Source organism: Aythya ferina, assembly GCF_964211825.1.
Source record: "Aythya ferina genome assembly, chromosome: 2".
Lineage (NCBI taxonomy): Eukaryota > Metazoa > Chordata > Aves > Anseriformes > Anatidae > Aythya > Aythya ferina.
In genome coordinates, this window is record NC_140297.1 from 152,773,212 (window position 1) to 153,041,347 (window position 268,136).

The window sequence follows — 268,136 nt, forward strand, 5'->3', positions numbered from 1 at the left end:
CTGTAGCATGGAGACCGTTGCTACAACTCAAAAACATTAAAATAATAATAATTAAAAAAAATCTTCTCAAAAGGAAGATTTTGACAAAAATATATTTCTTTCAATTATTGAAAACCAGAAAGTCAAACAAAATTATTCTTCCTCCCCCACCTTATGTTCATCCTTGCATGTCCTTCTTCCTGAATTCTCAGGAAATGTAATGATGATAATGACTGTAAGAAGCAATATAGATTTACTTTTTTATCATGTCTTCAGACTTTACAATGTTTTTGTGGGTTTGAAAAGCAGCTGTTGCACAAAGTTGTTGTCGCCCAGCCCTTCACAACAGAATTGATCTTGCCTTGGGTGAGGAGAGGTGCTGTGGTGCAGCTTTGCAGTACCATGGCCATATTTAACACTCCCTTCAATTTACACATCCACTATATCTTCATTCCTATTTCTTTCACTGGCCTACATTGCAATATCAACTGCAATTGATGCTACTCCAGTCTGTCCTGCGCTTTGATACGAATGAAAGATTAATGCTTCCTTTGTGCCATTGGGCACAATAAATTAACCTTTTTTTGGGGAAAGAACTATCTTTCTCTGGGGTCAGCATTCCCTATGGTGTCACCTTTCTCTTTCACATTATATTACTTTGAACACAAATTTCAGTGAAACATCAATGCATATCATCTGTACTGCAAATATTCCTCTTTTGTCGGATGTTGTAATGACTTGATTATGCACTTTAGGCTGACTGAGGAATCATATTGCTGCAGTGAAGCAAAATACAGGACTGTGCCTTGTTTGACTATTCTTTCTTTCTTTTTTTTTTTTTTCTTTTAATTATTAAGAATTTTATTTTAGTTTACCAGAAGTGCAATTAAGGAAGAAAAGTCATGATTCTTGCTGAGCTCACACAAATGTGTCACAGAGTGAGGGTATCAGAGGTGTGAACATTTCCTTGGTTGAGCTCTGCACGAGATGAGTTGCTGAAGTAGTGGTAGTATCTCGATTCAGAATCATGGACAGTCTGCACAGGTTTAGCCCCCAGGAAAAAATAAAAAATAAAAATGTTGTCTTTAATATTTCAGCTTGTTTTAAAATTATCTTATATTTGCTCATTTTGATTATTTTGTGTTAATTGTAAATTGTACTAGAGGAAACTACTTACATGCACTAACCAACCATATAAGAGTCCTTTATATAATAAAATTTTAAAAAGCCTTCCAATGTTTTTATTGCAGTTACAACACTTGTATAAAATGCATCTGTTTTTACACATAATTTTTACATTGCTTCGAGGAAGACAGATTCTAGGTTAACATCCAATTAATAACTTGTCTTGCTACAAATATTTGTAAATAACATATCACAATCTGATTTTTCTTACGCTGAGAAATGAAAGAGACTACTAAAACTGCCACTGATCATCTGAATTCCAGTGAAATTCTTCAGTGCTCTAAACTGATTTACAGATGTTTTTCAGGCATTTCTGTTTTAATGCTGGAAGAACAAAGGAAAATTGCAGTCAGAACAGGTTTTACAAGGAGAATATTAAAACCATACATGGTTCAATAAATCTCTTTATAATACCTGAAAAAATCTTCATCAGGAGAAATAGCTATCTGAAGAAAGTCAGCAAATACTCTGTTATATATTCTTAAGGTATGTAGAAGTTTAGATAAAAAACATACTTACTGTGGGAGTAAGCAACTCTTTTGACTCGTTCACAGACATAACTTGCATTTTTCAAGAACCAGGAATAGTATTCAACACAGTACCTAAAGAAGTAAAGTTAGGAGAGTACTGTCCTGCTATCTTACATAAGCATAGCTGAATGCACGTCATGCTGCTAATATTGCACTTTGAACATAGTAACAAAGAGATTCTGACCTCACCTATGCCATTAGATACTTAGAAAAATTCGTCTGAGCAACATTCACTTAGTCTGACAATTGGAGGCCAGATCAGTGCCCTGGGGGCCCACATGGGACTCGGCCAGTAGCCACAGACTTAAAAGTAAGCACTGGCGACTGAAAATTGTCATTTTTTTGCAAAAGCATGAAGGATTATTTTAAGAAGACAGAAGCAAGTGAAACTGCTGTCAGATTTTACCTCATGGCTTCCTTTCTGAAATATTTTCTTCGACCAACGCAGAGGCACAGCTGGAAAAACCTGCACAGCTCCATCACGCAAGGATTGATCTTCTGCACTATGACTGTGACAGGAGGCGAAGTCACACGGGACTCTTTGAAAATTGCTTGTGGACACCCTAGGAAAAACACAACTGTGAAATAATTCATAAATTTATCCCATAAAATTTCCTACAATTACTTATCTGGGCTAAGGGATATATGCAGATTAAAGAGCTCACATAGGTATCTTAAAATCAAGTTGAGTGCGGCAGATAACTGAATAGAAAGCCACACAGTTTGGCAGTTGTTAGAGTGATAGCACAAATGTTCTCTTCAATGTATTATTTATCATTTTTAGTTATTAAAGTCCATGTTGCTTTTATTTATCACAAATATAAGGAACAACTCTAAAGATGTAATTTATTTATTGTTACCTCTTTAGGTGGAGGTTCAGTTGCCACGGAAGCATCAGTTTTCCACAGCACAAAGCAGTTAGATGAACAGCACCATATACTTATTATATTTTCTATATGGATATGACACTTTAATGCAATACCCATTTCCATTTCCATACTCTTTAATACACACACCCTCGAAGTCTGAATCTTAGGCTAAATACAACGGAGATAATAAGCAGTCAGTCTCTCACTGTTCTTTTCATCTCCTTTTTAGCCTAATTAACAAAATAAACATGATTTATATGTAGGTTATGGCTTTCTTTCTGTCTATTTCTATATTTGTCTGCCATTTTCCCCCTCTTGCTTCCAGTAACTTGAATCATCATCTAATTTCAGATAACTTGTTAGAGAAAATTAAAAATCCTCTGGATAAATAGTTTCCTACAGGTTTCTTGAAAACTACCAAGAAACTGGAGGAGAAAAGGTCAATTTTTGCCTGTATTGAATCATTTCTCCATTTTACTCTTGGTCAGCTGCCAGTTGGTTAATCTATGTTTGTTTTTGTTTGTTTGGTTTTCCTTCAAGTGACCATGATTATATTCATTTAACTTAAGAAAAATGCAGGAAAATTGTGTAGTCAGGGATGGACTCCCTCTCCCTTCTCTGAAATCCACTAAAAGGAAAATATCTAGTTTATTCTGTTCATTGAATCTTCTGCAGTCAGCAGTGAGAGAGAAACATTTGTACACCAAACAGTTCACCCCACCAGAAAATGCACCTGTGCCAGGCTGCAGATAATGTAATATAACAGAATAGGTGATGGCAGGATATAAGAATTGCTATGTTTTTTTTTTTTTGTTTGTTTGTTTTTGTTTTTTTTTCCCCGAATGTGAAATACAATCTCCTTTCAGCCTCCCTTTCTATTATATAAAAGAGAAAACAAAGCAAGGTGAAAATGAGGGAAACTTAGAAAGGGTAATGCAAAACTGAAGCTGCTTTCTTTTTTTTTTCATTTTTTTTTTCAGTGTTTTTCTTTACCATATTAAGAGAAAATATAACATTAGCTATAATCTTGTTTTCTTGAAGCCATACTCTGCCACACGTCGTCTTGAGTCTTTGCTGTTAGTTACATTAACTTAGTTAACAGTTGTGTTATGGTAGGTAAAAATCAAAGGGCTTTCTAGGAAAAATAAATGTGACATTTAAACTGTGCTAAAAGGCTAGGAAGTGGCTGAAATGGGTGTGGAATCAACTCTCCTTTGTGAATTAAATAACGTCGCTCTTGCAGAGGAGGTGCTGTGGGGAGGCACACTTGGGTCACTGTGGTGTGCAGATCTTGTTGCCCCCTATGTGCAGCAAGCCTTCCAAAGATGCTGACCCTGTGCCAGAGTTCCAGAAACTGAGGGACATCCCTGCAAACACCACTGGAACTGGAAGAAGATAACCAGAGACCATGACAGGAGAGGCCACATTTTGCATGACCTGGGTGTCCTTCTCCCTTCCACCCGCTGGGGTGGAAGACCCCAAATGTGGGGAGCAAAGGCAGCAGCTGTGGGATTGCTGGCTGTCTTTTCCATTTGTGAAACCAGCAGCAGGCTTTGGCCACATGCCTAGATAAACTGTCTTACCTGCAGAGCATAATCCCCTTAGACAGTGTAATTGCATTTCCAGGTTCACATGTCTCACATGCTTTATAGCTTTGGGCCATCTTATGTTATGCGATAGGAGAGGTTACGGAGGTTAAATTTGGACTAATGAAGTTCTGTTGAAATAAGACTGAGTTGTCTAGTGCTGACAAGAAGTTTAATATAAAATGGCATCCGTGGGCAGAAGGAAAATAGAGGCACTGCCAAGCTGAAAGAGATTGCTACGAAACAATTTGTCTTCTGCCAGAGCTTGCCCGAGGTAGCAGAAATCATGGAGGAGTAATGGGCAGACCTTGCAGCTCTCACGCTCTTGGTCCCCTCTGAAAGAGGACTACTGGCTGTGTCACAGACAATGTGTTGTAATTAGTCAGTGACGGGCAAGAGGGAGCCCCATTTCCCTCAATCTCAGCAGTTTTGCATGATCACTAGCACTTGACACATCTTGACATGTCTTGATTTTTTCCACTTACTGGCAATTAAAAATGACCGATGTCTTGTTTTAACAAACAACCTTCATGTTAATAACTGAACATCAGAGCTTGCAGTGATGAGTTTTTCGTGTAAGTTATCCATTAAAAGGGATGTTAGAGTTGCTTGGAATAATTAAAACTTCCTAAAAGCCACCCTCCAATGAATCTCAACATCTCCACCAAGGTAGGTACTCGCTATTCCATCGAACAGGTGTTAGTGCTTTGCTCAAGCTGTGCATTTTGCCAGCAGAAATTCAGCTCTATCTAAATGTAAATTGAATGACTGCAGTTTCAATGTGGACTCATTTATGTAGGGAAAAGAAGTCAAATAAAAAAGTTGAAAGTTAAACAAATTGCTCTGGTTTTCATTTCTAACAATAATTTCATTTTAAATTGATGTATTTACATAGTATTGCATTTAATGTTGAAATTCTTTTTCAATTAATATTAGATTTAATTTACGTGTATTGGATAGTACACTTACATGACAGCATTGAAATCAATATTTTCCGTGCTTCATAGTCATTTTTTATCTCATTGTAATAAATTTCTACTTTTTTTTTTTTTTTTAATTCCTACAAATTCAGATTGAAGCAAAAAGATTTATATGCAGGAATTTATCTTAAAAGTTTCCTTTCTAATATTTTTATTTTCTAAGATAATGGGTTAGTCAGTACAGACAAGATAGCACAAAAAACAGTTTCCTATGCAGAGCTTTGCTCTTGCCCTTTTGAAATTACTACACTACTGTTGCAGGTAGATAAGTGACCAGTTCTTGCTGCACTAAAGAGCCTTTTCCACTAGGAACAAAATATCACCTCTCTTTGACACTGAGATTAAATTTTGCTGTCAGTGAAAAGCAATATCGTGGTTGCCGTGAATAATTCAGGCTTACAATATCCCTCTCTGCATGCTATAATACACACACACATATTTTATCAGTTGGCATGCAATAAATAAACAAGTAAATAAACAGATTCATTTTTGTGATTTAAGAAATGGCTTCATGGAATAATGTCTTCGTCTTCAGAGTACTGTGGCTGCTCTTCACTGCTGTGTGATCCCACTGTTCGATTTTATTTTATTTTTTTTCTTCTCAAAATGCCATGATTTATATATGCAGCTATATAGCCTCTGCCATAGTTTCTGACAGACAGGAGTTTTGTGACTCTCCATTCACTGATTGCAACCTTTTCAAAAAGGTCTGGTTCCCAGTTTTAGGTTTTATAGGGTTTATAGTGTTGTCCACTAGACAGCACATTGCAGATTAACAAATCCTGGACAGCACACACCACAAATCCACTCACAGACTCCAGCAATGTCCGGTTGGGTGGCCCTTATTTAATCCTCAAGTCAAACTTATCCAAAGGAACTAGGAAACACAGAGAACATTGTCATTGCTGGTGTGTGTGTGTGTGTGTGTGTGTGCAGAATTATGTCTTGGTGGACAAGAATTACCATAGCATATTCATCTGATCTCTATTAAGATAAGAAGACATAGTTCATCTTAAATTCTTCCCTTTACACCATCAAGAGTGTCAAGAAATCAAATTATATTCATGATATTATACTGGTTCATTTTCTTCATACAATGTATTTCATGGGGGTTAAGATGAGGATGCTGTTTTTTGTTTTTTTTTTTGACTCTTTAAACAAAAGTGAAAAGAAAGAAATATCAATAATTAAAAACAAACAAACAAACAAAAAAAAACAACGTTGAAAGGGTAACTAGCTCCTTAACAGAATGGTTTGAAAGGCCTAACATCAAGAACTGTTTCTTGTCTCACCACCACTGAGTCCTCTCCTTAGAAATAAGTCTCAGTAGACAGTGCTTTACTGAAGTTTTTCCAAGCCTCCTAGGCAATAGATTCCTCTCCATCCTCTTTGCCACTGCCTTTCTTGCAGGTCTTCCCCCACTGTGTTTGATCATTTGATGCTGTTCTCAAAATCCTTTGTATTCATAATCATTATTTTTAATTAACTACAATAACATCAATAACATTATTTCCTCCAAGAATGGATGCCCCACTGAGTCCTATGCTCTCAAATGCTTTCTTTTCCTAATAGCATGATTGAAAAGAAAAAAAAAAAAAGAAAAAAAAAAAAGAAGAAAAAAAAAGAAAAAGAAAAAGACAAACAAACCAACTTCTGCTAGTAAATTCAGCCAACCAAAACTATGAAAAATCTGATCAGAATCAGTAAAAGCTACAAAAATTAACAGCAGGGGATGCTATTCTTGGTTTGCTGCAACAGGCAATGACATCAAAACCAAGGTAAAAAGCAGACAACACCAAAGATATAAGATGTTACTTCTCTCCTATTATGTGATTATTCCCAGTAACAGCAAACTGAAGATCTACAACAGGACTTTTCTTGTCTGACACAATTATGCTTATCCCCTCACAATAATCCTTTTCAAACAAATAAAGGTGGGTTAGAATACAACAATGAGCAGACAGAAGTCAGTATTTAAAATACCATTACAAACCGTGAGATTAACAGACAATCCAATGAAAGTCTTTGGCCTTAAGCCTCAAAGCAATCCCAAACAAAGACCTGAGGGTTGCCTGCATGGAGCTGGGGAACCAGCTGCATCTCTGATGTTCTGGGTTGGTTCCAGTAGCACAGAAGGAGACCACAAGGCTGCAGAGTGTCCCTTCACCTGCTGCTGATGCTCAGTTTTTCACTGCTGCTGATGCTCAGTTTTTCACTTTGCCTGTTCTGTTTTGACAAGACAGCAGCAGCTTTCTTGGTCAGACTTATTAGAAATTCATATCAAAGACCCACATTTTTGTTTAACAATATCAGACAGTGCAGCTTATTTTTCCATCATCCCCATCAAAATATCACAAGCCATATAATCAGCACTTTTTTTTTTTTTTTTTTTTTTTCCATCCTTGCCTACTGACCTTCTGAATTTGCTGGCCTTAATTTGCTCAGATCATCTTTTTTTTTTCTTCTTCTATTTCCCGTGTGTTCATACACACCATCTTAAAAGTATTATTTGATTGGCATTTTTGTCCTTTGGACAAATAGAAAATTCTTCTGTTTTTATCTATAATATCAAGACTAAATGATACTGAAGAGCCCCTGCATTTTAGTCTGATATATTACCATTGCACAGCCCAGCATCTATGCTTTTGGCATTAGACAGTCACTGCACAGAAACATGAGCAGGCAAGGAACAGATTTCCAAAATCCCCTCTGGCAGTCCTCACAACCAAGCAAGACTCGTGTTCCTGCTCATCCTCTCCCAGGAACAATCACATCTCTGGTAGCAACACAGTCAACTTCACCGTGGGGACCAAAGACAGCCTCTTCCCAGAGCATCCCATCTGTTTGTATCTCTATCACAGCTCGGAGCAGCCAAATAGGTGGATTTAGGGTGCAAGAGGCTGAGAATACAATCCTAATGCCAGGAAACCTTGGAAATGAGCCATATGTTTATTCTGGTAAAGTGGGGACCATTTCTTCTCTTTCTAGTCTTCTTTTCAGCTGCAGACACTGATCCTGAATTATGTTCTACAAACTGACCTCAGTGGTAGCTACCAAGTTTCTCTAAAAAGATCATATTACGCTGAATAGCAGATAATCACAATCCCAGTCTGGAATATAGGTATGAAGATTTTGTCTGGATCCAAGTGCAGGCAGTGTGGATTTTCCCTCCAAATACAGCAGCAATATGAAATCATAATAATGCTCAAGTGCTTTTCTATGCGAATACCAAAGCTGGACCGTGCACCCCAGCATATCCCTCAAATTTACTTTAATTCTATTAATTTACTTCCTAAACTCCATTAATTTAATTCCTTAATGCCATTAGCATTCTGTGATTCTATGATTAATTAGCAGGTTAGCAGGGAGTGCAATGTTTAATCAGGAGCTGAAATACACGCAACTTCTCTTGTCAGGAGAATCCTGCCCTAAGGTGTTGGCATTAGTCCACTGGAAGAGTTATTATTTCTTCCCTGTGATAAACCCATGAAAACCCAATTCAGAATTTATATTCTACCATTCTACCACTCCTGGCATTGCTGGAGCAAGCAGAAATTTTCTTCAGGTCTGTGACTGCTGATTTTGACTTTGATTGGGATTTGCAGCCAAGATTTATTCCTATTGTACTTCTGAACTATGCTTCTACTTTGCAAATTTGGGAGTGAGCAGCCTGGACTCATTCACATACCCAGAATCCAAAGTTTGGGATAGATTCTCCCAGAATGCAGATTCCCTTTCTGGAATTGTATCAGGTTCACTTTTTCAAAACATGTAACATCTTACTAAATACCTTCAGAGAAATATACTTTTATCATCTACATGACTAGATGACACTTATAAGTATAGTGGCATATCATCATATGTTTACTACACTGAGCTCCTAAATTCCAATTGTTTTGGAATTTATTCCAATTGTTTTGGAATTTAGGAAAAAGGAAAAGTTCTTCCGTAAAAGGAAGAACTGAGTTCTCCTCAAAAAAACTAGCTGATAACTGTCCTTCTTTAGCCAAAGAGGAACTTTGCAGAATTAAAAATTTGGGGTAATTCTGAAGATTGCATGTGTCAGGGATTGACTTAATCATTTTATTTGTACCAACAGGAGGATTTAAAGCATGACAATTTCTTTTGGAATAAAGGAATTTTAAGATTTCCCAATAACCAATCCATATTAAAATTGACATGTGGACTACACAATTTAAATATAATATAATTTGTATTTTCAATCTGAGATCATGTATGATTCAGAAATATGGAAGCAATCCCTTTGACATTTTGTGTGTTTTACATTCATAAAATATACTATATAATATACTATATAGTACATTAAACATACACATTGTTTCTGCATGTGAAAAAGTGTACATGGTTATACTTTCAAACAGGCTACTATTTTTGCTGTATGCTCAACTACTACTTACAGGTAATTGAGTGAAGTTTCACTGTCACACCAGGCCGGTAGGGTGCAGTAGACAGTACAGAGGAGAGAAAATCTGAAGGAGGAAGAATAATATAAAATGCTGTGACATACTAATGAAAAAAAAAAAAGGAGAAAAGGAAGCTTGATGAAGAGTAAAAAAAATACTGAAGTTGCAGACCACTAATACACACTTCTGTAGATGTTGATGCATAAATACATTCACACTCTCCTGCTTCTATACATATTATTATTATTATTATGTATTTATTTATTATTATTTTAATTTTCATGCATGTGCTGACCAACACACTGTTATTTTCCCAGATCAATCTCACCTGGCTCTGTTTGCATCAGTTTGCTGGCTTCTTGAGGAGGCATGGTCTGCATCCAAAATGCATATACATCACCTGTGGGAACAAAAAGACACACCACATTATTCAGGAAATTTGTTATTTGTCAATTGGGAAGAATATCCTGCTATGTATGAGACTGCTCAACGGACAAGGGTCCTTACCCAATACTTGCAGTGGCTTATAAAAATGTCATGATGAAAAAGAAAGGTCAGAAGCTGTATTTATTAGAACTTGGAAAGTACACGGGCTAAAGAAAGAGGATTTAAAGAAGATATTTTTAGTAGAGACCTAGAGAATCAGCTCTATTTTATGGTTGGTTTTAGTTTTGGTGTTCCCTACCCCACCCCTGCCCAGGTCTATTCAGTGGATTTGGAGCAAAATGTGAGCGAAGAATTGAGTGGCAGATCTGTCCACGAGAAGCAGGACCTGTGTTTTTCCCCAAACAGTAAGAACTATGGGATGGTCCCTCTACGTTATGTTTGCAACTCTACAGTAAAGAAATCTACTCACTAGTGACCAAGAGTTGGTCTCCTTGAAGGGCCTCCTAACATCCACCTCTGAAACATGCTTTGGGTTGGGCTTTTGGCTAAACTCCAGAGCTAATAGGGTAAAGTAGGTTTTGGTCCTGTGTACAGAGCTCACCAGGGCTGGTCTGAAAGGCTGATGATGGGGCCAAGATCTCCTCAGCAGCCGGAGGGGTTCCAACTGTGCCTCTTGGTCCTGAAGCATCCAAGTGCAGATATGGAAACCCTGATCCCTTCGCACCAACTGTTTTCGGCCATGGTCGGGACCTCGTGGTGGGAATGTCCTCCCCTTTCAGGGCAAGAGGGGTGCTGGTAGCTGGAGAATCAGGAGAGACAGAGGGAAGGCACCATAAAAGTGCCTTCTGGTGCCCCATGGCAGCAGAGAATGTAACACGCTGTGGGAAAATACTACCTAAATGCACCCAGAAAATCCCATCTTCTCCTCAAGTGCTTCCACTGGCAGCTGAGATTCAATTTTTCACTTCATTTTAAAAATTATGTGTTTTTTTTGTTGTTGTTGTTTGTTTGTTTTTTTTTTTATTTCCAGGAGAACATGAGGAGTAGCAATAAAGTTGGAACCTTTAACTGAGTACAGAATTATAGAATGATTTGGATTGGAAGGGACCTTAAAAAATCATCTAATTCCCACCTCACATTTCAATGTCCGAGTGTTCATAAACAAAAAAGAAAGTGTGGTGGTGTGGTGTTCCAGTGTTCCTTCAGAGTGTTTTTTTTTTTTTTTCCTTTCTTCACATAAATTATTTTTTATTTCCTAGGCTTTTTTACTGTAGAGGAAAAGATGAAAGCTCTTGTCTATGTGAAGGGAAGCAGGCAGGTACTGGAGCACAGATAGTGGAATTGAAGAACTGATTACATTTTTGTGGCAGGAATAACAACCAGTCACTCGTAAGTGAGGGCCATATAAAATCAAAGATGTTATCAATTTAAAATCAAAATCATTGTTTTTTTGTTTTGTTTCAATTTCAGTGATTTTAATTAAATAAAGTACATAAAAATGCCAATAAGAAGAAACAAAACAACAACACTTTTTCTTGGTTTAAAACAGACAGTTATTTTTTTCTTTACTTCTCTGTCTCCTAGAGAACTCCTAGATCACTAGTTGAGACATTAATAAAGGAGAATATAAAGGTCTGGCAATATTCACTCACTTTTAAATGTCCATTTGTGTTCTACTGATGGATCCATGGTTTTGTTTGAGTCTTCCTGTAATTTCATGAAGCTTGAAAAAATTGAATCCAGATCTTTGAGGTAAGAGAAGATAATGTTAGTGCACTCAGCATTCATAGAATATCATACAATAAAAAGTAAATAAATCAGGTTCTGGTGCAAAAGGAACTGATGTATTTTTAAAATAAAGTTACTGGCAAAGTGTCTTTTATTTATTTATATTTATTTATAAATTTTTATTTATAAATTTATTTATAAATTTATTTATTTATATTTATTTATTTATGTTTATTTATATTTGTTTATTTATGTCTATTTATATTTGTTTATTTATTATTTATTTTAAATTTATTTTTAAACAGGTGAGAGGCTTCCTACAGCTTTCAGCACAGGTGAACTTGCCACTGATTTCCATGTCTCCGTTTCAATCCACTGTTAAAAATGAGAAATATTGGCAGCAATAAGAGGTCAGTATCTACAGTCAGCTCAACCTGGCAAAGAAGTTACAGGTGGAGAAGCCATGCAGCACGCTGTCTGAGCATATCTGACTCCTTTCCAAAGGATACTCACTTAAATTCAGATTACTTGTGCTGAGAGCTAAGGGAGATAACCATTTAGTTCAAGAATATTACAGAGCCTTCCCAGCCCAGTGCTGAATCCGATGAAAGCTCTGATCCCAGGAGCTTTTGTTTGCTCTTCCAGTAGAAGACGTCATAGTCAATAATTTAAATGTTTGTAAATTTTACTTATTTTTACAAGATGAAAAAGGAGCATTCATTGCAAGTGCTACCTGGGCATTGTTTTCACTGTTGTTGCTGTTTCTTTTTATTCCCCAGGATGTACTTACCCAGGTCAGATGATGTGTTACTGGAAAATGTGTAATTAATAACAGGGGGCTTCTCCAATATTTCCCAAAAGTCAGACAGATTTCTCCCTGCAAATATAAATGATTAAAAATATGAAGACAGACTTGTTTCTAGTATAAGTCATCATTGAAAGTAAATAGGACAATATTTTGAACAAGAATGATTTTTTCATTTACCTGTTTGGCCTGTCATCACACAGATGTAGATACAATCTGAATCATTGTTCTGACGCACTAAAAGGCAAAAAAAATGTAAACCAGGTCTTTGTTACCAGTTTTCATTATATGATATTATCTTAAACAGTGAAACACAAACCCAGAATGGTATGTGGCTACTATAATTAGTCAAATATTTTAATTCAGATTTGACTTTGACAAAATCTCAATCCAGCACAAAATCCAAATGCTAACATTTCTAGGAGAAATGTTTTTCCTAGTATAAAATTTTAATTTAATTAAAATTCTTAATACAAGCATTTTTACAAGAAAAAAAAATAAAAAAAATATAGCACGTAGGCTCATAATTTCCTAAAATATCAGTGTTCAATAATAATTAATCAAACTGTCAAGTAAAACATATATGTTCATAGAAACATACATGTCTATACTACATATTTAAAATTTTATATATATGTATAGATTGTTCCCCTAAGGAGACCTTGTTTTACAGCTGCAGTCATGCTTTAGAGCATGAATGCTGCCAAATAAGAGCAATAAACTTTTATATGCATTTCTATGCTTGTTTCCATGTCAGAACTAAATCACACAAATAAGAAAATGACAAATGTTTAAGAGGAAATGCAAACCTGAGAGAATAGAAGTAGATTTGAAAATTTCTGTGAGATAACTGGTGGAGTTTCCAATTATATCAACAAGTAAAGCTGTAAAATCTAGACAACAAAATACAGAAAATTTATATTTGAAAACATATTCAACTATCCACATTATCAGAAATCATTTTTATAAGTGATCATATTTGCATATGTGCTTGTACATGAAAATGATTGAAATATGTAAAAGTTCAGAACTTTTCTGCTGTATAGGAGTAGACTTAGGAAGCCATTGGATTACTCTGTGGAAATACGTGTCAAAGATTGTATGCAAAATAGCACCAATGTACGTAAATGAAAACTTAAATAGAATCTATCTGTTCAAGAGAGCTATTTAAAGTAACACTCTATTAAGGCTGCTTAAAAATAGAAGAGCCCAAGCCTGTAGGCTCTGTGGCAGTGATTGCCTATCTGCCACATGGGACCATGTGGGGACATGTGATTGTCCATCTACTCTGAAGTCTGCTTCAGAAAAACAGATACTGTTAGCTCAAAAAATGGTTAGTGGTAGTGTTTTTATTTATTTATTTATTTTTAAACTAACAGGTTCTAGCAGTAACAGGTCAACATTCTCATTTAGGGAGTGACAGACACTAGCTCTTGCAACCTGTGTTGAGCCCACAATTTCCACTGCCTGGGAGGGTGCTCTAACAATCATATTTTGGATTTGGGGCAGGAAGATTTAAGTTTCTGCACCATCTTCCAGTGCAGACTGGGTCATTATGCTACAAGGCTTGTGAGCTGTGTGTGCCCAGAAAAATAACCACAAAACTCACTGTTTCTCTGTCGAGGGGTCAATAGCATTTGACACTATTAAACAGCTCTATGCAGGCATTAATCCTTACTTTTCACTCCTGTTTGGCTTATTGAGGTTATTGGATTCTGTTGGTGTAAAGAAACCCTTGTTTGCCTTCTGTGAGTCAACTCAGGAGGGCGAAAGTGGCTAAGATAATGTATTAAAAAATGCCATGTTGTCTGTCCTGCACTGCTTTTTGTACTCAGAGAAGGAAAGCAAGGTCCTTCCACCAGGCAAGCCACACTGCTCACTTGACTGATGGCTCCATCGCAGTGGCCGGTTGGGTGCAACCACCTGAGATTTTCATCAAGTTTACCCAGAGGTTCATAGCAACACTCATTATGAGTAATGGCTGCTGACTTCAGTATAGTGATGCTATTTGTACAAAAATAAAAAGCCTGCAGAGCTCAGGCTGCAGCCTTCAGCTCCTAAGGAAATAATTTACCTTAAGCACATTCAATTGCTAACCTCTTTTGTGTACCTACCTGCCAAGTCATTTGTCACATTGTTTAAACAGTAGCAGTAATGCATAGGAAACTTGCCAGGGTCAACATTTTTCAGGCTAGAAACTGTGGAGAGAGAAGGAGAAAATGGGTATCTTGATGCACGTGCCATGTGAGAGGAACTGCTCCTGTGCGGAGCAAAGCGCTGAGGCACTCACTGTTATAAACGGTGACTGACACTTTGTGGAAGGCAAACGAGCTGTAAGATGTGACACTCAGCAAAGAGAAGAGTTTTTTGGTACCTGCAGAAATACATGCCCATGCTATTAGCGTTTGGAACAAATTATGCGAACAGAATGTTTCGGCTCTGCTCATTTGGTTTCTAAAAGACTCCTGAGGTGCTGATGCTCTACAGCTGCCTGAGACTCAATTCCTTTTCATTTCCACTGAGGGAAGGATCATTGGTATTACATTTTTTTTTTTTTTTTTTTTTTTTTTTTTTAAATCAGGCAGGCAAATCCACACTGGGTTATACAGTGCTTTCTAAAGGCATCCCATAAGTAATTATGCTATGCCTATATATAAACACTCTAATTTCTAAATTCTTTTGGGGTAGACAGCTATCTGCATTATATCTGCATTATAAATATGCAAGTGTGGCTTGCTCTGAGAGTTAATTCTGGAGGCAGAGAGCATGCATTTATGACTTCCCCTGCTAACACCATCAGCCCTTTATATCATTCACCGTGGGGCTGACTGCCTGCATGACCTGCCCAGCCTCTGCAGCATTACCTCTGAGTGCCGTGCTCAGCATGCCGTTCACCAGCTCGGTCAGGTTAAGAGCAGCCAGATCCACAGACTTTGCAGGCAGCTCTGGAAAATAAAGGGTCTCTGAGCAGCTGGAAATGGCTGCTAATCCCCTGTTTTGTGTACAGCAGAAAGCTTCCAGAACGGGAAAATGAAATAAGCCGTTTATGTATTGAGGCACACTGAAAGAAACTGTGGTTAGGAAAGGAATATTCCGGGAGTGCAGACAGAAGTTGGGAAAATAAGAAGATAGAGCAGGCAGTGCAACAGCAGGCCAAAATTCAGGCAGGGCTCTGTGTCCTCTGCTCCCTTGAGCATGCCCTGGAGCAGGCTGCCAGGAGCAGCACCCAGTCCTGGCGTTTTGGTGCCCCCTCGTGATAGCCAATGTGCATTTTCTTCTGAAATAAAAGCGGGTCTCTCTGTGCAGATCACAAATGGAGGTAAAAGTACCTGGGAAATCCCCAGTGCAACATAGAACGGTGATGAAAACACTGATTTTTTTTTTTTCCAGCTACCTTTATGGCTACACCACTACCACAGATTAAACTGACTGCAGCTGAAACACACTTTTTATTTAAAAAGATATTTTCTTCCTGTTGATGTTGCTTGTCTGTTTTTCCCGAGCTGTACTTTCAAATATGATATTTTGCCTCCCTCCCATGAAATCATATAAACTTAGAGTGCTGTGGTGCCTCTGTGTGTGCAAGGAGGAAGGTCTGTGTTTGCATGACAGAGAGAAAAAACAGAGCAGGATGGAAAACAAGCACAGAAAGCCAGGATGAGAACAAAATCAAATTTGTGGAGAAATATGATTTTCTAATGACATCAGTATCGTTTTTAACCTGTTCCAAACTGAGTGTCTTAAGGCAAGTGAGACTGGAGATGAGAGCCCTGTCCTACAGACCACAGAAAGAAGAAAGAGACAACTCCACCTCACATTGCTGGAAGGACAGAGGTTAAAATGGATTAAGCAGGGATTTTCATAGTCCTGAGGAGCTGCCTGTGTTGGGGTTAGGAGTCCCTGCAGTAGTGGTGGCTTTGTATTCACAGACTCCACAGGAGAAAGGACCACCTGCCAACACCTCCCCACTTGGTACAATATCTCCCATCCTATTAACACCCACACACAGGCTCGAGGGGATTCCTCAGGGGTTGCTTGTTACCTGCAGTAGCCAGCACCACCGCTTGCTTCTCTCTCTTATGTTCTCTTTTTATGCATGAAGCTGTGAAGTGAAGAAAGAGACTTGAGGAACTGTTTTCCCCATTGTGCTAGCAAGTGGCCCTCGGTTGAGCTCTCCATAAACATTACTTTGCTGCTGTTATTCATTATAACCCAGGCACCCATGGACATAAGCACTGCAAAGCAGGACACTGAATATATGTAACAGCAGCTGATCAGTTGCCTAAGAATAAGGATGTCCCAAAAAATCTGTCAGGTCCTTTAGGTGCCAGCTAAAGGAGGAGAACAGATTAAATATCAGAGCTTGTCCCTTTAACTCAAAAATCAAAACAAAATACTGTTTTTGCAGTCTGAAACTGGACTTGCAAGCAATACATTGCAATGTACGTAATGAGGCTTAACCAAAAGGGATCTACGTAGGCTGCATGCATGTTTGTAATTCAGAGCAGGTGTTCAACTGAGGGCCACTCTAAAGAGACGTGATCTGGGAAACAGACTGGGGTGGGGCTCAGGAGTTTGGACTCACTTCAATGACCAACAAAGAGATGATACAAAGCAGTGATTTAGCCATCACAGGACAGGTTGAATAGCAGGACTTTTGTACTTAAGCTCCCTGTCCCACCACTGGAGATTTGAGAGCCCCCAAAGGGTAATCCAGAAGGCTCCTCAAATGAGCCAGCACTTGCTAACACTAAGCTCTCACATCTCTCTGAATCTTCAGTATCTCAGTCCATCCAAGATCACCCGAGAGAAGTCTTCTCTTGAAAGCTGGTGCTGAAGGAGGCTCGCCTGGTGAAGCTGGTGATGCCCCTCTCTGCGTTATAGACTAATGGGCATAGCTGTCACCAGAGGGTAGGAGACTTGGGGTCAGTTTCCTCTTCAGCAAGAGTAAAGCTGGAGGACTGGAAACAGCAGAAGAAAGAGTTGTTGAGACTGCATAATCTGGTCGTTTTTACCCAAATTGGTGAAACTTGGATGCTTGTCCTAATTCTTTCAAAAATTCATGCCTTCTACAGGATGGAATCTCATGATACATTTCTTATCATTCTTTCTTTATGTATGAATGCATAAAAAAGAAAAACAACCTGTGGATAATCGATGTTACAAGGCCTGTAAATCATGCCTCCTGATACAATGCTAATCAGATGAGCCAAATTTATGAGACAAATTTATTTAGACTGTCAATCTAGCTGGTAAGAAGTCTTCTAAGTCTTCTTTGTCTTTCTCTATAAAACCTTCTGACTCCATATTCATGGCTCATAAGTCAAGAATAAACCTTTGCCATCACCTGTCTTGTCCTGCTGTATGGCACCAGTCCTGGAGCCCCAGCCCATCCGTCTTGCCTACGGAGGGAGAAAGAATACAGAACCAAGTCTGCTATGGATATGGGAATGGGGAAATACTTCAGGCTATGGGAACAACTGGAAAAGAGATATCTTGGAGATTCCCTGGGGAGCACCAAACCACGTCCTTACCTGTGTTCCAAACCAGAAAGAGACACAGAAATCCTAGGCTCATCTTTGCTGGCACATGCCAACAGAACCACCGCATTATGAAGTCTGACTCCCAGTGGCTTTGGCTGCTCTAGGAGAAAGAAATGCTGTTTTGGTATGGGTAGTGTTGTGCAGTTTTGTCTAGACCTTGTCCCAGAATGATGTGACCATGAGAGTAATATGGATGCAAAGAAAAGATTGGTGGCATAAATGGCAAAGAATCAGAAATCACACAATCAGTATTTTTTGTGTTTGTATGAGTATACAATCTCTTGCTCTGTGAGTACCAATTAACTGTCTCTTTACTGGAACTTGGTGAGGCTGTCTACAGAGTCTTCTTCTCTAGCAGGATGAACTGTACCTAAAGCACAATGACACACCAAGTACCCACTTTTTTATTGCTGTTGAAATGAGATGACATTTATTTAGGTTCAATCAGTTATCAACCGAGCTCCTTTTCTGCAGGACTGTTGGTTTCCCAGACATTCTTAATCTTGTATTTCTACAGTTAATTATTCTCACCCAGCTGTGTCCTGTGCTGCCTTAGAGATGGTTAGAAAAAAACGGAAGGTCCTTGCTTTCCTCCATTATTATTATTATTTAGAATATTGGAAAATACAAAATAAAAAACTAGCTGTCAGAAAAGTAGGGAGTGTATGAAAATTAAAAAAAGAACAACAACAAAAAACACTTTTTTTATTATTATTAATATATCAGCCATCTCCTCTCTCAGTAGCACACAGTGAACCATTATCTTGAAGATAGCACTTCTTGATTAACAATCTATTACCATCATGTTTAAAATCTTTCTCGTCTTTAATTCACTGGAGGATTAACACATTCTGAAAATAGTTTTGTACTTAGCAGTGGTAAAGAAAACCTGGATGATGAAATGATACAAAGCTTTTCTGTGTCTGAAACATCTGTGTTTGCTTGTCTGATGACTCTAAAGTGTTTAAGCACTAGCTCTGCAAATTCAAACAAAGCTCTGAGAAGCTATTCAGGTAATCCTTATCTATTAGGTCTATCTGGGTGATACTTTCTTCTTGGCCCCAAACCTAAGCTCATACAGTTTCTGCATACCATGTACTGAAGAGTGAGGCTGAGGATGAGAAAGCCTTGGTCAAGTCTCATTCCCCAGATTTCATAACCCATCTTCTTTATGTGGGCTCAAAAAGTTATTCATAGGCAGAGTCCAGTGTCCAGTGTCCAGATTTAACATCGACAATCCTAAACTTGGTTCTCCATGTAACGATGTTCAGGATCTGAGCAACAGGTAGACTATAGACCATGATTGTAATGCTGGCCTGACACCCAGGGAAATCTAGCTGTTCTTCCACTGTCCAGACTACGAAGCTTAATGGGACTTCTGAGAGATTTTTCTCTGCATCTATGGACTCTTTAATAGGGAAGACTAGCAGGTTTGCTCAAGTCTGCTAACATGCTGACATGATGGAAGTATCATGCTGGGGAGAGCAGGCTCTGGAGTTCAGGTGAGTTTGTGGAATGGAGAGCTGGGTGACCATGTCATGGGGAGGTTTGTCACTACACAGCTTTTGGAGCTGGAGGGCTACAGTGGCAGGTGCATGTAGTCAATGGAAGTGGCCTGAGAGCTCTCATCAAGGGGGTGCTGTTGGGCTGTGTGTTTGGCTGAGGCCAGCAGCAGTATGTTTTGCTGGATTTTTGTTTGTTTTTAAGAGAAATTCAAAAATTTTTATTCCTGTACTATGAGAAGTAACTGACACCTTAGCTCTGCGAGATCTCCTTTAGGATGAGTCAAGCTTCACAAAGACAGTTCAGTGTTTATGGGCCATACACCTCCCCCTGAGCGTGCTCCTAATGACCCATTCCCTGCACACGGTGTATGACCAGGCTGCACTGCCCATGCTGGCTCTATGCATGATGGTCCAAGGGACACAAAACACAGCCAACAGCAGTGCTGCCACTGCATTGCTCCTGCAACATAAGGCTAGCCTTGACTAGAGGGTCTTTGTTGCTCAGACTGGAAGAAAAGCCCAAACTTCTGCCCTTCATGGGGATTTTGGCTGTGTGGCGAGAGAGAGACCCAAAGCTAGGAGGTGAGAAAAAAGGACTCCATCTGCTCCACTTCATCTCCCCCTACAGTTACCGATCAATGCTTTCACCGACGTGGAAAGACTTCATTTTCAGGACCTACTTTGAGCAGCGTGGGTTCTCCTGGGTCACCATGGAGCTAACCCCAAAGTCCTTGCTGTTCGTAAGAGTATTTTGCAAAATGATGTGCAAGCGCAGATGTTTTCTATGAAGATTCACAAGTAAAAGGGGTGATAGGCTGTAGATAACTTCATATCAGGGATTTGCCTTCATTACTAATTTATTTAAATTGTCCCAGAGCTGTTCATGCTGGTAGAACAGGGAAAACATCTGACAGAGGACTCAATGCAGCATGTGAGAGAGCAGGGCCTATATGAAGAACATGTTTCCAATGTTAGCAGGGGCTAACAAACACATTGGAAAAGAGGGAAGAAAACAAGAAGCTGTAAAAAGAGAAACAAAATAGAGAATGAAGTACAAAGGTGTGCTTAGAAGTATCTCGCGGACATTGAGAGACATTTTCCTGCTCACCTGAATGTGCAGCTCACAGTTGTCCTTCTAGCTGAGCTGCTCCTCCAGGCTTACCACCACAGCCAAGTTTCTCCACATACAATGCTGCTTTGCAGCAGGAATTCAGAGCAAGTGTTAGTGTGGCCATTGCGCCCACACGTAGCTGAGATTACATTCTACAGGCTGCAGACTCAATCAAGTAAAATATTTGATGATTGGGACAAAATGCAAACATAACCTTGAAGGATGGATCATAAACCAAATCCTGTCTACTTCTAACATGAAAATATTAAACAATATTGCTATGGAATTAATGGAAATTTCTCCATTCATGTGAAGGCTTGTTTCGACTGGATGTCAGCTTTAATTTTCTGCCCATTACAAGCTTCTTAAAAAGAAATTGCAGAGAAACTTTAGTACTAAAAACAGTGTCTTGGAAAGACTGCCACTAGTGCTCAACAGTTAGCCAGTGGTTTAAATTTGAAGCATTAGGTTTTAGCTGCTTTCCAAGATCTTTTCCGAGCATTACCTCTCTGAACATTTGTGCTGTCCAATTAAATTTTAAAGCCATCTATGACAAATATTCCTAGAATTTCTACCTGAAACATCTTATCTCTCAACAGTGTGCATATTAGTAATATTAACTCTTATGATACACGTCATGTTTGCGTTATTCTGGTTATCTGATTTCTAATTTTTAATCTACCAGGGACAAGTCTTTATTACTCTGTAACTGTATCTCTTTTGTTTGCCAACATAAGCGACACTACTGTGATAACTAAAATACATGTCCAGATTGCAAATATGAAACCCTCCCTGGACTCCAACTCACAATCACTAAAAATTTCTATTGCAAAATATAGCGAGATTTGCAGGTGTTAAAGGAACAGGGGCCACACAACCATGAGCAGACAGATAAATTCCATAAACTGACTTTCAATGAATATTTTTGTTCCAAAAATGTATCTGATACAAGATGTAGATCAGGCCTTTAGGTACAAATTCCCCTTTGCCACTACTGGATACATTAATACAACTTTTGTGTTGGTTTTAAGCTGAACAATATTACTAAAATCCATTTTACTCAGAACTGTTAATCCAGAGTTCCCTGACCTGCTGAACTGGGGGGTTTAATCTAGTTCAGACTACCTTTATGCACTCATGAAGACCTGTTATTAAATTCCCCTGTGCTATTCTAGATTTTGGGATTAATTAACACGGTTATTAGCTATGCTTCATTGAAATCATTTTAATGCAGCAAGTAACCATGAAGTTTGAATTGTTTTCATTTATTTTTTTTCCCCTCTATAAACAACTGTCAAGTAATTTTTCCGTATCTTCACTTTAAAAAGAGTGGGACAGAATTTAATAGACCAATAATAATAATAAAACTCCTTGAGTTAAATTAATTTCCTTACCTTTGTTCAGTCTCACCATCTAAAGGTCACCTCTCATTTTAAACACACCATGATACACCCGGTCTAAAGAAATATTCCATGTTAATATGAAAATAAGCCTTTGTTACAATTACACACTTCATTAGATTGCTACAACCACTTTTTAAGTTAAGGTTTATTTGTACCAGAATTTAAGCAATACTCTAATGAAATTACATTTCATTTCCTATATTCTCATTCAGCAATAATAGCACAGATATTGTACAATATGATTCCCTCTAAGTACATTTGAAATGACTGAGATCTGGAATAATTAATATCAACTTACCCGACTTCTCTTGACAAAGATGATTATCTTCAAAGCCTATATAAGACTGGAGGCTATCACCAGGTCTTAATAACCACTTAGTGAAAGACTTTGAGTAGATAGGCTTGATAATCTTGCTTTAAAATCCAGTGAAAATTGTCATCCTAATCCCAGAAATACTAACTAAAGGTAACACAATCGTAAGCAAACACAATACCCACTGAATCCCTCATGGAATGACTCTGTGGCACACCAGGTTAGGACTGGAAGCTCCTTTTGGCAGTAATGACTTGAACTGCAAAGTAGAAAGGATTTTTTTCCCCCCTTTTAAAGGGACAGCTCATTTTACTGCAATTAGGCCAATGACACCTTTACAGGGAGAGGTAGGCCAGATGAAACCCCTTTGATAAAGTTTTATCCATGCTTGGGATAGCAATTTAAACAAGGGGTGTTGTTGGGAGAATATGGAAGAAACTAGTGTGTGTCTTAACTGTAGAAAATCAAAAGGAACAAAATGACAGATTAAATCAGAAAATTGTCTGGCATTGTGTTGAAGTGGCGGGGAAGGAAGAGCAAGCTGGTCACAACAATGATGTAGAGCAATTTTGGTCGTGTTGAGTGATATTTAGCATAAGCCAAGAGATGATCGTCACTGGAAGCTGTGAGTAAAATTCTGCTTCCATTTGCTCCAATGGCAAGTGATCCCTCTGAAATCAGTGGATTTAAGCCCAGCTTGGTTAAAAGCAGATACTTTACCATAAGCCACTGCAACATGTGAGGAATGCTGTCATTCAAAACCTTATGATAATTAAAGGAAAGAGAGGAAATTAAAAGGAATTTGCAACCAGTCAGTCAATGGACTAAAAGGTTCTTTAAGAACCAGTTTAAAACCTCAGCCGAGGAGTAGTCTGACCCCTGCTAGAGGACAAAGAAGACCTGGCAGATGTCATGTATGACAAACTGGCTGTACAGGATGGTCCCTGGCCTCTCCTCACCTCCCATATTCGTCCTGGGAAATGTTGAGGCTGCTGGCTGGCCTGGATCATGAGTACTCCAAGACTTCCTATCAATGTCATGGTCTTATTAATGACACAGGCATTTGGGTTGTAGGGCTGTTCCCCAGCACTACTTAATTGATTATTGCTGATATTGCCTGGGTAACTGGTGTGTCATCAGACTTGTTTTGTTTGTACTTTATTTAACTCTCTTCCTTTAATTGCATTGTCTCACTTTTTCACTTCCACTAATTATATCAGAAAGAGCTGTGCTGTTACCCAAAGACACTTACTGCAATGGCTAAAACACCGTAGTCCTCCAGAGTGTCAGATAAAATGAAGTGATTTTGCTGGGTTCTGATTTCAGTCATATACTTTCAGTTCTTGGTTTCTTACAGAAAAGAAATTTATGGGTCATGCTATGTGTATGTTAGGGTGGTGTCTCCATCTGTCCTACAAGCCCAAGAACTTCCAAAGCTGGAACACAACGTGTAACAATTATATCTGGCAAACATTAAACTTAAACGTGTACACACACACACATGCACATTCTTACCTTTATCTTCTTTTACTTTGCTTTTCATAAAAAATAAAAAAAAATAAGAAAAAATATTCAGTGTGGTGTTATTGCATCTAGAATTATCTAATTCTATCTGGAAGTTACTGATATGATATACAGGAAAATTTTTGTGAATCGTGACTAAATGCTGCAGCTTGAGGAACTTGGAAACATCTTTTCTTTGACAAGACTTACTTTGCTTTTACTGACTTAATTACCAGTTGCTCAATATCTCATCAACAAGACTGGGATGAAAGTTCTCTCTGTAGCAGCTCACAAAACCAGGTATAGCCAAGAAAATGTGTGTGCTGGGATCTGTTCCAACCGTTTGATGTTTGGCTATGAGGATAATTTGACTTTCAGCAGGTTTTCCCTCATGCTGTGTTTTGCCCTGGGACCCTGTAATTTTAACTTTGCTCAGCTGCAGAGCGATGCTCAGGTGACCGGGGAAGGTGCTATTGTTCAGCCCCAACTTTGACTCTTCAGGACAATGTGGTGTTCTCACTCAGAGCATCACTCTGAGCAAACAGCTTTCTCAGGAGTATAGTCTTTACGTGCCTTCTTTTTTCAGTGCCTCTTTGTGTGGCAGAGCTGTGTCCATAACTGGCATCTCAAAATCCAGAACAAGTAAAGTCATTTTTCGTGTGTTCTCAGCAACGTAATAAAGATGCGTAATTCATATAAGTTGCCACGTAAAAGCATTCATTTGCTGAAAGCTACACAGAAGTCCTCCCCTAATACAAGTTAAATAAACACAGTTTCATGCCACAAGCCTTTGATTTACCTGTAAGAAAGAAGACTGGGAAGGAGGGAGAAAGCAAAGTCCCAATGTTGGTGCTTTATCTCTCTGGGCTGGGAACACAGCATGGAGATGATGCACTACTTTTTTCTTGTTAAAACCATTGAACAATTTTTGTTAAATGGTTTCAAAACACCATGCTACATAAGCAGTTGCAATGTGTATGAGTGATGGCAAGGGCTCCAGCATCATGTTCTTGTGACCTGAGCCAGAGTTAGCACCCAGCATCCCCTCCCACTTCTACGTTTCAGAAAATCTTAGCACCATTTTTCTAATTAAATGTTATTTATTTTTGCACAAATTTCATTAAGTACAATTCTCAAATGTAATCATGTTTCTTTGCTACTCTTCTTTCGGAAGAGTAAAATAAATTTAATCTCTTAAAGGGAAATTATGTATATATATTAACTTCTATTTATTCCTGTCCTTAAAATGTCTTTCCTATTTGGGGAAATTTATTTAGAATTGCAAATGAATCCCATTCTTTATAATAGTATCTCTTTAATCTTTTTCATTAAGATTTTGCTAAGATTGGTACTAACAACACAAAAGTCCCTGAAAAGAACGAATACCAAACTCTACAGCCATTTAACTTGAATTTACTAGCTTCCAGTAAGAAAGTTTTATCTATTTGTATGTCTAAAGTAGCTAAAATATTTCTTTAAATTTTCAGATATTGTAAAACTTTTGTGAATTTAAGCATATTATTAAGGAAAGAAGGAAAGGGAGAGAAACAGGAAGAAAAAAAAGGTGTGGAAACTGAAAATTATATAATGACAATAGCAAGTAGTTATCACAGCTGATGTGGAAAAGGTCTAGGAGTAGTTTTTGCCATATTACAAGGCAGAAAATGACTGCATCTGGAACATTAGAAAGATGTTGTGTCTTGAACACATTTTTTTTTTTTCCACCTGTACTCTGGTTCACTTGGTTAAGCAGGCCAAGATTTGGCCACCCAGAATTTTGTCATCTGAAGACTGCTATTGCTTGTCCAACAGAAGAAGAATTAAAAGCATAAGAACTGAGTAGCTGTGAGAGCTGAGTATCTGAGTAGTAACTCAATTTCTCAATGGAGTTATTGACATATTGTGACAAGAAAAAAATATAGCAGAGTCAGATGAGCTGCCTCAGTGGGTAGAGAAAAACATATTTACTGAGTTATACTCATTGCACTCTCATTAAAAGAACAAAGCTATTGCAAGTATTTGTTGAGGGATTTTTGAAACAGCAAGGAGGCCATGACTTGCTGCAGCTGAGCAAACCAAGCTACCATGATGACTATGAGAAGTTCCCATGACAGTATTCCCACATCGCCCGATTGAGGAATTTAAAAAATATTGTTGCCAGCAGCTGGCTTCAAGGATGGGATCTACGTGACTGCTAATCACAAGGGGGTTGTTTTCTTGCAGGTGGTGCTGTTTTCTTGCAGTTGTTTGTCTGAGTGCTTTTGACCAATAATCTTGTGTGAGACACTATCTGCCCCTGTTAAGTTTGCTATAAAAGTCAGACTATTCAGGTAATAAAGGGAGAACATGATCTGACCATACTAGTGTCTGTCATGTTTTCAGCTGTTCTTCCTGCAACAAGCATCTTTCTTCAGAGCTCTGTCACCAAATGTTCATTCATAGCATAAATGTTTCTCCAGAAAAAGCAGCGAGCACAATGGCTGTTGCATTGACTGCATAAATTGTGTTTCCCAGTCTATAAAGCAACATGGAAACTACAGGGAATGTACTGAATCTCAAAACAAAGTTCATTTCTGGTGGGCTTCTGATGATTTTGTTTTCTTCTCTGCAAGGTATAGAGATCCCATGAGATTTTTACAGACTCATGCAATGTCTTGCATTGCTCCTTTGGGGCTTCTAAAAACAACAGTCAGAGATCGAACACTTCACATTTGTAGATCTTGAAACTCATAGGGCTTTGATTAGATAAACAGAAGTTTCAGCAGTTCAGAACTTAGAAAATATTTAATGATTTATCCAGTGTTGTTATTTCTGATATACGTGTCAGACACACAGCTGTTCCCTGCAAACGTACCAAAATATTCACAGCATGTCTTACATCATATTCTCTTTTCATAATCCCTGGTCTGTGTTCTGATGACCATCTGTGTCTGACACAAGGAAAAGGAGAGAAGCTGCAGTGCTGTCCTGAGTCCACTGGGCTAACAGCCATCAGGGCCATATGCCTGAAAAACCTTCTTGGAGTGCAATTTCTTTAATGGCAGTCTAGCTCACCTGCTGGTCTGTGCCATGCAACTTGTCTGTCTTGACTCCTTCTCTTCTCTGTGGTCCAACAGAATGCTTGACGTTAAAGGACATTTTTTTTTTTTTTTTTTTTTTTTTCTGAGCTAATTTTCAAGACTGTGGAAAGAGTGCTAAAAATCAAAATTCCCTGATAAGTACCCTGAGAAGTAAGGGAAGGATGCACTTGGAGAAGAATGCACTTGCAGAAGTGAATAAGCCACCACCCCTGACAGCATTGCTTGATTATACTGAAGGCATCAATACTAACCCATTATAAAACATTCAGAAGTCTTGGCCATGCTCTGCTCAGGCAGAGAACAACTATATATGGTCTCAGCAGTCCCATATAAACATAAGAAGAGTCTGAAAAAGTGGAAATCTCCCTGGATACAAGCTGGGCTCTTGTCTGAATATAGTCATCATATTTTGTTCTCATTTTAGAAAATTGTTTCTTAGAAGATTTCTCTGAGCATCCTGGTATCCCTGCCCATGGCAGAGGGTTGGAATTAGATCATTTTTAAGGTCCCTTCCAACCCAAACCACTCTCTGACTATGATTCTTAGAGCAGAACCAGTGCCTTAGTGAAATCCAGTGATTTGGCACGTGTGCATATTTGGGTGGCTGCCAAAGGGAAATTTTAATGCAATATATTTCAGTTCAGGTGAGCAAAAGCTGAGTGGTTCACCTATTGTGTCTGTAAAGTACTCATTTAAATGTCATTACTGTGGCTGTCTGTTTTGCTTTGCAAAAGAATTCTACTGCATAGGTAGCTATTCAGTTAGCTGTTCGTTGCTAAGTAATGTTAATGCATGGTAATACTGCCTATAAAATGGTGTGAATACATTTAAAATAGCTTTGTATTTGCCTGGAGAGAAATGCAGAGAAGAAAGAAAATGCTCGTGTCATACTTATTCTTTGAGGAAAACTGAAGCCTAGATATTCATAATTCCATGCTTTAGTCGATTTATTTATTTATTAATATATATATATTTAATATTGTCAATCTCTGGAAAAATTGATAAAATTTGTTTGTAAGAGCCTGGCACTGATCCTATTTAAATTGAACCATTTTAAAAACAAACAAAATAAAACATAAACACTTGGAAACAATTGGATGTTGTGTTACTTTAAGATTTTTTGAATTACTCCCGATTTACAGAGGTGTAAAACTTAGATCACAAACTGGATTAATTGCTGAATACATTTTTACCTACCACAAAAATTAAAGAAATATTTTTAGTTAAATTTCAATTTTTAAGCAAAGGTTAGTGAAAATCATGATGCTGATGACACAGGGAATGCCTTAAAATTATCCCATTGGGTCCAGCCATATTTTGGGAAAAAGTTCATGTGCCATGTGCTCTCCTGTCTTGTTCAGGACAGTTACCTTTCAGCCTTCTCTCTGAACTGATTCTTGCACATCTCAGTCTCTCCGTTTTAGGTTGTATATTAGGATAAATTTCTTTACTGACAGGGTTGTGCAGCATTGTAACAGGCTGCCAAGGGAAGTGGTTGAGTCACCATCTCTGAAGGTCTTCAAGAAATGTGTAGATGTAGACTTAAGTAGCATTCATGGTATGGTGGTGGACTTGTCAGTAGTAGGCTAAAGGTTGGACTAGATGATCTTAGAGGTCTTTTCCAACCTGAATGATTCTGTGATTCTATGATTCTGTGAAAAGATATGATTCATCTCACCTCACCTAGCTATCTAAAATATATTTGTGTCTAAGTGGGTCATATTGAATTCTGTGGTTAAGAAAAATGCTGGTTAAAGACAGGCACCACCCAAGAGAGGCACCACCTGAATCTGGTTCATTTGCAATATGACAGACTGAACCGTCCTCTGAAAAGCACTATTTTCCATCTATTCATTGCAAAAACTGTCTAACAAGAATAAAAACTTGTATCTTCTTTGTGCGTTGAACTGTTACATGACTGTTGTCACTGAGAAAAATCAGACCTGCTGCACCTGATATTTCTGATACTGATATGTATGAGATTGCGGTTCCTTTTCCTTCCAATCATAGTGCTTTCAGGAAATATTTCCAGCTGAATGTATTTTCCACTAGTTTTCATTTTCCCACACATTTATGACCAAATATGTGTAAGTTGCATGGCTACTAAATGAAAGGAAGTAATTAATAATTCAATCTACTATGCATTGTATTATAATGGACTAAGTGTGGAAGAAGGATAAAGCTTACTCATAGTAAGATTTACTTATAGACTTTATACAGACTTTTACTTATAAACTTCATATATACTTTATACTTTACTCATCGATAGCTTACTCACTCCTGCATGGAAGATCTTTGCCAGTATCTGCTGGAAGGACATTTGATATCATGTTCCCTGAATGTGTGTGAATATATCATGCTTTAAATGAAAAGAAATTCCTCCACATCATAATTGAAATTTCTATTTATTAATAAGTGGTGCAGTTTTTAAAGACAGAACATAAAAAATCAGTTAAGAAGTATTGTTTGCATAATATATTGAAATAAACATATTAAAGTTGTTCAAATATTGGACAGTGCCAGAATATAAATTACACATACAGTTTAAAAATTACAATAAATAATATTATAAAGAGCACTAAAGGCCACTTGTAAAAAAGTTGTGTTCCCTTGTCAGCCAGAATCTGAAAAGCATCTTTGTAGCATGGAGAAAATTTCAGTGAGCAAGGCACAAATACTAGTAATAATAAGATGCCATAACTAGAAAACAAAATGCAGTTGTCTATGTAACCTTCAATCTCAGCATATTCTGGAGGATGGAGATAGGATCCTGCTTTTTGCTTCACTTTACTTCAGAGGGAAGCTGCCGAAAGCTGAACAGGGAAGGATCAAATCTTACAGCCTAAATAATCAGAAGTAATAGTGATATCCAGTGTCTTCATTCTCATGGTGCCCAGCTAAAGACACTTCAAAATGGCCCCTTCTTCCTCTGCACCTCTGGAAATGGTCTTTTAAAGGCAATACCTGTGTTCAGTTGGCCTTCTGAAAAAGTGATACCACTTCAAATTCATGAGGTGCTGTAGAAAATTTTCGTTTGCTCTTGGCACCTAAAGCTTAGTGAAGGGGTGCAAGGATCTAAGATCTGTCTCTTTCTCACATGCTTTGCACTAAGTGGGACAAATCTAGTTCCTGCAAAAACTGGGCTCCCAGCAGGGACGAATTTGCTTCCTAATCTACATTTTCTGATTGCTTTAATTTACATTTTCTGATTGCTGATCCTGCAAACTGATCGGACCACGGTGCTCACCTGAAGGCCACGAGTCAGCCGTCCTGCTACACAAGGGTTCAGGCAGGAATTAGTTTGTGGCATTTCTGGGCCACAATTTGAAACAGACTAATATATGACTATTTCCACTCTGAACCATAACAATGCAGCAAAGTTAGAGATAAGAATCAAATAAATATACCCAAAGTCAGCTCGGGGACAGATACTATCAATACCTCTATATGTGTAGTTCCCAGTTATTTTAACAGGAGCCAAACCAACTAATTTAGCACAGGGAAAAGCCAAGGTAAGGACAACAGCCATTACCTGACTAGTTTTTTTCTTAAAGGAGCAATTTGCTAAATGGAGCATAAACCACATTTTCTACAACAGTGTGCTTAGCCTAGACATTCACTTCTGCATTAATGAAATATTCTTGCTTTAAATTTAATTTGTGGAAGCCTGACTGATGATAATGTTGCAAAGAGAAGTACAGAATGTAAACACATATTCACTTTTCCAGAAACTTACAGATAAGCTTCATTTACAGTGACAGAAAAATCAGTGTAAAAATATCTCAAAATCATTGAAATTCATAAATAAAGGCAGATTAGGACCTAATTCTGACCCAGTGCATTTGTTTGAGGCTTCTTACTGACTTAAAGGAGAGCAGAGAAAACCCCACACTTGCTAATTATAAAAATCATTTCAAGGCCTGAAATGTATTCTTGGTTACTCATAGGAGTCAGCAAAGGGCAGATCCCAACAATTAATTGTTTTCTTATGTTAACTATACATAAACAAAGATTCCAGAAAGATTTAACTCCAAGAAGACTAATAGCTGAAGACTGGAATGCCACACACTGATGAAAGACAGGTATGAAGAGTAATAATGGACCTGGATGACTCTCCCACCTGAAATTGTTAATAATTTTTTCTTTATTTGTGGAAAACCTACTCTGAGAAACAGTCTTAACCTTTTAAATGTTTCCAGGGTTAACAGCCACAGATACTTTATTTTGTTTGTTTTGCCCAGTATCTCTGGCAGACACACAAACTGCAGCTCCTTGGTTGACACACTTCTTGGACTCAACCTAAGCTGGAGTTTTATGAAGTTTTGGTGCACATCTCAGATCTGGGAAGATTTCCAGGTCTCACCTTACTGGTGATATCTAGACACATTTACATTGCCACCACAAAGAACAGCATGAATGCACTCTGTTTTTTGTTTTGTTTTGTTTTGTTTTAATCCAGATGATCTAGAAAGACAGTGTTGCTGAGCACATTGCCCTTCTGAAGTGACCAGTGACTGGTTTCAATGGAAATAAGTGTGTTGGGTAAAATAAATAATAAAATAAGCTAGTAAGACCATACTTGACCCTCACCTAGTGTATTTTCCAGAGGACCCAGAGATGCCCACTGTACACAGCCTTTGTGAACTTGCCACCAGCACCTTTAGGATGAAGCAGGCCCTAACTGGTCACTTAGCATGTCATTAAATATTTCATGATGTAACTACAGACACCTGGCCCTGTGTTTTTAACCTACTTATGTAAATTGGTACTTACAGTGCATTGCAAATGCAAATTTGAAGGTAGTTCAGCTGCTGCAGTGCACAGATTTTAGGGTAGCCCAAATCCTGATTTCCCTAGGGGTGCACTTTTGTGTGCAGATAAGACTGATCCAAATCCCTGCCTCTGCTTGGATTTTTTCTTAAAATTAATGTACCTTTTTAATGAGTTGATTTACAAGTTTTCAGCCAGGATTAATACTGAGAAAATATTCCTTTTATATGACCTGGCATAGGAGAGATTAGAAACCTGAACTGAAGAACTGGAGGGAGAACTGAGCAGAGAATTGCATGGCATAGCCACTGTCAAAGGTCTTCACAAACAAATTTCTCAAATTGCACTTGGCTTTGGGCTGTCTTGATTTTTGATTTCTCATCTCTAGAAAGAATCTTAAGAAGGGCCAAACTCCACTGAAATCAGTAGGAATGTCAGGCACTTGGCATACTAGAAATATGAAACAAGCTTGTCTACCATATACTTACACACAACTTCAGAAGAAGTCTAGCAATGTTAATATAAGTTTTCATTACTTTTCATTCATCACATGAGGGTTAAGTTTTATGACTCACCATTGATATATATTATTACATTAAAGAGATTCCAGCAACTACAGTATAGGTATTTCCTAGAATCATTGGTGGCCAAAAGTTTTTTCTCAATATGTCAAATTACAGTGAATTACACTTTCATCAGCTAGTTTTATTCTCTTTGAGTTTAGCCATGAAACTGCAGCAAACACAGACTATTTGTCAATTAAGTAATTACCAAAATTGTATCTTGTATTATCATAGTTACTGACCTCAGAATAGCCCATGGACTCAGCTCAGTCTTCAAAGGCTGTAATTGGTGTGCTTTGTTTACTCAAGTAACTACAGCAATTTCTTCTCCTTAAAGATTTGGCCCAGAAGGGTGTATCATGATTTTAGCTAAAAAGCAGATCCAGTCTTAAGAGTACAAAAATCCTAATCCTTTAGATGTCTCTTAAATAGAGAATAAATAATAAAGATGAAGGCAATGCCTATATCTGGAAAAGAATAGAAGATGCCTGGATGAGATGTCAAAAATATGAAAGAATCAACAAACACAAAGTTTACTATAGTGGGAAAAACCCAACAAGGTGTCTTTCACCGAAGCACACTCTATCCAGGCCTGTGCATGATCCAGTTACAGATACACATGGCAATCCCAGTAGGGTGCATCTCTTTCTTGTGTTCTAATTGTATGTATCAATGATGCTCAGTTGTATAGCTGCAGTATAAAGTCACTACAGAAAAATCACTTTCTAATGTCTTTTTTGGTCAAATCCTTATTTCTTTGCTGGTCGGTGCTCTAGCCATGGTAGTACTCATTAGACATTTGGAGTGGCAGGGATGATTCTTAACAGAAAGTGGACAGGAGCCATGGTAGAGAGGCTGCACCATGGATCAAAGGGGTGGAGGTGAGAGCCTCATCCACTGACCGTGGGTATTTGTGACATGCCTACTTCTAAGGAAATCACCCTCAGCTCCCTTTGAAGTCAATTGGCAATTGTAAATAATGGAGTTAAAGGTCTGATTAATCCTATCCTAAAGATGATGTATGCTTTGGTTCTTGTACCCTGCGCTCACTGACTGTATTGATTATTTTTCCACAGCTGTAAAGTGCATAGCAATAAAATTTGACATCAGATGGACACTATTTCATGGACTCCTGAACTGAGATCAGGTGAATCCTGCATAGGATATTTGGACAGATTGTTTGCACTAGCTGTGCAGATACTACATTCCCATTGTGGTGGTGAGATCTCAATTTCATTTTTGCCTGGTGCCCAGTGGGCTGGATGGTTTCCTTGCTCTCCCTCAACACGTTTTCCAGTTCCCATGCAAAATGTTTGGCTGAGGCCTAATGAGTATACTTATACCTCTGTTGCTCAGGGACAGGACACAAGAATGATATTTATTTATTTTTACATTGATGTTAAATATGATACACATACATGGATTTGGAGCAGTCCATTTTGAAGAGAAACTGTAAGCCAAACCCTGGCATCTTCCTGCACTGTGGAACCCCCAGGGAACAAAACAGTGAGACTCTGCTCAAAGCACCTGACAAATATTAGAGAATTGAGTCTCACAACTTGTATATATGTAAGTATAACTCTGAATTAACAGATGGGAAACTGAAGCACACTTGCATTATGCAGCTTACTTAACATCATGTAAGTCAATAAAAGAGTGGAGAGTAGAAACCTGGGGTTCCCTACATTGAATACCTTTTGAATTTTTGAATACATTTTTTTTTTTTTTTTAACAGAAAGAAACCTTGTCCCCATAAGAAACCAATGGGCTTGGCAAAAGTTTTTTCTACAAAATAGTATTGTAGTCGCACTTCCATTAATTTTATAACCACTAGTGGAGATTTTCAAAGTATCTTGAGGAATTTATACAGTAAATAAATATCAATGACTAATCTACCCCTAGTTTCATTTGGCATTGTATTTCATTTGCCATTGTATTCATGGGTAGTTGTATAATAGATCACATGAGAAACATTTAGTTTACAAAACTGTTTCAGTAATGTTATTTACTTTGACTCAGCTTTTTCCCTTTGACTATTAGATCCTTTTGCCTAGGTTGGATAGAATTGATTTACTTATATTGGAAAATGGATTCAGACTTTTTATTTCCACAAAAGGATATTGCTTCTGGAACTGTTTTGACTTTGCTGCTCAGTTTACAAAGCGTAGCAAGGACCATCATATCTTGGCTGTTATCAATCCACCTTGTATTGAAGAGTATCAAATAGGTATGTATCATAGAAGAAATCAGCTGTACCATTTATATAGGGTAAAGTCATGCAAATCGTGCTCAAAACTAAGCTCCTTAGTTTTGGTAGCATGAAAAAAACTGCATTAGTAAATTGTATGAAATGGTGCAGAATGACTACCACTAATTACACATGCATCTTATGCAGCCATTGGTGTTTTGAACTAGTAAGCTTTGGGTGTAGAGTAAGAGAGATATACAAAGTATGCTTACATTACACGGAGAAGTCAACCAGTGACTAACCCTCCCCAACTTTTAAACTGGCTTATTTGAAGGGGTCCATATTGAATCTGAAATCCCATCCCCTGTTGAAGACAAAGGCATGGAGCCACTTGGTGTAAAAGGATCGGTGTCTGTGTCTGTTTCTCCCTCTGCTAGGTAGCGTTTCTCTCTCATCCATGCAGATCCCCCATTGGGGCCAAATGGAAAGTCGTCTCTGTCTTGGGAGATACTGAAGCCACTTGGGGAGCGCTCAAGTTCCTCATGGTTGACAGAGAGAAGGGACAATGGCGTATCGCTGTCTCTTGTTAAGCTCCTTCTCTGCCTTGGAGACACTTTGTCTGAGTACGGGCTTTGCAGGTCTCCTTGGGAGTGGTAGCTAACCTGCGAGTCCATCAATGTAAATATAGGCAAAACTGTTGGCCTTTCTGCATATGAAGTTGAGGAAGGTGTGGCTTGCAGTTTGCCAGAGTTTTGCCCACCCGTTGATAAATGTTGTGAATGAGTCATATGACCATGTGCTGAGAAACCATAAGGACTGACTTTGTTGACTGGAACCTGCTGGAAGCTGTATGGAGTTTCATGAGCACACTGCTCAGTGTATTTGTATATTATTGTTTTTAATTCAGAATACTTATTTTCTTCTCTCTTCTCCTTTGCAGGAGAAGCAGTTTCTTTCAATGGACTTATCTCAGCGACTTGTATTTGCAGCTGTTCCATATGATGCATATGCATATCGACAAGAAAATCCAGTTTCTTCCCCATGTCATTAACCTGAAAAATACCAATTTTATCATATTGTCTCGGTTTTGTTATTTAATAAAATAATCAATGCTTTCATAGGTATACTTCCCCCACAATTATGTGTTGCCATCTTTACTGGTCATGAAGGCAATTAAAAGATAATCATGAGACAATTGCAAGATAATCATGACTTTTTCTTGGAAGCTGGACTGCAGTGGATGTCAGTTTATATACTAATTGCCTCAGATTAATTGCTTATGAATTGTACCAGCATTTTTTCTGTATTGTTGGGTATTTGTCAATCCACTATCCAGTGGTGGATACAACATTATGATCAAAGTTGTGATAGCATACTGTAAATAGCTATTACCAAAATGCAACAGATGGAATTACCTTTGCACACAGACCTCCTCTCTAACTTGATAGTTCTACAACATAAGGGTTAAATATCAGCACTAATTTTCCTTTCTCTTTTGATGGTATATTGCACCTGAACATCTACATTCCACGATAAGACCTGTTGTGAATTAATGCAACTTGCCTCCATCTTATTTATGTATTTAAAAATGAGAGTGTCATGTTTTTCTAAGCATATGGTTAAAATGCATAAAGAAGACACAGAATATCCTGTGGAGGCAATAATTCTGAGTGCCAGAGAACATTGCAAGAGAACATTGTACTCACAGCAAAACACCAGCCATGATAAGCATGGAGTGAAAAAGTCTCACTTAAACATGCTGGTATGGGTCTTGCTGCCATACATAATTACAACCATTCAACAGGTCTCAAAATTTACTCTTCCCAGGTAATTACATTACTTCATGGAAAAATAATCAGATAGTTTTTTGATCATTAGTACAAGATCTTTGTGATGCTTGATCGCCAGCAATACAAATCTGCCTGGGTCAGACAAAGAATGACATATAATTGATATCAGTTTATTGTTTCTGTACAAGCACCTCAGTGTCCTTTGTTGTCATGAAATTACATACCTGTCGTTCAACTTTAACAAATTTGCCCATCATACTTTGGTCTTCAGTATCTGCTGTAGATGCTTTGGCTACATATGGATCATTTCTATAAAGAATTAATATATCTATTAGTGTTCCATTTTTCTTTGCATCACACTGAGTAGTTTATATCAGAAAACAGAAATGCCATGTTAGTGGTATACTAACATAGCTCATTGGAACCCCATTTAAGAAAGGATTGGATCTGGTTATTTGCAATACAAATGGAATAAAAATATTGCTATGTGCAATTTCAGTGCATTTCTAAAGAATAGGTTACTGATTTTGTGTTTCATTAATTTTTTTTTTTTTTTTTGGGTGTTCAAAATCAAGACTGAGATTAAGGCAAAATAAAAGCAAACAAAAAAGCTCAAAATGGCAGTCAGTGAAATTGATCTCAGAGTTGGTGGAAAATTTTCAGATTTGTGAAAAATGTTGCAGTCTATTCTGATAGTAGGTTTGCAGATGGACATATGTTTTGAAATCTAATTCTTTCTAATTAGTTTGTGTGAAGACTTTGAATATGAGTTTCATGGTCGAGTGTTTTTTTTCTCCATTTCATTAAACCAAATAGAAAGTGGCAGAGACTGGAAAAGCTGAAAAGAGAGTCTCGCCTGGATATTTAAAGTGGATTACTGAATACATATTCTTCTACACTATTTCCTACTGCTCATCTGTCAGATGAAGTAAGCTCAAGAGGTAGGAAGATAGCCTCTGCTTAACTAAAGAACCTTGATTTATAACATCATGGGATCTGAGATGGTCATTGTCAAGCTAAATCTTTATCTAAACGGTTCCAAATCAACTTCAAAGGAAACTATGTCTTTCCACAAACTGTGTCAAAGTCTAGAAAACTAATTTGTAGGCTTCTGTTCTTAAGATGACTTAGAAAAAATATGTCCTAAAACTTTAGTTTTAACAGGTCCAGTTCTTGTCCTCTCTTTTTGACAAAATTCAAAAATCACAGCTGTGGATATATCTTAAAGCAGAAACTATAACTAAAACATGTCAGATTTTGCAGGTTGGGTTATCACTGATATGGCTCATGCAAATTTTGCAATCTGCTTTGTTCCCAAAATCATCATTGCCTCTTTCCATATAAGTAGGGCTCTGTCTTCATATTTTCATGTTTTCAGATTTTTCACTGGGTGGGATAAACCAGATAGAGCCAAGTTAATTTATTTTTTGTAAGATTACTTTTGTCCTGAGAAACCGTAACAGCTTTGGGGACAGATTGTTGATGGCTTTGTGTGGTTCTTCATGGGTATTTATTGACAGATTAATAGTTGTAAATAACAGAAGAAAAAACAAAGCCATTTATTATTGAATTTTTGCTACCAGGATTGCAAGAATACAATAACATGCTGTAACATTCATACCCAGAAACCTGTTGTTGCAATTTATTTTCAGCAGTTCCCTCTAGTCATTGATTTTAAAGCTGCATCATTGAAACTCTGTGTTTGTTGTCGGTGGGGGCTATAATGAAACTTTTTTCACTTCAGGAAATTTTAAGTTTTAATTTTACCTTAAAATTGTTGGCAATTTTTATTGAGTTTTTAACTGTTTTCACTAGTTGAGTGTTAGAAATTCAGCACTTCAGCAATCATAAATACATATTCCATATAAAATCACATCTGCAAACCACAGAGAATCTGAGCTAGACAGTTAAGAAGCCATTAAGTTTATATTTCCATTATACATAATTCTTAGGGAAGCTAGTCTCATTCTGGTTCAACATTTACACATATGTATCTTATAGCATCATATCCGCTTAGTATTGTTACTATAACAGTGTTCTTTCTGGATTAATTAAGTGCATGCTTTTTGGTATGAGCAAACATGTATATCTGTTATGGTCTGTGCAAAATACTAAGCAGAATAATTTCACCTGGGAGACTGTTGTGAAGGGTAAGAAAAAGCTCCTCCCTTTTGGGATTTCTTATGCTTGGGAGTAGATGGAGGTCCAGGTGTAAAAATCATATCTACTCTGAAAAAAAAGAAAAGTGCAACTGCATAAGTCCACCTCTAAATGCTAGCACATGATAGAAACAACTATGGATCTCTGCAGAAAACAGTAACAAAGACTCAAAAGGGAGTTTTGGAAGTAGAGTTTAAAAAAGATCAAGGCAAAACTTGCAAAGCTAACTATTTCCTAGGCACCCAAGCATTGCAGGGACATGTTGTAGACACAGATTTCTAACATCATGAGCTCTCCTCAAATTTCTGAGCTCAAAAAATATTTTTGTATATGTTAATTTACATCTGAGCAAAGGGGATGTGAAACCTTCCAGGCTACTTTGTTTTTTCACTCATACAAGGTCTTTCACGAGGCACAGGTCAGCAGAGAATCCATCACAAAGGAAAGTTCTATGTAGTGTAATTACTGTTTTTACTGATTATCTGTGCAAAGGAGAGAAGGGGGAAAACTTCCCCATAATCAAAGGAACCAATGATCAAGAAAATTCTCATGATTTCCTTCTTCTAACTATGAGCCAGTGCTCTTTTCTATAGCTATGCCAGCTAGCAGCTCACTCACCTTTACTCTTTGGGGAAGAGGAAAGTGCAAAGACGTAGCTTCTGGATGGCCTTGTACACAAATAGACCAACTATGCTTTTGCCAGCACTATACATTTTCCCCACTTCCCAGAGGATTCTTACCTTGCCTGAAGATACTTTATTCTGGAAAGCATATCAAGATGCCCTGCTGAGTATTGCTCTATCACATCCTTTACATCATAAGGCCTCAATGTCTCCTTGAATTTTTTTTTATAAAGACGAAACTGTAGTATTCTGTTAAATAAACAGGAAAAAAGTAATACTAAGTTCTTATATAAATTCCATAATGACCATTTGCAGCTTTATCAAATAATTGGTGAATACTCTGGATGTCTGAAAAGTGAAGTTGCTCACTAGACAAATACTAGAAAATAAAACATAAGCAGAGAATCTCCAATATCATACTATGTTTTTAAACATATAATAGGTGGCTTTTCATAGGTAATAGGCTAGATTTTCCTAAAAATAATTATATACACATGATGTATCTTTTTCAGTACCATCTTCATAACTAGAAATTGTTCAAAGCAACCTATGATATGGAACTTGTTTTTGAACAGCATAGGTCACAGGAGATGTTGAAGCTGAAGGCACGGTTCAGCATATTATAAAGCTAATTTAGAGTGTATATATAGTGTTGAATCATTTTCAGCTTGTTTTTCATTTAGCACCTAGGAAAGTTTTTGATGGGAAATGTTAACTTGTTATAAATGTGGAAGTTAAGTAGTCAGCAGATCAAGTTGTGAAGAAAAAGAGAAAAATGTTAGAACTACCTGAAGTGCCCTTGAAAAAGTAGCAGTATAACACTATTGTAGTAGTGGTAGTAGTGGTGGTGGTAATAGTAGTAGTAGTAGTAACAATAATGATGATATAAATCATCATCATTACTGGTAAGTAATAACAAAATCATAGATATAGTAAGGAAGCATGACAGCAAGATTACTTGAAAACTGTTTTGCAATACTTTTGCAACCTTTTTTTTTTTTTTTTTTTTACTTACTTTCTGTTTATACATTTGTTCATGTGTATCTTGGAAAATTAAACAAATAGAAAAAATACATATGTAAAGAAGGAAAGTATTTTTTTTTTTAATATGTCTTTGACTTGGAATTCACGGATTTTCTTCCTCAGTGCAATCTTCATGTTCTTCTTGGTCTAAATTGTGGAATTGCTTTCATCAATTATGGTTCTGACCTGTCTTTTATTCAAGTTATATTATAAATATATATATATAAGGACTTTCATTTAGCAAAGATAATTCTAGCATGACTTTTAAAAGCTTTTTGGACTACTTAACTTTGCTGCTAATAAGTCTTTCAATGTCCAAGATTTCAAAATTTTACCTATGCCTATTCCAGCCAAGATATATATGATTATATATTATATGATTATATATTATATGATCATATATATGACCAGAACTATACTTAAAATAGGAACCACACTGTTAGTGATTTAAATTTAAAATCTTCTTGATTATGGCACTGGAAACTCATTAAGAGGTTTTGTCTGAAATAATTACTTCCTATTAACATTCTGGGTCTGGGTAAACTGTACAGGGAAAAAGAAAAGAAGAAATAAATAAATAAATACATAAAAAAGCTTGGCATCTTGAGTCATAATTGAGTTTAAGAGGAAATTACATGAATCAATTAGGTTTACACAGGGTGTGAGAGAGGAAGTTTTGCAAAAGTAATGCAGAGTCTTATGGAGTCTTAGTCTTATGGAGGTGGGGACTGTAAATAAAAGGCAGTGGTGTATTCTTTGAAAACAAGGAGATATCAGGGAAGGAAAAAGGTGAAAATTGTGGAGGAATCAAGGATGAAGTAACTTTCAGCAGGAGGGAAGCAGTCATGGGTAACAAAAGCAAAGCCTGTGGGATATGGCTTTTGGCATGCTTGAGAAAATTTGAAATTTTAATATCTAGTTTTTCTGCACTCAGCTGGAAAGCAACAAGGAGAAAATACTGCTAATTTTACTTTTATTTGTTAATATAATATAATGCAGTCTTGGATTATTGGTAAAAATAAAATGAAAACAAACAGACACTATAGTTATACAGAATAAAATAAGTACTAGATTCAGACCAGTCATCAGTTATGGAAGCTCAGATGAGACCAAAATGGAGTTACAGATAATTATATGTTGTGAAAGAAATACCATGTATACAGTGTTTTTCTTTCTCAGCCATTGCCCAGTTATTATGGACGTCTACTGTCGAGGAGAAGAGGAAGAATCTGACATTGGTTTTCAGTTATAATCCAGTAACACAACCTGTTAGTATAATATAGCATCCATAAATGGGGAAAAAAAAAAAATAAAGCTCTTCAGAAGCTGTTAATTCAGCTCCTGCAAACATATATTCTCTGGTAATACATGACTTACTCTGTGTTACCATCAACTGAAAATGTGAAATAATACCTTTCATCACTTAGTAGTTGATTGGAAGTTATTATAGGCAGAAATAATCCACACTGAAATGGGGAGGAGGGCAGGTTGGCTAAGAGCCCTTGCATGGATTGGGAAAACATACAGTCATAACCAGTGACAATGGGACATTCATCTCATACACCTGCAGCTGATTTACAAACATTTCTAAATGTAGAATACACAATCATGTTCTCTGAACCTTTTTGAAGAAGATAGAGTTTGGGACACTCTAGACTTGAAATTCTTCTACTGGAAGGTGGTAACTCACTGAACTCACTGGTCTAAAACAACTGGTAGAATAAAAAAAAGTGACTGCAATGAAAATAGAATATTTTTCCTCTGGGGGCTTTTTTTTTTTTTCTTTTTTTTTTTTTTTTTTTCTTTTTGTGTGTAGAGTAGAAAATTCAGAGTGGAGAAGTAACAGAGCATAAGTGAACTAATTTCATGTTTTTGATGTTCTAAGCACATTACCAAGCCTTACCAGGAGTTTTTTAACCCCAGGGATAATATCTTGTGATGCAAAACTAGAGGTGACATATGTGACAGGCTGAAGACCGATGAAATGGAGACTTCAGCATCTATTAAAGCATGACAGACAAAAAATATATTGCAGACTCATACAATTGTAAATAAATAAGAATTGAGTCAGCTAAGGATTTGCTACTAAGCTAGAATTCCAGCTGTACATAAATGTTACACTCAGTAACTTGGGCAAGATACTATATTTACAGAATATTTTAAAGATAAGCTGTATACTACATTGTTTTATAACAAATATGTTTATAGTGTCTTGCAAAAAATGGCATGATCAGTGTTACTGAAAAACATTTTCCTTTCCGTATATTTTGAAAGAGGACTTGTATAGCATTTATAGTTCAAGTATTAAACTATGAATAACAACAATGAATCAACATGCAGCAATACAGTGGTGTGTTTTCCTGAAGCACAAACATTCAAAATCAAAGCCAAGCACCAAGAAGAAGTCAAAGACATTTACCTGACAGCTCGGATGGCTGTCTTGAATGTGGGGATCATATCTTCCATGAGGAAGTCACTACTGTCGCCTCTCTCTTCTCCCATGGGTTCCCCTGTACCTGCATCTGCAAGGCAGGTCAAAAACAAACAAACAAACAAACAAAAATCTGACTGCACAATATACAAAGGGATAAAATAAGTGTAATTTAATAAGGAAACATTTCTTGTGGCTTCCTCTTTCTCTAGTCAACTTTTGAAATGATTTTCTTAATTCTGCTGGGATAGTAGTAAGACATCATTTGAGGCATCTCCTCTCAGATTTCAGCATTCTGAAAACATTGAGAACTTCTCTTCCTTTCAAATAAATTTAGAAGTTCCCACTTTTATGAACTTATATGGTGAAAAGTCTTTACCAATCTTATTTTACATAGGTCTAGAACAGCTGTAGAAGCTACAGGCCAAGTTCTCCTACTTGCACTACTCTGAGCTCATGTTACTTCATGGAGGAGGATACTCAAGTCCCCAGCATGGACACCCAAGCTACAGCCATGGTAGTATGGATAGATGCACAGAAGCCAGCTGGCACAATAAAGGAGAAACTGTTCTTTAGACACCATTTAGACACAATAGACAATAACAGAAAAATGTGTTGAGAGAGACTGAGAGGAAAAAATATCCTCTCTTGTGGTATGGACACCACTAAATATAAACCTGCCGAGGGGCAGTAGTCTTAGGGAAAGTGGAAAGGGAACAGCAGTTCACTCTATAAAATGTGGTTTTAAGGGATTTCAGTGAGGAGGTATTTGAGATGCCTAGACACAGGCTAATGCATGCCTGGATACAGTTTAGCAGGGAGCTGCCTTAGCATAGCATCCCTGATAATTAACAGACCCATGATGTCATGTGCTTTTGTGGGGACATCAGTTCACTGACTGGTGTGCCCTTTTGTTCAAGTTCAAATGGGTTGACTCCATTTATGGCCAAATCCAATATCAATTGCTCTGTTTTGGAGGGCCACTGCCTTATTTCATGTACTGTGTTGTCTGTACACCAGCATTCATTTCCTGGAGCTTCCCCAAATGTGCCACATGAAACCAGGAGGTGGCAATGCTTGGCCCAGAAAGTCACAAACCTTCAACAGAAGATGCAGAGGAAGAAAGTAAAATGAAGAGAAACGGGGAGGGATAGAAAGAAATCAACACAGATGGGCTACCTTCTGAGCTTTGCCAAAAAGCGTACGCTTTCATTCGGAATGCAGTGCGAAAACGCTCCTTATTATTCAAGACAACATTCTTAGGCTCTTTTGAAGGACTTTCTTCAATGGCATCTACATTCAGAGGGGTAAATAGCTTTCCTTTAGTATTGGTACCACGAACCCGATCCAAGAGACCCAGCTTTTGGCTACAAAATAAGCAAAAGTAATCATTTTCCTCCTTTGTACACTTTTAACTTGTTTTCATGATGCTTTAAATATATAAGAGGCTAAATAAATGTTTTGTACACAAGGACACTGCTGGGGCTACCGTAATACATCAATGTCTTTGTAAGCAACAGCTAAGCTCCACATGTAATTAACTGCTTTTTATGAGCATTTTTTTGTATCAATGTTGAAAATGTTACCAGAGGGTTTTGCTATCCTCTCTACATAATGTATCACAGTGCTTCAGCTCCAGTACTATGTCTGAAGCATGAGATTTATTATTAAGAAGAGAAACACTACTACTTAGGCAGTTCTATTATCTAATGACAAGGATGCTTGGCCTTTCCTGTTCAGTGCTTCCTTTTTCTACTGGGTCCATGGCAGGCTATTAAATGTGACTACCAGGAGCAGAAGAAAAGTCAGATGTGCTGTGAACCAAATAAATTATCAGCAAAACACTGGAAAGGCATTGCCAAGCAATTACTAGGTATGTGGTAGGGCAAGCCACCTAGTTCTCTCCATTATTCAATTTCAGTCATCTCTCACTATTATAGGAATTGAGGTGTTGTAGACAAATAGTAGTAAAGTGGCATATTTTGTTCCTCTGATGATTCCTTGCACTGTCCTCTTATGGATTTATGGACCAAAGATCTTTGCCCTTCAGTGACAACTGCACTGAATTGCAATTGCATCTGCCTGTCATCTTACCAGCATCATTAACCCTTCTCACAGCCCAATGACCATAACAGTCTTAAAGGCAATTACCAATGTCACTGGAAACAGCAGCACAAAAGAATTTCCTAGTTAGTGCATCAGCTTAAATACACTCTGAGAGATGATATAAATGTTTTATTTGCTTGTTCATTTTACTACTAAAAATATCTGTTTATTGACCATTTGTTAAAAAATATAAATGAGGGGCTAAGGTTTGGGAAGAAAGCCTACTTCTAAACCCAGTCTTGGGCACTTCAGTGTGGGACAGCTCTGGGAAGAGATGTCTTGTGCACACATAGTAGAGGCACTTCTCTGTGGGAGAGTGGGTCAGAAGGGTTGAGCAGGGGGAGAGAAGAAGCCACAGCACCTGGCAAATTTCTGAAAGTCACGGCTGGGAGCAGAGCTGAAGGAAGAGTTGCAATGGTGGCCAGAAGAAAGAGATTTCATAGGTATGCAGAGAGGTTTTTGTATGGTTTGTTCAGCTGAAGCCACTAAACTTGACTGGCATGAAAGAGCAAGGATGGGGAGGGTGCAACCTGCAAGGACATAGTGGTCGAAGACAGAGACCTGTGTGCAGACAATGCAAGTGAAGGGTCTCACAGAACGTTTTATTCTTTTTTAAGGGGTTACCTTGATCAGATGGGTTACTTTTGTGTTCTACTGATGTCTTTGTAAGCTAGGGGTCTCTGGTGCTACTGGTGCACCTCTTTGCCAGGAGTTTCTACCTCAGAGAGGCAGTATCCTGATGCAGTATCCCACCACAGTGGAAGTTCTTGGAATATTCCTCTTAAAATGGCAAAGGTGAGAGGCATTTAAAAACATATGATGTCTTTGCTGTTTTCATAACAGTACTGACTGTAGTAGGAATACTGCAATTTACAGCATACAAAGTTCCTCCTTCATTTGAGCATTGCAGATCACAATTATTGCAGGGTATTGTTGTTATTGTTGTTGCTGTTTTTGTTTGTTTTAATATGAATTAATGGTACTGTCTTCTTTACTGTCAGATTCTTATTAATAAATCTTTGACCTAGGACATAAGAAAATATGGGTATTCCTGCTTTAGAAGTCTGAAGCACTAAAGATTACTGCAGAATGTTTTTTGGGGCTTTCCAAATCTTGTTGCTGACAACATCACAACAGTTGTGAATACAATTTCTGCAGCCTAGTAAATTCAGACACTTGCACTGTCATTGTCTGCATGAAGTGTGCAGGTGTGTGAAAGTATGGAAATGGCAGTTAAGAAAGAATTGTGTAAGTATGGAGACACAGCTAGTCCTGATATATCAGCAGTGCCAGGACTGAAGTCAATGACGTGAGAAGAGAAAATAATGTATTTGAGTGAAGAAATAGAGCAGCCTAAGTGAATGGTATTAATGTTACCAAAAGTTTATTGTAGTGTAGTTTCCTGAGAAATTAATGGCTATGGGGAAGATGCACAAAGTGCAGACAAATGCACACAGCAGCAATTGCTTCCTTCTTTGGAGTAAAAAATTAAAGATGCTACTTCTTGATACCTGTGACAAATTAGTCACCACAGAATATGTAGGGTAGTTTAATGTTAAGCCCTAAGCACTTATTTAAAAAGTAGTTTCCATAGTGTTTCTTTTTGGCCTGGACTTTTGATCTGGCTGATCTGCTACAGTGTTCTAAAAGACTAAACTAATGATGAGTGCAAGATCCCAACAAGTGATTTGCTTTCCATTCAGACAGAGAATCCTGTGATGTCTTTTCTGCATTTGTCCTGGTTTCAGTTAGAACAGAATTAATTTTCTTCCTAGTAGCTGGTGGAATGCTGTGTTTTGGCTTAGGACGAGAAGAGTGCTGATAACACCCCAATGTTTTAATTGTTGCAGAGCAGTGCTTGTACCAAGCCAAGGACATCTCAGCCTTTCGCTCTGCCCTGCCAACAGGCAGGCTGGGGGTGCAGTAAGAGCTGGGAGGGGACAGACCCAGGACAGGTGACCCAAACTAGCCAAAGGGGTATTCCATACCATCTGACGTCATGCTAAACAATATATAGGGGTGGCTAGCCAGGGGGAGGGGGCCGGACTGCTCGGTTAGGCTGGGCATCGGTCAGCGGGTGGTGAGCAATTGCATTGTGCATCACTTGTTTGTACATATTATTATTACTTTCCTATTATCACCATTGTATTATTATTATTATTATTGTTATTATTATTTTTGTTATGATTATTTTCCTGTCTTATTAAACTGTCTTTATCTCAACTCACGGGCTTCACTTTCCATTTCTCTCCCCCATCCCAGAGAGGGAGGGGGGAAGGTGAGCGAACGGCTGCGTGGTGTTTAGCGTGGTGTTTAGCTGCCGGCCGGGTTAAACCACTGCCATTTATCTACTCTCTCAGAGGCAGTGTTTGAGAACAGCACTGCTTTGCAAGACAGATGTCTTAACTACAGGGCACTGCTGTGAAATTTGGATTCTTCAAGCACTCATGTATCATACTTAGGAAAAAATATTTACAGGAAAAGAATACAGCTAACTTGAGCAAGTTTTGAAAGGGCATGACAAATAAAGTTGGGGACAATAAAGACCAACTGAATGACTTGAGTGGGTTTTGGAGGGCAAAGTAGAAAAAACGCTAAAACAGATTTTACTGCAAAGGAAGGCACAAAAAATCTAGTTGAGTGATAACAAAGAGTCAGATGGGAAATATAAACTGATGGGCATGAAAATTAGAAGGAGTGAGCTTGTGAGGTCACCAATGTGAAGAAAGATAGAGCTGTTAAGCATGCTTGGCAAGGCAGTGATCTTTGTAGGCTGAAAGAGACTGTAATGTACACTACAAAGAGGAAGAAACTCAAGAATTTTTAGGATGAGAACATCTAGAATGAAGAATTTTCCTCTAGGTAGGAAACAATTATATTTACAGTAGGGTTGTTGTGAATATCAGCTTTTTCTGTTGGGAAGATTAACAGATTACCAATGAATGACACATGAACCTCAAATGAAGGTGGGGACTATATTACACTTATACTTAGGATTTCAAAGTTGAGCGTATTAGTTCAAGGGCTTCTGCAAAGACATTCAACGATGTGAAAGAAACTCCTAGGAGGATGAAAGATAAAAGTGAAACTCAGATGATTTCAGGTGATGAGATAATTTTGTCAAAATTGGCCACACACAACACATTGCCTTGGAGCAACCTACCAAACTTCACAAGATTTGATTTGGTAACACTACATAAAAGTTCTAAATGGAAAAATATGTTTACAGCAGAGAACTTCAAAGCCAAAGAAGCAGAAAGATAGGTGAGACGGAGGGTTTCTATTGTTTATAAAAAGCTGTTAAATGTTGTATGAAAAGATAATTTTCATTACATATGGTCTTTGAGTCTCAGAAATTTGCTCAGTCCTTCAAAATATATGTCCAGGTCTCTCAAAGTTTGTCACTTAAAATTCCTTTATCAACTGTCTTCTTTACCAAAAGACAAGGAGGCACATAATGTGTTACAAGGTTTCACACAGATCAGATCAGCAGGAAAAGGGTCAGTGGACAATGCAAAGAATCCAACAGATTCATATTGAATTTTTATTTATATTTTTTTTTTTTTCCCAATGTAGGGCTCAAAATATCTGCCATGAACTGACCTCAGAATAGGAATGATTAAGATTTAATATCTTCCTCACAGATCAAAACAGATCAAAATATTCCATTGCATTCAGCACAAAAGACTACTTTTTTGTCTTGGTGTTCTCTATTGCATATTTACTAATCTAGTAACAATTTATTTATTTATTTATTTATTCATGGAGGTAGATAATTTGAACAGAAAGCATTCCTAAATTCTCTTTCTAAGGTAACTTTCTCCATTAATAAGTGTCATTTCAAGAAGAAACCATTGTCTCAAGACTGTTGCTCAGGCATCTTAGGTTTAGGAGCTAGAACTCCTAAAGTTTAAAAAGTTGAATTTTTTGTCTAAGATTGACCTTTAGACACCTTTTTATGCTCTGTGGGAATTTATTAACCTACTGAGATCTGTTTCATTTTGGGGTGACTTTTTAACTGGGGGAACTTGTCTGTTAATACTGATTACAGCTAGATCTAGAAGAGAATTCATTTTAAAAGCAGATTTCTAGTCTCAGCTAAAGTTACATAAGCTGAAGCCTTTATCAATAATTTAATACTGATAATTAACCCTTAAAGTAACATTCAGACAGTATGTTTACACAATAATATAGACAATTGTGTTCATATCCAGGCAGCCAGAGCAGTAGAATACTCAGAAAATCATTAATCAGCTTCACATGAAAAAAATACAACAATATGTTGTATACAAAACAAAACCCAAGCTTCTTTCCAGATAAATGGATAGCTGTCATCAGGGAAACAATGGACTTTATTCTCATTTCCAGGGGATGAAATCTGGGTCTGCTGGGGTTTTTGTTTACATTGTGCTTTTTAAAAACACTTAAGAAACATTTGTTTTCATGACACAATCTCCTTCAATAAATCAGCATGCGCATGGCTCGGTCTCGGAGTATGAAGCATGCGCAGATCACATCGTCCTTCAATGAGAGTGGCTAGGACAGTGGTTCCCACCTACAGGTTTACATACTGCTGCTTATCTTTCAGACTCCTCTTACTGATATGAGCTGCTCTTCCTCTCCTTGGGACAGTGGTCTCACTTCATTTGGCTTCCTCACATTCAGGAAAATATGATTGTGACTTCCAGTGTAATTCCAGAAGTTGTGGGGAATAACACATCTCAAAATATTCTGATATAAATGCAGAGTATTTTTTCTATCTTGTGATTGCTTGCCTTGCATGTTATTGCATCTGCTCCCTTGTGTTGGAATAAAAGTTTTCCCCAAAACTTCGCCTTTAAGGTAGAGTTCAAGGATGAGAACTTCATAACTATGGAAGATACAAACCACCACAAAGGGGGAAAGACAGATGCATTGCAAACAGTTTGGCTTGAAATCTTCACAGCTAAAGAACAATTCAGCTCTCAGATTCTTGCTCTTCAAGAGCAGTGGGAATTATTTTGGAACATCTGAGAGAAGAATTTGGTTGCTGATATACAAGAGATGGATGGCTTCTGCAGAAGATGTTTTACCCCTGCTCAGAATAAAGAGTGGGAACCACTGAACTAGAAATACTGTTTCAGAAACAGTCATGCAAGGAAATAATGCAGTTACATCCCATCATGCAAGCCAGATACTCTCCTCTCTGTTCTTTGCCTGGTATTGGAGTTTCATAAGCAAATGGTACATGTATGAGAAGAAAAATAATGAATTAATAATAAAAATGAATCAAACACAGCCCTCTTCCATGTATTAAACACTTTCACCTCACATGGAGTAATAATATTCAGAAAATCTTTCCATATTTTTGCAGTTTAGCTAATCTGTAGGTTTATTTATTCCTGGTCTCAAGCAACTGGAAGCAAAAACAAGTCATGTTTACTTCAATATTTTTCTACATTATCCGCTGTCCTTATTTGGGTGAACATAGCTTTGGGAAATCAAACATTCTAAATGAAGTTTTCAGAAATATTCTCCTTTGAACTTCTCCCAGTGGAAATTAGCATGAAACTAATATTATGAGGACAGCAATGAGTCCTGCTGAAAATCTAACCCTCAGTAAATACATTCAACTGATCTCTAAGAGTCTATGTCTTTTCCCAACAAAGAACATTTTGCATTTCCAAAGTTCTTGAGAACTTTAGCCAATCAGTTTTTCCTTTTAAGGAAATCAAATAACATTAATTTCTATAGAGAAGAACTCACAAAAATGTTTGACCTTAAAATAGTTGACTCTAACTTCCTGAAAACTAATGCCTTCTTTAAAAGCCACTTTGCACCATGAATCCCAAGGTCTAAATTTACAAGTGTCTGATTTATAATAGGAAAACACCCCATTTTAGGTAACTTTTCCTCACCCTCTTGTGTTTTATGTTCTTATTGGTATTTATGTGTAGGCATAACTCTAAATCCAAACTCACCTACCATTCAAATTATTTGGTCAGAAACATGAGCACAAGTCCTTACTTAGGCTCATCTTTGATGCCCCTCAGGAAGAGAAAGAGCTGTTGTCCACACTAGAGGCTTTTGCTGAGTCCTTTTTCTCATATGCATTCACTAAAGTGAATGGAAATGGGCAAAAATAAGCAGTATCATGGCAATCCATGGAGAAAATAATCCAAATTCAATTCTTTGTGAAAACAGGATGGATATTTTTCACCAAAGGCTGCAGCCAGAAATGTAAATAGAAACCATGTGGATGTTGACTCACTCTTTACTTTGCAGTGAACATTTCTTCATGTATCAACCACTAGAAGCAAACCAAACTGAAAAAATCAATGTCTCTCAAATGTTTTGCATGGGCCAATCATTCAATGAAAAATAGAGTGCTTCACTAGCAGCTCTCCAAAAGCTGAAGGGCTTAGGCTAGGAAAGCTGTGTTGTGTGCTGATGATTTCATGTTTGTGGAATGAAGCAGAAATGAGAAGAACAAGCTAAAGTTGAATGGTAGGAAGATGTTTGTGCAGGATAAAATAGAATGTTTGACAATTTAGTCGAAATCTTAGTATTTCCAATGGTGTGTCCTTCAGATTTCTGAATTGCTACTAATTACTTCTATGTCCCATTGCAGGAAGATAAAGTTCTTGCCCCACATTTCAGGTCACAGTTCAGCAAGATGTTTAAGCATGTCATTAACATTACTGAGATGATAAAAATCCTCCACTTGTTTTCCATTTGCTGAACCAGTACCTGTAAATAAACATGCAGGGATGTTGATCCATTAAAATCAAATACTATGTTACTTCTATGTATTTGTATTGACAGGGTTGGGACTGCAAAATAAACAGTTTTCATCTATTACAGAATGTTTTTCACCCATAGATTTCTGAATGCTTAGCAGAGTAGGTTAGTATCATTTCCATTCTATGAAAACAGTGAAAAGCAGTTGTTTCTAAGCAGATCATTGGCAGAGCCAGGACTAGACCCAATGTTTTCTGAACAGCAGAACAATGAACTACCTGCAAAGTCATGCAAGTTTCTTTTTATGTTTAAATAATGTTTCAGTCTTATCTCTCATTACTTTTCATGGTAGTTAGATGAACTACTGTAGTCAAAACAGAAAGTGCAGGCAGAGAATGGCATGCAAAAAATATGAAGAGTGAGGCTTGATTGTTACTTGAATGTATATACCTAAGTTTTCTTGTGAGGCTTGATCCAAAGAATGACTCCCTACTAAACATGACATTACTGTAAAGTGAAGAAAAGTTATTAAGATGAGACGTTAATGATTACCCATGAAAAGCTCTATGAAAAAGAATGGGAACATCCTTTTGTTTGTAGTTAGTGTAGTGTACAGATCAGATTGGCTTTTTTCCTCTTTCTGTTTCAGGAAGTTGCATTAAAAGGAAATGCTGACAGTGACATTTTCCAGCCTTGAAAAGAATGATTTTATCTGCATTATATTGTTACTTCTGGCAATATAAAAATGCACCACATTATATGCATTCTTTTATACTCATAGAATAGGTAGGACTAGTACAGGTTCTGCCACTTAAAGATCTCAAAACATCTTTCCAAAGACAGAGATGTTATTTATCTTGTAGACATAAGGAAACAGGGATCAATGACTTTTCTGCAACCACATAATAATGCATCTAGGAATAAACATGTTCTCCTGATGTCTAGTTCTATGTATGGGAAATGCTCTGTGCAGAAATTAAATACCTGATTAGGAACAAGGCCCTAGGAGAAAGTTTAAAATCCTTCACTAAAGTGCCTGTATATACAAATGATTCAAAATTCATACATTAGTCCAAATCATTGCTAATAGCTGGTAACTGTGCTGAAAAATCAAGGCCACAATTCCAAACGCAGATGTAAAAACTTGGTTCAATGTAAACAACATGTCCATCCTGTAAAGGCCTACCCTAAATGTTGGGAAACATAGGTCAGGCACCCAAATATTTGCTGAATGAGAGCACTCTAGCAGATATGAACATTCATGTATTTTTTTCATAAATCTTCCTTCTTGGGAAGTAAACGAATACATACAGAAGTGCAACAGCACAGGAGTTTTCAGACCAAGTGGGAACAGGAGGTCCTCCTTTCTCTCCAGGTACAATTACTACCTGTAGTAATTCCATGTGCTCATAGTTTAAGGCATTGATCAAGGATTTAAAAAAACTGTGGCAACTGTAGCACAAAGTCAGCAGACTCCCCACCAGTAAGCAGTGAAAAGCACAGCCCCAGTTCCTCCTGGTTTGGGAGCCTGTATAAGGACACCTAGTGAAAGCGCTGTTCTTAACAGAGCAGCATGATATATACCACGTCCCTTCACTGCTTACATGATCCACCCTACTGTCTGAGTCAACGTGCTCTTCATCAAGTCTCACTTCTTCACAGTTTTAGTTTCAAGTAAGCTTCAGTAAAGCTATGGGCTGTTGCCAAACTTTCATTGGCTTTCTGCTACCACAAGTCCTTTCTCAAGGCCTTGCTTTGGGTTGCAACTTTTGAAATGGACTCTTCCGCACTGTTGTCTTCCCTGTGTTTCTTCCAAATGGTCTAAGAACATGGAGTTGCATCTCCCTGACAGTTTGTCATCCTGCTTAGAGGAGAGGTCCTCAAAGGATATGTCATAGAGCTGGCTATGTGGGGTTCCTAAAGAGCTACAGAATAGAAAACGATGCTCAGAGCACTATCCATCCTCAAAGTTTCACACAGCCTCATTTTTATTAACTAGCTATGTTTTAACTCTTCTGGGAAAGATTTGGACCAATTCTTCTTTCTCTGTTATCAAACACTGTTCAGAAAATGAACTTTATTACCACAACTTGTCCATTAAGTACTCCACTGATGCAAGATCTTGGAGACAGAGTGCACTGATGGGCTGCTCTCTCCACTAGGACCACATTTCCTTATTGACCTTTTATTCCAGTCCAGCCTCCAATACAAACTTCAGTGGAATACAAGTAATACTTTCCACACTAAATCACTGTAGGAAGAAGACTTTATTTATTTATTTATTTAATTACATGGTCTGGAAATAAGAGCTTTATGAGAGATGGGAGATGGGACTGTCAAAATAACCAGATTTTAGGGCTCAGTCCTATGTCTACTCAAGTCCATGGATGCTCCCACAAGTACCACCATTTGCTAGTTTACCTGGAGAGCTTTCAATCCCTTTTAGTGAATGATTATTTCCATTAAAAAAGTCTTGCTAAAGCTCCATTGCAGGATTAATGATGGTTTTGCTGAAGGTCATTACTTATATAACAACATAAAAGCAATGCATAAAGTGATAGAATGAGGGGCCCTGGGATTACAGTTTTAAAGATTCTGTGCTGAGAGTCATAATTTTCATGTTTTAATCCACTGCATTGGTGTTAAATGTCTTCCACTAACATGAAAGTTAGAGCAACTCAGAAGCTACTTCATGAACTGTTCTGTCACTGCAGGTGCAGGAACTTTTCTAGAAGGGCTGTGATTGACAGCAAACTTCAGTAATCATTCAGTTACACCATTTTAATCTGCTCTTGCATCTGAGTCAGAGCATGGGTTGGCTCAAAGTATAAAGTTACATACTTAAAAGGATTTCACGTCCTAAAACCTCTCCTAGATATTAAAGGCCAACACTGGAAATGCCTAAAATCTCCAGACTTCTGCATTAATGAAGCTGCGTTTTCTCAAGTCTGCCTAGTCTGGGCAGTGTCATGAGTATGTAATACTTAAGATTCAAAAGGATCCAGAAACTAAGAAGCTCCATCCAGGTAGTTTTTGAAGAGGAAAAGGTTAGCCTATGATGATGGTGACAGGATTATTGGGAAGCCATCCCTTTCCCAATAATTAATGACTACAGCACTTGTTGAATTGTAAGGAAAACTGGGTTTCTCTGCTCTGTTAAAGGAGATTTGTACCCTCATCATTCATAGGAGAACACCAAATATGAACCTGTTTTTTTTCAGCTTCCTTTGTTGAAGCTATGCTTTGTTATATAAAAAGTTTAAATACATTCTTAAAAATATATTAAAAAAATATAATAACTTTTCATCAGGTCTGGGACTGAAACCCAAGCCTCTTCTCTGGCAGTTTACAAAGTCTACTACAATTCTTGTTTTTCTTCTCTGTGTTTTAAATGGGGATGGAAATGGAAATAGTGTCATCATGACTCTTTGTGGAACTATATATCCTTTAATATCTATTGACTTTCATTGTGGGTGATCCATTGCTAGTAGTTTAGCATTTAAGTCCTTCAGGATCTTGACCTAAAAAAGTTGAAATATTTGATGTGCATTTGAATCTGTAACTTAGCTGGAGGGTTATGAAAACTTCATTTCCAAATATATTTGAGACCTTGCAGGTTCTTTCACGGTGACTGCCCTGTTGTAGTGTTCAGTGACTGATCAGTATTAGGACTGGTGATTCTTTCATTCTCTTTGCTCATAAATTCCCCAAAGTTACTGGGAACTTCCCCATCTATTTAAGCGGAGGTGGGAACAAGCCGTCAGTCTCAATGTAGCCTTTTTAGTACTGCCAGAGAGCTTGACTATCCTGCTGATCCATCTTAGCCTTCTATCTTACCATTTATCATCAAGAAATATGTGAATGTGGTGAAATAACACAGAGCTGATCCCTTACACCACAACATTGCTCTGCACAGAAGCACACATGAAGCAGAACTTTAAATTCACACCAGAACAACCTGGATGCTAATCCCTAGCTCTATAGCATGGACCAGGAGAAATCTATATAGACCATGATTAATCATAATGAACAATAAAGCTGTTTACAGACAATCAGCAAGCAACACTTTGCATTTGTACAATTAGCATTTTAGCTGTGCTGTTAAATTGGAAAAAAAGCAAGCAATTAGAAAATGGATTGGTTAATCATTTTTAATGACTATCTGTGGTGTTAGTAGCATGTTTTGGTTAACAGCTCATAAATCCACAAAGAACCATTTAACATTCCCCAATAACTGTATTAAAACAAGGCTATAATAATGACAGCTACATACCTGGCAGTACCATCCAATTGCTCTTTCCTTTTATACAAGAGAAGAAGCATGACAAGAAAGCAAGGGGAGAAGAATTACATAATAAATTCAGCAGATTCTTTTTATAGAAATTGTTAATCTATTGCTAATCACTTATACTTTTTCTGTTCTGTGACCATTACTGACAGCAAAAATAAAAGTCCTGACACTTCATTGTAAAGTACCCATAAAGCAAAGAAAGTGAAATAGCTTCTTGAAACTAATCTGTGCTTCATTAGAATGGCAATCCAGTCTTTCATGAGAACTCAGCTCCCTTGCCCTCTCTCCCAGGACCTTATTTGCAAAACACCTATTAAATTTCAGGTTGCATTTGAATCACAGAAGAACCTACATACAATGAACAAGCTTGAAATCACAGTAATGAGTCTAGATGCCAGGTGAACCTGAAAATTACTCTCTGAGCAAAACCTGAGGTCAAGAAACCCTCTAGAAATCAGTCTATAGTAGATAATGTGGGAATAGATACAGAGTGAGGAGGGATAACAAAAAGAAATGTACTGAGCCTTAATTAAACACTTGTTTTTTCTTAGAGATTTCCTTTGTGACCAATGTGAGATTAGTCCTAAAGAAACATTTAGATAAAACAAAGAAAGGGATAATATTTGTGATTTTCCCTTTGTGAAGGCAGAAGCCTGAAAAGTTTCTTCAAGTCAGTTTTGAGCAACAGCTGGTGCTGCAGTATTAGCTCAGTGAATACAGCTTACCTGTGCTCAGATCTCTCACCTGAGCGGTGGTTTAAGAGCACCTTTTTTTAAGAATGAGAGGTATAACAGCAAGCCCAGAGGGAAAGTCTAAAACATATATTTAGTTTGTTAATGCCCATCATTAGCAGCTGACAGTCTATAGCTAAAAGTTTTGGCTTTCATAGGGCCAGTTTTAACTCTTAATACCTCAAAGTGAGGAAGGTGCCTGTTTGACAGGCCAGAAAAGTGAGGATCAGACAGATCCATCCATTAGTATGTGAACATAGATTAAGTATGCATGTTTGATGCATGCAATGCTTTCACTGAACTCTGGAGTGGTGATTAAAATTAGGATTAAAAAAAAAAAAATAGGACTCTTGACTATCCAGAAAAGTTTTATTGTTTACTGTCAATGAATGGCTTCAGTGGGAGACAGCTTTAGACATTCTCTGGCTGTCCTCCATTGAATTATACCTGTAAGTAATTGGTATCGTCAAAAGGCAAGGATTTAATAAGCACTGATTTTTTTCTTGTGGCATGGCCACCTCCATGGCAACATAATTCTCAGTCTGGTTGAATTGGAGGGGAAATAATTTTCACTATAGCCCATATCTTAAAATACAGAACTGCATCCTAGAGGGTGTGAGTACAGGTGCCTGTGAAACCCAGGACTTAACCTTTCTTGGAATCAAAATTATGGAGGAAGAAATTGAGATATCCAGGTCAATAAACTCCAAAGTCTTACAAAATAAAGCTGACTGTGAGGCAACCATGTCCTTTGTTTAGCCTCATGAGAGGCTAAACACCAAGGGAGATATCCATGTGCTCCCACTACATCCCACTAAGGGAATGGAGAAGAAATAGATCCAGAAACCAAAAGTGTGTTTTTCGCTCTCAAACAGGAATACATTAACTGGCAACTCTCTGATACGTACAAAAGCCTCATTATATACAAAAATTCCATGTTTCCTGTCATGACTAATACTTCACAGAAAATGGTGATGGAGAGGTGGACAGTGCACTTACCTAAAAAATGGAAATGATACAATTGATTCATAAAACCTCCAGGTAGCAACTAGATCAATCCTGTTGGGGTTAGTAGCATAGTATCTCCAGGCAGCCTGGAGACAGCAAGGGAGAGACAATAATTAGTATTAGGTAAAAAAATTCCTCAGACTGAAAACAGCCATATTGTTTCAAAGAATGTAATGATTCACCCGAGTTACTATCTGGAAATTAATTACTAATCAGCCATACCAAATGAGTGTCACTATATGGCAAAATTATTAACACGGGTTTATTATCTGGGAAGCCTCCTAAAGGAAACAGGACATGAGGGAGAATCACCAAGACAAACAACAGAGCATACCTGACTAAACTGACTTCTTCTCTTGTAACCCTAAACACTGCTATATGTGTCCAGTGTTTCCAGAAGTGCTTAAGCTAATTTACTATCTAATGTAACATTAAAGGAAATTTTGTTGAGCAACTTACTACTTCGGCACTTAGCTTCATCCAAAATTCTCTAAGCACAAAACTACAAATATTGTGGCTAAATTAACTAGCTGCTAAGTGGATATACTTTAATTTAGAAGGTGGATTCCATTCACTACTCATTCTTATAGTCTCTTCTGTTTTCTAAGCAGCGTTTTTAATGAAAACTGTGTAATATGCCATTTGACCTTTTTCTCCTGAGTACTGGTTTGATCCTAAGCAGTCCTGAGCGTCATCACTTCACTCTGATATTACAAGAAGTTTCTCTCTCCTTCTATGAAAATGCTACCATTTGCTTCACTGCCCTCAGAGTGTGCTCCACACCTACACTGAGCAACTTCTGTCAAATTCATCAGCCCCCAGATGAATCATTTTATGCTTGAATTTTTGAACTCATAGCAAAGGCCAGAACAAAAGTCCAAGTGAGCTAAGAAGGCTCTTGCCATTGATTCATTTGTTCTTCCAATAATGTAATGGAAGATCCAACAGAACGTTTCAGCTTTTACAAACCACGCATGCTATTTATGTAATTTGCCTTGATTGAACCAGTCACTGTCTATTGTGTTACTTCCATTGATGTTTTCACATCAATAACAGCATAACTTTGTTTGCACATAAAACACTCTCTCAAAGGAACTGGCAAAACCTGGATTTTGCAAATAATTTTTTTTTTATCAGCTTGTTTTCTGTGATTTTGTGGCATTGACAGAGAAGATGGTTGTTTTCCAGAAACTAGCAGATGAGTGCCTTTCTTCTAAAGACACCTTTCTTCTAAAAGATATTCTGGCAGTTGAAAGATTCCTCAAAAACTGCAAGGACCACTGGATTGTCTAACTCAATGCAAAAAAAAAAAAAAAAACAAAAACAACTGACTCCTTTACAGATACTTGTCGACTCCAGCTATGTGAAATGAGAATTTGGGTGGGGGAAAGGGATAGTCCTGGTTACATGACGCAACAGTCTTCATAACCAACATCTTTTCAATGAGAGAAGTGGCTGCAAACCTGAATGAGCTCAGCTGCTGGCTTTCTTCTTTTCTCAAAATGTTTTTGACGATGTTGTTCCTGGACCTTCAGTGCCAGCCCTGATCCCAGAATGCCCTGAAAGCATAGAGTGATGCAAGATTTTAGGCATTTCTTACTCAGGAAAAGTGTAGGGAGGAAGGAGGGGGAATATATGAGATTAATTGTTCTGCAGAGATGCATGGGTTAAAGAACGATCACTGCTCATCTACTCAGATGTAGATCTCTAGCTTGTAAATATTTAGAGCTAGGTAATATGGTCCCAACACTAATTATGAAATCAGTGGGCCTCAAATCCTTTAAAAAATTGTCTTGTGTGGCTATGTCAATACCAGTAAACTAACCTGGGCCAGGATACAGGCTTGTGAACTATCCTGTAATCACCCAGACTGTTCACTTGCTGGATTGATTTTGTCCTTTGCCAGCTAGCACTGTCTCAGAGAAAGCCCACACATTCAGGGAGTATCAGGGTGACATGTTATTCCCAATAGTCTGTATGCGAAGTTGGGAAGAAGGTTGTTTGATAGCAGTGTGCTACTTGCCACCAGAAAGCAGAGCATGAATCAGTTATTTACTAACAGACCAGCTCAAGTGTCTGAGTCCTCCTTTAAAAGGAATTTTATTTTAACTAGCAGTTTTGATCACTTCACCTTCTTTTTGCAAGCACACAGCTCTGGGCTGTGGCTAAGAGGGTAGGAGGAAGGTACTTACTGCAGGAAGAGCAAAGAAAGACACTCCAATGAGAGAGAACGTAGCTGCAATCAGCCGGCCCTCCCATGTCTTGGGGGTCTTGTCACCATACCCGATCGTAGCAAGGGTGATCTGTGGGCAAAATGACCAGGCCTTCCCATAAGTAAAACAAAGCCAACAAATTGTCTTTAAACATCACCATCAAACCTGTGTAACTCACTTAGCTCTACGGGTGTTCACACACAACTTCTTAAAACGGGATCTTTATGATGGACCAGCCAATTTTTTTCATGGTATCCTAGTCCAGAGGCACTGCACCTGGGAGAATGGATTTAGTTTTAAATCAGCTGCCTCTCTAGGATACATTTGCTGAAAGGGAACTGATGTGGCACAAACAGTGAGCCCACTGTCAATGCACAGTTAGGAATAGGACTTTTCTATTAACATTTTGCAGAGCTTTAACAACCAGTCAGAGCTACCTCTTTTGAAGCCCCAGTCCCTACAAAGCAAATATGATTTTCTGAGAACTTATTCCTTTCTTGTACATGTGCTAATCCTTGTTTTTCAGCCACGTACATTTTCTTACCACTAACACTTTACCTGAAATTCCTACTAGACAAGGATATGAAAATATCCAACTGTTCTGTGCATCACCTTTTTGGTTAATGATGGAAAGGGGGGAAAAACAAAACAAACCCACAACTTGCCACTTATAAGTGAAGTGCATTAAATAATAATAATAAAAAAATGTTGAATCTTAGTCACAAAATGATGCAGACAACTTCCGTAACTATTGGTAGAAAAGAAATATAAATTCTATACACCAGGTGGCAGGAATCTTATGTGATCACATAAGCAGAGGCGTAAACCAATACTCCACTCTTCATGAGAAGCAACAAGAACAGATGTATTAAGGGTCCCTCTTGCTCAGTATCCTACCCCCCATGGAAATCCCTCACATATTCTTGAGAAATGCATATAAGACATAAACAAAGTGTTGATTATCCTTCACAGAGACATCTTTCTACCTTTCCATGCTTGAATCCAGAGAACCCCTCTGTGGAAGGGTCTTGTTGTCTCTTTATAGACCTAACTTCCATGAATATCTACCTACAGTGGCCAAACCTATGCTGTGGTTTGCTAGACCTACAAAACAATCCTTTGGCCAGATCTGCTTTAGCCGTTTGCTGAAGGATGTAGCTCTCACAAGCAGGATACTGCTGTTTTGAAAACCAGGTCTCCCATAGGGATAAGCTCTGCCAGTGCAGTTATACTTATAGAGACCCTCCTCCTCTGAGAAGCCAGGAACACAGACTGATTTCTGAAGAGGCTTTAAGCACTTAAGAGCCTTTGTCTGACTGAATATCAACAGGGATATCAATTCTAACAATTGGCTTTAGAGGTATCCTTACTATTGGTAATGTTATACCAAAAACATTCACCCAAATTCAGCAGCACTTACACTGTGGCCCCTAACATCATCTCTGATTATATACAAAGTTTTTAAGATCATAAAGTATTTTTGGAGTCACTTACCAGTCCCCACCACAATGCATCTGCATAGGTTTCAAACTCTTCCTTCATCTCCACACCATTAGCGTCTTTTTCAGGCACATCTTTTTCAACCAGATAAACAAGAAACGAGGATAAGATGAGCGTCAGGAACCCGATGTACCAAGCGGTGATGAGTTCCTGCAAATGAAACAGATGGACAATGGAGGGGCTGAAAACAGACTCAGTACCCCTGACTGGCAGAGTAAACGTCAGAAGAGGAAAGAAGCACTGGAGATAGCAGCAGAGCTGTCACTGCTGGCTTGGTCACAGTCCATGATCAGCTTGGCTCAGCACTTACTGGCAAAGTTGCAGTTCTGCGTAAAGCTGGGTTAAAAGTTTAGCTGCACTATGACACAGGCCTCTGTCCCTGACCTTGAATCTTCTTTGCTTTTAACAGTCATGCCCATTCCTACTGCCCCCAGGCTGGATTTGTCTTGTCTGGCAAATCAACAGTTCTGCCCAAGTTCCACCTTCAGAGTGCCAAGGCTGTAGAATGCAGTTCCTTCTCTTTAGGCATATGAAAGCAGATTTCAAGGTATGTTTTCAGCCTGGAATGATGCAATAAAAACACACCTTTAAAAATGTTCGTGTTAAAACAAAACCTGACCTTGTTTTGGAGGGACTGACTACAGTGGAGTGTGTGGCTAATCTCATTAAAGTGGGAGACTCAGTGAACCAAATTACAATCCCAGAAACGTCTGAAACAGAGCAGAAAGTGTTCACAAGCAGCTAAAAATCAATATTCCACTTTCTTTCACCTTCTGAGAATGGCTCTTACCAAAGAAAGTGTTGTAGCTGAGAATTTCATAATTGAGTCTTGAGATAAGTCAACTTCTTTTCTGATTTCTGCTGTGCTACCACAAAATGTAATTTGTTGTCTATCCTTGTTATCAAAATTGTTTCTTTACTGTCTTCCAGTGAAGCAAATTTCTCTCAACCTTTTCTTATCTCTCTCATTCAGCTGAGACCCAAAGGGTAGTGATGGGGAATAAACGAGGAACAATTGAAAAAAATCTCACACTGTGAAGCCTTAAACATTTCTAGACAATGTCTTTGGCATGTATATTTCTTCTATGATCTCAGTTTCCTGAGAAACATTTTTGACATAAGTGTTTATGTGCCACCTGCCTTGTAGCAAGTTTGTACAGGGAAGAAACAGAAGTTGGTTTGAAATGAAGCAGGGTATCCCTATCAGCCACTACAAAGACGCAAAGCCTAATTATGCTGTGCCAGCTGGCATTTTAATTTAAACAAAACAAGCCAAAAAAAAAAAAAAAAGAAAACAAAAAACAAAACAAAACAAAAAAGAAACCTAAAATGTCAGGAATGTCATTCATGGATACAAAAAATAAAATAAAATAAAATAAAATGTAAGTAGCACAGATTATATGCAGTTTTTCTACACCCAGTGCAGATGAGAAATCTCATCTACAGGATTTTTATGCAGATAGTTTTTAACTTGTAATAGTGTTTGGTGAAAATGCAAGATCACAATGTATCTGTCGGGTGTGAGACAGAATGTCTGACTATAGCATCAAGTTAGACTGAGGAAAGATGATTTTAGAAATCCTGTCTGTCTGGATTCACACTGTGTGCATCTTTGTATTGTCTGACCCATGTTTCCAGAGAAATTATACCAGTAGCTCCTTCTGAAACCACATTTCTGCTAGCCAGCCTCTTTCCAACCTTCTGGAGTCCTGCTCCATCTGTTGATCAGGCAAGCCTGTGAAGCCACTAAAAATACGTTGCAACTACAGAGGCGTTTCTGCCAAAGATTTCAATATACTTTACCATTAAAAGGATGTCCTTCCTCTTATTCTGTGTCATGACAAAATTCCTGTTGTAATGAGCACGGGAGTGAACACTCAGTTTTGTGACTTCCCAACACCACTATTGAGTAGAGGAAGATAGAAATGGTTCATAGAACAGAAGAGGGAATAAAGCTGAAAAGGTGAAACAAAAGCTTGTGCTAGAAATAATCCTAAGGAATTGCTGCACCTGTGCTTCCCCTCTCTTCCACTTTAAAATCTCTCCCCCAAGACACAGGTAAGTCCTTCAAGCTCCTCACTTACTTTGCTATGTGCACAAATGGCCGATCCCAAAAGTTTCCATGTGCCACCCCGCCTGTCCATTCGGAGCATCCTTAAGATCTGAAGGAAGCGAAGGCTTCTGAGAGATGTGGCCAGAACATTGCCCTGGTTCCCAACAGCAACCACTGGCACTGAAGCAATCAGCACAAAGATATCTGCAAGGTGAAAAGAACAACAAAGCCTGCCAATAAAAGTGGCCCCATCACCCACTTCTTAATCCCATCTGGTTGTGCTGTAAATTTCCCTAGGTGAATCTTAAAGCTGCCTCAAAATGCCTCCTCATGCCAATTAAACAGATATCTGCACCTGCAGCAGTCAGAGTCATGCACAAAACCCACCAGAGAGCCTTGTAATCTATTTACAGATCAATGAACTGGACTTGAGACACTGGCTGAGCTAGCTTAGGGATGCACGGAAACAGTGTTGTAATGCTGACAGGAAAAAAAAATAATCTTATGTCCCTCTGGAAGGCCATAGTGAACACAGATTTATAGGTCAGCAGACAAGAAATTTAGTTTTTGATGGTGCATCTAGTATTCTCTTGGCTGAGTTTTCCTATTAAAATCTTTGTAAGCACTCACAATGCCGATTCACTGATCAAATGAAGAGGTCTGAAATGCAAATCACATTGATTCTTGTTGGTGGTTGTTGTTGCTGTTGGTTTTTTTTTTTTTTTTTTTTTTTTTCCCTTTCTTTTTTCCCCTTGTTTCCTCCCAATTTTTGATCTTACACATGTACAAGTAAAAAGTGGTATCAAAAGACTTCAAACGTTCTCTAGGCACTCATTCTTTAAGTTGTCTTCATATTTTATTTCCAGCCAAAAAAGTGGCACCAGATGGATTTCAGATTTATTCACTTTCAATTACTCTCAAAACAAACTTGTGCCAATAACAAAAAGAAGAGATGACATTAATAAATCCAGTGGGGTCTATTCTTTTCTTTACTCAGATCTCAATGCAGATTCATTCTCAGAGTGAGATGGCACTTTTATTAAGAAGGCACGAGGTAATGTCAATCCCACTTGCTCACACAAGCTCTGCTGCTCTCACAATGCTCTTAGAAATATAAGTATTTATACAAAAGGTGCCATTTTTATGCACCACCCATTTCAAGCTATCACAGATGCACAAAGAAAATTTGTTCCAATTTTCTCTATCATCTAGACCTATAAGATGAACAAAAGGGAAAGGGTAAGACGGTGGCATGTATTTGTATAACTGCAGCACCACAGGTCCTGAGAGTGCTATGTGATGCACAAATAGCAACCAATAAGTTAGTTGGCCCAAAAAAAAAAAAAAAAAGAAAAAAGGGAGGGAGTCCTGGAAAAAAATGAATGAATGTGGGTGTGCATGACTACATGACAGGTCCTCAGGGCAGGGTGAGATCCTGAATATTGGCTAGTTGGTTTGTGGACCCAATGGGGAGTTTTAAGAGATTAAAAGGTGAATAATGAGTAGTTTTATGGATGTATGTGGTGCCTTCCAAGCTTGAAGGATAACATGGGGAAAATCACAAAGAAACATTTTTGCAAATGTAGACCAATATTACAAAGGTAAAACACAAAAAGCGAGTATGAAAGGGGGCTGGAGAAGATGGCACAGATCTGACGGGCTTTGAAACTAAAGGCAGATAATGTATATTTTGGGACGAACTTAAGAAAAAAGCTGTTGGGCTCAGGACAAGGAACATGGATTTGAAGGGTAGAAGTATCCATTTGCTCACATTGGCCTGCCACCCAAGAGTCTCTTGAATGGATTGTTATTGTCAGGTACTTCAAACAAGCACTCCATGCTGGACACAGTTCCTAGCACAAAGGGCTGGGGTGATTTCAGTGCTTTTATTATTATTATTATTATTATTATTATTATTATTATTATTGACATTCACCAGTTCCTGGACACCCTCCCAACCTGGCTCAGAAGTAGAAGGACATAATGAGGAAAACAACAATAGAGGGTGTATGCCTACCCAGCATGCACAGAGGCTTTCTGGCAAATTTGAGTCTTCCCCTCCATCCTTTGTAGCGACAGCAACACCCAGCAGCCCAGATTCTTAAGGCAAACTCTGCTCCAAAGATGAAAATGGCAAACGTTTCCTGTATTAAATATGCAAATGAGATCATTATACAACAATTTTGCAGTAACCCTAGACACATGGAGATAGCTGAAGCAAGAAGAGGAGGTGCAAGTGTTGAGAGAGAGAGAGAGAGGAAGGAAGAAAGTAGGAAAGAGAATATAGATTGATGAGGGTCAAGACAAAGTGGAACATAGCTTTACAGCCTGATAAATTATCTGTGTAAAGGACGTGCCTCTGCTGTTGGGTAAATGTTGAAGTGCATACCCTGCCCTGACAGAAGGACCATTACTTCAAAATAAACTACCAACCAACCAAATGAAATAAAAACAAACAAACAAAAACAAACAAAAAACCTTCCAATTCCCTATAAAATAAGAACACATGTGACTGCAAAGCTCCCTGTGCACTGCACACCTACACCCAGTTACCCACCAGCTGCTCCCTCATGCAGCTATGGGTAGAGAGATAGGGACGTGTATTCACATGGTCATATTTAAGGAAATAATAAAGGTATATATAAGACAAATTTAAGGCATATATTACCCCTTTAAGTTTATCATGCACAGAAAAATAGGATTTTCTTATGAACTGCTTTAGGGATAGGGATATTTTCAACTCTTTTAAGTGTCAGGAGAAACTGGGAATGAGAGAACTTCTCTGAGGTGCTCTGTGGAGATGGCCCAAGGGCATTGTTTGTGCCTCTGAATAGCTGACAAGGCAGAAAGGGGGATTTTCCCTAATACTCATACCCACAGTTATTGAGTGCTTCTGAAAAATCATTGAAAGCCATGTGAAAGCAGGCAGAGGAGAAGAAAAATTGTTTCAGGCTTTCTCAAATGTGAAAAGTTAGGTCAGAGCAGGGTAAGAGGGACCAAGAGCAAGATTCACATACCCTAGGGGATGAAGGTGTTTTCATACAGGTACTTTTTGAGAAGGAACATGCAAGTGGAAATCACCCTCTAAGCCTCTTGGTGTTTAATTCTTATCTACACCTACATGTCTCTGGGGTACAAGGGGAAATAGAAACTGAGATCCCAGAACTACTGCTGCTGGACAGTTCACCTAGGGATGCTTTTCTACAAGACCAGGCTAAGTGAGGCAGACTGCTCTCAATTTCATGATATCTATGGGACCAGAGGAAGTTTGTTAAGGTAATTTTTATAAAATGATTAATATGTCAGTTTTATACTTAGTGGGCTTTTCCTATTTTTTTCTCCTTTTGCCAAGTGGGAGGCATATAAAAATGATGTTGACTGTGGATTCCAGCATTTATAAAATAAACACACTGGAAACTCAAGAGAAAGGAATAAATTTTCTTCAAATCCATTTTCTCTCTTTCATGGATACTAAACGGAGACACTGCTGGCAACAATTTCAGTTATGCTACTATCAGGCATGAGTTCAAGTCCAATGCTGACAAACTCCTCTAAAGAGATGCTGTGATTTACAGAATATTATAGAATAAATCAAAATTATTGAGAGATCCTCCCAATTTTTATTTATTTATTTATTTTTCAAAAATGCTTAGTTCTGGCCTGGTCAATGGGAAACTTTTTGGTCCTTCAGTGACAGAACTGTTGGGTACCTGCTGAAAATTCATTATTTAAAAGTTTTGGGCTTGTGTTTTTCCTCCTGCCTTTCTTCATTTTTACTCATTCGGTGTAAACTGTACCCTTATATATTCTCTGTACCCTTATATATTCTGTAGTATATAAGGCTACAGTCTCTGCCCCAGGACCAATGGAAGACATTTTACTGCATGCAGACCAATTTTTCATCACTGCTGAAGGAACAGATTTGCACTGAAGGACATTAGCAGGGTGATGCACTGGCCACAGACTACTTACCAACAAGAGGAGCCAGTCTCCTGAAACAGTTTCATATTCCTTGAAAGTTGTCAGGACAGCTAAGATCAAACACCCCAAAACAATCAGAAACCTGGAGTGAAAAAAAGAAGAAATCAGGGCATTGTTATTGCTCTGTATTTGCATGGGACATTTTGCCTACAAAGTCCTAGATAAAGGTCTTCAGGAGGTGACTCCTTCACCTTGCGTGAGCAGTGGGGTGAGCTCTCATGAAGATCAAAGGGAACTTGGAAGTCATGGCAAAATCATGAGAAGTTCCTAAATCAGAATAGCCCCCCCAAAACACACATGAATTAACTCTGTTGCATTCTTCACAAAGAAAATAAATAATATTGCATTCTAGGACAGGATTATATGATATGTAATACTCAGGAGGTCTATTCCAAGCTGATGTGCTGTGTGCTTCATAAAATAGCACTGCAGTTACAGAGAAATAAATCTACTTGGCACATGCTGAGACCTGAGAAACAGTAAATGCTTCAATAAAATGCAGCACTGGGACAAACCTTCCCTTGAAAATAACACTGCTTTTCTTTTTCCTTCTCTTTTTGCACTCCTTTTTATGTAGATGAAGAGATGAAAAGGCTTGAAAAAGAAACAATAGAGAGGGTAAAATTCTGCTCTCCAGTGAACCTAGTACGTGATAAATCACTGCCCTTGCGCTATTGTCTGTGAGGCCCTAGAACACAGAGATCTGTCAGAAAATTTAACTCCCACAGCTGGTAAATCCAATCTAGTCCAATCTAAAGTCACGTTGATCTGCTTTATAAAACTATTCCCAGGTTCAAGCTATTCAAAATCTTTTATACATAAAGAAGTAAGAAAAATCAAGGGAGTCTCGTAAGTGATTGCTGTGAAGTAGAGTGGGGGAAGCTCATAGTCTAGTACTTCATGTACCCAGATCATGGGCATTTGAACGTGTTCCAAAGCCTGATCCACAGGAACAGAGGGGCAGGTGGCCCTGGAAATATTTCAGAGCTTAGTGAATAAATTGGAAGGATGTCTCTGTAAAAGCTCTGGATCCTTGACTAGGAATCATCAAAGAAATGATAGGCATTAGGCATTGAAATCAGCCAAGGGGTGGAAAAACAAAAACAAAACAACAACAAACAACTTGTTAAGACTTGAACTGTATTTAGTGTGTAATCCCTGTTCTGAAATTCAGCCTGATACCTAAAGTGTCATTTCATTTCTTGCTGAATAAATCCCTGCTTTCTTTCACTGGGTGAAATGTCCAGAGTCCATAATCTGGGGCTTGGAGGCAGAGGGAATGATGGTGGTATGGAAAGAAGGCTCAGCTCAGAGATGCACATCCTCTAACCTGTCCTGGGGATTTGTTTCCTTTGTGTATGGGGAAACGTAGGGCTAAGAGATCATATCCTGACATTTTACAGAGTTTCTGCAGCTGGAACAGAAGGGGAGAGGCAAGCTCCAGGTATCTCTCCCTGCCTTTTGGGGAGGCATTTCCTCTAAACACCATTAATTAGTGCCTTCATGCAAGGAACGGGCAGCAGTGAAACACCTCACAGCAAACCCTGAAAGATTACATTGCTGCCACTTTCCTAGCCTTGAGCCTTGTTCAGCCTCAGGTTTCCTATGCCAGGATAATCACCTGGAAATTTTCAGATCAGCCATTTTGAGCAAGGTTAGAACAGATCTAAATGGATTTGCTTGTGGTAACTGATTCTGGATTTCTTTGACAAGTTTCACCTTCTCCCACTCACCAGCCATGCTCTAGAGCAAGGCTTATGTTTTTGGTAGAAAACAGTGCAGGATGTGTATTTTGCCATTAACCTACAGCCACACTCATGCCACAACCAAGGCTTTAACCAGTTAACTTAGCAATTCCGTGATCACACTTGCTTTGTCACACCATAACTTGCTGCCCTCATCTTGAAATTAATCAAGACCCACAAGCCAGATACCCTACACCTCCCTGAGCAAAATGGTGAGAACTCAACCAAAAAAATGTGATTCCTTCAATCAGCTATAAATCAGATATGATTTGCCAAATTACAGCTATTACAGTGGCACCATCACTGATTCTCCCTTTGAAAGCTTGAGCTTGAGCTACATGATGCTTTCCATTACAGCCATTTCTTTACACCATGTGGAAATTCAGTCACCCATCAGCTCATAAGTATCACTTAAATGATTTAATGAAAGGCAAATAACACTGAAAACAGTCCAAGGAAATTACATCATCAGCTACTTAAGACATGAATTTATGGTATCATGAAACAGAACAGCACTGTAACATAAAGATGATGTGCAGATTTTTGTCCAAAAGCAAGACAGAAGATAATTCAGTAGTGAACCTGATCTAGTGGGTGGCATCACTGCCAATGGCACGGGGGTTGGAACTAGATGATCTTTAATGTCTCTTCCAACCCAAACCATTCTGTGATTCTATTCAATTAAATAATCTTCTGCCAAAAAATGCCTGCGGTTTTACCACTAGAGGGTATCGGTGCTCCATATACTAGACAGATCCTGCTCGTTCCTGTTTTACTTCCCCATGAAACAAACACATTGCAGGTGACGTTCAGGTGGTCGCACCCCTGTATTTGATGTGCAAGAAAATGAATCTCGCAGTGGTGAAAAAGCTTGTTCTTGTTCACTAGAAGATAACAACAACAAACCACAAATATTGGCCTGAATGGGCCAGAGGCACTTCTTGCTTAATCACTCTGTGCAGCACAAGCCCACGGTGCAGGTTCTGCTGTTCCAAGTGAGAGCCCACCTTCAAAAACAACAGATCGTGGAAGATAAAAAAGGAAAACGAGGGTGGGAGGGTGAGACTGGAGATCACAAGTCACCATGAGTGATTTCAAAGGTGAATCCCAGCAGGGGACATGGTTTAACCCCCCGTCTGTAAAAATTTTCTGAATGCAGCCCAGAAGTGTTCCTGCTGAGATGCAACTTCTGAGCAGGAACCACATTCCCCCCAAAACTCTCAGCCCACAAAGCCAAGATGCTGCTCCTTCCTGCAGTAATCTGGGGTGCAGTGATGAAAAGGCTGTGCTGGGACACGTAAATGTAATCCATCTTGGAAGCATTAGATATCTTCCTACCTCACTGCTTCCGAAGGATAAACACCCACTGCAAGTTAATCAAATCACATCTCAGCAGTCCTCATTTACCATCTGAAATGATGATCGTGTTCAGAGCACATTGTGAATTTTAATCTCCATTGATACTATGAAACCCATTGCTTCCCTGCAGCCTGTCCTGTTTCTTTCTGATATTGGTGTTTACAAAGTCCAGAACTATTCTTAAGACCTTTTTATGGAAGATGTTACACGGGCTTTTTTTTTTTTTTTTTTTTTTTTTACTCATGTTGATGGCCTAGTGATCAGAAAAACTCAGACTTGCTTGACCATCGCTGAGCCTATACAGTCCCATGGAAATAGGAAAATAGCTGAGTCTCTACTGTCTAATCTCATATTTTAGAGGCAACACCATGGGCCTAGTCATTGAATCTGACTGTAAAATCATAAGGGGCAAATCACAGCAAAAGAAACAGTGCTGAAATCACAGGGGATGTGCAGAGGAGAGGCTAACAGTGACCTGGGAAATCATTTGCCAGAAAGGGAATCTGAAATTTACAGTTATAATGAAACCATCCAAGAGACATATTGCACTAAGGGTTAGAAGAAATAAATGGGGTAAAAGTCAATGTTTAGCAATGAAAATTGAGTCCTATTAAACCTAAACTTTCTAATAACAGTGTTTCAGCAGGTGGCAGTCTGCACCTCTAGATTGTAATTTAGATATGCTAAATGAGGGTCTTAATTTACTTCTTCAGATTTAAAATTAACCTTGCTATCATTTTACATAATTTTTCACAGACCATTAAATTATACCTATTTGCAGGATTATTCCTAAAATCTTGATTATTTTGTTGTATGTGTAAGTTATAGACCACCAAATGGCAGTGCTCTTTTGTCACTGTCACAACTAATGTGCTATTCTAGGTAATAAATGTTCTTGCTATTGGGAATCACATTTAACACTCATATTTTCAAATCATACTATTTTGAGTTATTAAAAAGAGTATTCCAAAAACAATACATATTTCTTCCAAGAAAGAACAAGTAATTTATGACCATGCTAGATCATTAAACTAATCCTTCTTGGATGAACATCACAGATTGTTTTGTTGATAGATTTTTATTTCTTTTAATGTTTCATATTCTTTGAATGTTTCTTCCATAACTGTTTTTATATGAAGTCAACATAATGCAGATCTGAGAACTTTTATATTTTCACCGTATATAGGTTCTTGTCATGTATCCTGTTCAGCATATCTTCCTTCAAATTTTAACAGATCACATAGTAATTTGCTTATAATTTATTCCAAAACTTAGCAGTTCTTTTGAAGCTGTCATGAGGACTAGAAACATCATAGGCAGGTCAAACAGTATTTGCATCTGCCATCATTTTAGCAATTTTTTGTCCTATGTGAAGATCCTTGCCATTACATCACAATCTGTCTGCAAGAATTTTCTTGAGTATATACACGCAATATTAATTTGATTTTTTTATAGCTCTTTGCTATTATACATGTTACTTAAGCTAACAGTTACATTGATGGAGTCTTGATCTTCTATAGTATCATCACCTATAGTGACATATATAATAGGACTATCTGTGGACATCAGCAATCAAATTCCTCAATCAGACTTACAATTAACAGAGAGAAACATATGCTTCTAATATACAACTCATCTTGTTTTGAAGTAGACAGTTCAAACTGGTCAGATGTACCTACAGAGACGATTTCTTCTCTAGATCTGTAAGAAAACCTTCTAGTGACTCATTCCGATGTGAGGGTGGTCAAACACTGGAAGAGGTGTCCTAGAAAGGTGGTTGATGCCCCATGCCTGTCCTCACTAATGTGCTTTAACTTTTGGTTAGCCCTGAAGAAGTCAGGCAGTTGGACTAAGATGGTCTCTGAAGGTCCTCTCCAACAGAACTATTCTATTCTATTCTATTCTATTCTATTCTATTCTATTCTATTCTATTCTATTCTATTCTATTCTATTCTATTCTATTCTATTCTATTCTGCTCTGCTCTGCTCTGCTCTGCTCTGCTCTGCTCTGCTCTGCTCTGCTCTGCTCCATTCTATTTTAATTCTTTCAGTACCTAATGCGGGCTTACAGAAAAGCTGGGGAGGGGCTCTTTATCAGGGAGTGTAGTGATAGGACAAGGCGTAATGACTTTAAACTAAAAGAAGGGAGATTTAGGTTAGATATAAGGAAGAAATTATTTACACTAAGGGTGGTGAGGACCTGGAACATGTTGCTCAGAGAAGCTGTGAATGCCCCATCCCTGGAGGTGTTCAAGGCCAAGTTGAACAGGATTCTGGACAACCTGATCTAGTAGGTAGCAGCCCTGCCCATGGCAGGTGATCTTTAAGGTCCCTACCAACCCAAAATACTCTATGATTCTATTCTATGGAAATGGAAATATTTACTGTGTAAATTAGCTGAATGCCACACTTGATGTTCAGCACTATTTTGGATTTAATTACAAATCCTATATTTTAATAAAGTTTATATGCTTTTAGTACTGAAGGAATTAGCCTACTTGCTTTACCAATCCACTTCTTACACAATCAGATACCTCTGATATCCCTTGTTGCAACTTTTGATATTATATTTACATGTAGTCCAGAATCCCACTTGCAAGATAATAATCCAGGCTCTGGGCAGGACAGCTTCTTGAACAAATACTACTAAGATATCCCCTTCAGTGGAACAGTGCATAGACTTGTATTTGCTTTCACATAATCAGTACCATTTATTGCAAACCCATTGGAATTTCCAGTCTCCGAAAGTTCAGTTGAATCTGAGATGGTTCTGCTTTGCTCCATTTGGTCCTTTCTTGTTTTCCCTTAAAACTTGTGAACTAGTTTCATTATGTTCTGCCACCTGGTAAATGCTAATGGATTTCTCTAAGATTGCATCAGGAAAATCCAGAAGAGCTTCGCATGTGTGTTTTTTTTTTTTTTTTTTTTTTTTTTTTTTTTTTTTGATTCCTGATACAATATGGTCCTAAAAACAGGGTTCCTACAAGTTTTCCTAAATTTCATATTGGAAGGGTCTTTTTTCCTTCAATTATTGGCTTTGGCCCATAAGGATTAAAATTGGATCTTTCCTCATACTTCTTTAATTTTCTCCTTATTTCCACCCACCGTCTTTTTCTCTGTATCCAAATTTCAGCTTTCACAGAACATCTGCAGTATCCTGCACTGATTGTTTTATGGTTGTTAATGAGAGTCTTGAGTTGGGATGTTTAACACTAAAGAAAAAAAAATCATATATTTGAGAAAAATTCTTTAGAGGGAAGGGAATGCACATCAGACTTTCACAGAGCTGGGAAAACTCACTATTTAGTTTTTCAGTTCTTTCATGTCTTCCATTTCTCTTTCACTGCATCTATCAATTTTGCTGAATACACATGCATATGCACAGCTCTGTGCAGGAACCCCTGGTCCAATGCCATCAGAGAGCAAGAACAGGGTAAAAATTACACATTCAACAGGCTAAATTGCACTCTTGCTATACTGTAATGGCAGAAAGAAGGGAAGATTCTCCACATATATCAGGAGGAAACCCTGGGAAGCAAGAAATCTGAAAAGGGTTCCTGGTCTCAATGGCACACTACCAGTTTCAGGAGACAATAACTGGTAGCCCAGAATGACATCAGTCTACTGGTAACAGGAGGGAGGACCATTATAAGTAGAAAACTGAGTTAGGAAGACTTTATTCACACCTAAGCAGTCTTTTATGTCCCTGGGTTCTGTATTGGCAGGAATTCCTGTGGATGGGTTTCATTGCCGGTTTCCTAACTTTGGAAAGCTTTTAAAAAGCAAAATCTGGGAAAGAAAAGCTGTGCTTCACACAAAGGAATTTAAGGCACTAAAGAACAGCTTTTAAGTCAGATGGTTCCTTCTTTCCTCCAAGCCAAGAGCCTGGTTAAGGCCTCCTCTTTTTGTTGCCTTTTCTTCTTGTCCATTGTTAAAAACATTTTACTTTGATACCCTTTTAATTTACCATTGACAGCTTTCTTAAAGAGTCTAGAATGCTCATACAAAATAGTTTGGGTTAGCAACATCAGATATCATGAATACCACCATCATGAATTTTCTGTTTTAGGAGATATTTCAGAACAATGGAATGTCATATTTAGCATATAAAAGTGCAAAATATAAACCCTGAGAAATGTCTGCCTGATAGTTCTCAGCTTGGAAGGCAAGTGTCATCCACCAAAACACCATTTCCAGCTTGTCTTTGAGACAAGTCTTGAAGATGCTCTGAGGGTCCTAGCATTCATAGGTTCCAAGAAGAGGCCCAGATGTCTTAACACATGGGTGATTAGGGACAGGTTGCAGAAGCAAAGGGTAGGAAATAACAGAATTAGTTATCAAGGAGTTAGATGTGTTGTGTCCTCCTGTGGCCTGAACAAGGTTGGAAAAGACTGATTGTTGCAACTAAATATTCTGAATTGCTCTGTTAGTGGCTTTAAATTCTATTTTTATATTAAGTGAATGACATTGGACTGAACTATTGTTTGGGGCTTTTATCTGCCATGACTAGTATGCCTGTCCATGGCCTTATCTCTCTCTAGCAGCATGCTGCTAATTGAGTTGAGACACATAGACTATGAAACACGGTGGGCGATGCAACACAAAACAGCAGGAACAACAAAGAGACAAACTGCTTTACCCAGCAGCCCTAGCTACAGTAACTGCAAATCAAATGGGATTCAGAAATGGCTCTAACAGGACATTCTCCAAAGGACTTTAGCAAATTTGTGTGAAACCGCTTGAAAGTAAACTTTAAGATTCATACATTGATTTCAGCTAAATTTTGTGAAATACACATGTAGGACATTTGAAAGTCAGCCTATAATTCAGCAATCAAATGCCTGAAAACCCTGTAAAGAAGTAAAGTGAATTTAGAGTATATAATGAGTCTAAGGTAAGAGTATTAATCATCCATATCAATAGTTAAACATCCTGAGTAGGAGTTTCCAGGAAGCTGTCTTTCTAAACATCACCAACACTGTTGTGTTCAGGGAGATGAAAGATCAAAAAGTCCACTTCCAAATGCAACAAAATCTCTGAGATACCTGAGAGTTAACATCTCTCACACAGGCATGCACTGGTATCAAACTCTTCCCATTTCTTTTAAAAAAGCGAAAGAAATGTATTACGCACTCCCAGTTAATTTTTAGGAAGCTCCAAATAATGCAACAATGGCGAAACATCTGAACCCATTGTCCTGTCATTTCCCTTCACTGCACACACTGTTGTGATATTTTCTGCCTCCTCATTTGAAATATCTGAAAATCAAAAGACTGTAGGGGAGAAAAGAAAAAGAACAGTCAAGCAACTTACCTACCCTTTCTTCTACCTGACAAAATTCCCTTTTCTGACAGGCATGCACATAAAACATATTATGTTCTCCACCAGCAATATTGTTGGGAGTGAATTTCTATCATCAGGAATACAGCTCCATCTTGAATAGCCTCTGTGGTCCCTTATTTTAGGGTTTAGGTTTCTAGAGTGATAACATTAATTTGACAGCTGGCCAGATCCCTTGAGTGGGATGAAAAGAGAATCTTTACTATTTACCATTTACTTCTAACCATTTTGGAGTTCTGATGACATATCATTTTTTCTATTTTGGAAAAAGCATTGCAGAAGAACATGCTTTTTAAGAAAAGCTAATACTTCAGATATAATCTAACTTTTTGGATAGGTGGGATCACCATGTGAAAAAGCAATTTCCAGTTTGGACTGTGCCATCTCAACATCCACCACACACTCAGCTCTATGTGTACACACTGGTACTTAAGACAACAATCTCAGTTTCTACATGGAGTAGAATATTCAGAAAAAATGTTTGCATGGTGGCATTTCCAATTGACTTTTTTGTATGGTCAGAGATTTGTAACTAGGTATGAAAAAGATGCATGGCCACACATGAACTGCATCCCATGAAAATGGGATAATGTATAATTAAATATATAATATATTATATGAATATTATATTTTATATAATATATTTATTTATTTATAATAGTGTTTTTTCAATGTTTCATCTTTAAACTAATGAAAGTATGTCAGTAAAGTATGTCAAAAACTTTAAAGTGATTCAGTAAGGGATCCATAGAAGCCTTGTCATAGGGAATTTCTATATGATCTGCACCTCCATGGGAAAGAGCAAGAGTGTCTGCAGCTCCCAGTGGGTTAAAAACCTATGGTGTTAACACAGCCACTGAGGTCAACAGAAGAACATCTGAAGCATATAGAATTAATAAGTTGTATGTGCTCCACTTTCACCTTTAGTTCCCATTCATTAGTGAATTATGAGTTGCGTTAGCATGGCAAATGAATCACATCCTCCCTGAAGGTGAACTGCAGATAAGCACTTTAGAAGTCATTGTGCCACCAAAACTCTGTTTGCACAACCAAACATTAGCATGTGGTATTTGTACCTATGTAAATTTGATGCTGTTTTAAAGTATTTCTGCTGCTTTGCATTACCATAAGCAATTAATCAGCATTCAAAATTCAGAACGATCATCTATAAGCATGTGATATTTCATTTGAAGTCTGAAGTTGAAGTCTTTGGAGAAGGTTATCAGCCTTTTCCAGATCTGCCCAATTTTACTTCTGTAGTGTTTCACCAGCATCTTTAACAATGTTGTTAAATATAATGTATGATGGCCCTTTTGCTCAACTGACTTGTTAATATCTCAGATTACATTATCCTTGTTTAACCTGACAGTTTTAAATAAAGACAATCCTATCAAACCTTCAGAAAAAAAAGGCAATATGGAAGGGAATATTTTTATTTGTTTTTCTTTGAAGAAAGATCTCTGTTTAGTCAAGTCATTTGAAATAGAACAGAATTCAGCATACGTAAGTATATTCAGAAAAATAAAACCCAATTTGCAGTAATGGGAAATTCTGCATGCAGAATACAATCTAGCAAAGCAGTTAAGTCTGCACTAAGCAGCTCTATTGAGACTTGCATCCTCAAAGAAGATGAATCTTCAGTTCTCTCCTAAATGGAACAGCTAGCTTGACTGAAGAAGAGTTCTCTATAACAAAGTAGTAATGGGCACAGTGGGACATAGCCTTGACAAGACTTGCCTATTCTTAATCAACATCCACGAGAATAGGACTTCCTGTTCCTAATTTGAGCTTTTCCACTTCCTTCTGTTTTGGCATCAGTGCAGAGAGGGTCTGGAATCTCAATGTTATAATGAATCTGTAAGACTAGAGAGTTAAATCCATTGTCAGGTACAGCATAACAGATCCGACCAGCAGCTAGCCAATAAAGCTCATTCAGTGAGCTGAAGTGCCCTCTGAGCTCCATTGACTGTACCAACTATTTATCTTTACTGGGATTGCAGATACTTAACTCACAAGTAGGCACACAAAAATATTTGGATGCATGAATTTAACTGCTTAATCACAAGTTGAATCTCCTCTAATTTAGGTGAACAGAAGCCGAAAGCCTGAAGCAGAAAGCAACAACTCTGATGTTATGCTCACAGTTTGCAATGCCTCTGCCAGTCCCAAATACCAGGATGACAGAGGGGGTTTGCATCAGACATACAGAGCATTTCCCTTTTGCTAAGCCTAATCAAGTGTGGCAGGGGATGAATGTCAGGTTTAGGCTTTTTAATCGGCATTCCAAATAACAGTGATGGTTGAAATAGACTTCCAAAGGGTTTAGAAAGGCAAATTTTCTCCCACCAGGACATCTCCAAGGATGGGGTGACACACTTGCCATGTGACTAGATAAACCATTAGTAAGTGAGCACTAGGCAGTAACTCTTCCTTGGATGAACTGAACAAAACAGACAATATCTCCGGTATCTCAAAGCACTGATTATATATACATGTAGATATACTGCTTGCCAGCAGTAGTAGTCATGCAAAGGCTCAGAAGACTGCTCTATACTCCAAGCAGTCTATATTTTGTTTAAGCAAGAAATAAAGATTTAGGGATACGTGTTTTTTTGTTTGTTTGTTTGTTTGAGTGTCAGAGTGCAGTTTTACCTGTTTGCTTGTATTTTGATTCGATAAAAATCAGGCCAGATGCACATGAAGTACAGTCCAGGATTTACCTCAGCTTGTTGCAGACATTGCCAGTGCAATCTCAGTGTGCTTGGCTCCCTTTAAAGTAGTAGGGAAAACTGGGGACCTTAAAAGCATGATTCACCTCCTCTATTTTAGGTATCTACTTTCGGATTAGATCAACCATGTATTAGATGTGTCTACTTGCCAATCTAGAAAAAGCCCCAGGTGACTAGGTCAGATGAATCTCACTCACAATGTCAGATAACAAGCCATTGATCAAACCCCAGATTCTATCACAATGTATGGAATGATAAAAAAGAGGTAAAAGGGAAGAAATTTTTCCATTGGGTCTCAGGGCACAAATGTCTAAATACAACCTTTAACAGCAGGAAGAAAAAAGTGTTGTATTTTCTTACTCTATCTTCCCAGTGTAACCACATATAGCATGTTTGACACTCAAATGTTTGCCAGACTGAAAATTGAAAACTCATTAGATGAAATCAAAATTAATTATGAGATATTCTTAAATACACTTTTCTCCCTCCCTTATTTTTGCCCCTTTGCGTGTAAACATTCTAGTGTTTTCCCATAGCTAAGACAACTATTAAAGCAATTATTTCTAAAGAATAGAAGTTTGTTTTCTTCTATGAAGGTAATGTCAGAGAAAAGTTGAAGAACCAGGTATTGCAATCCCCACCTCACCCAGTAAAATTATGTGAGCTGGTAACAATTAGTCTACAAATTATTTGAATTCAGAGAGTGCTTTGATAAGTTTGATGATAAAGTGAATTACTCACAAAGACAGTGCTTGAAAGGTTTTGGTGGTATATACTTCACATTACATTCTCAGCACCATTTCAGCCATTGTGACATTATAAAAATAAACACAGTTACAGACAGCTTTCTTGTAAAGTTACTAGATGCATCTCAAGGATCCCACATTAAGTGTATTCTAAACAGATGTAATGCAGCTGTGGATTTTATCTAACACAAATGATTCAACATGCCTGTAATAGAAAGCATATAAGTTCTGTATGCACCATTGTTGGAGTTATGGGGCAGCCTGAGAATATCTCATGCTTTAGCCTCTTGAGGGAACTTTTGCTCCCTCTTTCCTCCTGCATGGATCACTGCATTCCTTCTTTCACAGAAGGTCAAAAGGATACAAAAGCATGTGAAATCTTTCAAACCTAAGTTTTTTTTGCCAAGAATTTCAAATCATTCTCCTTATACGAGGCACAGTTCCTTCTCTTTGTGCCACGCTGTGCATGAACAGCCTTTCTCTAGGATCTGGACAACTAAAGTAAATAATGCAGCAATTACCTTGTACATTCAGTTACATCTTTCTACTTTGCTCCAGTGCTTAAATTCGTAATATCAGCTTTATATTTTCTGTCACTTTTTAGTATGTGGAAAATTTTATGCTGGAGGATGCTGTCATATACACATTTTTCCTTAGTTCCTGAAAGTGTCTGCTTGGCATTTCTGGAATGGCTTTTGTTCATTCGTTAGTTTACAAAGCACATGTATGTTCATTTGATCTTTATTACTGCATTAACCTTTCCATTATCCAAAAACGTACCTCAAAAGCAGAGTCTATATTACAAACAACATGTCCAGCAGTGACTTTATAAGCTGATTTGGTAGCAATTCCTATCAGTCAGTTGATGTCTCACAGACCCAAACTTCATGAGATAGATAAAAGAAGAAACAAGAAGCAACAGCTAAAAACAGATTGGATTCAGGGGTTATTAGCTGCTCTGCATTTGCTTTCACGGTACAGCAAGCTAAATAGATTGGGTTCACACAAACAATTGCTTCAGCTAATTTTCCTAATTGATATCAGTGCATTGTGTCAGACATTTTTTGCATATGTGAGTTTCCTTTATTTTCTACTTCCAGCTAGGAACAAATTGAGGATAGATATATTTTCTGGGATTTATTCATTAAAATCCATGTTACATTTTATTTCACAAGTATATAGCCTTTTCGGTAGTATATATAGTATTTTTGGCAGTGACCAATTCTTATATCTTAATGACCCTCTAGAGTCAACATGCATCAATATGGTATGTTTCCGGTGTTTCTAGTTTGCTTTTAGTTTTTACTGTTCTAGTCTGTTATCAAAAGACAATCTCCCTATGCTGAGTCTGTTTTGCCTGTGGTGGTAATTGCTGAGTGATCTCCCTGCCCTTAGCTCAACCCATGATTTTTTGCTTTCATTATATCTTCTCCCCCATCCTTTTGAAGATGTGGAGTGTGAGGGCTGTGTGCTTGTGTTGAGATACCTACTGGTGTGAAATCACCACATCCAGCTACCAGCACTCGGGAGAACTAGCATTAAGTGAAAGCATGACAAAGTTTTCCTGGGTTATCTGACTGTCTACTGTTGCTTCAGGTTAACAGTGTGCTCCCAAAGAAATTCCAGCTGGAGAACAGTCAATGAAGCCTTTAGAAAAGTTTTTCATTCCTTGTTGCCTAGTAGCAACTGAGAAAACTTGAAATATCATTCTGAACATCCAGGTTGGTGAATTTATCAGACAACAATCTGCTTCCAGTACCATCGTATCCTGGCTGAAGCTAGTTCAGGTATTTCTACATCCCACTGAAACCTGCCTCATAGTCACATATTTATTTATTTATGTATGTTTCTTAAATGCAGTACATATACAAAGGCCACCATTAAAGTAATGACAGCTTGAACAGAAGTGTCACAAAATCCAGGAAGTCTTTGATGTACAGGATGACATACTTCAAGTATTTTATCTTCCTCTTCTAAATTAAGCCAAGCAACAGATTTGGCATCAGGAGGGATGATCTCTTTCACACCACACTAGCATTGAGAGTTGGCTTAGACCTGGATGTTTTCTCTCCCCTGGAATATAAGGCACTTCCCATTTCTTAGGCTCATCTGAAAATTATTTTGTTATAGCAGAAAATGATAAAGGGCTCATTCTTCCTCATTAACATTATAGTTGAGAGTGCTGGCCTTTAATATAGACTGAAGAAAACAGCTTCAGGCTCATCACAGAGGTGTTGTTGTCATTGTGCAATGCATAAGTCGATAGTTTCAGATATCGCCTAGAGAAAACACCTAATTTTCTGTGATTGCTTATGTCTGAAGTCGTTGTAGCCTTTTCCAATGAAATGGAGGACCCCATCTTCAAAGCCAGAAACCTAACCCCAGTGGTTTTAACTCCAGCATATGCAGTGGTCATGCCATTGAAATGAATACAGAAAGAAGCACATCTGTCTCCTTGCTCCATCTTCTTGCACTTCCTCCACTTTCACTGCTCCAGCATCTCTCCTTGGTTCTCAGGACATTGGTAAGAAGCAGATGTGGGAGCACAAAGTGTCAAATGTAAAGTGCTAAATAAAGGAAGCAGACATTGGTAGCTTTATCCTCCCCTCCCTTCACCCTCTTCATAAGGATTAAAATATCTTCTGATGAAGAGAGAGAGTATCTTTTTTACGAGAACTAAAAATATTACAGGAAATTAAATAGGGCTGTGAAGATGTTAAATCGAGAAAGTATATTCAATCATTGTAACATCTTTTATGTCAGATTTGGTTCTGATTTAAGCTCAAAACCTCACAGCAAATGTAACTTCGGAGCCAGAGTGTATGTCGGTTGCTATATTTATAGATGGTGTTACAGAAGTGTTCTTCCCTCTTTACATGCAACTAGTCAGTAGACAGCATGCCAGTGGGTAGTACTCCAGAATACATCTGCTTGGTATAAAGGCTCTAAAGCGTCAGAAAGGTTTAATTTAGCAGCTTTAACTGCATGAGTTGTTGACATGGTTAGATGTGAGCAACCAGAAGTGATTTAATTATTTTTAATATGAATACCCAATTACTACAGGCAGGTTTGTGCATATGTGTACACATCTGAATTTATTTTATGGTAACTAAACATCCTTTGGGAGAGCTGAAAAATCTGAACTAACTTGATCATCACCTCTACCCTAAATAGGATTTTCTAAAATGCTTGAAGAAGTCAGACAAATCAAATTATTCACTGCTTTTCTAAAGTCTTCCTACTCTTTAGCCAAAAAAATAAAAATAAAAAGAGAGAAAGACAGAAGTGACATCTGTGCATTGGGGAATGAAGCCTAGACAGAAACATTTGGGAAACTTAAGAAAGAGCATGAAAAAAAGTAAGAGCTTGATCTTATGCTTATGGAAATTGCTGGCAAAGTTCTCAGTGCCTGTAACTGAAGGATCAAAACTCAAAGCATGAGCCCAAGAGAGGACGAAAAGAAACAGGATCTATGATGAAAACCAGCAGGCACAGAGAAATGGTGATAGTCACACAGAAAAGCCTGTAGCCACTTTCATGTAAAAAGCTTCATGCTTCAATGACCTATGCACATCTGATGTCCAGTGCATTCCCTCTTTGGGGTAGATGGCCACAAATATACTGTTGCTATGCACTGAACTGCAGGCATTCAAAGCTGATGATCATTTTTCTTCGACATTTATATTTTCCTCTTTCTCTTATTTCACCCCCAGTCCATCTGGTGTCAGCTCAAGATTTTTTACCCTACCAATTCTGAATAGCCATTTCTCTGATGAATGAGAGAAGTCTTAAAGAATGATTTAAAGACAGATCTTACGGTTGTAAGAAAACCTTCATATTGTAGTAGCTTGGAATACAGATGGCAAATTGAGATGCCCTTTAGCTAACGCTGTAGTTTCATGTGCTTTCCAACAGGCAGATATGTACAGAATAGGAGAAACCTGCTGGAGCAATGAAAGGCTTGGAAGCAGACAGGATTTAGCTAAGGTTGTTTTAGGAAAAAGAATTAGTTTTGAATTTTACTGTAGCAGTTGTGAAGGCCTGGGGCTTTAATCCTACAAAGACTTTAAACATTCAATCTGTACTGGATATACAACCATTCCCTGTTCACAAGAGAATTCTTTTCTGATTTTCTGATTGAGATTTCTGAAAAAAAGGAAAAAAAGAAAAAAAGAAAAAAAAAAGCACATGATTCAGCTCTCATTGATCAGCTGAACTATACTATGCTGCAGAGCTTGTTAGGATATAATCCTTTTGGTGGAGTTAAATTTTAACAGACTGCTGGGGTTATTTTCGGTTTGTCATGTGATAGCTGATTGTAATCTCATTGGTACCCACTGAAAAGGCAGGAAGGATGATGGCTGTGCTACAGCTGGTGGTGAAAGGTTATTCTTAATTTTGATCTGGCAAATGAGTTATCAACCATCATGAATGACAAGATTCCTTCTCCCACTCAACCAGGGATGAGCAGACTTTCAAACATATTGTCTTAAGAAGGAAAAATTACCACACCACTTCAAAGACCAGGTTAAAAATCGCAGATATTCATTGCCACATTGCAGGAGACTAAATTGCATCCACCTCTTTCAGCTCTGCCATCATAAACTATTCCTTAAAACAAACAAACAAACAAACAAACAAACAAAAAACCACAAAGAACAACAAAAACAACAAAAACAACAAAACAACAAAACACTGTAATTGTTGTTTAGGAAGAAACTGACAGTTAAAGTATAAGGACAATGTTCAACCTTAAACTGGAGAAAGAAAAGTGATAGAAAAATGGGGAGCTTTTGGCTAAATCAAATTCTGGATCAAATTAATTGACTACGGAATGGAGTTCTTTGCCAAGGTGCAAGAATAAATCAGGCCACTGGCCATTGGAAAAAGCTTCTTGGGACTGGAAAAGGCTTTATTTTCATTTAGAATGCAGTGATTCAATAAATATGAAAAGTGGAGATCATCTCATGGGTTTGTAGGATGGCACACCAGGGCAAAGTAATGGAGTAAAGTTTTCCATCAATTCACTGACTTGAAACAATGCTGTTTTCAAAGTCGAACCATTCTGAGGGAAAAATAAATAACAAATGATTTCTGCAGTAAATCCTTCCATTCACCCTCAAGGAAATGTCGAAGAGAAACATATAAGAGGATTGCTCGATCTAATTATATATATAATGCAAGCAAAACTCTGAATAACAGCTGCAGCACAAAGAGGGCATTAGTGTTAACTCTTCATGCCGGGCATCAATGCCTGATGATTATCACTCACTAAAAACATGCAAAACCCAGTTGCTAAGGGGACCTAAGAACTAGTTAAAGCTAGAATATGGCAGGCATTTGTGTTATGATGTCTCTCTGCAAACCTATTAAATTTAATGCAAATATTTGTGGTGAGAGGCATAATCTAAGTCAGGTGTGATTTCTACAGTCTTGCATGTATGACAGAAGAAAGGAAGAACAATAAAAAAGAATGACATGTCTGCGTTCAGAACAAGACACCATTTTCTACATCATGGTGCCAAACTGAAACAATTACATTTACTCTGCACATCCATATTCAAAGCATTTTAAATCATACTGCTGATGAAGTCCTACAAAACCTGTCTATGGTGCATGTTCCATTGCCTTCCACAGACTGACAAATGTGAGACAAAAAGTTAACTTGTTCAACATTAAAAAGTTTGACCACTGATGAAAAGGGAAAAATCTAAAGGAGGAACTGAAATTGTGGGGAAGTGTCATTCCACACAAATGCATGCTAAAAGCCTTCCAGTTACACTTTTCTGCCTTATAAGACTGGCCACACAATTCAAGGTACAATAATTCATGTAATCTGCTTGACTCTAATCACGTTGTTTAAAATGATGTTTTTATCTTTCTGGTATCAGTTTGATGTCTGTAAGTATTCTTAAAGCACTAGATCTCAGTATAAATTTGCAGATGTAGAGCTGAGATATATCCACATGAACAGCTTCTCAGTGGTCTCACAGTGTGCCTGAGATTCCCATAACTATGAGATGCTCCACAGAGGCAAGACCCAAAACTGCAGAGGGGAGTAATATTTCCTTACAATGAACATTTCTATCAGGAGGTTTCTATTGGAAATTGATTAATAATGCAAGAAATTCAATCTGATGTCTTCATAATTCTCCTAGGTGACGTCAGATGGTACCTAATGCTGCCTTCCCTGAGTTGTACAAGTAACCCAGCACGCAGCACAAATCTGGAGTTCAGCTAAAAGAGACAGACTCTGGGAAGAGCATATTTACACAGGGCCAGTACCTCCTGTACAATTCAAAGAATGGGTAGGTTAAAACAACTTTAACTAAAAGAGGCGTAATAGCTTGTCAAGACAGTCCTGAAGCATTAGACATGAGGCTGGTACACAAAACTAATACCAAAATAAATAAATAAATAGATAGATAAATACATTTTCAGTGTTATTAACACATACTAGCTCAGTAATTTCCTTTGTATGACATTATTTAATCTGAAGCCAGGATGCAGTCTTGGAATATGAATTACCTTGTGGTAATCCTATCAATACCAAACACCCACAAGTGCTTTTCAATAGTAACTGGTGTCTTTATACAACCTAAACTGAAACCTTCCATTGCTTTTCAGTGCTTATCACCTCAATGTCTGATTTCAGGAAAAATCTCATGGCCAAAAGGAGGTACTGAGTAGGAGATGAAGGTTATCTGCCAATTAACAACTCTGCTGAATTTTCTAATGGTGCTGGTAATAAATCACTAATCACAAAGGAAGCCTTGGAAAAGAGACAGTGGATCACAGAGTAAGGACAAGGTGCTCTGATGGTGAGAGCAATGCCTCCTGTCCCAGTTCCCTTCCCAATGTATACACAAGTATGACACAGCCCCACAATTTCAGTTCCTCCTTTAGATTTTTCCCTTTTCATCAGTGGTCAAACTTTTTAATGGTGGACAAGTTAACCTTTTGTCTCACATTTGTCAGTCTGTGGAAAGCAAAAGAACATGCACCATAGACAGGTTTTGTAGGACTTCATCAGCAGTATGATTTAAAATGCTTTGAACATGGATGTGCAGAGTAAATGTAATTGTTTCAGTTTGGCACCATGATGTAGAAAATGGTGTCTTGTTCTGAACGCAGACATGTCATTCTTTTTTATTGTTCTTCCTTTCTTCTGTCATACATGCAAGACTGTAGAAATCATACCTGACTTAGATTACACCACCATGGGATCCAAGCACAGACTGCTAGCACAGACTATTTTGATGGCCACAGCTGTTGGTGGCACACCCGTCCCACTTTCAGGAGTGGAATCTTCCTGTGGAATGGGGCAAAAAACATCTCTAGTACATGCAATATGGCACGTAAGACCACAACAACACCATCTGGGGTACAGGGGCTGCTTTGACCTTGGTGAAGGAGTAAGAATACTTTCTATCTGCCTCAGAAGTGTCATTTGGTATCCCTCTTCTTCTCCATGAGAGCCTAGCACCTGGTTGCTTTGGTCCCCACATCTTCACCAGTCTGTACTGCTTTTGAAACAACAAGATGGAATAGATTTTGCAAGGGGATCTTAACCCACAATTTTAGTCTTGTCTCTTTTCAGATTTTCTCTCTTCCTTGGCAATTCCTCATTACTTGCTGTGTATTTTCTCCAGCAGACTCCTAGCCTACATCTGTTGGTCAGTTTCTCTAAATCCCTTTAGCCATGGCTTTGTCCAGAAGCTGCAAAGCATAAAACATTACATCCCATCACAACCACAACTCAGAACTGATGACAGCTCCAGAGAGCATCTCAGGCTGTAAACCTATATCTAGTATTTAGGATTCATTTTATGTTATCTTTACACTGCAGGCCCAGTAGTAATTTTAATACATGAGCAAACACAAAGATTCAACACACCAAAGGAGAAAACATTTTCCTGGGATATACACAAAAGGCTATTTATTTATTTATTTCCTCTAGGGTTTGCCAATGCCAAAAGATTTTGAAATTTATCCTGTAACTGCCCACTGGTTGGGTGTTCTGTTGATTTATTTTATTTTATTTTATTTTATTTTATTTTATTTTATTTTATTTTATTTTATTTTATTTTATTTTATTTTATTTTATTTTTTTCCATCTTGCTGCTTCCTCCTTACCAGCCTGAGTACACATGGTACTTTACACTACAAAGAGATACAAAGTTTGTCCCAGAAAAACAAACAAACAAACAAACAAAACCACCATTTTTTACTGAAGAAAAAAAAAAAAAAAGAGTTGCTTTGTCTCTCAAAGCAACTCTTTTTTCACCTTAACGAAACAGTGCTACTACCTTCAAAGCACCAAAATGAATCCTTCCTGAAATAATTTAAATATTTAACTTTCATTTTAAAATACATCCTTCTGGCTCTTAGATATTAACATTTAAAGGGGTGAAGTCTGCCATCACGTTCCAGCTCTCTTGGTTAATCCCTGCTCTGATGCTACTAGGAAAGATATGCTATCTGCAGTCTTGGGTGGACTAAAATTCAGACCCTATAAAGTGCAACTTCTTTCTGTCTTCAGGTTACAGTATTTTATCGACTTTCAGCCACTAGATGTATGAGCTGTATGTCTGTATATCTCATTTCAAGTTAAACCCAAGAATATATAGTCAGTGAAGGCCTAATTGATTAATAAATAATGGCTGTGCAGGGGAAGGTAGGAATTCAACACCTTTTGCAAGTGCTTCCAAGGTTATCAGAAGTGCAATCAGGCAGCCCATGATGAGCAGCTCAGTCTGTCAGACAGGAGGACCAAGGGCACAGTATACACTTGAAGAAACGAGTAGTGTTCCCTTATGACAAAAAGTCATTCTTTGTTAATGAAATTTTAGGACTCAGGTGATTTAAATGCATTTTTCAATGCCCTGTGTTTCTCTCTGGGATGTACCAGAAGTGTTTTAATGGCAAGACAGTAGGAGCCAAGTAAAGGTCACAGTGAAATCCTCTGAAGTTGTCACTTGCCATGATGGATAGGCTCCAAGAGGTGATACAGCTGAATCTGACTTGGCTCCTTCAGACAGAGCATGGTGATACATGATACTTGGCAAAGCCAGGAGTCCCCATACCAGCCAACCCAAAATATATCTGTGAACGCGCTCAAAATCCGTTCCAAGCTATCCCCTAAAACTGCAGAGGCTGAGGGCTCTTAAATGCAGAAATGTGTTTCCCAGTCTCGCCTCTATTTTCTGTTTCAGCCATCTGTTGCTCTCCTACTTTCACCAGGGAGAGTTCAGCTCTCCCAGACTGCAGCAGCATACTTCTGGCTCTTGTGTAATGTGGCATGACAGAGACAACATGCTGCATCTTGCTGAGTGCCCCAGTAGACTTTCCTGCAAGATTGGCCCACTGACACAGTAATAAACAGACTTTCATAGTAGATGGTGGTCCCAGTCCTCACTTAGGAGCTGTCTCTTATGGAAGCCAAACACAGATATTCAGATAGAATAGGCTAGAAGAGAGGCTAGAAGTACTGCAGGTAATTTTTGGGCACTTTCAATGCAGAAGGCACCTCAGGGAAAAGAAATTTACAAAAGGGCAGAGCAGGCACAGACTAAGGAGGAGACTCAGGGTGAGGGAGAAGCAGCAGAGGGCCCAGGCCCCAGGAGGAGGAGGGCAGGAGGGGCTCCAGGCCCACAGGCAGCCCTGCAGAGTCCCTGCTGGAGCAGATCTCTACGCTGCAGCCTGGGGAGGGCCCACGCTGCAGCAGGGGGACATTTCCTGAGGGAGCTGTGGCCGTGGGGAGCCCCTGCGGGAGCAGGGTGTTCCTGAAGGGCTGCAGCCCGGGGCAGGGCCCCCGCTGGAGCAGGACCATGGGTGAGGAGGAAGGGGTGGCAGAGAGGGGCTTGGGGGAGCTGAGTGCAGCCCCCATCCCATCCCATCCCATCCCATCCCATCCCATCCCATCCCATCCCATCCCATCCCATCCCATCCCATCCCATCCCATCCCATCCCCTGTGCCACTGGGGGTAGAGGGGTTGGGATGAAGGGGGTTGGAAAGGGAGGGTGGGAGAAGGTGTTTTTAAAATGTTTGTCTTTCACTATCTGAATTTATTTTAAGTGGAACTTAATTAAATTAGCTTTCCCCAAGTTGACTCTGCTTTGCCCACAATGGTAACCCAGTAAGTGATCACTTCATCTTGACCCATGGGCTGACCCACTTTATTCTTCCCCTGTCCTGTTGGGGAAGGGTAGTGAGAGAGCCAGTGGGTGGAATTTCAGCCCTTAACCAAGCCTGTCCCACCCCACTATTCAGTATTTTTCTGTTCATTCTTACTTGGATTCTACAATCTCATGAAGAGAGGGGAACATGCAAGGTCCAGGTGTGCACGGCTGCTTGCAAATAATGCTTTCAGTCCACCCGCTTCCCTCTCAAAACTTGAGGCAGCCATCACTGGTGAGTCCCATTACCCTAAGTGGGCCGAGTATAAGTTTATTCTGAATATTTTAATGTTTTCATTATTACTTAATCCAAAGTAAAAAGGAAAAAGATATTACTGGGACACTCATTCTAGATCTTCACCTAAGTGTCCAGAAGCTACTTGATGAACAATTAGTGCTGTTCACGCTCTACTAGACATTGTTATAAATGTCTTTGTGTTCTTTGCCTTGAAAAAAGGAGAAAAAAAAAAAAAAAAAAAAAAAAAAAAACAGATTATTTCAAAGTTGTAGCTGTAACCCAATTATACCCCATGTCAGAGCAGAACAAAAGCAAATGTGATTTTGGCTTCAAGCCTGCCAGCATCATTCAGTGCTTCAGTGATTTTATTTCCCCTATGTCAGCAATATTTAAATTTCTCTGTAAATTATTCCTGGTAGTTTATTCATATCTAAGCAGCTGGGTTGTGGCACTGTGCCCTATGCTGTATGAGTGTAGGGTGAGCACCATGGAGCCACAGGGCCACAGAAATCATCTACCAATTTATGTCTGACTCAGGCAGAATTTATTTTGGAATGACATAGAAAGAAGAAGACCACATTTGGCAGCAGGAGGAGAGCTGCCACTGCCTGGTGTATATATGGGGCATGCACAAACTCCAATTATGACAAGTATAAAAGGGGTAGATGAAGGGTATTTTACTATAGCCAAAATTTAGGCCAGAAGTCTGAATGAGTTCTTAAACTAAAGTAATTAATGCATCATTATCTTAATAGGTTGCTATCATTTGGTTATGGTAACTGGCCATGAATACATCTGTAGCCCTCTACAGCTGTGAAATAAAACATGATAGCTTAGAGCAAGAACTTCTGAATGATGGAGCCATCAATGATTTCAGCCATGGCTTCAGCTTTGGTAATAGCTTTGGCTAGGTTGGCAATTATGGTAATAATCTTAATTGTGATGCTTTTTAGGCAGTGATTTTAGTGTCAGTCTCCAGGGTAATGTCTGAGCAGATTAATTTATAATTGTTTGTAATGTAGGGAAATGGCACAGTGACAACCTTTTTCTGGGTGGATGTGAAGAGTATTTCAATGTTTTATCAGATAAAACTTCCCTGTAGCCACCAAAGAAGGGCTTTGGTGTCCAGTGACAGTGAAGTATTTAATGTTCTTAGTTCTGCTACAAATGGACTTCCTTACCCTTACTTTACTCATTTGTGAAATGGAAACCCTATGATTTATTCACATTTCATACCGATTACGTTTGCAATTTCAGCAATGTAAGATGAAATCAAGAAATGTTAGAATTTTATTCTTCTTGTTACAGTTTTTTTTTTGTTTTGTTTTGTTTTGTTTTGTTTTTTACTCATGCAGGGTATCTTTGAATAAATGCTATCACTGCATCCTATCTGGAAGGTCCATGGCAACAGAAAAACTCTCTGAAGTTGTTGAAAATGCAGAAAAAGGAGTCCACCATTGCCCATCCTTCTTTCATATTGAACCTATACACTATTTAAAATCATTCTATGCATTCATCAGCCCAGAACAATGCTGTCAACAGCATCTGCAGAACCTCCCTGGGATGTGCCCAGTACCTGAACATATGGGCTGTGAGTGTGGTTGTGTTTGAGCTCTTGAGGGCACTGCACAGAGGTAAAGGGCCATGAGATTTAGCACCAGCTGTAGAAAACATTGTTCAGACAACTCTCTGGCTGATTCTTCTTGTGTATATTCAACAGAAGAACAGGAAGAATAACTTTCCAGCTTCCATTTTCATGCACTGCCTGACACTGGACAAGTCATTTAACCTCCTTTTGCCTTTTTATGCCTGAGTTAAATGTATGAAGCACTTACATTCCCTTTCTGGGTGTTGTGAAGTTTTGGTAATTTATACTTGTTAAGTGCTTCAGAGTCCTTAGATGAAAGGTGTTAAAGGATCATTATTAATACCAATATAAGAAAGCAAAGCCTATAGCATAATGCAAACAACTTGAAAGCAGCTGTGTCATTTGTTAAGTACAGATCTTAACAGCATTGGGTTAACGATTTTATTTCTCTTCTGAGACAAGCATGATTGCAATAGCATCCTTTGCTGTTAGATCATTTAACAAGGACTATAGTTAACACTAATTGCATGTTTCACAAAAAGAAATAACGATCTGATACACATGGTACCCCAAATTTTGCCAAAACTGATGCATGCAACCTCTTGCAGAAGCACATGGAGATCTTGAATTTCAAACTCTCCAATGTCAGATAATTTATATCCATACATATCAAAAGAGGTGGTATCTCCTGTCAAGTGATAACATCCTGGTAAGGTACCTTCAGTTTGGTTACACGTGGGTATATGTTCATTCATTTGATAGGGGTGGTCTGGTCCATGACCACAATGTGAGCTTTCTCTGACATATGCTGAGCACTTGGTTCAGTTACAAAATATGACTTCCAGGCACCTACCATGTCTCACAGTACACAAAGGTGCTCCTATCACTTGACAACACACTTGATTGCACTTATGTGACAGAGGACATTGGACCTAAGGTTAGCTAATTTCTTAGATACCAGTCATGTAGTCTGCCTAGCTCTTGGGAATGACAACATCAGGGACTGCATTGGTAGGACAATTTCTGTGGTCTGTAGTTCACTCCTAGGACACTGACCTTGAAAAACATGACAGCAGGTGATGGTAATATGGTCTGGATCTGTTTCACAGACACGCCTACACTACAATTCCTCAGCTTCTCTCTCATCATTTGCAGTCAGTCTTTTCTTGTTTGATCTGAAACACCATTAGTCTATTTTTTATAAAACTAACCACATGCTCCAGTTCCATAAGACTTTGTGCAGAATTCAGATCTGCTTAATGACTGACTGCATGGTCTGCAGTGAGTTACCTGGAGGGCTAATTGTTGTACATTATGATTCAAGCTTTATAGAGTAAATTTCTTTATTATTACTAGAAAACCACATCTCGTTGAGAGCCTGATTTAGTAACTGAAGCCAATTGAAACAGGGATTTCTTTCAGTAAGTCAGCCAATAAAGAGAGACGTGTAAGTTAGAGCTGCTTGCCCAAGTCAGGGCAGAGAGGATTTAGGATTGTCCTGTTGGATTTAGTGAGCACCAGATGCCTTGAAGAATTATCTCTCAACCCTCCAACATGAGTTGCTATAGTGCTAGTACCTAGTGCTACAGCTGCTAGGTACATGGCCTGTCTAACAAAGACCAGATTATTTGCTTCTGTAGCTCTTCTTTATGCCTCACCAACCTTCCTTAAATACGGTAGGAGCAAAGAAGGCAGGAAAAAATCAAAAAACAGGCTTTTGCGTCTAGGAAAAAAATAAATGTGCGTCCACTGGGCTGAGAGATGACTCCCCGTGTTTTTCATAGTCTGATCACGTTCTCTAATTTCTCTGGTGATTTGTACTTAATCAAGGCCATTCTCCTTTGCTGCCCATTTCCCTCCCCTGTCTGGCCCAGGGATGAAGTCACAGGCTAAATTTGTGATGATGACTGTCAATGACATAGTTATACGCCGTGTTTTGGTGAGGAATAGATCTGTGTTTTTACTGCAGGGTCAAACAGGAGAAACTGAGTGGGTGAGATAAAACCTTTAATATTTTTAAGGAAACTAGCTCCTTCTCATCATGCTAGATGATAAAGCATGTAGAAATTACCCCAGATTACAGGGGATTATTGAGAAGAGACACATTTCTGAGTGTAGGGTGTAATGCACTTGAGGGATTTATAGGAACCTATTTTCCGTTCCCCCACTCCTCCTGGCACTCTACTTCAAGCTAATTAAGCATAAAGAAAATTACATGCAACTTCAGGATGATGTAATGCATCTGCGTAATTGAGCAGTGCATTGTCAAAGAGCATTCAGTGTAATGTTATGTATATTTGATGGAACAATTTCCACTATTAATATTCACTGAGGATTCCTAAAATTAACTGTAATTACTGAGGGAGAGGGCCTAGATATGACTGAGTACAGCTCAAAGAAAACATCTGTTCAGTGCTCTGTGCTGGGCAAAACCACAAGGATAATGTTAGTCTGCATTAGGAAAGTGCAAGGTAACAAAATATAAAAGGGGGCAATTGAAAAAGAGAGATGAAATAATGAATGGCTTCAAATTAAAACCTAGTTATAAATTCTACTGATGACCCTGAGAAATGAGAAAGCTGCAAGCTATTCACCCACAGTTACCTGCCTCTGTAAGTGTTGAAATAGCAAATCACATCAATTTTCTTTTTGTCTTTTTTTCTTTTTTCCCCCAAGAAAAATTCCTGTAACAGTATAATTTAGGGTAATAAGTAAGAAGTGCATCTTATGAACAAAGTGACACGTTACCATATGTCTGTACTGCAAATCAGAACCCTAAAAACAAACACCCCATGTGAAGGAAGGTTGTGAGGGACTGCAGTATGTTCTTTCTTTTATTACACGTAGCCACACAGAAGTACTTTTTGATTCATTAACAGACCTGGTCAAAACCTGGCACAGAAAAGCTTGTCGTTTGTCTCCTGCTAGCTTGTAAAGTTCCTGCTGATTTTCACTAATGTTTCAAAATTTGACAGCTCTAATGAATTCATTTTTCAAGTGAATGGAAAAGGCTCCAAAAAGCATGTACTCGATGAAGTTGTATTTTTCTGTTACTGATGCTGCTACCTTTCTAGCATTAAGTTGTTGCCCTATCTCAGTAATAAATTCTAGGTCTGGAGATTAGTTTTCTATTACGATTGTGCCATATCCATGACAGTGGAGCTTTGATATTGTCATCAATACAAAGAAATGCAGTGAGGAAGGTTGAACTGGCCACCATCTACTCTGTTTTTTGTTCTCCTTACAGCAAGCATATGTTCTTTACTGGGTTGGGAGCCAGGTCTGGTGGATCTGGCTGAATAACTACATATTTTCAAGTTTCCTGGAGGTATGAATATACATGTACAACAGATCTAGTGGGTGTGGGAGGTGTCAGCATGTGACATCTGTGAATCTTCAAGGCATGGATTTGTTCTTTCTTGCTCTTTCTGACCTGGTCGTGAAGCAACTCCCTAGCACACTTTTGGATTGCACACATTGCATTTTGCTAAGGATCACGAGTCCTCATCAGCTGTGATCAGTCAGCAGCCAGGAAGAGCATTCTTTGCTCATTCTGCTGTCTTATCATGAACCTTATTATAGGTCACCCACTTTAAACTTCTCCCAGTGGAGTAGTAATGGCACATTTCATTCCCCGTGTGCTCACGTTGTGATTGTGATAGGTTGGATTCACATCTACAGATGCTGCTCACACTCCCTTTTGTTCAGAACTGAATTCTGACACATCTATTTCACAGTTGATCTCATTTGGCTAAAGAATTCCATGAAAGGCTACAGTCACCCATTATCGTAACTACCAGCACCCGCCCAACTGCACTGGTTGAACTTTACTCTCTCTAGGGCCCCACAGAGATGCAATGATCTGTGGAGATGCAAAAGTAGCCTTTGCTGCTTTGAGGGAAACATAAAGTCTATCACACAGGCAACATTTTTTATCCTGCAGTAGCAAAACATCTGCCTTAACGTTGGTAGGAAGATTTTTCAACCTGACAGGCTATGGGATTAAAGGACCAGTGTGCAGCTAGGCAGATTACAGGAATATAAATCATCTGAGGGAAACTGACCCCTTGAGTCTTTACATCCCTGATGTCATAGCACACCACATAATCCTAGGCAAAAAACAAGGCAGACTATCTTGGTACTTCTAATAGGAGAGTATCACAGAGTCTCACTCCCTAACTAGCTATAACCTTTCTTGTTATCATCCTAAAATATTTATGAGCAATATATTCACATTTGATTCTGTCAGCATTGTCCTGTTAGCTTAATAATTGTTTCTTGCCTCCCCAGTGATCACACATTGATGTACTGACAGACAGCATATATTTTTGCAGCCCCCACTTTGCTGCAGTTAAACAAGCTGATTCAGTTTCTCTTTCCTCATAATGAAATAATCTTTCTGTTTGCTTCATTGTTGTATAGCCCACCTCTGTGGCTGACCTAGTTTGAACTTCTGCACTCTGAATAAGGACAGTCAGAATGGTATATAGGCATTAATCTTGGCTTTCTTAGTGTTTGGACCTCTGGACATTTTTGAATGGAGTTTGAGATCCTTTCTAAGTGACCAAAGGCCTATGGAAAACAAAGCTGATTTTCTGAATTGCCTTTTTGTTCAGTCCCTAAAAGAAGTCCCTGGACCACAAATTAAATACAGACCTGCAGTATTTTAGATGGTATCTTAGCAATAGCTTGCTTCAATATTTCTCCCTTTCCAGTGGCAAAAACATGTCTGATGCACCCTGTAAGTACATTTGGCCTTTCAGTCACCTTACATTTTCTGCTTATCTCTTTTTTTTTTTAAGAAAGAAACTCTTACAGACTTGTGTGCTGCTGAGGCCAGACTGCCAGGTGGTATCTCCACAGATCACCTTCTCACAATTTGACTACAAGTAGCCTGCTGACTATTCCTCATGAATGTGCTGTCCCTCATTTTGACAGATCACAAAAACACAGAACTGAAGGGGCTGGAAGGGACGTCGAAAGATCATCGTGTCCAAACCCCCTGCCAAAGCAGGTTCCTTAGAGCAGGCTGCCCAGGTAGGCATCCAGACAGGCCTTAAATATCTCCAGAGAGACTCCACATCTACTAAAGCTCTACTAAAAACTAAGATCTACTAAAAACACTCTTATGACAATCAATATGCCAGTTTTTCAGGATTCTGGACAAAGAGTGTGATGTCCTCCTACTGTGAAAGCCTTATTTTCCTTGAGATTTGTTTCCATACTGGATATGATAAGTTCCTTTCATATATACTTTGTATTTTTTGGCTTGTACCAAAATAAGTTTTACTCTTGACCTCACTTTGCCTGCATTTCTGTTCTCACTCTCTTTATTTATATTGCTAGAAAACCCACTGTGATTACTTTCAATTTCTTTCACAAGGTTTAAGTGTCAGTTTGTTTTGCAATTGTCACATCATATCTTCATTTCCTGTAAAGACACTTCTTTTCTTACTCAATTCCTTTTCTAACTCTTAATCTTAATACCCCTTGATTGAGCTAACCCCATGCTTAGTTCAAATAATATTGATTTATTGTTTTTTTCTTTTTTTTTTTTTTAAATTATTTTTATTTCTTTTGGTTCTATATCTTGATAGTCATTTATACCCTTGGCAAAAGAAATGTCAAGTTTACACCACCTTCATTTCACTGAGGTTTCCAGTCCCAATGGCTTCTCTAACTATATTCCCTCTCTTCTCAAGGAAAGATCTGTTGAAATCACAGCTCAGTAGGGAGAGGTCTATTTTCATTTATTCTAAATTTACTCATTGCCAGTCACTTGACTTGGTAGTGTTTGAAAAAGACAAAAAACACCCTTCAATAATGACCTCACTGTTTACAAAATAAAATCTAAAGTGGCACTTCCTTCTACTAGTTTAGTGACAATGTGATGAAAAAATGTCAACTACACAATCAAGAGTAGCCTGAACTTTCTGTTTTTATCTGCAGCTCTTCTCCAAGCTGTACTGAAGATATTCAAATCTTCTTTATTGATTGTCCTTAGGAGCTTTTGCCCCTTTGATAACTTTACAGAGCTCTGTGTATATAATCAAGAAGGACCTACCCAAGGGAGCTTGTGACACATTCTCAGCACCACCATAGAGGAGTCATATAAAGTCATCCAACATGATATTACACAAAGGCAATTGTGTTCAAAACAGGAGGAGATACAAAAAGGAGTGCATGGAACAGAATAACAAAATCAAGTGATTTTGTTGAAAATATATATAGTGGCACTAGCTGAGGGATTACATTGAAGATCCTAGATACACCAGGAGTGGACATGTAGCCAAATGGTATGCAAGGAACAGAGATGCAAGATATTAATCAGAAGCATAAGTCCTTGGTTTAATGAGTCATCACTTTATAGACATACTCACTACCGTTATTTTTATGCCTGTCATCCTTGAACAGGTGATTGACTTCAATGCCTGTATGTCAATCATTACAGCAACTCCAGTACATTTTTATTCCCATAATTGTTGATTTTCTCTTCCACATCAGTGGTTCTCATGCCCTCCTTCTACTGCCAGATTTAATGGACAAAATTCTTAGGAGCTTCTTACCCTACCTGGATCAACCTATCAATAACACTGTTTTACCTAAAGCATTTATGACCAATTTGATATACCCATTTGTTTTCTGGTAAATAATCAAGACTGAGCTGTTGCATCCTTTCTCAACAGGGCCTATATATCTGTGTATATGTGTTAATAGGATTTGCTTTGTCTTCTGTGCTGTTCAATGTGCTTCACCTCTGTTGATAATTCACTTCATGAGTAAGCACTCGATAAGTTACACCAATTTATTTGTTCAAGTTTTGGTTGATACAATCTATATTTTCACATGTTTCAAAAACGTCTGACTTATAATTTCAAATGTGATTCTGCCTTAGGTCTTTGTCCTTACTTTGATATTATTACTATTGTTGTTGTTTTTGTATTATTATTATTATTATTATTATTATTATTATTATCTTCTGTAGCTATGTTTTTAGAGTTTTTTCTTCAGTAAGCTGAAAGGAATTAAAGATTTTCTTTGCTTGGTAAATTCTGCTTGCTTTTTCAAGGACAATTTCTGCTGACTATTATGCACCAGATCCTTGTATCAGTCCAATATGGTCTCTCTGAAATGATTAGCATCTCTTACCTTTTTTTCCCCACCATGCAAACTTGGATCTTCAAGATTAGAGGAACTCTACTCCTTTATAGGTTCATCTTTTTGTGTGATCTGTTTGGAATCTACTTGCTCATGTGTTTCATTTCCACTGAGAGTGTAGGTTTCTATGACAGCATTTCATATGCTGCTTATTCCAGCAGAGCAATAAATGGAAACTAGTTAAGTACTGAGTTTCAGAACTACATTCAATTCCTATTTACTTGTTCCTGTGCCTTTCAGAAGTTGCTGTGTAAAATCTTTCCATCTGTTAATATGTATTTCCATGGAGTTTCAATTTGTTTTTTAACTTTTCCACTCTTTCTTCCATAGTGTTCTCTTACTTCATTGCACTATTAGTGCCACTTCTTGTTCAGGATTAACGCAGACCAAACAGGTTTGCAGAGCTCTGAGCTATTCAGTGGTGACTTTTTAAAGGACCTGATGATTTTTCTTTAACTCTTCCAGATCTAAGTATGAACTTTAACCACTGGCTTCTGAGTGAAAGGAGCAGTGGCCATGGGAGACCTCTTGTATTGTGGAAAAAGCAGGACTGATTTTATGTAACTCTCCCCAGCCCAGGCTTCATAGCCTAGTTGCAAATAAAAGGAGTATCTCTGGCCTGGTGTTAACAAACAAACAAACAAACACTCCCAAAGCAAGTCAAAAGTTGGCCTTTTCTGATCTTCTCATGACTTTTTCTTGACTAAGTCACATGTTCATCTCTTTGCAACAGCAGACTAGCAGACCTTGCCCTTGGGCACCTAACTGTCTTCACATATCAGACAGTGGCTATGGGGTATCACCTAAGCTGTGAATTCAGATGGTTTGATAGGTGTCAAAGAGTATATTCCAAAGCTATGTTTAAATTTCTGTGTTGGTCTTTCTGTACCCACAAATTAATTAAAAATGTCAGTCACAGAGTTAAAGAATCACAGAATCACAGAATGGTTAAGGTTGTAAGGGATTTCTGGAGATCATCTGGTTCACTCAGAATTTGGCCCAGAGGGATATTTGTAGAGAAATGATACCAGAACCTGGGGGTCCCAGCCAATAACAATATCTGGAAAGAGAATTTTGTTGTAGCACCTCAAAGCTGGCAGGTTGTTTCAGGACTTGTTAGGAAGCATAATTGTCATTTTGTCTCTGTTCCAAATTGGAACAGATCATCAGTAAGAATCCAGTAATGAAGAGAGCCACAGGACTGTGGCCTTTAGAGTACATTAGAAATTAATCTTAATTTAAGTCTTCCTTAGGGACAGTTCCAGTTCCCTTGGATTTAATATGGGGTTGAGAGTCAGGACTTGTGGATTCTGTTCAATTTCTGACAGTGAATCAAATGTTGTTCTCTGACAAGTTACTGAGGCGAAAGTATCAACACAGAAGCAAAATAAATTATCTAAAGTTTTCAGATGATGAACTGTATTTGGGTTATAAAGGATAGACAGCTTTATTTCCAACTTGCTTCTTTTACACAGAGGGAACTGTGCTTAACTTTGTTTCCCAGGACTGTAAAAAATAAAATTGCATTCCTTAAAAATAAAAATAAAATAAAGAAGAAAAGAGAAAAGAGGAAAAAAAAAAAAAAAAAAAAAAAAAAAAAAGAATGCTTCTCTGAAAAACAAAGCAAATGCTAGAATTCATATAATTATTTCAGGGATATAGAACAACATTGTGGGCTTTTTTTGTCAGAAAGATCCTTTCTTGACTTAAAAATGAAGGACTTACACTATGAGAATATTTGAATTTCCATTTGGAGTGTTAATAACAAAAGGAATATTTTGGCATCTTCCGTGAATTCTCCTTAATGTCCAAAAAGAGCAGAATATGCTAAATCTGAAAGTTGATTTTTATACATCTTCCCTAGTATGTAAAGGACATCTGCTCTCTTTTACTTTAAGAATGAAATGGCTTTTTGCTTAACCTAAGTGCTTTATACTTGATCACTTTTCCTTGAAGTGCAGTTGCAAACCTTCCACAGGTAGGAGAATTTCATCAGGTGATTCTTGAGCTGTTTTGCATCTGCCTTTTATATATCACAGACATCTTCTCCTCTCTTTCTTTAATGGCAACACATCTTTGTGCAAATCTGAAACTCAAACCACAGCTCTGAACCTGCCCAGCGATCTTTATCCAACTGAGGGCACTTACTTAGCTCCCTTTTTAGAAGGAAAGCTGAAAGGTGATAGATTGCTCAGGAAGACCTAATTGTATTTGTGGGTCATTTTGACAAAAAACATGATAGGGAGAGTTTATACCACATCTTTTATAGTGGACCTGACAGGGTGGTGATTTCCAGGTCAAGGTGGGAGGTGAGAATTCAGTTGAGGTGGGTGAAAAGGCAGTAACCTCCTTCTCCTATATATGTGCTTACAAGGCATGGTGTCTACAGTTTGAGAAGACAAAAAATTTCTCCCTTGCCATTTTTCAGGTGTGGCTTACCTGAATATGCATTATCAAAGAAATGCCCTCTTAGCTCAGACCAGTGGTCCACCTAGGTGTTTTGTTTCCAGAAACAGCAGTACAAAATGCTCTGTAGGAACAGTACTAAGGGTGGAAAATATTTTGCAGTGTACTCCCGGAATTCTTCCAATATACACAACTGTTGTATTAGCAAAGTTGCTAAAATCCAACTGTAATAAGGAATTCTCCTTAAAAGTTTATCTTGCTTCTATCTGGCTCAGTCAAGCTGACTTTATCATACCTTTGTAAAATGCAATTTGGACATAAAAACTTGAATGATGGTGACTGACTTACAGTAAAAGCTAATGTTTTGGGCCATAGATCCGGTGAACTCTGTTTGAAAAAGAGGCAGAAACATGGGATCCCAGTGGCTACAGGCATGGCAGAACTCATGAGTCTAGGCTGCATAAGCTATAGGGTAATGTTAGTATGGCAGACAGTGTAAATTTGTGGCCTCCAAGTTTCTCCTGAAATAGGAAGAGGATGCAGCTGGGGTATGGTGGTGGAGGTGGCTCTCTACTTTCTATCTAGAGACAGGGTAACCTGTCTATCCAAGCATCAGGGCAGGGTTACTTCTAAGCCTAAACACAGATGCCTACCTGTGTGCTCAATCCACGTGTCTGCTAGATGTCTAAAGTTCCCATTAAAATGAGTGGAGATCTAGGGATTTGTTTATTTGCACAGACATGGTTACCATTTGAGCTGCCATGAAGGATTTTCTTTGTATCCTATCTACCATCTCATACTGATATTTTGGGTCATTTTAAATGGCACTAGATGCCTGCATGTATACAACAGAGTCCAAAATGACAGCTCTTTTTTTCTCTGCCACCACCACCCCCAAAAAACTAACAAACAAACAAAAAACACCAGCAGACACAAACAAACAAAACCAAACATAACAAGCCAATCAAAACAAACCCAAACTCATCATTAACATGTTCCCTTATTTATAGTGTGAAGACTGGGTTCAGTGGGCAATATTGATGGTTGGGGGACGGGTGGATCAGATATCTTGGAATCTTTTCCGACCTTAATGATTCTATGATTCTATGACACCTTATACCCATTTTTAATGTCAAGTTCAGGTCAAGTCAATCTTCTGAAAGCCTGGAAATGGTGAGTTTTACCATTTGCTTACACAACCTTAAGTGAGGGATGCCTTGAATGTACTGATGCTCTTGTCTTGCCTGAGATCTGCATGAACATGAGGTGTCATCATGTATGTGTATTTGTGTGCATGTGTGTGTGTTGTTAATGAAGTTCTGGAGTTGAATCTCCTCTATTCTTACTTTCTCATCCATTGTTTGACCTCTAATTTCTGATTGTAAAGGATGTTCCATACACTAATTTATTCTCAAGAAAGCTTAAAAATACCATCTACCCAGAAGTGCCAGTCTTCTTTCAGTAAACAATAATTTAATTACATTATTTCTTGAGCTTGTCATAGCATGCCATTCCACAAACCCCCTCATGTTATTGTCCTGATATAAATACATCCTCAGCTCATTTGCTCAAATCTGACTGTTGGCAATCACAGCAGGAGCTGGGAAATAATGAATTTGATCACACGGTAAGGTAAGGAGGCTAGCCTAGCTTACAGAGAGGCTTTCTGAATACAGTGCTTCCATTAACCCCCTAATGACATCCTCAAGTGATTTTTTTTTAACCTAGAGCACAAATATAACAGCAGCATGCCTGTGCTTGCTGGAAATTGGATATGTTCACAGTATTCAGTTCACTTCCCTTGTGACATAAGTTAGGGTGCTGTTTTCTGCCCTTGGGCTTCCGAGACCTGCTAACAGAGGAGTTAACACTTGTATAGTGTTCATCAGAATTAGTGCCTAATTCAGTGAAATGTCTAAGCTAGTTAGCTGAGGTCCTCCTTGGAGAGAAACAGGTGCCTCCACAGGAAGAGCCAGCGGATCTTAGATATTCCTCACAGGGTGAAATGAATTGCTGTATTGCAGCAATTTTAATTTGGAAGTCTCAAATTAATTCAAACTCACAACATCCCCCTGGTGTGCTGCAGAGTTGTGGTTTCTTTGAAAATAGAAACAGAGGAAAAAGAAAGTTAAGCTGCTTGTCTTGGGCATCTAGTGAATCAGCAGCAGCTGGCAACTGAAGTGACAAGTCCTGGCTCCACAATGCAGTCTCTAATCAGCTGATATGAGATCTCGTTGGATCCTAAAGCCTGCCCCTTTGGAAACACAGAGGGCTATGGCAGGGAATTAAATGAGTGTCTGCAGATTGATGAGGTCCCACTTTGGCAGCAGGGACCCACTGTTTCCTCTCTGGGTGGTCACTGGGGATCTGTGTGGTGAGGGTGGGCAGAGTCTGCAGCTCTGCACCTGGGAGCAGTGCTGGAAGTGCATGATGAGAGGCTGGTTCTCCATTTCATGAAGGGCTCTTATTCTGCTCTGGCAGAATAAAAGTTTGTCAACATGGCATGGAAATGGTCCTGCATAATATCCCCTGGCACAGGCTGCTGCAGTGTTGGAAGTGTGGCTGCAATACACCCCCCTGCAACTGCTCCCCGGTTCCAAATTTAGCCTCTGCCTAACACAGATATTGAGGGTATAGAAAACAGCCCAAGGTGTTGATCACTCTGCACACCTACTGAGAATCTGCTCCAGAATGTGCAATACTTGTTTTATTGCTCACATTTCAATTGCTGCAGAAAGCTGAGCATATGCAGCCCATGGGAGCTGTGAAACCGAGTTCATGGCTGGGGGGAATCCCTGTAAAGAAGTGAACTGAATGCCAGAGAGAGCTGAGTGCTTTCTGCATAGGGGAGCAAGGGTGAAGAAAGGAAATTCCTCCTTTAAGGTTGTCCCAAAATAATAATCATGGAACTATTCTATTGTATTCCCAGTGTAAGGATGAGAATTTATTCTGAATAATCTAAACTGAACCCCCTGTAGACATCAATTGCACAGAGAAGCAGTTCTTCTGACAAATTGTAACAATATAACATGGTATTCAGCATTTTTCTTAAGCCCCAGCTCCTTGAGTTATATGATTACAGAAGAATTTCTGTTTTTGCAAAATAAAGGGAAAAAAAATCTGTTGATGTGACAGCTATACAGAAAACTGGGTATATCAGATGTGGAAGCTCCAAATTCAGAAAGCTGGTAACATTCATTAGTTTAAAATTTTATGACTTCTTAATTTTTTTGTATTTTGGGGTCTGTACTCATCACCTTATTAACACCACTGGGGTAGTAGACAAATAACGTCAAGAAGATAGCAGATAATTTTTCACATTGCTGCATCTGTGCTGAACCATCTCCTCTTTATGTATCAGTATTGTTAGAAGAAACACAAAATATCTGGAGCAAAGCAGATCTCCATGCAGTATCCCAGAAACTGAAGACCAGTCTCTAAGCCATAAAATATGCTTGCCTAAACAAAAGAAAAACTGAAAAACACATTAACCTCTGTGATAGAGAACACTAAGGCATGCCTTTGAGACTGAAGCAGCTCCGTGTTTGGCATTCTGCTCACGAGAATAAAATACTGCAAAAGCTGTGGCTTGTGCCATGGCTATGTAATTCACAGCCACTGCATGAGGCCTAAAATTGGCCCTAGGAGCTCCAAGAACTCTAATAGGCTTCACGTTTGTAAGACATTGGAATAGCCCCCTGCCATACCTCAGTGAATAGAAGAATGTGATTGTGCTCCTTGTCTGCACAATCACCATTCCCACATGCTCCCACCACCTCCTCCCTGGCGGATCAGCCCACTCCCATGGCTCCCAGGCACCAGGAAAGCACTGCTCAGCTCCTCCTCATCTTCCCACCACCCCCTCCCAGTATTTAATTCCACTTGCTAAGATTCCAAGAGATATAAGCACTCTAAACTCATTTCTAAGATGAAAAATTTGTCAGAGACTTGTTAAAATTGTTCATGAGTTTGGTCACTGTGTCCTTCATTTTAAGAACACAGGTTTGATCATAACCAGAAGTAGCAGCACTCTTCACTGGGGTGGGAACAAGGTTAATTGACATGCAGTGTGTGGTGTCTCTATACAAAAGTGACTCCATAAACAGGATTATATCGATACAAACCAGTTCATTCAATGCAATGACATGAAACAGTTATGGCAGATAAAATTTCCTTCTTCAGTCCACAAAGAGTGCACTCTTGTTATGCTCAATTTGGAATCTGTATTCCTAAAACCTATCCAGTACTTAACCCATTGCTATGGAAGGACCCAGAAGGCAGTAAACAATGATTCTTTCATCACTTGGCTTAGCTGAAATTTGCATTGAAACAATCTGTTTGGGTGTTGTTTGTTTGTTTGTTTTGTTTTTTATGACTTGGAATAGACAAGTGGTTCTTTCAACAGGTCTATGCAAGAGTCTGAGACCTTTTCTCTAGAACAGATGCTATTAAATACCAGTGCCTTGTACAAATGATTCACTCATTTAGGGCCTGATCCAAGAAGCAATGAACAGTTTTGTAAGCATAAGCAGTTCCCCTGACTTAAACCTGTGTGCTTTACTTTTGAAATGTATACGTTTGAACTACAGATAGTTTAAATCTTTGTGCCTTTATCTGATGGAAAATTGTTCACTCCTAGGCATAGTCACACAGTGTTGCTGTGTTTGTAAACAAATCTCTCAGTTGTTTGTAAAGCTCTTAAAAAAATCAATATAAATGCTTTTGCTAAGTTATTTATTGTTGTGCCAGATACAGCTGTATGAAATGCAACTTCTGGTGTCACCAGTGCCCTATGAAATAAATGTCTATAAATCATTCGGAGACCCACCAGAATGAAAGATCCTATATAAGAAAAGACATAGTGGTTCAGATTTTCAGATTCTCAATGTTCAAGTTCAAGTTTATAAATGGACTTTGCTCAGCTTACTCCAGCGAGGAGTTTGAACTCTTTTAAATACTTATAGAAAGTAACAGAAAAATCTTAAAGAGGTTCAAAATAATTGTCTACAGCTCAGGTACTACATTGTTCCTTTGATCTAAAGTCATATTAATGCTGAACAAATTTCCTTAGAAGTTTGCCTCCCATATTTGCACATAATGACCTTAAAAATCTCCTGATGTTTTGTTCTATTGTTATAATTCCTGCTTTCTCAGTGACTTCCAACCTTTTTTCTTTGTGAATAGCCATTTTTTCAGAGGCATCACTATCATGCAGGGATGTATTATATCGATTTGCTTTTCCAAATTAATTTTAACCTCTTAGAAACATCCCTGAGGTCCTGCAGACGCCAAGTTGGAAACTACGGTTATGTTTGAAATGAAACAAATATGTTTTCTGCACAGGCTGCTGAGAAAAAACAAGACAGGAGGGGAGAAAGGGAAGGAGAAGAGGAGGGAAGGGAGGGAAGGAGGCAGGAAAGACGGCAGGCATTGAGGCTGAAGAAGTCCCAGACTAATGTATTTTACAGGGAACTCGAAGAATACACTGCCAAATAATGTCATTCTAATTAGACCTTTAATGATTAAACCTGAAGGAATTTTATAATAATTTAATTTCACAGTATTTCTAAGGTCTCTTTACTTAATTTAATGTAGACACTGAAGTCTGCTGCTTTTCACTATCAGTTTGGTTCTGCTTTGAATCAATTATGAATTAACTTTATAGGAAAGGAAAAGAAAGGGAAGGGAAGGGAAGGGAAGGGAAGGGAAGGGAAGGGAAGGGAAGGGAAGGGAAGGGAAGGGAAGGGAAGGGAAGGGAAGGGAAGGGAAGGGAAGGGAAGGGAAGGGAAGGGAAGGGAAGGGAAGGGAAGGGAAGGGAAGGGAAGGGAAGGGAAGGGAAGGGAAGGGAAGGGAAGGGAAGGGAAGGGAAGGGAAGGGAAGGGAAGGGAAGGGAAGGGAAGGGAAGGGAAGGGAAGGGAAGGGAAGGGAAGGGAAGGGAAGGGAAGGGAAGGGAAGGGAAGGGAAGGGAAGGAAAGGAAAGGAAAGGAAAGGAAAGGAAAGGAAAGGAAAGGAAAGGAAAGGAAAGGAAAGGAAAGGAAAGGAAAGGAAAGGAAAGGAAAGGAAAGGAAAGGAAAGGAAAGGAAAGGAAAGGAAAGGAAAGGAAAGGAAAGGAAAGGAAAGGAAATCAATCTCACAACCAAACCAAACAAAAACAAAAACAAACAAAAAAGACAAACTAAAAGAGGAAAACTAAGAGGGGAGGAGAACAGGAATGCAGCACAGGTTTCTATGAGGTGGACGTCTTTCCTCTTGGAAAAATCACCTTCAGAACCAAGAGGAAGAGCAGGAAAAGAGGTTATGGAAGTATACTGAAAGTATAACTGTGCTTATCTCAATATTTCAAAGCTCACTATAGTTCAAAGGAAGAAAACCCAACAGTTTATCACCGGTGTGTTACACCACATCAGATGTGCACAGAGGTGCAAACACATGGAGCCTTACTGTGTTACCCATGAAAAGCCACATCCCAATGCACATCTTCTGACCACAAGGACAGGACAACACGCAGATGAAAAGCAGTAACCCAGGAGAGAAATGCTGGCAGCATGACACCAAGCCGAAACCCTCAAGTTAACACCTCCCAAGCAGGGAGCTACTGGCTTGAGCACTGGGGCTTGAACAAGTGCCTTTCAGATGTATCACCACTGCCACTCCCTGGAAAATGGGGCTTTGCACATCTTGCAATTGATCAGGAATGCTTCAAAGAAAAAGCCCACCCTGTCTGTGGCCCCTCCTCCTGCACAGACTTGGAAAGGATCTGTCCATACAGGGCAAGAAGAGGGAGCAGCCTGTAAAGTCACTAGGTTAACTCTAGCATGCCTACTACCCCCCAAAAGCAGAAGGTTTATAACAGAAATGTTATAAACATTTTCCTGTCATGCCAGCTGATTAGGATCTATTTCAAATGCGAGCTCAGTCATGCTACACAGATCTCTGGAGCAGTGGTGCAGGGCTGTTTGTTTTCCTAGCAGATTGTCTCATTTCATTAAACATTATAATAACATGATTTGGGAAATGTCTCCGGCCTTAAAACCTTGTTATTAAAAGAACTTGTCTTGGATGGCTCAGCTGGGTAACTAATGCTTTCAGTGACAATGAGCACCATGCAGTGACTTAGTGCAAAGTACTCCAAGGGTTAGCCTGTACAGTGTTCAGATGAGAGCTTTTCTGTCCATGTCAAAGGGTTTTACTGTTTGAAAATCTGTAAAGAATTCCCTTATACAACACAGAGGACAATGAGAGCAATGCTACAGAGTTAATATAAAACAGGACACGGGAATGATGTTTCCACTCAGAAACGCAGGTTGTGGCTAGATTGACAGAGTCTAAGCATATATGTTCAGAGGAGCTTCTGAAAATAACTGTATGGTTGCTCACTCGTAGGGGTCTATATATAAGTATACCAGGAACACAGGACTGGGTGAGACCAGCTGGGCCTCTCCTCAGTCTTTGCAAATGCAGGTAACTATGGTGACATTTCATCTACAAGCACCCACAAAAACTGTTCCACAAGGCATCTTCGCATATTGTAACGATGTAGTAGTACAAAGGATCAAGAGTCACCAGAACTACACAATACAGGAAAAGGACAGGAGAGGTTGAGGACTTTGTTCCTTAATTGCAAAAGCTTTTAGGTGAACATGGTCTGTTCTTTGTGGGTAATGGATAATACACCAAATGACAAAAAAAGGGGGAAACAAAGAAACAAACAAAAAGAAAAAGCAGCTTTGACCATCCAAAATGGAGAGCATTTTCTCCAAACCATATATCTGATAGTCATTTTAATCCAGGTTGTATAAATATAACTCTGCAACAAGTCATCTACCACCTGTAGGAACACTGGCATGTTTTGGCCATCATCCCATCTCATGCCATAGCTGATCCTTCCTGTTTCACTAAAAGCTGTCAATCACTGTTTTCTTGGCAACCAAGTGATGCGCCAAGGGTGGAGAATATCCTCCCAAAATAAATGTTATAAATAAAATAAAAGCTGATCAAGGCTCAGCCAAGGAGAAACACAGCACAGAGCTGGATCCAACTATGGTTTTTGTATCTGGGTAACTGTGATGGCAGGACTTTATTCATAACCAGATCTGAACTGTGGTCCCTGTGCTGGGTAATCTTAATGGAAAAGGAAGGACAATCAGTAAATCTCCCTTGGGAGATTCATCCAAAATTCCTGCATGCTCTATGTAAAGAGCAAAACTAGCAATAGTGTAGGATGACCCCAAGTCTTATTCCACATAAAATAAATAAATAAATAAATAAATAAATAAATAAATAAATAAAGTCCTCTTTTCACTAACAAATCTGCTTAGTGACAATTATTCTCATATGACCTTGGTATGAAGGCTGTTCATTACCACAAAACTTGTGTATTCAAGTATAGAAAATAGCTTTTTATAAGCCTATTCAGCTGAAGTGTTTTGCTGTACTGAAAGACCCGGAGCAAGGATAGTGTCATCCATCAGAACACCAGAGGGTACTGAGCAATTTTCACTATTAACAATTTGTGTTCTGTCTTGCAGAAACTCAGGCACTCAAAGGTGGAAAAAAGCCAATGACACTGAACCCCTCACACTTGAAAAGTGAACTCCAAAAGCCTGGGAAAAAGAGAGCTAGCCATTCTCAGAGTGAAACACCAGGCAGACAAGTTCAATAAAGTTCAGTGAAAAGAAACAGATTCCCAAAGATATTTCAAACTTCTACATTTCAAAACATCCTTTATCACAAAGCACCCAGTAATAGGCAGAGAACAATACTCCAGTATCAGGGAGATGGAGAAAAGTCACATCCATACAATAGAAGAGCAAAGGGGGTGAAGCATGCTTTGTCAGGAAAGGTTGTTTCGTGATTATTGTATAAAGAAGAAATTCTCCTGCTGTAGGTTCTGCAGTTGGTTTTACCAGACATACTGAGTGTGTCTTTTGGCAAGTCAGATTGCCTGCTATTGAAACACTTGCTAATTTATCTGCTTTCCACCTTGCATACTCATTATTTTAAGTATGCACCTGAGTTAACTTCAAGGATTTGCTTAGTATTATACAAGAATTTAAGATCTCTGCTAATTAAGGATAGGCTGAGACACATAATTAAGTGTTTTGCTGAATCATACTTAACATGCATAGATCGCCTTGCTGGAAAAGAGCTTTAACAAAACTTTCCTCTCCCATGGGGAAGAGGCACGTTTCATGTGTGAGGGTTCGAGGTAAAACAGCAGCAGGTCACACTAGTAAGCTGGCCCTGTTATCTTAGGTTGCCTCCAAAATGGCTACTTTTCCCAGGGTCTTCTAGCAGTAGATGAAGAGAAAGACACTTCTTGTGGGGATAATTCTGCCCATTTTTAGAGAAACCTGACCACTTCCAGCCCCTTTTCACAAGCAACTCTGGAGGTGCCTAAATCTCTTCCAATGAACACAACGATCTTAACACAAGAGACTTCTCACCACACACACCTGTCATGCTGTAAACTAGACAGAATAAATTCTGGTTGAATTGGCAAGGAAAGGAACAATGTTATTTACTAGTTCACTTTTTGTCAATCCTGATATGCTTGTGATTAACAGGCTTTGTCTTCCTTTTTGGTTGAGCTACTCTGGTGTAATCAATAGTCAGTTTAAATTTCTTATTTTTCAGCGGCACTTGATTACCCACTAATCTACATACATATATATGTTTTTATAACTTTCTCTGCATTTTTACATAATTTCACAACCAAGTGAAACTAAGATAGGAACACTTTTTCAGAGCAATTTCTGTAATAAGCCTATATTTTCCAAAGCAATCCCAATGCAACTAATTTACTCCAAAGACCCAGCCTCCACTAAGTAACCATTAACAAAGAATACATCTGTAAGCCTGAGCATGGAATCTGGTACAGACACACGTTGTATACCTTCAATAAGAGATTTGACAGATAGGGAGACAAAACTGGGAACAAAAAAAAAAAAAAATCCATTTGAAAAAAAAAAAAAAAAGCTTTGTAAGGTCTATGCGTATTTTTTTGAGAGGAAAGAGAGTTGGCAGATGAAATGAATCTCACCGTCAGAATAACTTTTTCTTCTGTCACATCTTGTGATCTATGGTCCAACAGAAGCAGCAATTCTAGTTCTACCTTAGGTTTACGTGATATGTTTCCAGCAATACAATATATCCCCAAAATATGTCTCCTAAAGATTTCCTTGCTGAATATTTGATTATAACTTTATCCTTCAAAGCCATTGCTAAAAAGCTGTTACTGCCCAATGGCCCTGTAAAAATGCTGGTGTCATCCTCACTGGATCTAACCAGTTTTTCCTAGTGGTCATGACACATAGGACACTGATCTAATACCCAAATCTTTCTCATTTATTGCCTGCATAACACTAAAGGACAAATGATTTTGGTGGAGTCCTGTGGGTGGTTTTATGACAGAGAGAATAACAACATACAAAACCTGCACATCAACGGGGATGTCCAATAACAGGGACATACTTGTAGTGCTCTGTTTCACAGGCAGTGACCACCTCCACCACTAGAAAACTGTAAGGACAGAGATCAAAATACTTTTTGTTAAACTTTCCTTTAGGCAAAAAAAAAACCTGCCAAAGCAACTTCTCCAGGTCCTTTCCATCCTGATCTTACACCTGTTTTGGAGATAGGAAGCTGCAAACAGGAGTTCTGTCAGACAGGTCTTTTCAAAAGCCTGAAGATGCTCAGCAAAGTAACTGAAATGAGTTCAGTAAAGAAAACACTTTGAAATTAAAATGGACAACGCCGAGATACAAAGAGCCTGCCTAAGTCTGTCAAAAGTCCCCATACTAATTTTGTAACATCTCATTTCACTTTCATTCACATGGGTGCTTGATCTTACCCTTTATGCACTTTAAGTGAATCAACTTCTGTAGCAATCACAGAGAAAGGAAAAACTACAAATTTGAAGCTGGAGGTGCAGAGGAAGCATCTCTGCTTTGTTGCATCTTCTCAGCTATTGCCAGAGATAAAGATAATTCACCAGGGAAATGAAAGTCATTCCGAGAACTTGGAGTGGGGAGAAGTGATGAAACATCCAGCAGGACATCAACCGCATTAGGAGATGGAACAGAGAAAACTATATAAAATAAGATTTCCTAGAAAGGGGCTATAAAGAACTGATGTGATAAAGAATGATTTGGCTATGTGAAATATTTCTTCCAGAATAAAATTTGATAACTGAACACTCCCTTAGAAAATATCACTGCACTCAATAAGGGGGAAAAAAAAGCTATGGTACAGTCCTCTGTGTACCACAGCTCACCTAACATCTGAATAGTTCATATTCAGTAATCGTTTTGACTCCTCCGCTAAGGTAGGTAATAAGGTATTAGCCTTATTTTGCTGAGGAGGAACGAAACCATAAAGTGGATTAAGTGAGCTACCTGAGAGTTTACAGAACTGCTGGCTCATGATAGGCTCACTTGGGACATATCCAGCAAAAGAACCGGCAACAGCTGAACTAAGAATTAATCCCAGATCTCTTGAATCCAATTTACCAGATTAAATTTTATCAAAACTGTTACTGGGACTTCAGGACTTAGAGATGTGTCTGCACATTTCATTTGTTTCCATATGAAGGTAGATGCAAGTTCAGGGCGATGGCTTGGCAATAGAAAAAGGGAGTACTGTCCTCAGTGGCTGAACACAGGAGATCTGTCCACTTTGGCTCTGCTTTAAATTCCGTGCAGAAAACACTGTTAATATCATAAAAATTATTAGCTACTATTTGTGATGTTAAAAAAAAAAATGCCTTTACTTAAGGGAAAGCTCCTTTGGGTATGAGTAGGAAAATTAGATAAATCATAAGAGCAACAAAATCAGCCATAACCCCCAGGAAAACTCAGGCTGAGCAATCCTTCCTGCTTGCATGCTACCAGTGGACTGTTCCAGCTAATCTCCAATGAAAGCCCAAAACTTCATGCTGAAGAGTGAATAGAAAACAGCTAGCTCATCTCCTAGCATGAAGCAAAAGCAGCCTTAGCAACTGCCTAGCAACTCCAAGCGGAGGAAGGCTGGAGCTCCTGGTCAGCAGGATGCTCTCTTGCGGGGGCGAACCCAGAGCCCACGCCAGCCAGAGCCCAGCAGTCCCTGATACACAAACTGAACCTCAGCCTTGTCCCTTTCCCAGCCCTAGAAATACAAGGTGTTTCTGTCAATAAAACAATGAATGTTCATAATGTGTTACATTTTCCTTTTTTTTTTTTTTCCCTAAAAATCTGTAACTCTTTATTAGCAGTAATTCAGTGGTTAACAAACAGTTCCAAGACTGACTTTTTATTTTATCTTCAATATATATAACCATGATTTCTTTTTTATTATTTTTATTTTTTTTATCCTGATTATAGAAAGGACAGGTGGTTGTGGAACCCTAATGGTCCTCTCAAATTCCTCCATGGAACATTGCATGGGTGTAACTTCCACCTTTGCAGTTTATGCCCTCCATAGTTCCTTTATGAACACTGTTACTGAACAGAAATATTACTTGGGGAATATATTGGTGCCCATTAGTATCACAGACTGAACATTATACATCATATTGTAATGTCTCTGATATAACAGCCAAAATGGTTCCAGGATGAATAAGGCTATTAACTCTAAGCACTGTGAGCAATTTGTATTCAAATGCAGCTCTACCTTGAAAAACATCCTTGCTGTGATCTTTGAGTTTGCAAACCAAATGTTAGCACTTTCCAGGTGGAAAGACATTTCTATGAAAACTGGTGAAAGCAGAAACAAACTGAGAAGTGTAAGAAAAGTGTTCATTTTGGAAGTCATTTGGGGTAAGAGCAATTATTTGCAATGGTTTTCAAAACCTGAGCACAATTATAAATAAACCAGTGAGTCAATGACCAAGAATTCATCTTCTTTTACTTAATGTCTATTTTGCTATTTTAGTTTCAGAACTAAACTGGCAGGTGCCATTTCTGACAGTGAGGTTATTTAAATTACAGACACAAGACTGTAAGATTTACCTCAAGTTCGCAGCCTACTGCAATACGTTTATGCAATTACATGGGATTTCCACAATCCCTTCTTTCTATATATGTATATATATTTTTTTCTTTTTATATTAAATACGTTTTAAAAGGAAATGCCTTTACTTCTTAGTTAGGTCAACCTAATAGTGTTTTTTAAATTTCAAATCAGTTGTCCTTCAACTGGTAAACTCTAGACACACTTATTAAGGACCTAGAACTGTAACATGTGTCTTAGAAAGCTCTTCATGAGAGCAGTTGGGATTTAACATCATATCTCCATAAAAGACCCTGGTGCTCACTCTAAGTGCCTTGATTTCCATTGGTGCAGAGGTCAATTTTTGCCACTATTGATGTGTATTTTGTTTTTGTATTCATTTGCAGCCTAAATTTTCCCCAAAGCCCATAAAATGTCCTGTTTAAATTGGCACCTTGCTTTAACCACTCAGTGCTCTATATTTAAGCAGTGAAAAATACACAGATAGTCAGACCAGATCCTTCATCCCTGATGCAGTAATCCACTGGTATTTCAGTTTGCTAACCTGATTCTCAGTGGAGATGTAGGATTTGAATCTGGTTTGAATGTAAGGCAAGAGATTAATACAGGATATTCCTCCAGTTTCTACAGTGAAATGTATCCATGTAACAGAAGTGAAGTCCAAGAAAGTTGCCTTTTGTGTCATTGGCTTTTCGATAAAAGTGTCCAAACCTTATTTCATTTACCAGTTAAATGTAGATATTTCTAGTTTCAATGGTTTCCTGTACATGCAGTATCTTCAAACCCCACCACATGCTAAGAAATGAGTATGGCATAAGTGACCTTTCACTGTACAGCCAAATACTGAAATGAACCTATCAAACATTCATTTCTTTTTCATTTTTTTTCCTTAGATTTCTAAATTATATTACATTTTGAATTTTAATTTGTCAAGAGCTGAAGGTGTTGCAGCTTATTTCATGCATCTGAATGCAAAACATTTCTAAATGTTTTCTCGTTTTATAGAAGACAAAGAATATAGCACTGACATTTACAATTTTAGATCAGCCCCCTCCACCCTCACCCCTCTCATGTTTGGACCTGAATTACTTTTCACCTCCCCAAAACTGCACAGGTGCTAATGCTCATCATTGCTGACCCCCAGCAGGAGCTCTGTGTATTTCTTTGTCTAGGTATCCCCACTCTGATAGAAAGGATGAGGCAGTATCCTGCTACTTAGTATAATTCCCTGACCAAGTGTACCTCAAATAGAGCAAAACAATGATTTAATGACTTCTGGATATGGAATGGAATTTCTATGATCTCCAGGTTTGTCCCTACAAAATCCCTCATTTTAAATACTAAAAATACTGATATTTGATATAGAATTAGTTCTTGGATTGATTTTCCTAATGCTAAAATAGCACAAAGCTTCTAATGGAATCTTCTTTGGAGGCAATGATGAGGAATAATAAAGCTTACACAGTATTATGGGAGTGAAAAGGGCTGGAGATCAAGTGAGGAGGAAGATAGGGTGTTTATCTGAAAATCACAAGTGCAAATGCTGCAGTCTCAGTCTTCCTTTAACTGCTAAACCAAGTTGTTATTTCAAAATCACAGTTAGTTTCCCTATTTCCCTTTAACATTTAGATCAGAAATTATAATAATTCCTTGAGCTATTTAGAGACTTTGCTATCTGCACAGGCTGCCTGCTGTCTTTTTTCACCCCTTCTTAAGGAAAGAAGGAGGTAAGTTATAGCAGAGCCTAAGACCCACAGATCTTCTTCATGCTTCTTCAGCATAAAGTAGGTCTTAAGGGAGTAACTAAAATAGCTGGAAAAAAAAAAAAAAAAAAAAAAAAGGAATTACCAACCCAGCCACCTGCAGAATTCATTGCAGAGAAGCAGGAGGAGGACTAGGATGCACTCACATGTCTATGGGAACAAAGGGAGCTGTTCCCCATCATTTTACTCAGGAAATCAGAGACTGTGGTTGTTGGATAAGCACAAACTGCAAAGAGAGAAAGATTATCAAGGCTCACTGTTAAAGCACTTGTTGACTGTCTTACTCCAGTGAGGCAGAGACTCAGTGGGACAAAGCATTAAATATCTGTGTAGGTCAGACTCCCAGTCCTGCTTCTGGCTTGTTGTGGCCAAAAAAAAAAAGAAAATAAGAAAAGGAAAAAAAAAAAAAAAAAAAAAAAAAAGAGTGGTGTAAATCCAGACAGGGTTTAAATGTAAAGCTCCATCTTACAAAAATGCATCTATCTTCTTGTTACCAGTGAAAACAAACAGCGTGGGGAATGAGTAAAATGCCACAGAAAACAAAACATGAAAGAAAAAATTCTGTATAAAAGTCAGGAAAACATCATGAAACAAGATCTGCTGGGTTGTGAAGTAGACTCACATTTACCACTGCATTCAGAACAGGTTGATTTAGTCTAGGCCAGACAAAATATGCTAAGGAATAAATTTCTGAAGTGCTTAGAAAGAGCTAAATGATACACCATTTTGGCTTCAGCAAGCTTTTAATTTATGTCACTGTGAGCCAGCAAAGCTCACAAAACATAGTGATTTCAGGTCTTGCTACTTCCAGGACTGCAGAGGCAATAAACATCATCAGAGGTTTCATTATGCATTATAGAAAGGAGATGCATAAAAAAAAAATCTTTATTTTTTATTTTTTTAAGTCATCTGAGATGATTATTGTTACTTTTTTCCAAGAAACTTTCAATTTCGTTATTTTAGAACATAAGTGCAATTTTTGCAAGGCACTGTAATTTATATGCTGACATATGAGTTTTACAGGTGAATCCAGAATCTTTCTGTCCTTCATTCTTACTCCAGAATATACAGCAATAAATAGTATAAAATTATAACATTAATGCTCCATGTGAAGACATCTGTATGTCTCTCAATATAGTATTTAATTGTAATAAACACCAATCTTTTCAAACAGCACCCTATTTAAAATTTTATGTTGCAACTTTCAGAGGAATGTTTAGATTCATAATGACAACAACTACAGGAAAATAAATCCTTATTAGTAAAACCAGCAGTTCCCACTAAATAAATATCTGCAGGTAGGCTCGAGAGATCTGTCTGGAAGTGCTGCCAGCTGCCATGTATCAGCACGAGCATTTACCGGCTGCCTCACAATATAAAAAGAACTATATTCAATCAACAGACCAGACAAACCTTACTAAATTACCACATCTTTGGATCTGTGGTGGTGAGACTACAATGATGGGAACCATTTCAATCCCACCGTTTTCATACTTATGTTTCCATGCACCTAGCTGACTTCTGCTAACTATAGATGTTTCCATAACTACCTAATTCCCATCTGCTTCACTTTGAAAGCAGAAGTAGCAGGCTTCCTTCCTCACCCACCCCCCCACCCCACAAAAAACCAACAACAACAACAACAACAACAAAAACTGTTTATGTAGATCCCTGTAGGTAACAGTTTGAACAGTTATGGGCATTTGGAAAAGTGCACAGTATTCATATTGGGCATAAAAATCTACTTTTAATAAATTCCGAAAATTCCAGTGCCAGAAATAGCAACAAAGATCAGCAACAGCTGAAGATTCAACTCTTCTAGTCAGTGTCAAAGAAGCATCACTTAAGAAGCAACGTTCCAGTTCTCCAGGTAGTTTTTATCAATGAATGTCCATAAACCTCTAAATGGAAATTTACAAAAGCACTGAGATAAGTTAGTTCCCAATGCCTTGATCCAAAACCCACTCAGATAAATAAAAAGAGTCCCATTTGTTCCAGGCAGGTATGAATCTGACCCTATGTCCATATAAATATTGACTTTTCTGCACAACATTTCCAACACACTGACATTTTGAGCCAACCTCAGGCCTAGGTGGTAGCAGTGCATGCTGCCAACAAAGTGCTTGTCCTGATGTTCTGATAGGGGAGTGATAAAGTACAAGAAAATATTGTTCCTGCTGTGGATGCTAGAAAGGATTTCCCTGTGCTTTTCTTGCTGGGCTGTGAAGTAAAGGAGCCATGGCTTTTTTTTTTTTTTTTTTTTTTTTTTTTTTCTCTTTCAGCTTCATTTGTGTCACTCTCTAATGGTCTGTCCCCCCTGTGAGTCTGAGTCAGGAACGAAGCCATGTCATGCTTTCTTTCAGGTTCAGGCCGTGTATTGTCATGGGTAATGGTCACCCGTTTGGAAATCTGAAGCTGTCCATAGAGATTGGCATTTAACCAAGGACTGTATTTTATTCCCAGACCCTCTGCACTCAGTAACAAATAGTCAGTCAAAGCTAGGTATGTTAAAGCAATAAAACACAATGCTGCTAAGGGAAATAACATCCTATGCAGCAGCACAAAGCGGTAAGAAGTCTTTTAACTTCACCTATGCATGATTGGTACAACAATCTCACAAATCATTTGTCTGGCTCATGCTGTCACTTCTGCCTTGACTCTTCAGATCTAGACTCGCTCCTTTGTCAATGGCTAGCCTGCTGCTCGGCTCTGTCATTAGCAAATATAGCACATATTTACTTCTGAAACCTAATCCATCTTCCCACTGCACTGGGCAATGTTCAGAACAGCCCAGCTCTGGCGTCAGCCTGTGCAGCACTGCGGCTTCTCAGCTACCTCCTCGGTAAAAGACCTCCATGCCTCTGCTAACCCCGTGTCTCCACCTGCCAAGCAAGTCTTTCCCACAGCCACAGATTTCACCTGTGATGTTCTGACCTCACGCTGTTTTTCTCCTCCTGTGTATAGCATTCATTTTGATCGATAATCTCGCTCTTTCCTGTCTTCTATGGAGATTCCCTAACAGAATCAAGTAAATTTGGCTTTTCTGCATGTTTGTTTTGCCTGGCCTCCTTTTGGTATTTTTATTGGCTGCCTTTAACCACTTCATCTTACCCAATTTAGCAACAGCGTGAAAAGCCAATAGTAGTTACTATTTCTGGTGCTCCTGTTTCCTGGCATTTAAAGCAAAAACCTTAGCCTTTCTAGGTTGCAAAGGAATGCCTGGAGCAACAACTGAGCACAGACATGTCGACAAATAATGATGCTTAGGAAAACAAGACTCAAAGGCGAAGCTTACACAGCTTATGCCCAAGTACTTCTGTTCCATGTGGGATAACTGACATTATTCTAAAGCAGAAAGGGTCAGAGTTTTGGGGAAGTCTCAAAATGATGTTCTTTCCAAAAGGGCTTGAAATCAGCAGGCAGAATGGGGCATGAATAGCTAGGAGGGAAAGTCATACAGGGTATGTAATGTAATGTTCCCCAGCAGAGGAAAGAAAATAGAGAAGAATAGTGATACTGTAAAGTGATACTGTAAATTTCAGCCATCAAAGTGAACAGTTTTTGTGGAGCACCTACGTAACACTGAAGAAACAAAGGTTTCCTCTTCTGTTGCTTGCCTATCTGCCTGGCCTTGCAATAGCACTCATGCTACAGACATAAAGGATGGAGTAGGCCTATTAAAGAAATAATATTTAGTTCTGTGTAGAAGGATAATTCTACACAGAACACAGATAATTCTACATTTCAATGTCAAGATTTTTTTTTTTTCCTTAAAAAAAAAAATTAAATTAAATTAAATCCAGTGATTTAATCGGGAACATCCAGATAATGTTTATATACTGCAAAAGGATTTCACTAAAACAATATGAAAGCTTTAAACAGGCATGTAAGTGAGAGGTCAGACAAATTCAGTAGGTATTTTGCTCTGTGTATATTCCCTGTCTTTTTCTTGTCTGTTTTCTCTATCCAGTGTGGGTACAGAGAGCTTGCTGGCTGAAGGTGGAATATATTTGTGGAAAAAGAGATTGGTGGAGTTCGGAAAATCTTTTGGCAGTGAAAGTGAGGAGACCTCAAAGAGGTCAAGTTTGGATGTATTTATAAAGATGAAACTGTCTGAAATCAACTCCACTGGCTCCACTTCAAGCTCTTCATGCAAATTTCTCGTAGCATGGAGGCCCTTAGAGAGCCCTGGAATCTGGCTCAGTAGTTTTTGTGACATCTCTATTTTCAGAAACTAAATGTTGGGCCTCATCTGCTTGGGTAGGGCTGGTCCATTGGCAGTAACTGCAGCACACTATAGTGATTTCTTTTGTGTTTCAAAGATGTTACTTCAGCTACCCGTACTTGTTGGAAATCAGCATGTCTTCCATCAGCCTGCTAAGAAGTAAGGTGCTGATACCTCAGGTAGCTGATTTAAAGGCATCTTAGGTCCCCCCAGTGTGATGCTGCAGCCTTTTCTATCACTTAGTGTAGAATTTCCATCAGTGTTCCTGTGTTTAATATAGCCCACACTGGGGAACATAAAATAGTAAGCAACCTCATGTCTCTAGAGATACTGGCACTATGAAAACTCATTTCTGATGCTAGAATTCCTAGAGAGCCTTCATAAGCTTGAAGAATGCTTCATTTTTAGGGACTCAGCTTCTAAATCATGTCTGTTGCTATAAAAGTGATACACATTTAAGCTCCATACTGTTCATGCATTTTTTAATATTTCTATTTAATTATTTGCTTGCTTGCCTGGGCCAATTTCTTTTCTCTTAATAAGAGCAAAATGAAGTTAAAGTGTATGCATTATTAAATTTAATACGAAATTACAATTGAATTACAAAGTAGCAGTCATTTCTCTTATTTATTATGATGTACTGGTCTCTCTCATTCACTCACAATGTCTCTTCTGCTTGCAAGATACGGGAGAACTGGCGTAATAAGCTGTCTTTTACAGCTGAGATTTTCAGAGCAACTTCAGATGTCTGGATGTCCTCATCCCATTTAATTTAATGAGGACTGAGAATTAAATCCCTTAAGAAACTACGAAAACTTCAGAAGGGAGGGAGAGTCCAGCAGCCAGGGCATCTGTGTGCTGCAGCTGCCTGGTCCATCAGGGGCTCCCTCTGTGATTTTATGGGTAACCTCAGTTTGTCATCTGCAGTGGGGACAACACATTTTGTCGCCCAATACAGAGATCTGTGGGTTGTGTGGGGAAGAAGACATTAAAGATGCTGAATTTTTAGCCTGCACAGAGACAGGGGTGGGTATCTACTACAGAAGTCCATGTTATTTCAGAATCATTTCCTTGCACTGACACTACAGTCCTGGCATTTTCTACATATTTGTCTTATTGCAGAAAGCTGTATAAATCAATATGACAGAACCTGTGCTATTTAATAGAAGAGGGCATCAATCCCCTGAACAAGAGAGAGGAAAATAATGATTCTTGTAGAAATGCTGAGAAGAAAAAAATGTTTAGGTTAAGAAACCATCCTGTCCCAAGGATTTAAAAAAAAAAAAAAAAAAAAGGCTAAGAACATTTTAGGCAACAAAATTGCTATTGTTTGGTATTGTTTAAATTGCAGAGGCTGTGAGAAGGAATTTCTGAAGGAGCAATAGGATCAAAAACATATAGCATATTTATGATGTGGAGTCTACAAGGTGCAGCAGCAAACAGTTGGATATAAAAAGCAAGATCTCTTTCAATCCTGTTGTGCTGAAAACCATGTGAAATTCCTTTCAGAGTGAAAGACTCTTTATAACCATAGTTACTTCTCGTATGTAATTCCTACATAATATTGATTGAGATGTGAAGAGAAATGAAGAGGAGCAAACACACATAGGTTTCTGAGGTATACTGGAAATAACTGAGGACCATAAATAAGAAAAGAAAAAGAGGTAGGAAATGTTCATCTATTAGAAAAATGCAAAACAAAATCAAAGGCTAATCAGAAATATCTGATTGGAAATAACATTGAAGTGTCTTAAGATGAAAGAGTAGGACAAATGTCTAAAAGGAATGGACTGGATTTCCCACTGCAGAAAGATCTCTTTCTCTTTCTCTCTCTCTCTGTAATAGCCTTTAGAAGATCCTTTCAGACTCTGAATTTGATGCCTATGAATATGAAGAAAAATATATTAATGATAGAATGACTTATTAAATCTTTTTCTTGTCTTGTCCAAGAAATACAGATAGTAAGAGTTATACCAGATTAATGAAGGTAATATTAATTTAATCTTGCCTCATAAATTAGGAAAAAAGAAAAAAAAAAAAAAGGATTAGGAGCAAAACTACTGTGAATCTGGAATGAAATTATTTTCCCACTGAACTTGAGAAAAAAGAAGAGGAGAGGAGAGGTTGTGAAGAGGAGAGGAGAGGTTGTGGCTCAGTTACTTGATCCATAACAACAAAAGGAGCAAGTAGAAGATGTGACTAGAGACCAAAATTAACTTGTGAACTAGGCCAGACAGGACATATTTCAGCTTTTGCTAAGATAAAAATGGCAAAGATCAAACTTTGATACTGCAGTACACAGTCCTGAATTTTTGCCCCTGAAAACCCTGAGATCTGGATCATAGAAAGTTCTGCAGTATTCTGAATTTACCTGACATGTATAAACTATTCTGCCTGAAAGCCCTGAGTGTGGTCTCAGCCCCTTATAGAAAACTCACAGACTTCAGTGAGTACCAGCCTAGTCATAAAACTCTGCTCCTCTGGATTTATTTGCAGGATTAAGGATTGTAAATCCATCTCACTGGGGAATGTCTGGCTCAGATGCTCAGCAACTGATATAGATGCTTTCCCATGTAGGTCATTGGACTGGATCTGCTCCAAGTCAGTAGCAGCCAAAGGTAAATGTTACCTCATTACAAAAGCTTACAGCAGATCCCATTAAAAACTTTAGATGGGTGATGGCTATTTTACCTGATTCCTTATGTTAGGTCTAAAAATGTCTTGCAAATGCCGTGACATGGAGGTTATTAGTTTAAAGACCAATTCTCAGTTATCCAGGATAATGGTGGGTTCAAATAACTGGGTTAACAGAAAGAATTGGTGATGCACATACAAGTAGCAAAGCTCTGGCTACTGAATGGAGTCAGCCTGGGTCCAGCAGTGCTCATTAGCTTCCAGCTCCAGTCCTCCATGATTTGGATTAGCTCCTGTCAAGCCACTGCCCATTCCGGTGCCCTGCAGTCCTGAAGGTGAATGTGCACCCCTGTGTGAATGCACAGAGCCTGCTCCCTTGAGGTGCCTGCTGCTAATGACAAACCACTGCCAGCACAGTGCAGAGAGCTTACATTTAGGAGAATCTCTCTTGCTTAGTGTTTGCCAGGGTTTCTATCACAGCAGCTCCACGCAGAAACACTTGAGCTGGCTCTATACAGACCTAGCTCAGGTGATCACTTTGTACTTCATTCCACACACAGGTGCCTCCAGTAAACCCTGCAAGGAGCATAGCTATACTTGGGCAGGTTGAATATTAGACCTAGCAAGCAGGGTCTGGCATTGGCAAGACCTTTAGTCAACAGATCAAAAAAAGGAAGGATGAGTTGCCTGTATTATGCCACCAGAACAATTTAATTATCACAGCCCAACACATTTGCCAACGGAAAGCCACCACCATATTTTAGCAACAGTTTTCCACCTTACTGGCCCACAGAAGAAGTTGCTATGATGCGGACACCTCCAAATTTCACCAACTGTTGCTGAGCATCCTATTTCCAGAAGCTGACAACCCTTCCAGCTTGATAAAGGTGAAAGGGAGTGTGTATGGTTCAGCACTCTCCTACTTTAATCCACAGCGCCTGACTGCTGACAAGATAGACTGTTACAGCTCCTTTAGGGCTCTTCTGCGTGCTTGTGCCAGTTCTTAATCTACGGATCATTGACATGATGGAACATAACGGCAGCTTCAGAGCCCATTATATTTCCAGTTGTCAGATGGAACATGGGGAGATTTTCATCAACAGACGCTCGGTATAACGCTACATACGGACAGGTTCATGAAGCCTTTAATCTTTCATACCCAAAAGGTACAAATCATATCACTCGTTTTTTTTTAATTATTATTACAAAGGTCAAATTAAAAAAGTATAATAAAACAAAATTATTTCTTTAGAGTCATTTTTTTTTTCTTTTCTAAGCTAAAACATTACAATTACAAGACTGCTATAGATTCTGACTGCTGTTTTTGTTTCTTTGCCTTGTATCTGATTACAAAATAGTTTTTTAAAGGCTGCTTAAAATTGCTGTGCACCATTACAACTTTACTGACAGATCTCCCTTTCAAGCACATTAGTGTTTACAGGTAAAGGGTTAAGAGCTGCAAAGTGGGATCCAGAATGGTAGCTCAATAGCATCCTGGTTAACATGCAGCTTAGAAGTGCAGTAGCCTAAGCAATCCATGCCTACTTGTACCTTAAAGATTTTAGCGGTGAATTTCAGATCTTCTCTCCAGTGCCTTTTGCATGAATTACAGTGGAGTGGGTAAAAACTGGCAGCTCTCTGATGAAATGACTGACAAGTATAGAGATGTTTCATGACCTAGCAGCTGACAGCAACAATGATTACTAAATGTGGTTTTATCATCAAAGCATTGATGGTCTTGGCTTTTTTCTACCTAACAAGCAAACAAACAAATAAAAGAACCTTTCCAACTTTCCATCCACTTAAACAAGTTCAAAAGGGGAAGGCTATAGCTTTTTCTTCATGAGACAGGAGTTTGAAATGGAGAATTTGTATGGAGGTCAGCATGAGTATAAAGGCTCAGTGAAATAAACTTCCACTGTAGCTTGATTCACTTTAGGTTCTTTCCCTTGTGTCTCAACTCGTCCCTTAAGATGACAGACAACCTTGATGGCAATATCTTGAGAGCCACTCCAAAGTAATTTCAAGCAATCAACAGGAGACTGAAAGCTCCCAGCTTACAAAGAAATAACAGCTGTGTGAGATTTGGCCCATCTAGCAGGATGGTAGCCAGCTTCTCCAGCCTCCTTTGCAAGCAAATAGCTTACCCACTTGAAAACAATTCATTGAGGCTCCACAGGCTCTGACACTCAGCTGTGTCTCTTCCTTCTTTTCCCCTGAGGAATCAACGTTTCTCCATAGACAAGTAGGCGCAGTTTATGCTACTGAGGTGAATGCCAGTGGGAGGTGCAGACAGAGAGCTAGCAGGTAAGGAGGAAGGGCAGCCACAGCAAAGCTTCCTCACACTTGGTATAATCATGGTAGATCAACACTAATGGATATCTTGCTCAGTTCATTACTGAGGAGACTAAGTTGTGGACAATTTTCCTGGACATTCATAATGATCCAAGCCAAACATCCAGATACAAATATTCCTCCCTACTTGTGCCTATGGTTAAGACTTGTCAACTGCCAGCTGTGCCATGTGCTTAACTTTAGCATTTTGGATCCAGCTCATCATGTTTCACATAGGCCATTAGAAAACTATAAACTTTAGCCATCACTGTCATCAGCCAGGCTTCAGCTCCCAAAGATGGGAGTTCCTCTTTGGACTCTTACTTTTGTGTTAATGAGAGAGGCATCAGATAGATACTAGATACTGGAGATGAGTCTTGAAATGATGCTGGAAAATAGCAATGACTCTTGTGGCACCTACCAAATTCATCTTCAAAATAATTTTTTACCATTTGAATTTATTCTCTCACTAAAAATCTCATCCAACATGCATTTGTCTACTGATAAAAGTCCTCCCTCCCCCCACCCACCCCCCCAACCATCCATGTACATTGCTCAGATAAGTGTTTTAACAAGTGTTCAGGATTAATAGGTTAAGAGCTGAATATATATATTCATAAGTAAACAGATGGCTTTTCTCCAGAAGAAGTCACATCCAGAGTTGTATAACTTAGGAGGAGAAGCAGCTTTAATGATCAAGTAAAGTATCAGACCTGGAAAACAAATCACTGCAAAAGACCATTCATTTGTTTAACATTTCAGAAAGCTCACAACATAAACCCTTGTTCCCACATCCTATTTCTGCACTCCAATTACGCTGATTTTCATGCTTTGTTAATGTTCATCTGTGATATCCTTGAGCTATGGAACCGAACACCTCCCTGCTCAGGAAGGCCTACACACTGCTCTTGCTGAATCTGATTCCCTGCCCAGTCACTGATCCAAACAGTACGGGTCCAAATGCTGAGTTTGGCAGAAATGAAGCCCACTGTCTGTATTTCTCTTCCATGAAAAGCAAACCCAAACCATGCAATCAGCCTGAAAACATAACCGGTCCCAGCCTGTAGGAAGAGTTACAAATCTCAGATCATGAAAAGAACAAGATGATCAATGTAGGAGCTATTTTTTTTTGCACTTATTTTATTATTTTGGCACACTGTGATGCTGGCCAGGGCAGGAGTTCAGCCCCCATGTTACCACCCAACCCCTGAGCATGCTTCCAGCATGGCACTGCCATTACTCTGCATGCTTGGTCTGGGCTGTGCCTACATGGAGTGATGTGATTTTGCAAAAAGTGCTGATGCCCATAGCATGGATTCCCAGTACTGACATGACAACCCAATTCATCCTCATGCCTGTGGTTCAAGGATACCCCTCTATTATACTGGTGAGACTGCACACTGATTGAGAAAACGTCATGGTGAAATAACAGCGAAGTTCCTTAGTTCTCTTGAATGAACTATAATTACTGTGCTGTCTAGAAAAGTAGCTCAATTAACAGAGATACATGCATGGGGGATTACTGTGGTAAGAACACTCTCCTTCTAATGACTTTCTACAGGAATTTTTACGCAGAGGGGATTTTAAACATATTAAATGCTAGGCTATGGGAGCACTGCAGGTAAAGCTCAGCTGCATTATTGAATTTTGAAAGAAAGAGCAATTTATATTACTGGAACATTTAGAAACAATTGAGGCAGAGATAATAAATGATTAATGACTATCAATAAGTGGTTGGTCAGTAGTTATGATAGTTATGAGTCTAAGAGGCCAACAAATTTGCTAAAGTGATGGGACTGTACTGCATACAAAGTACATGCTATTCCTCTTTGTAGCATGCTTTTATCACCTCTTTATTTTTACTTAAAGTTTTTTTAATTATATATAAAGATGAACAAAATATTAATTAAAAAAATATTGAATTGAATTTTGTTGGATCTACTGTAAAGATACAAGGATTTTGAACTCTTGTCATTCATTTTAAGCCATAAAGTCAGGCCAGGATCCAGCCCAACATCTGGTGTTTCAGTGAGAAGGGCAGTTGCAGAACACGCATGTTATCTATTGTCTGAGGACTTTTTCAGCTTGCCTCTCCATATTTACATGTGTTTCCCTTCAGTTTAGACCAAGAGAGGTTTCTATCAGCCTCTGCAGCATTACAGACCTCTCTCTTGTCTACTTTCTCCCCCCTGCATATTCAACCTTTCTTGCTTGTAATGCAAAGTTGCAGCTACCCTCCACTATTGCAAAGATGGATTCGGGATCAATCCCTACCAAAGCAACACATCTAGGGCTACTACCCACCTTCATGGATGGGAAGCATCATTCCATGGACACTGTCAGTCTTTATTTGGCTATAAAAGTGATTCACTCTTCCTGCTACATTGCTGACCTTTTCAGAACTACACCCACAGCCCACCCTGAAGCCAATAAACTCTTAAAGTGAAGGGAAATAAACCTGCCTAAGCCCATTTCAGGGCTCTCTAATTATGTCTGAAATGCCTTTGCACTTCCAGCAAATCTTGGGAGGTCATGGTACAATGGAGATGACACATGCAAGAGCTCCTCCCCAAACACAGGAATGCTACAGACCATGCAAGAAGAGCAGGCTGACAATGCCAAGTTTATTTCTGAGGACAGATAGATGCAAATGCCATCTCTCTACATAATATACACCAAGTACCTATTACCATGTGTGGGAAATAAAAATATAGTTGACATAACTAAGGTGTCCTGGCTCTGTTACACCTGAGCTATTTCCCAGACTTTCACTACTGAATCAAATAGAAAGTCAACAGGGACCAAATGTAGGACTAGAATAAGGCAAATTACATCCTAAACTCCAGTGATCTTACTGGCCAACTTTTTCCTCAAATAGAACAGGAAGGCAGGGACATTTGCTCAGTTATGAGTGTTTATTTTGTAGATCACAGTGTTACTTAAGTGAATTTCACTCTGTTTAATAACAGTCAATGGAAGGGAAAAGAGATTTCCCACTGCAGTTTCAGTCTGCATATAAAGGCCACGTCAAATTCTGGGGTTTCATCTCCCTTTACAGTCTTGCATTAAACAGTGAGGCAAAAACTTCTCACAGTATTTCACAGTAGGTTTTGTTTGTTTGATTGTTTGCTCTGCAACAGAGCTGCTTTTCATAAGAAAAGTTGAGGAAAGACAAGCTATTGTCAGTAAGATTCAATTTTTTGCACAGGAGTAAACAAGAGTATTGACAAAAATCAATCAGTAGATCATGAAGTTGCTAACCTTTTTACTTAGATGCCTAGAATGTAGGACGTGCTGTTCGATAGATATTCAATGACTCCATCTCCTTGCTGTGGAAAAAATCTCTGTACCAGGAGTTATATTAAGTTCTCAGTTCCCCCTCAAGGACTAGATTTCCCAAAGGACCCCACTTGGGATGACTTGGAATCCCATTTGGTCTGTCTTGAGAGGCACAAATCTTGAGTGGCATTCCCAGCAATGTTAGACATCCTAAACATAAGTGGCAGCTGCAGGACACTAGAGAAAGAAAGTCTCGTATGAATAATTGGAAAGCAAAAAGCACTGGACCAAGATTCACTCCAAGTGGCTTAAAGTACTTATTTACAGAGCCTAAACTAAGCATAGTGTCACTGTAGGCTCTTGTATGACAGTGCCATCAATTTGGTTTGGTTTTAATACCAAGAGCATCCTTCATGTTTTGTTGAGGACTACAAAAATAACATGGATGGACTCAAAGGTACCTCCATAATGCTTCAGTTGGTGTGGTTTATGCCTAAGACACATTGGCAGAAGTTCAGAGAAACCTGTCCAAGATAAAGTTTCCAGCCTGGGATTATCTTGGTCACCCACTGCTTTTTAAACAAGGAGCACTGAATGTGGCAAGGACCACTGAAACCAAGGTAATGCATACAGCTAGAAGAAACTAAACAAAGCTTTATTATTAAAAAGCTCTATCTCTAACCTGAGATCAAGATTAGATGCATATTATCCTTCCCAGTCAGGTGCTGTCTGCCCAGCACAATTATAATTGAGGATAGAGGTGGTCAGAGGTGGTCAAGGGAAATTATTCATATATTATTTCAGATTCAGGTACAAATCAGGAACAAATTATTTGGTTTTCCAGCCTTTCTGTCTTATCTCATTAGAAAGTGAATCAAAGGCAGAACCACAGCTTCTCAGGACACTGCTGGGGCTACTAGTGATAACAAAATAATTAAATTCCACCCCACACTAGAGCTAAAACAGAAACTTTTCATGCTTCTGAGCTTGTTAAACTGACCAATACCAGAACATAGGAGCTTGTTAGTTCTAGGTAAATTACAAAGGCCTCTCAACAAAGGCACAAGGTATTTCTCAATGGTCCTTACCCTATCTTTAATTTCAAAGAGCATGTATTCTTTAAAGATTAGCTACACTGCATGCAGTCACATTATAAAATCCTACTGATCTAGTGAGTTCTGTACACTAATTTATTAGGTTTTGTTTTCTATTTAGTCTTTTGTTTTGTTCCTCCATCATGATGCTCCCTCTTATACTTCATCTGACAAATTATATTTATTTACAATAATTCTGTATTGAAAAATAACTACATCTCATAAAATTACACCATTAGGATGTGAAGACCGGAAAATGCCTATGAAAGAAGAGCTGTGGAGTTCATTATAAAGCATAATCAATTTTTAGACGGAAGTGCTTTGCTCTTCGTATCATCCATTTCTCCATTTGTTGTTGGTGGTGGTGTTCTTTCCTATAATTCAGCAATGTCCTTTTGTAGTTATTTAACCTTAATTCTGCCTTTAAATGTTCGAGCCTACACTTGACTGTCCTGGAGTTACATTAGTTAAACGTATTTCTGAGTTAAAATGGCATATATTGGGTAGAATGAGGTGCAAAGTGACAGCTAGAGAAAACCATTATCCTGTCATTGAAAAAAAATAATAATTAAACAAGTACTTCTCAAAATGTGGACTTCTGTTTGTACTGGCTTTCTTTTCCTCATGTTTGGCATAACAGTAGCACTATCACTCATTGCCATATTGGAATGGTTAATATTGCTCCTTAGGAAAGCATACTTCCATTGTTTGTCATTAAAATTCACACACACAGAGGCACAGAGATGTATGCTGACCAAATAAAAAGACACAAAAGAATTTAAAACATTTTATTTTTAACATTTCAAGATTTTAAGCCAAGACACCAAAACCTGTGTATTTCAGGCTATCTTTAACCCAAATAAATAAATAAATAAATAAATAAATAAATAAATAAATATATAACGCTTTTACATGCTGAATGGTTATTAAAATGCCTTTGCAATTTACTGCCTAAAATAGCGCAGCTGTTATAAGGTACATACATGCTCAAAACACCTATCAATTTGCTAAATACAAATGTAGATTCTGAAGTTTAGGTAAGTGCCACTGCTATTTGGCTTTGTTTTATGCAGCATTGAACACCCACAGTTATTTTTGCTGAAACAGAGAAAATAGAGGATAGAAAAGGTTCTGGAATGACATTTTGGAATGAAGATGTGCCTATCCATACAAGTGATACAACTCAGGTACTGCCCTGTATTTACCTACATTACGTCCTGGCTGTACTCCTGCATGACCTTCAAGGGAAAACTTTCTGAATGAAAGAGAATGTCTTCAGCATGTCCAAGACAGCCTTGGTCTCTGTTGGGACTTGCTATAAGGTTGCTAACTGGCATTAAACAAAGGCAAGTTCAACTTTGGAGAACTTTCTATTAGGAAGTGGTTCAAATAAAGTAATCTCTGTTACGGTTTTCCATTCCGAAGTAAAAGAGGCAAGCACATGTGAAAGATGGCACCCAGAAACTGAAGTGCTATAGACACCTACTGACAGAAGCCAAGAGATAAAAGGTGGTAAGTGAACATGAGTTGAGTGTGGATTCACCTGTTTCCTCTGAACATCACAGTGGTGGCAGGACAGAATGGCTATGGTCTTCCATGCCTTGAGGAAACAGACTTTCACTGCATGAAAGGGAGGAAAGCCAGCCCAGCCCAGAGCCAATTTGTTCATCAGCTCTAATTTTGCTCTCCAGAGGGCAAGCTGAGACCCTGCAGCTTGTTAGAGTTATGAGCCTTGTGAGGGAAATAGGTAACAATCCTAACTCTCACTGTCACTACACAGCCACAAACAAGGCTGTAATATCCTAAGGAGAAAATGTGATACACACATTTCTGTGCCCTGTCCTCATATCATGGGTCACCATATGGTGGAGGCCCTCAGAGAAACTGACTGCTCTCTCTTTTATGCAGACTAGCAAAACGTGGCTGGGGAGTAAGTGCCTGACTACCACTGTTTGCCATCTTACTACAATGGTCAGCAGAGCTAACCTTGTATGAGACAAAGAAAAGGCTAGTACAGATGGCTGCCCAGTTCAGCCTCATTCAGTTCCTGTTTCCCTCCTGCAGATAACAAGATCCTCCTTAGTCACGGCAAATTGCAAACAATGCTTGTAGTCATCTACCTTCAGCCCCCTTAGAAAGGATTGAAATAAACATCTTAACCAATTAACAGGCAATTCACTGGTGGGATTGCAGCCTTTGGGCCACAACAGAATTAGTCCAAGTGGAGCATTGTGCTTACAAATATACCATCCAAAAATAAAAAATAAAATAAAATAAATAAAAATAATTATAAAAAATAAAGGAAAACAAAGGAAAATAAAGGAAAAATGCAAGTTTATTAAAACTTCAAGGACTGTAAGGAAAACTTCAAATTGAGGTCTTTCTAATACTGAACCACATGGGATGATTGCTGTAAGACTGCCTTTGCTGTAAAAGCATGAGTTGTTTAATGTTGCTCAGCTTCCATGAACTTTTATAAAGTTCACAGGTAACTTCTTCTAAAAATGACTTCTATCCACCATTGTGTTTGGTCAGTTCCCACTTGGTGGCACCTGCCAATTTCCTAAGCTGTTTCTCTATTACATCTTTAAGTTAATTAGTAAAAATATTAATAACTAGGCATGGTCCCAGGCCAGATACCTATCTAATCTTATTTAGTACACACCATCATTCATAATAAAACTCTTTGGTTTTCCAGCCTATTATACAATTGTGTTCAAGAAGTTTTGCTCAAGCCCGGTATCTCTAGAGGGTTTATTATAATATTGCAACAGTAGTTTTAGTGGGGTGCCTTGTCTTATCTTGAAGACCAAAACCTTAACATTTCTTTCCTTACATGTTCATCTAAAGCTCTCTTTCTTTCTCTGTTGCCTAGATTCTTCTTGAATGACGCCTCTAACTTTCTGTTTTGCCATCCTCTCTTCCCAGCACCAACTTTCCATTCCTTCTGTCATTTGTCTGTGATGTGGTCTGTAAAGCCTCTTGAATGCTTATTTTTGTGTGTGTAACTGTCTCATTGAGTCCACCAGAAAGTCCTTATTCCTTGAATTTCCACTACCAAAAGAGAAACTGTGCACCCAAATAAACTGTTTGCATTAAAGTCAAATAAGTCAAATGAGAATCCAGCTAAAAATTGTTGATTGAGAGAGCTTTTGTTCTTTATTATTATTATTATTATTACTTACATTACAGATAGAATACTACACTATAAACACTTGTTCTTCAGAAACAGGTAAGTTCTTGGCATGGATTTGTTTTGACTTGGACCCATAGCTGAAAATCTGCCTGTGGTTTGAACCCAACCTTCTACCCCATGAAAAAGCCAATATTGCTTTGGGTGGAAATCAATTCAAGAATAAGACACATATATATCCACATAGGTGCATGCCTGCATGCCAGGTGTTTTAAGCTCTTATTACAGCCAAGACATTTAGTCAATATAACCAATGGGGCCTGACCAGTGATTCAGTCAACCAAACACAAGCTGTCTATTCTAGAGTACGCTGAATTACTCCCTAGGCTGCATCAACATTACTGACCACATATCCATGGAAAACAATGAGATCCTTAGACACAATGGGCTCATTTTAACTGTCCATTTGCACCTTTACCCAGTGCCATTTGAGATGATTCAGGATATCCTTCATTTACTTCTGCTTGGGGTGCCTCATACAGCACTAAACGACTGCATCACACCTCTGCATGAAGTCCTATAAAAATTAAATGTTTTCTTCTCTTCCTTTGGACTAAAAGACTTAAGCTAGCTGAACCAGGAAAATAAACTTCTGTTTTTTGTAGCCCTGCTCTAGGGTATATGTGACATTTCTATATGTGACTCAGGGATACAAAACCAGGAAGAGTTAACAGAATCATAAGCGTAGCAAACCGAGGGCTCACTTTGTTCCTCTCCTTGTAAAGGTGGCTGTAACAAGTCTGGAATAATGCCCAGAGGTACTGGACTACTACACCAGCAGTTTACCTACAAACCCACTCTTTTTCTTTTATGAATTCCTTTGGATATCACCCTGCTGTACATTGGTCTTGCTTCACTACACTGTATAAAGAAACCTTCCATATATGTCATGAATCAGCAGAGATTATCGAATACAATAGGAATGTGTGCCTGAGAAGCATATCTGACACACAGAACCTTCTCTCCCACTATGTGGCAAGCTGCCCTGTTTGAAAGACATGGGTCTCATTAGCCCAAGGGTAATTGACGACGATGTTGTGTAGGTATTTGAAGAGCCCTGGATTTCAACCTCACACTGTTGATCGGTTCTTCTAAATGACTTACTGCAAGCATGGGGAGAGGCACGCAGGGTAGATAATCTTTAAAAACCATCTTCCAGAAGTGCATTTGTTGTTGGGGTTTCTGATCAGGTCTTTCCCAGGTATGGCTCTTCATTTGTTACCTTGCCTGTCGCTGCCCTTCTGTTTCTGAGGTTTGAGCCATCGTTTATGCCAAAAGCCAAGCTCTGTGCTCTTAACAGAACAGTCACCAATGGTAGCTATGAACCCTTTCCACTGACATCAGCAGGAAGTTATATGCCCGTTAATGCTATTAATTTGTATATTACCAGTGTGAAAGAATGATTAGATTTGAAAAACAGATGAACCACAGTCTCCAAGGACTGTGTATACTAAATAAACTTCCTTAAATTTTCAAGATTTTTGGAAAGAACGCCCAGATCTGTAGAGATATTTCTCTGCTTGGGTCACACTTGGGAGCCCAAAGAAAAGAGTGCTTTTGTGGATCTTGGCCAATGTGCCTGCGCTCCAACACAGCTCCAAGGACTGGAGGCAATGGCAAACTTCCCATAAGGATCAGTGGAACAAGCTTCAAGAACCAGTTTGTTGTTAAAGCCTAGTATTAAGGCAGATCCTCAGTTGAAGTAGAGTGTCCCAGTCTTGTAGAAGGTAGTGGGCCTTGAATAATCAGTGCTTGCACTGAATTTTCCCACTTAGAATCACAGAATCATAATACGGTTATGGTTGGAATGGATTACTAAAGATCATGTAGTTCTAAGCCCCCTGCCATGGGAAGGGACACCTCACACTAGACCAGGTTGCCCAAAGCCCCATCCAGCCTGGCCTTGAACACCTCCAGGGATGAGGCACCCACAGCTTCTCTAGGCAACCTGTGCCAGTGCTCAGATATTGTCTAACACAAGGCTGCTAGCAGGAGCTGCACTAGAGTCCTGCTAGGCTGTGGGAAGAGTGAGACAGGCAGAGCCTGATGGAGCAGACTTTGCACACCTGAGATATCAGAGGACATTTCCAAGGAGGATGGAGAGACAGCGCGATCTGAGATACACCCATGTTTGCTGACGTCTACAAGGTATTATTGAAATATTCCCGCAGAAACTCTATCTAAATGGATCAGCAAATGAGAAGCTAAGGATTCTACTAAAACTCGGTGCTGGGTTATAGCATGCCTCCCCATCAGTTCCCCTGCAGAACATTAGGTAATCGGCTTTTAAATATTTTATTTGCTGTGAATTTCAAACATTTCCCCAGTGTGCTGAAATGTGCCAAGGATTGTGGCTTTTGATATTTAAGCCAAAACCCAATAATCTGTTGACCTGTCAAAATGAGATATTCCCAGTGTTTAATAATAATTTTTAAAATCCTTTAAAAGTCAATTCAAAAATTATTCCTGCTAAACACACACTAGTAGCTGCTTTAAATCCTTCACTTAAGGCCTATGTGGAGGAGAGTAAGAGATAAGACCAAAGCCAACATATCCTTTGAGCACAATGATCAAAGTGCACTGCAAAGAGACACTTCAGCAGAATTGCTGTTGCTGTCAAAATTCTGATGCTACCCTAATGCATTCATAGTGCACCACTGGAGAGACTACTGAAGCATTTTCTCTTTTTAAAACACAAACTTCTCGTCATAAAACACACCAGTGAGACCCAAACCCCATAAATATCAGTGGATGTCTGACCAGTTGATTTTAAGAGGCTTTGGATCAGATTGCTAATGGCCTGACTGGACCATTAATGTTATGTTTTTAGTAGGACAGAATGTGTAACCAGTCCCATTGATAAGAACAGTTTAATCTTGGCTATTAAGCGTGGTGATGTGTATACAGACGTGTCCAGAGCAGTCAGAACTTGTTGACAACAGTGACAAGCTGTACCAGCATTCCCAGAGACTAATGGCATTTTTTCAGACATGAGTTGCAGGATAGATGAGCTGCAAAAGACTCTTAAACTGTTGATCCCATTACTGAGCATACATATCAGTACATATATACACAATGTGATGGTGACAGTCCTCCTTGTCTCCCCAAGTAAACACTTATTTCAGATTTTTATTTTTTTTTTAAAGAGTTAAGCGCATTGGAGCTGAACTGGGAACTGAAGACTTTTGAAAGCCAGCACTAATAGGTGGCAGAATATGAGAATTATGAGTCTATTACAAAAAAAAAGTATGGGCCTTAGACAACAGTCCCCATCATTACTGAAATCAGAAACAATCACACAATCATACTGAAAAGGTAATCAGGAAGGGACACTGATAATACACAATGTAAGCTTGATTAATAGAAAGAGAATGACCATGTTTTACCTTTCAAACTCAGTTAGCAAACAAATTAAAATGACCTTCCTATTCAGAAGCAAACAGCATCTTGAATTATTTCCACCTTAATTAATCAAGGTGGTATTATTAGTAAAACCGGTGTCTTGTGGGATTAGCAGAGATTTAGACTGAGTAACATTTGTACTGGGGAAGTGCTAGTGGTTTCTGTTTTCTGAATAAATAGAAAAAGAAGAGGTTCTCGAGGGATGCAGTGGTGGCTAAGAATTAATGCCTGTGTACGAGAAATGCAAACCAAGTCCTAAGCCAAGAGTCTGGATAAGTATGCTGCTGTCCACTGCCAATGCAACAAAGTCTGGACAGAAAAATAAATAAATAAATAAATAATAAACAATCCTGAAATTGCTCACATTTAAAATGGGGTTAATTCTGAGGTCTCCAGTGTGCACGTGTGCCTGAGAATATCTTGGTTTGAGGAAGACAAACTAAGCCAGAGGAAAGATATTTGAAGTTTGTTCTTTGTCTTGTTTGATTTCCTTGTCTTTCTTGTGCACTATTCAATACTGTCTGGTTGGTGTTTCTCTCTGCTGATTCAGCCTCCCTGCCCAGATGGTATGCCGTCTCACCTCTGCAGCAGTGGGGACACCAGAGCCTTGCCCTCAGCTCAGAAAGACAGCCACACTGCCATCCACATCTCAACACAAAAACACAGATGACATGTGGATAACGCCTTTTCCAAAAATAAGGTGCTGAAAGTCTATCCACTTGGTTTCTCTGAGCATATCAGAACTGTTAACATAAAGATGGGTTAAAAAAAAAAAAAAAAAAAGACAACATATGGAAACAATATGGAGACTAATGCCACTATTCTCATTATCAGTCTAGCTGAGGGAAAATAAAGTTGGTTATCTTTAGCAAAAGCGTTTCAAAATCACAGAACCAGAATGGTTGAGGTTGGAATGAGGTCATCTGGTCCAGACCCCTGCTCAAGCAGGGCCATCTAAAGCCATCTGCCCAGGAGCAAAATAAACACAATTCTGCTGGTAGCTGCAGAACAGCAGTCTCCAAACAGCAACTGCAGCCAACCTTCATGGAGGAACTTCATTGTACTGCAAACTGGAACCCCTAAGGTTTTAAACTTCCTTAGCAATTGCCTTCCTTCATGCTGTTTCAGTTCCCTGAAAGGGAAGAACAGGGCACAGTGAATTAGGAAATGCCGAGCCCTGTTCTCTTTGATTAGGGGTGTTTCTTGACACTGTTTTGTTTTCCTGGGGCTTCCAGGTCCCAGCCTCTATTTCAGCATTTTCAGAGAGGGAAGGACAAAGGGAGCAGGTTGGGTGATTCCAGGGAACACAGGACACTGGGAGGTGATAGGAAAGCAACACCGGTTTAGACATGATGAACGTGGTGAGGGGGAGTGGTTGAATGTATATCCATGTGACTCTACATGCAGACAGAAAAACTTGGACAGACTCAGAACAAGTGGATGGAACTGATGCATTTTGTCTGATTCTAACCAATTATCACTTAAAAAAAAAAAAAAAAAAAAAAAAAACACACAAAAATAAAACAATTTAAAAAATTTACTTTCTTTTACAAGTGCAGATGCAGGCAAAAATAAACTGGAAAACTGGAAATGCAGCAGAGCAGTAACATGGGAAACAGCTATCTGACCCAGTTAAAGACATCTGACCTGGCTAAATCACAAGCTAAAATGGTGACCTCAGCAGAACCATGGTGTTATGGAACTGCTCCAGCTGGAAGGGACATCAGGAGATCTCTAAATGAAGTTCCTGCTCAAAGCACTGAAATCAGAGCAAGTGCATTGTCTAGTTGAATCTTGGAAACTTCCAACCAAGCACTGGAGATCACACAAGCTTTCTGTACAACCTGTTCCAGTGTTTAATTATTTTCATAGGAAAAAAGATAAAAAATGTCTGAACTTTAGTTGTTCCAATTTTATGATCACTGTCTCTCTCCCACTGGAACTCAGTGAAGAGCCTTTCTTCATCTACTTGCTAACCTCATACATAGTGGAAGGCTGCCACAAAGCTATCCCTTCTCCAGACTGAACATGTCCTATTCCCTCAGCCTCTCCTCACTGGGCAAGTGCTTGAAAGCTCTGTCATTGTGGTGATTCTTCACAGGGCTTATTCCAGTGTCTTTCTGGACATCTGGATCCCAAGCTTGGACACTGGATACAGTACAAAAGACAGTATCTAATGAGTGCAAAGTAAAAGGGAATAATCAGTCTACTTGCTATGCTCATGTTAACAGAGCCCTCACTATATGCTGCAAACTTTTCTTCCCATCAGGGCACATCTCTGACTCTTGCTTGACCAGGACTTTCAGGTGCAGATTTTTTTGTGTGTGTGTGTGTATTTATTTTTTATCTGTTGTATAAATCCACTCTTACAGAAGCCATAAGCTATATTTAACCAGAAATATACCTGGCATCTGATTTCACATCTCCACGGATCATGAGATTAGCTCACCAATTGCAACTGGAAACATAATCTGTACTTCTAAAAATTTGGTAAGTGAAGGACACCATAAAACAGACTACAAAATCCACACCACAAATATCTCTCACCACAGTTACCTCCCTTGTCCAGCAGAAATAATTTCATCTGCAGATATTGCCAGAAATCCGCTCACAGATAAACCCTCTCTTAATTCTTAATTCTTAATTCTTAATTCCTGATTCTTAATTCTTGATTCTTGATTCTGAGCAATAGCAGCCTCAGTGCTCCCAGCTTTCCAGCACCTTAGACCTTATTCTGCTACTCAACACCTTAATAAGAGGTATCAGTCTAAGCATAGTCCAGCCTGCCAAGCAGCAGTCACTGCAGTATTTGAAACCTCCCTCCACACTGCCCACTGGTAGCAGCAAGACTTCTGAAACCATCTGCCAAATTGCCAGCACAGGGTACCATGACTTCCAGTCCTCCCACTAGCCAGCCCCTGCTGTGGTGTTGGTGTAAGGCTGAGATGCTTGGCTTCTGAGTCTTGGGAACTGAGCTCCAAGTCATCTCACTGCAGCTTAACTCTAGCAGAGAGTTGCAAAGCTGCTCTGAAACAAGATATGGCCAATAAGAATGTGCCTGGTGACGGGACGAGGGGGAATGGGCTAAAGTTGCACCAGGGGAGGTTTAGGCTGGATATCAGGTTGGATATTAGGTTGGATATTAGGAAGAACTTCTTTACTGAAAGGGTTATTAGGCATTGGAATAGGCTGCCCAGGGAAGTGGTTGAGTCACCATCCCTGGAGGTTTTTAAAATACATTTAGATGTAGATCTTAGTGATATTGTTTAGTGGAGGACTTGATAGTGTTAGGTCAGAAGTTGCACTAGATGATCTTGGAAGTCTCTTCCAACCTAGATGATTCTGTCATTCTGTAATAAGAATAGCTGATAAAACAAACATTCCTCACTGGTCAAGGGAATGAAGCAGCAAACTTGTGGGTTTTTTTGTTGGTCCTATTTTATCTGCCAGTCACAGAGATGAGCCCCTTTAAGACCCAGGAGACATTTATTAACAACTCTAGCTCTGCGGGAATTATTTATACAGGTCATTTCTGTGTTCTGGGTTTGGCTGTCCTCTTCTGCTTTGTACTTTGGATGCTCTTTCAGGGTTTTCATTAGAAGAAGTTCAGAGATGCTGCAGAGAGGCCTCATGGTGTCCTACATGTGGGGAGAAATGTGGCAGGCACCAACCTCTTCTCTCTGGTGATAGTGCCTGGATCAGAGGGAATGGCATGGAGCTGAGGGAAGGTTCAGGTTGGGTATTAGGGACTATCCACTATTAAACTATTAAAAGTAATAAAAGATCTTAATGTCTAGAATGTGGTTTAAACACATTTCTACTTAAAAAAAAAAAAAAAAAGTTACTTAAAAAAAAATAGAAAATAGCCTTAAATATGTCTATATATTCTTATATTTTCTGCATAAAATATAATTCTGCATGTAGATTTGCAGTTATGATGAGAAAATATAACTTACATGACTTGCAAACGAACGTTGGAGATAAATGTGAAATGTGCCCTTACATTTCTGTTTTAAAAGAAATGTCTTGCAATGGATTTTTTAGGAGGCTAAATTGACACATCAGTATTTGAAAACTTCACCGGTGTGTGAGTAACATCAATAAATTTATTTCTTCCTTGCTCCAGAATAAAATCCACAGGAAGCATACAGTACTTTCTATATATCCCAGTTTTACCGCCCTTTTCTGTTCTTTCCATACTGTAAAGATATGCACATTACTAATAAGTACTTTGTCAATAGAAGAAAATTTTGTGGAAGAGAAAGATTTCCCATCCCTGATGGAACATTTCTCAGATCTACAATGGTTTGTCCAGCAACATCTTTTTTCATGAAAATTCCCCTTGCTGTAAATGCTACTGAAGCATTGAGTCCATTCAAAATAACATCAACTTTCATGAGGGTCGACTGTCAAGCACACAAATGCAGCTTCTGTCAGGCCAATATTGCCAAACAATTTCTTTATTTAATATGTAATAAGAGACTAGCCATGCTGGCTCAGAGCATGTGGGCAAATAGAAAAGAGTTTTATATTGTACTTGCATTTGGTAAGGGCAGAGGGAACATCATATGGCCATATGCAAGTAATGAGAAGAGGGACTACACTCATGACTCAAAAATGATAAAGAGTGAGAAGGACTGAGTCAATATGTTAGTCTAAAGTCAATTTACTAAGGGCTTATTCATGTCATAAGATAAGATTCCCAGCACGCAGTTCTGAAAAATGCTCAAGACAACCAAAATACACAACATCATAAAAAGATGAGTGAAAGCAATAGAGAAAAGGTTCCCTCTAGCTCATCCAGGGAAAATGCTCCAGCCTCAGCTCCAATGTCAGATCAGCATTTTATTCCCACTTTGAGTCAGAAGAGAGCAAGCAGACAGGTGCATCTGGCCCACGCTGCTCCCAGAAAACCACTGTGATTCACTGTTTGGGAACAACCAGCACCTTGAGCCTCTCAGATTTATGCAATAGGTAAACCCAAATGTTAAAAACAACCCTGTAAAAGGCTCTTATTTTTCAACATCTTTTTGGGTTTGTGCTTTATGGCTATTAATTCTGATCTTCTCCAGAAGATATTGGCCAGATGGAGACTGTGGATGTATGTAATGTCAGAAACTATTTACATCTGACCTACATAAGCCCTGATGCACAGTGCAGTGAAGTCAATGACAGGCTTTTCTTTCCTTCCTGTAATGTTGGGTTGGTTTTGAGAAACTCAGACTTACAATGGGAAAGAACAAGCTGCACGAGTGATTACCTTAGGACACAAAATACGTTTCTTTTACCTTTCTGTTTTTAGGTGTAGTTGAACCTATTCTTTCAATCTGAAATCATGTTTTCACCCTAGAAACTGGGAGACACAGTCACACTTGTATACAGCCCAAGTAGGGCATGCAAGCTGTGGACAGTGATGCATAGTCACAAACATTACATCTCCATCAGACCAAAAAGTAGGGGATAGAACAGAAGCAACAGCAAACATTGGTTCTAAGAAAGCAGAAGTCTTTCTCATTGTGAATCTCTCTTTTTAATGCATGTTTTAGCTTCTGTTTACGTCTTGTTTTCTTGTGAAATATGATTGTATATGATTCTATGATTGAAGCTGGAAATTCTTAAGTTTGGGAGGGCCTGTGTCAATGGATCTGAAGGACAAGAACACCAGCACACAACACTGAAGAAATAGATAAGAGGTGAGGTGGTGGGAAGTCAACCCATTTAGTCCTAAAACTAAACATTTTAGAGATATTCTTGACTCCTATGTCACTACTGTTCAAACTGGAGAGAGTAGGAGAGAGGCAACAAGTAACCTTACAGACTCCCAGAGTACATGTATGTGTGTCACATGCAGTTGGCAAGCCACAACCGTGACAGAATGATTTCCTGGTGCTGGCATAGAGGGATGAAAATCAAAAGAAAAGTTTCTCATTGACTAGAGCTGTTGGTGCCTTGTGGGCTGCAATGAGGAAGGGAATTTTGCAGAAATGCCCACTCCTCCACACTGCCGCTGCCTCAACCTCTCTCTTGTCACCAGACAAGGTATGTGGCTAGCACCTGACTTGATTTGCAAATGTGCCCTGTCCTGGGACTGATAGTTTGGGTCAGAGATATGATGGTTTCTGGGAGAAAGAGGAAAAAGCAAACAAACCGAACAAAAATCCATCAATGCAAACATTTGATAGTAAAATTTTACCATGTTTTGAAATTTCTCTTGTAAACAACATCTCTCATTTCTTTCTCCAGGAGATGGAGAAGACAGAGTCTTTTATACTGGATACAACTGCTTTTGGGGAAGAAGAAAGAGATAGGAATGAACTCTGTTGCTCCTACTAGGATCCTAGCTAGTTTCTTTGGACAGAGTAACACAGAATACACATAGGAGAGAGAAAAGAACAGTAAAGATAAAAACTGTAATTTCTGATTTTGGTGCTAACTCTTGTAAACATGTTCACTGTAGAAGAAAGATAGACACAACATACTTTCAGGCCACCTGGAGACCTGGCAAACTTATGTCATTATGTTGCTTTTTAGAGCAATGCTATTCAGCTGCCTTTTCAGTGATGAGTTTACAGCCAAGTGTTCACTGAAAACAATCCATTTATAAACACATAAAAAGAAGACATGGGAAAAAGTAACAGTAGAAAGGGAAAAGAAATGTAAGATAATGTCCCTATTCCTAGGTGTGTTCAAGCTTTAACAGCAGCCAATCCAAAACCAGTCTTGGATGACTCCCTTAGGCTCATCCAGTCCTGCATCCTTAAACATGGCCCTTGTTCTGAGAATGTCTGAATGAGATGGACAAGAAGATGTATGAGAGAGGCAGACATAAGGAGACACGTCAATAAATATGTTCAATTTGCAAGTGAAATTATCCCCACATACCCACAGCAAGTGCCAGCCTTGCAGATGTAATTGGAGATCTGAAAGTCAAATTGTGACCTTTATGTCTTCTTCCCCTTCACCAGGAATAATGATATTTGTGATATTTGTGACCAGAATTTAGCTGATTTTTTTTTTTTTTTGTAGTAATACTTGAAGCAGAATATCATCACCTCCCTCACCTAGAGATATGTTCACTCTATGAATCAGATTTTGTGTGTGGCAGACAAGAAACGTGCCTGAATCACACAGAAAAGTTAGATTTAATGACTCACTACATGCTATTTTTACACAGATCCATGGGTTCTTATTTTATTTTTTTACAGCCACTTTTTGTATGATTTGTGTTCAGCTGCATTACAAGATAGCTCAGAAAGGCAATATAGGTCAAATTAGAGACTCAGATGAATTTTCACCCTGCGACTGATTCAAATCATCTAGCAAATTGCAGAAGATGGACAGATGTCTGATTAACCTTGCTCTGTTATATGAATTCACAGCTGAATGCACCAACATAGCTTTGCTATAGAAACACCTATGGTGATGTCTCCATCTATTACCTACACAGAAGCTTAAATAATGACAAAAACTGTCCTAGATGACCTAATGCATAGTTGTCAAACGCAGACTCTATGAATCTAAGATGAAACTACTAGTCAGAGAGAAAGGAAGAAAAAATTAAATAAAAGGAGGGCAAAATGGACCAAAAGAAGTATAAGAATGATCTCAGTGCTGAATATAATGTGTTCTAATAATAAATTAATCATCTGTGTGATAAAAATCCATAGGGAAAGCTGTTAACATAAACGAGGCAAAATCTGACTTTCAACATCTTTCACAGAGCAGTTTCCTAGGTTAGTATATAGGTCAACTGATACACTGAAGCTCAGCATTCAGAAGAAGAGTGAAATGAATCATATGGGAACTCTAGGCTCTTTAGTCAATAATCCATTAATGTAGATAAGCCATACTTGATTTATGGTTAAAGACATTCACGGACATTATTTTTCTGTCATTGGAAGCATGGCACATAACTCACAAGAAGTTAAAGGAAAATACAGTAATTGACCCCTCTGTGAGACAATGTCTGCAGTGAAGGTGGAAGGCTCTAGATCTTGCTGCAATGGTTAATTGCACCACCAAAAAAGATGTTTCTAGCACTTACTCATAGGCCATAGCATCCTAAAGACTGAATTCTGAGAGTCATCAAACGTCTGGCCTGTCAGTTTGGTTTGACGATAATGCAACTCCCAGGAAAATCCGCAGAATATTTTTCAAAAGTAATAAACCATAAGGTTTGGATGAGAAGTACATAAGGATAAAAAGGTTGATTGCCATAGCTAGTAGGATAAAATAAAATGTGTAAATTGGTATTAACTAATATATATATATATATAAATTAAAAAAGAAAAGGGAATTAGAAAGAAAGAAAGAAAGAAAGAAAGAAAGAAAGAAAGAAAGAAAGAAAGAAAGAAAGAAAGAAAGAAAGAAAGAAAGAAAAAGAAAGAAAGAGAGAGAGAGAGAGAAGGAAGGAAGGAAGGAAGGAAGGAAGGAAGGAAGGAAGGAAGGAAGGAAGGAAGGAAGGAAGGAAGAAAGGAAGGAAAGAAAGCAAAGAAAGAAAGAAAGCTAAATAAAGAATCCCAAGTTGAATATGAGTAAATAATGTTACCAATTACTGTTTTCCACTTAGCAGTCAACTGTAGGAAATTTGTTGTTCAAATTTGAGAGAGATAACAGGACACACATTTGATGATTTTCTGAGTTGTTGAAAACAGACAATGGGATTTAGGTAGTTGTACTGGGTCTGGCTGGAATGTTAACTTTCCCGGCAGCAGCCCATTCAGTGCCGTACTCTGTACTTGTAGCTGGAACAGCAGTGTTATCACACCAGTGTTGTGTCTACTGCTGAGCAGCAGTGGCACAGCATTGGGCCTTTCTCTAACCCTCCTAGGGGGTGGGCAAAAAGTGAGGAGAGAAACATCACTAGGGCAGCTGACCTAAACCAATCAAAGGGATATTCCATACCATGTGGTGTCACACTCAGCAATAAAAGGTGGAAACAGGAAGAAGAGGGGAGGGGTGGGCTCTCGTTGAGAAGACGTCGGTCCTCCTCTCGAACACCGGCAGCGTGCATTGAGGCCTTGCTTCAAGGACGTGGTCAATCATCGCTCATTTGTGGGAAGTAGAGTAATTTCTTTCCTCTGCACTTCCATATAGCTTTCATTTATTTTGTTTGTTTGTTTTCCTCCCTTTTTTCCCCTTTCCCTTTTATTTCCCCTTAGTTAAATTGTTTAGTTCATGGTAGTTTTTATTTAATTATTATAATTATTTCCCTTTAATTAAATTATCCTTATCTCAACCCGTGAGTTGTTCTTTGCTTTACTTCTCCCCCTCCTCATCTAAAGGAGGGGGAGTGAGAGAGCGGTTGTGGGGTTTAGCTGCCCAGCACGGTAAAACCACCACAGTAGTTAAACTAGTGTATACCTGCTCCAGTTCATTGCCAAGTTCAGGGGAAACTGATTCTAGACTCAATCCAAATTTATTTCTCTTTGTTATAGTTAGGAAAATGAACTTCAGAAAGCTGTGTTTTTTATAAGTCTCCAGTTAAAATGATTACAATTCATTCTACGGGTAGAAACATAAAAAAAAAAAAAAAAAAAAAAAAAAAAAAAGGACATGAAAAGTCTTTGAGGGGTCATCTAGTATACACTCATGCACCAAAATCTACTCTTATCTAAACTTCTTCCAATTACAGCATTCACCACTGCTGAAATATACTATTTGGATGTGTCAGCGTCTTGGCAAAATGTAAGCAAGTGAAAAAAAGGGTAATCTTTCCTCTGCGTTAGGGTTTGCAATTGACTCCTTTAGCATTCTGCTCATGTTAGGCTATTTTATTTTTCTAATGTAATCTTCCTAAGGTCCTCGTTTTCAGCTGAACTTTAAAATATGAAATCCACACATTTACTGAATTTAAAACTTCTTACTGAAATGTCTTTCCATGTTCATTTCTCTTCATTTCAGAACAGAAGGCATTAACCTTATGCACTTCTAGACAGCCTGCAAAGTCTCTATACAATAACAAACTTGGTGAAGACCTGACACGATCTAAAGCATGCATCATTATAGGTACTACTGACCATGAGAGATGGGGCAGAATAGAAAACAGTGCACAAAAGCTTTGCACATTTACCCTTTCATTGCTATCTTCACTTTCCCACTGAAAGAAGAGACAGAGATTTCTAAAATAATTTTCAGTATGACCTTGCAGACCAAGCGAAAAAGTCTTCAAGCACCAAAGCAAGGAGTATTCACTCACTGAGTTTGCAACTAAACGGTACTTTTAATCTGAAACAGTCACCTGTGTGGAAAAAAAAAAAAAAAAAAAAAAAAAAAAAAAAAAAAAAGCTTGAGGATATCTTCTTCAAAAAACAACTGAAGAAAAAAAATAAAAAACAAACAAAAAACACAACCTTCCAAAATTAAATTTCTTTATTTTCAGTCCAGATTATCATAGTCTAACTTTATCTGTATTGCTGTTTGGATCGATATCAATGACCATGTTTACTTTCAAACAAAATGGCTGTTGGTAGGACATATGACTCCCTGCAGTACGAATGCCCTATTTTCCAACAAGAAAATCTGGTGCTTTCCACTTGTCCTAGGGCAGCCAAAAATCTACTTACTAAATAGTCTTAGCTCCTACCGTGTGTGCCCTACTTTGTGATACCAGGATATGCTATTATCAGTCTAATCTACCATGATTTCAAAGGAACAATGTTATTAGCCATCCTGCATGTCTAAACACTATACCAGTATGTTCTCAAGACTGACTGAGATTCCCTTAACAGTACTAAATTAATCTATAGATTGCAGCCAATCCTTGGAACTGTATTTTTAATTATTTTTGTATTGAAGGTCTTCCTTTTGTCACTTCTCCTTATCCTATGTGTTTAAAAAGGATATATTTTTCTGAATTTCTAGACCCATGACTAAAGTGAACTTCACAGGAAGATTTAGATAACCTGTAGCTTTAAAATCAAAGGGTAATGAATGTTAAATTCATGATCTAAAAATGAAAAGAAATATTTTTAATCCTCAAATCCTGATTTTTGCATGTATTCTGCCAAGCACTTTTCCTGTCAATGAGAATATGGTAATACAACCTCTTTCTCTATGAGATGGTTGATCACTGGCTTGCTTGATAAGGAACTTCTCGTTGACTGGTGACAAAGGATTCATCTTATTTCATGGGCAGATCTATTTCACGGGCAGATCTGTATGTTTCTGCACAAATCAACAGAGGCTCCCATGTAGTCAACAGAGATCTAACTAGGGTGTTCAATGGAATTTGGGGTGAAATTCATCTTAAAAGATTCTTACTATTCATATAATCTATGAGTTATATGAATTCTCTTCATGCATGACAAGACGAACTCAAGAAGAGATAAAATTAATGATATACCTTATCTACGCTGACTACAATGGCAGTCTTGATTAAATCTGAACAGTAGATAACCCGCTTCATAGATAGCTAAAGATTTTATTAGGGGAATTTCACCCCAGGTGGTTAAAAGTTTAAGGTATTCTCCCTATAAAACAATAATTGCAGCTCGTCAAGAGAGACCTCCATAAGACAATATGGCCTATTGTTGTGAGACACTCTCCCTGGGATCATTGCCTTTCAGAAGTGCTTATCTCTCTGTAGGGTTATAACTGGAGCCTGGATGACTAGTGCAGGGGACCTGCCTATCAAAAAGCTACAGCCAGGTGAGGTGAGATCTGCACTTATGTTCTATGACCTTAATGGGCAGGGACATTAAATCGGATAAAAATAATGCTTTTAGGAATGATTGTGCACAGTGGATCAGCCATAGTTCTGCACCAGGAAGTGCTATGAGATGGTTCCTCAGTAAGTAAGCTATGCCATGTTTTTCTTTCACAGAATTCCTCTTTCCTTCCTTGAAAGTTTGGTGGTCACTCTGTTTTTAAAAAAAATTGAACTGAACAGCTTCCAGTGTCAACACTGTGATATAACGTTTATCTGTTTAACAGAAGGGGGGGGGGGGGGGGGGGGGGGCATGACCAGCTAGGAAATCTGCAGATGGACTCACTTAGCTCATCTCTTTGAAGAAAACAGGCTTCATAGTCTTCTTGACTTGCCCAGCACGTATGTAACTCTCCAGGCTTCCTAATATTGCTGCCTGCTCTGCAAATCTTGTCTGTCTGCCACTCTGCTCTGAAATTAAAACATGAGGCAACCATGACAAATCATAACAACCTCCGTCCTACTAAAGGCAAAAGAAGAATTAGCACACACCTGAGACTGCATTTCTAAGAGATGTGGTTTCACAGGCTGAGCACTAAAAAGACCATGCAATGGCATCCCACTGTTTTATGCAAAGGACTATGAGGATTTGTTTCAGCCTTTCTGAGGTTTAGTTTTCAAATCCACACTCCAATATTCCTGCTGTTCTTATTTGCATGATAATAAGTGCATGTATTTTCTCATATGGTAGGTACATGGCATTTCTATCTAGTTATTCTTTAAAGTTTGCACAAGAAACTGCAGAGATTGTGTTTATGGTAACAACATGGATGAAATATGCCCCGTTTAGCATGGTGTTGAGAGGTGCTGGATCTGGTTCCTTAATTCTCTAGCCCGAGCTCCAATTCAAGCAGCCAACAGACTGCATACCCACTGAGAACCATCAGAGAACACAACAGCACACTATGGCTCCTTCTCCCTACCACAGCCTGACAACAGAGTGACAAGAGCTCTAGCTAGCCTGGCACAACAGCTATAGGGGAGTTTGGCATGCTACTCTGATGAGCAGACTGTGTGGGAGCATCTGCCCCTGGAAGCAAAAGAGAAGAAACAAGAGTGAGGATAATGCAGAAGCACTCTTGGACAAGCCAGAGAATCCTACTGATGCACAGGCATGAACAAAGGGTCATTCTGCTCCATCCCCTGTAATCCAATCAGTTAATATCCCTTTTTAATTAGCTACAATCAAGTTAGCATAATAAGTGCCTTCTCTGTTTACCAGCTTCATCTGTCCTCTTCCATTCTTGCATTTAAATCTGCAGTGCAGCTATGGCTGTTTTTTAATGATACATGCTAAGTAGCTTGATTGAGGGTTGTCCCAACCTTCCCATTAACCTTAGGGGAAATGCACCCACATAACGACTTAGACACTGCAAGGGATATTCCTACTACTCTCACTCCTAGTTAATGCATTGCCCTCTAGATGACAACCCCTACCTTTCTGAATATTCACGTACCGTCAACAACCTCATCTAACATGAGTTGTGCACAACCCTTTTACTTGTGCACAAGTAGAAATATGGAGGACATTGAAGGAGAGTTTAGACAAGAATAGCTGTCCTTGAAATGTAAGGTGTCACCTATATTTATTTGTACAAGAAAGGCATTAAAATACACAAGATATTTCAAAGACTTAAAGGGCATTTGTAGCAATAGTCAAAGACAAAGTCTGTTTTTTAAGAATTTGCTATGGATCTTCCCATTAATGCAACAAAATAATTCTTTCATTTCACAGCTCATGATTCTTTGTCAGATTATTGCACAGATTGCTTTTTTATTGTTCAGTGGTTTCTAATTGGTGTATATTGTGGGAAAGGAAATATCAATTCAAGAATGACTTAGAAATGCAAAATAACTAGGTTATTATCCTATTTTACAGTAAGACTTCTTTTAATAGCCAGTCATTTCTGCTGTTCAAGCAGCCCCTGTGAAAAGGGATTTTGTCCTTCAGCCAGAATAAAAGACATCTTCATGCTAAAAATAAAAGAAACGGGAATCACTTGCTGGAGCTGGAATCCTCCCCTGCAAGAAGGCTGTGACAGTGCTGAGGCTGGCAGAGGAGCGTTGTGATGGAACAAAGACAACAACAGCTCTGAGACATCTCCCCTGCACAGCAGGAGGAAAATATTCATAAGGGTCTCTATTTCTTAGAAACCACACAGTGATGCTATGTCTAACGTCAGGCTCACTTAAAATAAACCTTCTCATAAGCTTCACGAAGCTTAGCTGAAGATTTTCTAATAATTAATCCCCATAAACCATCATAGTCCAGTTACGCCAGTGTAAACAGGGCCAAAATAAGATTTTGCAGAGTAAAATAGAACATAATTAAAGCAACAAACTGCCAGTCTTTTGTCTTTATTTTACACTTTCCTTGTTCTCCCTATTTTATCTCTCCCTCTCTCCTTCAGCTGAGTAGTATTAGTATGCTGACTCTCCAGATATGGCACACACAAAATTGAACATTCCCATTGTAAGAAATGTTTACCTAAAGACAGTCTGCACCTGCACTCAGATAATGATGACGACTAAAATGGGAGATTCCCCTTTGTAATGTATCAGCTTTTCAAAATACACCTAAGCAAGCTGCTTTGTGTCACATACCAGCTCAGCCACCAAGCGTGCAGCAGCTAATTAAAATGCACAGCTCCAGCTAGGAAGCTTGTTCTGACTTCTTGCTATAACTGGCACACTTCAGCCTGCTTAGATAAAGGATGATGAGGAAAAAGTAATGTAATGTCAGACAGTTCTCTCTTCAGTTTTGTTCCTTTGCTTGCACTCACCAGAGGCCAACCTGCAAAGGGACAGAAGTCTGTAGCTACCCAGTCTTTCTCTTCTCATCTTGCACACTCCCTCCAGTTCCTCAGCTCTCATCCTAACAAGCAAGCCTAGTTCAGATAAGTGCAAATCAATTTTTATTATGTCATATTTGAGAGACTCGATAAGCACAATGTAATGACACCAAATCTATTGGCATTCTCAGGGGACAGGTGGAAAGTCCACGAGTCACCTGCCTCACGGGCAGGTTCTTTTATGAGTTGGCTGGCATTGCAGCATAAATTGTTCTGAAGACTGTCTCCAGTGTGCTGATGAAAAGAGACTTTAAAAGACTGACACACTCCCAGCCAGGCCTCACCAAAAGCCAAGAAGACTGCACATACAATGCACCCAGCTGCCAGGTCTACCTGCAGCAGCTGGAACAAGGGCTGAGCCCAGCAAGCTCTGGCTCCCAGGATGAGATTGGTGGTGGGCAAGGAACATCACCAGTCACAAAGATATCTTACTTAAAGACACATAGAATTATAGAATCATTTAGGTTGGAAAAGATGTCTAAGATCACCTGGTCCAACCTTTAACCTAGCACTACCAAGTCACTTTTTGTAACTCCTTTGGCTTTCTTTACTTCCTCCATAACCTTCTTTGGGGTAAACCAGAGAATAACATAGAGTGAGAAATGGCATGAGGCACAGAGGTTTCTCTCTAAGAGATGTTCCTCACTTCTCTTGCTCTGTTGGACATGCAGGAAAGCATGTTAGTTCTGGTCCCCTGTTCTTTAGTTGAAAAGCAGGTTCACATCTGTTTTTAAACAGCATTTACTGAATGACAAAAAGAGGGCTCAGCTGCCATTGTACAGAGTACATGAAAGAACTTTGAAACCATAATTACACAGTAATGACAATACATCCCTTCCTGTCTTTCAGAATTAATTGTAAAACACAGGCAAGCTGTAACTCAAAACTGTTCCAGTGATACCTACAAATATCTGTGTTAATCCTGAACTGTGCAATGCCATGATGTTCCTTAGTACGTCTAGAACATTTATTTATTTTCTCACAGTAACAGCAGCATACAGACTATGGGTCTGATTCTTGTCTGCTCAGGATGGCTATCTCCATTTGATTCTAAAATCTGGTTTGACATTACCACCATTTTCTCTTCGTAGTGTTTTTTTCTCAGCTACTACAGAGACAGCAGCTCAGATAAAACGATGCCAAAGTAACTCTAAAAGCATGGAGAAGCCTGAATGGAAATACATTAGGACTGAGAAGAGTCATACTGAAGGTAGAAAGATAGAGATGACCTCAGAGAAAGGAACGATCTGGATCCACAAGGAAAAAGTCTCCATTTTAGTGAGGTCTGCCTTTCTGGGTTCTGCTGTAAAGAACTCTAAAGTTCCCTAATTCCTTTCTTGGCAATTCGTCCATACACTGGTATGCTGCTAGCACACTGCAGGGACACAAATTTCCATGATGCAAGTTGCTTATTTTTCCTTAGTCCTTCTCTGTTTGTTTAACTTTGTCTATATGCTTCCCATGGCAATCTCCACTTTGATGACAGAATTATTAACAGTGGTGAGGGCTGATGGAGAATCTCAAGCAGAGTAAACACAAACACATACTGTGTAGCACAGTGTTTGTTATTGCACGTGTCATGGTAAAGCTTTATGAAAAGAAAATGAAATGTTCCACTTCTTATAAAACTGGTCTCATGGGAAGTAAGCCATTCCATCAAGAAGCTTTAAGAGAATACTGTAAATTAGTTTTCTAGCTCTAATGAATTAATGTTTATTACCACTCATATTCAGAAATGTATGTTACACAATAGCAAGTTTTAAGGTCAAACCATTCAAAAGTCAAGAAATTACCAAAAATGGAATAGCCATTTTATCCTCTGTTCTTTCTTATTCTATACCCCTTCTTCATGGGTACTGTGATAGTCCTTAACTATATAACAACACACTACTTTTCCCACTGGGCCTCAACCTCATTCTTTGCATATAAAACATGATGTGCACCGACCAGATAGCTATTCAATACTCCAATTTATTGTCATTGTACAATTTTTGTCATGATTCATTCAATCTCTGCATAGTTTCTATTCATTATTCACTTTTATTTTTTCTTTTTTTTATTTTTATTTTTTTCTGAGCGCATCATGATTGTCCTTATCTGCTTGAAGAGGAACTTATCTTCATAAGACTTCAAGAATAGTATTATCCCCATTTTAAATATGGCATGCTGGGCCCAGTTTGTTGTGCCTATGGCTTGATATTTCTGAATATCTGACATTTTTGTAGCACTTCTATCCACAATTTGTTTCACAGACACTTGTGGACAAAATATTTATCAAAAATAAAAACTAATTTACTGAGATCTTGGCATAGAAAGTGCTCATGTGAGGAATCAGATCTCCCAAACAAGGATAGTTACTTGTCCACTGATGATGAGGGAGGGAATCTCCTTTGCAAATAGCCTTGCAGCAACATCTTTGTCCTGGATTGGTAATGCTGTTCTGCTCAGTTCCTTTATCCCAGCTGGCCTGTAGTCCTATGTGACCACCCCAGCATGCACATAATTCACCAATATCATTATGTCATAAATGCATATAAAATATTTCTCATATATCATAACTACACTAAAAAGACTGCTCCATATAACCAAGTCTGCAGCTGCAGGAATAATTTCTATTGACTGTTTACAAATGTCTTATCTAAGCACAACTTTATCTCTGCAGGAATATATACTTTTTTGATCTCCTGTCTGGTCATTCCACACAGGATGCTAAACAACATATATAAGCATATAAACTGTGTCTAGTCAGAGCAGGAGTCACCAGGGGAGACCTCTATAACTGTCTGAAATTTCCAGATGGATGGCTCCTATAGCCCTCAGTCAGTTCTTAATTCTGAAGGTTCAGTTAACGCCTACTTTCAAGTCAGTCCACTGTCCAAAATCAGCTCATAATCTCATCTTCACAGATGACTAGTGAGGTGGTTTTACCATGCTAGGCAGCTAAACACCACAATCGATCTCTCAGTCCCCCTCCTTAGATGAGGAGGTGAAGAAGTAAAGTAAAGAACAACTCACGGGTTAAGATAAAGATAATTTAATTAAAGGGAAAAAAAAAAATAATAATAATGATTATTATTATTATTATTAAGGAAAGATTATTATTAACTAAACAATGTACCTAAAGGGAAAAAAAAGGGGGGGGGGGGGGAATGGGGAAAGGGGAAAAGGGAGAGGGAAAGGGAAAAAAAAATGCTATGTGGAAGTGCAGAGGAAAGAAATTACTCTCTGCTTCCCATAAATGAGCAATGTTTGACCACATCCTTGAAGCAGTGCAACACATGTAGCCAGTGCTTGGGAGGAGGACCGACGTTTTCACAATGAGAGCCCACACCTCCCCTCTTCTTCCTGTTTCCACCTTTTATTGCTGAGTGTGACGTCATATGGTATGGAATATCCCTTTGCTTGGTTTAGGTCAGCTGCCCGTGTGATGTTTCTTTTCTCACTTTTTTGCCCATCCCCTAGGAGGGTTAGAGAGAGTCCTGATGCTGTGCCAGCACTGCTCAGCAGTAGACACAACACTAGTGTGATACTACTGCTTTTCTAGCTACAAGTGCAGAGCACAGCACTGTATGGGATGTTGCAGGGAAAGTTAACATCCCAGCCAGACCCAGTACAACTACTTGGACTGCCCAGAAAACAAATCACTTATGTAAAGTGGGTGTGAACACACAAGCTACACCACAACTGCAGTTAAAGAACAACTTGATTTTCACACATTTAACTCACCAGTAATTTCAGCTCTATAAATCTTGCCAGCAGTTCCCACTGACTTCATCTAAAGCTACCACTGCTTGACCTTTCTTCAGACAAACCCCAAACCTCATATGTTGCACACCACATTTAAAAAAAATAAAAAAAATCACTTTGGGTTAAGTATAACTTATTAGTTTTAAATTAAGACACATTTTAAGGCTGAATAAGAATCTGGTGTGTGCATGTGCAGTTGTCTGTTTAACCATGTCATGTTGTCCCCTGCATTATTCATCATACAACTAGAAACCTTCAGAAGATCTTCACTTCACAGTCTTAATATCCATCCCCTTCAAAAGTGAAACAGAGATCTTTTCTCTCATCTTCCACACAACCTAAGTACAAAAATAAGAGGTTCTGAGAACATTACCCATTGTCTTCCTGTTCCTGAGTGCTTACAAACTAATCCTAGTGTCAAGGATAAGAAAACAAAGGGACAAATCTTTCTAGACCTCTGACTTGATGCTTGCCCAGTAGAAAACAGGCTGAATGCAGAGCCTTACAATGCAGTAGAAGAAGAGGATGGAGTAAGTCTAGCATATTCAGAAATGTAGAAGAATTCATGCCCACAGTCTCCAGGAAAACCACAGAAAAATCGATAATCTTTGACAGATTCAGGCAAATTTTCACAACATTGAAACACCCAAACAAGAGGTTAAAGCCACAGCTGAAACCTGTGTTTCAAGGTAGGCGATCCCTCTACTACTTCTGAAACTTCTCAGAGTGATACATTAAAAAAGTTCCATTTATTTCTGTGGGCTTAATCTTCAGATTTGCAGCTGACAAGGGCAAAACTCCTCATGAGCTCACTCAAGAGGAAAGAAGATTTAGCACTTGAATGTCTCCTTACCTTTGCCTATACATATCTGGGTGGAGTGAAAGCTGGGATCATTACAAAATCTTAGTCTGAGCATGGAGAAATTTCAGCTCAAGCCCCTGCTCATCCTCAGCCTTCCTTTTATATCTTTGAGAAATCCCACAGTCCCAGGGCTTTAAAGTTACTTAAGAATCTGCTTACACTTTAAATGCCTACTTTAGTCTGGATATCATTTCACTTAGGTACCTTTGAAGATCAAGGCCACATCCACACTGTTTCAGTTCCCCATCTCTAAAATAACAGCCCTGGCCTTATGGCACAATAATGAAGATAAATGAACCATGACTGGTAACATGCTTGCCAAACCAAGTCAACCAGGAGACTGAGGAAGTTCTGCACACTTTTTTGTCATTACTACAAGCATTTTAATTTACCTGTATGCACGCTGCGCTGGATGGCTGGGGAAATTTAAACCTAAACAAAACAAATACAACATGTCAACATTAAATGAACAACAATGAATTCTTTGGGAAATAAATGGGTTGTGTGGTTTATGGAAAGCTACTTGCTGCTGTCCACATAGTCTGTTTTTCCCATGCTTACAGCAAGATTGGTAGGGAACACTTTACCACACCTGGCTTGTGATTAAAAGGCTTTAGTGTTGGTGGATGTTGTGCAGGCACATGGAGCCCAGTGCACATGCAGAAGAAGATGTGAGAATGTTTCATGATGTACTGTCTCCTGAACAGGGACAAGGGTTGCTTGGCTGACTGGGATTTATGAGAATACAGTAGGACTTTCATGGTTTGCATTAGCCAAATATGCACACAGGCCTGTGCTCCTTTCCCCATTACTCAGTTTGCCATGAAACTTTGGGTGAAAAGATAATGTTTTGCTATGAAGAAGCTGTCAAAGGAAGAAAAGGACATTTAGGCACCAAGTGCCAAAAAAAATGGCTGAGAAATGTGTCCCTATGGAGACTTAGTCTCTGAGTGAGAGGGACACTGTGATGGAGAGGAAACGTCATGAACCCAAACCTGATGTTTACGGACTGCATGAGCAGGACTAAAGGTAAGCTGCAGTTAGTCCTCTTAGCTAAAAGCAACATCCACACACCATGGAAATTTAAAATTAAAATGGACTAATGTGGCATTTGCTACTTGACCTCTTCTTTTTCCATTTTAAATCATTTCTCCTACAGGTCTGGGTTTTCCTCAGGTTTTTTTATGATTGAGCCTGTTTTGCATTGTGGGAATGTACTGATCCTACAGCATGTGGTCCTGATGTCTAGCATGGATTTGGGTATTATTTTAATTAACAGCAATGGCAGTAGTGACTACCAAAAGGACTGAAGGCCATCTTAAAGCACCATTTAACATTAAAATAAATTAGATCTCAGGAAATGGGACCACAAGTACATAATACTTTATGGACAGACACTGCTAAGCAGACAGCTCCACTGACCTGAAGAGATTAATCTAATGTATGCATAGCACTCCCCTTTTAAAGTATCACTCATACTAGAATACTGTTTTTCTCTATTCTTTTGACTTTGCACCAGAATGAGAGAGAAAGTAGCCAGCCAAGTTGTCTAGCTTTAAGAAAACTAGCCCTTCAAACACACTATCAGCAGATTTGTGCAGTAACATATTTTGTAGCAAGACTGGTGAACCCAAAAGCCATAGAACAATTTGTGTTTTAATTCATGCAGCAAATAGCCTTGTGAGAAACTCAGTATTAACTCATTTATCATCTTCTCTCTCTCTCTTTTTTTTTTTCTTCTGCTCAGCTCACAAGCTACAGCTTTATTTGCAGCCTAAATGCTGCACTATAGATAGCTTGAGAGGCAGAATTTGAAATGAAAAATGAATACACCTTAAAAACTTAGCACCTTGTGTGGTGATCTTGTCAAGCCTTACAAACTAAGCAAAATTGAGTTAGGTCTGCTGTGAAAAGAGAGCTATCAGGAAGGTGAGGCAAGAGCAATCTTGGGGATTCAGAAGGTGACATTCAGCTTCACTTTCACCTGTGCAGCAGAGAAACAATTCTCTGGTGTGGCACTGAGCAGATTATGAAGACAAGCCATAGGATGGAGTATATTAATGCTGTTAACTTTGGTTCTCAAGGTGTTAAAGGAGATTTTTGCATTGAAAAGTGTTATGAATGCATTTTTTTTTTCATTACTCCCTTCACAATGCATCCTCCTTTTGCAGTATTTGCAAGTCGGACTTGTAGTTTCCGACCACTGAAGCAACAGTACTCGTGTCTACAGCAAAGTCCAGTGCTGTCCATCTGAGGCATCTTGTGCATTTGCGTGTCTGTTTTCTGCTAAAATAAATGAGGAATGCAACTGTTACAAAGCTTGGTCTGCTTAAAAACAAAATGATATTTTTGCAAGGAACAATACAAAATGTATTCTATATATAATATTTGTGACAATTACAAACATGGTACAAGACTGATAAGAATGAACATATATATTTATGTGACATCCATACTGATGCTAAGATTTTTATTTTTTTAAAACCATATTTAAATTTTATCCAAAGAAAACACACTTTTTGAAGTCATTAAAACATTCCCAGTTCTTAGCCTGGCTTCATTTGAAACCAGAGATTATACGATCTGTCTGCCACACATTCCTCTACCCTTTTCTCCCAATGCATTTCTACCCTCTTCCAATTTGTGATGAATTTAAAGATGAAAGAGATAAATGTAAAGACAGAAATTCCCACGATCTTCCTCACAGTCAGTATCCATAAAGAGGAAGGGGACCTGAATGAGTTTCTGCAGTGAAAGAAAAGCTGCTCTGGGAATTCACCTACCAAAGTCATGTTACGCAGTCATGTACCCACAAGTTGGCCATGCAGAACGAATACAAGCCAACCAGCCAGCAAATGCAGTGTCCCTGTCTTGGGCATGCCTGCTGCATTAGCTGCCACATGCCCAGCCAGCAATGAGGAAGCATGGGAGATAGGTTGAAGAAAACATGGGAGATGGGTTGAAATATTGTGTGTCTAGAATGGAAATATTGGTGTATGCAAGTGTTGCTGGGTTCAGAGAGAGAGAGGGCTCCTGTGGGGAAAAAAAATAAAAATAAAAATCCATGTTCTCAAAATTTAGTTTTTTAGTTACCCTGGAATGATTTTGTCAGATATTTGTTCAATATTTGCCACCAGAACAAAATCCTCATGACAGTTTTAAGATCAAGGTGCCAAAAGGCTCAAGTACGATGGTTCCCAGCCGTAATACTGATTGCAGGTGCCAAAAATTACTGATGAAAGATAGGATCAGTAAATCCAAAAATGAAGCTCCTTACAGACAGGGGTGGAACCAGCTGTAGCCTTTGAAAATGTTTTATCTGGTAGGCATTTTGTTGTGACTGCTTGGGTCTGCTCCACTGTTCAGTTCAGATGGTACCTTTAATTTTCTGTTTAACTTTTTTACTTTAGGAGTAAAATTTCACCCTGGAAGGGTTTCTACCTCATTGCTGAGATGGACCTTCATGCCTATTAGTGTTATGGCATGAAAGTGGTCTTTCCAATCATTTCCTGGTATTCTTTATGCTTAAATGCCTTTGTTACTTAGTAGGAAAATAACAAAATCTTCCTTCAAGTAGAAGAGGGTCCTGAAAAGCTAAAACCTCTGAAATTCCTGTTTGAAGTTATATACCTTCCCAGAAGTCTGTTTTCTATTTCAATAAAAGTCAAGAGACATTTAAATCAGCTAGTGCACCCTCTACCAAGCCAGCGTCCTTGGCATGCACACTTCCATAAAACAGGCTAATAACAAAAAAAAAAAAGCTACTGTTTCATAAAATTAAAGAGGATGGATGGTCTTGGTAATAAACATGAATTCGATTCTTACCAGCTTCCTCAGCAAATCAAGTTATGTCACTGAGGCAACTTTTCAACATTTGCCACTAATAGGAACAGCAAAGTCCTCAGGGAGTTGATCTAGCATAACAGATGACAAGAAACACATGGGGCAATTGGTTATGATAAAAACTGCGCATTTGTAAACATTGAGTGATCTGCACAAGAAATGAACATAAATGAAAAAAAAAAAAAAAAAAAAAAGAAAAAAAAAGGAAATATTTTCTCGTGGATGTAATAGGTTAAGTAGGTCAGATAGAGGTCTGAGGGGTGCTCCAAGAAGCAGCAAGAGCAGGTGTCTGGGTGCAAAAGGCAGGCAGGAGGCTGAGGCTGGGGAATCTGACCGCCCTCTTTCGGCAGCAATGACCCAAACCCAGCTGTGTGCTTGAGCTGTTTTCCTTACACCAGCAAATTCGTCCTTTGTAGTTCACAGCTGCTGCTGAAGCAGTGTGTGGTGGAGAGAATCTGAGACAGTGCTGTGAACTTCTTTAGAGCACTGAGTTGCTGCAAAAGTATCATATATTTTATCTAGACAAAAACAAAAAACAAACAAACAAAAAAAACAGTAGATGCTGAAAAACAAAACAAAAACAAACAAACAAACAAAAAACAACAAGTATTGGTTTGTCTTTGCACAGGTACCTTCCCAATGACTCCTGGCTGTACGTTGAGATGCAGCAACAAGCAAACGAAAAGTTGAGATGTTTCCCATGAACACCTTCATTCAAAACCCCTGTCAGTCGCTGATAATGAAACAAAACAGGACAAAATAAAAAGCCCAGCAGGTTAAGAAGGGCATGGGGAGTACTGTTCAAAACAATTGCTGGACCTGGACAGAAAAAAAAAAAATCACTGTGAAAGTATGATCTGAGACACATGTGCATTTTAATCAGACCATTTCTGAAGCTGGTGAATAGAGTCCATGATTGAAAGCAATTGCTAGAAAAAGGACAAGTCTTTCCTAAGCAACAGTTTGTCCTGCAAATACATCTCAGTGAAGTATTGCAAAACATTTTGCAAAACATGGACAAAGCCTCATCATGCTCAGAAAGGCAATCAGTGTAATTCAGCAAGGAAAAAGCTGTTGAGAGATGAAGTTTCTTGACAGTAGTCATACACTGCTATCTCCTCTAACTTCTCAGTTAGTAGTTTTCTACTGTATAGTGACTAATTTACTGAACCCTCTGACAGCAGAAACTGTGTGTAGATTTATGCTCTTTCCCTGCTACATTTTCCCTCTTACAAAGCTTCTCAGTACAAACTTTGCCTATCAGGCACACATGGTGGGCTCTTTTATTTCCTGACTATCCATCACAGGCATGAGTCTGGTTGTGTGGACCGATGGAGTCCCCCAGCATCTCCAAAAGAGGTCATGCAGCCTACACTGCTCAACTGGTCCCAGAAGAAAATGCTAATCTAACAGAAGCTATTTAATTTAGTCTCTTAATCAATATATCAGGAATATAAAATACCATTTAACTAACCAGCATAAGAAGGATTTATAGCAACCCTAGGTACTAAAGAGGAATATTAAATAACTATGGCCTTCCTTGATTTAGAATTTAGACCCCAGTCCCTCAAAGGATGAAATATATGGTTGTCTGCCTCCTCACTTACTGGAACTGAAGTGTGTTCTGAAGTAACTAATGAATCAAGATAAATTTAAATATAATTCTGACAGTTTCACTTTAAAAGCAATGGATAACTCTTTTGACAACATATTATAATCTGTATGCCATGTTACTCACAGCCATAGTTTACCACAGCGTCATAAGTGGTGCTTGTGCACAAAATGTGTTCCTTGCTTCTACCAACCACTTCCTGAGGGCTGAAGCTGACAGCTTATACTTCATATAAAGGGGGGACAGCAAAAAGTGCAAACATGACCAACCACCACCAGGCCATCGCAGCACTCGTTAAACTGTACTAATTCACTTCTCAGCTCTCCTGTGACCATGGCCCAAGCCACACTGTGTGAGTAGCCCAAGGTCACGTAGAAATATTGTGGCAGAAAAATGAATGGGCTGCAGGAGTTCCCTGGCTAGTGAAAGCGCTCTTGTTGCTGGATCGTCCTTCATCTGTAATCGCTTCCAAGGAAACCTGGACAGATGCAACACAGAGAATGCCAGTGAGCATAAAACATTACAGAGAGGTCAGCAAGAGCTCAATTTTTCAAACCTGTCCCCTAGTGCTGCTACCTCTTCCCAGTAAATCTTCAGTACCCAAATGCTGAATTGCAACTGGGAGCAATGCAGGTAAGCTGGAATACGAGTCTCTAAGTATATTTGTCCAAACTAATTCAACCCCTTTCTTTTGTGTCCTTGACACTGGGATAGGATGGAAGAAAATGTGTCATTTGATGACACGTTACTTTTCTCCATCTTAATCCATCTTCCCCAATGCTTATTCAATAGTTACATGACTTGAATTCATCACGTCAAGTGTACACTAAAATTGAATTAAAACAATCTGAGTCAGAAAGCATACAGATGCTCCTATGTTTCCTATAGCTAAGAACATCCTGTTACAGTAGCACAGCTGCAAATTTTGAAACATTTAAAAAGAAAATTGCTTTGCATGGGGGAAGGGAAGGAACAAAAAGATGACTGAATTTAAGCAATTCATGCTCTGCATTATGCTGGCTGGTATATTTCTGAAGTTTTAGAAATGGGAATGCTGGGTAGAAAGGAGGAAAATTCCATTAGTGCCTCCATAAAGTGTTTTAAAGATGTTCTGTAAAGTGTTTCAGCACTGAAGAGCATTTTCTAGACATGTTCCGCATGGGTAAATTAGACACATTCTTCTTCCACTGAGAATTTAAAATATAATTGAAGAATGCATGTTCACAGCAGCTTTAAGAACGGGATTTCTAATCAAATCTAGGTGACAAAACAATGCTGGGGGCATATTCTCAGCTGGTGCAAAGGACAGTGTGATGTTGCCGAGAATTTAACCAAGAGTACCTGATTTTTTTATAAGTATCATTTGTCATTTTTACATGTATTTGCATGACAGCAGGAGGGAGGTTACTTGCATTTACTGTTTATTTAATAGCATTAAGAACCGACCCAAGGCATGGGTCATAGAAGTATATGGTGAACAGATTTTTATCAGGGAAAAGGATTAAACAAGAAATAGATTTTGCAATCAAGACGTCCTCCATATAAATACACTGCTGTACAACAGAGACAGCAGTCACAATCATGATTTAAGATTTGCCTCCATGAATTTTGTCCTGAACCTAAACTTCTTATGAGAGAATGAGGACCCCACCTTTTGCATGTTCAAGCTCTTGCCTGTGCATTGTGTCTGTGAACAAGGGTATCATTTACTTCTATCAGTTCTTAAGAGCTGACGTTATAATCATCTAGATATAGCTTCTTATTCATTTGGCCTTACATATATATGTATATATATATATCTCATACCATCAGGGTTTTGTTCCTGCAGAACTTCTTGTTTGTCTGCATCCTGTTTGACACAGAATTTCTGTCAGAAGAATACAGTTGAAAATCTTGGCTTCACCAAAAACAATAGGTCTTGTGTATTTGTTTTCAGATGTAGCATAAGAGAAAAGCAGAAATTTTTAATTTCAGATCTTTGGAGGAAAACTACTGTGAAGTTAGTCTGTCTTTTGTCCTATTTATCAGTGTGTTTTCTTTTCATTTACTGCAAATAAAGGATGAGATTGAGAAATACAAATTTCTGGGAGCCTATGGGAGTCCCCAACCCTTTGCCTTTCTTTACTCCTGAAGAAATAAATGGATATTCAACCAGCAAAATCTTTTGTCCACACCTTTGTTCTTTCTGGATAAATAATAGCAGCTGAGAGAACTATTCATAAGGTTCACTCTTCTATGGCAATCAAAAAATAAAAGTCTCCATATCACTGCTGTGAGCATCTTATGATACCTACAGCCACAAAGATGGGGAACAGCACCTTCTGTAAGAGAAAGTCATTACATGTTTGCTTTTAAAAAGCACCATTAGTAAGGAATAAAAATTGTTTGTGGTAGGGAGCTGAATAGGACGCTCATGAAGCTACCTGTAACACCCAACTAGCCTGAACAGTTCTGTGGCCACTTTGGCTGCAAAAGTTCCTTTTTAGCCCAGAGGATTTGGCCTTGCAAGTGAAGAATGTGAACATGAACCATGGATGCAGGTGTGATTTTAACTCTGGAGGTTACAAGGACTTTGGAAATGGACTGGTCCATTTGAATTGAAACCTCCTCTTTCAGAAAATGTATCACAGGTTGTTTAGTGATTGTATATCTCCAGGACAACGTCCTGCATTGCCTGAGAAGAACAGATGTAACACTCAGCTGTCTTGTATAGCTGATACATATTAAATCATCAACCTGCCAATACTCCCAGGATTAATTTCTAAAGGCATTTTATCCAAGTTCTAACTTGGCTTTATATCAATTAATTTGGGAGATATAACAAGATCACAACAGGAGATGAAATGGCTGTGTCTTCACATGCCCCAGATCTTAACCATTGTATTTTCTAATTAAAAATGCATAAATAAAGAAGATATCCAAGAGCTTGTAGGTTCTTTTAATGAAAACATACAAATAAACTCACATAAGATTATCCAGAGAAATAACAGTAATGTTAACCAAATGTGGATTCATTAAACAGTTGTTTACAGCACAGCTGGAGCTCCCTTTTATTCATATAGATTAGGATTAAAAAGATCATTGTGTGTAAGTGAAAAACACGGATACAACTTTCTTAGAATCAGAATCATAGAATAGGCTGGGTTTGAAGGAACCTTAAAGATCTAGTTCCACTCCCCCCACCACAGGCAGGGACATCTTCAACTAGACCAGGTTGCTCAAATTCAGACCAGATTGCTCAAATTGCTTCAGTTCTTAAACTGAAATACCTGAAAGCCAGCACGTGATTCCTTATTTGGGTACCTTCATTAAAAAATGCTAATTTCCAGTGCTGTAGGGTGTTTGAGGTATCAATGACTTCACAAGATTTGGAACAAGTACTAGATAGCTACAAATATTAAGGTTTTCATACTATATTTAGGTTTGGTGTTTTTTTGTTTTGTTTTGTTTTTGTTTTTGTTTTTTTACATCATAACTTTTGACCTTTAGGTTATATGCAAATCCTAGTAATGATAGTTTCACTATTACTTTAAAACATGTTGCCACTTGGAGAGAATTGAAAAAAAATATTATATTGATGTCTTCACTGATTTTATAAGCAATGCTTTTTTAATGTTTCAAGAGAATGACTTGCAAGCATGAGGGGTTGTTTTTTATTATACCATGGTGCTGCTCTGGCCATCCTTGGCTTCCCAGTAGCTTTCTGGAAACCAGGCTAGACTCCTAATTTTGAAGTGGACAATACTGGTAAGATTGAACCAACCTGATGTTAGATTCAGTTTCATGTTCGTCACGAAGCATAAAGAGGTAAAGTGTACAAAGCAAATCCATGTCATTCCCTGGAAGTGCTGGGCTCTGTATGTCTGTAGCCAGTTCCTTGCTTTCCCTTTACTTCGTAAGTTACAAGAGAAGAATCTCTTGCCTAAAAGAAGGCAGTAAATATCACATGGCATATCCTCTAGTGTCCAATCTGTCCTTGAGGAACTATTGAAGAAGGCTTCGGTCCCTTTCATATCTCATCTCTTTTCTACTACCCTATGTAGTTATTTCAGATAACCTAGGACTTCTCATTGTAGACTTATGTTTAGGCAACTGACTCATTCCATCGAACATTTCCATCAGGCAGTGCTGGTAATTCAAGACTTTTGGAAAGCCAATATTGGTTCCCGATTGAAGAAACTGATTACTTCAGACAAACTTTACAAAGCAAATTAAAATTTTTATATACTCCAACTACTCCCAGGAGAAAGCTGTAACATCACTAGCATGGTCCATTCCACCATACGATTATATCTCTCAAAGTACAGTTATAGCCTGAGAAGCAGCTTCTATTTGAGGAATTATTATTATTATTATTTTTTGTTGTTGTTGTTAACTGGAGATGAAACAATTTATACGAAAAAGGTTTCTGATTTCATAAGTAGCACAGAGACAGTGAAAAGCCAGACAACTGCAACCTGTCTTTTCCAACAAAATACAAGGAATAGCATAAAACCATCAACTACCAGTTGAAAAACAAATTAAAAAATATATTTTTTTTACATACAATCTTTACAAGAGACTGCAATACTAGAAACCATTTAATTTCAAAGCTCATCTAGACATTAATGGAAGTGAAACCAGATAGGCACTGCAAAAACAAGAATCCAGAAGTATCCTTTGCTTCCAGAAATTTCTGAGCCAGAAGCCTCAGGAAACTGAGAAAGTATCCTCAGAAAATATCAGGATATTGTTGCTATATCTCTTTCCCTGCATCCAGTTCAGGTGAGTATTGGGAAGATGAGCTGGTCAATTTTCCTGATAATGAACACTCTTAAATTAGCAAAATGCATGTGTAATAAATGCTGCAAATGTACACTGGAAAGAAAGAAACAATATTGACAAAAATAACCGAAATGAGTCTTGATTTCCCTTTATCTTTATTGCTGTAGTTTATCCACATCACAGGGTGCTAATTAGTAGGTGCTAATAGGTGTCAATCCCAGGCAGTGGACAGAGGTACAGTGCCAGAAGCTGGGGAAAGAGATTTGGGAACTGGTTAGACCCTGCAAACATTATGTTGGGTCATGGGCTCTGGGATGTATAAGAAGGTTTATGAAATTTGAACTTATCAGTTTTCCCTTTTCCTTCTGAAAAAAAGTGGTTCTTGCAATAATCTTACCTTTTCATCCAGTGATTCTGAAAAGATTTATTTATATGCCTGTGCTACTATCTTATTTACCCAAAGCAACTTCCAATTCTGCCTTTTCATGTACACTACAGCTGTGCATTGTCCCACTGCTAGTGCTCAGCCCTGCAAGGTTTGGCATTCTTAACAGACAGTTAATTCCCACAAATTCAAGTGAAAAAAATAAAAATAAAAAATGCTTCAGCACCATCAGAACTGGACTTTAATCCTTACAGGAAATGGCAATGAGAGAGTGGTGTTTAAACTGTGGGAGTCAATCACCTAATTTGTGCTTATGCAGCACCTAGCACAGTAGGGGTTCCCATTTCACTTGATTCATACATGCAACACTGTAATAGAAATAAATAATACTAAGATTGCAGTACTGATCTTGCTGTTCCCTGCCACTGGTTAATGAACTCTCATTATTATATTATGGAAATCCAAGTGTGTGTTCTGTAATTAGTCTTGTATCTGCCGCATACCATAACTAGTCCTTACATTCTCCCTAATGACATGCATCCTAGCATGGGGGCTTACAAATGCATTCCTCTTTAAAGACAGACTATATGTTTCACTTCTTTTAATTATCCTCATTTTAAAATATGTGAAACAACAGTACTTTCACATCTGGTCTTCCTATAATTTTATCTAACAACTCCCCACACCCTCAGAAGGAAAATCTTTCAATTGCAAATTAGACTTGATTTTTGTAGGGGCATAGAGCTATTTATTCATTCAGCTATTTCCTCTAAGAAACAAAGCAGTCCAGCATTCACTGAGTTAAGTGTAGAGTAGCTGCTGCCACTGCCAGTGACATCTTTCAGACCCCTGGGAATATGTTTCTTCAAATTCCCCTAAGTAAGTCTAGAGCCTTTCTACCAACTTTAGTGGGAAAACAGAGAATAGGATTGCCAGTACCATTTGGTCTCATATTTCCACTCTTCTAGCTCCTGCAGCTAAGCTTATCATTGCTGAAGATGTGATATGTGCCTATTTGTCAGGAAAGAAACAAGAAGAGTCTGACAAAATTGGAAGATCTGGTGTACTATAAAATATCTGGCAATGCAAAGCACAATTATATACACAAGTGACTCCTAGAAACCACAGATCTTAACTGAGGGTTCATTACCTAGAATAAAAAGTTTTTTCCCAAGACAAGCAATATCTGCATTAAAGCAAAGAAACCGGTTCTGTTTAGTTTTGACTAAAAAGAGGGGAGGGAAGAGGAAAGTGAAAAGCAGGCAGGAACAGAAATGCAGACACTAGATGAAAGGAATAAAGGTGTTCCTGGTGAGAAAATCTCCTCATTAGGTTTATTGGTGACTGTATGATGCTTGCATTCAAAACTTTTGCTGATAAGCTTACAGCACTCATAGTTTTGTATATTACTGTATATTTCCTATACAGATGGCATCAGTCAAGTCTACCTCTCCCTATGAGACCAGTCTATCCAGGTGTGTTTCTCACAGCCCCTTCCAGAGAAATGGGTGACTTGGGTGTCAGTCCTGAACTTGAAGAAGAAATACCAAAAGTCAAAAGAATCACACAGTTAATGTGATGGGACCCAGATGGGTCATAAATGCTCATAACAGAAGGAAGAGGCATTGTTGTGCACATTGTCACGAGGCTCTGAATCATTGCCCAGGCAAAGACAGACATTCTTGCAGCCAACACACCTCTTCATCTTTGAATCTTCATCTTCCTCCCCAGTGTCTTTCCTAATGGTTTTGTTCTTGCATCCTGGCAGGCTTTGTCAGTACAGTGTATTTCCCTTGAGGAATCAAGACCTGCTCTGTTAACAGAAATGAGCAGCTGGTCTTCCACAAGCAGGGATTGCCAGGAAAAACAAAAAAAAAAAAAAACAACAAAAAAGAGGATTTTCTAGCATTTACCACTAATATGAGTTTTGGAAGGTTGGCAGGAAAATAAGAATCATTCACAATAAAGCTTTTTTTTTTTTTTTTTTTTTTTTTTTTTTTTAGGGATGCCTGTACCAATTTAAACAGAAAAAAAAAATATTTGATTATAATGAAAAAGGAAATGAAAAAGGAAAAGAGAAATGTCACAAAGAAATTGGTTGATAAGCCAGACTCTCCCTGGTGTCTTCAGTTTCCTGTGGGAGTTGCTCCACTTTACTTATATAAGAGATTTTGTGCCATTACCATGGCCTCTTTTGTTCTTCATCAACATCTCAGGCACTGTTACATACACCTGCCATGTGTGACATGATTCCCATGCTTAATGTAGGGTTATTTTGTGGTACTTCAGCTTTAGCTGAGAAATTATAGCTTGGAGGTGAGGTCCATAGGGTCCATGATTTGAATCCCACATATCAGGAAGCAGAATCTCTGGCCCCATCTCCTATCATTACACCACCATCTGAGAAGAATTCCTCTTTGAAAGGCTTGTGCTAGTTATGATGGCAAACAGGGAAGTCTTGCTTCCTACAGACTTTGCCAAGTGGTAAACCATTTCTGTAACATCTTTAGTTTCTTCTAGAGATGTATTAGCAATTAGATTCCAGTCTATCTAATTCCAGAATCAGGATGTCCTTTCCAATATTTATAACTACATACAAGCAAAAGCATTTGTTTTAATGAGTATTTACTCTAAACGAGTATGCGATTTCTCTCTATTTAACTAATTTACATGAAATTCAATTCGAGTTTTTGATGTGTTTTTTGGTTTTTTGTTTGATTGATTGATTGATTTTTTTTTTTCACTCTGTGAGAGAAATATCCAAGGGAATAAGGGCGTTCTCAAAAAATAGAATCATAGAATCATAGAATATCCTGAGTTGGAAGGGACCCTTAAGGATCATCAAGTCCAACTCTTGACACCGCACAGGTCTACCCAAAAGTTCAGACCATGTGACTAAGTGCACAGTCCAATCTCTTCTTAAATTCAGACAGGCTTGGTGCAGTGACCACTTCCCTGGGGAGCCTGTTCCAGTGTGCAACCACCCTCTCTGTGAAGAACCCCCTACTGATGTCAAGCCTAAATTTCCCCTGCCTCAGCTTAACCCCGTTCCCGCGGGTCCTGTCACTAGTGTTAATGGAGAAAAGGTCTCCTGCCTCTCGACACCCCCTTACGAGGAAGTTGTAGACTGTGATGAGGTCTCCCCTCAGCCTCCTCTTCTCCAGGCTGAACAGGCCCAGTGACCTCAGCCGTTCTTCGTACGTCTTCCCCTCCAGGCCTTTCACCATCTTCGTAGCCCTCCTCTGGACACTCTCCAACAGTTTCATGTCCTTCTTGTACTGTGGTGCCCAGAACTGCACACAGTACTCGAGGTGAGGCCGCACCAGCGCAGAGTAGAGCGGGACAATCACCTCCCTTGACCTACTAGCGATGCCGTGCTTGATGCACCCCAGGACATGGTTGGCCCTCCTGGCTGCCAGGGCACACTGCTGGCTCATATTCAACTAGCTGTCTACCACGACCCCCAGATCCCTCTCTTCTAGGCTGCTCTCCAGCGTCTCATCGCCCAGTCTGTACGTGCAGCCAGGGTTTCCCCGTCCCAGGTGCAGGACCCGGCACTTGCTCTTATTGAACTTCATGCGGTTGGTGATCGCCCAGCTCTCCAACCTATCCAGATCCCTCTGCAAGGCCTTTCCACCCTCATTCGAGTCCACAACTCCTCCAAGTTTGGTGTCATCAGCAAACTTGCTCAAAATACCTTCTATTCCTACATCCAGATCGTTTATAAAAATATTGAAAAGTACCGGCCCTAAAATGGAGCCTTGAGGGACCCCACTGGTGACCGCCCACCAGCCTGACGCAGCCCCATTTACCATAACCCTTTGGGCCCTGCCCGTTAGCCAATTGCTCACCCATCGTATGATGTTTTTATTTAATAAAAATAAAAATAAAAATAAAAATAAAAATAAAAATAAATAAAAATAAAAATAAAAATAAAAATAAAAATAAAAATAAAAATAAAAATAAAAATAAAAATAAAAATAAAAATAAAAATAAAAATAAAAATGTTAGCATTAACCAATGGTGCTTCACTTTTTTTTCTTTTTTGGCTGGGTTGTTCATGAAGTTGCCTTGGCATGAAAGGACTCTAAGCTATAGCTCCTGCTCTAACAGGTTATTTACATCTATGGTGTATGGGCAGCACAGCAAATCAGTGGAGTAAATTCAGGTTTCCATAGAAGAGCTGAATTTACTGGACATTCAATGGACACCATATTCATTGGACATGAAAACAGTAGCTTTGTACTGACCTCAACAGCAACAACCAACAGTCAGCCTTAATCTTCAAAGTGTTTTGGAATGAGGCAGAGAACAGTAGGTGAAATGAACACTGCTCCAATGGTGGTAACCAACTCCTAACTCCCTATTTGCTGGCTATCAGGCCACCTATCACATGACAGGAAAGGTACCAAAGAGAGAAGGCTATATAAACCCACTCTGTAAAGGTATAAACCCACTCTGTAAACATAATACACTACCTTGTTGCTGCACAACTTTTTCTTAAAGGACAATTTCTACCACTGCAACAGCACTACTCCAAGCAATCTAGGGGACTCTTCCACAGTTTAACCATGTCAGTGCTCCCAATCATTCCCCTACAACCTGCCTACATCTTCATTTCAGTAATTCCAGCCTGTTATATACAATTATACCACCTTGTACCATCCTCTGTAATTCCCCTTCCTCCTTGCTGTTTACACTTTTCAGAGATGCGTGGGTTGCCCACAGCAAGAACTTCACTCTGGCTCATTAACATTTAAAACCTCCAGCTAAATGTTTACAAGGTTACTTTTCTTCTAAGCTAACCTAATGTATGAGTTTTTCTATGCAGTTACACGTTAAGGGAATTCAAAAATACAGGAATTGACAGGAAAATGGAAGGCATAACAAAAGGAACAGAAAGAGTTTCCAACAATGCTAAAACGTAGCCTAAGTTTTCTCTATTTTATCTCTCAATTAGCTCATTTCATTGCTATCTCTAAACTCTTGATTAGAGCATTAGAGAACATTAGGACAAATAAGAAGGCATGCATTTGTTATTTTCTGTTACAGATTTTCTGTGGTCACGTTACTCCTAATACGGAGAATCAAGTTTAAATCGTGATAAATACTGAACATTTTACAAAACAAAATAAGAAATTCCATCAGCTTTGATCATCCTGCTGGTCTCTATGTTTCCTGATCTGAAGTCACAAACTCCTGTTGTTTTGGATATACAAATAGTTCATTAGTAAGGGCTTTATGGAACCAAAGGTCTCAGCCTGTCTGAGAAATGAAGAACTCTACATGTGACACCCAAATTCTCTGCTTCTACTTTTTCCATCAAAAGTAAGGCAAGAAAGGCTAAAGAAATAGGGAAGAAAGAGCCTGAATCCAGAGGCATATTTCTATATAAAAATAGTCCTGCTTTCCATTCATCCTTGAATGACTTATGCCACACAGGTGCTCAGCTGTTACATGGAACTGTAATTAAGACACCTGCTCAATAGAGATCTGTGCCAGCAGCTCTGGCTGGCAGATGCATGCAGCTCATCGGATGTTGCTTGCTGGGGAAGCAGTAACAGGGAGGAGAAAGTTCCTGCAATTCCCAATGAAATGTGGGAGGCAAGTAAGCAGAATCAGCCAATGAATGAAACAATCACGTGAAGGTCAGCCATGGTCCACAGGATACTGAAAATGTGATTCTGCACAATCAGAATGCCAGAAAACAAAAGAAAAAACAAACAAACAAACAAACAAAAAAGAGAAACAGCCAAGGTTCTTATCACTTGACACTGGTTGTTTGGGTTTTGTTTGTTGGTTTGTTTGATTGTTTGATTTTGTTTGTTTGTTTGTTTTTGTTGTTGTTGTTGTTTTGGAGATCACAGTTCAGAAGATCAGCTTTGATTCTAATTTCCTGTATTTGCAATAGACTTTTATAAAAAGAGGCTCCTTTCTCTCTTAAAATGTCAAGAAGAGGGATTATTTTTCTATTTTTAATAGAAACACTGCAAGGTGTGCAGAGCAGTACAAATGAATGGCACCAAGGACTCAATAAATTTACCAATATCCACGTATGGATGCCACTGGTGCCACTGGAGATGGCCAGGGCCCCTGGCACATCTGCAGGGCTAGCTTATTTGGCACAGGATCAGAACCTTCTATGTGGGGAAAATAAAGGCAGCTAAGATGCCCTAGGGCACCTCACATGGTCCATGTGGCTGAACCTGATGCTAAAGGATGAGACCACTCCTATCTATAGATGCTGTACCTGAGCAATTGGCCTTGGCTTTTTTTTACGTTCAATGAAGAGAAGGAGGTGCAGTTAGATCAGAGTTTTCACAGCTTCTCTGCCCTGTTCTAGGGTAAGAGAAATCTTTCCTCAAAGACCTGTCTCTTCTCATTGATGAGACTGGGAGCTCTGATGTGGTGTGGTCTAACTGGAAGTGGGATATCTAACCTGCAGGCATGTTACATCTGAGCATCATTTGCTACTGATGGCTACAAAAGCTGAAAGCTCATGCCTACATCCCCCCTCCCCCTTGTTGCAGAAAGGCTTGTGTATAGGCAGAAAGTTTAGAACCATTCATCCCAAAGTAGATGCTTGCCTTTGCTGAGATCATTTATACATTCACCCAGATGAACATCACCTGAGGGTTGGTCTAAGCCTGGGGCTGGAAAAGAGTGCTGAGAAGAGTAAAGATACACAACTAAGGGAAAATAAGATGTGCTACCACTGTCTGAAGTCCAACCTTATATATTAAAGAGGTAAGCATTCACCCCCCTGTAGCTCTATGTCGTCCATAAGGCTTTATTTAGTTTAAGAACTCCAGAGAAAAAATATGCAAAAGAGACAAAAAAAAAAAAAGTCAGAGGGACCTAATCTCTACCCACTTCTTTTCCTTAAAAAAATCATGGTCAACATGAAGTTCTGTTGCTCTTGCATGTCGGTATTCTCACCCTACCAAGTTTAGTCTGAAGTTCAGAGTAAATCAGCTTTTTTAATGAATCATTTAGTACTTACAAAATAGTAAAACATCCCACATTATTAAGTTAGCTGTGATTAATGTTCCATAAAAGATTTCTGCATGTATGGATATCTCCTGCAATATTTATCACAACCCCACAAATGACTGGGTCAGCACTTTTATGGTGAACCTCTAAAGCTTCTAATCTCACACTGGTATAAATCAAGAATAGTGTGGAAGGCTCAGAATATTTTTCTCCCATGTGTGGGAGAGTTACAGTGTTATAAAAATATTAATTGTACAATATTTAATGGTTTCAAAATTAGAAAATTAGTCTTGAGGTTGCACGTTATTATTGCTCATCATGATTTTTGTGGAGAACAAGAACTGGTTTCCACCCTATTTCATTCACTGAGTAAAGAAAGAAATATATGCATTTTCATTAGGGTTCCTAATCTGGAGTGTTCCTGCATTCTTAGTAAGGAGGTTTACTTGGATAAGGATTTACTTGGATAAGAATACTTGGATTCCACAAATTCTCAAAGTTTTTCTGTCCTGGATATCCACATGATCACCTCTTCTCCTGGCAAATAAAGGAATAAGTTTTCTTTCTAGGGCAAATTCTTCTGAGATAATTAAAGACCAACTTTTATCCACTCTTTGACTAGAGGGTGTTTTACATCCATGAAACTAATAGCCTTGATGCACCTCAGGGAGTCAGGCAAGTATCTCTACAAGTAGACGATAGCTCAGTGCAATCTTCCTTCAATGCAACTCAGAGAATGATGCAGATTTACACACTCACTATTCCAAAAAGCAGGCTGTGAAAGGGTGCCAAAAAGTTGCCCTGGCATCCCGGTTAGATTCAAGGTGAAGTGTTTTGTATAAGATGGATTTCCTGTGACTTATTCCCTCAGAGATCAATTTTATGAACTATTGCCTGCCAAACTCAGAGCAGCAGCAGGGCTAAAAAGCAGAGCTAGTGGGAGTCACCTAAACTCGATTATCAATAGCTTTCAGGTTCAGGGGAATAGTGATATCCCTTCCTTCTTGTGCTGCCTGGCTCTCTTCTTTCATGATGTATCAAGAATGGTTGTTAAATGAGAGGACAAGACTGACAAAGGTCAGGGTCTGGTTTGTTGTAAATGCACAGTGAGTGTTTTCCCCATCTGGCCCTGTTTGAGCATATAGGATGCCACCTGGGGCAATGCCAGCCCCCTGCTGAGACTCCATCTCAGTGCCTTCAGTGGAGGTGTCCATCTGGGAGCAGCCTGTGGAAACCCATCACAGACATTCACAGAGCAATCCTGCAAACCCACACTGGTATCTGCCAGCCCCACAGAGATTCCTCAAATATTCTTGGGTATTTGATGTTATCTAACATTAGATAACATGAACTACATGTGTAGATAAATTCAGACCTAGACTTCCATCTGCTATGAGAGTGTAAACACCTAGAGCACGTTGTAGACATTCAGATGTCTGAACCTGAAGGTGAGTCATACCCCTGGGACTCAGCTCAGGAGCATTTGAGGACCTTTGAGAGAGCTAAATCCTTCTGGACAGGCTGCTGGAGGCTGGTCTGGATAGCCCAGGGCAGCTCAAATGTTTCAAAGGGCTAAAGAGTGAGTGTCTTTATCATCTTTGGTCAGTGAGTCAGCATTGAGGCCAGTTGCAGAACTTTCACTATGTTTTTTGTTTGGGAGATTTCTGTCTTTTCATCTTTTAATCTTAAGCACTATTAGTTTAGTTATGCATATTTGCATATTAAGGAAGGACTTTAGCCTCGCTTCATTTATTTTCCATAGGAAAAGTTGAAAGCAGTAGTCTGTGCAGTACAGATTGTTAAAAATGAAATATTTCCTTTGGTTGTCAAAAAAACCCCTGCATTAAAAATGAAAAGGTTTCCAACAAAATGTTAAATTAATGACATCTTTTTTCCCTCTTTATGTCTTTTCTCATTGTCTCACACTTTCTTTTTCAGTCATGAAATAGAACCAAAAAGAAGAGAAAACAGAAGCTGGGATCACAGGAGAAAACATGGAGCCCCCAACAAAATGAGGGAGAAAACAGCAGAAAGCAAATGCTTTTCTGAGCTCTTCAGTTCAATCACAACAACAAAAGTTTCTTTCTGGAGCCCAATGAACAGCAGTGATTTCAGCTGTCTGCTTGTTTTCTGAAAAGAACTTTTAAATGAATTTTCAGCTACTTTCAGACTGAACTAAAACAGCATTCAGACAAGCTGATCTGCACTGATGACCCAAATGTGATTTCCGATGTGAAAGGCAGTTCCTCCGTTTGCTTTAGAAGCCCTTCATGTTACTATAAGTATTTATGGTCATTAAAACAAGCCAGACAGAGACTGGCCACTATAGAGGTAGTTCCCAAACAAGAAGCTTCACATTCATGCAACTCAGATGCCATTTATCAGTGCTCTGCTGCTGGTCCACAAAGCACACCTGACTTTGCAGTACAATGGGCTGTTTCAGGTTGCCCTGTCCATCCTAGTATCATGATTTGTCTCCTTCCTTTTGGCATAAGCAGGGGAAAACATGTCTCTGGATACACCACATATATAGCTGTAAGCTGCACTTTTGTCTAAAATACATACTAGTTGCTGAAAAAAATATACTTTAAAACCATTGTTCAAGCTTTCTATGAAGTGTCAAGTCCTAAAATAGTGTCAAGTCTACTGTACAGATTAGACAACCAAAGAAAGTATATTCATGTCTTTATTACAAACTGTTTTCTTCTAGTTTAGTTCATTTAAACTTCCACATTCTGATGTCTTGATATTGCACATACATGTTGCATTGCATATTGCAAACTGTCTGCTTGATGACCTAAACAAACATGGGTGTGACAGAGGTTACAGACCCCAGTGACATGTCCTGTGGCTTCTCAGTGACCTCTGATAACAGAACCTGGAGTCTCAAGGTTTGATCTCTGCTTCAGCCCCTCTATAAATGCAAGAGTTCAGAGGCCATTATGCTCTTCATTATTCACTTAAATTGGAAAAATATGTGAACATATACTGAAATATAAAAGGTACAATATGCACAAGGACCCTAATATAAAATGAATGTGGTAGGCTATCTACTAGAAAATTGCGAGACAAATTCTGAGGCTATGTCCACGTTAACAAGTAAAGCAAGCCCACAAAGATCAGACTTGCAGGCTCATGCCAAGAACCTGATGTTGCTGCATTGTGCATCAGGAGGTTTTACATTAGATTGTCTCCAGTCTAATCCATGCAACTAGATGCTTGTTAGTGTGTGGAGTGTGTTACATGTGCTTGGGGCGTTTTTTTTTTTTTATAGCAATCCAGTTTATGCATCACTGCTCCCCTATGCAAACAGAAGACAGTAAATGGAGGTGATTGGGACATTAGCTCTAGTAGAGCATTCTTGTTCCAGACTGGAAGGGTAATGTAAAAGTATCCTGGTAAAACAAAAAGGAAGTTGATGGCCATTTGTTAGTTAAAAACAAACATACAAACAAACAAAAAAACTTTTCATGTACCATTATTTTGCAAAGATTTTGACTCAGAGAAGTTCTTTCTCCCTTTGTAACACAAGGGGTGATGAGACAGACTGAAAACCATTGTGTTCAATTGAAAGGCAAGTAGTTGGGATTTAAGTTTAGGTTAGGTGAACTGGAGGATAAATTGACTTTTTTTTGGCTGTTAGGGCTATCACTAGGCTAAGGTGTGGGAAACAAGGCCCGTGGCTTCTCCTTGGTATTTGGCATAGTCTTGGTCCAGAGAGGAAATCAAAACTGGGGTCACAGTAACTAAAACTGTTTGTTCACATTCACAGGAGACCAAGCAGAAGCAATTGCAGAAACATTTGCAGAAACAATTTTTACCGAATATATGCTGAAGTTTTCAGAAGCTGGAGCTCACTTCTGTCAGTGAGCCCTATAGCCTTCATCTCACAGATAACAAGCATTGTTGCAAGCTTTAGTGCATTTTGGAGTGACTCCTGAATAATTAGTTCTTCTGATGTGTTTTTAAAAATCCGCCTTTAACCAGGGCTAAAATGTGTTCAACATTCAGTTCTTTTGGGAATGTGTTAACAAGTTTTTCGTATTTACTTTGTAGGTTACAGTGTCATCCATAACATGTCATTTGTCTCAAATGTACAAAGATTTTGTGCCTCAGATCTCTTGTTCCTTCTTTGGACTTCTCAGTATCACATTACATAGACATTAAATGTCTTTAAAACATTTAATGTCTTTAAAACATTAGTCCTGAAGTTAAAAAACAGGATGAAGAATACAATTGCAGAGAAGTTATTTTCATATTATTGGGGGGAAAAAAAAAAAAAAAGTTTTTCTCAAACAAAAGCAACATCATGAAAAGGCAATGCATCTGAGAAAAACACTGTGTCTGGAGCGCTTCATTTTGAATAATGGATTTGTTCTTTGTTCAAAAATCTTCTGTCCTGACTTTAATTCTCAGTGAGAAAGCTAAGTTTATATTATACTAAATTTAAAAGCTATAAACCCAGATGTTCCCTGATGTACTTCTATATTTTATCCCAAATCAGATTATAGTGGCATTGAATATAGTTATGTGACAAAACCTGTACTATATTATGCCATATTAATCCCTCTGTAAGAAAATAAATATTCTGCTCCCATTAAAATGGATCTTATTCATAGAAATAATCAATAAAACATTCTCAGCCATGAACACAACCTGAGAAGTCTGTGAATGTATTAATGAAATATATTAAGGAAGTATAATATCATCATAATACAAATCATGCTTCACTTTCATCAGATTTATTTTATTTTATTTTATTTTTTCAAAACCAAAGAGAGAGAGACCTCAGAGGAATTTGCCAAAGTTTGATACCTCAGAAGTCATTCATCTTTCCAGTCTTGGCATGCATACACACGCCGCAGGGTACTCCAGGAGAAGGAGGGGAACACACAGCTAGCTGGAACTCCTGAAGGCAGCACAGCCCACGAAGTCCACAGATGATTATCTCCTGGCTGCTGTCTTCTGCCTCTGCATCTGTTCACAGGAACTACCTGTCCTTTCCAATAAGACTGAGGTACAGATGGCAAAAAGTACTCTCTCAACAACTCCTTTTGATGTCACTCTGAGTTTTCTACCATGCAAAAGAGATGAAGAAAAATCTGATTTTTCATCTGTAAACTCACGTTTCCCAAAGAGCTCTTCCCCATAAAGTTCCAGCACTTTGGAGCTGAATGATTTTCAGGTTTGGAGGAAAATGCTCCTTTTACTTGGTAGAAGACAGCATCCTACCTGTGCCCACACAATGCAGGGTGCTCTGAGCCACTCCAGTCAGGATCTTTCGGGGACAGAGTCATCTTGTCTGGACCACACTTCTGCCACAAGTCTCTACACACTGACTGGGGCCCAGACAGATAATGAGTAAGCTCTAATACTCAATAAATCAATGAAAGACTCAATGACAGAAACCAGACTTCTGATTCCAGTTCAGTGCATTCTTTATTAGAGTGAGAATATGCAGTTACTTACATCCTGATAACCTGCTGGACAATCCCCTAATACACACAGCAGTGCTGTGAATGTGTGGACAGCTGAAGCTCCTGCTGTCTAAATTGTCATTCACAGTTGGAACATGAATACTTTTAACCAGCTTTAAAAAAATTAGTCTTATCAGTAGCAAGCCCATTTGCATGATTTAAGAGTAGATTCTCTCTAATTAGTCCACCATCCACAATTGCACAGACTGAAAGCTTGTTTTTGATATTGTATTTTCTCAACATCCATAAACCTAATAATTTTAATAAATATAATTTGTGCCCAGATCAGGAATTTGTTTTCCTGTGAAGTGTTTCTTCTTCTTTTATGCTGTTCTGTTTATTTTATTATGAATTGGTCTTTGTTGGAGCTACTTGGGATTAAACACCCAACACAGATAAATAACATGCAATGCAGTATTACTTCCTTATTAGACTTTGGACCTCTGGAACTCAAAAAATAGAATTATGCCACTATTACATTTCATGTTTTTCTAGTGGTTTATTAAGACTAGCAAAGCAATACTTAGGAACAAACTTAATGCTTTGACACACACTGCACCTAAGAAAAGACTCAGCATCTAACACTATAACATAAAGACTCTTAAAACTACTGCCTGCTTCCTTAGGCTAGGATGGCAGTCAAAAAACCCTGCTTAACTTGCCTTCTCACATCCTCTTCACCTTCCAGGCACCTGCTTTGCTTATTAGTTTTGTTTAACTGTTAAGATCCCTGGGGAAAGGACTGCATTGGATATTTTGCATTGCTTGCAGAGTACCCATTAGATAAGGTCTTTATACTTGAGAGATGTTATTAGGCACTATGACAATGAATCTAAGCAGCCTTGCCAGGCATATAAATCTTATTTTCCTCTTCACCATATGCTGCTCCTTCTTCGCTCATTTGACAATAGGAACAGAGGGCAATGTAATACAATTTTTAGTATGAAGGATCTTATGTGTCTGACAAGGACTAAGGAAAGATGATCCCAAATGCCCATATTCTTGCACAGAGAACACATGAACCTGGTGGCCATACTGGGAATTGCTAACGATCTACACGGTGCACCAGAACTTGTAGATATGCTTATCCTTTCCTAGTAGGGTTTTCTTAGGTTTCTTTCTAAATGTTTTGGAAAAGAACTTGACAGGTAGATGCCAGAGGCTAAAAGCACTGTAGCAAGTTTTTCCATGTTGGACTTGGGTTGCCACAGCAGAGAAGAAAAACTTTATGTGGCTAGGGCACTCAGACCCAATTCACCTGAACTTCAGCACAGTGATCTCGTCTCTGAGCCCAGCAAAGGTCACTGCAGATGAGAACACAAGGACTATCCATGCTGACATAACCTTGCTTAGGGCTCTTAAATGGGTCAGAATAAATGTAGTTTCATGCTGATATTCAGGGTAAAGACTGACTTCTCCAATGTCTGAGAGAAGGGGAATGCAGTAACAGAATCACAGAATTGTAGGAGTTGGAAGGGACCTCAAGAGATCATCGGGTCCAACCCCCCTGCCAAAGCAGGTTCCCTAGAGCAGGTTGCCCAGGTAGGCATAACCCATTTTATGGTGTGCTCTGTATGGATGGGGTTTACACACAGTCAGAGGGCATTAACTGCCCAGATCCCTCTACTGTATTTAGACAAACCTTCTAACTTAACTTATGCTTTCTGGCATATTTCCTATGGAAATGGAAGGCAGGTACTGCTTTTTCATAACAGCACCAATTTCAGAAACCAAAGATAAGAATATACAGGTGAGGCTAAAAATATCTGTATGAACCTTCACGAGAGAATGAAATGTAGCAGACAAAGGCATCATGTTTACAGCTAAATGCTCTTTCCCACACTGAAGGCAAAATTCCAGTTTTGTTTAAAGCTATGAAGAAATTCAGTTTACATGGAGCCAAGATTTCACCCCAGTTTCCTTCCTCCAGTACAATGTCTTCATGGAGAAGTAGAAATTAAATCTAAATAGTCCATATTTGATGTAGAGACATATTTTCACCTTCTGAGGCTTTCACAAGGACTCAGTGTTAAATTGTGTACACACATCCTGAGAAAACTGATGTTGAAAATTTCCATTTAAAAAAAAAAAAAAAAAAAAAACAGAAAAAAAAAGGATATTTTTCCTTTAACTATGACCAAGCCTAACATAATAAACTGTAATACAGGCCTCTTTAAAACAGAGATGTTCTTACATATGCATAAACATACAATTACACTGGAATTTGAAGCTCAGAATATTGCTTATTATATTTGATAGGGTAAGACCAAAAGGCCACTGGTGTCCAGTAATATAAAAATGCAAAGCAGCAACTGGTATCTACCCTACAGAAAGGACTAAAGATTATTTTCACTTTTCTTTTCTTGAATCTAGAACAGATAAAATGAAGTAAATATCATGAGATTTGGTAAACATAATAAAATCATGTTGTAGGGAGGAAGAATACCTATGCACAGAATGGTATTATAGACCTTTTCCATCACTCACTAAATTAGCCTGTTTCTCTAGCTGTGTTAGCAACATGCTATAATTTAGAAAGTTATTCAATAATTGCACACACATAAACCTTCATTTGACTCCCCTGTGCTCATGCATTGCAATGAAGCCCTTAATTACAAATGAACATATATTATTATTTTCACAGTGTTCACAACTCAATGCACAGAGAGAATGGGGCACAGTAGACAAAACTCTGTGTAACATTTCCTTACATTTGCACCAGGTATAACCCTGCTGCACACTTCAAAACCCTGCTAGGAAAGCAAGATTATTAGTTTCCTCACATCCAGTGCTACATACCTCTGCAAGCTTCAGATACACACAAAAATGTCTCCTCATAACTCTGCTGCCACATGAGTGGTCCTGGATTTATTTTATTGAAGGGAGAGCTGAGACCCAGAGGATTGGATCAACAGAACAATTTCATTTTTGACATCTTAGAATAAGGACATGGAATTTCAGTTTTCTCAGACTTTTCATCAATCCACAGCACAGCTCTCATTGACTTTGGCTGCAGCTAGAAGCGATAAGCACTTCTGCAAGTTAGATGTGCTGTCCCGCTTCCTCCCACGCACACACCCAGCCCTCCTCCTCTCCAGGGCATCAAGAAATCAAGAAGGAAAATCTGTTCTCCTCTTCAAGCCTCCTGCCACTCTTTCTGGAAGAAATTGTGTCCCAGAGAGTCCAGCTGAGACCCTGCAGCTCAAGAAAAAAAAAACAAAAAACAAAAAACAAAACAAACAAACAAAAAAACAGAGCTGCCAGAATCTGGGAACAAGTTAGCTGCCTAATTTCAATGATTTTTTTTTTTACCAGGATTGTCCAAAAGTCACAGTTTCTCCATTTATGGACTCTCCTACTGGGGCAGCAAACAGAACATTTAAGATAAAGGCAATGTTTCTCACCAGTTCTGAACCCATAATAATAATAAAGATGCTATAAGTTCCTATGTAGCATCCTTCTTTAACACCAGGGGAAAGAGTAGGTGGGAGGGGGTGATTCTAACTGAATTTCCTGAAATAGCTTTTTTTTTTTTTTTTTTTTTTCTGAAAATGTAAGAAGTTCTGGTAGCAGCAGACTTCCACCTGGGGAAATACTACCCAATTATCAACACTTTGGCAGTACTGTCTAACTAGCATTAATGACAGACATCAGAAGCAGTCCTGCCTATATCTGACACAGAATGAGCTCAAAACACCTGGACCTGTCTACTTAATGCCACTAGAGAATACAGAAATGCAGCAGTTTTGGGGAAAAAAAAAATCAGATTCCTACTCTAGCCATTAAGTCTCTTATTTTAGCTAGTACCTAAATTTTAAAAGGAAGGAGGAAGATGGGACTTTGAAGCTCCAAGACACCACGAGTTAAGGGGCATTTTGCATCCTGACTGGAACAGCTGGATGAGCTCCACGTTCCCATAGCCTGCTCCTGCCTCTGCCAGCTCCTACTGCTAGTGCTGATGCAATTGCCCCAAAATGTAGTGTGTGACTTTTTCTTCAGGCAGTCAAGAATCAGCTCATTAATTAACAGTTACGGTACTGCTTCCAGCTGCCACTTCAGTTGAAGGCAATTCTCTCCTCACTTTTGCAAGAAATCAGGGCTGAGGTCAGGAAAGGCATGCCCAGAACTACATTAAAAACAGTAGGAAAGGGGGCTGCAAAGTGCTGACAATAACAGACATGAAAATATTATGACACCAAAATATATGGTTATGGGTTTGAGTTACTCTGCATGGAAGTTGTCTGTTCTGAGCATGCATTTGGTGTTTTGCAGGATGTTGTGTGTTCATAATATGCTGTCCAAACATACCATAGCATGGTCTGCAAACCAAAGCAGGTATGGGATGGTTAATAATATTCTCCACACAGGTATAATAATGTTTTGCTCACCCTGAGGCAAGCAGAAGCCAGCTAGGATGGCACCAAGCCTAAGCTTAGGAGCCTGTTGGGATGGGTGCATTGGCAGAAGCTGAGCAAACAACTCCCACCTTCCTGCAGCAGGCCCAGCCTTCCTAAATGGGCTCTCGCACTGCACTTTTCATCAGCACATCTGAAGCATTCAGGAAAAGAAGGCTCAACATCCCACCTACGCTGGGGACATCATGCCATGCTCTGGGCTAGCCAGCAGGGCACTGTCAAAGCTGAGCATTGAAAGCTGCTCTTCCAGGCTGAAATCAAGAGTACTGAAGTGTTCTGTAAAGCCACAGCGCTCAGCTGGCAATGCTTTTAACTGTGGCTTTGTTGTGTTTTGTTTTGTTTATGTGCTCAAAGACCAGCTCTTGGGAACGGTGGGATAAATATTCAGAGAAATGTCACCACCTAGATTAAATATACAATAAAAATATGATGGAAAGAGGCTCATTTAAAAGGGGATGGTTTATTTTTCTGATTACACTGTGCTTCCAATGTACTCTGGCTGGTAACAACAAGAAACTTCTGTTTACCTTTCTCATCTCTGTTTGTATTGAGTTGGACTTTTTCACAGGCAGTGAAGAGAGTAGGGTACCCAAACAGAAAGGGAAAAGACGTGCCTATGTAACATCCTGAACTTCATCCTCCATTTTATAAACTCCATCACCTTTAAGCTGTTAGATCTAAGAATCAGTCATTGGGAAGAGGAGGGAAGGGAAGCCTAATCTGTTGATCTGTTAAAACATGTTATCACTTGATATTGTAAACCTTGAACAGGATGTGTGTAGGCAGTTGTTTGCATCTGCACAATGTCCTATTCATGGCTGAAAGGAGAGAGAAGTTCAGCACTGGCAGGGGAAGTGGGGATTGCTTTCACCCAACTGATGTGCAAAAAACATCTTGTACTTGCAGAAAATTATGTGTTCTTGTTCTTCTGGCCCCTCCTGGCACATTTACACTGTCAGACAGCTTAGTATCACAGCTCATACCCAGGTGACCACTGCCGGGAACAGCAGTGTAGATGTAGCCCTACAGGTTGGCTCAGCTGTGGTCTCTGATGAGCCTTTTGGGCACTGCTTCTCCAAAGCAGGATTTCAACATCCTGTCTGTGGGCTCCTTCAGCACTCAGGAAAAAAAAAAAAAAATCAGCACTGCTTTCTCAGCTGCAGTCAGTTGAGGATGCCAAAATGAGATATTAAATGCTGTATATTATGTTTGTTGACATCAGCAATCGATATGACAGTGTATGTGAGTAAAAACCCACAAACATAAGTACAGTGATTCCACCTTACACATTTCCATCAGTCTCTCTTAAGCCACATAGAAACAGTACATCAGGCTACTGGTTCACATTGGGAAGGTTTCCCTCCTGTCAGCAAATCACAGAAAATAGCTGAAACTCACAGAAAATAGCTGAAATGTTGATGTGTTTCAGCTATTTTCTGTGATTTGCTTTTTCAGCACAAGATCAGATTTTACAGCTCTTGACTGTAGCTTGAAATCCAATAACCTTGGTGATGTATCAGATGGCATCTTTAGCTTCAGCTGTGGTTTGGTTAACTTTGGAACATCTCAGCTGGGTACTGGTGGGACTCTGAATGACCTCTTTTGAATATCTTAAGAGGAAATTTAAGACACAACCTTTGGGAACACTGACACAAATGAAGATTGATATGGTAGTAGTTTATTCTTCCCTCAAATGGTCCTTCCCTTAAGTTATCCAAAGAAATTTTAATTCAGGAATGTCAGTTTTGACTAAAAGTCATTTTCAAAGAAGTATCTGAAATTCTCAATGATGAGTCAACAATCCTTTTCAGTTTGGTCATAGAACTTGATACTTCTTGTTTTGCTGCTTCCAAGTAGAAAATATTCCTGAATACTTTCTAAAATTAAAAATTAGTAATTTTAACTTTAATTTCCAGTTACAGATAAGTACCTGAAAACACTGAAATTCTTCATAGTGAAGAAGCTTTGTTTTCCTTTCAGCTCAGCTGCTGGTGTAAGAACAGCGAGGACTATGCAGTTTTCTTGCTCAGGTAAATGAACTTTATTTATTGATTGAGGAACACTTAACAAGACTAGGAAAAAATAGCAAAGAAACTATTAGCAAAGAAGAGGATGATGATGAACATCAGAACATACAAAACCATTTGTACTTTCATTTTTTTTTCTCATAATGTTACCGCTGACACTCAGTTGTGATTAAGGATAAATTTACCCTCTTTCCCAGCAAGTGTCACCAAGAAAAGATTCATATCCCAGTCTCTGATGAGAAACTTTCAAACAGAGAAGAGGAAATGGGACAGATGTTACAGTAAGTCTGTTTTATTCCTACAAGGAACACTTCTGTGCAACCAACTTGCAGAAGCTGCTGTTTTCACCTACAGCTGGGAAAGGTTCAAAATAGATCTGATTCCTAGAATGATGTCAGGCTTGAATATTGAGTTCTGGACTCTTTGAGATGAAACGCTCTGTGAAACATTCCTTTTGCTGCATGAAATTGCTCATTTCAGAAATATCCCCACTAGGTCTATCAGTGTCAGAAAACTTCAACAGAGAATAGTCAGGGTCAACCTACAAATGCAATACACATCCAAAATGGAAAAACATCTCTGTGACTTAGAATTGTAATTGAAGTGCCTGATCCTGCAGCACAGGCATTTTCTTACTTGTGCCGAAGAGGTGACATTGGGACCTTTCATTACATTTCTGATTGCAAGGAAAACATGTGGGGATAAACTTTGTCCTCAGATTTGCACTGTGCTGCTTATGTCACAGCTTCTGGAAAACAGAAAGCCAATGCAGCCTAACAGCTCAAAGACTGGTAGGTTCCTGACTTTTAGAAGTCTTGTGATGTTTGTTCATTTGGGTCTTGACTTTTCAAAGCCTGAGAGTTTCCTTCTGAGGCCTCATGATGGCCCTGACATATCTCACTGTGCTGGGACTTTGTTTTGAGTGGCAGGAACCTACCTGAAGCCCTTTTTGTTGAAACAAAACCCAGAGTAATCAGAGGTAATCAATGTCTTTTCCAACTGCAGTCTTTTATCTTGATGACCCCCAGCTGAAAGGGATCCCACAAGTTTCCGGGCTCCACCACCCTCTCCGCACTGGACCTATCAACCCCATATGCCTGTCCACCTACATCAATATGAATGATGCAGATCCATGAATCATATATCATATAGTCGCATAGAGAAGCACAGTCTCAGGCTGAGCAGACTCACCCTCTCTCCTTTTTCAGGGTCAGTAGGTTTCTGCTGTGGGGTCAGCTGAGTCACTGGAATTCCTTGGTTGTGCTGTGTTCACACCGAAATTGTTCAGTGCCCTTTGAGCTGTCCCCTTGGCATCCCACCTGGCCTCTAGCTGACCAGTTCAGAAAGCTTTGGGTTTTCTGCAGGTCCCATATCAATCTCAAAGCCTGCAGCTGCCCACTCCATGGTGATGTCTCTTATGCTCAGATGCCTACATACAGGCATCTGAACCAAGCCCCAGGTCAACACTGACTAAAATGCAAGCTGGGACTACAAAGCATCTCCCTGTAGGTGTTTTAAATTTCAACTGAATGCCATCATAATTTTGACTCTTAATATTTGTGCATCTGTTTTGAAAAGGGGAGAAAAAACAACTTAAATAGTCAAAAACAAGGGTACCATGCAAGTTGTTCTTTTTCTCATATAGCGTTGTTTTTTGAGTGGTTGAAGTAGATATACTATAGTCAAAAAATGTGTTATTCATTCATAAAAACAGAAAGGGAAAAAGAGGGAAATTTCTGTTTCCACAGATGTTCTCCTGAGGGCGTAAGTGAAAAGTCCTGGTAGCCTTCCTTACTCTGTTATCCCGCATGTTTTGGGAGAAACAGTATCTTATTTTAGATATGTGGATCTTTTAAGCTTTGAGTTCATGTAGGGTATTCTTGACCTCCTGGATCACACAGGCCACAGTTCCTCTCGAAAGACCTTCCCTCAAACACAATTCCATTTGATAACTCTTGCTACATTTCTTGGAAACCTTTTGACAATTTTTCAACAACCTCTATTAAGCTTCGGCAGCTTAATAGACGGTTAACTCTATGTACCAAATTAAGCAGCCTCCTTGATATTCTTCTCCTCCCACAGTAAGGGTCCCATTCTCCATGTATCTAAGGTTCCCCAGCAAATTATTTTGAAAATAATTCACTAGAGGATGTTCTATAAGTATTTTACTACATTCTTCACATATAGCTACCATCTTTATATTACCAAGAAGGGAAAGAGTTGTTTCATGAATTCAACAGCATTTATCATCCGTATTTGCCAAATTAAAAGTAAATGAGACAACACTACATCTAAAATATTCTTTGCTCCTCTTTTTTTTTTTTTTTTCATTTTTTTTTTCTCTATGCTTTATGCCTTTTGCCACAAAACAGAAATGGGTCTGAAAGCAAACCAGCAGACATTCAGGGCTGCATTAATTGGGCTCCCTGTCTCTTTGCCACAGCAAAACATAGCTCTGTTTACAGCCAGATGCTAAGAATTAATTACATCCGTGGCTGAATGGAAACCTGCAAGCAGCTTCTAGTGCAAACAGAAGAACAGAGATACAGAGGTTATTGTTTTCATATGTCAAGTGACAACAGACTGGGAAGCCTTATGCAGTTCCCACCAACAAACTAATTAGAATAGAGGACGTTTCTCAGAATATGGTGGTGGAGTTTGTGGTGGTTTTACCCAGTTGGGCAGCTGAGCTCCACCACACCACTCACTCACTCCCCCTCCTCAAAGGGAAAGGGGGAGAAAATACAATGGAAAGGGCTCAAGGGTTCAGACAAGAACAAGGAATTCACTCTACAATTATCATAGGCAAAACAGACTCAGTATAGGGAGATTAATATAATTGATTACTTATCACTAACAAGCTAGAGGAGTGAGATACTTAAAAACAAACAAACAAACCAACAAAAAACTAAAAGCACCTCCACAGGCTGCAGGCCCAAATCACTTCAAACTTTACACCCAGTTTAACCAAGCTTCATATCATTGATTGTAATGGTGTCACTCCAAGTGGAGAGGCAAATTCTCCATGCCTGATTACCACATATTTCACAGGTCCCTGATCCACATGTAGGAAATGCTCATTACTAAGTGAGCAGTGTTCCCTGGGGTATTACAGAATGGAGTTGCCCTTTGGTCCTTTACCATCCCCTCCACCAACCTCTGGTTTGGTTATCAGGACTTTTTGTTCCTGCTTGTGATACAGTGACAAGACAACTCTCACTATCCAGACTGCAGTCTGCAGTAAAACAGCTCTTCAGCGAACTGTTATAAAATTGACTGGGAAAATAGAAAAAAGCTGGCTAACTGATTGCATAAAATAATGATTAATGACAATATTTGAGCTATTTTCTTGCAAATGAGGTTATTGTGAAGGCCACACTGAAATCAACTTTCTTCATTTACTTACTCCATTTTTAGGAATTAATTTTGGGTCTAGAAAGCAAGACATAAAAATAAAAGCCTGTTAAAACTACAGAAGATCTTAACAAAATGGCCACAAGCCAAAGCCATGTACTCTGATAGAAGCTGTCAAGTTGCATGATAGGGTGAAAAAACAAGGTGAAAGATTAGCTAAAGAAATGGCAAAGCTAGAAAGATTGTTGTACCATTGCTCCTGAGCCAATATCTTGGGGGATATGCTGAGTAGTAGAATCATCCAAGCTAGCAAGGGTATTTGGGAACCGTCACTGGCAACAGGAGCAGCAGATCTAGCAACAGCAATTGAACTCCAGTAGAAATCTCATCTAAGATTTGCATTTATAAGGCTCAGGTGCTCAAACTGAGCTGAAAATTCTGGTATGTGCACCAGCAGGTCATTACCATGCTGCAGCAGGTCTCATTGCATCATTTGTTCTATGCCTCTGGAGCCAAGGAGAAAAAGAAAATGGTGGTGACGCACGGCATCTACACTAGACTACTTTCCAGTCAATGGCTGTGTCTTGCATACATGGAAGTGCAGTTATGACTGATCTTTTGTCCCCAGATACCACAGAATAAACCAAACTGCTTTGCCAATTGCATGCCACCTGTCCCCAACATGTAAGGGAAAAGACCTCAGTCCAAGTGGTGCTTGTTGCAGGAGAGGAGCATGGCATGCTCAGAAGATCCCTCATAAATGGATCATTTCCCCCACTTCAATCTCACCTCCCAGTGACAGCTTAGTGCTGCAGCCACTCTCCCATCATCCAGCTAGACATGGGTCCCGCACAGTGCAGTCCCATCCCCTGAAGAAGAAAATCATTCAGAGGTCAGACATCCAAATGCAGAGGGAGAGAAAAATTTGGACATAATATGCATCACCTGAAAGGGAAGAGTTAGAACCAGATGGAGTGAGATAAAGGGGCTCCAGCTACGATCATCAATGAGTACAGATATTATCAATGCACAGCAGGTCTGAGACTATTCGTGAATGCAGGAATGACTCAGCCAGTCCTGCCGCAGAGACCATGCAGCTGATATATCCTTTACATAGAAGATAAAAGATTAACAAAAAAGCCAACAGACCCAATAACAAAGGCAAAATCTGATGTAGGCACTGACTGCAAGAGCAGAAAACATCCAGAGGAAATTTTGTAACTTGATGGAAGAGGGAAAAAATAAAATAAAATAAAATAAAAAAAATAAAAAAAGATTCACCCATTTTAGATCAATTTCCAGGGAGATTTAAAAGCTTTGGAAACAGGGAGTAGCCAAAATGCATATCCAGGACTGACAAACTGAAAAGATGAATAAGCTGGACCTACAGTTTTGAAAAGAGACTGACACTGATTACTTTGTTCTGAGAAGGGGACTTTCTGATGTAGACAGTCATTTTTCTTGCATGCCTGAGACAGGTATCTCAGACCATCTGAATTATAAAGTCATGATGAATCAAATCTCAGAATTATGAAACTATATCCTTCCGTGGACAAAGGAGCATCAGGACGTGTTAGGACAGGATAAAACTTTAAGGAGATGGACACTTCTTACTTTCATTGGCAAATGAAACTGGAAAAGAAGAGGTACCAACAGAAGCACTAACAAGAGCTGTACCAATACAAAAGGTCACAATTTGAAACAGCATCAGAACTTAAAATCCCCCATGGACCTCCTTCTGATGCCTGTCCAAATGTGTTTGACCCAATCCCAGCTTAGCAGGTGTTTAAAACAGGCTTAAAATTAGAGCATTAAATATCAGATGTCTAAAATCATCTCTAACTAAGAGCATGTCTGACTGTTTGTGTTATTTGGATATCGTGTCCCTTTTAGGCAATTTTTGGGAAGCCACCCAAGGTCAGCATGACTTAAAGATATTCTCATTTTCTTTGTGTGATGGATCTATGCACATGTTGTAAGCATTTCAGAGTTTTGCTATCATAAAGCTTTAATCTCCTTGTAAATCACACCCCACCTCCAGACTGGAGACAATAATGTTTTCCTTCCTTCCATCATTTGTCTATCTTTTTAATTGCAATTTCTTTGGCTGTAAAGTCTTTGGTTGCAAGGGCTGAAAATTCCCTAGAGCAAGAATTGTATCTCATTACCTATTTTAATAATGCATAACAAGGGATTGGCAATATCCTAAGACAAAAAGCAAGACCAAACAAACAAAAATTTTCTTTAACAAAATTAAAACCTTCTCAGATATACATTCCCTGTTCCTCAAAAGATCAAAAACAGATGTTTGTGGGTTTTTTTGTTTGTTTGTTTGATTGATTGATTGATTGTTTTATTTTTTAATATATATAAAATATTTCCAGAAAGTATTTCATCTTTTGTTCTAAATAGCAAGAGCTGGCATATGTGTTTTGCTATTGAACGGGGACAGAAATTCTAAGATACTAGCCATAAACGGTTTATCTTCCCAATAAATTAAAATTCTTAAATTTATTCCTCTTCCTTTCCTCTGTGAACAGTCAGGAAATGTATTTCACCACAATGTGCTTCTTGAGGAAGAAGCAACAGCTCTTACAAAACCAGAGACTCACTCCATATGAATTCTGCAACATATATCTGCTGGTAATGCTGACTCATGATGTATACACAAGCCACATTCACAGCATTTAATATGCAACATTTAAAGTACCAATATGTGGATTGAATAAAAGGGAAAAATAGAAAGTCTGTCAGAGAGCTGAATTCAGATGTTCTTTTCAAAATGTACCCATCATAAAATTCCCTGAAAAGAAAATAAATAAATAAATAAAATCTGTACCTCAGCTCAAGCATGGGGAATTCAGTCTTGTTTCTTTACAGCAATACATTTCACCAAGAGACTAAACTTCTTTATTCCTACTCATGTCCAGAAGTTCCCAATTGCCCTCCAGAGAGTCATCAGCTCAGGGATCCCTTCTTTGGGCCAAACACTAGGGCATCATAGCTGTCTGTGTCAGGTGTGGGTCCAAGTCTTGGGCTTGCCTTTATGTCCCACCTCTTCTCATGCCTGCTGCCACTCTTCTCACCCACAGAGATCCTTCTTTTCCAGTAATCCACACCTATCCCTGTTGGCTAATAATGAATGAAAAAACACCATCTCCACTGATCAGATTGACAATTTCTCACTTTTTAAAATTTAAGGGAGAGGGCACTTTGGCAGCTCACAGTTGAGCATCCAAGCCCTTGAAAGGGGGCATAGTGCAGAGAACTTTGCCACCTCCCTTCAAGGCTCCCAACAGTTTTTTGCGAAGTCCCTTTTTGGACCTAAAGGAATGGCATGGAATAGAAGCAAAAAACATTCAGGATGGAAAAGACCTCTAAGATCATCTAGTCCAACCTAATACTGACAAGCCAACCATTATACAATGCCACTTAGGTCTACACCTATACATTTCTTGAAAACCTCCAGGGATGGTGACTCAAGCACTTTCCTGGGCTGCCTGTTCCAGTGCTGCACAACCCTTTCAGTGAAGCAACTTCTCCTAATATCCGACCTAAAATGGAGAGGCCGAGATGTACGAAGAGACCTAAGGAAGTCTGTTGCCCTGTTCCCAAAAGTCTCATTTGGTGCAGGTGAGACATCTATAACCACTTTCCCCTCTCAAAAGTGTAGCCTACACAAACTACCCAAACCATCTGTACAAGCGGTCCAGACACCTAGTCTCAATTTCTGGAGCTGACCTGCATTAGCTGGTATCCCGAGAGCTGCTGCCTGCCAGGATTAAAAATAAATTAATCAATTAAATTGAAAAAAAAAAAAAAAAGAATTGCTTCTACACCTACCTGCATCGCATGAATTTAGAGGGAGACAGGGAAAATCATTTTCTCTTTTTCTTACACATCAACCTCCTTTGGAAAGCACTCTGGGAAGCCTTGCAAAGAAGGGTTATATAACAACTATAAATTATTATTATTACTGTTACTATTATTGTTATTATTATTGGTGGTGGTTTTGCAGTTGCTAGAAATTCTCCAGATAGTCTTGATAGCACAGCACAATGCAACACTGAGCAGTCAAAAAAAGAGGTTTTACCCCAAGAACAAGCTTTTAGACAAGCTTAGTGATGAAACACCTAAGTGTCACATTTTGTTGTACCATTCTATGCAGCACAAAAAAAAAATATGAATTAATCCTCACACCAGCAGAAGGGGAAGAAATGTCAGTTCAGATCAGCCTTTAGGTCTCCCCAGTTACAACACCTCACCTCCCTCAACAAAGATGTTGAGAGGACAGTGTAAGAAGCCACACAGCCACCCAGAACAGAGGAATCTAACCCCAAGGCAATTCTCTTTGTAACTTCATGTCATTTGGAAGCTACAGCTGAATGGAAGAGGCATTGTTCCTTGTGCAAGGCAGGCAGGTAGCACCTTGTCAGTCTGACAGCTAAAGGAGACAGGGATGCTAAATGATTTGCTGAAGGCATTTGGGCCATGTTTGTATGGAGGAAACTCCCTACAATACGACCGCATCAGTGGAAATTCTGTAATGCAGTCGTCTGCACTGGCTCAGGGCTTAGAGTGCTCCAAGCCCCGCTGAACTCTGCTTTCAGATTAAAACATGCCACCTGCATGTACAAACTGCCCTTAACGACCTCTCCCAGCACCATCCCCTCTAGCTCACACCCACACTAAACCTCAGTCCTGCACTCAATCAACAGAACTTGAGCAAAATCCCAGTCCAATAGTGTGAGATTTTGATCCAGCTGAATCTTGTGGAGTGATTTATTCGACCTGCAGCAGAATGATCAAAAGCAAATCACTTGGATGGGGAGAGCCTTCCCTTTCTCATGGCTCCCCTAACTCACGCTGTGCAGCACTGCAGCAGTCAGCAACAGGCTGAGCTGTGTCACAGGGAAACCCCTCTGCTCTCGTCACAGATTTATGGCTGCCCGTGACAAGCAGATGTATCTTTAGCTCTGGCTAGAAGACGCTTGTGAGGTTGTCTAAATAATTCATCTTTCAGAGCTGATGTCAGCCTTTCCAAAGCCACGCTCCAGCGGGAGCTGCTTCCTGCAGCTAACAGCCCAAAGTCCCCACCGTGCATAAAGCAGCCTTCGGCTCATATGGAAAACATGCAATGAGACAAAGGCAGCTCATCGTACTGCATTGCAAAAGCCAGGCATAATGAATAAATTCACATGCCTGAGACCGACCGCTGTCTTATTTTGCTCCCACTGTCTGCAGTACTGCTGCTGTTTTGCTATTTGCACAACAAACACAGCCCTGATCTGCTCGATACGCTGGAATCAATATTGCTGTTTGGCAGGCTATGCAATTATGTGCAGCAATGAAAGCTAAAAGAAGATAATTGGGGCTTCCCAGGTAAACAGAAAGCTATTTTATCACCACTAGGACCCCACTGGTAAGGGGTTGTTAACAATATTCTAATAATTTCTTCATCCAGTCCACAAATGCAGCTACAGCACATCTTTCAAGAAGATGCTAGTCTGGATGTAAAGGTTTCAAATGACTGCAAATCTTCTGTTCTCTTACTAAGCCCTGACACTTTCAGCCAGACCAGCTGCATTGCACCCATTTCACAAAGGACTAAGTTCAGAGCCAATGCTGAAGTGAATTCTGAAGGTCACACAGAACACGTGGTAGCAGAAGGAAGATATTCTCCACCTTGATCCTGTTTCTAACCAAGACCCAAGATTGAGTCAAATGTGTCCCACGATTCTGCTTGTGACACTCCAGCCTCAGCCCTCTTAAAAACCATCTAGATCTCTTCAGTGTTTTAGAAATGCAGATGAGGGAATGTTAAGCACCAGCTGGTTAATAAAATCCCGGGCAGTGTCCTCAGCTCACATGGTGTGTCCCAAAGCCATCAACAGCATATCCCAGAAGGAAATACACTTTATTGAATGGAGATAAACATTCAAAGTGAACAAAATAAACAAGCAAGTTGAATAAAGTGAGGAAGACACTGCCTACTGAGACTGGCTAACTGAGATTTAGACTAGACTCGGAACAGGTCCCCACCAATAAACTGAGGGGGTTGATTTTGAAAAAAACTAGCTGCAGCTCCTTTTTTTCCTTTGTGAAGGCTTCGCCTGCCTTATCCCAGACAGTCCATTTTCAGGCACACAGCTCCTGCACAGCTACAAGGCAGGGAAACCCCCATCTGCTCCCCTTGGATTTACGCTCAGCCATGACAAATGACTCCAGCTTCAACTTTCTGCGAGGAGACGCATATAGAAAATGAGGTCAAAAAAGGCTCGCTTTAAATTATTCATCGTGAAAAATGTGCCCTGGCTTTTTCGAAGACTGCGCAGCCAGAGAGGAACCACCAGCTCCCTGGAGCCAGAAGAGCTGAGCTGTGCATCTGCTCTGCCGCCTCTTGCTCGGCTCTGCAGGAGGGACAGCGAGCGCAGCACCACAGCAGGGCTGTGGGAGTCGGGGATCTGGATGACTCTGTTCCAAGAGCTGCCAACTGTCTCCGTGTGTCAGCCCGGGAGAGTTGGAGGCATCGATTCGGAGAGCAGAAGGGACTGAGTTGATGCTGGAAAAATCTCTCCAGTGAAATCTCCCTGGTCTGCGCTAGGCGAGAGGTCAGACTGATTGATTGGGGTGGGGGGAGTGCAGGAAAAGCTCTGGGAGACTACTAGGATCATCTGGACTGTTTTTTGTAGGGTAATACAGACCAGGAATTAACACACAAATTTTCTGGAATTCAATTCAGTTATTTTTAGTTAGACAAAATAGAAAGAGAGCTATCCTCAGTGAAAAAACTGCTGGCAGACAGCGTTTGCAGTGAATCACTCACACTTTCAACACATAGACCCTTCTTTCTTCATACACAGACCTTAATTTTTCACCACTCAAATGTCATTGACTTGACTTTGCCCGTCCTTGTGTACAGGGGCCTCTCTCCTCACAGTTATTTCAGTTTGACTGAAGCACAGTATTCACTGGTGGAGACGGCCTGCCAGGTGTTGAAAGGCAGAGAAAAAAAAAATAAAGCAAATAAAACAGGAAAACAAGATTTGAGCACTGATGGAAGCCAAAAAGTTTGAAGTCAGTACCAGTGCAATGTGGCAAAAGGCAGAGGGAATCCTCATCACAAGATGTGCTAGGCTGGGAAACTCTGTTGCCATAAAATCAATTGTATGTAATCTGCAGCAGAGATGCTATTCGTGCTGTAATGTATTTGCGTGGTTTGTTGGCTATTTGTGTAGGCTCACTCTCCTTCCAGCTGACTTCCTCTTTCCAGAGGGATTAATAAATTCTCTCATTTTTCCTCAGGCCCCACATACTCTTTCACAAGCACCTTACGTGACACAACATCCTAATTTCAGTTTATTTTTCTGAGCAAAGTGTGGCATGTCTGCAGTCTGGTGCTCGGTGAATCTAAACCAAGCAACTGCTTTGGTATAAGCCAGTGTGTTATTGATCCCCACTGGGAAATTGCAAAGGGTTATTGCAAAGTGTAAGCAACTGCCAGGGTCCCATCAGCTCTGCAAACCCTCTATGTCTCAGGGTTGGGCTCTTATAATTACTTTATTGTGCGGTGTTACTGATCTTTTTAATTAATTAATTTAATTAATTAATTTTAATTAATTTTAGTATATGCATATGCTTTCATATGCATATATGCATATATATATATGCTTCATAAAGCATATGCATATGCTTTCATCTCTGCCTATATCATTTTATTTTGAGCATTAAGACAAACAAAATTCTAAATGATGAAAGCTTTCTTTCTAAAGTGATACAAAGACTGTGTTTTCTCAGGAACCACGTGCACCACTATGTGCACCACCACGTGCACACTTTTTGCCTGGGACCACTTTTCAGAGACCAAACCCTAGAAGATACTTTTTGCAGGGATGTGCAAACACTAATATCAGCAAACATGTAATCTTGTTCTATGGGTTACAGCAGTGTGCAGCTGCCTTTTTTAATGACTTCCAAACAAGCATTCCTTGCAGACAGCTATTTTATAAATGTACAAGGGAAAAAAAAAAAAAAAAAAAAAAAAAAAAAAAAAATTATTCCAAGCATAAAGGTTAGAAGAAAAAAACATGAAATCTTGACTTTGCCCAGCATACCAAAATGCTCCCCTACGTGGTGTGTACATTAGTTTGTTAATCAGATAATGAGTCTCATCAATGCAGTTCACAAAAGGGGCTGCAAAGGCAGTATCAGTTCTGCACTGAACACCATCAGCTGCGATGGGAATGAATATTAGAAACAGCCTCTCAGTCTTACACTTTGGGAACTGGAGCCCAGTCTTGGAGGGCAGGGAAGGTCCCCAGTGCCGTTCATTTCAGTAGCAGCTGAAGAAATTTAATACTCTCTGGGAGTCACGACTCTGTGCACGAGGTTGGGTCTTTGTATCAAATAGAGAGCAAAGGAAGGAGGGAGAGAAAATAATGCAATAATGACAAACGCCGAACAGGCTTTATTTACTCTCCTGGAACTACATAAATACCAGTCTGCAGCCAGCTAAATGCATCGCCTGCTCAAACGTTTTTATAAGCATGAAATTTACTCAGCTGTACCCGTAACTTAATAGGCCAATTATTGATAAGAACACACCATCTACACCAGGATTAAGAGCTAAACACAGGATTTCTTAAAAATGCATTGAGAAATTAAAAAGCTATGTGGTTTTTACAGTTAATAATACCAGCATGAAGGCAATGCCTGGAGACATAGCTGGGATCAGGAACAAGTGCACCAGGAACCGTGTAAGAAAAAGGCAGCACAACATCAGCCCAGATGGGCTGAGAAGAACGGAAGAGGCAGAGAAAAGGCTGGAGAAGGGCAGCATGCAAGCAGCAGAATATCTGCAAGGGTAATGCAAGTGCCACGAGTTGTCTAACCCCAGCTTTCTCTATGGGGTAGGTAAAATGCAGAGGTGAGGAGAGCAGTGTGGACATTGCTGGGAAGGTGAAGGGGAGACCAAAGGGTAGCGGGGCAATGCTGGAAAGGCCATGATGAAGGAGGTAGGATTTCTGGTGAAGTGATAAATGGATGGTCAGTCAAACAGTACGCAGCCAAGATAAGTATGGCCCACCTTACAGGAGCACACAGAGAGCAGAACATGTTGGCACCTTCTCACCAGCCCACAGACTGAGTGTCCTGGGAGCCTGTGGGGGGTCCAGCATGGATTCACTTCTGTTAGGATCCCACAGGCTCTCACAGGCTCCCAGCTGCTTTGTTCCCATTGCCTTTTTTAAGATCTGCAAGTCTCTGAGCCTGGTAACGCTTCTGCTTACTTAGCAGTTGCTTTTCCTCCCTCAGCTGTTGCACTCCTTTCGTGCCCTCCCAAGGGTGCTTTCCTCAGCTTTCTTTATGTCCTTGCTGATCTGTTCAGCGAGTCCTAAATCTCACAGCGCTGCTTCTCTTCTCATCACTGGGAGGTGGGAAGTGCACCACAAGTCACACGCATTGCCTTCTGCTCCCAGCAGCAGGATGATGTTTGAACTACACAAGTAGAGCTGTGTATCTGCTTTTGTCTATGATGCAAGTCCCACCCTGTCAACGGCATCTGAAGCCCCATGTAGACAACAGTTTGGAGTGAAAATCAGGAACCCACCTGAAAGAGCCTGTGTGTTTCAGTGCCAGCCCCTGAGCAGGCCACCTATTTTTTCTTTCTTGCAAACACTTCTCCACAGGAGCAACCTGAATCTGGATTTGCTGCCTGTCCACACTTTGCACATGCTCCAGGGTGATCACCTGGTGTTGGGGGATGAAATAGAAGAGCACTCTCTTCAAACAAACCATGGGAGCACAGCTCCTTGGTGGGGGCACAAGACCAGTGCTCACCTCTTGCTCCAGCAGAACCATCTGTCCCGGATGTCTTCATTGTAATAGTCCCAACTGATGTTTGGCAGAGACAAGGGCTCCTTAAAATTACTCTGAGATTGTCTGCCACAAGATTGCTAGGATTTGGACACAGGCTTATATAAGGGTTAGCTCCAGCTACCTATAGAAATAGGAGCACAAGGTGTGGGTGATAGGAGCTCGGGTACAGCACAATAACTGAGCTACTGCATCTCTGGTCCGCCACCAATAAAAGAAGGCTGGGCTTTTTACTGATCTTCTCCCTTTGTGTTAATTGGGACTGTTTGTGTAATTTTTGTTGTTATTTTGTTATTTTCAGTGTAAGAATATATATAACTATGTGCACCACTAGATTCAGACAGTCCAAGCTTGTTCCTCCACTACATTAGTATTCATCTTGGAACCTACCTTGGACCAGCTCTCTGGAGGCTCATGACTTCATTCCTCATCTCCCATTTGGGGACAAATAATCTCAAAAGACTTTCAGGGAGCACAGGGAAAGATAATAGACTGTCATTTTAAGGAGTCCTAAGGTATAAGGCACTGGGCACATAATTATGCATGCTGTTCACCATGCATTGTATGACTGCAGCTATTTTAATTATTCATTTGCATATGTATTAATCCACATTATGTAAGAACAAGTGGTACTCGCAGAGACAAATTAGGCATGCAATACAATGGCTAAATTGTTTAAATAACATGAATGTTTATCATTCAGTTCCCTGTGTGCAAGACAGGGCTGTTAATAATTAGTTTCCTACCTCCAAAAGAGCACACATGTTAATTAATTAATAGTTGCAAAGCACTTTGAAGTTGCAAAGCACCATAAGAAAGCTATCCATTATTATGTACAGTAAATGTATTTCTAAATGAAATAATTTGGCTATTTAAAATCATTTCCCTTCCCAAAATCCCCTAGAATCTCTTATCCATAATATTAATTAGCATCTAATAAAAATATATGGGTTTAAATATTCATTTGGAGCTTCAGGAGCAGAACTAGTTTTCCATCCCCGAAGTGTACAGATAAGACAGAGTAGCATATTCAAGTACATGTACAAATACAGCTGTACAAGCCAGGTACCACAGACAGGGTGAAGTAAAAGATCTAGTTGAGAAGAGGCCCTCCAGACTTATGCTAGCCAGGACCAGTAGCCTTGGGTTTAAATAGCAGCTCTGAGGTGACTTTCTGTACCACCTTCATATTGTCTCATGACCTTCAGGTTGGGATGTATCAGTCACCTCACCAAATTGCAGCCCCCTCCTCAGACACAGTCTCAGGATGTATCAGAAAAGAGTTCTGGAGCTTTTTCACAAGTCCTGTATCAGCTTTTATCATGGCTATACTGTCTCTTGTCTGTGGACTTCAGGCCTCAGAAACTCATGGTGTACAGTACTTTGGTAATTTCCTGTTGCCTCACAAGGAAAAGTGTGTTCTCCTAACTCACATCCTAGGTGAATACTTACTGAACACCTGAAAAATTGCATAAAATGTGAAGAGGCAACCAGGCTAAGAATGAAATATCTCAGCAGGCCCTCAAGAGCTTGCAGGTGGTTTTAATTTGCTGCTGCAGGAGCACTCTGAAAGGAAAACAATCACCACCACAATGCTTCCGTGCTCCCTGAAAGAGGCATTTGATATTCAGAAGGCTGAAAAGAGGACTTCCAGCATGGAAGCTTATGGGGTTCGCCTCAGGATTTTCCATGCCTTCCAGGTGCCAAGAAATTTCTAAAGGGCTTTGTGCTGCAATAAGGAGTGGGCCTTAAAGTCTGATGAAATCTGTCAGCCGGGTAAGCCCTCCTAAGGGACAGGGATGATGGTTTGATGGTTACCTCTCTGAAAAAAAAGAAATCTTACACTTTCCACATCCTCAGTCTTCAGTGTTTTGATATTTCTTAGCTGTAGCATGGTTAAAGGATAGGAATAAGCTCTCCTCCTATACCTGCTATCAACTCACTGAATGTCAGCAAACAAGACATTTCATTTCTTTGGTTCATACCAAAGAAGAAGAATGAAGAAGGAAGACTGGATATCTGTTATCAATTCTTAAATCTCATTGGAGAAGTTAGTGATTTTATCCATAGGCATTAGCCTGTAAAGTACAGAAAAATTCATTATAAGTACCTCACTTGAGAGCACACTTTGATGAGTGCAATCAGTAATAAAACTCCCCAGATATTCTAAAAATAATAGTTAATTTCTTGAAAAATGAAATCTTCCATGCAGCACAGTGTAACTTAATACTGGACCTCACTTTGTTGGCAAAGAAAAGTCAACTGATAACCTAAAAATGAGTGGTTGCTTAGATACTGATGGTTATTAGAATGACCTGATTACTTTTGTTGTGTGCAAATAGAACATGCCAGTGACCAGTCATCTAAGAATTTCTAAAAGGGCTAATTTTTGCCGATCTACTGAAATTGTCAACATGACTGGCAGGAACTCAAATTTAAAGTGAGAAATTCTAATAGGGGACAGTAGTGGAATTTGTCCTCAAATTTCCTGCTTAAGGCTCCAAAAGCCAGAATCCTCGTGCTCTGCTGGAAATATATATAGAGTAAATGTTAAAAGGGGATATGGAAGTGACAGGAAGGCATTTATTTTTATATATTTTATTATTTTTTTTTTATAAAATACATTTATAGAATCAGTCAGAAAGCAAAAAGGAAGTAGCAATTGATATAAATTTAAAAACATATGATTGATAATGGGGAAGTGAAGGGAGAAAAGAAATGACCAATACAGCTGGAAATAATTACAACACATTTTCCAGTGTGGATATTGCTAGATGCATACAGCAAAACTGTTCTTAGGCAAGTAGAAAAAGCAGATTTTTGCAAAGGATAGATATTTCTGTCTGTATTTCAAACTGAGCAGGAATTTTATACCGAGGGTGGAACAGAAAGTTTGCCATCTGTGATGAAAAGAGGATGTGAGGTAGCATTTGCTAAAATTAAACATTTTTTAAAAAACAACAGACACATCTTGCACCAAGAGACTTTAAGGGATGGAAAAGTCTCAGTAAAGCTAATGTTAGTTTCAACAAGTCTTGAGAAACAAGGAAAATTTCAAATGGCTGCAGGACTGCCAACATCGTTTGAATATTTAAAAAGTGCAAAAGATGAGAACCTAAGCAATTACAAACCAACCAAGCTGATGTTGATCCTGAATAAAGATTTTGATGCTGAATTCTAGACAATATCAACAAAAATTATGAAGCAAAATTGTAATTAAACCCTTCAGCATGATCTCATGGCAAGTGGGTTTTGCCAAACCATCCCTTTTTGGGATTAAAGAACAATTGATCAATTAATTATAGTGTTTGGATTTAAAAGCATGTGACTTAGTAGTACCACACAGCATTCTGAATTTAAAATTGCAGTAACATACAATAAATGGATTACAACCGGCTTACTGACAGATCTCAAAAGACACATACTAATGGTAGATAGTTTTTAGTATAAGATCTCAAGAACTGGTCTGTGATCCAGCACTGTTTTCATTTTTATCCCAATGGCCACTGACAGAATGCCTTTACCAGTAACGTTTGCAGTCAGTAGGCAGTAAGCAAGAACATTACAATGAAATGACAATGAAAGAACTATTACAAAACATATCAACTGCCTTATCTAGAAAGCTAACCATGATCCCAAATAAGGTGATTCAGATGGGAATTCTTCCTAGATTATGGTCACACTATGAACTCCTGTTGCAATAATAAAAAGGAGCGGGGGAATCTTATTTATGAAAGTAATGTCAAACAAAAGTGATGGTATATAAAGAAAAACAAAAGAAGAAATGGGTTTAATTTATGGCAAATTTAAATAGACATAGATGGATACTGTCCCACAGGAGAGGTAAGGAAATGGAAGTAGATTGTCTAAGATATTTTTTGCTCACCATCATTTAAGATTTTCAAGAACAGGTCAGGCAAACACTTTTCAGAAATGACACAAGTAATATGACCTCCTTTCACTTTTGATCTAAGGATGGACAACATGACCAGCTCAAGTGCTATCCAGTCTTACCTACACTCGCTATAACCTCAAAATGTAAGACTTTGTATTCTCTAGAATACCTTTAGTCTGGGTGTTTGGAAGAACATCAAAAGATTGGGGGGAGCTCAAGGAAGTGTTATAGAAAGATAATGTACTTGGGGGTTTCACACAGTCTTACTCTCAAATTCCATTTCCCTCTAAATTGGAGAAAATGTCCTCCAAGCTCATTTAATGAAACTGGACTCCAGAGGCAAGAAAAGGTTACGTTTCATGTTGTTTTTCTTTTCTTTTTTTTTTTTTTTTTTTCAGCCCTACACCACTACAGTGATTTTTTAATGTTCCTAAACTCCACATGACGTCTAGTGAAGCTTGTTAATAACACAGGATAATCATCCACTGGATTCTAATGAAATTTTAGAAGCTATTAAAAAAATAGATTAAAATATCCTGGATGTCTATTAGTTACTTGGAGTTTCTTCCTCCTCCTTCTCCATCAAATCATTGGCCCCAAACTTAACACAAAGGGGCTAGTCAATCACAGTCATTTTTATCTGATCTCTTTGTCATCATTTATCTGCACAGCTTTAAAAACAAAAGCTGTACGTGGCAGCGTCAGATGCTTCCCCTTTGTGCATGCTCTCATCACCTGTCCCACTTTTCTTGTTAAATCTCTTTGATAGGAGTCTTCAGCACTCCTGCAAAATAATTTATGCATTCTTCCCACCTCTGCAACTACCTTGTGACAAGAACAAGAAGAAATCAAGGAGGAGGCTGTAATTAATGCATTTCCACCGTCTGAAATTAATGCCACAAAATCAGTGCCCAGCCTTGTCACAAACATACAGTGATTTTGTCTCTACTGACAGAGCAGTACAGGTACAAACATGGATTGCTCCGGCCGTGACTCATCAGTGAATCCCAGTCACACCTTAGTCCATGTCTGGGATTAATTCCGCAGTTTATCGTAAAGGAAGACTATAAATCTGATATCTGTGCAAAGATAATCTGTTTGACTGATCCCTTCCCAGAGCTGGAGCTTAACGTCACTGAACAACTCCACACATTTAATCCTCAAGATGTGATATTATATATCAGAGCAAACCCTTCCACCACCACCACCACCACCCCCAGAAAAAAAGAAAAAAAAAAAGAAAAAAAAATTGTTCCATTAAGGTTGTTAAGGTTATCACTTAGAGGAAATACTGATCTGTTCTCAATAATACAGAGAAGTGGAAATTAGGGTTAGAGGTGTCCAAAGAGGAGATATAAGAAGAAATGTATTAAGTGAAGAGCAAAACAGCAATAGAATTATACCCAGAACATCTTCAAGCAGTTTGGAAGAGTTCATAAGGGAAATTATGGGAATTCATAAGGAGATCATGTGGGAACTGCTAATCAGAGAGGCAAAATCTCCTTGGCACCATCTCAAGGAGCAGGGCTGTAACAAATGTTGTAGCCTGCTTTTGTAAAGCAGGTGAGCTAAAACTTGTAGGCTTCATTGGAGACATAGGTAAGGTGCCAGTGAAACACAGGCTGCTGTGTTTCACACTCCCTTGGTGCCACTGTCTCTGCTTCCCAGTACTCACACCACAGAACTGGATGGAGACCTCAAGAGTTTCCAGTGGTCAGGATCCAACTAATGCTAGAGTATCCACGTTTTTACATTTCCAGTATTCTAAGGTATAAAGTAAGATTTAAAAAAAAAAAAAAAAAAAGCAATTTGTATATTTTTAGGCACTCTTCCTGCCTATATTACTCTTCCTATAATAAATCATGAGGGAATAAAAAGAAGCCAAGTTCAAATTTAACTAGCTATTTTCAAGCAACCTTTAGGAGGATAAAGTACATCCATTAAGAAGGTCTCTCATGCCCCATATTTCTGGAATCTCTCTCATTTGTTATAATCATAAAGTGGGCAGGTGGGAGGAGTGTTCTTATCCTGTGTGCTTATGCAGTGCCTTGGAAAATTAGAAGTTTGATCTTGACTGGGGACTTAAATACATTAATGCTAATAAATCACAAGACAGTAAGGGTTTGTCTTAGTTAACTTCTCGTTCATATGTTACAGAAGAAGACAGTAAAAATTGTGAAAGAGGTCCCCCCAAAAAGTCACAAGGTTGGCTTTTGGTCTTTTCCTCTTAGATCCACAAATGTTATCTGTTCAGTAAGCTGAACAGTTAAAATAGAATATGACTGCTTCCTTTAATTATGCTGGGAAAGTGAGGAATGGGGGAAGCAGAAGAGCTGTTTGAACTGAAAACCAGTACTGGCAAAAGACAGAAATGAATATACACAGGCTGTGCATAAATATAGATATGGAATTGAAAGGTTCTGAGCCACTAAAATAGCGAAAGCCTTGAAGAGCCTTCAAATAGCAGCTGTGGGAGCAAACCAGCGGGATCCACGTACCCGGCAGAGATGTGCGGATGTGCCCAGGCTCTCGGCACACTCTTCACTCTTGGGAACTGCCTGGCTACAGAAGTGTGGACCTCAGTTCAGGTTAATTTACAGAGTATTGCAGCCTTTTTGCCTCCTTCTCAGCCTCCTTCATGACCCCTGTAGAGCTCCATTCTGTAGCTGCTACAGACACCTGTGCTAATCATTCGAAGCTAGTGCCAGCCCAGTACTGCACTGCAGTCCTCTTCCAAGTCCAGTATGGACAGCCTCTAATTAGCTTTCACAAAGACTTTATTCATTTAAGGAAAAGATCACATTATGTGATTGCCTTGGATGGAAGAGGACAGAGCTCAGTCACTGCAAAATTTCCTTCCCGTCCTGGATTCTCACTTCGCCAGCTACTTCTTTTCAGAGAAACAAATTAAACTCTCCTCATCTCTATAGTTCAGTCATGAGCTTGCCAAGGGAGTCTGAGAGTTACAAAGTCCTCCTGATGTCCAAATGAAAGCAGAGCTTCCTGAGCACATCAAGGGAGGATCCAGTTTTACCCTGTGGCTGTACATCATGGAGACCAATGCAGTCCTCAGTCACCAGGACACTCGCCAGGTGCTTTTGTAATATCAGAGAAGTAAATGGGATATTGTCTCACACAATATCTACTGAACAGACTTGTCATTTTTTCCTCTTAACTACATCAGCTATTTCTCCTTCTGTCCTCAAAATCTCACCCACACCATTTTTTTTAGACGATGAACCTGTTATGTTTCAAAAAACTTCTTCTGCATTTTTGCTTTTCTGGAAAGACACAATAGCAGCAGCCCTTTGCAGGCAAAATCTGAACCAAGTCCCTGGGAGAAATTAGAAGATTATGATTCCTTTTTTATCAAAGTAATAATAATAATAATAAAAAGAAAATGCATATTTGAGAGAGCTAGAAGTATTTGCTTTCCAGTTTTGTATCTTGGAGGGCTTATGCACTCATCTCTGTGACTGCTTGGAAACGTAAACCTTCGAAAGGCAAAAAGAATAAATAAAGAAGATTAACATATATGTAAAAAGCTGCTATAATTAACACAAAAAGAGTCTTGTGGTTAGAACTGCAAGAAACACTGCGAGTATCTTGGGATCTGTACTGAAACTGAGATTCAGGACCACTTTTCGAAAAGATAGATGGGTCATCTCTAACTGAAAATTCAACAAAGGAATGTGTTCAAATTTATTTCAAATGGTGTTTCCCTAACAGTGATACAATAAAGACACTGTAGGTTTAAAAGTATTTTTTGTTGTTGTTGTTGTTGTTGTTGTTGTTTTCCTGTTTATGAGCACATAGAAAAGAGGTATTTATTTGGAAATGGCTTTGCAACTTTTAACTCTTGAATAGGTGTTAGTGACAACCACCATGTATCTAATTCTTTTAGAATGATGAACGTGCTTCCTGCAAACACCTAGGTACAGACAATGCTAGCAAATAATAGATATATGTTAAACACTGTGCCTTTCTGCTTAAAAAAATAAATAAATAAAAAATAAATGCTGTTTTATAACCTAGAGGAAAACAGGAAGATTTGACTGATCTTTATAATCTGCTCATTTTCCGTACCTACCTTTTCATTTTTTCCGGCTATAAATAATCCTCCCTCACGTGACCCAGTGCACCCACAGATCCCTTGTGCCTTCACTCACATAGACACCCCAAGTGTGCAAGGGGCCCTGATTGCTTTTTTAGAAGCTTCTTGAGCTGGCCATATTTCAAGAAGAACATGGACACGGGCATGGGCATGAATCAGGAGAAGCCACAGAGGAGCCGTGTGCTCCAAAGGGCAGTTATCCCACAGGCACAATCTCCTCTGCTGTAGGATCTGGTCCTGACTGCAGAGCATGCCACACCAGTATCACGTGTTGCAAAACCATAATTAACGTTTAAAACAGCAGCTACAGTTAAGTCCCTGCTTGTAAAAGATGCCCAAACCTGTTTTCAATAAAAGCATTTTAATTGCTTTAAAGGTTTTATTAAAATCCCAGCAGACCCATTATAGTCAATTGTTTCCAGCCTCTACCTACCTAGTAATCACTCAGTTCACAATAGTGAAAGATATGTGCTCCATTACGTGCTCTCCTCTCCCTCTCTCTGGTAACCACAATTTTTTATTGACTGCTGTTCCCCAGGTAGTTTAGCAAATTTGGATCATCAACCTCTTTTGCTAACAATAGTCTACTTTACATTGAATTTAGGGGCTCAGATATCAAAGGATTTAGGGCATCTAAAAACAAGGAACGATCATTTTGAAACAAAGCAGCTTAAGCATTATACCCAGAAAAAAAAAGACAATTTGTAGAAAATATTATCTTTGAAACACCAATGACAACTTTAAGCAGACAACAGAAATTCTGGGTGAAATATTCTTTGCTATGGAAGCTTTAAGTCTCCTACGATGAAAAAAGCTAGCAAATCCTCACCATTCACATAATCACCCATTCAGCTCTTCATGCCATGGCAACAATGTCATTAAATTAAGCATCCTGTCAAACAGAAGAAGGCTGGTGAGGAAGCACTGCCCTGGGTTGCATCAGAAGCCCACAGCAGGCAGGTAGGGTGGTATGGCACAGGGAACTGCAACAAGGACATGCCCTGCTCAGGGGGACTATGCCCCTGCACCCAACAGCCATAAAGGGCCCTGAGAGGTGATTAAACGTGTGTAAAAGGAGATGGCAACTTGGAAATGCTTCTTCAGTCTGAGATGTAAGGGGCTGAGTCTGTGCTGTGCAGGGCTGCGAGGTTACCTGAGTGTTCCTGGCAGTGACAGTGCTTGCACAAATACCGTACACACCAGGGAATAGGACTCATAGATAATATCCGTGGTGAGATGGTGGCATTTCAGTCTTGGAAACATTTCCTTACATCACATTTAGTAGTGGAGGCTAGCAGCTGTTTTAATGACATTAACACACCCAAAATGGGGAAAAAAATCAGTGCAAGATGACTTGGAGATTTTTCTTGCCTACAATATGTGTAGCCACACTGTTTGACACCAATAGAGTCATTTGTACAATGTGGTGGCATTTAAAATACTTACACTTCAAGCTAAGCTGCATGCAGGTACACTGAGCAGATTCTCCTGCTGCCTTCTCAGCTTGCCAAGGCTCAAGTGTAGCATCAAAACTTTCAATGTCTTGGAAGATGTTGTTTTTTTTGGAGGAGGTCATTTGCTGATTTATTTTATTTTATTCTATTTTTTAAATGATTATTACAAGAACTCATGGAAATCTGAAAGAAGCTTTATTCTGCTTCCTTTTGATGTTTTCAACTGTTGTCACCAGAATGAACCCTCTCTATTAATTCCTGCACGACCACTACTTTTCTAGCCAGAGATTTAAATAAAGCAGTGAGCAGCGATGTGCCATATTGGCATTTCTAAAATTAGCTGCACACTGATAATTCTGATTTCCAAACTCTGCTCCTTGCTGCAACAGAGCCAAAGGACACGACACTGAAAGCTGCTGATAGGCAGAATGTCTCATGGCTTTGCCAGAAGTATTTTTTTTTTGGGGGGGGGGGGGTATTTTTGCATTATAGGCCTCTGCACAGCAAGTTCTTAGTTCACTTGATCTTCACCAGAAGATGCAGTCAGCTTCCAGCTCAGCTCATGATACATGGAGATGCCACTGTTTCTTCTGAGGGCAAGCCCCTCAATGTGCTGCTCGGAGCTGCTAACTCAGTTTTCCTTCCATTCATGTTGTCAGTGATAACTTCCAATTCACTAACAGGTTAGACAAGGATCCTTCTAGAAAAAAACATCTGCAGATGAATTGAGAGAGGTACTGGGGCTCGTTTTTTTTTTTTGTTTTGTTTTGTTGGTTTTTTTTTTGTTTGTTTGTTTTGTTTTGTTTTGTTTTGTTTTTTACTGAGACACAACAAGCATCTTGCAGCAGAAAGTGCTAATTTGTACAATGCTGAAGTGAGCTCTTCAGAGTCCTGCAAGGTACCCCCTAGGATCTCTCAATATTTGCCAGCTGAGACTGAGGAGCAGACACCGAGCAGAGGTGCCCTTCTTGGAGCGTTTCATTACCTTTTGCAAAGCACAGCACGATGTTGTTGTTAGGAAAGCTTTGCCATTGAGGGCTGGGCTTCAGCACAGCTCTGAAAGCAGAGCACAGCCCAGACACTAGGAGACCATCTTGACTCAGAAATGTACCTCTGAGTCACGGTTCCTCCTGCGCTTTCTTTTGCTTCTGGCTGGGAATATCAGTTTGTCCCAGATCTGTGTCAGCCCCAATTGATCACGTGTCAAATCTTTACTGTGCATCAGTGGCACTGGCATGAGCTGGAAGATGCAAAGGTGGATGAAGCTACTTCAGTGACTACTATCTTTCTTCAAACTTTCCTCTCCTGTGGCATGTGCAACATTAATAACAGTATATACTGACAGCAAACTGGGAGCACTGGCAATGATTTTTGTGTTTCACCCCTCTTCCCCTGGATCTGACCCTTAATTCCTCTCTCACACTGAAATTGTAAGGCTTTGGGGGCAAAGATCAGTTATTCTGAGTTCATACAAATTTTTGCCTGTTGAGATCATAGATTGAAACTGTGTCCTTGCTGCTACTGCCACAAAAACATCTTTAATTAAAGTCCTACTTCTGAGGAACTGGTCTTCCATTTTCTTTGCTTTCTCCTCTCTCCCCTAATTATTGAAAAAAAATAGCAAAGTTCAGAAATTGGCCCTTTGTCTTCCAGTTATCACTATCATCCCACTGTGACAAGTTTCGGACACTGAAATTACAAAATCAACCCCCTGCACTATCTTGCCAGCCCTTCTGGCCCATCGCTCCTCACTGTAACTTTCCTCCCCAGTTGAAGCAGACACCTCGCACCCCAAGCCCCTTGCTGAGAAGACAGAATGCTGCTTGTGAGAGCTAGACGGGCAGGTGTAACCCAGCACCTGCACGAACACTGCCCACGTCGCCTGCACGCAGCGGCACCACATAAGGGATCCAGACATATGCAAAACTGGCTTTGCTTTCCAGAGATGCTAGAAACAAAGCCAACCGCAACCTATCTGCGCAAATCAACAACATAAACAACACACATGAGCTGAGCACTTGCCAGCTGGAGGATCACAAACCCACCTTGAGATCTGTGCATAGGATTCAGCCCATATATCTCCCAAAATGCAGCAGCAGCTGCTATTTTTCACCAGCTCATGGTGTCCCAGAAGAGGGTGAAACTCTCTATGTTGCACAATTCTGTGTTCGCAGCCACCTCCCTAGATCCTCTGCATTTCCATCAAAAACGGAAACTCAGCAGTCCGGGAAGGGCAGAGATGAGACAGATCACAGAGAGGGAACAGACTAAGCACACAGCATTTATCTCCTACCTTTTTCAGTCCCCAAGTGTCTGTAGGCCCACAGAAACATGAGGGGACACCTTTTGCTGTCCATGAGTCCCACCTAGGCTTGGAGTCCACTCTCTAAAGAGGAGTGACAAAGCAGAGGTGCCTAAGAAAGTCTCCTAATCTGTGGCCTAACTGAAGACACTGCCAGCATAGTTGTTATAGGGGTGGCTTTTGAGTGTTGTTTCAAGGCCAGTTAGAGGGAACAGACTTCCCATTAGTACCTGACTTTTCGTTCTCAGTGTCTTCCCATATTACCCCTCAAATGGCTGAAACCCCAGTACTCAAAGAATATTTACTAATGTCGAACCCATTGCTATGCCTAGAGTGGCAGCACTCTCTTTTCCACCAGTGATGCCGACTTCCCCTCCTTACTAATACACATTTTTCACACTCTTCTTTTCTATCCAGGGCTGTCTGTCCCTCAAGCCAGGAAGGAGCAGTCTGTGAGAATCAGCACCATGCTCCTTCCAGTCTTCCCTTGCAAGAAGCTTGTCTCTGTGCCACGCATGCAAAACACTAATCATACTGAGACCAATGTTTATTACTGTAATGATAACTATTTTCTTGTTAAATTATGCCTGCCTCAGCTGGCAATGTCTCTGAGGAGGTCAGGTACGTCTGAGTCTCACCAGGAAGAAGGTTGGAAGATTTATGGAAGCAACAGAAAGGAACCTAAAATGTTGGCAGGAGCCTGGGGCTCTCTGGGTGGTACGAGGATGTCTCCTGGTGGTTCTGCATAGCCCAAAAAGCCTTCATCTCTGCTTGGCCCTGAAAGTACTTCCATAGAGTGTATAAATACATTGTAAATAATAATTTCTGAATTCATAAAAAGGAACTTCCTTAATCCAAATAGAATATGAGCTGCAGTGACTGTGGTCCTCTGCTATTTCAAACACACATTCACAGGTATGTCAAATGTAACCTTTGCCATCCCATTCATTTTGGCTTATCACATGACTGCACACTGCTAATAATTTTCTTATCTCCACTAAAAATGATTCTGGGGCTGAAAAAGGGTGCCATGACATCAAAATTAATCTCCAACTAAAAGCCTGATTTTAAACTAGATTTGCTGAACCAGGACAAGGCCAGTGACTTTCCTCTATCTAATCTTTAAATAATAATAAAAAGAAAAAACTGCAAGGAATGTCCTGTACATGATATACAAACCAGAAAGAGGGAATTATAATTTGTCTTGTACCTCACTACCATGTTTCAGAGCAGTGCATTACATGAGTTGTAGAAGTGAATAAACTTACTGAAAAATGCACTATCAGGCCATGTGAACAGAGAGATCTGCTCTTACTAAAATCATCACCCCTCTTTTGTTCCTTTCCCAGTCCTACAAACCCTCAGGCTTACCATTGTTTCCCTTAGTCCCCCAGCTTGTGAATAACTCACCGCAGTCACACCTTTCCTTAAAGAAAGGAAGAAGTAGAAGTCTCACTTCATTGTTGCAAAGAAAAGCTGGAAAACCTGACCAGGTGGTACCATCCTGACGAACCACAACCCAGTCATTAGAAAAAATCCACACCAAGATAGTCGTTTCAACAAGCAGTGTTTAAGACAGATATAGTTTTAGGTCTGATGTGGCATGGGGCTGCTTTCCCCTTTTAAAGGTGCAGAGACCATGGAAGATGTTTGTCCAGGACCATGCCTCCAAAGCCACTAAAGCTCCAGCATCAGGGAGAAGTAAGAGGAACAAGAAATCACTTGTGAACCTTTTCTGAGCCATCACACTGCTGCACAGCAAGGACTAAATGGGATGCCATCATTGGCTTCTTTCTGGGTCAAGGGGTCAAAGCTCTAACCTTGTTTTCTCTTTCTAGATTAGCATTTGTGGTTGTTATTTGAGGTAACAGGCAGACTACTCCTGAGAGCATTTAAGCACAAGTGCAATCTGACTTCTATCTCATTGACATCCCTTTTTATAGCTCAAGAGCAGATGAAGCTATTCCTCTCATTTCCCCCTGAAGTTACATTCAATATGCCTTGAATATGGTGTTCCTTTAGTCTTCCTCTTTATTCTTTAGACATTCTTCAGGATTTGTAGCTAAACCATGTGTCTAGGAGAGAGAGGAAGGTTCACTGTCCCAAACAAATTGCCACAAAGCACACTGCCCTCTGATTTCAATTCTGGCCAAGATGTCCCACTGCTGACCAGGTCTTAGGGTTGTTCTCAGTCCACCCAGAGTGCACAAAGTCCACCATGTAGGCCAACAGGAACAGTAAGTTTTAGACTAAAGATGCTTCACATTTACAGTTGTGCAACTCATCTGACACAGGCACCAAAGTGCCTGTAGGGCAATGAAGCAGCATCTTCGTTACATAGCTCCAAACTTGTTCACCTACCAGAACAACCTTAATTCCCCTCCTCTTTGCATTTCACCTCTTGCAACCCAGTTACTCTTCATCCTCCTCCGTTTTGCAGCTTTATTTCCAACAGTCCCCTCACCTCCTCCCCCAGCTAGGCTGCTGTTTTGTCATCATCACTGAAGCTGCCTTCACAGCTGCCAGCTTCTTCCCTGTAACACTGCTGCTCTTACCTCACTCTAATAAAGCTCTGACTTTACGGTTTTGGTTAGGTGTGTGTGTGTGTGTTTTTTAAACGGAGTGGGTTGAAAACTATTCTTTTTTTCCCTCCGGACAAAGCAGAAAACAGACAGGTCCATCTGTTCTCCTTGCAGGATCAGTGGCAAAGAACTGCATGGACACCCAAAAATTACATCCCACTCTTCAACAGAGCTGACAGCTCTGAAAGACTGACCATATTGTAATTACTTTTTACATAACTCAGAGATATAGCTAGATATTTGTGCTCTGGGGAGGATAACATTGAGTTGGGACCCTTTCCAGGCAGAAGAAAAAAAAGAAGAAAAAGTAAAAATAAACATTTTTACAATTATTTTCTAACTATCAGTAAGGCCTAAAGCAACAATTTCTAACCCCTGTCCTGCAAAGCTGTGTGACATGATCTTTGATTTCTGCATGCACATGGAGCTTGGGAGACATCATCAGAGTCCCACAGGAACACAAGCTCAACCTACAAGATTTAGGTACAAGACTGAATCAGGATCCAAAGCTGCAAAAATTTGGAGATGTTGGTTCCTCTATTTACCTTCTCTGGAGGGAGAAAGGTGTCCCAAACTCAAGACAGTTAGAGATTTTAATATTTGGCAGCCATCTTAACGGCAAAAAGGATGGATTCTTTTCACCTATTGTCCAGAGAACTTTGTGAAGTTATTATCTCCACAAGACCTTCAGCAATGTGATTAGGATGAAGTTGATTCATTTAAATTTACTATTGATAATGCAGTCTAAGCCATGTTTTAATGCTCCTATTATAGACAAAGGAGATCTATTTATTTGGTATCATCTTTAGTTATCAGGGTGTGATTTATCGATATCATTATTTGCTTCAGGAGAAGTTGAGCAATCACCAATATGCCCATATCCGTTATCTATACCAACAGCTGAGGAGATAGAAATGAGCTGGTATAGACACCCACAGGGAAGAAGCCCACATTTACTTCTAGGAATCCCAGCCCTATTCTACTTCTGTTTCTATTACAGTTATTACTTATTACTTATGCTATGTTACATTTTAATATTAACAATTTGGTTAGGAAACAAGTGAATCTCTTCTTCCTGAGTTACTTCATCACTCATTTGTTTGTTTATCTGTTGATAAATTAAAATGCACACACACATATATTCCTAGTTATAACTGAGTCCTGCTTAATGGCAGCCAAGGATACCCAGAATTATTGATTTAAGCCCATCTTTTGCAGCTATGCTACAGCCTACAGCTTTTGTTTGAGGAATTCGCCAAGGTTGGTTTAAAAATGATAAGTGGAAAATTGGTAATTTGCAAATTCTTCCAGCAGCAATCTTTCCTGCTGTTAAATCTTATCTCTAGACTGAATCTATCTTGCACCATCTTCCAAACATTACTGTGTCATCGTTTATGCAGTTAAAAAGTCTTCTAATAACAAAAACTATTAGTCTTCATAGCCTCAAACAAATACTGATGCAGCACTCAGATTAATGCTTATAAGTACATTATCTATTTCAAGTTGCTTGGAAATTAACTCATGGTAGAATATGTGAAAACAAGCCCTGCCAATGAAGATGAGCACTGACACATTTCCATCTGCCCCAAATTTCTTTTCATCATTCATCCTAATAATGTTTCCTTTAGAGCTGCTGTTTCCAGAAAACTATAAGACATAACTCTATAACAGAAAAACTGTTTTATGGTCTCCAGCAAAATGTTGCTTACGAAGTGATAATGCCCTGCTTTGGTCCCTGGGAGCAATGATGTGTTCTCATCCCACTTGCTGGGGAATGTGATAATTTGCACAGCAAGACACGACCTTCAGTCCTGGGTATATGCTCGTTTACTAGAGAATGTTGTTGTCCAGGTATTGTTGCAGCAGGAGCTGCTATTCTTTATGTTTTGGGACATACCAGCTCTGGCAACAAATGGCTCTGCAAACCAAGACTTTGCATTGTTATTGTGTCTCTGGGAGCAATGGATACAGGTGTGGTTCAAGCTGGGTATGAAATGTCATGCAGATCTTGGGTTAGTCTGTAAGTGGTGCTCCTAAAAATCTTCCTCTGTGCCTGGATACACTCAAGGGACAGATATTGGCTCAGACACCAATAAATCGCTCATTCCCTAACACCGCCATCACCCCTAGAGCAAAAAGTGATCACGAACAGTGACTCAGAAGTGTGTGGGTCTGAATCACAGCTCTAAGAGCTCCTCCTACAGTGATGTTGCTTGTACGGTGACGCTAACTTAGGGCTGTGCCCAGCCACACGCTGGTCTAGAGGGAGTACCTCACCACCGGATGCTGAATTCTGCATCAGGGAGCTGTGCAACCAAAAAAGAAGCACTAATGATGATGAAACACAAGGTGACTCAGAGAGAATTCCAGCACCTAGACTGCCTTGCATGATATGGACAAAGTAATTCCTATTTAGTCCCTATTCTGAGGGAATGAGAGACCTGCTCTTAATGCTGACATAAGTCTCTTGGGTGTGTTGGCACTACCAAAGCAAGTAGCAGAATCAAGTGTTTGCTATCTAAAGTGAGCTCAAAGCCAAAGTCCAGTATTAAGACCAAAAAGTAAATACAACTATTTATGCAAGTCTGGATAGGAGATAAAATTGTCATGTCAGCCCTGCCGACCTGCTATCAGAGCACTTAGTCCACCTGAATTTGAGTCAGACAGTTATGGCTGGACTCTACTCTTGTAGTGGCATAGAGCATGACAGGCTGAGGTGTCCCTCAAAAAGCACAGATGGATGGCTTCCTCGAGTGATAATCCAGCAAACGATTCTCGGTGCTGCTCTTCAGCAGGCATTAAGTGCCACCAAAGGAAGAAGATCGGAGCAGGTGAGGAAGGGACAAGGACAAGGAGATGAGAAAGTCAGAAGGAGCTGTAGAGTGGGGATAAATTACTGAAGACTGAACGATTCTGCCTCCTGTACTTGGAGAATTTGAAGAAGAATTGGTGGAAATGTCAAATTACAACAGCATCAGTAAAAAAAAAAAAAAAAAAAAAAAAAAAGAGAAGTCCTTGAGAAAGGACTATTTTCAATGAACTTAGTTGATTACCCTAAAGATCATCCCTAGCATTTCCCAGTGTCAGCACTCCAAACATAGACGACATTGGTGCTAGTTAGCCTAGCAGCAAGCAGCTTTGTTTGTGGTTAATATGAGGGTTGTTGCCTCCATGGTGGGCTGACCTGCCCAGCATCTCTGGCCAGATGTTACAGTTCATTTCTGTCTATGCATATTCAGGATTGAACAGAGTGGAAGACATCCCGTAATTCTGGCCCAGAAGACTTTCTGTTTTAAGAAATACATAAACTGACATACTGTGGGAAAACCAAATAAATAAATAAAAATAAAATCTATCAGCCCTCACAATATAAAATCTTTCAAATCTTTGAGATGCACAAAATTTAACACAACACAACCCTGTGGAGCAATTTGGTTTGACTTTGAAGTGAGCCCTACTCTGCAGATTGGACTGGAGACCTCTGAAGATCCTTGATATACTAAATGGTTTTATGGCTGCTCCTTCCGACAGCCCCATCAGGATCTACACCAAAAAAACAAGCAGAGAGATGATGCTTTGCTTGCTCAACTTCCCCGGGCTCTATCTGGGGAATATCCTCTCTCAACACTGGGGAGCAGGGAGAGAAGGAACACTCCATGTCTGCATAAGCCAACTCCTGAGGCAAAGGAAAGAAGCCACAAACAGCACTGTGTGAGTACATCTGAGTCCCTGGCAAGTCCCTGGGACAAGTCAGTGCTCCCTCACTACCCTGCATCTCTACCTCTTCTGTTTCCCCTCAAGCTCTCTTGCCTTACAGGGAGTTTGTTTTGAGCAGAGAAGCTGAAGCTCCTCACCAGAGGTGCAGGCCCTTAACCTTGGCATCTGTCACTAACAGAAAAATCAGTAAAAAAACAAACAAACAAAAAAAACTTTTGTAGCGGATCCAGAACATGCTCACGTTGCAGCAGCCAAATCCAATTGTTCTTCTAGCTTTAATAGATTTACTCTACATTTGTACTGACATGACTAAAAGAGGTTGCTGGCTCAGTATTTCTGTGAAAACAAGCAAAATACAAACTAGCAGCTGTTAAAGGAATACACCACCACCTAAAAACTGTTCCTTATGTCAGAGGCATTTTCATGCATTCAAATACGGAGTAGCTCTCTGATGATTTCAATGTTACATTCAATTCTTACTACTGATTCATCCGGTGTATGAAGGTGAGTATGCCCTCTAAAACTACTGAGTGGTGCTTGCATACCTACAGAGTTTCCAGCTTCACGGAGAAAACTATAGCACATAAAAATTGGTGTTGCTAAAAAGACACCTTCTAGAAAGCAGTGCTATCTGTTCATTGGTATGGGGGGCTGAGTGGCAGAGCAGAAGGAGAGGAGCAAAAGTAGATAGAAGCAATGCCAGTGGACAAAAATTCAGGAACAGGAAGAATTAGGACTGCTGCTTGCAAACTCCCACCCCAGTAATTCCTGTGACCAAGTGAATCTCCTACTCCACCCCAGTAACTCCTGTGCCCAAATAGCCACAAGAAGGTCCCAGGAAAACCAAGTCGATCACAGCCCTCGGTTTTAAAGCTTAGTTCAAAAGGTAGTTAAGTGTGGGTTTGAGCATGATCTCAACTGCAATTGTGATTATAACATAAACTCCAAGCAGCATCAAGAGCAATGTATGGGAGAGCTCAGGGAGATAGACACCATAGCAAAACAGAGACCAGAGGGAACATGAAGGGGTAAACTCAAGATTCCCAACTAGGGAAAGATCTTAAAGCTACTGAAATGAGCAGCGTAAGTGGGATACCAGAACTGAGAACAGCTACACCATCATTTTTTTCTTTGGCATAATGTCAGGGATGACTGTGGGCCCCTCATGGCCTGCAATAATAAGCAGCCACATATACATGTATACAGCCCTTCAGGAAAGGGAATCAGAATTTTATGTAGAGCCTAATATTAATACAAGCCCATCTAATAAGACTAAAATTTCTCCTGCATTTATAGACAAGACTCATCTGTCTGAAAATGGCTTTTACTGCAGACTTTTGCTAGATATCGAGTCACCTTGGCTCATACTATAGACAACGGAATGGAGCTGAAGCTGTGATTTATCCCCATGTAAAGCAGACCCCTACAACTGGTTGGACGAATTGCACCATAAAATGTATTGACTGTATTGACTAGATCTCCAGTGACTATAAAGAGAACTGAAATACCTATTGCAGGCACAGAACATTACATGTACATATCTAAATTTAGTTATCTTAATGTGGCTCTGAGTCCCATCTCTCAGGTCAGGTGAAAAGTTTCCCATCCTTCAAGTGTTTTCATCATAGACACCTAAATTCATGTTCATCACCCAATGCATCTTCTGTAGTCAGTGAGAAGTTTCAGGCACTGCAAGAAGTGATTAATCTCACTTATTTTAAGAACCATCTTCAGGATTAGATTAACTGCACTCCAGAAACTTCTATTTCCTATTTTTCTTCTGCAAATACAAAAAGAGTCCAGACAGCTACCTCAGATAAAGCACTAGATGGATGGATCCCATTGTGAATGTTGATAAACAGCCTCTCAAGCCCTGAGGGAAAGCAGGGAAAACAAGTTGTTTTAAGTAATTTAGCACTAAATAGAGTAGCATGTTTGTGAATGTGCGGTGTGATAATGCTATATTCTGGGAGCAGAAACTGCCATGAGCTTCAGCTGGCAGACCTCTGCACAGTGTCACTGCACGCAGGACCTGACAAGATAATGGAGCAACATCTCCTACAGTGAGTTAGACAAAACTGGGAGAAATGTCCAAATAGCAGCAACAATGCAACTAGCAATATCTTCTGTGTTGTACAGAAATCATAAGTTTGGTACTGAATGATCAGTGGTCTCCATCTCCTGGATTAATACCACAAAAAACTATTGGGCTTTGTTGACATGCCAAGATGTGGAGCTTGAAGTATCTGAACCTCCATGGGAGTTTGATCAGCACAAGAAGGGTTGAAACAGAAAAGGTAAAAGCCTTAACAAAGTTTCATGAGTAGGAAAATGAAAAGCTATAGAAAATAGAAAGTGTCATTAGACATACACAGAGGGCAAAACCCAAATTATTTCATTGGGGTAGGATTTCCTGAATCTTATCCCAAAGAAAAGCAGCCATTTGCATAGACCCAGGAGGGTACCCTCAAGGTGTCCATTTAGTTGTCTAGGACTACAGCCATGGCACAGGTCATCTAGCCATGCTGTTACTGGCCTGTGTGTGCCACTGCTTGGGAAAATCCCCAGCATGGCTTTGCCAATTAGTCTAGACGTACTTAATGGCTGTGGTAGGCATGGGTGAAGATGCTGCCACAGTGCAAGGCTGGTCCAGAGCCATGGTCCTACACATCTGATGCTACTGTGTAAACAATATCTGATCAAGGAGCCTTGCCAGTTGTGTGCATTGAAATTCTCCCAGCAGCAACTCACAAGCAGCAGTATTAGCAAAGGTAGAAGAGCAAATTCCAGTTCTTGTAATTACCTTCATAAATTAATTCCCCTGTAATTTCAATCAGCTGCTCTTGACATTCCCTCCTCAGGGTGTAATCCCTCCTTGTAAATGCTCTGAGAACTGCATGGAGAGGCATGAGTGGAGCAAAGATAAGCAGAGCTGATGCTGCACTGCTGAGCACCTGGTGGGCAGCTCCCCACCATGCACTTTGGGGATTTTACTATCAGACCCTCAACAGCTGTACCTACTCCTCCTTCATCCCCATTGAAAACAGAAATTTTTTGATTTTTTGCATTTTCAGTCAGTGGGAAATGCCCTGTAAAGAGTCTTATGTTTTAGGATGAACATCTCTGTCCTTCATTTGAAGTAAGGTATAGCCTAAACCGAATGGTTCCTATAAAATGTATAAGAACTGTGACTTGGATGGATTGGGGCATTTAAGCTTTCAGCGTTGCTTTAGCTCTGCTTTGGTGGAGGACAGCACTAGAAACACTGAATTGTTATATGAGTTGCAAACTTAATATATCAAAAGGTTGGAAATCTGAGATGGGAAGGTAAACAAATTCATACATTGAACTGAACAGATAAAAGTAGCCCAATAATCAGGTCTAAACAAAAGGAGATGAGGAAATAATTGCTGTTTAAACATAGGTGCAGTGTCTCATGAAGTCCTAGTTCTTGTATTAATTCAGTTGACTAGCAGAAACTAGATGCAATTAAAAACTGGCTTCAGAGATATAAATAAAGCCATAACAAATGATATCATATTAACCAGGAGGGGGAGAAGTTGTTATTTAGTGAAATGCTGAATGGATTTTCTTAGTTCTGGTTTTATTAAATGCTTCCTTAATGATCTATAAAAATAATTAAATTGAACGTTAACAAAATTACCAGATACTAATCTGGAAGGTGATCAAAACACCAGTGAGGAAAGAAGAAAGTAAATATGAAAAACATCTTAGATTAGAAAACAATACTGGAGAGTCAACACAACCAAATACAGCTTGGCAAGGGAATGCAAAACACAACCATACAGCCCTCAGCAGCAACTCTGAAAACAAGGAGGACAAATGAAATGCAAATATCCAGAAAATGACATAAGGTCTAGAAAGTCTAGAAAGTCAAAGGAAGCAAAAGATAACACCTAACATGGACAGGATTAGGGTTCCTGCACTGTTGCTGCCATAAAATGGACTACCGTGTACCAGCAACCTAGAAAAAGGAAATTAGGAAAGATTTTGGCAAGACTGATGTATGCAGAAGGATGTGCATGCCACCTCAAGAGATATAGGATGCTTCTGAAATCAGGGTCTCAGCATCTCCCAAACTGAGACTCAGCAGGGCTGGAGAAATGCATCTCCACTTCTGCATGGTTTTTAAGACCCACCCACGAACCAGAAAAAGTCAGCGCCAGGTTGGTTGTGCAGAGGAAGATGATGACACCTAGCACTGCCTTCCACCACACCTCAATCATACTCCTTCACTGAGGCTGACCTCAGTGTCACCTTGGGTAGGTTTCTCCTGACTTCAGTGGCACCTTTCACTGGTTCCAAGTTAAACAGGCTCTTAAGTAGTTTGCATGCTTGAGGCTGGGGAAGGCAATTTACTTATTTCCAGCCTGAAAATTCTCCCAATGCGCCTTTTTCTAAGTAGGTTGCCATGAACCTAACTATCCCTGGGCATGTCCCTTTCTCCACAGAAAATGCTAGGTTTCCCAGCTATCACCCTGACAGGAGGAGGCATACACGTAACAGCTCTTGTGGCCCATATTCCTTGTAATGCTATTAATATTTATGTTATCTCTTTTAATACAGGATCTGCCTGAAGCAGTAGAGGAAGCACCGGCTCCATGGCTCCATTCCTTCTGTAAAGCTTCACACACAAGAAGGGAATCTTGCATTATTAAATACAAAAATAAACATAATTATTTTTTTATACCATACAAGACTGATCACAATAGTGTCCTACCACCCAGCTGCCTGGATATATCTAAGGTTACCACTCTATTGTGCTTCCAAACAACATATAAATAATCTGTAACACTCATGTTACTGATTTTGATTGGAAAGTTTATTTGAGCTGTTAAATTATGACCAAATCACTTAAGTCCAGACCTTGACCTTGAATGTGCATTGTCATCACCTGACCTTGCACACACATCAGTGCTGGAAAGGACTTCTTACTATCCATGTATGCACATGCACAGGTTTGTATCTTGGCTAAACTGTGAATAAAGATGAATAAAGAGGATTTAGTCAAGTAATGTTTGAAGATGGGGAACCCCAAAGAAAGAACAGGAAGATGTCAGGTGAGTAGCCTTTGGTGGGATGTTTGGGAGCAGCAGGCACTGCCAAGGCACCTTCATGTTCACTTACACACTGAAGCACGGTGGTATATAACAAGGTAGATATGTGAGGTTTTTTTTTATCCAGCTGTTAATATACATCAGCTTCAGTTACTATTTTTTCCATTGGATTTGTCTACCAAATGAAGCAAAACATATGTGGGGAGGCTCTCCCAGCTCAGTTTTAAAACATCTCAGATGAAATTAAGAAATAAAACCCGTGTGACCTCTCCACCAGGCAGCCGACCCACAGGTGCCCAGACCTGCGAGGTGCAAGGAGCGAAGCGAGGCACGAGAAGGGACTGAACTGTGCGCTGCCTCCAACCTGAGCCCATCTGTTGTGCTGGGGACACCGCAACATGTCTGTCACAGGGTTTTTCTGGAAATGGTGCCTCCAGGACTGGCAGGGCAGCACTGCGACAGTGCTACTCCTCACTTCTGAGTTTCTCAGAAGAGGAGAAAAACCCAGGTTGGTGGCTGCTGGAGGGGTTCTGCTGCACCCCCTCTGGACAGGATGATGAAATCTGGGACAGTTTGGTTTTATAGAAATGACAGTAGGGACTCTGGCATCTTTCTGAGGGGCTCATTGCTGGTGGAGTTGATGGCATGAGGAGCTGCTGAGGGTTTGCTGTCACTGGTGGTGCTGATGCTCCCCAGCACTGAGCTCTCTGCCCACACGAACGAGCCCAGCCACTGCTTCACCTGGCCATGACCCACACCCCTGGGGATTTAGGGCCCACAGAGGAGCACATCTGCACTACAGACATCTGTGTGCCCGCAGCTCCTGCCAGCCCTCCCAGGCAGGCGTTCGCAGCACCAAAATTCGGCAAGTTAGCGGCGTAGCCATGGAAACACTGAGCACTGCAGGCTGACCGACCCGGCACCGATCCCCGAGCACGTCTCGCTGTCAACACCAAAGCCCTGGTGAGGAGTTCTGGGGCTGTAGGTGATGGCAAGCTGAAAACACACATCTCCACCCAGACCCCTGCCCACCAGAGGGCCAGGTCTGTAGTCTCAGAGCCAGTTTGGGCTCTTAAGGAAGCGCTGGGAACCCATGAGTTTTGTTGCACCTGCCAAAGTGACTCCAAAGCAGGACCGTAACCCTCTGGTGCTCCACAGACAGCCAAGATTTCCCCAGGCTCTGCCTCCCCTTCCCCACCACCACAAGCAAACACCAGCTCACTGCTGATCCCAGCAAACACCAGCTCACAGCACTGCTGATCCTGGTGGAGGAAACAGTCACATCCTCATGCCAGCCCTGGGCAGCTCCTGCAAGCCTTGGCAGCAGAGGTGTGCGGTAAGGTCTCCAATGAGTAAGACTCCGTTATTTTTTACAAAGTACAGAGCAGAATATTTATCCGTGCATTATGATGGATTAGGATAAATAATTAAAACAGGGCTTGCACTGGCGAACGCATTCACAAAGGGAGCTTGCTAATGGACCAGGCTTGCTCTCCTGCTCCAGGGATTCAGAGACCAGTCCATGCCAGACAGGCAAAGGAAGGGATCTGATTTATCCTCCTTCTTCCCCCAGCCTGTTCCCAGATTACCTTAGGGTGATGGCTCGGTGCATCTTATGGAGCATCTCCCGAAGGGCCAAGAGGAAAATAATGGAAAGTCCCCAGACACCCAACCTGTTCCTCAAGTCCCTCAACACCCTTTCCCACAAACAGCCCACCCAGGATCAGTCATCCAAGAGGTTCCCAGAAACACCAATGATCATATCCCTCTGCCTCCTCTGTTTGTTCCAGGTGGTATTGAAATATGATTAGATGGGAAATAGGGAAGGGCGTTCATGTGTTCCCCGTGGTTTCCCCTTTCCCATCAGGAGGTATTCTGTGGTGATCCACAGCAGCAGAGATCAGCCAATATCGCACACTCTTCAAAAAATAAAAATAAAAAAGGAAAATCCAGTCCTGAGCCTTTTCCTAGTCTTATTTTTCTGTGAAAGTAATGGCTGCAGTTGTCTCGGGGGATGGTATGAAAATAAGAATATCTCCTAGCTACCTCTCCTTCAGCCTCTCTTTTCATTAAGTCAGGCTGAAAAATTTCCACAAATTGCCATTGCAAAGTTGATCTGAATTCTGTTACCTTTCTGGAGTCTGTCCATCATCCACCAAATTCTTTCTGTTTATAATTAAAAATAAACAGAAAAATCAAAATCTTTATTTCTTTTTTTTTTTTTTTTTCCCATTAAATTAATTTGTGTTTTTGTGCATAAATAAAGCATTTGGACATTTCATGGAGGTGAGCAGGGCTCAAGTCAGCAATCCTGGCCAAACCACTCATCCCACGAGGCTCAGCATCAGGGGATTCCTGCTATACAGCGTGATGCTCGGCACAAAGGAAAGCTCAGTGCACCACGGGAGCTGTAGTTACACCTACAGGGAGAAAAGAGCAGGGATAACTTGTAGCCTGACCTGCCACCCCCACGAACCATTTCCAAATGAAAAATCTCAAAGATTTCAACAGTTGTGTGTTTTGTTTTATATTATATATATATTATATATACATATACATATACATATACATATACATATACATATACATATACATATACATATACATATACATTCCTGCAAATGTGCAGTAGGTGTTCAGCTTTGAGTAGGTGAATTTTTTCATGGGGAAAGTCAATATTTTCTCTTACCAACCACCCCAACAAGATATTGCCACCAGGTCTGAGACCACTGGTGTTCTGGCAGAGCAAACTTTAAAGGTAAATCTGCCCAGCAGTACGTACAGGGAATAGATGTTTTCAGGAGAAGGAAATGGAGTCAGCTTCTTTGGGACCAAATCACCTTTCTCTGTGCTATAAGCACAGAGCAAACTCAGGGCAAACTCAGATGTGCAGGACGAGGGAGGGGGAAGAATCACAAGAAATCTCTCTCCTATCTCTTTCTGCAAATCACTGCCACTGAAGGCTGAATGCCAAAACTGACACCAGAAATTCCCCTGCATCTTGTCCCTATGGCCTGGATGGGCCTGATCATATTTTTGCATTCTCATTCGATTATTTCAAGGGATTGAATCATTTCAGTAGATCCAACTGCACCTAAAACAAAGGAACTGTTTACACCAGGAACCGTGTCAAGCCTTATTTATGTGCACATTAGAACAGGGAGATGCACGAAGGATCATGATCCCTTCGCAGCCATATGGGCATCACTGTACAATTTAATGAGTTCCCATCTGCACTACCCTTTTAAAAGGTAGGTTGTTTTTTTCTGGCATCCAAATTTTGCAAAAACCTTTGCAAAGCCCCTTCCTGCCCTCACACAACATCCTCAGAGTGTCTGAAAAATGCAAGCCTCTTCCATTGGCAGCTTCCCACCTCTGAAATCCTGGGATAGACAGCACCAAAGCCCCTTGCATCAGCCCTTCCTTAAGCACCTTATGAGGAATCCATCACATCCACCCATGCTGCAACCCCTTTTGTTCCTCAGCTGTTTATTCTCTCAGTCCTACAGACATGAGAGCAACTGTCTTACTCTTAATTTGGTTGTATTGCAAAAATATTGATATCTGCTGAAAGGTGACTCTGAATGAGATGAAGTATGATGTTTTATTAGGATAAATGGGACTTTCCTTTCTAAGTAAAATGGCAAATTTGTAGACTTTATGGAAAGGTTGGCAATCAATCTCTCAGCAACCCAAAAGAAAGTGTAAAGCATTCTCGTGTGAAAAGCAGCAATGGGGAGCTGCCGGGACAGCACTGCACGGCGTCGCAGCAGCACCTCCAGCCTGAGAGGGACTCCTTTTCAGAAAGAAAAAGGCTAAAAGGCATTTCATCTGAAAGCAAGAACAAAGACTTCAGACATCAACTCAGAGTGCTGCTTCCCTGCTGCACTGCTCCTGCTCTCGAGCAGGTCATTGCTCTCCAGACACAGGAACAAGCTCAGAAAGCTGGCAGCAAGATCTCAGCATGCTGCTCCATCACTTTCAGAGGGTTTCTTTTGTAGGGCCTGATTGTGTAGCAAGGTAGGAGCCCACAGCTTCTGCTGAGTTCAAAAAGATGCTGAGACTGAGCAGAAACTTGGACTGCAGAGCACCGCTGGGTGACTCAGGAGGGGATGGGCTGGCAGAGCCCAGGCAGAGCACTGGGTGGCTGCTCAAGGTGTTCCGTGCTCATACCTCCTGAGGGGACAGGACACGTACTCCAACTGGAAGCACTGCCATGCTCTCTGCTGAGCCAGCATTGCTCATCTGGAAGCCTGTTCTCCTCAATCTTAATGCCATAAAAACCCCACAGAGCAGCATTCCCTCATCTCCCCATCAAGTTCGATAAAGTTTGGGGAGGATCTGGCCGAGAAAGCACTTTTGGGTTCCTGCCTAGGGGACAGTGTCTTCCCCGCTGATGTTCAAAGGGGCACAGCAGAACCTTCACCAAAAGAAGTGGAACCATGGTAGGAGTTGTGTGTTTTACTTCCCTTAAGGATAAAGACTCCTAGAGGTGTTTTTTCATTAATGTTCATTGACTGGCCAATACTCTTACTGATTTGTGTGGGAGCACGTCAGGATCACATCTCAGCGTTTTGCAGGACTGCAGTCACCAAGGAGCTGTTGGCCACACAGAACATTGGGGCCACTCCTAAGAAGGATCAAACCCTACAAAATTACATTTTTGCCCATTCTATGATCCAGGTTACACAGGGATTTGAAGGGTAGCCACACACCTAGGCAGCTAGTTAAAATGAATGTTGTAACGTGGAAATTTTTATACCCACTGCACACAAATGTGACTTAGCCCACCTTAGCCTCTCTAGCCCCATTCACCACCCCATTGCTTGTTCCCAGGCAGGAGCCTGGGCATGGATTTGACCCAGCTGCCATGGCTGTCCACAGAGAGATGCCACGCTCTTGTAAGGTTCTGTCGTGTGCCAAAGCTTCTTTTATGCAGCCTGTGTGGGCTGAGTGAGGCAGGAGGAGCGGGAGGTGCGCCTCTGTCCAGACACAGCTCTCCCCAGGCAGGAACCGTGTTATGCAATACCGAGCACAACCCAACAGCGAGCTCTGTACAAAAAGCCTCCCCCAGCACAGCATCTTACCCCAGCCCCAAATGCTGTCTCTCCCTGCCTGCTACCACAATTTATTCCAAAGGAAAAAAAAAGAAAAAGAAAAAAAAAAAAAAAACAACACATGATGGTAGCTGGTGTCCACATTGTCACAAAAACCAAGCTGGAAAACAGGAGCCTTTGTCCCAAGACACACTTCATGAAAATACTGAGCAGAGGGGGGTAGCGATAGGTGAATGGCACATAACGCTGCCTTCTACTTCTCGCCCAGGGCTAAATCCCTGCAAACATCCACGAGAAATTTGCCGGAAGGTAGAATCACAGCCCTACACTCAAGGTGTTTATCTGCAAGTGCAAGAACTACACTGGTGATCAGGGCTTCCCAAAATCCAGCTCCAGGCTCGCAGCCCATGCAGCCCAGAGCACTTTGTCTTTGGCAAATGAAGCAATTTCAGAAATCACTGCTTAAAGCCTCTATCATGCAGAGCTCTGTATACGTTACAGCTTTCAAGAGAAATAGTACACCACGATCACTGATAATCCCTGGGGTTTTCAAACACATTCATAACACTAAAAAAGCGCACATTTATTTTAACAGGACTCTGCCAACTTCATTGTATGCTGTAAGCAGCCTTATTTTTTTTCTATTTTCTTACAAAAGCTTAAGGGTTCTGAATTTTTAGGAATGCCAGTGGTCATTAATTTACCTTGGCACCTTTGGGCCAGAAAACGAGTTTGTTTCGTCTCTGCCTGTGGCTGGTTTAACTTTCTGGTGGAAAGGGCTGCAGTGCCTGGGCTTCATGCCCTGCAGGGTAACACTCAGTGGACTGAAACCTGATGGCTTTCGTTTGCCACCTTCAGCTACTGTAGGAGCCGGCTCACACGGGGTTTATAAAAGCTAGTTTAGCCACATGTAATGCTCTGTGCTGAACTGAAGCCGGCAGCGTCCCCTTAAGCACTTCGAGCCTTAAACCCGCTCAGAGCTAGCTCCCGCTCCCCTATCCCGCTTCCAGGGGTTGAGGCGCGCAGGTTTGGGCACAGCGCCCTGAGGCGACGCGGGGGCACGGCCAGAGGGAGCCACGGGCTCGAAAGAAACCGTTTGTTTTGGGAAACCAGAGGGAAAAAAAATAATAAGAAAAAAAAGAATAAGAAAAAAAGAATAAGAAAAAAAGAATAAGAAAAAAAGAATAATAAGAAGATAATAGTAAGAAAAAAATGGTAAGAAGGAAATAATAAGAAAAAAAAAGAATAAGAATAAAATAATAAGAATAAGAACAAGAATTAAAAGAGTAAGAATAAGAAAAAAAGAATAAGAATAAGGAGTCAGAGTAATAATAAGAAAACCACTCAGCCAGCACATCCCTTAGTGAGGTCCCTGCCGTTCCCCCGGCGCTGGGAGCGAATCCCCCGGCCGGGGATGATGAAGCAAAAAGGGGCCCCCAGGCGCATCCTCCCGGGGATCCCCGGGGGCCGGGGGTCCCGCTCCCGCTGCCTGTACTCACACGAAGCCGTGGTAGAGCAGCGCCCAGCCTCGGGGTCGCTCCAGGGCGTCGTAGATCAAAGTTTGGACCCGTCGGTACTTGGCGTGGTTCCTCTTCACCGGGCGGCTCAGGGGGGTCTTGGCCAGCAGCCCCAAGCCCGGCGGGCTCCGCTTGCCCCCCTCTTCTTTCCCGCCGCCCTCCAGCAGCAGAGTCCCGTCGCGATCGGCTCCGGACCCCAGGGCCAGCGAGCCCTGCTCGGGGTCTCCACCGCCGCCACCTCCGCCGCCACCGCCGCCACCTCCAGTCGCCGCCCGGCCGCCCGATGTCGCCGCCGCCCCGCTAGCGCCGCGCCGAGCCTTCAGCCCCATGGCCGGGCCCCGGAGGCGAGCTGCGGCTCGGCGGCAGCCCCGGGAGCCCCAAGGCCATGATCCGAGCTCCCCGCCCTCCCCCCCACCCCCCCCAGCTCCCCCCCCGGATGGTTGGGTGGTGTGTTTGTATATATATATATATATATATATATGTATATATATATATACGTGGATGGGGGTATATATATATGTATATATATATAATAAGGGGAAGGGGGGGATGGAGGGGGGGGGGGAGGCGGTCACATCCCCCTCAGGTCATCCCCGCCGGCGGGCGGAGGGGAGGCTGGAGCAGCGCGGTAGGCACCTGGGAGGGGAAGCATCGCGGAGTTTATTTACCAGCCCGATGCCCGAGCCCCTTCCTCCCCCCTTCTACCCCTCCTCCTCTTCCTCCTCCTCCTCCCAGCTCCTGCCTGCCTCCCCCCTTCCCCCCCCCCACCCCCCCCAGCCTTCACGTTAGGGAGTGGCCCATTGTATGCACCAGCAAATAGCCGCCTGCCCCCCCCCTCTCTCCCAGCCCTGGGGGGGGAGCTGCTCAGCCCCCTGTCCCCCCAAACCCGTCCATCACCCCTCCCAAAAGAAAAAAAACACCGGCGGTCAGCCCCCTCTCCCCTCCTGCATCCCCCCATCAGCCGCCGGAGGATCCGAGCGGGGAGATCCCGGCAGGCGGCGGGAGGGGGAGACCCCTCTCGACACCGGGGGATCCCCCCTCAGCATCACAGCCCACCCACACCCCCCCCATCCGCACACACACCACCCCCCGAGGGGAGGGGAGGGAGGGGGAGGGCATCCCCGGCCCCCCGCGGAGCAGGAAGGAGGAGGAGGAGGAGGATGAAGGATGCCGGGAGAGGCGGCTGGAGGCGCTGCCCGCCGAGCAGGGCTCGCTCGGAGCCGAGCCGAGCCGATACCCTAAGCACGGAGGTGGGGTGGGGGCAGCACGCCCGGGCAGCCCCTAACCACCCAGGGCTCAGGTTTGGGCACGGTTCTCTCGGGGGGGGGATGCTGCTTCTGCCCCGGAGCTCCAGGGCTGGGATCCAGCAGCTCCACAACACCCCACAACCTGCCCCACAACACCCCACAACCTTCCCCCAAATGTGTATCAGCCCCCGGGTCCTGCCCCGACCCTAAATCCAGAGGGGCTGTGATGGTCACTCTCCTTCCTCACTCAGTTTGGTGGCTGAGAAGCCGGGAGGAGACAGCTTTTGTGTGCTTTGCAGCCCGCATGCCCTGGGATTTCCGCCACAGCGCAGCAGGAGGATCCCCTTTCCTCCTAGAGGTGATTTTCCGTGAAAAACCTCTCTGCGGGGCTGAGCATTCACATAGCTTGGGAGGATACCAAGGGTCTGATCGAATCTTCCTTGTCAGATAATATCTAAAAAAAAAAAAAAAAAGAAAGAATAGAGAGAGGGAGAAAAAAAAAAAAAAAAAAAAAAAAAAGACAAAGCCCTACAGATTGCTGGTTGTTTTCCTGAGAAGTCCCCCTCCTCCAGATGGGGGAGTTTTCCTGGTATCTCCTGAAGAGATGCCAAGACACCCCAAAGCCCTTCCAGATTTATAAGGGAAGCAGATTTGCCACCTACTCGAGCAGCTCCTGCTCCCCCAAAGGATTTATGATCTGAGTGGTCCCTTCTCTTTCGCATACCAGGAAAGGATAAAAAAATGGAAAGGGAGCTCCTGGAGGTGGATCCACCAGAGGCTTGCAGGGGCCACTTCACAGCACCCTGTAGGAGATGTCACAGGCATGTCTGTCACTGCAAGAAGATGCTGGGGGAGAAGGACTTTATTCCCCCAGGTATTTGGACCTTCTGAAAAATCGAGCAGCTTCTGTGTCAAAGAAAAAAAAGGCTCTGAGAGCCCGCAACTCCCCTTTGCTACCATTCCCCTCCCAGCCTGCGGCCACCACCTCTGCCCTCCACTCACCAGTGAGCTCCAGTGTTAACACCATCTCGGTCACCAGCCTTTTTCCAGCCTTCATATCCCTGAGGGGTTTGTCCAAGGGCAGATGTGAACAGGCACCACGGGGTCTCACCTGCACACCTGTGGCATCAGCAGCCAGGGGCAGGCTTCCCAAAATCCCCATAGCCCCAAGGCCATTCCCAAAATCACCGCCCCGGTGTGGCACCAGGAACATGCAAGTTCTGCTCCCTGCTCTGCTGACATCTATCAGCATCATCCAAATGGCATTTGTAGGCTGTATTCCCAACGAGGGCTGTGGGAGGCTAGGAAGTTTGGATAACTAGGCCATTTATCTCTCTCCAGCTCCTGTTCTACCTCAGTACAATAGCGATGACGCTTTCCAATACCACAGGGGAGCTGTAAGCATTAGCGAGGATGTATGGGGCGCTGAGAACAGAGCGCTTATCCAGATAACCCCCTGTGCCTTAACCTTCATCCCAGAACTGCATGGGAAGAGGCGGGAGGAGAAGGGGGAAGGAGAGAAAATTTATAGCTAACCAATTCATCACAGTTTTGAACCACAACAGTGAATGTTCAACAAGAAATGGGAATGGTAAATTTATATATATATATTTTTTTTTTTTTTGGGGGGGGAAGATGTAAATTATTTCCATTAACCAAGGGTTGTACAGATGTCAAATAGCAATCAGTGATTGATAGGCCAGCACACGAGCTTGTTTGGCCTTTACACAACACTTTTCAGTATCAATTACAAGCTGTTTTTTGTTGTTATTGTTGCTGTTGTTGTTTTTTTTCAGTTGCATCCTCCAAAAGGCAGTCCCTCAGACAATTTCAAGTTCCAAATTACTCCCGTACAAACTAGCCATTAGGACCAAAGAGGATATGAGTTTCCATCTCCTCTCCAAATTTAAAATCCCATTGCTCAGTGTCAGGAATTCTCCTCCTCCATGCTCCATCTGGGATAACTATTGCGAAGATGTATCTGCACCGGCTGGGAAGCAGTTTAACACAGGGGGAGTTAGGTAAAACCTTATATATCAGTGCACAGACAGCCAGTAGTTTTGTGGGGCTCTGAATCAGCCCCTATTGCTGCCCCAGATACCCTCGCTGCTCCTTGGGTCCCCAGCCCTATTGCACACCTGCTGGCAAAAAGCTCCCAGCAACTTCCAAGGGAGCTTGGACAGATGGAGCACTCCAGGCTATGATTTGGCTTGATGAGCAATTACGCTCCATTACTATTATTTATGATGTGTTGCTGGCAGCACCCAACGCGCACAAGTTTGATATCCACCTCCTTGGCTGACACTGGAGGTCTTGGTAATCAAAAGCAAGTGCTTCTTGCTGAGCTGGAGTTTGCAGCCAGGACGCTGCAACAGGCTCTGCTCAGAGAGTGCAGAGGGACTGGTGGTAAACATCTCCAGTGGGTTATGCTGGCCTTTGCCAAAAAGAAACCTGTTTCAGTCAGACAAGTTACACTCTAAAATCATAGGAAAACAGGAAGGGATTGTATCTGCTGGTCAAGACAGCATGGTTTGTTTTGGCTTATTAATAGATCTGATTGATTCAACTGGAGCATCTGAATCACGCTTACAAGAAGGAAAAATGCAAATGGAAATTCAGGAAGATTCAGTTACGCTGAAAAAAAAAATATATATATATATAAATGGGAGTGGAATGGACAACCAGCAAACAAAATTTGAGAGTGGAATGGACAACCAGCTGCTCATGAGCTTCAGTGGCAGGGGGCAGAGATCTGGTACCTGAAAAAAGTGCAGAGGAATATCTAGGAGTCAGGAAGAGAAAGCAATGCTATCTATATCATGAGTGAAACAGTCCTTAAAATGCCAGAGGTAAGTGGGATCTCAGTGTCAGTGCTGTGTAGAAGGTGTTGAATATTTTTGCCCTTCTCTTTCTGTCCTTCTGCTGGCTCCCCTATCTTATCAAACAAAATGTTTGCAGTGCTTCATGGTCTCTTTTTTTCTCATTTCCCAATTAATTTCATTTCTGTCTGGTCTCTAGCACCAACCTCCACTCAACCTTGATAGAAGCTACATCAAGCACCCTCATGCTCTCATCTCCAACTGCTTCAAGGAGGTCTCCAGTCACATACAAACCTACCTCATGATCCATTTAAGTTGTTTTTTTTTTTTTTTTTTTTTTTTTAAACTTCAATACTGGGATGTCCACGAAATCAATCAAAGTGCTTGCCCACAGTCTGGAAGCACCCACTCCTCATGAATGAGACAAAATACAGAGCACGGCACCAATACCCCAGCTAATTCCAGCAGTAGGAGCAGTCCACTCATAAAAGAGATTGAAGCTCCACGGGACTGATTTCCAGGATTGCTGTCCCAGTCACAGCACTGTGCTGCAGCAGCTACACTATTCAAACACCCACCTAGCTTCATACTGCAATTTCAGCGTTCAGCAGCAGAGAGATGTTCAGGTATTTTCTCTCTCATCTCTACACATCCATCTCCTCATCCTTTCCTTCAGTTATATGTGAAACTTATTCTCAGGGCTTGTGTTTTAAGGCTTAGCATTGGGGGAATCTAAGCTATGGCTATGGCTACTGCCTGCTAAACTAACACAAAATGAAGCTTAGCAGATACCAGTGCAACAGCCTACAGTCATGCACAAAACACTCTCAGACTTGGTCTTAAGTCAGTGTTGCAGGTTTGATCTTTATTTTTAAAAGCTGTGACCTAGTTTAACCCAAAGTTACAGTCTGTGATCTGCAGATGGTCCAAGTGATCAAAATGTCACCTTCTGGCTTCTAGATCATTGCATGACCTCCATGAAATCAGGCCAAGGAAAAGGGCACAAAAAAGTGTTACTGGGGAGAGTGACATCAGTGTCTGCTCCTTGAAACTGCCAGTGGAAAAAGGGGGGGGGAGAAGCTTAGAAAATCTCAAAGCTGTGCAGAAAAATAAAAGGTAGTTATGACAGCCAGCTCTTCCTTCCCTAGACTACAGATAAGCCTGATGAAAAGTAGCTGCTGCCTCAAGCTGTTTTCCTTTCCTCTGCAGCAACAAGGTGCAGCTGAAAACCAGAGCCTATATTAGCACCTTAGTGGCTGAGGAACTGTGACTGGGGTCCCAAAACATCAGTGCCTGTAGACCTATCCTTTTCTCCTTCTTTGTGAATTTTGTGGGGTGGTTTCACTGTCTTGGAAATTGCTGAGGCTCTATAGCTGGCAAGAGTTCAGCCTTTGGGCATGACATTTACCTTGGTGAAACTGCAGGGAATAGACAAAACACATTAAAAAAAAAAATATATATATATATATACATATATATATATACATACATACATATATATATATTGCTTTCTCCATAGGAAAGACACTCACTTGAGGGCCAGATTCCTTGGTCTGGGAGAAAGCAGGACAAATGTTTCCTGTACTTCAACTGCACAACAACACATAAATCACATGTCACCTGTTTCTGTGGCACCCTTAGCAATGGTAGGCCACAACTGCTAGATGTCATTGGCCTCACTGCCTACAAGCTTCATGGAAAAAAAAAAAAAAAAAAAAGAAAAGAGAAGAAAAATAAATCTTCACCTCTATAAATTATGGCACAGACAAAAGAAAATCAATAAACTGTATCTTCACACTGTCTCAATGCCATTAAAAGAGCATCTTAAACCAATCAAAAGAGCATTCATAATTCACTCATGCACACCTTTCTGAGCCCATGGCACAGTGCAGAAAGATCATGTGCACCTGTAATCTTGTCCAATCATTTCACATAGTGAGGCAGGAGGAAGGATTTCCTCCAGCAATGTTAATGCATTGTAGAGGTCTTGTCCATCAGCAGCTCCAAACCTTGGACTACTGGGGTCCTTCTGAGCTCTGACTATCTCAGTCCTTGGATTTCCTGGGGGGAAAAAAAAAAAAAAAAAAGTCTCAAACTTCTTTATTTCTCAACCCACTGAGCAGAGCAGGTTTAAACTTTCCAGGCTGTTGGATTGCCTTACCACAGTTCAATTTCAGGCGTGCCCCTTGAGCACAGGTGGCAGGGCAGAACTGTGACATTAAAAGTCAAAAGGCTGACTTGAAAAAATGACAAAGTTCTTCAGAGAGGGAAAGCAAACAAATAAAGATGGTTCTTCCTGGTTTTTTCTCTCATCTAGTCTCGTGTTTTATGACTTTCCATCAGCTGCTTGGAATTTCTCACTCCCCCTGCTGACTGTAAGTGAAGGAAAGTAAGGTGAGAATCTCACTTCCACGTGTGGGGACATCACAGGATCAACCTGAAATCCTGACGTCTGAACTCTCACTGCTACAGCTGACAACTCTGAGGAATATGTAGTGGACTCATTACTGGCTGAAATGATTTTTCTATTTCTTTTCAGATAATTGTTAGGCTTGCAGAGTGTGCCTAATATAATGCAGTGTCTGTTAAAGCAAGTCTATCAATCTGACACTTTCTCCTACCGTCAAAATAATGAATTGAAATGCCAGTACTGGAAGTCTGATCATGCTGGGGATTCAACAACAGATGAGGACACTCTAGATTCAGGCCTTTAGACCTGAAGAAATTGTGTTTTCAAAGATGTGTCTCACAGGGAACCTACCCAGTGATTTCCTTTACACTTTCTACTTTCAAACAAGGGAGTAGCCTGGCTTAGCCAACAAGTAACTCTTCTGGGTGTTTTCTGGGGGAAAAACAAATATCCAAAAACTTATTCTAAACTTATACAGAATAGAAATATTCACATGACATAATTGAAAAAATAAAAGAGGGAGAAAGGGTGGCCACATATGGGAAGAACCGTTGAATATCAGTTAATATTTGATGTAAATTGACCCATCACAGTTCCTTCTAGTAGAGTGCTTTGAGTGTCTCGAATGCCAGAAGCATGCTTCTCTGTGACACGGGCTTCATCAGTGTTGGTAAAATGAAATGTTTGAATACTGGTACAAAATTAGTACCAGCTTTGGGTAGGATCATAACATAACTTGGTTGTATGAAGCACCACACAAGATGATGGCTGCCAAGCCATCATGGTACAGTCTGCTTTGCAATACTCAATAGCCTTATGCCAGTAGACTCCTAATAGTTTCAGTGAGAGCTCTGATGAGTAGGAAGGGGTCTTCAGACATTATCTCAGTGCTGTGTCTGACTTCTGAACACCCAGATGGACACGACTGATGGAAGGACCTGGCATATATTTTAATTTCAAGGAACTTTACCCAGAAGTGCACTATAATTCACAGATGTCAGCCTTTTATATCCAACTCTGATTTGCAAGGCTATCCCACTCCTACTTCACATTCAGCCCTTGAGAGAAGAACATTCTTTGAAAGAGGCTGTGGGCTGGCAATGATCCTATGGGCAAAGTTTGTATTCAGCATCTTTGGTAAATTCTAGTCCTCCAAAGATGCCACTTACCACCTTCCCCAAGCACAGGAAGAAGATGCCCTGTGTTAAGACACCCTCTGATTTCACAAGTGTAAAAGTAAAAATCTATTTCCAGCCTCCCTTTCCCTGCCCAGTTATCTATAAGATGACACAAAACCACAGCCAAATTTCCCCTCTCATCAGCAGCCATCTCTGACAAACAGCTTCATGAGGGCTTCCAAAACACTGCAGCTGTGAAGGCTCAGCAAAAGCCTTGAAGGCACCACCACACACATATCCTAGTTTTCAGATGGTTTCTCTTAGGGCAAGCGCAGCCCTCATACCTATGCAGTCTCTTCATGCTGAAGACAACAGAGAGCTGCACAATGCCACGAGAACACTTTTTTTTTTTTTTTTTTTCTACTTGGTTTCCAGCTGGACACCCTCCTCAGAAGTGATATCCCCTTTGAATTATAGCCTAAAATATATGGTTTCTGTTATTCTAAAATGTCCCCTTTCCACTTCATAATTTGCATCTTCTGACTGTTTTCAGTAGAACAGATTGTCATTGTTTGTAGAAACCTGTATTTTGGTGCATAGAGATAAAAATTGATCAGCCTGCACATCACTAAAGCCAGCTTTAGGTAAGGAAGCACAGCGTGGCTTTGTTCTTCTTGCAGGCCCAGCCATAGCACAAGGCTTGTTGTTGTGCAAGGGATGGCTGCACTGTGAGTCTGCCACACTGAATGACTACCCAACTTTTCTGGAGAGGAAATGTCTACACCCGGTAAAGAGGGGCCTGGGTGAGTTCACAGCTTTCCAGTGACAATATGGGCATACTCCTTAAATCATATTATTGCTAAGTTTGATTGCAGAATGGAATATCAATAAATAAATAAATAAATACTGTGATAAAAGACAGTGTGTCTAGTGGATACAGGAGGAAGGAATAAGATTTGCTCTCATCAGTTCAGAAGGAGAGTTGATTTGGCATTTGAGGAGATGTAGCACTTTAAAGATCTTGTTGTTTCTTCCTTCTATTACCTTTTCTCCATGTGGCTGTGTTCAACACAACCCCATGCCCCACCAAGGCAGCAGCTGTTTGTCTCAGTTCCTTGGGACTCAGTCTTGTGCTTGACTTCCTTCCAAGGCCAGAGCACAAAGTTCTTGGGAACACCAGGGCCTTAGTGCTTTGAGACTGCAATGTCTGGCACTGCACAAGGCCTAGAATGAGGAATGGGATCCCTCAGTGCTGCAAGAACAGAAGTGCTACATTATTAATAAGCAGGTGAACAAGAACTTATATCACTGTGCAGTTCTTAAGTATGTGTATTGAGGCTCTGGCAGTGAAAGCACATCTGTTAGTCTCATCTCCACCAGATGGTTCCTTTCAGCGCCCGAAGTTGCTGTCATTTATTTCATCACTAATTTTGTTCAGGGGCTGCTGAGGAGTGGGCAGTGGTCTGATACCTGAAAAATTTGCCAGGAGCACAAATCTGTAGGAATTCTTCAGCAATAAGTTTAAGCCTCTGTCAGGGTTTTCTTCCCTTTGAATGGTTTTGAACAGATTAAAGAAGCGAAATATCTCTTTTTAATAAATACATGAATTTTGAGTTAAACCCTTATTTATTTATTTATTTACTTTATTGGAAACAAGTTCTAGAAGAAGGCAAATCACTTTTCTCACTAAAAAAAATAGTTTGTAAAGCTGGTTCTTTTTCAGTTTTAAATAAATAAATAAATAAATAAATAAAGGTACATTTCATAGTAAGTTGTTAAAACTAAGGCTAAGCAAACAATAATTCAAAGTTTAAGTGTCTGAGCAGTTCTTAATGCCCAGGATTTTGGGGAGGTTTATACCAGGGTACTGTTTTTTCCTTGGGGAGGACTCTGAGGACATACATGGCTGGCCATGGCAGCACCACTGAGCAGCAGGGACCGAATAGGATGTTCTCAGTCAGTTTTGTCTGTTTGTTGATCTGTGGGCCCTGTGAACTGGGAAGACTTGCTGCAATTTTAGCTGAGGTTCAGTAGCAAGGCCACATATCCATATGCCTGCTTGAATCTTTAGACAGCCTGAAATCACATTCCATCTTATAAAGTTTCACCTTTTAAAGATGATGTTATAAAATTCTGGACCCCCAAGCTAAACATCAGTTTTATTCTCTGGTTTTCTGATTAAAAAAATAAATAAAATCTTCCTTGCACGTATATCTGTTCATCTATCTGCCCTATTTCATTTTCACAGCAGCATACCCGAGCTTTGAATGAGTCTGGAAATTAGTTTGTAAAAGGAGTTTGAAGCCAAACTGAGGAGCACTCAAAGTTAATTCCAGCTTGATCCTCTGTGATATGCAGAAGATCATTTGTGATATCTAGATTCATTGCAAATCCTTTTGCTGAAGACTTTGATAGTTGCTCCTAGAAGGTTAAAAGAACAAAATCATAATCAGATGAATAGATTGAGTCTCTTGAGTTCATGATAGGACTTAAAACAGAACTGAGGGATTTTTTTTTTTTTAATTATTTTTATTTTTTAGTCAAACTCAAAACATATTACTGGAAAAACTACTATATAGATAGAATTGTGTGGAATTCTTATTCTACCTATTTCTCCAAAAGTTTAGACAGAGTCAAATTTTCTCATTTTAAAGTTCACTTGAGGAGTATATTTGTATGTTTTACCATTGCAAAGTTCTCTTTTAGAGGTTCAAACCAGAAGTAGTATAATTAGAAAGTTGGCAAAAATAAGTAAGTAAATAAATAAATAAATATTTTCAAACAGACAGAAAAAAATGACTCCCACTGCCCTTTCTAACATCTCCTTCCATGTCTTGAGATTGCTTGTTCTTGCGTTGAAGTTGCACAATGTTCTTTAATGGTGTTGTTCTGCATCTAGCAACCAACAGCAGGCAGAAACCATTTTTTTTCCCTTTCTGGTGTGGTAGTTCTTTCTCCTGGCTTATAACATAATCCATCAGTGTGACTCTAACATCTTAATAGGCTCAGATACCAAAAACACCACCCACCTAAGCTGATAACCTTGAGGCATTCCTGGAGAAGCTGGAGTTCAGGATGTTGTTGATTCTTCACTAGTGCACAAGGAAACTTAATTCTGCCCACAGAGAAATGACTTTTGACTCTGCTGTAGCAATAGTTTTTGGCTACCTAATTTGGTCATTGCTCTAGGTTAAAATGTCATTTGTTAGTAAAAATGTTATTTTTGTGGGTAAAAAAAAGTAATTTGTTAAGGTAAAGATGTCCTTTTTTGGTAGTAAGATTTTAATTTAAGAGAAATTAGAGCTTGGGGGATCTGATGGCCTCTCTTTTCTGTCATGGGGATTTACAATTCCAGAAGGGTAATCCCCATGATGTGGGGACATTTCCTGGGAACAAGGGCTGATAACTTTTCTGTAGCTTCAAGTGATCACTTAAATACACTCTTCTGATTTCATGGGCCAGTGGGGGGGAAGCGAATTAAAAAATAATAATTATAGGTTTGGTCCATGTAAAGGGATATTCCTTAAGTTTGTTTCAGAAAGGATTGCTTTCTCTTAATGCCATAGTGTGAAGATTTGAAAATTGCAGTCCCTGCGGGACTGAAGCCTTGGACATTTCAAGGGCCAGAGCACATCCCAGACTTTGCTATCACTTGTAGAGGATCATTCTGCAGCCTCTATTTCAGCAGACTCTTGCATCCCATGGTTGAATCTCACCAAGAGCTCTTCATGTGTTAAAATGTCTTCTCAGGCATTATCTTGTTCAGCATAGGTGCCAGTTAGTGAATGGGGACAGATTTACTACAGGAAAAAGAGATAAAGGGAAGAGCTGTACATGAGGAGCTGTTTTGCCAGATCACCACCTACTTTCAGGCCATATTAGACCTGTTTTGCTCCTACCTTGGACCAATCATTCTGTCATTAAAGAATGTTCTATGAAAGAAAATCTAAATGTATCTAACCCTGGAAAAATTGCTCCCAGCAATTCGTCATGGAGGTAAGTGACAGAGCAGTTTAAAGGTATTCTTGGTGCAGATCCTTCGCCTGTAGCTGACCTTTCTGCTTGAAAAGAGACTTAATTCTTTCTGACTGTCAGGACTCCATTCTTCAGAAGCATCACTCTTCACTAAAAGGGAAAGTGCTCGCACCACAAGATATTTTTGTTCATACCAGGAAACTACAAGAGCATTAATTTAAATGCATTAGCAAGGCATTACACACTTGTGCACATCAGAGAGAAGGCTGTATTCCTCCTAATGACCTCAGCTGCTTTTTGGTGTTTCTGTCTGTGGCATAGCTCTGCTGGACCAGAAGTGTCACTTGCTCCTACCAAAGAATGAAAGCTGGAGGGGCAGGAGACCTGGGAGGTTGAATCTAGAATTCCCAGGTCTCATCTCGCCAGCTCAAAGCACAGCAAGGGACAAGCCACTTGGCAGATGGTTTCCAACACTTGCACATAAATCACCTGGGTATAAGGTGCATTAACCACCAGAAGTTCTGCACTAATGCAAGTTATCAAAAGCTAAGGGTAAGGATGACTTAGCCAAACCAAAAGGCCTCAGTCAGGTCTTTTGAATACCTCTATATTTCCCTGACAGATTTCCAGCAAGCTTGGAAAGACCAGAACACTGCAGTCAGTTGGACATTTTCCATACAGGCTTTAGTGTCCAGGCTGGGAGTTACTGTTTGAAAGCCCCAGTGCTTACTGATCCATGCCTTCATTTCCCTACTTTCTAATAGGAATAATAGTCCTGTGGCAATAATTACTATCTGCAAAGCACTTCAGAAGCTTGTACAGAGCATTCCCTAGAGCCAGCTACCTACAATCAATGGGATATAATGGCCTCATACTATCACAATAATTAAATACTTCCAACTCTTCACTTAACCAATGTTTACAGTGCACAGGAAATCTTAACTTTATCTGGTTGACAGAGAACAAATGTAAAGGAAAAATTTGTACAATGTTCAGAACATCTCTATAATGTGAGTAAAACCTCGGGCTTCTGAGCAATTACATTCAAAAGGGCTGTTAGGCAGCTCAGACTACTTAATTTTAAGACTGCAGGAGTCCCCCTTGCAGCTCAGAGAAGTGCATCCATGCACTGTATGTCCTATGCTTGGATCCTGGCAATCAACATTTTACAGAATATGGCTGGAGCAGTCATATTTCTCTGGACCTCTTCAAGATGTTCACTATCTGTTTCTAAAGAGAGACCTTCAATAACTTATTTCTGGGACAGGAGAAATGTTCTCTAAAGTATGTCTTAATAGCCATTTGCAAGGGACAGTATTATATGTTTCTTAACAAGAGATTTTGAATTCACACAACAATTTCAAGATTATTTTGGCCTTTATCATATGTATACGGTATCAAAAGTGGAAGTCTGTACTGATGGAATTAAGAATAGAAGATAGAGGCATTTTGTAGGTAAAGGTATGTAGGGCCACATGAAAAATAAATAAATAAATAAATAAATAAATAGTTTTAGCATTCCGTATCTGAATATCTGCATTAAGTTCTGCCTCCCCTTTCCATCCTCCAACAACCTGGAAGAGAAAGGATAATTCTGGAGTTTCTGAGCTTGTAGTGTAGCTACATATGTTTCCATTTCTTTTACTATAAACAAACACACAGGCTAGACCCATAATCACAAATGCTGTCTCACCAAAACCTGAACTTCTGTTGACCTGCCCCCGTGTTTTGCGTCTTTGAAAGAAAGCAGAGACTAAAAAGATGGATCTGAATGAGGAGTGTTCTGTGCATAGCATGGTGCAAAGTGCATCTCCAATGTGATTACCAGGAACCAAGTGGGACTGTGCTATTTCAAAGTGATTCTGAGTCATATAATGTATCCCCCGGAGAATTTACTGCAACATAACAGCAGACAGACCATCCTGTGTTTGGAAAACACTCCATTTGATGCATCTTCAGAGTAATGCTGAATAATAGAAGATATTGTGTATCATCTTAATTTTTTATGATACAGCACCACAATACAGGTCAAACAGAAACATTCACTCTTAAAACACCATGGACAACTCTAGGAAGTCAGAGTGGGGATTTTTGCTTTGACTTCTGTGCACTTTGCTAAATCAGGTTGTTTATAACATCAAAATTTGCACAAAATGCTTTGAAAATGGCATCTGCTGCCATTTTTTAACTTTAAGATGAAGAACTTTTCTGGCAGTTTCTGAATGAAAAAATTAAATGAACATCTGCTGGCCATTTGTTTCTACTTCCTCTCGTTACACTCATATATTAAACTGTTCATAATCATTCACAGAAAAATTACTATTTGACCTCAAGTAACAAGAAAGATCTTTTCCTTATGCCTGACCAAAGTCTACCTAATAATTCCACCATACCTAATGGACTTTTCTATCAGATACTTCCACAAGTTTTGCTGAAACCCACGGCAAGCTCAGTGCAGTTTCAAGTGGAGAAAATTTTATCAGTGTGTAGTGAAGACCCCTGGACTTCTGACAGACACCCTTTCCCCAACATTATGTCCCTCATGCCTTCAAATCCAAAACTCACTCTGCTCATTTAATTCCTACTTTGGGTTAAGTCATTTTATGTCAGTGTCATTAAGCATGAGCCAAACTCTGCTTTACGTGAATAAACAATAGAAGATAAATTCTGTTGTCTTAGAAGGACACTAAAAGCAAGGGGGAAGATATAAGGAACTCAACTTTAACAACATCTATGTCTGTGCACTATATGTGATTTGAGAAGCATTAGCATTTTGTTTTGTTTCAGTCTTGTAATTATAAGGATTGTGTTTCATTATCCTACTGTAGCTCTCGCTGTGACATGGTCCCAGTTATCTTTCTGAAAGAAATATTTCATACACAGTATCCAATTCTGTTGGTTGATCACAAAGCTTTGGAAGTTTCTCCATTTCTTATATCAAGACAGAAAGAAATAAAAAAAAAAAAACAACCATTTATTCTTAAGGAGTTATTATATTCTTGAGGATGATATAGGGACACATTTCGAACAAGACAGTTCATATCCATAGAACTGAATACTTGGAATATTCACAGAAGAGATATATTTTGGTGGCTTGTTTTTCCCCTTTTCTTTGCAGGATATCTCATTAAAATGGGGGTGGGGAGGAACAGTCTGCATTAATTGTCTGACATAAATGTATGGGGAAGGGGTTTGGGTTTGTTTGTTTTTTATTTATTTTTATTTTACTTTTTTTTTTCCAAAAGATCCTGAAGACATTTTTCCCCATACTGTATAGAAACAGTTTTCTATCTCAGAAGCCTCCCAGGTTGCCTCTATAACAGTACCCAAAGAGTTCTGTCTTCTGCTTTTCTCCTCACCTCATATGCCAGTATTCTGCCCTTCCTTTAACAAAGTCCTTCCTCATGCAAACCATATGTTCATAGCTAATAAGATGATGTTGCCAGTGATACATATAATCTTATGTTCCTGTGTGCATATGCTAACTACAGTATTCATTTTGAATATTCTCATATTCAGAAGGGAAAAGGTCTTTCCTATATTTATGCTAATTAGCATAACATACTCTACCCAGAATTCATCATATTCTGCTAAGCTCTGCCAAAGAAAATGTATTAATAGCTGAACTGTTGCAACCCTTTATTAATATCGACTTTGCAAGCTCTGTACCAATTTTAAGGCACACCACGAAGACAGGATTTTTGTCCTCATTCCTTAAATCTTTATGACTAAGTAATCAGAGACAATGAAAAAATGCTCCAGGCAAAACAGCTTGGGTGTAAAGACAAGCAGTGTTTAACTCTGCACTGGGTCGTTCTGTCTTATAGCTGATGATCAGTGACATGACTCTGTGTCTTCCCTTAAAAAAATGATCTAATTATGCTTTATCAGCTCCTGACATTCATGAAAGAAGGATTCCTAAAGACAATGACTGCTTCCAAGAACTGCTTGATATGAGTGGAATCTATATGTACAAATACATATATTTGTGTGATGATGGTATTGTCCAATATGCGATACACTCTCTCTGCCTGGGGGATCACTCTTCTACTGAAGATTTTTAGCAAAGGACCTGTTTTGCCTGCATGTTGAAAGGGCTCATTCTTCTTGGGTTTCTGGGTACAAACTGACACAACCATAATTAATAGAAACCTCCCCAGATTATTATTGTTTCAAAAAAGAACATTCATTAAGATACACAGGGAGAATGTGAAAATATGGACAGAAAGATTAAGAAAAAGGAGGTGCATTATAATTTGTACAAAAACAGATGCATGACTATAAAGCAGAAAAACAAACAACATGAAAGAACCACAAAACATCCTTGCATTTGAGCTACTTTCCATTGTCTCAGTATTGGAAGAAGAAAAAATTGTGGCAAGACTTGTAGGTGAGCACCATAGCAAGGCAACAAGTTCATCAAGGTAGAAGTTTTACCAGCTATCTTGGCCAAGAACAGGAAAAAAATATATAGTAATAGCTACATAGTTCTATTTGGCATATTTTTTAAGACAGTCCCTGGTTCTGAAGTAGCTCCCCTAGCAAAACAAAAACTCTACAACTTCTGCTGGTAAACACCACAGCCGCTTTTGGTTCCCAAGTCAAAGCATGAGGGCTGTCTCCTGAGGTGCTAACAACCTTCCTCTGCCTTTGTTTTCTACTATACTTTTTATTCTGATTTGACAGGGCTTTTGAGATCCCACTGGGTTTAATGAGGTCTAATTTTAGACTACAGTCTTTCCCATTCTGTTAATACTTTATTGAAGACTATTGGTTTTATAAGATACTGTCTCTCCATCTTCCCCACATTGTTCTATTTTATCAATATAGCTCTTTTTTTTTTTTTAGGTGTTATTTTTTATTTTTTTATTTTTTTATTTTTTAGGTTTATTCATTAAGCACTGATATGAACAGGGAGATATATATTTGAAGGCTGCTAACCCTGACCATTTTACTTTAATGCAACAAATATACTTGGTTTTTAGTAGAAAACTTGTCAGACAATACCATTGGGATCACAGAGCTGTGATGGGATAGTTTAAGTGACTGAAGTGATGCAGATGGACAGAAGCTCTTCAGGAAGGACAGGCTGGAAAGGCAAGCAAGTTGCCCTGTATGTGGGAGCAGCAGAAAGTCATAAAGCTCTGCCTAGGGATGGATGATGAATTTACAGGTTAGGATTAGTGGTCAGAGAAACGTGGGTTCACTGACTCTGGTCTTTACAGGGGATTTGAGTCACCCTGGTATTGTCTGGAGGTCCAACACAGCAGGTCACAAGCAATCCACTGCCAGACGCAAAGGTTTGTTATCAGTGGCACAATGTCACTACTGGTGTACCTCTGTGGTTGAAACTGGGACAAATATTGTTTAATATTTGCTCTGCTGACCTAGATGAAGAGAGTGAAGCCTCAAAAGCTTCCCAAGTGATAAAAAACTCAGAGGAGTGGCAGTACCAGGATGTGTTAAAGGATGTGCTGCCTTTCAAAGGATCATCAACAGAAAGTAACCTGAAATTGAACAAATGGAAATGAAGAGTCCTGCATCTAAGATAAAACACCATCCTGACCATATGAAAAGCAGCTTTGCAGAGAAAGACCTGGGGGTCTTCCTGGTGGACACCAAAGTGACAACGAAACAGAAGTGTATTCTTGCAGCAAAAAAAACCAACAGACTCCTGGGTTACATTAGGCAGAACATTGCTGGCCGGTCAAGGGAGGTGATCCCTCTCCTCCATTCAGCACTGCTGGGATATCTGTCCAGTGCTGGGGACATGTACAAGAGAAACATGGACATACAGGAGCAAGTCCAATGAAAGGCCACAAAGATGATGAAGAGACTTGAGCATCTGTCTTATAAGGAGATATTAAGAGAGTTGGCAATGTTCAGCCTGGAGCAGAAAAGAATCAAGGGGATCTTCTCCATGTGTGTAAATACCTGATGGAAAGAGGAAAGACTCAGATTCTCCTCAGTGGTGCCCAGTAACAGGACAAAGGCAATAGACACAGTTGAAATAAAATATTTTTAAAAAGCTTTTGTACTATGTGGGCACTTGAACATGGAGTATGTTTCACAGACAGGCTGTGGAGTCTCCATCCTTGGAGGTATTCAAAACCCAGCTTGAGATTGCCTTGGGCAACCTGCTCTAGACCACTCTGTTTTGAGCAGGGGATTGGACTTGGTGAGCTGCAGAGCTGCCTCCCAACCCCAACTGCTAAGTCATTCTGTGAAATACAGACAGCTCAACCCACCCGGTGACTGGATGCAAAAAGGCATTAACATATTCTTTGGTTGAGTAAATAAATGTGTAACTTACATTCTAAAGATACATAAAAGTGTGACAGGAGGTTTTTGTTTGGTGCTTCAATAAAATGAATGTAATAGAACAAATTCTCTTAAGTCATACTTAAAGATCACTGCCTCCAGCCCAGCTAAGTTCTGAGGACTTGTACTACAGATCTGACATGCTCAAATCTTTAGCACCCTTAATAGTGTTACTTAATTCTTTAACACAAAACTTTTAATTTATTTTACTCAGGTAGTGGGCAAGACAAGAGAGACAGTGTGCCAATAGCTGACCTAGAAATTAAAGCCAGCCTTTAAGTTTATGTTCAGAACTCCAGCTATGAGATGGGACCAATGCATTTGACACTGAAATACGTTTGTGCAATTAGTCTGTTATCCATCAAACAAAATTAAAACCCCATTGCTCAGAGATCTTCAGGTGCCATTGTTTGGCTTTGAGCAAGATTTGTTCTCTTGCAGAACAGTAGTCCCACTGGATGTTCTGAGTTTACAGTTTTAATTAGCCAAGGATAAATTGCTGGGGGAAAGCAGACACTGTTCGTTTGCCATCTCAACATGGTAACTCTTTATATGTCAGCATGGAAGAAACACAGATCAAAATGAAATGGCAAATATACCCTCAGACATTGCCATGCTTCTGTTTCTTTTTCCATCAAAAGCTCCTGGGGAAGAATTTCCTCTGGTATCCAGGGCCCTCCTTTTGCATGAATCTCCATATTTTTCTGCATACTTATGGTACAGTTAAAGAGAACAGTATCCTCTAGAATTTAATTTTATTCTACTTCAGCCTAATGATTTCCTGATCAGCCCCAGCAGGGGGGCTGATCTCCTGAAGGAGAGGGATTAGGAAGCAAGAAGCAAAGTTCTGAGAGCCCTGTGGCTTAGCAAAGGCAAAACTTTTTTTTCAATCAGTATGACTGATGAAAATGAATATCTCAGAGATGCTGGAAATGGTTTAGTGCATAGCTTTCCCCATGTGAGAACCATAACTACAGCCTGGGAAAGACATGCTGGAGGTTGCCCAGAGTCCCAAGTCATCTTGTTGTAACTTAAACTGGGATAACAAGTCTCCTGGCAAGCCGTGAGATATGTGGCAGGTCCCTGAAGTCTTGGCAGCATTATCTGCATTGGCAGGGAGCAGACCTGGGACCACCCAAAAGCCCTTCCAGCATGAGCTGAGAAGGAGGCTGAGTCCATTAGGAGAATTACAGTCATTGAGCAGGACGACTTGGTTCAAATGATGTAGGAGTTGATCCCTGGACAGAAAACCTTGGCCAGACTTCAGCAGAAAATCTAAGAGGATATTTGTTGCAATACAAAAGAGACACAGGCCAAATGAGGAGAACCATATACTGTAATTAATTAATGAGGAAGGACATAGAGCTATTGCTGCATTGTGAAATCCAGCTACTAATTATGAAGAGGAAGATACAAAAGCATTGCTTTTCTGCCCACTAGTTCAGCCTTATGACTCACTGGGTCAAACGCATCTTTGGTTTAGCACGGTTGATGTCAGCATAGTCAAAAGTAGAAAGAAATTTAGTTTTTCCCTTTCTAGAAGCAAGCAGTGATCCCCAGGTTCAAGCAACTACTTTATATCAGAGAGAAGCTGCAGATCACAGAGGTTGACTGCTGTGTTATTAAAGCAGGTGAGTTAATTAAAGCTTTCTGGTTTACAACAAGGATTGTGTCTCGTTCCTAACAGTTGATGTATCTGAGCTCTCCTCAAAGGTCAAGCATCCTTTTCCTTTCTGTCACACAAGTACTTTTTCAGCTGGGTTTGTGGAGCAAAGATGACACTCAGTGGCTGGTTAGGTTATCACAGGTATGTGTTTCCAGCACTTTTCTGAAAAGTTTGTTCTTAGATGCTGTTGGCAGAGGCTGTTCACGACAGACTCCTTTGCCATTTGGGGTACAAGATCATCTTCACATTTCCAGCAACAGTAAAGCACTCCTGCCCTCCAGTCACATTCTTACTAACCAAGGTTTTATTTTTCATGCACATTTTTGATGTAGAATTTTTATCCTTTATATTCTTTGTAGAAAACAGGATCAGGTCCTTTTTGAATTCATGGTCACAGCTCCCTCTATGCTGTTAGGAAGAGCCTTTGTGTACACCCTCCACTGCGGAAACCCAAAGACCTTTGAAGGAACTGTAGGCTTTGGATTTCCCTGAATGCAGCAGAGATGGAGACTTGCATCAGGAGCACAGTGATGAAGCAAGGCAAAAGAAATGTTAATGGGGTAAAATAGGGATCCAGGTAAGGATTTACCATGTAAGGGGGAGAATTGGGATTCAGGGGGGTTAGGTTTCTCCCCTGTTCTTTCCCACTAGCATGGCTGATGGAACCCACTGGTGTGGAATGGCAACCCATCTAACCTGGCCATTGTCACTCAAAGACCTAGATAAAAGACCACTGACTGCACGGTATGTACTACATACACTGTATTGTGGTGACCTCCGCAGTGCATGCTCATCTGTCTCAACACCTTCTGATTATGCCTGACCCCCTTACCAGAGATGAAGTTATGCTCAGGCTCCTGCATTCATTACTGTTATCACAGTTTTACCCCTCCCTCCCAACACATCTCCCAGAGTAAGGCTGCATGCAAGCTGGAGGTTTGATCACAAGTATCATTGTCTTCACTGATGAGCTACCCAGATGAAAAGACCTCTGCCAACAGTCCCATTTCTCAGAAATAGGTGTCTGTATCCCAGATATGATGTGTTCATAAGCCTCTTTCATTAGCAACATAAATGTAGAGAAGGCAGAAATTCAGTTCCTTCTATGTCTATGGCATTGTCATATGGCAGTTCCTTCAATGTCTATGGCATTGGGGAATAAGGATTTTTTTTTTTTTTTTGCATTAGAGCAAAGACAATCTTCCCTGCTGCTGCCCACGGTCTTTCTGGGTTAAAAGAGAAGAGTTGGAGCCTACAAGGCGTGTCTGTCAACTTTTGCTATCTGTAAGATAATGTATCAAAAAGGAGGAAAATGAGGATGGATAAGATTTCACTTTCTAAATAGAGTGGTACTGGTTTGGCTAGTGACTGATGCTAGGAGATGATTGGCAAAGTCCTTTTTGCTGATGGTTCTCAAGTTGAAAAATGCAGAGGGCAGAATACAGCATTCCTGTAGTGAGTAAACTCTGGAAATATCTGTGATTCCTAGCATGCTCCACTTGCAGCAAAGGAGAATATCTCTTGCAATATATCATCCGAATTTTTCCTCCTTTGTAATCTGACCTGGACTTCCTCACCTCTGCCCCACTTTCACAGACTGTCCCTGCCTGCTTCACCTGGTAAAGCAGCAAATAGCAGAGCATTTATTAATATTATATTCTAGTTATACAGTTAGGCATTACAATTATTGGTTAGCTTCAGGACTCAAATGGGAATCATTTATGATTACTCATTTGATTCTTTTTAGGGCAGGGATCACCATTTTTCTGTGTGTGTACAAGGCACAGTGAATGGCAGTAGGTCATATCATAGTGAGTCTAATGGAGAAAAATGCTGCTGCTTCTATCAACAAGGATAATGATGAATAGCAGGTAGAGACATCATTCAGAGAAAGTGTTTTGTGGTGCCTGAAGAAGAAAGAGAATGCTGCAACAGTGTTTGGATTTGGGAAGCTACATTGGCAGACATGTTGGTGTTTTAAAATGCATGTTTATGCTTAGAGTACATTTATATGCTTATATAAGTATGTACTTGGTTGTTCATACTCTGCAGAACAATTGTCGAACATACAGGTAGCATGAAGATGGCAGTTGGATAAATTCTGATTCCAGGCTTAAATATTCTTTCTTTTTTTTTTTTTTTTTTTTTTTTTTTTTGTACCACTTTATTATTATTATAATTATTATTTGTTTTTACCACTCAGCCTTGGATCAAAACTTTTACTTAAACCCAACTTTCTAAAAACAGTTAAGGTGTCTGATGGTACCAAAATCAAAGCAAACTAAGTTTCTGAATGCTTTTAATGTCCACTGAAATAACAGCTGCCTAGAAAATCACTGAACGTTTTTCTGCCATGCTAAGGACTGACTAGACTCACTTAGCATTTGCCTCACTGTTTCACAGTTTTTGTCTTTAAGTCACCAACTTCAATCTATTCACACTTTGATTGCTTTCTCCTCCAAAACTCACTTCTCTCTGCCAAAATCTTTCTAGCATTATATTATTACTTGTTTCCAACATGCCTAAAAGTTTTTAAGTTTATCTGGATGCAGCTCAGTTTGTGAATTAAAGCAATACAAGTGCATAACCAATAAGCCAGACAAAACAATACTATCCATCACTCAATGTATTGCCTGCTGCAGAAGTCAGACTAGATAAAGCTCAGTTCACAATTGCAGATGTTCCTGTTAGTACACCCATGAGAACTACATTAGGGTTAGCACCAAAGAAAATCACCTTTCTCAAAATAGTTTGCGAACATGAAAATCTTTCAGATTTCAGCTAAAGTTTCTAAATATGAACTATATTGACTTCATAAGAATATGGTTTGCATGCAAAAAAAAACATTGAAAAAAAAAACATACGCAAATGATTTGAATACAAATGCCCAAAGAAACGAGAAATTAAAGTGCAATCAATGTATCGCTAGCTTTAAATGGAGGAGTGTAAACTTAAATCTGATGGTGTAAATAGGGTCATGAGCTCAGAAGAGGGTGAGCAGCAGGAGGACTACATTACAGACAGCAAATTGTGCAAACACTAAAAGTCAGGAGCTGCTGTTTAGCGACTGCGTCCCGTGCAGTCTGGAGTGGGACAAACCTGAGTATCCAGTCCAAAATTATACTGGCTTCTTTTAAAAAGTTCCCTACAGCTTTGCAAGCTCATATCTAATTCACTGCTTGCAGTTCCCTTATGCCTTCTTCATCATTATTGCTTTCTCAGTGTCTTTCTCCTATTGAGTGTTTCAGCTGATTTCTCTCTCCCCAGATATAGGCACTTATATTATCCCTGAGTCTCATTTTGCTATTTTCTGCTCTTACTTTTAACCTCTAAGAGGGCTTTAACCAGTAAAGATCTTGTCCTTTTGTCTGCCTATCAGCTGTCATTACTGGGATCAACAAGGCCCTAAGTCACCAGTCACCAGCTCTCTGTAATCTCATCAGGACTTGCAATTGCCATCAGTGCATTTTCCAAACTGAGTGTAATGAAAATAGAGCACCCTAATTGAAATTCTTTTCCTTGCATTCCTTCTGTGTACTAAAAAGTCATTTCTGAAGTAGGACACTTCTCTTCAGTCTGGACCTGTATCCTTGGTAAGGTTGACTTTTAAAACACCACTGCCCTATTCACATGCTGCCCTTTTCTCTGTACAGGCTGTCAAACAGTTAGGATGTCTACAGAGTCTTCCTTAGTTCTGTGGTTTTGCAAGTCTCTGTTTCCTACATAGTTACTGAATACCAGCAGCGATAATAAACCACCCTACTCTTTGTTTTCATCTTCTTCAATAGGACAAACCTTTACTCATCTTCCTGGCACCATTTCAAATGAAGACATAGTACCAGGCAGGACAAAATCGCAGGTAGGTTCACATTTGGCTGCTGAGGTGAGATTACCTTCCACAAACATTTGCATAGGCTTTAGGGAAAATAATATCTCAGATTAAATTCTGACTTAATTCTGCTACCAGCTTTTGGAAAGAGAGTAGATACATGAAGATGTCTGAAGGAGTAGAGTGTTTTGGAGACAGCATCAGCTGAGAAGCAGTAGGAGAGGGTGGTGCAGCCTTTTAGGATTTGTGGAAAACAAGTGAGGTTGCTGTGCAAGGAAAAATCAGTACTCTCAGCTCACTAAGGACAGAATAAATGGTGATGCTTTAACCTACAGTAAAGAAAAGCAGGCAGCAATATATACCGGTTTTAAAGGCAGGTTGGGCAAGGATCTGGGAAATGTTTGGTCTATCTGTTCCGACCTTGAGAAACCAAGATGGTCTCTGCATGCTCTTGGTGCTCTAATTCCCAAGGCCCTGCAACAGTTCAGGGAACCAGAAGCTCGGCTGGTTCCACAGTGAGTGGGTGGCCACAGAAAGTACTTGACAGTGGGGCCACACTGAGGTGGGACAAGAAATACATCAGCAATGAGGGGCAGAGGACTAAGGGCTGCCTGAGCAATTATAACCACAGGCTGCTCACCTCTCATTCTATAGGGAGTAGAGAAGTGCTCCACAAGAGAAGTGGAAAGGGGGCCTCAGAGTCAGCTGCAGCTTTGCTGAGGTTTATTCTGCTTGCATAGTCTTTCAGAGTCATCAGCAATGCTGGTTTAATTGCATTTACATACTGTGCTATTTCCGAACGCCATGCACAACAACCCTAATTTCGCTCTTGAGGTGAGATGCCTTTGCGCTTCGCTGACAGTCTTAAGCTTTAACTCGTAAGTGACACAAAGCACTGATCTGTGATCATGTCTCTGGGCACTGGTCCTGTTTCTTTCTCCCATTAGATCTCCCCCACCCCTGTCCTGAAATTAAATAATCCAAGAAGGCTCGGGTAGGAAGACTCAGCTCTCAGAGAATCATAATGTGAATGACCTGACCTCCACTCACTGACCCAATTCTCCCTGTTTAAAAACAGAACTGATTTCTTCCCCGGCTCTTCTCAAGGAAGAGACTTCTGCAGTAGACAGATAGTGTCATATCATGAGGCACAACATGTTTTATAACATAACTTTGAGTTGGCCTGTAATTTTTATAATGGAAGGCATTCAGCGATGTTTTAAAGGCCTGAAATGATGAAGAATTTATCTGATTCATCATGAAGATAGGATAGTAAATTGCCCTTTTGGTTAAATATCAGCTCAATTTTTCCATTCCTGGCAGTGTAGTTTCAGTTTATAGTCGCTGGGTCTCAATGTATTTTTACCTGCTGGATTAGAGGGCCTGTGGTTCTGTGTCAGCTTTACAAGGAGGTGCTCACAGACTGTCAATAATGTTCCAGCAGTGCCTGTGGGCTCCCTGTGTGGAGGCTGGGGCTGGGGCTCTCACTGCAGTGTGCGATTTTCAGACCTTGAGCCACTCTCAGTCTGTGCTGCCAGCTCTCACTGGAGCATTGCTGGCGGCCCTTCTTGTCCCTGAGTGGCCATGTGCAGATCTCATTAAAAAACCAACTCATTCACTTATTTGTGAATATAGCTTATGCTTTTCATTCTCTGACTTTGATGGGTGTCTTTTTATCTGCTACTTGAAAATAAGGGAGAAAGGACTAGGTATCTATGAAATGTTCACAACACTCATCACTTTCATTCATTGTGTTACTGAAAAACTATTTTTATTAAGTTTTACCTTATTCTCTTTTATTACTGTTTAATACTAGAATTTAGAAAAATGTTTAACAACACTCAATTGCTTTCTAAATCTATTAACAGACCAAAATGTTCCTGTTGCTGAGGAAGATTAGTACAAACTTGTTTGCTGAATGGAAAGCAAAATTAAAAGAAAACATTTGTACAAATGAGACTATTTGTCACAAGTGTCCTTGGTAATGAAATACAAGGTGAAGTTGTAGAAATACTATGATCTTGATAAAATTCTAGTAAACTTGAATAACCTGTGTGTGTGTGTGTGTGTGTGTGTAGTCAGTTCAAGGGACTAATTTCTTGCTGTTTTCCCTGGGGCAGGGTTCCTAGACATCATGCCATCCTCATTAATGCAGGAATTGTTAAGCTAAATGAGATACACACCTCCTTAATTTTAAGCTTAACAGGTATGACTCTATCTCTTCATTTTAGGCTAAATGAATCCTGTACCTTATGCTATAATTCTGTGTAATAGAAACATGAACCAGCAAAGGTAGCAAGGATTAACAGAGCCTCATTTAATTCCCAAGAGCACAGTCAATAATGTTTTCTTGAATGTACATTTTGTTTTGCTTCAAAATGAAAAGCAACATACTGGTATTATAAACTTCCATTATATGTCATGAAATTAGTTTAAAGATGTAAGAATATCTTTCCCAGTTTTCTCCTGGTGAAAACTGACATAGGTAGAAAATCTCAACATGATTAAAATTCTTAAATGGTCCCAGTGATTTGAAGTCCTGTTATTTTTAATTTCAGTGACAATGAGTTTACAATTTCTTGGCTGATTCTGAAAATACCTCCAATAAAATTGTGTTTGGATGGTCAAGATGTTCACCTTTCTTTTATATAGTGAATCTACTCAGATTTTAGAAAAATCACACTCTCTTAAACTGATCTGGGATTAGAATAACCGAAGCTGACTTTTTTCAATGGCCTTAGGTAAACTGATATATGTCTACTGTACCTCAAAGTGAACTTCAAAAACACATGCCTAAAGATTAGCTTTCTTCTGTGTGTAATTTGGAAGAAAAATATATTTAAAATAAAAGGCACAAAGTGTATGAGATTTGAGAAATGTTCAGGAATGCACTGTCACCTCCCCCTCCTCAGAAGAAGAGGGGAGAAGAAAGTATGATGGAAAGAAAAAAAAAAGGCTCATGTGTTGATATAACAATAATTTAATTGAAGGGAAAATGAAGAGGGAAAACCAACAAACAAACAAACAAACACAGAAAAGACCACACAGAAACACAGAGAGAGAGAAAAAATACATACTCTACTTCCCATCAATTCATGATGTTTGGCAACTTCCTGGGATGCAGGGCTTCAATAAGCATACTGGTTGTTTGAGAGGACTGACATCTTCATAATGAGACCCCTTTCCTTTCCCTTTCCCACATTTTATTGCTGCGTGTGACACCACATGGCATGGAATATCCCTTTGGTCGATTTAGGTCAGCTGCCCTGGTCATGTCCCCTCCCCACCTCTTGCCTACCCGCAGCCTGCTGGCTCTTGGCGGGGTGGATTGGAGGGAGTCCTGATGCTGTGCCAGCACTGCTCAGCAGTAGACACAACACTGGTGTGATACCACTGCTGTTCTAGCTACAAGTCCAGAGCACAGTGCTGTATGGGCTGCTGCGGGGAAAGTTAATTCCATCCCAGCCAAACCCAGTACACTGGAGCAAGTTTCTTAGGTTATGAGATGCCTGCTATCTACCACAAAGCAAAACTGTCCATGCCTCTAAGAACAAGTTGTTTTCCTTGTGAAATAAAACAGCTGCATCCATACTCCCCATGGGGAATGTCCCTGGGTTGCATTTGGAACTACCTGGGAAAGTTAGCTGGCCCCAGGAAAAAATGCACCAGAAACAGCTTCTGCAACCTGGCTATGGAAAATCAATACCATTTTTGCACAGATGCATCAGATGTAGCCTGAAAATACTCTTTCAGCTAGTCTGGAGGATTAGGCACCTTGTCATAAACACTAAAAATAGATAACTCACATCTTCAGAGTGCTTATTTCTCTCCATAACTAAAAAAGTGTGAAAAGTGACTAGGAGAGAAACATCTACGTGGTAGACATCTAAGGGTAGATGAGATGACTCTCCCTGAAGTGTCTTACAGTTACATTTGCAATATGATGTCCCAAATTAGATTCAACAGAACTTAATTAATAGCTTAGTTCTAAGTGTATACTTCAAATGTCCTTCTTACTTATGGGTGATTTCTGAAATCAAGGCCACCTCTTTTAATTCTGGTTTCACTGAAGTTGATGGCAAACTCCCACCTCTTTCATTGGAGCTTGGACTCCATTGTTAGGATTCAAACCTCCAAATAAGAGATGCCTGTTTTATTTGGATTACTTGCCAGTGGTTCTGGTGATGGGCAGTGGAGACTGACAAAAACAATTATAATTCTGATATTCTGGACAGCTCTTCTGGTGTAGCTCTCCTCCAGCATCTGAAGACTTGGCAATTCTTAGAAGAAAGTCCTAAGACTAAATTAGGAAACGTTCCTCATTGCTCTATATTAACAGCTTGCAAGCAGCAGGAGACCAAGGAGATTTGCTCTATGAATTACTTTTATTTATTTATTTTTTAAATGGAGAGAATTAGTTCTTTTCTTGTCCTCTATTTTTATTGCAACAGTTTTGCCAGGACTCCATATGCCAAGATGTAATTAGTTTTCAGAGTAGACATTTGGAGCTCTGGCATAGACCATGGATAGTTTTAACAGCTTCTTTTCTCTTTCTTCTGAATATTAAGGAGGGGTATATAGTTCTCTTATACTTTTTTCAAGCATCTCCAGAGTTTAAATAATTTTTCAGAATTAAATAAATCAAAAATAAAAGTAAGATTAACACAAGTCTTAGTTCAAAGAAGATATTTTAGGCATATAAAAATCAGGAATTCCTATAGTTGTGATGGTTCATTTCAGCACAAATTCAGCCCTGCCTTTTAATTATACATATATTCATTCTGTCTCTCTCCTTCTATATAAGAGAAGAGAGACTGAATAAATATTGCCAGGTGAGTGCACTAGAGGAGAGCTGATTTTCTGAGAAGAGCCATGTCTTCCGTTACTCTTTGTCTCTGGAATGCTTGATATTTCAAGCTTAATGTTCCATTCATTTCTCTTTATATTTCATGGTTTTTTATTTGCTGAGCCATTTGGAGCTAACCAGACATCTGGAGGTACCATAATATTTGTAGTGAGTTGGAGTCAATGAAACTGAACTGAAGTTATTGAAAATTTTTACTGATTTCAGTAGCTGGGATGTCACTGTTACACTACTCAAACCTGTGCCTGCTCTACATGGCATCAGCCATAACCACACTGTTCCTGAGCTCCTTCAGGTTTGCCTTTTCTTTTTTTTTTTTTCTTTTTTTTTTTTTTTCCTTTTCTTTTTTTCCTGCTCTTTTACTTCCTACAATCTTGTGAGCCTGATGGAAAGGAAGCAAAACCTAGGCCTCACCTTGGCTCTGCACTCGGAGGGCAAAAGAAATTGGGACCTCAGTTTACTCAGCAACTAAATACGCAGAGCTATCAAAGAAAAAAGGATGTCACTGTTCACTGAGCTGGTAACAGAGACTAATCCTTTGTAAGGCTGGAAGAAATGTCTCTTGGGTCTTACATAATCCAGAGAGCTCAGTTTCAAAGGGATGTATTTTCGTACGTCAGAAAGCCAGGCTCTGGCTAATAAGGTGTTTAACATATATGACACAGTTTTAACAAAGAAAAAATGACAAACATGCAGAATGTGATGTTTCCCCGACCCACTGGCTCCCCCTGGACATATCCTGAAATCCCACGCTAACTAAATGCATGTGCAAGCAGAGATGTGGCATGTATTTTATAATCAGAGGCTTGTTTTCTATGAGTTAATTTCACCAAGAAGCCCTGCAGAACCTCCCTTTTCATCAAAGAGCAATGAATACTAAGAACAGCTGCATACTGCATGCTGTGCATGCCCTGCCTTCAGCCTTCTAGTATCACTCACCAGCCAACTCCCCCTGCCCGAGGAGCTCAGAACAAGCCACCTGCTGGCCAGGACTCCCCCCATTACTACATGCCAGCAGGCTTCAAACAAGTGCCTGGGATGCTGCAGACTTTCCTCAACTCTCCTGTAGAAAATCTCATTCCAGGCCCAAACCAGAGGGCTGGGTGTCATCATCAGATTGTGATGCTGTGGACATTGCAGTAGGAGGCTTGTGACCAGCCATGAATGATCAAAGCTGCTTATAAATGCCAACATGCACTACGTGGAGAATGTTCACACACACAACTTCCCACAAGTCCCTCCCACCTCCTTTTCTTCAACATTGCCATACATCTTCATCCTCTCCATCTCTAAAAGAGTGTCCTTATGGCTGTTCAGTTGTCCTTCCGTCTGCCAGGATCACTGTTAGCAAGATTCTCCATTTTTCCTCAATCGTGTTCACTCCACTGTTGAAGAAGATGCTAATTTTTCCCTCCACTGATGACCAAATCCAGTCCTTCCACTGAGGTGCAGTCTGTTCTTCAAACTCACAAGCTAACATCAAAACAAGGTAATATAAGAACAATGGAGGTCTTTCTTTTTGTTTTTTTTTTTTCCATGAACCACTTTGCCATGTCTCAAACAGCAAAGATTCCATGGTAAAGGATTTGATTTAATGGCTGAAAAATAGCTGAATGAGGAGAAATACCATTGTATTGATTATAAAACTTTCTTTTCTGGATCAATAAACACAAAATAAATATTTTCTAGGTCATGTTCCACTATTGCCTCATCTTTTTTCTCCTGGTACGAGGTTGTAAGATTTGAGATGGAGAATAACAATCAGCATTTTTCCATATTAGAACTCACCTTGCTAACATGGAAAAGTCAAAAGGTGATGCAGAATGTTAATGAGTTTCAGCCCATTTTGGAGTTGTAATAAAGTCTTTGATTTTTATTTTTATTTTTAATCTTTAATTTTTAATTCTCTCATCCTTGGCCACAGGGTGCAGCATGCACATCTCCAGACATTTTCATAGCAAACTTGGGAAAATGATGTGAAAAAAGATGGGAAAAATTATGTGAAGATACTGGAAATGATGTGAAGATGCTGGAAAAAAAAAAAATCATTACATGATATTAGAGTTTTTTGGCATAAGTCTTTAGGCGTATAATCACTTGAGAGTGTCTAGGTTAGGAGCATGTTCAGCCCACAGAAAAACTTTCTCGAAGTTCCTTTCTTTTTCCTTTGATAGAAGGAACCTAGATTTGTCACTTAAATTTAGGTGAGATAAGCCACACTCATTTGTTTTCTGAAAAAAAAGCCCTTATTTGTTCCAAAGCCAGACTTGTTACAGGAATTGAAGGTGACCCGCTTTAGAAAGTGACATTCTCACCATATTTTATTTTTTACATCTACATTTACCTGCCTTGCTTATTAATAAATAAATAAATAAATGATTAAAAAAAAAAAATCACAAAAAATTAACTTCCCAGTAATTTAGGCATCTAGTTCTGTAACTACTCTGTGCTGGTTTTTGTGCAATACATCTCAGACATAGCCTGAGTTCAACTCCCTAGATGACATTTAGCTTGAGTAACCAGGAAGATATCAATTCACAGATTATGTGCCGTCATTTTTCCCACCTAGCCAAGTCTTCAGATTGCAAGATATCCAGGGCAGGAGCCAGAGCTTCCTGGACCATTACTTTTATGTTCTTTGGCACATTGCTGACACATTTGGTGTCATTTTTTTCTCTTATTCTCTTAGCACATAAAACACCCTGTCTTGATCGCAGAATGACCACTATCTGTAAAGAACACGAGCTTAATCCCAGAAAGAGAATGGGAAAAAATAATAAAAATAATAAATAATACAAAAATAAAAATAAAGAGAGAGAGAGAGAGAGAGAGAAAAAGAGAAAACAAATGTACAAAACAGGTCCTTCTGCCAATGAAACAAAATCCTATGACTAGGAAAAAGCAGAGCAAGATCATAGTCACAAGAGAGCTGTGTTTTTACAAGAAACACAGAATTAGCAAATAAATGAGCCACATTTTCAAAATTAGCCTATTAAACTGTTGAGACAATTTTCATTCTATGCAAACCCTTTTGCTTTGTTGTAATTTTGCAAATTCAGTTTCAGGGACCAAATTTAATTTAAAAACAAACTGGCGAAACCTTCCAGTGGAAATGGTGAATTTGTCAGACACTATGAGTACTACAGTGCTCCCTACTACCACCAGGTGATTTCGCTGCCTGACACCCCACATGTCCCTGTTTTGAAATGGGAATCAGAGAGAGTGAGGATTGTGATCAGGTAACCCCATCAATCCTAGGAGGATTATATAAATCCTTGTGGAGAAACAGGCAGGTGTAAGTGAACTCTGGAAGCTGCAGTGTACATGTCAAGCTAAATACATGTAAAATAAAATAAAATAAGGAAAAATGAAACAGTGGTAGTGAGGACAACCCTTTCAGCAAGGCCACATTTTCAGAGTCTGAAAACAATGCCAGAAATCAGATTGGAGCAAGGGCAAGGCAGAGAGCTGAGACCCTATCGTGCAGTCACAGAATCACAGAAGTAGCAAAGCTTGTGATGGAGAAGAGAGGGCTCTGACAATTTTTTAAAAGGCATGCATTTTCACATGAAACTGCTTAAGTACATGATAACACTTCACATTTTCACCTGTCTAGTTCTTTGAAAAAGAAAGCACTTACTGTCTTGCACAGGGAGAGTGGTTCGGGCAATAAGTCAATTCTGAAATCATGCAGAAAGGTCCAAATTTGGTGCTTTGCACAACAAAGCTTTGCCAGCTTTGCCATGGCTAAGGGCTGTGAATGGGAGCCAGGCTGCAGGAATTCAGGTTTCCTGGCAGCAGGTTGGTAACTCCTGAGCCACTGTGTCCTTACTACTGCTTTTGGTGCACAGCTCCAAAACATCACCAGCCTTCCAGCAAGGCATTTTGGTGAGGTTGTGCACACCCTCCTCAGTTTTGAAGTGAAACCCATAATTTTCAGCAAGTGAAATCTCCCAAGACCAGAAAAGTTTGAGATAAAACCATACAATTAGAGTTTTACTTTGACTTGTGGACAAGTCAAAGGCTATGCTACCAGAACAAAGAGCAGATTGAAGATGTTACAGAATCAGTCAGCTCTGCATGGGTGCCTTCCTCTGCAATGCCTAGGGTTCTGCAAGCAGCACCATTCTGCACAGGCCTGAGGGATGCTGATGAGATTTGAGATGCAGGTGACAGACACAGGGCCTCAAGCAGCTCTGCTGGTTGGGTAGACAAGTCAGGAGAAGGGAAGAGTGTCCTGTTGGAGAAAGTCAGCAGTCCTCTCCTTTCCAGGCCTCATTAAGGGTCAAATTAATCACTTGATGGACAGTGTGAGGAATAAGGCAATAAATCTGAGACAGTAACAGCAATACTTGTTATTAAGATGTTGTTTGTCTCAAGCATGATGAAAAAAAAAAAAAAAAAAAAAAAGCATTTGTCACCAAGTCATGGCTAGGAAGGACTGCAGCTGCAGACTGGAGGAGGAAGCTTGCTGGCGTTGCCTCTCTTGGCTTGCTCAACTTTTGAGATATGAGAGCAAAAGCAGGCCAAGATGGCAGGGCCCCATCTATCACAGAAAGATTGAATTCACTTCTGCAGGCTGGATTTTATTTCTTTAATCTGGCACAGGGTAAAGCTGCTGTCCTCAGTTAAACTCAAAACGAATCTATGAGAAGGAATGAAAGTACTCTTCAGATGAGGAAGGTTGTTTTGTTTTTCCTCATCTGCTCCTGCTATGGCTTCACCTCCCATTCCATCTGGTCCTCTTGTTTTCCTCAGATTGATTTAAATGGGTGACCTCTCAACTAAGATGCCATCAAGAGCCAAGTCTGACTGCAACACTGTGGATGGGGTGTGCCTTGAAACATAGACAGGAGAGTTTCGTACCTTCATGGTCCATAGCCAAGCAGAGAGGACAGACGGATAATTTGTTTTGCCAGGGCTACAAGTTCTAGTCTTCTCAATACTTTTTGCAGAATTCTGAATCACCAGCTGAGAAATTCTGCTTTATGTCATGGGACAGGATTAAGGCCCAATGTCCTATTAATGATGGATTAAACACATGCACACTTAGCACTAGTTTGTGGTGCATCAGTGGCATGCATAAGCACTGCACGTATTTGTATCTTATTTCCAAGGATGCAAAACCTATGCATGATGATACAGTTGGATTTTTGAATGCACAGACTTTCTTAATTTGAAATGACAGAATGGAGGAAGAGACAAATGAAAACTGCCCAAGCTCATAGTGAAAGAAGGGTTGGCAACTGTTTGCAGATCCTGTATGCAGACCACAACTCTTTCTCCTGACTGATGTTCTCACTGATGTATTCACTACTGCCACTTGAAAGATTATGCTTAGACTCCAGAGACAGACTTCACTCCAGAATTATTTACAATGAAATTCACAGTGAGTTTCTTAACTAACATTTAAAAAACTTTTGCATTTTTATAGTCTACCATATCTCTATATTAAACTATCAGAGTATCCAAGGGGAAATTGTCAAATTCTGCACACCCAACAGAATGCAGCAATAAATTTAGTGGAGCTACTGTAATTGCTTCTCTCTGAAATGGCAATGAATATGATGAATAAAACTTCTCACCGACGTCTTATCATTTCCAAGAAAGATACGTCATATGCAGATATTCATTTGTTAATTGTCATGCAGTCAAATGCATGCAAATGATGTACAAAGTGGATCAACTAAAGACTATTGACATGCAAATCATATGTTCTTTCAAGTCGAAAAGGATTAAGAGAACATTCAGTTATTTCCAGCTCCAGTGCAGAATACGAGTTCATTAAGTTTGGGGAAAAAAAGGGTGTGGAGGGAGGGCAGCGGGAGGAGGGGGGAACAACTTGAAAATGGGTTCCTAAAAGTAAAATTAAAAATTTGCACTACCATCTGTTGGAGAACTTTTTTTCTGGAATGACTTTCCAGTTGAAAATGTCAATTTTGAAAAACATATTACTGCCAGTTCTTATTGAAAACAAAGATGGCAGTTGTATGGTACCTACTGGCAAAGGTCCCAGGAATTTACTGTCAGGCAGTGACATGGACAAAAGTGCTAGAAGGTTTTTTGCACTTTGTTGCTTCAGGGTATCTCATTATGTTTCAGTATGTTCTGCCTCCCCCTCATTTCCCCTCCAAAACATGAGAGTACCCTAGCTCTTGTACCTGCTTTCTGTGGAACTGGTAGCACCTTTCCGCATCCTACCTGCCAGCATGAGGAAGAAAAAAAAAAAAAAAAAAACTCACTTGTTCATTTATTTTTTGTTAAACCAATAAAATCATATGGGAAGAAAGTGTCAATTTTTAGATGACACCTTTTTTAAAAATTCCTTGCTGTTGTGTCTTGTGACCATCTTATGTCCTTAGCATAATCCGAAATGCTGCTATATTCCATTTTTTCATGTATTTCCACATAGCCAAATAAAGTTTTTAAGCAGGAACTGATCATCCCATATGTTAAACTCAGTGCTTTTCAAAAAAGAGGAAAATTACTGCCCACTTACGGCATCTCAGATTAGATATTAACAATGGAAATAACTGAAATCACTAGTCACTTGAAAATTTTAGTGTCAACATTTCAATTTAAATTAAAATATTTTAGTGAGCATGTGGAAGAGGATGTTCTAGTTGATATAATGCACTCAAAGAATGTTTTGTGTTTTGTTTTTTTTTTTTCAAAAAGCTTTTGACAAGGTTGAAAGATTATGAAGGGAGCTCAGCTGTCATAGGATAAGAAGGAAGGTCATCTCAAGGTTTAAGAATTGCTTAATGACAGCAAATAGAGTAGGATAAACGGTCAGTTTTCACAATGTAAGGGGATTATCTGTAGATCCCCAGAGAGACCTGTGCTCAAAGTTGAGCTGCTCAACATCGTCCAAAATGGTAAAGAAAAAGAGATGGATAGTGAGATGATAGCATTTACTGAGATAAATTTTGAGGTGATAAAATGACTTGGAGTAGTCACATCTCAAACTGACTGAGAAGAGTACAAAAAAAAAAAGTGAAAATCCTAAGTGGACAGGTGATTGAATGAAACCATATTTCGATGTTTCTAAATGCAAAAGGAAAAATAACTCTTCCTAAAACAGCTCGATCTATCAGTACATAGTGGCAGGTGCTTGTCTAGCTATCGAAAATCAGGAAACAAAATTTGAGATCCCTGTAGAGAGTTTTACAAATATGTGGAATCAGTGTTTGACAGTGTTCACAAGATAAAATACCATTAAGAACCTATAGAAAAGCAAGATATAAGTTTTCCCTTTGGAAAACCACAGAACACTTGTTTCTTGTATATTGTCCTAGTCATTCCTGGATGTAAAGTAGAAAAAGTTCAGAGAAAGATGGCAGTGAAGATCAGAGGAACTAGAAATCCCCAGAGATATGTTGATAGGCTTAAAATAAACAAAGCCCAATATTTACAAAACACATAATTAAAGCACAAATCTTGTAGCCACAGGATACAGAATAGAGGGTTATAAGAATAGCTAATATGAAAAAAAAATGACTACATGGATGCATGGAGCAGTGTGCCATTGAAGATAATTGCCTGTTAGCCCTTAGGTCAGGATATCCTACAATTGCTGACTATCTGGGATTTTACCAGGCAAGGATCACTATTCTCAATATTCAGTGCTTCCCAGCAGGGTATGTAAAATTGAATTTTGCTTCCCGCAAAAGGAGTGAGAAGAGACTAGGCTGGGCTAGAGTGTCCAAAATAGCTTCTCTATCTGTCCTACCAACCTGGAGGGCTACGAGGTGTGGAGGGGTAGTCACACAACCCATCAGATCTGTGCATATGGTGCCATTCCCTACATTTTGCTGGCCTTCAACACGTCCTCTTTGGTATTGAGTCACATCTTGGGCTAAGAAATTTATCAGTGAGTTTGTTCTTCTTGTGCTCAAATAATAGGCTTCTGAGCTATATCCTCAGCTCTGCCACTGCTGAACTGAGTGGATAAGATACATTACTTTATATCAGATCCTTTATGTGTTCACCTGTGAGATGAGGATAAAGATCTTTTCCCACCTTTTACTCTTGGTTCACCATTAATTTCAAAGTCAGTGAAGCTCAGCTACATGTGGGAAGCTTCTAGGACTCCTCAGGAAGCTAGCAGGGGCTAGATCACAGAATCACAGAATCACAGAATCACAGAATCACAGAATTTTCTAGGTTGGAAGAGACCTCAAGGTCATCGAGTCCAACCTCCAACCTAACGCTAACAGCCCTCCACTAAACCATATCCCTAAGCTCTACAACAGATAGATAAAACAGTAAAGCTCAGATCTTTCTGGGAATATCTCAAATTTGACATATGGGAGCAAAAGACCTGTGCATCTGATGAGGATTTATTATTGCAAAGGAATTTTACCTTAAGTGAGTCTGATCTTGACTTTATGCCATACTATCTGCAGAATTTTAGAGTTACTTTACACATGAGGCTGTTTATTCAAATTCCTTTTGCAAAAGCAAATGGCAAGCTCCTGTGAGCATAAAACAAGAACTCCAAAATCAGCATGAAAGTTATAAAATGTCACCACATACACAAGCAACAGACAATTGGAAATGAACTGGTCAAATCTGTTTACATCAGAGTTTTAGTCCAGAAAAGGATGGTAATTTTGAAGTGGTTCTCCTGTCGGTTTCCATTTGCTGTACCCTTACTTGCATTGCCAGCAACCTTGGGGTACGCAAAATGACTTCTCTGGAATGAAAACAAGACTGTGGAGCGGATCTAATGCCATTTACTGCTAGTGGTGAAAAAAGGGTTTGAATCAGTGAACCAGACATCACCAAGCATCACCATAGTCCGTGCACAGGGTGAGGTGGGATGCGGGTCATTAATGACTCTGTATGAGACAGAAATCAAATGGTGATGAAGCATCTGGGTGTGACTGCAGGTCTACTTGAGCCCTGCTCCGTCTAAGGAACATGGTGAAAATACCTACAAGCATCATCTCTAAAAAAGCAAGGTAGAGCAGCAGTCTGCTAGCAGTCTTCCTGGGTGATCTAGGTTTGATGTGTTTTGCGTCTTATTCATGTTTTTAATATTCTCAAAGCCTAAGCTGTATTTAGCTCAGCAGGAACCACCTGCTTTGAAGTGAAATTAGAGGTATCATTACGAATTTTTGTCACTTTCTCTTTAAAATCAAAATAGACGTCAAGGATTTATTTATTTTTATTTATTTATTTTTATTTATTTAATGCAACAGATTCATAGAACCATCTGAACAGACTAAACAAAGTCTTGGGTTCTTTCTTCCATTCTGAGAAAAGCTCCAGGTCAAAGAACACTACATAAAATCTTTAGAGCCAAGTAGGGAAATCTGGAATCTCAGTCTATCCGGTCAAAGTATTTCTTCTTTCTTGATTCAAGGGACAAGTGACAAATTTAAGGTCTGGTAATTCAGGCATTAACAGGTGCTGAAATTAATTCAGTGCCTTATATAAAAGGCAGACTTTTCTGTTTCTAATAGTATGTAGTAATTTGCTTCAATGTTGAGTTTCAGATATTATAGCCAGCTAATTCTTAACAGTAATGTCCCTGATTTAAACGATCATTTTTGCCACCTGACTTTGAATCCTGAACTTACACAATGGGTAAGAAGAAAGAGTATTTTTATCTATCAAAAGAATGTGAAGTAGATCTAAGATTTCAATGATGAGATATTAGAGTTTAGTTGACCCAGGGAAAATAATTTGACAGAATAAGTACAACTTCCATGCCAAATATTTCTCTACTACTTGGAAGAAAATATTAAGCTAAGTAATCTCTTTGGAACAAGCTTTAAAAAGCTTCCATTAGTCATTAAACCCTTTCACTGCCTCATTAATTCTAACAGTATAATCTGGTTTTGATTAGCCAGGTTGTTAAACGTCCACTGTCAAACAGTGATAAGGAGAGAAAATTTGCTTTAGGGATCACAGACATGTAATTATGTGTCTCATCACAGCTGATAAAGAGTGAAAAATTACCTTCAGCCCCACAGAAATCACCGCAACACAGTTAGCACAGAATAATCTGCCTATATATTCATATCTAAAAGGGACACACTAACACATCTCAGGAGCCTTTGACACTTCACTACCACTTTGAGAATGTTCAAACCAAATCTCAAGATTTGTGGGAAGGAAATTGAGGAAGTTTAATTGATTGACCTAAAATATTATAGACCTGTACTGGAGACAGATTTGAAGAAAATTTTAATAATGTTTGAAAATGACATAGTTTTATACGTGAATTGTCAGATTGAGCAAAACTGTAAGCATATATTGAAACAAACATGTGTTTATTTAGAATAATTTTAGTGGAATAAATGCATCTTTTCCTATAGACATAAGGGAGGGTACTCATACATCTGAAGATGTAACTCAGTGCTGAGGATAAACACATAGGAAGTTCTGAGAATTCTGTAGGATATCAGTATATTTAAGTGTTCAAAAGACTAATAGAAAGTCTCAGGTTCATGGAAATTAAAATAGCATGAGTTAAAAAATAATAATAATAATAATAAAAGATTCCCTTAGATGATTTCCACTGCAGAATGAAGTTCTGTGCAGATCCGGTAAGCCTGGATTTCTTTCAGAGCTGATGGCTTGCTTCACTTTAGCTATACTTCACAGGTGACTGAAAAATCTCTGTGGATGTTTTTCCCTTTGAATTTTTTTTTATAGTGCTGGTGCACTTTCATTTAAATCTGGAAGCATATTGGAAATTTATTATCAATCTCAGTGAAATCTTTAATTAAAAAGTCAGATGGCTGCCTGCCTGGTTGCAACACCAGAGGAGCCAACACTAATTTATGTACACTGTAAAACAGGCATAATTATGCTGCCAGTAGACTTACAGATGGTTAGCATTGGAGCACAAAAGCAGGGGTCAAAGCATAGCCACAGCTCACATCTTTCTAACCAAATGTTCACCAGTCTCGTCTTCTATACACATATTTTCTGTGAAGTTTCTGGGGAGAATGATGCTTACAGTTTAGAACCATGGAGCTTTTAAGTGTTTCTGCTTTGTAATGCATTCTGTAACTTCAGAGTTTTTTTTTTTTTTTTCCCTAGATGCTAAGGCAGTACTGCACCAAATGTTGTATTCCCAGTAACAGTAGTAAAAGTACAGTGTAACTTGCTTATTACAGTATTCCTGTGCTTCATGCTAGAAAAGGTGTTGTCAAATAGTAAAAAAAGTCTCTTACACGTTGAGATACCTCCATGCATGCAAAAAACTGCTACTATGTGCAGATCTGAGCTCATCCAAAGGCAAGTTCTTGTACCAACATCTAGACAAAGTACGGCTCGTCCTGTACTATATCACCTCTTTGAATGAGCAGATTTTTGATTCTTGATCCCTGGCCAATTCCCACCTAGTCAGTACTATTTTATACAGGATTAGCAGGGGTAAAGTCTTTGTAACTGACTGTGTGGCTCACATTGAAGGCTTCTGATGAGACATTCTTCTGTGTGGAATTATGTGATTGCTGCTGTCTACAAGAAAGGACTTGTAAGGCAAAAAAGCAGAAGAGATGAAGTCCAATCTGTCTACTTGACTTCATGTTAAAAGAAACAAGGAACAGAAGTAGCATGTCCAATGGTTGCATCATCATCTAATTTTAATAAATTTTAAAACCAGCTCAGCTAATTCATGGCAATTCTGAAACCAATACAGTAAGAGTTTTGAGGCCGTATGTACTACATGGTTCTAATAATTCTCTGACTGTAAGATGTTTGGTGCAAGAATGGGTTGTACAAAACCCATCCCAGAGAGATCCCAGCTAGATAGTTCCCAAAGTCCTAGCTATTGGATAGTTTCAGCACATTACTGTCAACTAATAGCAGTGCTACAGCTATTTATAGTCATTTCTGCTTTTTAAAATGCAAAACAAACTGTCGTTCTCACAGCAGGCTCTGTTTTCTAAAATGGTGTCTTACCTTTCATCTACAAGCATTTTAAGATGCTTTCTTGTCTTTCAGTTTTCCCAGGTTTTTAATGATATTTTATTGATATTATGAGTGTATCAGAAGTGGAAGGAACAGCAGTATATCAAGTCAGCAACATGTTGTGAATGAGAACAATAAGTTTCAACCTGCTGCTAATGATTTTATACCAGAAGAAATACATCTATTACCAAATCATTTATGGCTAAATGACGACTAACAGGACCTAAGCGCTGTAGGGTAAGGGAAAGGATTGTACCACTCCAGACATTTACTGCTATTCATCTACCTTGTCTTTTGGGCCCAGAGATTTGGCATTCAGGCTCTACTCTCCATCTAGCCCACTAACACAAGCAGCTTTTGGAAATGAGACTCTTCTAAATCCAAGTCAATGGATGGTCAGCACTCATGCCAAAGCTCCATGCCTTACAAAGGGAGTACATATAATTAGATTGGTGGCAAGATATCAGCCGCTATGATTAGTTTTCAACCACAAAAGCAGAATTACATCTCTGTGTGAGAAGCTGCTTTTCAACAAGTTCAAAGCAGTACATGGATGTTATGTCTGCATTAGCCCTGCAGGCAAAATACTTCTGATCCTTATTGCACAGGTGTTTTTATTTCCATTTCCATTTTCTATGTTTCCTTTTAGCCTCTCCTGCCCTCCTCCTCCTGGGGTCTGGGCCCTCTGACGCTTCTCCCTCACCCTGGGCCTCCTCCTTGGCCTGTGCCCGCTCTGCCCTTTAGGAAATCTGGTTTCCCTGAGGTGCCACCAGCTTGGGGCTGGGCTCAGCTGGGCCCTGCCATGGGGCCATTGGAGCCACCACAGAGGCCCTGCAGCCCCTGGC

General features: G+C 39.7%; 2 protein-coding genes across 8 annotated transcripts; both read right to left on the reverse strand.

Moving 5' to 3' along the window:
• Window positions 1-1,133: 1,133 nt before the first annotated feature.
• On the reverse strand, window positions 1,134-22,576 carry HHLA1 (HHLA1 neighbor of OC90). Of its 7 annotated transcripts, none has more exons than XM_084510535.1 (17): window positions 22,334-22,576; window positions 22,027-22,089; window positions 18,008-18,116; window positions 16,516-16,575; window positions 15,338-15,418; window positions 14,764-14,847; window positions 14,588-14,671; window positions 13,283-13,366; window positions 12,654-12,710; window positions 12,459-12,545; window positions 11,593-11,685; window positions 10,542-10,739; window positions 9,882-9,953; window positions 9,548-9,619; window positions 2,101-2,257; window positions 1,684-1,766; window positions 1,134-1,488 (listed from the first exon to the last, which is right to left on the reverse strand). In XM_084510535.1, exons 3-17 carry the CDS (start codon window positions 18,081-18,083, stop codon window positions 1,445-1,447), a joined length of 1,332 nt encoding a protein of 443 aa, XP_084366661.1. In that variant the 5' UTR covers window positions 18,084-18,116; window positions 22,027-22,089; window positions 22,334-22,576; the 3' UTR covers window positions 1,134-1,444. The 7 variants fall into 7 exon arrangements, with proteins under 7 accessions (XP_084366661.1, XP_084366658.1, XP_084366663.1 ...); XM_084510532.1 differs by having other exon boundaries at window positions 2,101-2,272; XM_084510537.1 differs by lacking the exons at window positions 18,008-18,116; window positions 22,027-22,089 and adding an exon at window positions 17,821-17,875 and having other exon boundaries at window positions 2,101-2,272; window positions 16,516-17,434.
• Window positions 22,577-30,132: 7,556 nt separating this feature from the next.
• KCNQ3 (potassium voltage-gated channel subfamily Q member 3) lies at window positions 30,133-227,437 on the reverse strand (the record flags this gene model as incomplete). Its single annotated transcript, XM_084509025.1, has 16 exons — window positions 30,133-35,504; window positions 36,467-36,551; window positions 38,373-38,471; window positions 39,143-39,274; window positions 42,468-42,570; window positions 43,659-43,846; window positions 51,756-51,812; window positions 55,579-55,605; window positions 57,327-57,421; window positions 58,799-58,894; window positions 59,528-59,638; window positions 61,043-61,198; window positions 63,133-63,305; window positions 65,119-65,245; window positions 67,074-67,164; window positions 227,091-227,437. The coding sequence occupies 16 exons, from the start codon at window positions 227,435-227,437 to the stop codon at window positions 34,767-34,769; spliced, it is 2,625 nt and encodes an 874-aa protein (XP_084365151.1). The 3' UTR covers window positions 30,133-34,766.
• Window positions 227,438-268,136: the final 40,699 nt, after the last annotated feature.

Bases quoted from the DNA above. Each gene is read 5' to 3' on its own strand.
- HHLA1 (XM_084510534.1), bottom strand. From the start codon at position 18,083: ATGCGGTGGTTCTGTTGGCATGTGCCAGCAAAGATGAGCCTAGGATTT. The intron at 11,686-12,458 runs GTAAGTACATCC...CTTACCTCAAAG, and splicing joins TAACACATCATCTGACCTGG to ATCTGGATTCAATTTTTTCA. The intron at 9,954-10,541 runs GTGAGCTCTGTA...TTGTTCCCACAG, and splicing joins AGCCTTTCAGACCAGCCCTG to GTGATGTATATGCATTTTGG.